A 243,793-nucleotide genomic window follows, 5' to 3' on the forward strand; every position below is an offset into this window, starting at 1 on the left:
GGATAACTGGACCTATAGATCAAGAGAAAGTTGCTGATGTAGTATACTTAGATTTCAACAAAGAATTTTATAAAATCTCTCATGTTATCCTTCTGGACAAGAAGGATGGGTGCTCGTTGGTAGTAGTCAACTAGATTCTGAACTGGTTGAACAAATGAGCCCAAAGAATGGTCATTAATGAGCCCGTGTCTGTATGGGAAAAGATCTCTAATGGTATGCCTGAGGGATCTGCCCTTGGCTCTCTGCTGTTAGAAATTTTTATTAATGATTTTTTAATGATGAAGCCCTGAAATATATGCCTTTAAAATATGCAGATAATATGAAACTGGGAAGGATAACTAATATGTTGGATGATAGAACCAGGATCCTAAACAATCTCTACAGGTAAAAGGAATGAGCCAAATTTAATAATTCAATTTAATAGGGATAAATATGAAATTCTGCACTTGGGTTCAAAAAATGAACCTCATAAAGACAGAATAAGAGAAATATGGCCAGATAATAGTTCTGAATAGTTCTGAAATAGATTCTGAATATAGTTATGAATAGTTATGAAAAAGACATGGGTTCGCTCTTCTGCATTAGAATCAATTCTTAGTATCGATTCTAGGCCAGAAGTTAAGGGTTTTTTTAAAAGGAGTGCAGGACATCTAAATAGCACAATGCATAGTGCCAGGTCTAGAGCAGGGAAGACCCGAGTTCAAATATGATCTCAGATACTTTCTAGCTGTGTGACCCTGAGCAAGTCACTTAACCCCAACTGCCTAGCCCTTACACTCTTCTCCCTTGAAAACCAATATCAATTCTAGGAAAGAAAGTGAGAATTAAAAAAAAAGAAAAAGATATGAGTTATCTTAGTGGACTACAAGTTCAACATGAATGATCTTTAAAAGGTATTTATAAAGTTAGTTAGTGTCAGTGGTAGAATTTCAAGATAGGGCTCTCCTAATTCCACATCCTATATTCTTTTGCCTTATATCAGCGTTGGCAAGGGGGCAGAGTCAGCACTTGGAGAGCAGCTCCACTCCCCCTCTTCCCAGCCCCTGAGGACATTTTTTGCTTGTCCCACTCCTCTGTCCAGCCACCCAAAGCAAGCACTTTCTCCTTCAACTCTCTCCAGCCATCTGGGGGCTCACAGACAGCTTGAATTTGCCCTCTGGGCACTTGAACTCAGAAAAGATTGTCAATGTCAACTTGGAAAAACACAGAACCACCAAAGTAGTCATAAAGAAACAAATTTTTAATCAGAATAAGAGACAAAGTCTTAGTATTCGACAGCCACACAGAATCAAGTGCAAATCCCATACAGAGCCCAAACTCTGGGACTCTGGGAACAGGATCTCTGAGAGAATGCACCATCAAAGATGACTCTACAAAGACTAACAGAACTTGAGGGTCTTATATACCTTTTGGGGAACAAAGGAAGGGAAGTAAAATTGATTATCTCTAAATTAGAAAAAAAAAGGAAATGATGAGCTTGGGGCTTGATTAATAGGAAGGGGCTAATGCTTTACACTGGATACTAAAAAGATGTTTCCAGCCAGGGGATGGACTACAGGGTCTCTAATTACAATGGAGAAATTCCCAAGACTTGATTGACTCTTAATCTTATCTAAACTGGGATCATTAAGTACCTCAAAGTCTATTGTTTAGTCCAGAGATGGGGTCAGTCAGGTCATTCAGGTCCTTCCCTCAAAGCAAGTTCCTAAAGGACAAGGGACAAACTTGGGGTTTCCAAAAACACGGTTGACGCCAACAAGGCCTACTATATTATACTAAAAGATCATTGGGCAAATCTAAGGGGTTAGGCCACTGATATTTTGTTTCTTTTCCCCAAGATATGGAGAGGTCCCACAATCTAACTAATTGCCTTAACCTTTGGGGGAATTTAACAAGATTACCTTTCTATTTTTGGAATTCACATTGGCACTGATCATTCACCCCGGTACAGTTCCTAAAAGAAAATAGTGAATATGCTATATATTTATTCATTTATTTGTGCATTTACAGAGTGCCTGCTCCCCAGAAGACCCTGAGACAGGAAATATTCTTTAGGAAAGCTGGAGATCTAACAAGTACTTTCCAAGCCAAGAGTATTCTACTATCACAGTCTAGCTCCTTCCTGAGAGTCACATGGGCCTAGGAAAAAGATCTTCCTCTCAGCTTCTTCATGAAAAGGTTGGAAAGCTGGGGTTTGGATCCTTCCGTGGGGACAGCCATCACCATCAATGGCCTTCTTTTCTCTACCTGCTTTTAGCACACAGAGACTGGTTGAAGCAAAGGCCCCTTTAACCCTAGTTGTCTGTGCTTGTTTCTTTTCAATTAGAAGCACAAAACCTTTAGGGAGGCCTCTGTGTATAATCTCTCTGGAACCAAGACATTTTTATAAGCAATTGAGGCTGTAGCAGAACACCACTGCCTTCTGGATTTGCAGACACCCACATTATTTTTCCAACATGTTGAACTGACTCAGAACCCCTTCCCCCCATTTTATTTTTCTTTCTACCATGAGCTAATTTTCTCTCTAATTTTTAAAAACCCAAATATAAGGGAAATCTCATTTTCTCCGTTCTGACTCATTTACAATTAAATACACTTGTACCCATCTGTGTCTGTATACATCTGCATATATTTGCTATATCACATCTCCCTTTAGATATGAGAATGCTGCTGCTGCTGGTTACTTTTGCTGAACCACAGTGAGCAGGCTGAGGATCAGTCACTGACCATGTCACTATTTGAGGGCATTTGTATAGTCCAAGCATTGGCAGAGGAAGCCTGGGGGCCTTTGGGTGGGGACTGCTCTAAGAGTTGTTCTCTCTGTTCTTCTCTTTGAATTGGGGCAACGTCCATAATGTTGCTCATTGGCAGATGGGCTAGACTGTGTAGGGGGGCTTATCACAGAAAATGTGTTACCCAAGTGTTGCCGCCATTTCAGTTATATCCCCTCATCCTCAAGGAGGAGCGTGGAGCTGTCTCTGCTCTTCAGAGGGGATGTGGTGGCGTGTGTGGGCGCCCGCCTCACCTACGTTCCTAAAAATATCATGTCACTGTTTCCTACCACATTTTTTAAAAAATGAAGTTACGTTGAAAAGATATTCAGATTTAATGAGATGGTAGAGCTTGTCAGCACACTTAAGACTTTTTTATATCATTTCATTGAATAATTTCACATATATACATGTATATGCACATGGCCAACAAGAATTATGGTGACTCAAAAAGTAAGCTATCTACTATTGCCAATTAGGAAAGTTAATAAAATGGAAGTGGTAATTGAAACATACTGGTTTCATATTGATAGATGATATTTTCTGGGAATGTAAAATTGACCAGTGGACTCTTGCTATCAGACAGGATTCAAATCTACTTTCATGAAAAGAGACAGATACTCTGTGACTTGCCAACCATGCCGAAAAGCAATTAGAAATTAAGTTTGAGAAAAAGTAAATAAAATATCCTTCCATGATCTTTGACTCAGAGACGTGACTGCTAGATCTATATCCTAAGGAGGTCAAAGACAGAAAGGCCCTGTAAATATCAAAATGTTCATAGGAGAACTTCTCATGGTAGTGAAGAACTGGAAATAAAGTTGGCTCCCCTCAATTTTTGTCATTTAGTCATGTCCCACTCTTTGTGACCCCATTTGAGGTTTTCTTGGCAAAGAGCCTGGCATGGTTTGCCTTTTTCTTCTCCAGTTCATTTTACAGATGAGAAAGTGAGGCAAACAAGATTAAGTGGCTTCCCCAGGGTCACACGACTAGTGTCAGAGGATACGATTTGAACATGAGAAAACGAGTCTTCCTGATTCCAAGCACAGGGCTCTACCCACTGTGCCACTTAGCTACTTCTCCAGTCAATTGGAGAATGTCTAAACCGATTCTGGTACATGAATATAATGGGATATTACTGTGTTATAAAAAATTACAAATGTGAAGAAGTAGAGAAACATGAAAAGACTTCTGTGATACAGAATAATATAAACAAAACCAGAAAAGCTTTATGCATAACACTATAGTGCAGATCAAAAAACAAAACAATGCTATGCAAGTTTCTCTTATACAGTTCTAATTTCTAAGATATAAGAAACTGATTGAAATTTATAAGAATAAGAGCCATTCCCCAATAGAGAAATAGTCAAAGAATATGAATAACTTGTTCTCAAGAGAGAAACCCAAAATATCTAGAGCCAAGTGAAAAAAATACTCCAAATGACTAATAATTAGAGAAATGCAAATTAAAGCAACTCAGAAATTTTATTTTATACCCATTAGATCAGCAAAATTCATAACAAATGTTGGAGGGCCTATAGGAAAAGAGGCACATTGATGTTGCTCCACTAGTGAATTGATACAATCATTCTAGAAAGCTATTTGGAACTCTTTCCAAAAAGTCACTAAACTGTGCATATCCTTTGACCCAATAATACCACTACTGGGTCTAGATCACAAAGAGATCAATTATAGAGGAAAAGGTCTATATGTGTATTTATATTTATGTATATCAGCTCTTTTTGTAGTGACAAAGAAGTGGAAACTACAGGGATAACCATCAAATGGAAATTAGCTAAATAAATTATGGTATATAAATATGCAGTGGAATATTATTTTGCTGTAAAAAAAATGACAAAAGAGATGGTTTCAGAGAAACCTAGAAAGACTCTTCTGAGCTGAGGCAGAGTGAAAAAAGCAGAACCAGAACAACTTATAACAACATTATAAAAATGAATAAGTTTGAAAGAATTAAGAACTCTTATCAACACAATAACCAAATTTTATTTCAGAGGATCAGCTATGAAGAATTTTAACCACTTAATGACAGAGAGGTAAAGGATTAAATAATATGCAGAATGAGGCACATTTTTGAACAGTCAACATGGGAATTTGTTTTGCTTAATTATGCATATTTGCTACAAAGCTTTTATTTTTCTCTGTGTGTGCATGAGTGCATGGGTGCGTGTATGTATGTGTAAGATAAGGGGAAGAAAAATGAATGCTTGAAAGTTTTTTAAACTGAGTGTTGTAAATTATAATAACCAAGCTAGGACTAGGAGAGCTAAGGAACTGTATCTCCCACTTTAGAAGTGGGGTGGGAGGGGGAAACTATGGGTATGGAATATTGAATATACTATCAAATGTGCTCAGTGGGCTGATTGGTTTTACTGAGCTGCTTTTCTCGACCTCTTTTTAAATCAGTATTTAAAAGGATGATTCTCTAACCTGGATAGAGGAGAAGGAAACATGTTTTTGGAAATTAATGTGATATAACAACAAAAGGCATCAATACACCTTTAAAAAAAAAAAGAAAAGATGCAGCTACTAGATTAATTGATTTTTCAAAATTAAATTTTATCTTTTTTATTGTTGTTCAGTCATTTTTCAGTCATGTGTATCTATTTGTAGCCCTGTTTGGAGTTTTCTTGGCAAAGACACTAGGCTGGATTACCATTTTCTTCTCCAACTCATTTTACAGATGAGGAACTGAAGCAAACAGAGTTAAGTGACTTGTCCAGGGTCATCAGAGTTTAGATTTGAACTCAAGAAAGATGGGTCTTCCTGACTTTAGATGCAGTGTTTTATTCACTGCACAAAGTCAGTAAAAATCTGCTCTTTTACCCTCCCATTGCTTCCCAGTTGAAAAAGAAAGAAAATCAAACCCTTGTTATAAACTCGTATAGTTAAGCAAAACAAATTTCCACATTAGTCATGTCCCCTCAAAAAATGGTCTGATTCTGTACTTTGAGTCTGTCTTCTCTATAAGGAAGTAGTTAGCACATTTCATCATTAGTTCTCTGGAATTGTGGTTGGTCATTATTCTGAATTCTAAGTCTTTCAAAATTGTCTTTATTATTATTTTTTTATGAGTTATTCTGGTTCTTCTAATTTCACTTTGCAACTGTTCATAAAAGTCTTCCCATGTTTCTCTGAAACCATCTCTTTTATTATTTCTTTAAAAAAAAAAACCCAAGTTTCTGTCTTAGTACTAACTAAGATAGAAGGGAAAGGGCTAGGTCAACAGTGTTAAGTGACTTGTCCAGGGTCATACAGCTGGGAAGTGTCTGAGGTTAGATTTGAACTCCAGGCCAAGCACTCTATCCACTGTCCCCTCTTTTATTATTTCTTATTGCACAATAATATTCCATTGCATTATATGCCATAACTTGTTCTGCCAGTACCTGAGAGGCATTTCCTTAATTTCTTCTCCCTTTCCCTCCTCTTTTCCTGTTTTATAAAATTTATTTTCTTTACTCAGCTATGTATGTGTATTCTTCCCTCCTTTGACCACTTCAGATGAGATTGAGGTTCAAGAGTCACCTTTTCCCACTGTTTCTTCCTCCTTGTTTGATTAGTCTTCTATTTATATCCTTTGATAAGTTGAAATAATTTCTCCTAGATTTCCTTTATCTTTCTTTCCTTAATATTCTTCTTCCTCCCTTCCCTTTCCAGTCTTTTGATCATCACATCATAAAAGGTCCATTCCTGGGCCTTTTGTCTAATTGATGTTGTTTAATCAATTCAGTCATGTCTGACTCTCCATAAGCCCATTTAAGGTTTTCTAGGCAAAGACACTACAGCAGTTTTCTATTTCCTTCTCCAGCTCTTTTTAGAGAGGAAGAAACTAAGGCAAAGAGGGTTATGACTTGCCCAATGTCACACAGCTAGGAAGGCTAGATTTGCACTCAGGAAGATGAGTCTTCCTGATTCCAGGTCTGACATTCCTTTCACTGCACCACCTAACTGCCCATTTGTCTGATTAGATTCTCTCTATGACTCCTTTTGATGGATTCACTGAGGACACATGTATCATCTTCCCAAATTTGAATTTAAGGGGGGCGGAGTTAAGATGGCGGCTTAGCAAGCAGCAAAAGTTCAGACCTCGTGGAAGACCCTTCCTTACCGATTACAGACTGAATGCTCCTAGGGCACCGAAATTCAAGCTGAACAACAGGACAGAAGCGGGGAACCCTCCTTCTGGAATCAAATCAGAAGGTACTTCCCCAAAAGCCGGAATCCAAATTTGAATTTAAGCAATTTAGCCTCGTTTAGTCTCATGAAATTTCATTCATGCTTAACTTTTTTTTATGCTTCTCTTGACTCTCTTGTATGTACTAAGTTTTATACACAGCACAGCTTTGATCTTTTTATACAGAAGCCCTCTAAATAAAAGTCCACATATCTCCCATATAATATTTTACCTAGTTTTGCTTAGTAGGTTCTACTTGACTGTAAACCTATATCCTTTGCCTTCTGGAATAATAGATTCAAAACTCACCACTCTCCCACAGCTTTTATTGTTCAATCATATATGACTCTTTGTGATCCTATTTGGGATTTTCTTGGCAAAGATACTGGAATGGTTTGCCATTTTCTTCTCAAACTCATTTTACAGGTGAGGAAACTGAGGCAAACAGGGTTAAGTGACTTGCCCAGGGTCACACAGTTAGAAATTGTCTAAGGCCAGGATTTGAACTCAGGAAGATGAGTTTTCCTGATTTCCATCCACCTGTCACTCTTTTATAGCAGTGGTTGCTACATCTCCTGTGGACTCAGTATTTAAATTCTGTCTTGATGGCTGCTGGTTGTACTGTAGTTTGATCTGGAAACTGTTGCTAAAAATGTCTTTGGGAGTTTTCATTTTGGGATTTCTTCCAGGAGGTAACTGGTGGATTCTTTCTATTTCCATTTTACCCTCCGGTTCTAAGAAAATCTGGAAATTTTTCTTTTAAGAGTTCTTGACATATATTGCCTACATTCTTATTTTGGTCATGAGGTTGAGGTAGTCCAATGATTTTAAAAAAATTTCCCCCTGAATCTCTTTTCCAGTCAAAATTGAATTTATGACTTAATACCTTCTTTTCTTTTTTTTTCAATCTTTTGACTTTGTGTTAATATTTTTTGTTATCTCATGGAGTCATTAGCTTCTACTTGATAGAAATTTTGTTGCTTGGATAGGGTTTTGGATATCTTATGCCAAGCTAGTAATTCCTTTTCAGATTCTTTTTCTACAACTTTCATTTCTTTTCCATTTTTTCTCCCTAGGTCTCTTGTTTTGTTAGTAGGAACATTAAAAAAAAAAAAAAACCTCTTGCTTCATTTCTTCTAGGACTTTATGCCCAATTTGTGTTTTCCTTTGAGGCTTTGAAGATATTTTGGTGTCATTTTAATCTTCTGGGTTTGTGTCTTGAGTGTGTCATTTACTATACTAACTTTTTATGATGGGATTCTTTTTGTGTGTGTGGTCATTCAAACCTACTTCCTAACCTTGGACTTTATGTTAGAGCTCAATTGTATGCCCTTCTGAAGGGAGAGTCTGGATTGGTCCCAACACTTATTTTCTTAGAGTATTGAATATTGTGTTATTCCAGGATCTCTGGGTCAGCTCAGGCTAGGGACTCATTCAAAACTCACCACTCTCCTATAGCTTTTATTGTTCAATCTTATCTGACTCTGTGATCCTATTTGGGATTTTCTTGGCAAAGACAAGGCTAGGGACTCATAAGCTTTCAGTTCTTCCAAAGTAATCTAATCTAGAGCAAACTTGGATCACTGCCCACTTTGCTCTGAATTCTATGAGTTCCTGATAGAGTTTGGGTCTAAGCATAAGTCCTGGGGAGTTGCAATATTTCGAGTTCCAGTGGATTGATTTCAAATTTAGCTACTGTAAGTCATCTGGAAAGCTCTGTTGGTTCAGAATGACAGAACTACAGTTCTGTCTACTACAGGCTTCCCTTTGGGTTGGGATTCCTTCACTGGATATTCCACTTCAGGCTTCAATCTGAGCTGGAGGTTGGAACTGAGACCCTGCTCATCTTCTGAGGTCAGAGCCGCACAACTGCAGCTTATTTCTAAACTTGTTCCTTGCTTGGTATATGTACTAGGGCCCACTACTGCTCCTTATTCTGGAATGTTCCCCTAGGTCCTTCCTGAATCTATAACTCAGAACTAGGTAATGAGTGATCAAATTGCCAATTGACATGTATTCTGGTGCTGTGTATAAGTTTAGTTCCTCCCTTTGTGCATGGTCTGGGACCTTCTCATGCCCTTAAAAGTAGTCTCTCTCTGCTAGCGCACAAAGACAATCGTCATCCTCAGTTACTGAGAGACTACTACTACTCTCTGCTAGAATCCTGGCCAGACCATCTCTAGTGTCTACAGACCTCTCCCTCTGTTTCCCATGCTCCCATCTGGGCTTGGAAAAAAAAATGGTTCACTGTAATTTTTTTTCTTTGATTTCCTGAACTACATTTGGCTTGATGCATTTTCTTCTTCCTTCCTTCTTTTTTTCTTTCCTTCTTTCTTTCTTTCTATGTATTTTTCTCTCTCTCTCTTTCTTTTTCTTTCTCTTTCTTTCTTTCTTTCTTTCTTTCTTTCTTTCTTTCTTTCTTTCTTTCTTTCTTTCTTTCTTCCTTCCTTCCTTCCTTCCTTCCTTCCTTCCTTCCTTCCTTCCTTCCTTCCTTCCTTCCTTCCTTCCTTCCTTCCTTCCCTAATTCCTCTCTCTCTCTCTCTCTCTCTCTCTCTCTCTCTCTCTCTCTTTCTTTCAAACAACTCTAAAACAAGACAAGGACAAGGGTTTGGTAAAAGGGATTAAATCATAGTTGCTAGGAAGTGTCTGAGGCCATATTTTGACCCAGGTCCTCTTGATTTCAGGCCTGGCTCTCTATCCATGTAGCTGTACTGTTAATGAATTTTCTAGATATTTTTTCTTGGATGTTTTTTTAAAGGGGAGGGGCACCTGGTTGTATCCAGTTTTTCTGCCAGGTTTGCTCCATCTTTACCAGATTCATTCTTGAAAACTGTGTCAGAACCCCAGATTTCAAGGAATATACTTTTATTTCTTATATATTTTGGTTGTATTAGCCTGGACAAAGCACTAAACTTCTCAAAACCCCCAGGCAATTCTCTAAAACTGTAAATTGTAGAACAGTTGCTGATCTACATCAGTAAAAAGGAATTTTCTCACTGTAAGTCTGATATATTATTGAAAATCACAGGTCTAATTTTAAAAAATTGTTGAACAGACTAGAAGAGATGCCTTTATATTGTGTCACATGTACCCAATGTGTCTTCCTTTTATCTGGGAAACAGAAGCCAGTGTTAGTGTCTGCTAACTAAGGCATCTTTAGGGTGAGAAACTATGCCTCTATCCCTAACCAATACTGCTGGAATGATTTCTTTGTAGTTATCCTTGTCCTAGATCTACATTGTATAGAGTGCTGGTCATGTCCTGTCCTGTGAGTGACGAAGTGAGGAAGACTCATCTTCCTGAGTTCAAATCAATCCTCAGATATTTTCTGTGTGACCCTGAGCAAGTCACTTAACTCCTCATTTGTAAAATGAGCTCGAGAAGGAAATGGCAAGCCACTCCAGTATCTTTGCCAAGAAAACCTCAGATGGGGTCATGAAGAGTCTGTGAATGAAACTGAACAACAACAAAAATTGGAGAAAAGGCTTAGGAGTGGTCCTATTATTTCTTGATAATCTTAAAAGAAGTATGGGAAAGAGGGAAAGGAGGAAGGGAGGAAGGAAGGGAGGGAGGGAGGGAGGAAGGAAGGAAGGAAGGAAAGAAGGAAGGAAGGAAGGAAGGAAGGAAGGAAGGAAGGAAGGAAGGAAGGAAGGAAGGAAGGAAGGAAGGAAGGAAAGAAGGAAGGAAGGAAGGAAGGAAGGAAGGAAGGAAGGAAGGAAGGAAGGAAGGAAGGAAGGAAGGAAGGAAGGAAGGAAGGGAGGAAGGGAGGAAGGGAGGGAAGGGGGAAGGAAGGAAGAAAGGAAGAGAGGGAGGGAGGGAGGGAATAAAGTAGGAAGAAGTTGTAGAGAATAATAAGAATAAATATCAAGGGAAAGAGGACTAAGAATTAGGATGATCAGGAAAAACCTAGAGTAGAATGTGGACCTTTGACTGTATTTTGAAGCATGTGAATGATTCTAGGAATTGAAAGTGAGGAAGGAGAATATTCCAGGAATGAGTCCACTTGTATAAAGTCATGTAGACAACACATGAAATGTCCTGAATGATAAAGATTTCATGAAATGTACTAAAATGAAATAAGACTAGAAAGGCATGGGGGTCCCATGTTGTGGAGGTCTTTAAGTGCTTGATTGAGAATTTTTTTATTTTATCTTACAAAAAATAAATAACCACAGAATGTTTTTGATCAGGAGAGTAACATGGTCAGACCTAATATTTTAGAAATACTAATTTGACAGCTGTACAGGAAGAATTGGAGATGGATGAAACTAGAAGCAGAAGAGGAGGCCCTTCCAATATTTTAGGAAAGGGGCAGATCCTGTGAACAATGAGGTTAATGCTATTCAAATCTTGATTACTGCATTAATGTATAGATCATTTTAAAGTTCTTTACAATAAAGAAGATCCTTTTAGCTCAGTATGTTTGTCCCAAATAGCCAGAATTAAATATTTGTACCATTTTCTTATATTCCTAGTATAAATTCTAGCTTGTACGAGGGCATTTTCTCTCTCCTATTGATGTCATCTTTCTATCTCCCACCCTTGGCTTGAATTAATGAGAACCCTTCCTAATGCTGCACTGTGGATGTTCTCTGCTGGGATTTCTCAGGACCAAATTTGCCTATTTTGGTCTCCTTATTATCATAATCAGTGTGAGCAGGTATTAACCCTCAGCTGGGCTCCCTTTAGAGTAGTGGGCAGCTGAGAGACAGTGCCCACTTCTAGGAGTGGAGACTAGCTTATTTGAAATAGTTCAAGGTGAGAGCAAAATTGCTGAGTGCAAATAATAGCAAGGGAGGGGGGTCATGGCCTCATATTAAGAAAATTAATGAGAAGGAACAAACTATTGAAATCTAAGCTGAATTTGTACTGTACTGCTCCATGCCAGGGCCAGCCAGGCAAGAGTGGATGGATTCCCTGGTGTGGTCCACCCTGAAGGTATTAATGGTTTGGTGAGTAGCTGAATAAGTCAGAAGCCTTCAAAATTCATGACCCCTGCAATACCCGCCCCAGCTTGGGCCTGTAGAAAATTTGTTAAGGAGGAAGAGAAGTAATGAGCAGTGTCCTGTCATTTAGTAACCTGGCTCTCACTCAGGTCAGTGGCATAAATTATCCTAAAAGAGTTACCAAAAGGGATTTCATTGAGGGCATGAACCTCATTTAGGGAGCTCTGCTTGGCCAGATAGTGTTCAGGACAGTGGAGGGGGCTCCGTAAATATTAATAAATGATGATGATGATGGTGACAGTCTTCTATGATCATTTGGAGAAGGGGGTAATGCCAGACTGGTAGGCAGCTGCCTTGAAGAGCAATTAATTTTGACTAGCTCTCCCTGTGTCCTGATTAAATGAATAAAGCTGCTGGGCTGGCAAGGACCAATGGAAGGGTCCAGAATACAGGACTGATTTTACTGGTCCCAATTGGGCTGTGGCTTTATGGAATAATAGAATGTTAGAGCTAGAAAGGACACTAGGAGATTACCAGTCAAGCCTCTTGCCTCTATCCAGGACAGGATCAAAACCCACAGAGACAAATGAAAAACAAAAGCTGCCTTAGCCTCCATTTATAACTTTGCTGTCCTCAGCATGTCCAAGAGTAAAATGGGGGTGTAAAGGTTCCAGGCAGAAATCTCTTCCAACTCCCTTCTGATATTTCTTTTTTTTCAGATTTCTAGGGTTTGGCTTTTTTTTTTAGACTGTTGTCAGGCAACAGAAGCAATGAATGGAGACAGATGACTCATTCACCAATATTTCTGAGCTATAAAATGTATAAATTTATTTCAGCTGCCATTACAACGCAGCAATCCCTATTCTGATAGCCCTTTTCACATCCAAAAAAATCATCAAATGCCAAACCAAAAATAATTTTTAAAACGTTGAATACAAAGAGCCAGGTTTCTACAATAAAGGCCCAAGAGAAGAAAAAACACCCTCCCTTCTCTTTTTAAAAGATTTCTTTTTAGAGACAACTCCGGTTGTCACAGCTTTTTCCCCATTTCTCTTTCTCCTTTTGTTATTAGCAATAATAACAACCCTAAAGCAGTCTGTTTGTTTTTATATACAAATCTTTGATAATATCATGGAGAAAGAATTGCTGAACACCCACTGTCAACCTAATTTAAGAGCAAAATCTAGATGGAGATTTCTATGGAGTTTTTAAAATGAGTAATGCAAATAAAAAACTTTTACATATCTTTCCAAAATGTTAGGGGACCAATTTTGAGTCTTTTTATTTAAAATTTAACTCACTATTTACACCAATCAGCATCCTCTATTAAAAGGAACTAAGAAAGGGGACCAGCTGGAAGCATAAGAAACCTACCCAGAAGTTCTTACCTTTTTGATGCTAAGTAAAAAAAAAAAGAAAAACATAAAAAGAAACCAGACTCAAAAACCATTCCACTCTTATCTAGCTCCATTAAAAAAAATTACTTTGAATACAAATGGTTTTTCTTAGACAAAAATCAATTTCAAGATGTTATAGGCAGATAGATGTTGCAAACTGGTCTCATTTTCCTTATGGGAATGTCATGATGGATATAGTGACCTCATTAGTCAGTTAAGATGGTGAAAAAATCTAGCCTTTTATTCTACTTCTTTGCTTCTTCAGGGCTCACTGACTGGCTGCCCTACAAAGTCATGGTATGACACCTTACTGGGCCATACTTCTAGTCATCTAGTTGACTCATAGGATGAGAGTACACAGATATGAAAATAGTTAAATGATTGGTCTGAGGTCCAGTCCCATCTTTAATCTACTGTGCCATCTCACTGCCTCCTTTTCTTTAATTCTATTCTGGTTCTTAACTTATTTATTTTTTGTTTGTAGCAATCTGAAAAAAAAAAGTACATTAAGGTTCCCCATTATTAAACTCAATTGTCTATTTCTCCCTTTAATTCAGAGTTTTAAAGCATCTGGATGGTATGTCACTTAGCACATATAGTTAAGTTTAACTGTCTATGATACTTTTCAGCATAGGATTGTTTCTCTGTTTATCATTTTTAATCAAGTCAACTTTTGCTATTTATTACCTTGTCTTAATATCATAACTACAACCTCACTTCAGCTGAAGTAAAATAAATTTTGTTCTAACTCCATATTTTAGCTTTGTGTGAATTTTTAAAAAATTGTTCTTTTAAGCGACATATGATTATATATTCTGCTTTTGAATCCATTCTGCAATCCTCTTCTGTTATATGGGAGAGTTCATCCAGTTTGTATTCCACAGTAATAATAATTAATTATTTGTCTCCATCCTATTCACTTTTCCCTCTCTTTTCTTCCTGCCTCCTCTTTGCAAAAAAGAGAGTAGAGAACAAGGAGTATACTCACCACTAGCCCTCTATATTTGATGCAATCTGCTTCCCTTTTCTCTTTCATTCACTTAGATCCCAATCACAAATTCTTATTCTTTTTTTCCTTTGAGTTCCTTTTCATTATCCCCTCTGTTAGGGGATAATCACTCTGTCCTTGTTCAGGCCTTTATGATTGTTTGCTAATATTTTACCTGTGTGTTTTCTTGACTTGTCTTTGTATTTCAAACTTTCTACTCAGCTCTGATCTCTATCAGAAATGCATTACAAATTCTCTATTTCATTAAAAAATCTTTTTTTTCCCTTTAGTACAGCTTTGGCATTTTTGGTTATAAGCCTACACATGTTGCTTTTAGAACATGTTATTCCAAGCTCTTTACTCCTTTTGAGTTGTGCCACCTATATCTTATGTAATCCTGATTGCAGCTCCTTGGTGCTTCATTCCTTCTTTATGACTGCTTAGAGTATTTTTTTCTTTGACTTGGAGCTCTGGATTTTGGCTATGACAATCTTTGGAGTTTCTATTTTAGAGTTCCTTTCCAGAGGTAATTGGTGAATTTTTTTTCCCCCTATTTTAACTTTAATCCTCTGGTTAAATAGATCTGGGCTGTTTTATTTCATGATTTTTGCCCAGGCTGGTTTTGTTGTGTTGTTGTTGTGTTTTTTCTATCTTGACTTTCAATTGGTCTAATGATCCTTAAATTATCTCTTCTTGATCTGTTTCCCAGGCCAGTTTTTCTTGCTATAAGGTATTCATTTTCTTCTTCTTTTTTCCCATGCTTTTGACTTTCTTTTAATATTTCTTCTTGTCTTGTGGAATCATTAACTTCAATATTTGACCCATTCTAAATTTCAAAGGAATCTGTTGATTGGATGAGATTTGTACTTCTTGTATTAAACTGTTAATTCTTCTTCCAAGTTTTCAGACAGAGCCCTCATTTCATTTCTAGTTCTTTCCTTTATCACTTTCATGACATTTGCAAAATAATTTTTAATTATTTTAACTCTTCCAGGAATTCTAGTTGTACTTGTGATGGAGTCATTCTCTTCCTCTTGAGTTTGTGCTTTGGTCTTCTCTGGTAATATTAGCTCTTTATTGTATGATTCATTTAAAAAAAAATTCATTCTTCCAGTCTTCTTGAATTGGACCTTGTTTTAGAGCCAGCATCCACAAACTTCTGGAGGGAATGCCTGGACCTTGCCTGGTCCTATTTTGTGTTTTCTGGTGCCCTGCTTTCTCTGAGTATTGAGTACTATATTCTTCAAGTGTCTAATGGGCAGTTCAGGTTGGAGACCTGCAAGTTCTCAGCACACCCAAAACTGTATGAAACAAGATGAAGTCTAATCGATGCCATCACGATCTGAACTTTGCAGGATTCTATCCAAGTTTTGGTTCTTGACAGTACAACTGTTGCCTTGCCACTGGCTGAAGCTCCAGGATACTGCTGTGAGCCTTAGCTATCACAGTTAGCTGAAAGTCTATGTAGATTCAGAATGACAGAAGTGTAGGCTCACCTTGTTCTGAGCCCCCTGCCCTATAGACTTCGGACATTACTCAGCTACAGCTTTATCTTTATTCTTTGATCTTACCATATTAGACATAATCATTATTTCATACTTATTGAAAACTTGTGTCTTAGTGCCACATATTACCATTAGCATTTACAATTTTTAGAAAAATTCTACTTAGTTGCTATAGACTCTCCCATCTAGATTGAGCAGTAATAGTTGAAGGAGGAACCTGAATAAAGGAGAAAAGACTATTCTTGTGATTGGGAGTTACAATTCTTACATTTGGGAAATTTTAGAAAGAAAATGAGTTTTTAGGAGGAGGTAAGTAGCTCAGGGGATTGAGAGTCAGGCTCAGAAGTGAGAGGACCCTGAGTTCAAATCTGTCTCAAGATACTTTCTAGCTGTGTGACCCTGGGCAAGTCACTTAACTCCCATTGATTCTAAGATGGAGAAAATGAGTCGTTGTGCTTTCCTAGCTGGAGAAAGAATTATTAATTCTGAATAGATACTATATCTCTTCTTTATGCCATACATGGTATACATGAGTTCTATCACTTTATAGATTTAGGTTTATAATTGGAGTGTTTATTCCCCCTGAGGTATTTCATCTGCAATTATACTATGCTGCTACTAGATAGATAGTAATACTTTATATATGATTTTGTAGTTTGAATGTCTAGGCACACTGCATACATATACATGTATGTAACTTTCTAAAAAATGCAGCATAGCTTTTCTATTAAAAAAAAAAAAAGAATTCTTAATTTAAACACCTAGAAGGAGTATTGGATTTGGAGTCAGAAGCCTTGGGTTAAAATTCCAGGTCTTCTGTTTTCTACCTCTGTGACCTTGGACAAGTTGCTTAACCTATCTAAGCTCTAGTTCCTCATCTGTAAAATGAGAGAGAGACTAGATGGCCTCTAAGGTCTCTTCCAGCTTTAAATCTATGATCTTATTAGCATAAGGATAGCTAAATAGAATATGCAATTAGATATATTTCTTTTTTTTTAACATAGCAACTTAAATTTTTTATCAACTCATGCCACCTGGCTTTTCTATCTCCTTCCACCCAACCATGCACATAGAATCATAGGTTAGAGCTGCTAGGGACTTTGCAAAGAACAGTTTGCTTTTTCCTTCCTGCCTCTTTGCAAAAAGAGTGAAAGAAGAGGACTTGGGCTTAATTATAAGTAGGAAATGGTATAAATGACGTGGAAAAATTTGGGTAACAAAGTATGTCAGATATTAAATTTGAGGATGAGGAATCTGGCAACATTTTAAGAGAAATTGAAGACATTTTGAAGAACAGTATCTAGGACCGAATTTTGGTTCAGATGAAAGTGGGGGGAAATAAAGGAGAATAGAAAAGTACTAAAGAGGAACAGCTAGGTGATTCAATGAACAGAGTGCCTGGCCGGCAGTGAGGAAGATTCATCATTCTGAGTTCAAATCTGATCTCAGACATTTTTACTGCCTTGTGACTCTGAGCAAGTCATTTAACCCAGTTACCTCCACTGTCAAATGAAAAAGGAGAAGGACATGGGAAACAACTCTGGTATCTTTGCCAAGAAAACCCCAAATGGAGTTATAGAGAGTCAGACATGATTGAAAACAACTGAACAACAATAACAAAAGTATTAGGGAATAGAACTAGTGGCATATGAGGAAAATCTCTTGGGTTAAATAAGGCAAATGAGAAAAAATAAATTAGATGATTAGAAGAGAAAGCAAATTAATAGAGTGGCTAAAGTGGGGCAAATTATTGATGCTCTCTGGGTAAGGCAACAACAACAACAATGAGGCTGAAAAATCTCAGCTATTATGAAAAAAGTAGAGCAAAATATTCAGTCACTGGCATCAAGTATGCAAAGCTTGTATTTCTGTCATCATTGAGAGGTTGTTATCTGTCATTCAAGCTTACACCAATCTCTCTCCTGGCAGCAATGTTGAAGGGACTATACTGCTGCCTCTTCATACTTTAAGCTGTTAAGGAGGATGAATTATTGCTAAAGGAAACAATCAATCAATCAATCAATCAATAAACATTTATTACTTACTATGTGCCAGGTACTATTCTAAGCCTCACGAATGCAAAGAAAGGCAAAAAGACAAAGACATTCACTGGCCTGAAAGAGCATAATGGACATTACATGTAAACAAATAGGGATATTTAAGATTATACAGAGTAGATGGAAGTAATCCCTCAGTCACCTAGGAGGGATTGGAGATTACACACTGAGAATGAAAGAGGGGTGATTTGTTGGAGAAGACCAGAAAACATGGCCAGTAGACTAACTGACCTTGGCAAGGAGAAGGATCACCTCTTCATCAGACAGGAATGAAGGAGAAGATAGTGATGTCTGATGTCAGAGGGATTTGAGATGAAAAGAGGGCACTCAACAGATGTCTTCAGTGTTTTCAGTGAAGTATGGAGCCACGTTTTTGGAGGGAATATTGTTACAGGCTTTGAGAGAGAAGAGTTTTAAAACAACCTGTTTGTGAGTAGGATGGAGAATCAATAAATACTCCAAGGAGTAGGATTGCTTTGCCAGATAAGAGCTCAATTGGGATTAGATTACATAAATTTGTAGTGGACACCATCAGCAAGGTTTTGTTACTTACTTCAACTCTGTTCATCAGCGTATGCATGAATGGCTCTTGACTAGGCTTGGTCAGTAATAGGACTAGGACACAAGAGATTACAGAAAAGTGGAGAATATGGAGACGAACTGGCTTGCCAAGGGGTTGAGATTGAGGATGAAGGAATACAAAGGAAAGTGTTGAGGTATGGAGAGATATGAGGTTCTGGTGAGTATAAAGAACTGGGTTAAGGATATAAAGGTGTGAGGAAAGATGGAATGATAAAAGAATATGACACAAAGGAATTCTAGGATTGACGAACATAGAAGTAGCATATTTATTGGTGGTCAAAATCAAAGGTGAGAATATTTTTCTGTAATTGAAGTGGCATAGAGGAATATGTCAAGAGAATCGAGCAAATTATTTGACAAAATAGTCAAAGAAGGAGTCTTACCAAATTCTTTTAATGATAGAAATATAGTAGTGATTCCCAAGCCAGGAAGACCAACTACAGACCAGTATGCTTAATGAACATAGATGCCAAAATATTAAATAAAATACTAGACAAAAGGCTACAGCTAGTTATCACAAGAATTATTCACTATGTCCAGGTGGGATACCAGGAATGAAAGAATGGTTTAATATTAGGAAAACCATCCACATAATTGACCATATCAACAACCAAACTAATAGAAATCACATGATTATCTCAATAGCTGCAGAAAAAGCCTTTGACAAAATACAACCCCATTCCTATTGGAAACACTAGAAAATATAGGAATAAAAGAGCCTTTCCTCAAAATAATATACAGTATTTATTTTAAATCATCAGCAAGCACTCTTTGTGGTGGCAAAAAATTGGAAAATATGGGGATATCCTTCAATTGGGAAATGGCTGAACAAACTGTGGTATATGCTGGTGATGGAATACTATTGTGCTCAAAGGAATAATAAAGTGGAGGAATTCCATGGAGACTGGAACAACGTCCAGGAAATGATGCAGAGTGAGAGGAGCAGAACCAGGAAAACATTGTTCACAGAGACTGATACACTGTGGTACAATCAAATGTAACGGACTTCTCCATTAGGGGCAATGCAATGACCCTGAACAACTCGGAGGAACCTACGAGAAAAACCACAATCCACATCCAGAGGAAACACTGCGGGAGTAAAAACACCGAAGAAAAACAACTGCTTGAATACATGGGTCCAAGGGATATGATTGGGGATGTGGACCCTAAATTAATATCCTAGGGTAAACACCAACATGGAAATAGGTTCTGACCAAGGACACAAGTAATACCCAATGAAATTGTGCAGTTGGCTGTGGGAAGAGTGGGTGGAGGGGAGGGAGGGAAACAATGTGATTATTGTAACCAAGGAATAATTTTTTAAATTAACTAAATAAACTTATTCAAATGAAAAAACAAACAAACAGACAAAAACAAATTAAAATCATCAGCAAGTATCCTGCAATGGGGATAAGTTAGATTCATTCCAAATAAGATCAGGAGTTAAGTAAGGATGCCCATTATCACCACTACTATTTAATATTGTACTAGAAATGCTAATAGTAGCAACTAGAGAAGAAAAACAATTTGAAGAGATCAAAGTAGGCAATGAGGAAACTAAACTATCACTCTTTGCAGATGACATGATGATAAATCTAGAGAATCCAAGAAAATCAACTAAAAAGCTAGTAGAAATAATCAATAACTTTAGCAAAAGTGCAGGGTATAAAATAAACCCACATAAATTATTAGCATTCCTTTGTGTTTCCAACAAAACCCAGCAGCAAGAGGTAGAAAGAGGAACTCCATTTAAAATCACTAGGGGCAGCTGGGTAGCTCAGTGGATTGAGAGCCAGGTCTTGTGATATTAAAATCACTTTTAAAGACTGATATATATATATTAATTTAAGGTCACCAAGGAATTCACTTATGAAATTCCTTAAATGAAACACTCAAGTCAGAATGGAATTTATGGTGGTTTAATCACAACGGGAGTAAGAAAGGAAAGGGAGAGAAGGAAAGAAGGGAAAAAGGAAAAAGGTTAACTCAACCCTCTGGCAGAGCCAGAGGGAGTTTAGGCCTGGAAGGCCAAGGTAGAGAAGGGAATCAGTCCTTCACTCACGTGACTGATCTGAAAGAAAGCTGCCTGCGGGCCTCCTCCCTGCTCTAGCTCCTAGAACGAACTGGTGACTAGCCCTGTCCACAGGAAGTGAGTGAACTCCCGAGGCTGTTCTTTACCTCACTTCTTGTGCCTCACAAGTGCCAATGGTGGCTCAAGCTTGGCTTGAGACAGCCCAGGTGGGCAGTTAGTTATTTCTGACTTGTCATTGACTGGCACATGCCCGTGTAGTGTGGGTGTGCACAATTTTGGGTGCTAGACCAAGCAAGATGGAGATTTTAAAATCACAGTCTAGAGACGGAAGGTCCCTAGGTTCAAATCTGGCCTCAGATACTTCCCAGCTGTGTGACCCTGAGCAAGTCACTTAACCCCCATTGCCTAGCCTTTACCACTCTTCTGCCTTGGAATCAATACATAGTATTGATTCTAAGACGGAAGGTAAGGGTTTAAAACAACAACAACAACATAAAAACACTCTAGATAATATAAAATACCTGGGAATCTACTTACCAAGACAAATTCAGGAATTATACAAACATAACTACAAAACACTCTTCACACAAATAAAACTAGATCTAAACAATTGGGAAAACATCAATTGCTCATGGGTAGGATGAGCTAATATAATAAAAATGACAATTGCTCATGGGTAGGATGAGCTAATATAATAAAAATGACAATCCTATCTATATTAATTTACTTATTCAGTGCTATACCTATCAAACTACCAAATTTTTTTTTATTTAATTAGAAAAAAGTATTACAAAGTTCATCTGGAAGAACAAAAGATCAAGAATATCAAGGGAACTAATAAAAAAAAAGTGAAGGATAGAGGTCTACTGTTACCAGATCTTAAACTATACTATAAAGCAGTGATCATCAAAACAATATGGTACTACTGGCTTAGAGATAGAGTGGTGGATCAATGGAATAGACTTGGGATAAATGATAGTAGCAAGATAGTGTCCAATAAACCCAAAGATCTCAGTTTTTGGGACAAGAATCCATTATTTGACAAAAACTGTTGGGAGAATTGGAAAATTGTATGGGAGAAATTAGGTTTAGTTCAACATCTTACACCCTATACCAAGATTAATTCAGAATGGGCAAATGACTTAAATATAAAGAGGGAGATCAAAAACACAAATTAGGTGAACATAGAATAGCATATCTGTCAGATCTATGAGAAAGGAAGAAATTTAAGACCAAGTAGGAGATAGAGAACGCTACAAAAAGTAAAATGAATAATTTTGATTATAGTAAATGAAAAAGTTTCTCTACAAAAAAACCAATGCAACCAAAATGAGAAGAGAAGCAACAAATTGGGGGAAAAATTTTATAACAAAAACCTCTGACAAAGGTCTAATCTCTCAAATTTATAAAGAGCTAAGTCAATTGTAAAAAAAAAATCAAGCCATTCTCCAATTGACAAATGATCAAGGGGTATGAGAAGGCAGTTCTCAGATAAAGAAATCAAAACTATAAATAAGCACATGAAAAAGTGTTCTAAATTTCTCGTAATTAGAGAAATGCAAATCGAAACAACACTGAGATACCACCTCATACCTAGCAGATTAGCCAATATGACAGTAAAGGAAAATAATAAATGTTGGAGGCTTGTGGCAAAATTGGGATACTAATGCATTGCTGGTGGAGTTGTCAATTAATCCAGCCATTCTGGAAGGCAATTTGGAATTATGTGCAAAGAGCTTTAAAAGACTATATACCCTTTGATCCAGCAATACCACTACTAGGTTTGTACCCCAAAGAGATTATAAGGAAAAATACTTGTACAAAAATATTCATAGCCACACTCTTTGTGATGGCAAAAAATTAGATAATAAAGGGTTGTCCCTCAATTGGGGAATGGCTGAACAAATTGTGGTATATGATGGTGATGGAATACTATTGTGCTTTAAGATTGATGATCTGGAGGCTTTCTGTATGAACTGGGAGAACCTCAATGAACTGATGCAGAGTGAGCAGAGTCAAGAGAACATTGTACACAGAAAGTAAAACACTGGAATAATCCAATGCAATGAACTTTGCTACTAGAAGCAATGCCACAAACCAGGACACTCCTTTTTTAAAACTTAATTTTAATTTTTAAATATTTTTCCATGTTTACATGATTAATTTTCTTTTCCTCCCCTCTTTCCTCCCCACTCCCAGAGCTGACAAGTAATTCCACTGGGTTGTACAAATATTATTACTTGATACCTATTTCCATATTATTATTCATTTTTGGTACAGAGCAATCTTTTTTTTTTTCTGGGAGAGGGAAGAGGGGAGGGAAAGAACATGAATCATGTAAACATGGAAAAAATATTTAAAATTAAAATAAAAAAAGAGAATTAAGCAGATTGAGAACCTGGAAAATTGGAAAATTTAAGAGATCAAAATGTATATTGAAGTCACCTCATAGCAAGTATGAAAGAGAATTCTTTACTCTAGTGTCTATCCTGAGTTAACACTAATTTAAATACCTCACTAGATTGTGAAGACAGGATTAACTCTCCTTTGTCTACCTTTTAAACTGAATCAACAAAATATTGAACACCCTACTGAGTGCTAGGGGAGAAGCCAGCAAGATACTTGGAGAGCTCCATCCTTTTTTTAACTTAATCAGTCAGAAACTTGTGAATTCTTGAGTTCACACAAGAGTTCACACCCTCATAAACTGCTCAATCAGGAAACAGTGAGCCTTTTTGATGAGAAATTGACTTTCAGAAGGTAAGAAGTCGATCCCACAGACACTGCCCCCTGGTCAGTGCTAGACAATTTGGAAACTGTGATTGGCTCCTGTGAAGAGGAGGAGGCAAGAAGTCACCATAAAAGCAAGCCCAAACTCCCTCAGAGAGAATGTCTTTGAGAAGATAGTCTGAAGAGATTGTTTTCTGGAGATAGTCTTCTGACTGGGGAGAGTCTTTGAGGGAGCTTTGCTGGAGACTATGGCTTGGATTGTGGGATTGGAGCTTGGCTTCTACTTAAGACTCTGACACCTGGACTACTTTGTTGGGTGAGTGAAAGGCTGACTACTTTCCTAATTTCCTAAGAGACTAGCTTTCATCTTGGAGGAGGCTAAGAGGTTACTCACCACCAGCCTTCCTGGTTGAGATGGCATAGATAACTTCTCTATCTCCCTCACATTTCTCTTCTTTATTGTTTCCTCTCTATTTATAAATACTTGTAGACAAATTTCTGATTTGAAATATAATAAATATTGGCGACCACATCATTTCATAAAATTACTGTGTAACCATTAATTTTCACCTTTACAGAGGGCAAGGGTTAGGATGGAAAGAAAGACTATGAGTCAAACATTTATTTATTTGTTTATTTTAATTTGGTCAATTTCAAACATTATTCTCTGGTTACAAAAATCATTTTCTATTCTTCCCTACCCACTCCCCTCCCCTTCCCTCCCGTAGCCAACACACAATTCCACTGGGTATTACATGTGTTCTTGATCAGAATCCACTTCCATATTGTTGGTATTTGCAGTAGGAAAACATGGAGCACATTTTAAAAGGAGAATGATCATGGGGCTGGTTAGACAAGAAAAGGGTTCAGAGAGAGAAAAGGTTATGTGAGGTCAAGGAGAGGAGATTTGACATTTGTCAGGTAGAATGTTGGGGAATGGAAGAGTGCTAAGTGGAAAGAAGGGGAAAGAAAAGGATATCTATATAATAAAAGCATAAAAACAGACTTGAGGTTATTCCTGAAGAGAAGGAAGCCTGATGCTCTAAGTCAGGAGAAAGAAGTAGAGTAGAGACAGAGTTTAGCCAAAGAAGCTATTAGATGAGAGACCATCCAATAAGGATCAGAGCAAATAAAGAAAAGTAATAATTGCTAGGGATTTCCTTCTCAAAGATACTAATGCAGCAATTGGTTACCCTGATAGGGACAGAAATGCCTGCTGTCTTCACAAGTCATCTATACAAAACAGAGCAGAGAACCTCCTGAGAGAACCACAGCTCATCAGCACTGATGACGACTACCCATTTCCTAGCACAATGGAGATTGTCAGAAGAAACCTAAAAAGTATTGACAGGGGTTATGAAATCTTGAGAAAGAAACATACAGGTTGCATTTACCTCACTATTGCTCATTTGAACAAAGAATACAGAAGAGAAAAATTAATTTGGGAAGTGAACAGCTGGCTAAGAAGGTGGTGGCTTGAAAATAGAAATTGGCTTTCTAGAGGCAGTTAGGAGATATAAAGGGTAGAGCATTAGTTTTGGAATTAAGAAGTCCCAAACCTAAGACCTGACTCATTTTCTTTCTGGCTTTTATATATGTGACCACGCTAAACCTCAGGTTCCTCATCTGTAAAATGGAGATAATAATAGAACTTACCTCAGCGGATTATTGTGAAGATCAAATGTGATGATATAAGTCAAGTGCTTTGTAAGCCTTGAGGACTATATTCTTCTTATAGAAAACTGAGAGAGATATGGCTTAGCCAATATTATAATTAGTGGGGTTCAGAACTGGCAGAAAGACCAAATTTAGAATAGTCAATAATAGTTTACTGTTAACTTTGCGAGTCTCCAGCAGAATGCCCCAATGATCTGGGCCTTTTATCATTTTCCCCCCAGTGGCTTGAATAAAAGCATAGATTTCAAGTTATCAACAAGCAAACAAACATATTAAGCATGCTTTATGAAAGAAATTGTGCCAAGCTCTGGGGATACATAAAATGGCAAAAAGTCCCTGCTCTCAAGGACTCACTGCCTAATGAGGGAGACAACATGCAAACAACTATGTACAAACAAGTCATATCTAGGATAAAGTGTAGATAATTTCAAGAGGGAAGATATTAAGATTAAGGACAAGTAGGAAAGGCTTTTTGCAGAAGGTAAAACTTCAGATGGTATGCTCATTAAGTCTGCAGATGACACAAAGCTAGAAGGGCCAGCTAACATAACACATTAAATAACAGTCAAGATCCAAAAAGGATCTTTCTAAGCTCAAACACTGGGCCTGAATCTAAAAAGCTAAACTTTCATAAGGATCAAAGTAAAGTCTTATCTATGGATTCAAAAGATGTACTTCACAAGGGCAAAACTGGGGAGTCATTCATTGGTAGACAGAAGACTATCTAAAAAAGATTTGGGAGTTTTAGTGGACTGGGATGAGAGGTAAGAAAGCAAGCTGCTTGGAGAGTATTTAAAAGAAACCTAGGGCAGCTAGATGACTTGGTGGATAGAGTGATGGATCTGGAGTCAGGAAGACTCATCTTTGTGAGTTCAACTCCTGTTTCAGATACTTATTAGCTGTGTGACTCTGGTCAAGTCACTTAACTCTGTTTGCCTTAGTTTCTTCATCTATAAAATGAGCTGGAGAAAGAAATGGCAAACCTATCCAGTATTTCTGCCCCCCAAAAAACTGTGAATTAGGTCACAAAGAGTCAGACATGACTGAACAACAATAATATGGTACTTTGCAGATCACTGCTGGAGCATCATGTTCACTCAGCAGCAGTACAGGAAGGACACTATGCCATGAAAGTGTTCAAAGGAGTGCAAACAGAATGGTGAAGAGCTTCAAGTTCATGCCATGTGAAGTTCAGGAGAAGAACTGGAGATATATAGAATGGAGAACAGAAGGCTCAGAGGGCCATGAGAATTACATAGCTATGCCCCTAATCTTCTGATTTGGTGTCCACTGATTCATTTATACATGATTAGCAATGGGGAGGGGGACAAAAAATAAATTGGAAAATTTGGAGAATTTCAGAAAAAAAAAGTTCCTAAATTTCAAACTGTCTTCTAAGAGAGTTCAAGTTGGGGAAAGTTGAATCACACTGTGGTTAGAGCACCAGGCCTGGAGTTAGCAAGATTTAGGTTTGAACCTGTCCTCAGACACATTCTAGCTGTGACCCTGGGCAAACTCATTCAACACCAACTGACTAGCCCTTACCACTCTTCTGTCTTAGAAATGCTTCTCAGACAGAAAGTAAGGGTTAAAAGAGAGAGAGAGAGAGAGAGAGAGAGAGAGAGAGAGTATAGGCTGTAACATAGTGAAGCCACCAGCCTAGTACATTACTCATCTCCTTTTGTCTTCATACCCATTGTAACCTCCTGCAGTTACATATTAATATTTTCATGGGTGGACACCAAAAAGGGGGCCCAATGGCAAGCACCTCTATAGATTCGTACAGGAACTGTGGGCTGTGAACAACAATGTTATAAAGAGACACTCCGTAGTTTCCAACATACATACAATTATTTCTTCTATTCCTAGCACAGATACATACTTTACAGTAGTAGATTTGTGCTCAGCCTTCTTTTCCATACCCATACATGAGAACTCCAGGCATATCTTTGCTTTCACCTGGAAGAGCTCTCAGTATATGCGGAGTCATCTGACACAGGGTTATGTGGAAAGCCCGAGTTTATTTGCACACATTTTGAGCCAAGACACAGATAATATAACATTTAAAAATATCAAATTAATAAAATACATAGATGATCTACTCTTGGCTTCAACAGACGCAAAAGCATGTCAAGAAGATAGTAAACACCTTCTTTTGGAATTGTATATCTTGAAGGGTAAAGTTCAGTGGTGTCTCCCTAAAGTAGAATATTTGGGGTGCATCCTGACTTTGGGTGCTCACTATATTTCTCCAAAACAAATTGAGAATATTCACAATTTAAGCACTCCTACCACTAAAAAACAATTGAGAGCAATTTTAGGAGCAACAGGGTTTTGTAGACAATGGATTCCTTGCCATGGAGAAAGTACTAAACCCCTTAGAGCACTAACAAGGAATTTGGTCCCTGAATCTCTCAAATTAGAGCCAGAACACTTGTTAGCTCTATCAGTTCTAAAACAGGCTATCCTGTCTGCCCCCTCTCTAGGCATCCCAGATTACAAGAAGCCATTTATTTTGTATGTACATGAGTGAAGAGGGATAGCTTCAAGTGTTTTAACTTAGACTTTGGGGCCTTCTCAGCACCCAATTGCTTATTATTCTGCCCAGTTGGACCCAGTAGCATCAGGAGCACCACCATGTCTTAGAGGAGTAGCTGCTACAGCTTTACTAGTGTTGATATAGTATTAGGATGCTCATTAACAATTATGTGTCCACATGAGGTAGAAGCATTGTTGCTAAGGCATAGAACACAGGCATTCTCGGATCAGCGAATTACAAGGTATAAAATAACCTTGTTAAATAGTGAAAACATTACTTTAAAATGCGCTACAACCCTTAACCCTGCCACCTTGCTTCCAGATTTACCAACTTCAGGAGAACCATTACAGAATTGTGAAACACTAGTGTCCATGGCAGAATAGCCTCGAGATAATCTCTTGGATACTCCCTTGGACAATCCAGGTCTGGTCTTAATTACTGATGGTTCCTCTTTTATGAGGGATGGCATACACTACACTGGAGCTGCTGTAGTCACAGAATTTGCCACTGAGTGGTCAGCTTCACTGCCCTCTAATATTAGTGCTCAAGGGGCAGAACTCATAGCTCTGAAACACGCCTGTATAATTGCCAAGGATAAAAAGGCAAAATTTATATGGATTCTAGATATGCTTTTGGCATTTGTCACTCATAGGATGCTATGGCTCCAGAGAGGATTTTTAACCTCAGCTGGAAAATCTATAGCTAATGCAGAAATTATTAATGAAGTTCTTTCTGCTCTCCAGCTGCCTGAAGTCCTAGCTGTAGTTCATTGCTCTGCCCATACAGGTGGCACTGACCTTGTCGCTAGGGGAAATGATCGAGCAGATGCCACTGCAAAGCTAGCAGCCATAGAAGGGTCTGAATTAATTTTAACATTAACAACCACTGATAACTTAAATTTATCACTTTCTCATAATAAAAAGGAAGTGGAAAAATGGAAACAAAAATTCAAAGCAAAACAGATTAATGGAGTATGGGTGTCATCTGAAGGAAAACCCCTGCTCCCTAGAAGTTTCTATCACCAAATTTGCCAATCTATTCATAAAAATGGTCACTTTGGCACCCAGGGCATCTGTTAAGAGAGTATGGATAGCCCCTGGTATAATTACTATAGCCTCTAAACTGTGTACAGCCTGCTCTAACTGCCAAGTATATAACCAACATGTTTTTTGTGGCAAAGCCTTTGGTGGGCATCCTCTGACTTACATACCTTTTGAACATCTACAGATAGATTTCATAACACTGCCAAAGGCTGGACACTATAAATTTTGTCTAGTCATAGTAGATCAACTGACCAGATGGCTGGAAGCATTTCTTGCGACCCGAGCCACAGAGACTTTTTTGCTAAGGTGCTTTTAAAAGAAATTATTCCTCTCTTTGGACTGCCAGCATGTATTGATTCTGATAGAGGGAGTCATTTTACTGATTCTGTACTAAATCAGATATATTCTTGTTTGGGGATAACTCCCAAATTCCATGTTCCATATCATCCCCAGGGCTCAGGCCAAGTTGAAAGAATGAACAAAGAACTTAAAACTATGATTGGCAAATTATGCACTGAGACACATTTAAAATGGCCTGAAATTCTTCCTCTGGCCCTATTTTATCTTAGAAGCAGGCCTAGAGGAGACTTACACATCTCACCATTTGAGATGCTTTTTGGACATCCACCTATACAGGCTAAACCTTTCTCCCCTGCATATATATCATTATTAGGGGAAGATACTACTATTGTTTCCTATATACAGGAATTACAGCACAAACTGCGTGAACTCCATGAATCCAGAGCTATAGTACAAGTTGGACCACTAGACTTTTCACTTCATGACCTGAACCCAGGAGATAAGGTGTATATTAAGAATTTCCAGCGAACTGGAGCAACCCAACCTTCCTGGGAAGGACCATTCCAAATATTGTTAACTACTCCAACATCTATATAGATTGGAGAGAAGGACTCTTGGATTCATTGCTCACATGTAAAGAGAGCATCTTTTGTTGAGACTGATTGACTGTATCCTATCACATGCATTGGAGATCCATTGTCAAGTTGATGCTGTTTCTGTTTTTTTTTTTTTGCGAGAACACATTGAATTCATGATTTTTTTCCTTCTCCCTTATTTTTATTATTGCTTTCCTTTTATTTTTATTAGAATATTTTGATTTTTTCCCTTTTTTCTCATTTCTTGTACTAAAGATACATGCAATTAATATTTTTTGCAGTAATATAAGTTTTATATATATATATATACTTGCTATAATATCAATGCATACCCATAAACCTTTAAATTGTGGGATCCTGCCATTTATTGATAAAATGTTATGGGACTATGATTAATGTTTGTGTCTGATTCTAGGAAATGGAATAAAATAAGGAGCACAGACTTAATCTGAATAGTGCCAAAAAGAGCACACAGGAAAAACTAGTGTGAAACTCCAGGTTGTGATGCTTGACATATGTTAAGTCATAGGACTTCCTTGTATCTACACTCTTTGTGAAATACTCAGACAAGTACCAAAGTTTGACTATCATCCTGGCTCCCCATATCCCTGAGAATGACAAAAAATCAGACCAGGGAATAACACTTCCCTATCAAAAAATAAAATTCTAGTTCCTTTTCTTCTTATAGTATGGCAACTTCCTGTAGTCTTGTCTGCAAATGGGTAAGTGAAATATTACTGCATTCTGTCCTACAGATTTGTGGGATAGAAATTACTTTAAATTGGACCTGTACAAGGGCCTATTATGAATTTATTCTTGCTTATTCAACATTGCATCCTGAGCTGAACTGAATGTTTTCTAATACCCACTTCAGGGGGGATTGTATTTTAATAAAAATCCAAGATTTTGAAATTTTTTGTTCAAGAAGGATCTTCAAGGAAGAAGCTTGATAACTCCTAAATCCATAGAATGAACTGTTGTAGAATTATGCCAGGAAAACCTACACTACATCAAGAAGATCAAGAATGAACTTTGGGTGTGGTTGATTGAACTGAAGTTTGATTGAACATTTATTGTAAATGTATGCTTTTATGCCAAAGGGGACTGCCCCTAATTTGGCTTTTTGTCAATGTGCCTAGCAAAACATTGGTTTTGCTTTCTTTCTTTTAGAAGTGCATTTAGGACTACAAGATGATTATGTTAAATGATCAATGGGGGAGACTAGTTTCCCAATGATCATCAGGGGGGATTTTGAACTTTAAAACTACTGTACCCTACTCAGATCGTACTTTAGGAGATTTGATTTAGCTAGCTCCTGATTATAACAATGGATATACTTGGTCTAATAGAATCAGGAATGTCTTGGGAACTTTTAAATTACTCCACCCTACTTAAGATACTTACATACTTACCTTATGGGGAAGACAAAGTTGTAATCTCCTGATTGAAACTGAAGGTACTTAACTCTTATCTTATAATGAAGCTAGAAGTCTATTTTTAGTATCCTAATACAAAAAGATGTTAAGTAACTATAGAGGTTAAATTAATCACAGAAAGGTCAAGTAACTAACAAAAGGCAATTTAACAAAGAAGTGTTAAGTAACTGAAAAGATATAATCAAAATCAAAGAAGGTGAGAACTAAAAGTATGGGAAGTCCTGAAGAAAAAAAAAAGCCTTTAATGTGATTGGTAGATGTGAAAATTTAGAGGAAGAGACACAAGGATGAAAAGTCTATATATTTGAGATTTTTCATCCCTCAAGGACACTCTCTCTCTCTTTCCCTGATTGGTGATAGAGAATTAGCTGAGAGCTGTGTGCTGGGCCTTTCAGCATCTTAGCTTAGTGGGTAATATAGCTTAGTGACTACAAGCTATTGTCCAGTTCAGTGGTGAGTTTCTGACTGACTTTTCCTCCTTTACTTTCCAACTTTTTCCTCTCAGAAGCCTCTAATCTTCTTCAGAGACCTAGAGGCAGGGAGTTCAAAATCCCCCCTGGCATAGGTCAGGTAGGAGAAATCCTATATCCTCTTTCTTCCTTCTCCTTAAATTCCTTCCCTCTATATTAATTAAATTACCATAAATTTCCAGACTGACTTGGGAATTTTATTTGGCAACCATTTAAATCTAGATTTAAAGTCACAACCCTAAAATTATCTGACAGTCCAAGATTGGAAACTGAGGGAAAATGGATATAGAGAGAGAGAGATAAAGGAATAAAGACTCAGAGACAAGGAGTTAAAAAAATATAGGCTCCATTGTGCATGCCCTCTGATGGAATTGAGAGAGGGCTCTACATGTGTTCCCAAAGTCTTATTGGAGAATTTAGGAATGTGGAGTGGGAGGTAGCTAATGAACATGTGACATGGCATAGGTTTTAACACTGGCTCAATTGACAATCACATAATCAAAGAGGAGGAGGTTAATCAAACATGTGACTGGGTAAGGAATGTGCTCTAACAAGGTGGGAGCTAGGACCCTGTGGCAAATAATGTCCTGCTCAGGAATTCTTTTGTCCTTTGGATGGAAGATTTGGAAATACAATAATCAATAAGTAACATGACCATGAGTCTTGTATATGAACACATAAGATACAATATCAATACACCAATAATACTTTCAAGATGTGAATATACCTAGCAGGCTATACCTATACTCCTATATGAAACTTTCTTCCTTTCTGCCTCTACTGCTCTCACTGATTGTATTTGTTGCAGCATTATTGCAGTACTTTTGTTTAAGAAAACCCTTATTTACTATAATAATGTCCTCAAAGCACAAGAGTAGTGTGCCCCTATATCTGCTAATTCAATAATCCACTGATTCAGTTATTGATTCAGTTAATAGGCAAAAGTTTCCATCTATATTTGTTTTTAGCCATCAATGGTAGGTTGTAGAAGGGAGCTCCCACGGAATGGGGGACCCTGCTGTATTAAAGTATTTGAAAAGCTATGATACACATGTAAATCCCAGTGGAATTGCACATCGGCTATGGAAAGGGGTAGGGGAGGGGAAGGAAAGAATATGATTCTTGTAACAAAGGAATAATGTTCTAAATTGACTAAATAAAAATTTCAAAAAAAATAAATAAATAAATGAAAATAAAGGTAGATGGTAAAAAGGAGAAGAAATAAAAGCTATTATATGGGAGCAGAATTAGACAATTTGTCCCTAGAGAACAAAATCAGGAGCCATGGATGGAAGCCAGAAAGAGGCAGAATTAGATTCTATAGTAGAGAAAATTTTTGACAATTGGAACTCCCCATATAAGGGAACATTCTACATATGGGTAGGAAGTTGTGGGTTCTCCCTTATTAGAAGTTTTCAGGCAGGGGCTCAAAGATTACTTTGTTAGGTATGGATTGGACAAAATGGTCATCGAGAGTCCCAGTAACTCCAAAATTCTTTAACTACTTGATTTGAGTTGTTCTCATCATGTATTCTAAAGCAACAAGAGTCATCCTTTGTAGGGCACATGTTTATCATGCCTTGCGGTGCTTAGAATGAGCATAAGCAAACAGATGCTCAAAAAGACAGTTGTAGCTTGTGCACCAACTTCTGTTTCAGATGATGAAGTAGCTAAATTCAATAAAGGACCTGACAAGATTCTCTAAGAGATATACAACAACATAGACCTTGATGCCAAGATAGGCTATGGGATAGACAATGAAAAATATGTTGGAAAATATGGTTTAGGATCAAGAAATGAAAGAAGCCAAATGCTCATGTTGACAGAAGCCTTATGCCTGTAGATCCTGATACTTTCTTTTTTCCATTTTCAACTTTTTTATTAATGTAATTTTTTAATACCACTGTCACTTCTAAAACAATCAATGAATTAGCATTTAGCACAGTGCCTGGCACATGGTAAACATCTAATAAATGTTAATTGATTGATTACATCAATTGATAAATATTTATTAAATACCTACTTATGTTCATCCTCCTCACAGAATCCTCTCTTATGACAAATAGTTAAACACAACAAATCAACATATTAACTATATTTGAAAATGTATGCATCATTCATTACAATAAATCAATCTTCTACCTATGTCAAGAGGTAGGATGCATGTTTCCTCATCAGTCTTTTTAGTATAATTGGGTAATGTACTAACCAGAGTTCTGAAGTCTTCTATTGCTGCTTTCCTTCATTTTATTGTAGTCATCGTGCAAAATATTCTGGTTCTTCTTTCTTTGCTCTGTATCTGTTCATGTAAGTCTTTTTAAGTTTGAATACTTTCTAATAGGAAGGCATTGGAACAGAAGAAGTCTACTGAACAGTACCGCAAAAATTGAAAACGTCTATAGTTTAATAGATTGGAAGTGTTAAGTGTTTGGTTAGTGATGTGGGAGTTCTTTCAGGATCAGATGTCTGCATACCATCACATCATTGACTTGTAAGAGAAAAAGTTGAATCAATGTCATACTAAAAGATATGAAAAATGTGAAAGGAAGACATTCTGTGTGATGTCAGTACTTCCAACCCAGCCTTTCTCAAGGAGATGAAGACTTCAAAAAATGAAGAAAAGGTAAAAATAAAGGCATTGATTTTATTACATTTTCCCAAAGTTTAGTTGATATAAAGCAGTTCATAGGATCATGGATTTTGAGCTAGAAAGGACCTTGGAGGTATAAGGGTTAAATTAGGAGTTTAGACAAAATAAGAGAGCAGCTTTTGATAATTGAAGTTTTAATGAGAATAGAGTTGTAATTAATATTATCCCTTTAAGCCAGAGAAAAGAAAACTTCTAGCAGCTTTGAACAATTAACAATTTAGTTTAATTAAAATAGAGATAGTAAAAGAAGATAGTAAAATGAATATAGTAAAGGAGAGAAATGTAGGGAAGAGATAGAGAAAGAACATTTCCTAATGTCTATACTAGTTATCCTATAACTACCTATAATTACTACCTAAAACTGCCTATATCTACCTATAACTGCCTATAAATACTGCTAATAACAACCACCCCACAAAATTCCAATCAAATCTAGCCCAATCAGTGTTGAATCCAACCCCAATTAGGTCTGTCATCAAAGACCAGCCACATTCCAAAAAGTTCAAGAAAGAAAAAAAAAACCTAACAGCTCAAACCAAAAGCCAAAAACCCAAAGGCCACAAAGCCTTCTAAAGGCTAAAGCCAAAAGCCCTCTCAGTAAGCTCAGGCCCACCTTTATATTCCAGCAACTAAACACCAACCACCAATCCAACACACTCCCAGCAGCCAACTTCTCCACAACTGCCAACCCTAACTATTAGCAACTGACCTCCCAAACAACTGACACTCGCCCCTTTTATACCCTTTTACAATATCACTTTCTATCTCTATGGTTCTTCCTTCCTGCCTCTATGGTTTCTTCTTCCTGTCTCTATGGTTTCTACTTCCTATAACTGTGGGCTCGTTAATCCCTACACATAATGGTAATAGGAGCTCCAGGTCCCCAATTAAATTAAAAAAGGAATAAAGAATTCCTTTTTATAGAGATAAATATCATCATATCCTATTCAGCTGCACTTTTGGACTTCCTGGGAATCTCATGATTGCACAAGATGTAAAAGTTCTGAAACTCAGACTTCCCAGCCCCTGGAGTTTCTTCCTCCCTTTGACTGAAAAGGGTGGAAGATGCACAATAGAGAGCTCCTCCTAGATCAATGATGGGCAGCCTTTTGAGCTTGGTTGTCAAAATTCACCAAAAAACCAAGAATAACTTGTGTGGTGTGTCACTTTGAGGAAAAAACCATAATTTCGTGATATTTATAGTTTAAATAACAAAATGTATAATTATAATATATAACTGTATTTAATGAACCCAAAACTAATTATTTAACTTACCTGCTTTGTGACTTCTTTGTTCATCTGTCAGTTGGTTTCTTTTGTTTGTCTTGATATTATTTAACTTGTATGGGGTGCTATGAACTAAGATAAGTGAGGGGGAGGGGAATTCTTTAACTAACCTGCCCATTAGTGACTTTTTTGTTACTGAATTTCATTGGCTAAATCTTCAACTGAAGGTTGGTATTTTGTATACTTCAAGCTCAAGCAAGCTCTACTAACTTCATCTATCAATATGTTTCTTTTTTTGGTTTTGATATTATTTAACACTGAGAATAAGGTCTCACAAAAAGTATGTAGAGAGAAAAATTGTGAGTAAAACCATTGCTATATTTTTCAGGGTGCTAAAAGTGTCTGGTAATGGGTTCAAGGCACTTCTCCCATTGCATGAGGGCTTGAGCCCTGCCCAGTCTTCCTCTGGTGCAGCCTGGCCTGGGGGCGCATCAGCTGCATCCCACCAGCCTGCCTGCTCATACATGCTCCTTATCCCTGCCCCTGCAGGAGGCCCACACACCCCAGCCCCCTGGTGCTTGCCACTGGCCACTCCTCCCTCCACCCCACCTGTGGCCAGCATGTGGAACAACCCTCCCCCCTAGGCAGGGCATGGTCATGGCTACAGCTGTGGGCGCATGGCTTCTCAGGTGGCTCCCGGGCCCCAAGGTGTGCTGAACTCACATGCAGACATGGGTCATCAAAAATAGCTATGCATGTCAGTGTTGATACATGTGTCATAGGTTCACCATCATGGTCCTAGATTTTGCATACTGTAACTGTTAATTTAGTTTCTAGTAAAAAAAAGTATTATATTTTTAGAGATTTATTAAAGATTATTAGAAATCAATGAATAAAGAAATACAAAATAAGAAAAGCATGTGCCTAGGGCTGATTAGCCCATACACAACCACTTACTACATCTTGCATGCCAGGTAGAGAGACGCGTGTGCTTAGAAGCCGAAGAAGCACTCTTGGGAGGCAGAGATCCCTTTAAATACTAAATTCTGTTCTCTCCCAGGTGGAGACTCAGGTGTCATTATAGGGAATTCTGGGAAGTACCAAGGACTTCTGGGGATTGAAATCTGGGATTCAAATCTCCATTTTTACATCTCTCCCCTGTGATCCTATTGGGAAAACAGTTTCCCCAAAGGATCATGGATACATAATCAACTTAAAGATTGCAATAATTTGTGGATAAGAGGAAAAGAGAACAAAACCAATAATTTCTAGGTGCATTGCCAAAAGCCAGTTAGGGGGCAGTCCCCTTTGGCATGAAAGTATACATACAAATAAATGTTCAATCAACCACACCCAAAGTTCATTCTTGATTTTTCTCATGCAGCTTATGGTCTGTGGAGGCATCTTCATGGTGTCTTCTCCAAACAGTTCAGTTTCTGGATTTGGAGAGGTAGCATGTTTCTTAACCTACAATTACTCTCAAAAGGAATTTATACTTTGCAATTTAAAATAATGATACATTGTACATTTTTACATACTCCCCTGAAGAATGTGATTGAAAAATGCAGGGATCATTTAGGGATGCATGGCTGAGTTATGAGGTATATGAATCAATTGGCAAGAGAAATAAAAAACATCAGAAAAAATCCAAATTAAAAAAGATAATTTCAGGATGACATATAGACTATCAAAGTCATATGTGTAAAAATTCTAAGTAAAGGAAAAGTACATCTATAACAGGTCCTTGAATCAGGGCCCAATTAAAATGATATAAGCAATTAAGCATTTACCTAGTCAGTAGCCAGGACTACAGAAAGTTGCCACACTATGAAAGACAGAAAAGGGACTAGATTATAGGGGCCAGGTAGGAGTATTTTCACAGAGTGTGGATACAAGGAAGGCCTACCTCTTAATGTATGTTTAGCATTGCAACTTTGAGTTTTCACACTAGGTTCAAGTCCTTTGTATTGGCTTAGAAATGCATCAATCCAAGGGCGATAAAAGAATGTCTGCCCTTTGATCTAGCCAAAGCACTGCTGGGTTTGTACCCCAAAGAGATAATAAGGAAAAAGACCTGTACAAGAATATTCATAGCTGTGCTCTTTGTGGTGGCCAAAAATTGGAAAATGAGGGGATGCCCCTCAAATGGGGAATGGCCGGACAAATTGTGGTATATGTTGGTGATGGAATACTATTGTGCTAAAAGGAATAATAAAGTGGAGGAATTCCATGGAGACTGGAACAACCTCCAGGAAGTGATGCAGAGTGAGAGGAGCAGAACCAGGAAAGCATTGTACACAGAGACTGATACACTGTGGTACAATTGAACGTAATGGACTTCTCCATTAGTGTCAATACAATGTCCCTGAACATTCTGCAGGGATCCAGGAGAAAAAAACACTATCCACAAGCAAAGGACAAACAGTGGGAGTAAAAACACTGAAGATAAGCAACTGCTTGACTTCAGGGGTGGAAGGTTCATGAATGAGGAGAGACTCTAAATGAACACCCTAATACAAATACCAACAACATGGAAATGGGTTTGAATCAAGGACACATGTGATATCCAGTGGAATTGTGTGTTGGCTAGGGGAGGGATGGTGGGAGAGGGGGAGGAAAAGAAAATGATCTTTGTTTCCAAGGAATATTGTTTGAAAATGACCAAATAAAATAATGTTTAAATTGTGGAAAAAAAAAAGAAGTGCATCAATATTTCCTGGATTGGTTTCTCTCTCTTTTTTTTTTTGACCTGTGTGCTCTTATGGCATAATTCAGGTTTAGCTTCATGCTTCTTTGGCCCTGTGCAATGGCTCTTTTGTATATCTTGTCCTGGAATCAGACAGAATCATTAAGCAAAGTCCCATAATTTTTTTAAACAATCAGTGGCATCATTTTTATAGTCTCAAGCTTTGGGGGCATGCATTAACATTATAGCAAATGTATTTTAAACTTATATTACTGCCAAATCAAAAAAGTTAAAGAAAATCTTAATACTGGTAACATGTGCTTCAAATATAAAAAGGAGAGAAAAAAATAAAAGACTGATATTGCACATGCAAGAAAAATATAATAATAAAAGTTTTAAAAAATTCAAAAATATAGCTTATAATCATTGACACACTGTGTCAGCTAAGAAAATATAGAATACAAGTGTTCTCACCAAAAATGACATCCATTTCCTCTTCATACCTGGCCATGATCCACTGTGAGTATGAGCAAATGAATTTCACAAAGTAACAGTTATTTAATAAAGGACAGTAGTACAAATATGTAAGTATCAATATCCCCAAAATTCTCAATAGCCCAATTAATTAAAATAGCAAACAAAACCACTATCATATTTCACATAAGTTGCTGTATGGCATTTTTAAAAGCCTATGAACTGATGGATATTTGTCACAATTTTTACAAACGTAGCAAATCTTTCAACCTTGGCAAACATATTTTTAAACAAAGTAGAACTTATTTGGGTTTAGAACATCATCCAGAAATCTAGATATCATTAAAAAAATGTGGCAGAGGAGTCTAGGAAAATCTCAACCCCCTGAAGAGTTATAAATGAGAAATGCTCCTCTTTTGGGAGTCTTCTAGGGGTTCAATGCCCTGGGATTAACTTCTCAGCGCCTTTGGTATGAGACTGTGATATCCCATCCATTCACATTTTTATAAATGTGGGAGGTAGAGATTAAATTTGTATTTCGCTTCAGCTACTAAAATGGACCTTACCTCCTGTTAGGGGCAGGCAAAATGACCAGAGATTATTTTTAAAAATTCTAAAAATCATGTCTGAAGATCCCTTACAATCAACTTGAGATATTTAGTTCATTAAATTTTCCAAAGGTTGTTATACAATTGTAACCAGTTCTGATGGAGTCCATCTATCCTTTATGCAACAATTTACAAAGTCAAAACAGAAAAAGGCTGTTTTCATATATGCGCTTATTCAATAATATTTGTTCCATATAGTTATAGGGGAAAAACAACAGAATATAACAGTACTTAAAACCCAGTATATTAAAATAATTCAGTGTAACAGAATAGTATTAAATGCATTAATATATGGACTTAAAACCAACACAATTAAATCTTAAACAAAACAATCAGCAAAATGCAATAGAATACAGAGATTTTTATAAAACATTGGAGTCTGAAATGCCTTAAAAATATAACCTCCAGGGGGTAGCTGGGTAGCTCAGTGGATTGAGAGCCAGGCCTAGAGACGGGAGGTCCTAGGTTCAAATGTGGCCTCAGACACTTCCCAGCTGTGTGACCCTGGGCAAGTCACTTGACCCCCATTGCCTAGCCCTTACCACTCTTCTGCCTTGGAACCAATACACAATATTGACTCCAAGACAGAAGGTAAGGGTTAAAAAAAAAAAAAAATATATATATATATATATATATATATATATATATATATATATATATATATATATATATATATATATATATATATATATCACCTCCAGTCTCTTTAAAGTCCATTGGGGTTTTTTTTATCCATTTAGATTCCTATTGTCAGAAGGCAGAAGATTGGTAAAGGGTAGGCAAAGTGGGTCAAGTGACTTGCCCAGGGTCACACAGCCAGGAAGTGTCTGAGGCCAGATTAGAACCCAGGACCTAATGTTTTTAGGCCTGGCTCTCAATCCACTGAGCCCCTGAGCTGCCTTCCCATAGTGAGGGTGGGTTTTAGGAATCTCAAATTGGGCCAAAGAGGTAGATGAATTTCTCCCCTGAAATAAATAAAAGGACCAATGCACTCAAAAGACACCCTTTGAAATAAGCCTGTTTGGAACTTCCTGTTTGGAAGTCTCTTACTTCTCCACGTTCTCTCTCCCCCCCCCTCCCCGCCCGTGGTCCCCTGCCCCCTGCCACGTGGAGACTAATTGTAGCCTAAGGAAAGAACACCCCTGTTTTTACCACCTGGTTTTTGATCCTGAAGAAATTGGGTCTGTGACCAGTAGCCTGGGGCAATCTTTGATCTGGCTTGGAGGCCAGAGTTGCTGGAGCCAGGTCTGTAGCCGTGTGGGTCAGGACCTGGAGATCAATCTGTGTCCATATTACAGGAGTGCAGAAGCAGGCAGGCAGCAGCAGGGAGGGCAGGGCCAGGACCAGGTGAAAGATCTGAATCAAGAAGATACGGAGCAGATGGCTGGAACAAGCTGAATCAACAAATACTTTGCGAGTGTAAAAAACCTTGGCCAGAGAAAAGTGGCTTAAAAAAATAATTATCTAAATCAAATCTAAATCTATAAAAATCAAAATAAAAAATGTTGAGAAGTTCTCATTCCTTCGTGGTTGCCATTAACTGTAACTGTTAATTTAGTTTCTAGTAAAAATAAAGTATTATATTTTTAGAGGTTTATTAAAGATTATTAGAAATCAAGGAATAAAGAAATACAAAATAAGAAAAGCACATGCCTAGGGCTGATTAGCCCATTCACAGCCACTTACTACATCTTGCATGCCAGGTAGAGAGATTCATGTGCTTAGAAGCCAAAGAAGCTCTCTTGGGAGGCAGAGAGCCCTTTAAATACTAAATTCTGTTTTCACCCAGGTGGAGACTCAGGTGACATTATAGGGAATTCTGGGAAGTACCAAGGACTTCTGGGGATTGAACCCTGGGGTTCAAATCTCCATTTTTACATCACCTGAAATTCAACATTCAGGAAGATTTGGAACATTTTTTCATATGATTATAGATGGTTTTGATTTCTTAATCTGAGAACTACCTGTTTAATCCTGTGACCATTTATCAATTGGAGAATGACATTCTTACAAATTTGCCTCAGTTTCCTATTTGAGAAATAAGCTCTTTGTTGGAGAAAGATACTATACAATACCCCCCACCCCCAGTTGTTTGTTTCTCTTCTAATCTTGGTTGCATTGGTTTTATTTGTACAATATCTTTTAAATTTAATGTAGTCAAAATATCCATTTTACTTCTTGTAATGTTCTCTGTCTCTTATTTGGTCTTAAATTCTTCCTTTATCCACAAGTCCGACAGGTAATATTCATTGTTTCCCTAATTTGTTTAGGGCATTTCCTTTTATTTCAAGGTGAAGTACTCATTTTTATTTTATCTTGGTATGTGGTGTGAGAAGCTGGTCTAAGTCTAATTTCTGTCATACTGTTTTCCAGTTTTTCTAGCAGTTTGTCAAATAGTGAGTTCTCCAAAAATCTTGGATCTTTGAATTTTTTAAATACCAGATTACTATGGTTATTTACCATTGTTTAATAATTACCTAATTTGTTCTATTGGTTCACTACCCTATTTCTTAGCTAGCACCAGATTGTTTTGATAATTCTTACTTTATAGTACAATTTGAGAGATGGTATAGCTAGTCTTCAACACTTCATTTTTTTTCATTAAATCTCTTGATATTTTTAACCTTTTGCTCTTCCAGATGAATTTTGTTATTATGATTTCTAGTTCTGTGAAATAATTATTTAGTAGTTTTATTGGTATAGCACTGAATAAATAAATTAATTTGGGTAGAATTGCTGTTTTTATTATATTGTCTCAGCCTACTCATGAGTACTTAATGTTTTTTCAATTGTTTAGGTCTGACTTTATTTGTGTGTAAAATGTTTTGTAATTGTGTTCATATAATTGGGTTTGTTTTGGTAAGTATATTCCCAGCAATTTTATACTGTCTTCAGTTATTTGGAATGGAACTTCTTTCTATTCATAGTTGGACTTTGTTGTTGGTATATAGAAATGCTGGTAATTTATGAAGTTTTATTTTATATCCTGCAACTTTGCTAAAGTTGTTTCAATTAGTTTTTTTAGTGGATTCTCTGGAATTTTCTAAATATATCATCATATTATCTGCAAAAGTGATAACTTTGTGTCATCGTTGTTCATTTTAATTCCTTCAATGTCTTTTTTTCTTTTATTGCTATATCTAGCATTTCTAGTAAAATGTTGAATAGTAATAATGGGGGGCCTTGCTTCACTCTGATCCTATTTGAAAGACTTCTAGCCTACCTCCCTTACAAATAATACTTGCTATTCGTTTAAGATAGATGCCAATTTTTATTTTAAGGAAAGTTCCCGTTATTCCAATATTTTCTAATGATTTTTATAAGGAATGGTTGTATTTTGTCAAAGGCTTTTTTTTTGCATCTCTTGAGATAATCTTATGGTTTCTGTTGTTTTTGTTATTGATATGGTCAATAATTCTGATAGTTTTCATAATATTGAACAATTTCTACATTCATGGCATAAAGCCCATCTGGCCATAGTGTATGATCCTTGTGATATGTTGTTGTAATTTTCTTGCTAGTATTTTATTTAACATTTTTGCATCAATATTCATTAAGAAGGTTGGCCTATAGTTTTCTTTCTCTGCTTTTTTCTCTTCCTGGTTTGGTATCAGCACCATATTTGTGTCATAAAAGAAATTTGGTAGAATTTCTTATTCACCTATTTTCCCAAATAGCTTAGATAGTATTGGAGTTCAGTGTTCTTTGAATGATTGGTAAAAATAGTTTTGAACTGATTTAGCCTTGGTGATTTTTTCTTAGGGAATTCATTGATGGTTTGTTCAATTTATTTTCCTGAAATGGGATTGATAAGTATTATATTTCCTCTTCTGTTAATTTAACTAATTCACATTTCTTTAAATATTCATCTATTGAGGGGTGGAGCCAAGATGGTGGTTTAGTAGCAGTAAAAGCTGAAACTGCTTTAACAATCTTTCCAAACCAATCTTTAAAAAGTGCCACAGGAGGCAGCTAGAGAGCTCAGTAGATTGAGAGCTAAACCTAGAGATAGGAGGTTCAAGGTTCAAATATGGTATCACACACTTCCTAGCTGTGTAAACCTGGGCAAGTCACTTAACCCCCATTGCCTGGCTCTTATTGCTCTTCCACCTTGGTTCCAAGGCAGAAGGTAAGGTTTAAAAAAAAAAAAGTGCCTCAAAATGACAGGAGTTAAGTACTTATCTATTAGATTGTCAGATTTATTTGCATATAGTTGGACAAAGTAATTCTCAATAATTGCTTTACTTTCATCTTTATTGGTTGTGAATTTACCTTTTTAATTTTTGATACTGCTAACTTGTTTTTTCTTCTTTCTTTTTAAAAATCAAATTAATTAGTGGTTTATCTATTTTATTATTTTTTCATAAAACCAGATCCTTGTTTTACTTATTATTTAATGATTTTCTTATCTCCAATTTTATTCATTTCTCTTTTGATTTTCATAATCCAATTTGGTCCTTAATTGGGGATTTTAAAATTATTTTTTCCTAGTTTTTTTTTTTTAGTTGCATGCCCAATTCATTAATCTGCTCTTTTTCTATTTTACTGATGTAAGCATTTAGTGATAGAAAATTTCTTCAAACACTGCTTTGGCTACATCCCATAAATTTTGGTATGTCATCTTATTGTCATTTTCTTTAACAAAATTACTGATTGTTTCTTTAATGTTTTCTTTGACACACTCATTCTTTAAAATAACATTTTTTTATCTTCCAATTAATTTTTAGTCTTTCTACTGCCCTGTGCTGAATGTAATCTTTATTTGATTATGATCCCAAAAGAATATATCATATTTCCTCTTTTCTATATTTGGTTATGATGTTTTTGTACCCTATTATATAGCCAGTTTTTGTTAAGATGCCATGTACATCTGAGAAAAAAAGTATATTCCTTTCTATTCCCATTTGGTTTTCTACAGAAGCCTACCATATCAAACTTTTCTAAAGTTTTATTTGCCTCCTTATTTCTTGTTTATTTTTGGTTGTATTCATCTAGTTCTGAAAGGAGAAGGTTGAAGTCTCCCACTAATACAGTTTTATTGTCTATTTCCTTCTGTAACTTGTAATTTCTCTGTTAGGAATTTGGATGCTTTGTAATTTAGTGCATATGTGTTTGGTATCAATATTGCTTCAATGTCTATAGTATCTTTTGTTCAATATCATTACCTATTACCTATCTCCTTTAATTGGATTAATTTTTTATTTTTGCTTTGTCTGAGATCATAATTGCTATTCCTGCTTCTTTTAACTTTAGCTGAAGCATACTAGATTCTGTTCCAATATTTTCCTTTTACTCTGTGTGTGTCTCACTGCTTTAAATGTTTCCTTGTGGGGTTCTGGTTTTTAATGCATTCTACTATTGTCTTCTATTTTATAGGTGAGCTTATTCTATTTAAGTTAAAATTTCTGATCACTATGTTTCTTGTCTTCTTATTTTCCCCGTTTATCCTTCACTTTCTTTTCAGCCTTTCACTGTTCACAGACATTTTACTTCTGACTATCTCCTCTCCTAATTCATCCTTCCTCTTGTCCATTCCCCATTTCTCTTATTCCCCTTTCTCTCCTTGTTCCCTGATGGGTAAAACAGGTTTCTCTAGTCAACTGAGTATGTACGTTATTCCTGCTATGAACTAATTCTTTCTTTCTTTTTTTTTTAGATGAAAACCCTTATTTTCCATCTTAGGATCATTACTGTATATTGGTTCCAAGGCAGAAGAGTGGTAAGGGCTAGACAACAGAGGTTAAGTGACCTTCTCAGGGTCAGGTAGGGAGTATCTGAGACCAGATTTGAATCTAGACCTCAGGTCTGTAGGTCTAGTTCTCAATCTACTGAGTCACCTCACTACTCCCTGAATTAATTATGGTGAGAGTAAGGTTCATTTATTTTCCACCAACACCACATCCATATGATTCTTAAGCCAACTTGTTCCTTTCCTTTGGTCTATGCAGACTCCTACTTTTTGTCCTAATAGAGATAAAGTTCTTAAATGTTTTGAGTTCTTTAAGTACCCTAAGTACCTCATTAAGATACTAACAGAAATCTATTTGTACCTCATATACTTCATTTAAGAAGGGTGTCCAAAGCACTCATTTAATTATTTCTCACCCAGCTGCACTCTTCAGGACTTCATCATATTCCTCCTATATATGACCCTCATCCTTCCCCTTTTATGTATATGATCTTCCCTTATTAGATTGTGAGTTCCTTGAGATCAGAGACTGATATTTGCTTTTTTTAGTGTGTGTGTGTATCTTCAGGGCTTAACACAATGCCTGGCAATGTTAGAGGATCCATTCTTCTCTTTCATTCCATCGAGCAGCAGGAGGAGGATAGGACAGATTAAATTATATGCCCAATATAATATTCTTTGCCTTCTTAATGGATGAAGGAGGGAGAGAAGGTAGGAGAGAATTTAAAACTACAAAAATTTTGTATTGAATGTTTTTTCAAAAGCCCCCCAAAATTATTTGCCCAAAATCACTCAGTAAGCAGAAATTTGGAATTGGAATCCAGATCCTCTAATTTCAGAGCCAATTCTTTTTCCACTTGTTCAGTTATTTTAGTCATGTGGACTTTTCATGATACCATTTGGGGTTTTCTTGGCAAAGACACTGTAGTGGTTTACCATTTCTTTCCTTGGCTCATTTTATAGATGAGGAAACTGTGTGAACTTTAGATTACTCCACCCTACTTAGTCTAACAAACCAGGAATGTCTACACCCATACCATACCATCCCATCTAGGAGGATGGCCTATGATAGACATGTGCTAGCAAATGACAAATCAGAAACAAATGACAAATCCCTGGGCTGTCCTAAGTCAAGCCTAAGATATCATTGGTACATGTGAGACGCAGGAAAATGATGTAAAACCATATATATATATTTCATGTCACTTCCTCTCTCCAGCCTCTTTGACAGCAGAGAGGTGGCTGGCAGCAACTTGCTGAGCATCTTGGCATGGAGGCTGCTATTGTCTGGGTTTAGTGGTGAGTTTTCCTTGATACCATACTGGAGGAAGCCTAGTAACCTAGTTCAGGTAAGGCTCTTCTCTGAGATCTCATGGAGTTTAGACTGATTTTTCTCTCCTTTACCTTCCAAATACTATCCTCTTAGAGAAAGCCTCTAATCTTCAAGGACCTCATGTCAGAGGACTGGCCTGGCACAGGCCGGGTGGGAGAAACCCTATACCTTTCCCTCTCTCTTCTCCTTGATTTCTTCCCTATATATTGATTAAACCACCATATATTTCCAAACTGACTTGGGTACTTTATTTGGTATATCCCCTGGTGACCAAAAATTAAACTTAGATTAGGTCACAACCCTAAATTATCCTTACAACTGAGACAAACAGGGTTAAGTGACTTCCCCAAGGTCCCATAGCTAGTTAGTATCTGAGGCCAGACTTTATCTTCCTGACTCAAGGCCTGGCTCTCTACAGTCTGTATGGCCTAGGTGCCCCAACTTTCTACTTGTATAACTCACAAAAGTATTTCACAAACTCTATCCTCGTTCTTTTTCTAACAGGACATTTGTCCTCCACCAATCTTGTGCTACCTTTTCCATTCTCCAAATTTCTTCAAAGATCTCTAATATTGACTCAGAAATCACATCTGCCAGTTCTTTCCTGAGCTGTGTATATAGTTCATCAAGATCTGCAAGAACCCAGAAACCGCTTTGGCTAGCAAACTCTATGTTTACTTGCCAAGTTAAGAGACAGAGAAGCCAAGGGCAACATTAGTTTAGAGTACAAATATTATGGAGGAGGATGACAGAAGATTATAAGCAGTTTTCTCTTCAGAAAACAGTGAGAAGCAGTTGAAGAGAAAATAAGCCTTCAGAGAACTTGATGTAAGATCCAACTAAGACAGATCATCAAGAGAAGATGTGTAGCTGAAATTGAATTCAGTTCAACAAACATTTATTAAGTACCTATTATATGCCAGACATGGATACTGTAAGAACTAATAAAGGAGAAATGGGACAGACCTCTTCCACAGGACAATAATAAAACCATTTCATTTGGACCCTAACAACCATGGGAGTTGTATACAGTGTGAGGAAGTGACAGTGGAATTCAAGAAGATGAAGAACAATGGGATCTAATGGGATACAGTAGATATCCATGCTGTGTGACACGATTTTAATGGTACAAAGGATCAGTTTTGAAGATACACCAGAGGCTTCTAGATGGTGCAGTAGAAAAAAAACTGGACCTGGAGTCAGGAAGACATGAGTTCAAATCTGACCTTAGACACCTATTAGCTATGTGTCCCTGGGCAAGATACTTAACTTGTCTTCCTATGTTTCTTCATAAATAAAATGGAAATCATAATAGTACCCACCTCCCAGGGCTGCTGTGAGGATTAAATGAAATAGTATTTGTGAAGCACTTTGCAAATCTCCAATTGTTATACAACTGCTAGCTGATTAGTATTAATTTCTCTACAGTTTCTCTTTTCTCCAAGTTTTCATGATACTTGTATCTCCAGGGCTTATCCTATTTGTTTTCATTCTTTTCTTTCACATTCTCTTCATTCATTCCTTCATTCTTCTTCATTAGATCTTTATCCAAGTTGAGGCAACTGACAGTGGGTGCATCCAAGGCTCTGTCCTAGTCCCTCTTCTCTTTCCCCTCTAAACTATTTCACTCAGTGATCTCATCAACTCCCATGAATTCAACTATCATCTCTATTGAGCCTGACCTCCAGTCTTGTATCCCCAACTGCCTATTAGATATCTCAAACTAGATGTCTTCTAGACATCTTACACTAATTAAAGTCAGTTCAAAACTGAACTGAGTATCTTTTCCCCCCAAATCTTCCCCAGCTATAGACTACCCAGTAGTTGTATGACCCTGGGCAAGTCACTTAGTCCTGTATGCCTCAGTTTCCTCGTCTATAATATGAGCTAGAGAAGGAAATGGTAAGCCACTCCAGTATCTTTGCTCAAAAAAAAAAAAACTCTAAGTGGGATCAGGAAGAGTCAAACAGGATTTAAAGGACTGAATAATACCCTCTCTCTATTTCCTAACTTCCCAGGTACAGTTAGTGGAGAGCACCATCCTCCTTTCAGTTACCCAAACTCACAAGCCAATGCCAGACTGTTTTTAACCCCATATCCAATCTGTTGCCAAATCCTATCAATTTTACCTTTGTGACCTCTCAATCATTCCCTTCAATCCTCTGACACTGCCACCACACTGATATAGGTCTTATCACTTCATTCTTTAACTTTCTTAATAGCTTTCTGGTTCATCTACCTGCCACAAGGCTTTCTACTCTAGTCCATCTTCCACTCAGGGGTCAAAATGATTTTCTAAGGTGTAGGACAAATTGTGTCAACTCCCAATTCACCCAACTTCACTGTTTCCCTATCACATCCAGGATCAAATATAAAATCCTCTTGTGAGTTTTTCAATGCTCTTCATAACCATTCCTATCTCTTACTTTCCAGTTTTCTTACTTATTCCCCTCTGAAGAACTCTACAATCCAGGGATGCTGAATTCCTGTTCCTCACACTAGATAAAGTGATTCTGGGCTCTTCCTTCCCTCCTTCCTTTATTTTTTTTTTAAAGATATCTCAACTATCTTCTGCCTTAGAATCTAAGTGTCAGTTCCAAGGTAGAAGAGCAGTCAGAGCTAGGCAACAGGTTAAGTGACTTGCCCAGGGTCACACAGCTATGACATGTCTTAGGTCACATTTGAACTCAGGTACTCTTGACTCCAGGCCTGATGTTTTATTCATTGAGCCACCTAGCTGCCCTTATTCAAAGCATTTTCACTGGCTCTTTCTCCTTGCCTATGCCTCCTAGTTTCTTTTAAGTACCAGCTAATGTCCCACCTTTTGCAAGAAGCATTTCCTGATCTCCCTTAATGCTTGTGCCTTCCCTCTGAGATCACCTACAAATTTAATGCCTTGTCTATTAGATGATGAGCTCCTTGAGGGGAAGAACCGTTTTTTACTTTCTTTGTATCCCTTAGGCTTGGCACAGTGACTGGCACACAGTAGGCACTTAATTAATGCTTACCTACTTGACTTGATGGAACTTCTACAAGGAATGATGAGTTTTCTCATTTGCCTCCAACAATAAAATGTCTTCTCTTCCATAAATTCCCATGTCCCAAAGCTGTTGTGCACCTCTCTAAAGCAGGCTTTGGGGACCATAGCTTACCCCTTTGTCTATTCTCCTACCCAAAGAGGCTCAAAATCTCAAATGGTGACAGAGGCCAGGGAAATGGCAAGATAATTGGAGGTATTGTCAGTCTCTTGATGAGTAAAAGAGAGCAATAGCTATAGAAGGGGCTGGTGATTAGATTTTCTACTTGAGTCCTTGAACAATGGTAAGTAGCTTTTGTTTCTCTGTGGTTTTTGGCAGAATGGCTAATTGCGAACCCAAAGCAGCAGAGCAAGGTGCTATCCTATCGCCTTGCCTGGTATAAAGAAAGAAAGCCTCATTCAGGTGACCCCGGTGAATAAGACCCTAGAGCCCCAGCCAATACATACCAGGCAATTTGCTGCAGTATGCCATGAGGTCTACCCACAGGAAGAGCAAATAGGAAGGGCAAGTGGAATTGTTCAGGGACCTGGAGAGAATGAGCTATGTTTGTGCTTTTGCCAGTGACAGGCAATAACTATGTATTTACAAAGCACAGGTTAGTTTCCCTAATAGAAGAGAAGGTGAAAAGGCCAATAGAATGCCTCTGCACTCTCTAGCTTATCGGGGACAATGAAATATTTCTAAAAATAATGTATGAAGTGCTTCAAGGAGAAAACAAGAAAAATGTAGTATCTCCTCTGAAATACCTCCATCCTCCACCTATAATTCACGCTGGCAGGTTTGGTCCTCTGGAGGACAATGGCCTAAGGTTCAAGGAACTCTGGGTGGTTAACTCCTAAAACCATAGCTGGGAGCCTCCATTGGTGTGTTTACCTTTTGTAGTTAGCCAGAAGACATCATCATTTGAGGGAAAAGCATGGACTGAAATGGAGTAATAGATTCGGTAACAACATACGGTATCATCTTTCTTATATACTTGGCCATATTCTCACCCCAATACACACAGCATCAGTCGGAAGAGTAGACATGCAGAATCTAGAGACATAGAGAGAGTCACGCATGGGGAATGAAACCTAGGTGGCATTCCCTTGTCTCCTCAAACCCCCATTCACCCCAGCACCAAAGGGCTTCTTTGCCCCAAGATTTGCAGTTCTCTCCCACTGCCCCCTCCAAGATCCTTGCTTTCTAAATATCTTGATTCACTCAAGAAGCTGGGTTTCTCAAGGACTGGGTTCAAAGATCTAATGCTTGGGTAGGGTTCTTGTTGTTATTCAATTGTTTTTCAGTCTTGACCTCATTTGGGGGTTTTCTTGGCTAAGATACTGGAGTGCTTTCCAAGCTCCTTCTCCAGCTCATTTTACGGATGAGAAAACTAAGGCAGACAGGGTTAAATGACTTGCCCAGGATCACACAGCCAGTCAGTGTAAGAGGCCAGGTTTTAACTCATAAAGATGAGTCTTTCCAAGTCTAGACCTGGCACTCCTGGCTACTGCACCACCAGGTTATGGTCCCAACTGACTGCTTAACATCCTGCAAAAAAGCACTTCCAGAAAGAACTGGAGCCCAAACCCTAAGGCTAATAGAAATAGAGTCTTGGGTCGAGGACCTACCATTTCCAGAATAGAATCTTAGCTATGAAGAAGATGCTCAAACTCCCTTCTCCAAATGTTACAGCTCCCTCCAGAAGGAAAAATAAAAGGAACCTGGTGGTCTCCTGCACTTTCAGAATCTCACTCTTCCTTGGCTCTCTCACTGAGTAGAGAAAAGGTACCTGGGCCATCCCAGAATTTCTTGACCTTTTTATATGCAAAGTGTCCAGCTCAGCTCTAAATGGTCTTCTTTATAAGCAGCACCCAGGGACCATTCTAGACCTCTAGTATCTTAGGGAGTGTAATGGGAGGACCCTAGAATTTCTAAGAGGTTCTACCCTAAACCCTTGTAGAAGAAGCTTAGAAAGTGGCAGAGATGAATGTTAAAATGTGTCTGAATATTGAAGGATGAGATAATGGGATTCTTGTAGAAGAAAGGGCATGACAATAGTTTTAGGCATTTACAAAGTACTTTATCTGTATCTCTCTTCCACATCCAGAAGGTTAGGCGTAAGGACCACTCCCACTCCCCAGCCATCTAGAAAATCCAAACAAAATGTATTAGCCCTCCCTTTGTACCAGAGAAGTCTGAATTTTTTCTTTAATGGGCTATTTAGTGTACTTTAATGTAAAATCTGGTTTAAGTATTTGGTCACAAGTTGTATGTAGGTCAATGCTATAATATCTACATTTCTAGCCTTTGTGTGTCATCTGTGGTTTCCACAAAACTTCCCCTAAAATTCTTATTTAATTTCTTATGCTAACAGGCAATATATGGAGACTGCAATGGAGAAAGTATGGTGTGAAAGAAATACTTATATATGTGTTCTTTTTTTTCCCTTCATTTTATTCCAGTAACAAATTTACCCATAAGTTTTCCAAGGTGACATGATTCATGTTGTCTCCTCTTCCCTCCCCTCTTTTGGGGTTGACAAATAATTCCACTAGGTTATACGTTATATACATATGTTCTGCCATTTGAACCTCATAGAAATCCTGTGAGGTAGGTGCTACAAGTGCTATCATTATTTCCATTTTATAAATGAGTAAACTGAGAATCAAAGAGGTCAAATAATTTCTCCAGAGCTAATAAGAGTAAGGGAGGCAGCTAGATGACTCAATGGATAGAGTGCTGGGTCTGGAGTTGGGAGATCTGAGTTCAAATTCAGCCTCAGACCCATACTAGCTGCATGACCCTGGATAAGGCTCTTGACCTCTGTGTGCCTTAATGCACTGGAGAAGGAAATGGTAAGTATCCTTGCCAAGAAAATCCTGGAGACGGCATTGATGAGCAATGCTCCACTGGGTCCTGAAGAGGTGGACACAAGTGAACAAGAAGTAAGAATAAGACTCAGGAACTTCTTTAGGTGCTAGGACCCTCTCCTACCCCACATTTTTAGCATCCTTGTACATGAGGTCTTCCTCCATTACAATGTTAAGTTCCTTGAGGGCATGTTGTCTTTGTCTTTGTTTTGCTTATTTTTGTATTCCCTTAAGTGCTGTATGTTTTAATTTTGTCTAGCCATTGGATTTGGATGACTCTGGAAGAGAGACTGAGATAGAAGCCTGCAACTTTGCTTCATTTAAATCCAATCCCGGAGATGTAGACTCTAAACATCACCCTAGTGCAATTATCAATAGATCTTTTCTTTTTTAAACCCTTACCTTCTGTCTTAGGATCAACATTGAGTATTGGCTCCAAGGCTGAAGAGTAGTAAGGGCTAGGCAATGGGAGTTAAGTGACTTGCCCAGGGTCACACAGCTGGGAGGTGTCTGAGGCCAAATTTGAACCTAGGACCTCCCTTCTCTAGGCCTGGCTCTCAATCCACTGAGCTACCCAGCTGCCCCCTGGAAATAGGTCTTGATCAATGATACATGTAAAACCCAGAGGAATTGCATGTTGGGTGGGGAGGAGTAGGAGAGGGAAAGAACATGAATCATGTAACAATGAAAAATATTCTAAATTAACTAATTAAATAAAAAATTTCAATTAAAAAAAAAACAAATCCCTGAGCAAGTCAATATATCACCTTGTGATTTCATTGGATTTCTTTAAAAAAAAACAAAAAGAAATGATGAACATTTGTTTTTCCCTCATAGAATCAATTTACTACTACTACTTGGCTAATAGTACATGCTTAACTTGAATTGAGTTGAATCAACCTTACTTGTCAAAGATAAGAATTGAAAACAGTTTTATAAAAGCTTATTTGTATTAGACAGGTGGTTCCTCAGGTAGAATTGGGGAGCAAACAATCTCAGAAGAGCTCTAAAGAAAAATGAAGGGAAACAGCATGGTATATTGAAGACCTAGCTTTGGAGCCCAAGAATCTAGGTTTGTACCCCCACTCTGCCATTTACTATTTGTGTGACTATTGTGACAAGGAAATCACTTTAAAAGACTGATATATATTAATTTAAGGTCACCAAGGAATTCAGCTATGTAATTCCTAAATGAAAACTCAAGTCAGCAGTCAACCTTTTATAAAGTTTAATTACAAACAGGATGAAGAAAGGTATTAGAGATAGAGAGAGAGAGGGAGAGAGAAAGGGGAGAGAAGGGAATAGGGCTTAAATACCCCTTCTGTTAGACTGGGCCAAAAGTCCCAAGCCCTTAGATAGCTGAGGCAAAGAAAGGAGATCAGTCCCTATTACTCACGTGACCAAAATGGAGAAACAGTCTCAGGGGCCTCCACCTCCAGCTTCCTTCAGAGCCAGCACAACCTCTGAGAGCCAAAAACCTCTCCAACCAACCCCCCTTCATCCTCAGACCCCTCTATCTTTAAGCAAACCATCCAAGTTCCCTCCCCTCAGTTCTCACATCTACCAATCACTGTCCATGTCTTCCCTGTGCCAATGGTGGCTCTAGCTTAACCCAGGACCGCCCAGAGGTCTGTGGCTTTGCACATGTCTGTTGAAGGTCATATTCTCAAATAATTAAATCTTGATCTTTTGCTACAGCCCTTCCTAAATCCTGTTACCCTGAGTAGGGTAGAGATTGGAATAATTAAATTTTGATCTATGCTGCAGCCCTTCCTAAATCCTGTTAGGACTGAGTAGGGTGGAGATTGTAATTTCCAAGACCTGGTTCTGTCATTCCAAGTATCTCTATTGTATCAATTCTAAAATCAATCATGACTCAAAGAAATTCCTGTTCTATGCTTAAGCATAGGTCAGAGCCCTTTCCATTGTTCAGCAAAAGGTTTCTGTCCTAAAGTAATCTTAAGAAGGGAGGAGGAGGAACCTCCCTTGCCAATGGGGTTCATATTCCAATGGTGAAAATTCCAACATTCACAAATCTAAGAAATTTTAAGGTTTACACTATGGACTAGTCACCTAATTTCTCTAGCTCTTTTGTTCCTCGATTACAAAATGTGGGGGTGGGTTTACAATGGCATCTAAAGCTCCTTCTAACTCTAAAGGTCCAAGCTTAAGTTGACTATAGCTTCTAAGGTTCCAGGAATAATGTGGATTAGCAGGTGTCACCAGAAGAGCAATCATTCATGAGTAGTTAGAGGAATTACAGACTCATAGAATCTAGATTTAAAAGGTGCTTTAGCCACTACATAGTTCAATCCATACCTAAGACTTCAGTATCTTGGGATTACTGTGATATGGAAGACTGTATAATGTTAAAGGAATTTTCTTAATCTCTCCCTCTGTCTCTTTAAGAGGCAGGAAGAACAGGATTTCTAAGTGAGCCAGTCCTGTGAGCCAGGGGCCAGTGAGCCAGAGATGAAGATTCCATTACCTAGGAGATGAAGGGAGATATATAAGGAAGGAATCAGTTGGGTGGTAGCTGTTGATTTATTAGTGTAGATAGAAAGTTAGTGAATCAATTTTAGGTACCGTAGGTTAGATAGGCCTGACCAGACCAGACAAGAAGCATCTGTCCTTGAAGACACAGTAGGTTTTTTAGACATTTTAGAAAGTATTGGGAATTTAGGTATAGTCGTTGGGTATTAGGATAATAATCCCTCCTTTCTATTTTCTATCTGTACTTTTCAAATTAAACTAAGTGTTTTATCAAACCACTCTCCTTACGTTTGTCAAACTCCTACCATTTAAGACTTACAAGCTGTATCCAGGGTTTTGCCAGAAGAATGAATTGCTTGATTCTCTACCAGTTTCTAGTAGAGGACAGCTAAGTGGCAAGATTGAGAGACTTGGAGTAAAAAAGACCTGAGTTCAAATTCTGCCTCAAACATTTACTAGCTGTGTGACCCTGAGCAAGTTTTTGAACTTCTCCTTTCCTTATCTGCAAAATGGAGATAATAATAGCATCTACCTCATAGAGTTGTTGTGAGAATTAGCTGTGATAAAATATTAAAAGTACCTAGTAAATCTTAAACTGCTATATAAATGCTAGCTACTAGTAGTTATAGTATTCCAACCTTTCTCTCTACTCCCTTTAGTGGACTCACCCAGAGTCATACTGTAAGTACATAATAAGTCTGGGAGGTTAGACTCAAGCATATATAAAGTATTTATCACACACCAGATACTATACAGATAGTAAGGAAATTAACATTTATTAAGTATTTGCTATGTGCTAACCAGTTTTCAAAAAATATCTCATTTTATCCTCACAATTTTATAAGGTAAATGCTATTGTTTTAATTTATTTTACTTAATATTTATTTATTTATTATTTTTATTCCCCACTTTACAGTTGAGAAAACTGAAGCAGACAAAGGCAAGTCAATTAACCAACATTTACTAAGCACTGACATTTATTAAACACACTAAGGCAGTGAGGTGGCTCAGTGGATGGAGAGCCAGCCCTGGAGATGGAAGGACCTGGATTCAAACTCCACCCCAGACTCTGTCTAGCTGTGTCACTTAACCCCAGCTGCCTCACCTTTACTCTTTCTTCTGCCTTGGAACTGATATTTAGTATTGGTTCAAAGTAGGTAAGAGTTTAAGAAAACATTTTTTTCTTAAACCATACTAACCAGGTGCCAGGCACTAGACTAAGAGACAAAAGAGTCCCCATACCCTCAAGGATCTTGAAATCTAAGGCAAACAAATGTATTCAAAGTAAGCTACATATAGGATAAAGAGGAAATAATTTTTAAAAGGGAACACTCTGGGATTAAGAGGGTTTAGGGAAGGTTTCCAATACAAGGTGGGATTTTAGTTGAGACAAAGAAGATCACTAGTCACTAAGTGAGGGCAGCTAGGAGGCACAGTGAATCCAGTGACAGGGCTCAAATCAGGCTCAAATGACTCTTCTTGAGTTCAAATCTGGCCCCACGCACTTTCTAGTTGTGTGACCCTGGGCAAATCACTTAGCCCTTTTTGCCTCAGTTTCCTCATCTCTAAATGATCTGGAGAAGGAAATGACAAACTACTCCAGAATCTTTGCAACAAAACCCCAAATGGAGCCACAAAGAGTAGGACACAAATGAAACATGACTGGACCAAAGTCATTAAGTGGGTTCACCCAAGATCTCGTAGCTAGTAAGTGTCTGCAACTGAATATGAACTCAGGTCTTCCTGATTCCAGGCCATTGAGCCACTTAGCCACCTCAGAAAATAATTTTCTTTAGGATTTATGGGCTTGGGTGTGAGTACTTTTTTGTTTTTGTCAGGTTAAACAAATTTGATGTCCTGTTAGCCTGAATGCTTAGATGTGAGCTGAAAGCTCTTTTTCTCTTTAGTCGATATCTAGGCATGAGCTGAATGCTGATGTTAGCTGCAGTAACTGTGGGTAGAGGAAAAACTAGCCAAATTCTGATGTTTCTATGGGAAACCCTGAGTGGTTATATGAGCCAAACAGTGATTTTTTTTTTGTGAGAAGCCCTCAAGATTGAACCTGGACTGTGTAAAACCAAAGTGGTTTGGGGGCATGGGTTGCACATGGGGACAATATTCAAAAAGAAAGTTAACAATAAAACCCATAGTCTAGGGAGTCTATTAAAAAAAGGAACAAAAAACCACAAAGTGTGGTAATAAGCTTAGCGAGAGATCCTAACACAAAGAAAAAATGTAAACCCAGATTATTGAGATTTGACTGAATGAGACTCATGATTAGAAGATGTTTCTGGATGGATTTTCCTTATTTAAAAAGCATGGACGAGGACTTCTGGTTAAGATGCCTTCATGAATGGTCTCTGAGGAGTACAGCTCTCACACACATATTCCAATAAAGATCTAAAAAGAGCACCAGATTCAATTATGAGCAAGAAATTCAGAGAGAAATTATAGCAAATGCTTTCATTCAGTCCAGGACTGCAAATTTTTTTTTAATCGTTAGAAGTCTATGGGTATACCTGAAAAGTCAGCTTGCGCATAGGTAAACAAGCCTGAAGCCTGCCAGCACAGATCATAGAGGCTCCAGGGACCCCTGAAACCTGAAGAAAACCATAGTGTTTAGATGGTCAGGATCCAAGGTAGTTAGAAACCCATAACTATTCTGAACATTCTGACTCCAGGTACAATACTAAAACTAGAAGACCTCCGACTGGAACATGCTAAAGGCACCAGAAGTTGGCAGCAGTCTGACCCAAGAGCTCCAAAAGGACCTAAGGACCTAAAGACCATCACTCTGGACCTAAAATATTTGGGAGAACCTAAAATTGGCTGGAACACAAGAAATAGAGCAAATAGGATCTGACCATCCCATTTAAGAGTACAGAATAGGGTAGAGTCTAGTCCTGGAACAAAATTACAAATCAGGAACAGAGGCTATAGATATGAGAAAAGAGAACATTACTGTGAATTTTAGATTTTCTTCATTTTACTTAGTCTTAGAATTCTAGCAATCAGGAATGTATACACCCTTACTTAAGGATTAAGTGTTGAGGAGGATGGCCTATGACCGACATGTGCTAGCAAGTAACAAATCAGAAACAACTGACAGACCCCCTGGGCTGTCCTAAGTCAAGCTTAAACTACAATTGGTACATGTGAGACGCAGGAAGTGATGTAAAGAACTGTCTATATATTTCGCTTCACTTCCTCTCTCTAGGTGCTCTTTCTCTCACTGAGACATTGGGTTTTTTCAGCATTGGGAGCTTGTGGCTGCGTTCTTAGCGTGCTTGGTGAGTGATTTAGGCTGATTCCTCTTTTCCTTTACCTCCTAAAGCACTATCCCCTTAGGAGGCCCCTTCTTGGAGGAGGCCTCATGGCCAGAAGCCAAGCTAGATTGAGAAGGCCCCTTGGCCTAGGTCTCTGAACTCCTATCTGGCTTTCCAGAGCAGTCCAATTCCTTTTCCTCTCTCTCTTCTTCTTAATCTCTTCCTACTATTGTAATTAACAAAAATCCCAAACTGACTTGAGTATTTTATTGGAATTTAATTTTAATCCCTGGCGACCACTAGTATAATATATTCAGTCAACAGCCCTAATTTTTACCTTTACATTACAAAGACACTGAATGCTATGAAGAAATATTATGGATTCAGAGATAATCAAGAGACAAACCAAGAAAAGGAACATAACTCCACAATAACTATAAGCATAGCTTCAGAGATTAAAAAAAAAAAATCTTGACCCCCAAAGGGGACAAGGGTCCTTGGAAGAAATGAAGCAAGAGATTGATAAGTGAAATTTAAGTAAAATTAGAGTTCTGGAAGAAAGAATAAGGAAGAAAATAAGTATCTTAAAACAGAAGGTGAAAAACTTCAAATAAGTTATAGTCTTCCTGAACTAAATAGAAATCAGTAACTCCATGAGACAAAAGATAGAATAAAATCAAAAGATTGAAAAACAGAAAGAAAAAAAGAGAAAAAACGATGATAATATTATAAACAACTTGGAGAAGTTGAGAAGAAAAAACCTTTCTCAACTAAAATCAAATATTTATGACTAAGCAAGGGATAGAGAGACTCACAGACTATAAAATGAACAATTTAGTATTAAAACATTGAAAATTTCTTGCATAAACAAAATTAATGCAATTGAAAAGAAAAACAATTAACTGTAAAAAACAAAAACAAACAACCCATGCCCTTACAGCAAGTTCTCTAAACTGATTAAAATACATAAGCATAAGAACCATTCCCCAATAGATAAGTGGTCAAAGGACAGTTGTCAAAGGGAAAATTACAATTTTTTGGAGGACTCTGGGAAAATATCATACTAATGCATTGTTGGTTGAGCTGTCAATAATTGTACCAGTCATTCTGGAAAGAAAGTTGGAATTATGCCCCCACAATCACTAAATTGTACATATCCTTTTACTTAGTGATACTCATATTAAGCATATAATGCAAAAGAATGGACAATTAGGCATCATAGTGTATAGAGTGCCAGGCCTAGAATCAGGAAGATTCATCTTCATGAGTTTAAATCTAGCCTCTCACATCTACTAGCTGTGTCACCCTGGACAAGTCACTAAACCTTGTTTGCCTCAATTTCCTCATTTATAAGATGAATTGGAGAAAGAAATGGCAAACCAGTATCTTTGCCAATAAAACCATAAATGGAATCAGAGTTGGGACACAATTGAAAGACAACTGAACACCAACAATAATAAAACACTTAGGAAATGCTTTTTTATCTGTCTATCTGGCAGTCTTCATTGATCTTTGTTAAATTCAGAATTTTAAAAATTAAAAAAAGGCTCCTTTCAAAATTGGATACTGTATTTCAAGAAATTGGAAAGTGAAATTTGCTCAGATGTAATAGAACCAGCAAGATAAGTGAAAATACAGAAACTCCACCTGTCATCCTTTTAAAAGAATCTCCAAAAAGAAAAGAACTAGGGCTATCAAAGCCATAGTTAAAAGCTTCCAGATCAAAGAAAAAAAATCCGTGTAGCCAAATAAAGGAGTTCAAGTATCAGGGAGCTATTCAGGATTGCACAAGATGGGGCAGCTACTGCTATAAAGGAAAGCAAATCTTGCAATATGATATTCCAAAGGGCAAATATGAAGGTTTAAAACCAAGACTAATTACTCTTGTAAAACAGAATAGAATCCTGAAGGGGGAGGGGTAGATTTTTAATCAAATAAAGAACCTTCAAGCATTCCTGATGAAAACAGAACAGAAAGTAACAAATTTGAAATACAAACAAGGGAGTCAAGAGAAAACTAGAAAGGTAAATAGATTTGAGCAACTGAAAAAGGTTACATCATGATGTAGTTCTGATATTTTAATAAGGAGAGAAAAAAATAAGTGTCTTCTGAATCCTAATATCCTGAAGTCACAGAGGGAGTTAAACAAACAGAAAGCCTAGGCCTAGTTTTGTTCTTTACTGGTAGTCTTAAGAGAGAGAGAAAAAGAAATATATTATTGATGAAAGGAGGAAGAAAGGGGATTTATTATTTCTAAAAAATAAGATGCTTGTGAAAAATATACAAACATGGCAGAAGGCATCATGTGAATTTTATTTTGCTCAGAATGTTTTTAAAAAGGGAAAAAGGTAAAGTGCATGTATGTGTGTGTACACATACACACACAAGAATTATTATAGAAATCCAAAATCAATAGGGAAAGAGACTAATGGTAGGGGAGAAGGGAAAGAAGATTTAAAAGCAGGGAAAGTAGAGCTGAGAAGGGAATAGTCATAAGCAATAAAAACTTCAGAGGGTGGATCCTAAATGGGGGTGGGGGTTAAAAGAAAAGAGAAAGGCTAAGAACAAATGATCAGAGTCTGGGAAGTAGAAGAAAAGAGCCACAGGGGAGGGGAAGTAGATCCCTTCAATTACAGATTACACTTCAATTATAGTTCACACTCAGGAGCCAGTTCTAACCTACTTGCAAGAAGCCTTTGCTAAAATTTTCATTTTGTGCATCTACTCTTCAGAAATCAGCAGTTGCTACAAATCAAGACTTGATTTATTATTTTGCTTACTGCCTTGACTTAAAGAAAGTGTTAAAAGCACTTAGGTGTGTATAATATGTCAAATTGCTTGCAAGGATAGGGGAGAAAGAATTTGGAGCATACAATTTTAAAAAATGAAGGTCAAAAATTCTTTTTATATATAATTAGGGAAAAACTATTATTTAAAAAACAAAACACAAATATGTGTGTGCATACGTCCTCCCCAATTGTTAAACATTGATCAGTAGATACACATAAAGCTCTTAAAAATGTTAGAGCTCAGCAGGAGAGTAGGACTCCATATGTATTTGTGGGACAGTGTGACACTGAATATTGGAGGGATATTTTATAGCAATTGTTCTTAATACTTAATACTCTTTTCTACTCTTTAATTAAGCTACTTAATATGGCCTAATTAGAATGAGTCTGATAATCTTGGAGGAAGGAACATTGGTGGGAGCTCAAGCTGAGGGCTTTAGAGAATCCTGAGGGGAAGCTTAAGAGCAATCTGTGAGAGTGGGAGTTTGGATAACAATTCTTAGGACTAATACAGGCTACACAGGCTCCTCTGTATTCGTGTTCACAATTGTTTATGATGAAGTAATGTTCCACTACATTCATGTACCACAATTTGTTTACCCTTTCCCCAGTTGGTGGGTACATACATATATTGTTTCAAGTGCTATCATGAACACTTTGATGTATAGAGAACCTTTCCTTGGGGTGTATTTCTAGCCCTGGGATCTCTGGGTACATACATTTTCATTTTTTTTAAAGCATAAGTTCAAATTGCTTTCCAGAATGGTTGTACCAAGTGTAATAGTGTGCCTGTCTTTCTACAGTACAGTACCTCCACACTGATTTTACTGTATTTGTGAATTTTCTGGGTGTTAGGAAAATTTTCAGAGTTTGCCTTTTTAAAAATTCCAAATGATTAGAGTTTTTCTTTCTCCAAATGATGTTTTATTTTTATTAATGTTATTTAATTAGTTAATTGATTAAATAAGAATGTTATTTAAATATTATTATATTATGCATAATATATTTTTTCTTTTGTCAAACTTTTAAAAATACAGTATATCCTTGGGTAGTTTAGTGGAGCATAATCTTTCACATTATTAGTTAGTTTATAATCCATTGAGATAAAGCATTTATTAAACACTTAACTTGGCATGCACTTGGCACACAAATATATATTTTTTAATTTTATTTTTATTTGGTCAATTTCAAAGGCACACAAATATAAGAGATTCTCTACCCTCAAGGAACTTACCTTTTAATGAAGGAAATCACACATAAAGGGAAGCTGGAAAGAAGAGGTGCGATAGGTGGCATGTACCTAGGAATGAGATGGAGATGACCAGGAAGTGGTGTAGAAGCCTGGTTCTGGGAAGTATTAAGAAAAAGCCCACTTATTAGAATGTTGGCATCCTAGCAACAGATCTTAAGATTTTGGTGGGAAAGGAAAGATCACAGAGGGAGTGCAGGCAACATAGTGTGAGGATGGCCAAAAATGACACGAAGGCTTAGTTGCAGGAAAGGAAAGGCAAAAGTTTCCAGGGGGGAGTTTTCTTTTGAGGAATCTTTGTCTTGTATTGTTGACCACTTATTCATTGGCTCTTAGTTATATATTCCTTTTACCTCTTGTTTATCAGACACTTATCAAAGATATTGCAAAATTGTTTTTTGTCCAGTTGACAGCTTTCTCTCTGTGTGTGTCTGTCTCTTTCTCTGTCTCTGTCTCTCTCATCACTATTTTCTATCCTAATAACAACTCATGGACAGAAGGGCAAGGGTTAGGTAAACTGTTAGTTTACAGATAAGGAAACTGAGGCAAACAGTGTTAAGTGCTTGCCCAGGATCATATAGCAAGGAAGTATTGAGGTCAGATTTGGATTCAGGTAACTCCTTTTCCAGACCTGGCTCTCCTTGGTCACCTACCTGCCCAACAGCTTTCCTTTTTATCCTAGCTGTACTGATTTCTATTCCTGAAAGACCCTTTAATTTTATGAAAACATCATTATTTATTTCATATATTGTTATTACTTCTACCTCTTTACTTCTACCTCTTTTTCAGTTAAGAGCTTTGTCCCATCTCTAGTTGTAAAAGGTATTTGATCAGGTTCTCTTCTAATTTTTTTAGGGCATGACCTTTTATATTCAGATCATGTATCCAAGTCGAATTTATTGTGGTGTATGGTGTAAAATGTTTTTCTAAACCTCATTCCAGGGCACAATGGATAGAGAGTCAGACCTAGAGTTAGGAAGACTTGAGTTCAAATGTGACCTCAGATATTTGCTAGCTTTATGACCCTGGACAAGTCACTTAACCATGTTTGGCTCAGTTTCCTCATCTGAAAACTGAGCTGGAGAAGGAAATAGCAAATCACACTAGTATCTTTGCCAACAAAATCCCAAATGGGGTCACAAAAAGTTGGGCATGACAGAAATGGCTGAACAACAAAAAAGTTAATTCTTATGGAACTTCTTTTCAATTTTCATAGACATTCTGCTCTCTAGAGAATTCTTATATTTATCAAACACTATTTTTAATTCAATTTTTTAAATTTTTCCTTGTTTAATATCTTCTGCTTATATATTTTTCTATTGTTGTTTTTTAAACTAATACCAAGTGTTCTGAACACTATTCTTTTTTGATATAATTTGAAATTTGGGAGCATTATTATTGTTCACCCATCATTACTATTTTTTTCCTTGAGATTTTAAATCTTTTAGTCCTCCAAAATTTTTGTTATTTTATCAAAGTCTTTAAAGTTCAAGCCATTCCATCTACCCTTTGATCCAGCCATAGCACTGCTGGGTCTGTACCCCAAAGAGATAATGGACAAAAAGACTTGTACAAAAATATTCATAGCTGCGCTCTTTGTGGTGGCCAAAAACTGGAAAACGAGGGGATGCCCATCAATTGGGGAATGGCTGAGCAAATTGTGGTATATGTTGGTGATGGAATACTATTGTGCTAAAAGGAATAATAAAGTGGAGGAGTTCCATGGAGACTGGAACAACCTCCAGGAAGTGATGCAGAGCGAGAGGAGCAGAACTAGGAGAACATTGTACAGAGAGACTAATACACTGTGGTATAATCGAACGTAATGGACGTCTCCATTAATGGTGGTGTAATGTCCCTGAACAATTTGCAGGGATCCAGGAGAAAAAAACACTATTCATAAGCAAAGGATAAACTATGGGAGTGGAAACACCGAGGAAAAGCAACTGCCAGAATACAGCGGTTGAGGGGACATGACAGAGGAGAGACTCTAAATGAACACTCTAATGCAAATATTATCAACAAAGCAATGGGTTCAAATCAAGAAAACATGTAATGCCCAGTGGATTTACGCGTTGGCTATGGGGGGGTGGGGGGGAGGAAAAGAAAATGATCTATGTCTTTAACGAATAATGCTTGGAAATGATCAAATAAAATATATTTTAAAAAAAAAGAAAAAAAAGTTCAAGCCATTCCTGAAATGACTGAACAACAATAAACATCCTAGGTAGTTTGTTTAGTCAATTTATAATTAATTTACATAACATTGTCCTCTAATTTTGTCATACTTTTTTCCCTTTAAAATATATTTTGTCATTATTTCTATATCTATATATATCTTGAATGTGAAAGGCTCACTTAAAAATGTATATTTTCCTAGAAGTATAATATTCTTGCAAATCAAGGACTAGCACAAGACTAGCTGAATCAAAATTTAAGTTGATAGTAGAAAGGATTGGTGAAAGTAGACTCACTCACTGTTATAGTTGGGTGTGGGTGATCAGAACTTAGCAAAAAGATGGAATACTTTAAGAGTGTCACTTGCAATGTTCAGAGGAGCTTCACTGCCTTCTACTCCATGTTTATAATAGCAGTGATGCCCCTATTTCAAGGGTTCTTTCTCCACCTTTCACAGCTTAGCTTTTGATTTCCTTGTACATTCTTCTTTCCCTGTGGGGCCATACCTCAAATATATTTACCTTCTCCTCCTCCCTCCACTATTTGCCATAAGTGTAGAAATTACTAGTTATGGCTCCTGGCAAGCTATATCGTATATTACCAACAATGACTCACATATGAGAAGTGACATGAGACATCTTCAAGGACTCATATGATTGGATAGAAAGAGGAAATAGATGAGGAGATTGGGAAACAGATCCTAAGCCTGGCACAGAGGCATGATATAGTAGTAAGGAGCTATTTCAATTATCCATATATTCATTGGAGCTTTCTCTCTCTCTCTCTCTCTGCCAAAAAACCCCCAACAGGGAATAAATCACTTTTTTTGCTGCCTTAATGATAATTTCATCCTTCCAAAGGGAGAGAAACCATCAAAGTTCCAGTTCTTTAAGGGAATCTGATTTTCACTGATAGAGAGGAACTGGATGGAAAGGATGGAAACCTAAGAGGAAAGTGACCACTCTTTTCTTGATTTCATGTCACAGAAGTAGAGGAAAGTTGGTAGTAGTTTGATATGTATCTGAGATTTGGGGAAAGTAAAGTTCAAAGAGTTCTGTGGAAGGATTAGTTAGATTCCATGGACTAAAACCCTACATGAAAAATTAGTGCAGGAAAGATAAGAAATTCTCAAGAATGAATTTCTAAAAACACAAAGTGAAATAATTCTGAGGGAGGAAAATAAACATCATATGAAAAGACTAATACTAATACACAGGGAACTCACTAGCTGACTTGGATTTTTAAAAGATATGCGGATGAGAAAGAGTGCCTGAAAAAAAGATGAGTGCCAAAGCCTGCCATGGTCTTATAAGAATCCTAAACTTGGGACAGTTAGGTAGGATAGGGCCAAATCTAGAATTGGGAAGACCTGGGTTCAAATTTGACCTCAGACTTCTAGCTGTGTGGCCCTGGACAAATCAATTAACCCAGATTGTGGTCTTTGCTGCTCTTCTGTCTCGTGGTACAAAGATAGAAGGTAAAGGTTTAAAAAAAAAAGGCACTCTTAACTCAGAATGGCCTGAAGTTGCCAAGGAGCTAAAAAAAAAAATGAAAAGGATTTATTTTAGCTATGTTAAAGGAAAGAGTGCTGTCCACCAGGATATTACTGGAACTAGGAGATGTGAGTTAACCCTCCTCCCTCTCATAACACAAATTGGGATTGTTGCAAGCAATGAAATATTAGTTTTATTTTCTGCCATATTTCATCTTTGCTCCTTTTGGGCCTGCCCTGTGCAAGTGTGGAGACCATGAAGTCCACTGAGAAGAGGGAACGACTTGCCTACTTGCCCCTTCTTACTTCACTTTGTACTCCGGCTCTGAGGAATGGACCCAGCGGTTTTTGTTTCTGTTCTGTGGCTTGTCGTCTTCAGTTTCAGATGCTCGGGGTGATCGCCTCAGGACCAGGAGTTTGAGCTTTGGTGCCCTTCGAGTCCAGATTGCAGGCAGGATGGTCCAGTCAGCCCACAGGAAGCCAGGATGCCTAGGACTCAAGCCTGAGTGGGGTTTAAGGTTTAAGTGGGGACTGTGCTCTATGGGAACAGAACAAGGGGGAAGAGAGAGTAGCCTTCCACACGTTGGGGCCAGTATGTTGTATACTTGTGAATATTCTTAGGAGAGAATATTCCTTTAGATAAGTTCACCTGTATTAGAGTCGCTTTTGGGGGGGAGGATATGTTTTGTTTTTTTGCATCTTGGGTTAGAAGTACTTGCTTCTCTGGGGAACCTCTTTGCTGATTGCTTTTTTAACCTTCTTATGGAAGCTATTATTTGTTTTTCTCCTTTGGACTACTTTTAAATGACCTTGAGAATTGCTTTTATTTGAAGGCATTATAGTAATTTTAGTTTTAGTAAAAGAACTGTTTGTTCAAAATTTGGGGCTCTGAATGATCCATTGTACCAGGCACAGGATAGCTACCCTGACAAGCTGGACCAAAGAAGGAAATTGGACTACTTTTTGGGGTGTATGAGGCAGAGAAAACAAAGAAATGGGAGAAGGCTGAGCTACTCAATTCCTACTTTTCCTCTGTGTATGCGTGTTGTTGTTGTTGTTTTCCCCAAAAGAATCACACTTAGTTTAAAAAATAATCAGCTTCATGAATACAGGATGGAGAGGAAAGGGCTGTGGTTTGGAGCAGGGGAGAAAGGGCATTTCAGGATTCTAATGGACTGCAAGCTCACCACCATTCAATAGTGATTTATGGCAGTTAAAAAAAGAGTTAATGGAATCTTGGATTCTAGGAATAATAAGGTGATGGTGCCTCTATACTCTGCCCTGGTCAGATCACATGTGGAGCATTATATTCAGTTCTGGGCACCAGAGTTCAGCAAGAATATCGATCAGTTAGAGAGGGTAGAGAAAAAGGCAACCGAAATTATCAAGGGCTTTGAGTATGCCTCATATGAGGAACAGCTGAAAGATTGGATCAGCTGGAGAAGAGACTTAAGGGGGACATTATAGCAGACTTTTGGAAGATTGCCTTATGGAGGAGACTAGTTTTATTTGGTCAGAACCTAGGAACAATGGGAAGAAGCTGCAAAAGACAAGTTTAACTTTGATGGTTGAGATTTATGAAAAGAATGCTATTCACCTCCAAAGAAGGAACTGTTGGGGTAGAAATGCAGAAGAAAACATATGATTTATCATTTTTTTATGTGGGTACAGGATTTGAGGCTTTGGTTTTAAAAGATTACTCCATTACAAAAGGGATAATAAGGAAATAGGTATGGAATGATAAAACATATAAGACCCAGTGGAATTCCTTGCCAACTCCAGGATAGGGTAGGGAAGAGAGGATGGGGAGAACTTTAATCATGTAACCATGGAAAACTTATGCATAAATTTGATACTGGAAAAAAATAAAGAAAAAAAAGAAATTGAGCAAGTTAAAAAAAAATTAGAACTGGTAGCTTTTGGACCTGGTGGATTTCCTTTCAGTGGATGTCTTTAAACAGCATCTGGGTGGCTACATGGTGATGCTATAGTAAAGATTACTTTCAGGTGTGATTTGGATTAGGTGACTACTGAGTTTTCTTCCAAACTCAAAATTTGTGATTCAGGGTGTAGAGGGGGAGGTCAGATAATCAAATAGGGTAATGAGCAACTAAGGGACAGTCCTAGGATGATCCTAGTATCCATAAAATGTTCCAAAAAACCAAAACAAAATAGAAAGGCAGTCAACACACTGGGTTGATGCTATTCAGCAGATTTATAGAAAGACAGAGACAAGATTCACACAAGATGAGAAGGCATGGATGGGTGGTGAGCATTGTTGGAGGATTCACATTTTCTTGTCCATTGAAGCACTGAAGTATCTTAGAGACCCAAAATAAAATGCAGTGCAATGTTTGAAGGACAGCTAGGTGATGCAGTAGATAGAGTACCAGGACTAGAGTAGTCAGGAAGACCTAAGTTCAAATCTGGGCTCAAATGTTTACTAGCAATGTGATCCTGGGTAGGTCACTTAACTCTGTCTGCCTCAGTTTCTTTATCTGTTAAGTGAGCTGGAGAAGGCAATGGCAGACCACATCAGTATCTTTGCCAATAAATAAATAAATAGATAAATAAATAAATAAATGAATGAAGGGATAACAAGGAGTCAGACATGCCTAGAACAACTGCAAAACAATAATGACAGAAGGGGAGGGTCTTTACCAGCTGGAAAGATAGAAGAAAACTTTAGAAAAATGATATTTAAATTGCTCTTTAATGGAGGACATTCTAGGCATGAAAATAGCAAGGAAGCTTGAAAGTACAGTGTTTATTGGGGGTACAGAGAGTAATCCATTTTGGCTGGAGTATTGAATGTGTAGAAGAGAATAATAAGATGTTAAAGGAGAAAGGCTGGGTGGAGTCAGATTGTGGAAGACCACATGTGGAATGACAAATGAATGAACTTGAACTTTACTCAGTAGATAATAGAAAGGCAATAAAATTTTTGAGCAGAAGAGTGATATAACTTGATCTATGTATAAGGAAGATGAGGATGAAAGTAGTATGAAGAATGGATTTGTTTCCTTGCTCCATTGATCACTCCCCGTGTCTCATTCATCTTCAGTCTCTTTTTTATTGGCTCTTTCCCATCTGTCTACAAACATGTTCAGATCTCTGCTGTCCTAACTCCCAGCAAAAATAGTTTTTCTTTGATCCTGCTACCCCCTCAAGCTATTATTTTATTTCTCTCTTCTCCTTCACCATTAATATTCTAAAAACAGTGATTTACATTTTGCCTTAACTGACTCACCATCTAATCACTCTTCAGACCTTTGCAATATCACTTCTTATTCTATTAAAACTTCAGTCTCCCAATTTTTGTCACCAGCAATCTCTTAATTTGCCCAATCCTATAGCCTTTTTTTTTAAAGGAAGGATTCTGCAAGAAGAGGAAGGCTCTTTCTTCTATTTGATAGTGTCTCTTTTCTTCTCTTCTGTAGCAGTCTTCTCCTGGCTTGTCTTTTTTGAGTGACCATAGATTTCACTAAGGAAATCTGGAAGTATTCTATAGTTCACTACAGTCAACACAATCATTTGCAAAAAAGGAGAATCCATTCATTTCCTCCACCTGTTCTCTTGTTCTTGGTATCCTGCACTGGTTTCCCTTCTAGGTTGTACAATACTAGGCCTGGAGTCAGGAAGACCTTAGTTCAGATCTATCCCTGGATAACAGCTGTATAACCCTAAACAAGTCACTTAACCTTTCTTTGCCTCCATTTTCTCAACTGTAAAATGGGAGTAATAAAAGCACCTAACCTCTCAGGGTTGAAGTAATATTTTAAAAGTATTTAGCACAGTGCCTGGCGCATTGTAATAGTAGGTGCATTATAAATTCTTCCCTGCCCTCTCCTTCCCAGATTCTCCTCCCTTTCCCTTCCCTCCTTCTTCCTCTTATTTTTTAGGCATGGGCATCAATCCAGGCTTTGTCCTATAAACCTTCTTCTCTAGGTTCTCTGCTTTGGATATCTCATCCATTGATATGACCTTGATTTCTACCTTGATGCAGACAACTCCCTAAAACTGTATGTTCAGCCATGATTCCTTCTCTGAGTTCCAGGCCTGCATTTTGAACTACATATAGGACATTCCCTCCTTAATCTCCTAGTTTTTAAACTCCATAAATCCCAAACTGAACTCCTACTAGTCCTTTTCTTTTCTCTTCTCATTGCTTCCTTATTTTTGTTTTTAGCTCCACTACTCCCTTTGAGTTGTTTTTGACTCTTTCCTCTCTCTTAGTTTCTGCATTCAATCAGCTGCCATGTACTGCCAGTACTACCTTCAAAATAGCCTTTCTTCCCACTCCCTTTGCTACCTCCCTAGTTCAGCCCCTTATCAGTCTCTTCCCTGCACTATTTCAATGTTCTCCTTCCTGGTCTCTCTGATTTCAGTCCTTCCTCTTTATAATCCATCATTCACACATATGACAAATTAATCTTCCTATTGCACATGTCTGATCATATTATTTTCTTATTCAGAAAGCTCAGTGTTAATCAGTAAGACAGACTTAGACTAGCAGACTTGGTTTATCTTCTTGAAAGTTCTGAGTTATTAAACCTGCTCTCTCTATACAATTTCACATCCTAGTGTATTTTCTTCTTGCCTATAGGATAAAATAGAAATTTAGTGCCTCTTTGAGCCCCTCCACAATCTGTAGCTAATCTACTTTCAATTCAATTCAACAAACATTTGTTTTTAAAATGTTTTTTATTTATATATTTTGCTTTTTAACATAACCAGAGTTTTCCCCAATATCTCTCCCTTCTCCAAGAGAGCCATTCCATATAACAAATAGTATTTTCTAAGGCAAAAAAAGGAAAAGATAAAAAAAAACCCAGCATAATGAATCAATACATAGAAAAATCTAAAAAATATGTACAATATATGATACTTGATCATATGTGATCATATATTGTAAGAGATCAATATATGATCTCTTATCCATCTCTGCAAAATGGCAGAGTAGGACTCTTTTCTCATATTTCTTCTTTCTAGTCTTTCTAGTCATATTGTAACAAACATTTATTAAGCACATTTATTATGTGCCAGGAATTTTGCTAAAAACTTAAATAGGGCAGTAGGTGGCTCAGTGGATACAAAGCCAAGGCCTGGAGATAGGAGGTTCTGGATTCAAATTTGACCTCCCACACTTCCTAGCTGTGTGACCTTGGGCAAGTCACTTAACTAACCCCCACTGTCTATCCCTACCTGACTTCTGCCTTGGAACTGATACTTAGTATTAATTCTAAGACAGAAGGTAAGGGTTTAAAAAAAACCCAAAACAAAACCTAAATAGTTCTTGTCCTCATGGAGCTTACATTCTATTCAAGAGGAAACACCACATACACATAAGAAAGGCATCTCCCACAAACAAGTGGGAACTGTCTGACAGGAAGGGGCTTTAGGTATGTGTCTCATTAATAGATGGGGGCAGGGTATGGATCAGGGAAGGCCTCTTCTAGGATGCAGCCCTTGAATATTACTTGAAGGGAGTAGAGTATTTTGAGAGAAAAAGGAGAAGAGAGTATATTTTAACCATAGACGATGGCTTAGGCAAAGACTTAGAGGAGGAGAATGAAAAACCACATATGGGGTAAAGCAAGGAGACCAGATTGTTTTCATTTATCTGCACCAACTAGTTTCCCCTTTTAAATGAAATTCACATTGGAGAGGACTTCAATAGACAACTCAGTTATCTGGCCGATTTAATTTCCTTTATAAAATAGTTATTTATGTATGTGTCACATTCTCCTAGCTTTTTTTAGGTCTAGTAAAGTAGGAGCCCTTTTATTTAATCATTGTTTCCTGCTTTAGGACCGAGAGCTAGGTTCTCCAGATAGTAGGTGTTTAATAGTGACTATTAAATGACTCAGTATTAAGGAGCTTCCAAATGCCATTCCTTGAGAAAACAGAAGCCCCAAATTTCTTTTTCTCTGTCTTTTTTTTTTAAGCCTTTTCTTTCTGTCTTGGAATTTATACTAAGTATCAAGTATTCCAAAGCTGATGAGTGGTAAGGGTTAGAAAATTAGGGTTAAGTGACTTGTCCATGGTCATACAGCTAAGAAATATCTGGGGTCAGATTTGAACCCGGGCCCTACAGTTTCCAGGCCTTTGGGCCTCAGATACTTCCTAGAGATGTGGTAGTCTAGTCCTTACCACTCTTTTACCTTAGAACCAATAGTATCCATTTTAAGATAGAAGTTTTTATAAAAAACTAAGAAGAAATGATGATTATTAAAACAGAAGATATAAGTAAAAGTTTTTAAAGGAATAAATGGACACTTAAAAAAAAAAGAATACAATCCAGCTTCCTCAACTCTGTAATCAGTCTCATGCCTCCATCCTCACTAAGCATCAATAAGACGTCAAGCAAAGGCATTATTGTTCAGAAAAGACATTATGGTGGAGACTTGGATATGTCCTGTAGCCTGATCTTGACTGAAGGAGCAAGACTTTGAGGCTGTTGCCTACCTGGCCAACATTGGACAGAAGGAAGACTTTGAAAAGGCCAGGAAGAGGGCATTGAAGCTTAGGGTCAAAAAAGGTTTTCATTGAGGATAGCAGTAGGAATTTATGAAGAAGTTCATTTGGCCAGCTGGTCTGTCTAGTGCTCTGTGAGAGAACTATTACCTCTTGGGCACCTTTATGCATTGCCCACGAATAAGTGAAAATTGTCTGCCTGGAAGGGATCTTGGGTATGGGTACCATGGAGGTATGAGAATGGGGAATGACGATTTGTTCTGAGCTCAGATGTTCAAATCTGGCCTCAAATTAAGGTCACTCCTTCTTGGAGGATGTCTGAATATTATAAAAAGCTCAAAAGAGCCAATGACGATGGAGTATGCCAAGTAACATGGACTCTCAGTCCCAGTAACCCTAAGAACCCATGGAATATGAATGAAAACCTTATGTTCATCAGCTATGGAGGCTGGATTTCTAGAGAACTCCAAGAATCTACCTGACCTCAACAAGAAGACACAAGACCCTACAAAGGCTCCCTACAGCCCAGATATCTCAGAGTCAATTCCAGAAAGATGTTCCTGTGCAGATGACCAAGTTCAAAACCAGCACACCCCACTCATGTTCTTGGGATCCTCTCTCCCTCAGAAATATGAGCAAATATGAGATCTGCTTAATTAACATCGTGTAGAACTGCTTCATCAGGATGATGCCTATCATAGGTGTCTATGAGATCCCAGCAGGAATGATCCTTTGCTATGCTCATTTAGGCATTGAGGATTTTGCTATAGATGAATAGTAGAGTATTCAAAATCAAGTAGAGGTTAGGCTTGACATTCTCTGAATTGGTGAACAATGGTTTCTGGCACAGGCTAAGTCCCAGAATGGAGTTGAAGGAAGGTCCAAGTGCTTCAAGGACCAGGAGTATGTCCTGGGTCATTGTACAATGAAGAGCTGGTGAACATGAATGTGGAGAGTGATGAGGGGCTCTCTGATGCCACTGGTTCATCAATATCAGCTCTCTCAGGCTAAAGAAATATCATTGTCTATGGAGAAAGGTCAAGCAAAATGGACCTAGCACTTGTCAATAGCGTGGAGCCTGATTTCCCTAAGTAACTGCCCTGAATGCCATGGCATTTTGAGACTGTCATTCCTTTCTTCTGGACTACAGTTCAGCCACTCATTGTTTCATGCTCCTGTAACAAACAGAAGTGGTCAACAAAGGATGGGAATATAGGAGCAGAAATTACAATAACAACAACAATAATGATGAAAAGATACATTAGATATAGTTTATTTTCTGGGGGGAAAATGTAAAACATTTTTAAGGGAGATATAATGCTTAGACTTCCATTCTAAGTCCCAAGTCACCCATGAAATATATGGATAAAAAAAACTTCTAAAAGCACTTTATGATCATGATTAATTCATCAGATAATGGACACACAGTCATAACATATCTAGTCAATGATAGCAAAAAAAAAAAATCTCTGCTTGTTCATTACAGACTTTATGTTTTAATTCATCCAACAAACATTTATAGAATGTTTATGTGCAAAGTGATGGGGAAGACAAAATGACTAATATGATACAGTCTTTACCCTTGAGGGGTTTACAATTTAATAGGGGAGATAAGATTTTATATATATATGTATTATATATAATTATAATTGGATGATAAATGCTATGAGGATATCATGGCATCTTAAGGGAAGTAGAGATGACATCCAAACTGGAGGCTCTCAGGGGAGACTTTGTAGAAATGACACACACTTGAGCTATCCCTTGAATGATGAGAAGGCTTTTATTAGGAAGATCTGGGGAAGAGAGAATTCCTGACAAAGGGGTCACCCACAGTACAAAGGGGATTGGGAACAATAATAATAGTAATCCATACATTTATAGAGGGTTTTTTTAAGATGATAGTAAAATATTTTTAATACTCAAACATTTATAGAGTTGTAAGGTTTACTAAAGGCAGTTAGATGGTATAGTGGAAAATGTGCTGGACCTGAAATCAGAAAGATTTGAGTTCAACTCTGATCTTGGATACTAGCTGTGTGACCCTGGGCAGATCATTTACTCCTGTTTGCCTCAGTTTCCTTATCTGTCACATGAGCTGGAGGAGGAAATGGCAGACCAGTCCAGCGTCTTTGCCAAGAGAACTCTAAATGGGGTCATGAAGAATTAGCCATGAATGAAATCAGAGAACAACAATGAACAACCAGGTTTCTGCTGCTGTCACTGACTAGATATGTGATAATTGTGTGTCCATCATCTCATGAATTAGTATAATAATAAAATGAATTTAGAAGTATTTTTTTAATCTACATTTTTCATATGGGAGTTGGAATGGCAATGGCCCCAATTTGTGGGGATAGCCACTGCTGCTGTCTTGTTTAACATGGAAAAGTTTAAATTGCACAGTCTGTCTCCGCTGATCTAGGCAGTGCAGTATAGATGAGGGAACATAGGAATCAAAAGACTTAGGTTTGAGTCCTACCTTTGACATTTATTACTATTTGGTAGTTGTTTAACTCTGGGAAAATCATTTCACTTCTGTCTGTCTCTGTGACCTCAGCTTCTACTTAAACCTCCTTTTAAGGAGGTCTCTCATGTTGAGCCATTTCTTCATTTCCTATGTGAGTGCCTTCCTTTAGAGTTCTCCATCATGCCCCAAGAATATATACCTTCTTCTTCTTCTTCTTCTTTTTTTTTTTTTAACTTCCTTTTGTGTGTTGTGTTCCCCGTTAGATTTGTAAATTCCTTGAGGGCTAAGACTGTCTTTTTCTTTTAGATTATATTTTTGTATTTGTTGAACCCCAGAGTTCAACACAGTGCCTGGCACCTAAATCAATGTTTATTAAATGCCTGGCTGATTGGTCCTGGTTCTCTTCTTTTCAAATATAATTAGGGGGTGCTTGGTATATACTGTGTATTATGGGTCTGATATCTATCAGCATTTTCCCACCTCTTAGATTAGGCCCACCCCACTTTTTTTCCCTCCTGCTTGGATGAGCTTTCCTTAAAAGTAGTCCCAGGAGCTGATTGGCTTGTTTTCCCTGACTTCTTTCCTTCTACCTCCAACATGAGGTATGCCCAAGCCACTCTTCTTTCCATCCTGTGACATGGATCAGCTATCCCTAAATGGAGACAAAGCTGTACACAGGACCTGATTGGCCTCAAGTTTTCTGATGCAGCTTCCTAGACCCCTGATACATTAAAAAGTGCCCGACCTGGAGCTGGAGCCCCTCCAAATTGGTGGAGTTCTGAAGGCCACGTGGGTCACTGTGTCCTTCACTGTGTCCTGCCCTGATTAGCCGCACTTGTTTCAGTAGAGAGAAGAGGGGGCTGTGTGCAGATACGCTAAGTGCCACTGTGGCCTTGAGGCACTTCTTGGCCCTGCTAGGCAAAGTCAATCTTTTGTTAACTCTTTCATGACTCGAAAGTGTTTTATTTCATCCCAACATGGAGCCTGAACCAAGAGGACCGGCACTTGAGGCAACTTCAGCATTGAGTACAGTTCAGAATCCTTTGGCTCACAATGAAGAGCGTCCGCAGTCTGTTAGCACTCTACCTTTCTAGCTTGACTTCATATTATTCTGTCTGTTGGGCTCTCTGTGTACACGAAGCCGTGGATGTTATTTATAGCCTGTATTTTTAAAAAGTATGTAACGAATTCAATATATTTGTTCCAAGGCTGTCCTGCTTATCTGTCTCCCTCTGGATTTCCTTCTGTTCTCTTTTGAGCATTTTAAAAAACATTTCTATAAGGTGTGTGTGTATTACTCATGCAGGTTATGTTTATATCTGCATGTCTTTGTCTAAATGCGGCTTTCAGGGAGGAGAGAATAGGTATCTATGGCATCCTGCCCACCTATTTCCAGAACAAACTTTGATTCTTACAAGGACAGGGGCAGGAAAACAGGGCCACTAGGGTGGTCTCAGGTCTCCTCAAAGAGAGGGGAGGGAGATTAGAATGATCATTTCTTGTTACCCTCATTGTGTTCAATCGTTTCAGTCACGTCAGACCTTTGTGACCACACTTGTTGGCAAAGACACTGGAACGGTTTGCTATTTCTTTCTCCAGTTCATTTTACAGAGGAGGAACTGAGGCCAACAGGATTAAGTGACTTGCCCAGAGCCGCCATAGCTAGTGTCTAAAGCCAAATTTGAACTCAGGAATATGAATCTCCCTGATTCCAAGGCCCATGTTCTATCCACTTCACCACTTAGCTGCTCTCTTGCCACATGTCCCCTAAATATTTTAGACTCTAGGGAAATGTAAATGGTTGAAGTCTCTTAGAGGACCCTACACTTATATCTTAAGTGCCATTCTGTCAAATGTTAGTTGAACAAAAGATCTTCACGAATAGTGAAAAGCAAGTCAACTCATTTATCCAAGTAGATGAAAAGTAGAAATCATAGAAGTTATATAGATGAATACATGGCAAAATACTAAGTAAATGAATTCTCCTACTGGAAGCAAGATATAGCAGTTCACTGAGAAGAAGTCACAGATCCTGTCCAAAGGGAAATTCTTCAAAATCTCTGGGGAGTCCAGTTGGAAATCAGGGATATGTTAGTGGGGAAGGAGGAAGGGGAAATTTGTTATCTTTTTTTACTGATTTTTTTTTTCTCAGTAGAGGGTCTCGTATTCTCTCTCAAAACAGAAAGGAAGAACATCTCTCAAGTTTCAAGCTCTCAACCCAACTTCACCCTTCACACAGGCATGCAACATTGAGTAATCATTCTCTCTATGGAGAATAGTTTCAGGCAAACACACCAGGGATGAATCTCAGGTTACATTCCATTGACATGACTTTCTTTTTTACCTTTTTAGGTATCACTATCATTATCTCTCTTCCCCACAACCTCAAACCATAAGCTTTTCCTTATAACAAATAAGTATAGTCAAATGAAACAAATCTACAGATGGGCCATGTCTGAACATTTATTTAGTTCATTGTTTCTCTTCCAAAAGGTGGGAAGCAAGCTTCATCATTAATCCTGTGGAATGAATGGTCACTCAGAGTTCTTAATTATTTTTTTTAGTTGTTTTTCTTTATTATGTTGTTGTCATCGTATACATTATATACATTTGCATGATACATGATGTATACATCGTATATATTCCTGGTTCTGCTCACTTCACAGTTTTCATTTTACCAGTCTTCCTGAGTTTCTCCAAATCCATTCCTTTGATCATTTAGTTGAATAACTTTCAATTACAGTTACTGGATACAAGCATGTCCCCAGCCAGTCCTGGTTGATTAGCACCTCTCTACAGAGGTGCTTCTCCAATATAACAAAAAGTGTTTTTATATATATATATATATATATATATATATATATATATATATATATATATATATATATATATATATATATATATATATATTATATACAGGAGACCCTTGAACCTTCCTTTGGACCATTTGCTCTCTTATTCTCTGGCTACCTCCATAGCTTCTTCAATTGCCTAGTTGCTGAAATGGGAGTCTGAATCTTGGAAGCAACTGTCTCTCCCTCCCTCTCTCCATTATTTCCAGAAAGTCCCAGCCATGTTTATGAATCATTTTCCAGTCATTTCAGAGCTCTTTCCTCTCTCCTTTTTTTCTAGTTCTGAAACCATGAGCAAATAAACTCTGTATTTGTTTAAAGATGATGTGGCAAGCAATTCCTCTACGACCAATTCGCTATTGCTATAACTTTCAGAACCAAAGTTCCCCTCCCAGGCCACCACACCCATTATATATACATACACACTCTGTCTCTGTGTGTGTGTGTGTGTGTGTGTATGATATATACACAAATTTATTATACATATATGAAATGTATACATACATAAGTGTATATATATAATATTACTATATATGATATATTATAATATCTATATATACTCTTGGTATATAGCAAGTGCTTTTTAAATTTATCCATTTATTTTTGCAGTGATTTATACCTAATTTACTGGATCAAAGATTTATACACAGTCAAATGACATTTTGTCTTCTTTGTGGGAGACCAATTTTTCCTTTCCTTGAATCCTTAGTTCTTAGTAAAATGCATAGTACATTGAAGAAACTTACTGCATATTTATTGATTGACCAATTTGATATAGTACCAAGTTGCTTTCCAGAATGATTGGGTCAATTCATAGTTCCATTAATAATGAGTCAGTGTGCTGGTTTTCCCTTAGCCTGACAACAATTGTCATTTCCCTTTTTGATCAACTTTGCCAATATGATAGATGTTCAGCGGAATCTTAGAATTGTTTAAATTTGCATTTCACTTATTATTAGTGATAAGAACTACTTTAAATTGGATTTTTTTTAATAACATTCATTTCTTCTTTTGTCATTTATATGTTGTGCAATAGCTCTTATTTATTTGAATTTGATCCCTTGAATATCCCTTGGATAACTTTTCTCAGAGAAACCTCATGGAAAGATTTTCTTCTCCCCAAAGGAAAAAAAAAAGATTTTCTTCTTCCTTACAAAATTAACTTCATTGATTTGTATAGAAACATCGATTCCATGTAATTGAAACTCTCTATTTTATATCTTGTAATTGTCTCTATACCTTGTTAGTTCAAGAACACTTCTCCTTTCTGTAGTTGCTAACAATAATTCCTTCCTTGCCCATCTATTTGATTGTTTTGTGGTCTTTTATTTATAGGTCATGTGTCCAATTGGAGTCTATTGTGGTATATGATGTGAGAAACTGGTCTAAAACCTAACTTCTTCCAGAATGCTTTCCATTTTTCTTTGCAGTTTTTTTTTAATAGCTTGAGTCCTTACTCCGCATAGATGACCTCCATTCTCCATTTCTTCATTCATACAATGAGAAGTATTTTTTAACCAGGGTTCATGATTTTTTTAAAGTGTCTTGATAACTTATTTCAATATAATTGAAATGGTATATATTCCTTTGCAATCCTACATATTATATTTTATGCATTTGAAAATATCATTTTGAGAAGTGATCCATTGGCTTCACTAGATTGCCATAGGGGTCAATGACACAAAAGAGTTAAAAAAAAAAACCCTTCCAGTTTTAACCACTGTGAATAGATCCATTTCTGTAAAGGGGACTGAATGGTTTTGAGGAATAGTTCATCTTGGTTGTAACAATCTAGATAATTGTCCTTGGTTCCCTACAGAATGAACTTTTAAAATCATCTGAACATTTATATCTCCCAGACACAATTGTGTCTCACTCTACATCAGACAGTGCTACGTCAGACACTGACATTTTTTTTTAAACCCTTACTTTCTATTTTAGAATAGATTCAAGTACTGATTACAAGGCAGAAGAATGGTAAGGGCTAAGCAATTGGGATTAAGTAACTCCCCCAGGGTCACACAGCTAGGAAGTGTCTGAGGCCACACTTGAACTCAGGCCATTCTAATTCCAGGCCTGGCACTCTATCCACTGAACCACCTAGTTCACTGACATTTTTACTTTTCAGATTTCCTTATTCTAGACTCCAAGTCAACTATTAGCCATTAAAAAAAAAAAACAACTACCTTAGACAGACTATAATACTGCTGAGCAAATTAAAGCTTTCTTTATAATCTCTTTCATTTCAGAACTGTGTCTTCCTAAAACGACACAATCTGGTGGGATTAAGAGTACCCATTTACTTCTGCAGCTGATTGACCCAATTTTCTTTCTTTCTTTTTATTCTCACTTTTTGTTTTAGAATCCACAGTATGCATTGGTTCCAAGGCAGAAGAGTGGTAAAGGCTAGGCAATTGGGGGCAAGTTACTTGCACACAGCTAGGAAGTGCCTGAGTTAAGATTTGAACCCAGGACTTCCCATCTCTAGGCCTGGCTCTCAATCCACGAAGCTACCTAGTTGTCCCTTCATCTAATTTTCATTGGAAAAAAACACTGGATCAGTGAACCTGGTATTGAGTTTTGGTCTTGCAACTTTTTCCTTAAATTACTTGGGCAAGTCATGTTATCTTTCCAGGTTTCGGTTTCATTATCTTTCAAATGAAGTGATTAGTTCTTTAAGATCTCTTTCAACTCTTAAGGAACTTTAGGCAAAACACTGAAAATTATAAGGCAGAATTTAACCTTACAAGAATAACACACTTTAAAAAAAGTTTTATTGATGCCCTTTAAAAAAAATTATATGATACATATATAACCCAGTGGAATTGTTTGTCAACTCTGGGAGAGAGAGGGGAAGAGCCATTTCTTTCTCTAGGTCATTTTATACATGAAGAACTGAGGCTGACTGGGTTAAAATGGCTTGCCCAGGGTCACATAGCTAGTAAGTGTCTGAGGCCAGATTTGAACTCATGAAGAGTTTAATCAAATCTTTCTGATTCCAAGCCTTAGTTACCCTCCGGATGTTTAGCAGGTGCTTAATTCTTGTTAATTGACTGAAATGATGACATTTGACATTATAATATGGAAGTGGTACAGTCATGGAAAGAGTAATGAACTTGGAACCTGGAGAGTAGGATCAAATCCTTCCTCTAATAATTACTTATGATGGTAAAGTCATTGAGTTTCTCTGAGCATCTGTTTCCTCATGCGTAAGATGGGGTGAATGATAGTAATAGTTACTACCTCATTGGGTTGTTTTGAGGATCAAATTTGATGTTTGTCTTTACTATGTTTTCCTGGGCTAAGTGCTCTTCTCCCTCCATGCTACTACAGTTAGTGATTTCATCAGTTTTCATGGTTTCAATGATCATATCTATGCTGATGATTCTTAGGTCTACTTATCTAGCTCTTACTTCCTTAGACCTCAGACTAGTATCTCCAATTGTCTTTCAGGTATCTCAAAGTAGATGCTCCACAGACATCTTAAACTCAGATGACTGAAACTGAACCCAAATGTTCAAGTCTGAAAACTATCTTTCCTTCAAAATCTGTTCCTCTTCTTATTTCCCTATTACTATCCAGGGTACCCACCGTCTTCTGTCACTCAGGCTTGTAACCAAGGTATCAGCCTCAATTTCTCTCTCATTCCTCAAATGTAATAATCAGTTGTCAAGTCTTGTCATTTCTATTTTGGTAACATCTCTCAAAGGGACTGTCTTTTCTCAACACTCTTCAATTATCTTGGCCCTGGCCATTGACACCTCATATCTGGACTATTGCAATAGACAGCTGGTGGGTCTTCCAGTCTCATCTCTCCCACTCCAAACCATCTTCCACTCAAACTGATCTCCCCAAAATGCAGGTGTGACCACATCACACTATCCAATAGCTTCATTCAATCAATCCCAATGGTTCCCTATTACCTCCAGGATCAAATATTAAATCTTGTTTGGTTTTCAAAGCCCTTTATAACTTGTTTCTTTTCTGCCTTTCAGTCTTCAATACCTTACTCCCTGTCACTTACTCTGAGATTTAGTGACATTAATACCATTAGTGTTTCTCCCACAAAATAAGACTTTCCTCTGGCTGTTCTGGATGTCTGAAATTCTCTCCCTCATCATTTCCAACTCCTAACTGTCTTCAAGTCTCCTTTAAAATTTCAAGAGGCTTTTCCTAGTTTTCTTTCATCTTAATGCCTTTCCTTTGAGATCACCCCCCCCCCCCCCAATTTATCCTGGTAATATCTTGTTCTACATTGGGTTTTTTTTTTTTTTGTTTTGGTTTTGGTCTGTTGTCTCTTCCCTTAGACTTATCTCTTTGAGAGCAGGATTTGCATGTTTATGTTGCCTTTCTTTACCCAATGCTTAGGGGACAACCTTATACAAAGTAGGCACTTAAAAATGCTTGCTGACTAGATTGACTTTCTCTGGGTTAGTGAAGTATCAAACAAATCCTAATGCCATTTACTATCTGGAAGAGCTTAAACAAGTCCCTTGACCTGACCTCTTATGGCCCCAATTTTCTTATTTCTAAAATGAGAGAGTAGGCTAGATCCCGAACTTTCAGCTCTATATCTATGATTCTAAAATAAACTCCAAGCTTCCTATGAGTCTCAAGTCTATGATTCCACCAGCCAAGTTTTAGTTTGCAATAGGACAAACTTGCTGGCCAATATGAAGCTTAACAGAAAATGGCAACATTTATTGATTTATTTATTCTCATTTTTACATTGTTCCCTTCTTCCCAGGAACCTTCCTCATTTAGATCCCCAGGTAACCATCTTTTGTAACAAATACTTTTTTTTTTAAAAGAGAAGAAAAAGAGAAAAAAACAAATAATTAAAACCAATAAACATTATCACAAAGATCTGACATTATGGGCATACTCTAACATGTGTATTTCCTCCCACCACAGACTCCGCAAAGGCGGAGGGGAGATAAAGATCTTTTTCATAACTTTTTTTCAAGATCATGCTTATTCTTTATAATTTCATGACATCAAATATCATTTGTTTGTGGTGGTTGTGCCTTCCATTTACACTGTTTGAGTCATTGTAGATAACTGTTTCATTGGCTGATTAATTCGCTTTGTATTAATTCAAAGCTTTCTATGTTTCTTTATAATCATTATGTTCTTTTTTTCCCTTAATATGTTGTTCAGTCATTTCAATCATATTTGACTCAGTAACCCCATTTGGGATTTTCTTGGGAAAGATACTGCAGTGGTTTACCATTTTCTTCTTGAGTTCATTTTATAGATGAGGTCACTGAGACAAACAGGGTTAAGTGACTTGTCCAGGGTCACAAATCTAATAAGTGTCTGAGACTGGGTTTGAATTCAGGTTTTCCTGACTCCAGACCTCATAGACTATTCACTATACCATCTGGCTGTAAAATTCTGCAACATTTATTGGTCCATTCTTCAAGTGACAGGTATCTACTTTGTTTCCAATTTCTTGCTGCCACAAAAGGCTGCTGTAAATAGGTGTATACAGAGAGGCTTAACCAAATTCCTTATTGTGAGAATTCAATAAGGGCTATAGTGCAGTATACTATAATATAATGAGGGACCTTATATTCAAGTGGTAGATCAAATATCCTTCATACTTACCTTCATAGAGGGAGTTAAAGTTAGGGCACAAAATAGTTTAAGCTCTCCTCTTATCAAACCTAAATTGGAAAGCCTTTATGCAAAATGCCAAGTGAAATACTGCTTTCTCTGGGGAATCTTTTGGTATTACTTGGTAGTAGGGGATGATATCAAATTCCCCCCAAGTCTAAAGGAAAATCCAGTGTAACTGTTGTCTTAGTTTTTGCAGGGTAGTACCAAATTTTTGGGCTATTCTGAAATGCAGGAGGCAGAATTTCACATTTAGTACTTGACATTTTAAGATTTGCTATCAGTTTTAGGGCATATCAAACAGAGCAACTCAGTATTTTGGCTGAAAGAATAAGTTAGTTAGGCTCAGCCATTAATCAGGTTCCAAAGCTGAATGTCAAAATACCTTCACAGTTCACTTAAACTCTCTCTCACTTCCCTCATTTGTAAAATGGGAAAGTAGTCATAGGATCATAAATTTGGAGTTGGAATGGACTTCACAGGTCATTTAGACGAAATCATTTATTTTACAGATGAGGAAACTAAGTCCCAGAGAGGTTAAATGACTTGACAAAGGGTCATCCAAACAGAAGGGCTGGGATTCGAATCCGGGTCCTCTGACTCCAGGTCTATTTCTCCTTGCTCTGTTCTACGACGTTGTAAGGGAAGTGTTTTTTAGATTTGGTAACTTACAGGGAAATACAAAAGTGAGTTATTTATCTCAAGACTCAGAACCACTTTTCTGAGTGATTCATTTTGTGAACAGGACAAGTCTCAATCCTTCCCAGCTGGTTAGCACAGTGGCTGGCACAGAGGAGGCGCTTAATATTTATTGAATTGAACAGAATTGGGATAGTTTAACTCAGTTGCAGTACAAGGTTATTTGAACTCCCAACTCTACCTGGAACAGAACTCCTTAAGTCTCAGGCTAAGGGGCGGAGCTTGAGCAGAAGCCCCACCCTGAGACTCACCTGAGCCCGGGAGCCAGATGACTCACCCTCCCCGTCTATCCCTTCTCTAAATTCTTCCAGGGATTAGCTTCTCCTCCCCTTTCCACTTTAACTTCTTTCTCACCCCTTCCCCACTCCAGAGGGCTTTTCCACTTTGGGATTGCGGTTCTGGGCTTAAGGAGTTTATTTCAAGGGAGCATCTCATCACTTGGCCCGTGCCTCCCAGAGAAGTGTGCATAGTCCTCCTTGCTGCTAGGGAAAAGTCAGGGAGATGGGGAGGAGCGGGAATGGCTGGGGAGCGGCCGCGGGGGGAGGAGCCGGGAAGAGAGGCGGGGCGGCCGCGGAGGGCGGTGCCGGGAAGAGCCCGAAGTGGGGCGGGGAGAGGAGTGCGGGGGGCCGGTGAGGGGCAGAGGGGCGGAGGCGCGGGCCACGGCCCATTTCCTCTTCGGGAGTCCGGACGGGAGACAAAGCGGCGGCGGCGTCGGTGGCAGCGCCTGGCGTAGGGGCCTTGGGATCCTCCTCCGTTCTCACCCCCCTCACCGCAGGTAACTCCCGGCGCTCCTTTGGCCCTAGGCCGGGGTCCCTCCATGGACTCCTCCTCCCCCGCCATTACCTCCCGGGTGCTCCACCGCAGCCCAAGCCTCTCCTGCATCTTCCCCAGAACTTTTCGAGACGAGCCGGGCGCCGCCCCTCCGGGTCCTAGGAAGTACTGGGCCTTGGTCCGAGGGGCGCTCCTCGTTCCGCCCCACCCCTGGGGGGGCGCGAGAACTGGGGAAGGGGGTCGAGGCCCTAGCCCAGTCGGGCACTAATGTGAGCAAGTTGAGCTCTCTCTTCTTGGGTTGCGGGATGGCCCGGCGGGCGCGTGGGCCGAGTTTCCCGAAGTAACTTAGTTAAGTTGTTGGGCGCCACCGCACCCCTCTCCCCCCTCCCCCAGCCCCGCTGCTGGGCCCGAGGCGGGGGTGGGAGGCGCTGGTGCTGGCTTCTAGTCCAGTCACTTCCCCTTTGAAATAATTCGCATTTTATTCCCGGGGCGGGGCGGTGGTCAGTTTGCATTGATTGAATTACTTTCCAACTAGTAGGATTGTCCTTTTTTTTTTTTTGGGTGTGTGTGTAGTTTCTCTTTTCTCCCTCCCCCACCCCGAAATTTCTCCTTTCTCGCTGGCTGTGTGATCCCACATCCCACAACCTAGAGCCATTTCACAAGTGAAAGTGATTTTAAAAAAGATTTTTGGCCCTCTTAAAATTTGAGCCAAATCCATACACGTTTTGTTTTTTAAATTACATATCCTTGTAAATAAAATGTACCACACCCATGTGGACTCTTGGTGTACCCCGTGTTAACTTGTAAAGGTACCCCTAACTTTTTGTGCCAGTTATTTGGACAGCATTTAACTCCGAGATGGTGTTTTGTTTTTGTTTTTAATCTCTTTTTGGAGTGCGACTAATGGGTAATTTGATGATTTAAAGTTTGCCTGTCGTCTTTCGGACAAAAAAAGAGTTAACTTATTTAGGGTAAATGTTGTAAACTATTGTTCAAATTTTTGTAACTTTTTTTTTTCATCGGATTTTTCGATGTGGAGAAGTGGGGCGTAGCTAAATAGTATGAATTTCAAACTTTTGTGGAAGTGATCACATCCTTATAGGGTGTCTAGGCAGGAAAGCAGTTTTGATGGTGCTGGTTAGGGAAGAATAAGAATTCCATTTTGCTTTTAGTACCGACTTTAAAAATCTGCCCATATATGTGTTCCTTGACTTTAAGGTTACCAAAATGCTTTCCTGTGAGTTAAGATAGTGGAGATGAATTCTCTCCATTCTACAGATGAGAAAAAGAGAAGTTACCTGCTTGTGTCTTGAGTCCTAATGAAAACCTAGCTTATGTTTCTCAAAGTCCAGGGCTCTATGTACTCTTCCATACGCTGGACTAGATGCTGTTGGGGATTAAAAAAAAAAGAGAGATAAATTGTCATTTTGGAGACAGTTATGTTATGTCTCTCACATTTGGTGACCCCATATGGAATTTTCTTGGGGAAATATACTGGAGTGATTTGCCATTTCTTTCTCCAGCTCAGTTAACAGATGAGGAAACTGAGGCAAATAGGGTTGTTATATTGCCACACACAGCTAGTAAATGTCTGTGGCCAGATTTGAACTCCATAGATGAGTCTTCCTGACTGTAGGATCTGCCTTCTATCTACTAAGCCACCTCCCAACTAGTCTAAAACAAACTTAATCAGATCATTTCCTGTTCAAAAACTTTGTGTCTATTCATTGACTACAAAATGAGGGAAGATCCCCTAGCTAGAGTTCTTCCTCCTTTCAAACCCTTTCTTTTACTACCCAGTGGTCCCATGCATTATATCTAGTGGAGTCCTTGTCATTCATACTTAAGAGGTTTGGCTATTTGAAAGAGGGGCTTGAGGGTTCAAATTCTGACATAGCTTAGCCTTCTGATAGGCCAGTTCCTTTGTCTTCATGAGACTCACTTTTCTCATCTTTAAAATGGGAATAATAATTGTACTACCTGGTTATTCTGAGGAAAATACTTAGTAAATCTTAAAGCTCATTACCAGCCTGTACATTCTATACTTTTTTCTAGAATTCCCTTTTCTCCTATCCCTCTCTGCCTGAAGAAATCTGTCAAGAGCCAACTCAAATGTTATCATTTCCAGGGAGAATTACTTCTAATTAATTTTGAGTTGGAAGTAATCGCTGAAGTGCCAGAATACTTCTCTTGGCATTTTTTTGAATAATGATTATTTGTATACGTGTCTTGTTGCCCATATATGAACTTCTTAAGGCAAAAACTATTTCATACCAGTCTTTGTCTCAGCCATTTCACTTTGCACATAGGCATTCTATAAATATTTTAATGAAAAACATAGTCTGTAATAATAAATAAGGGTGTTTTTTCCTCCTGCTGTTGTCATTGCCTGGGCACATGATGCCTTATCTGATGGACTACTTACGGTTATAAAGTTCTTTTTTTTATACTTGTGAATACTGTTTTTAATAATTTCTCCATCCATGTCCTTTCCCTCCCTCCAAAATCATAAAGTGAAAACACAACTAGAAAGGAAGTATGGGCCTTGCTGACTCCAGGTCCAGTGCTCTCCACTGTGCCACCAACTTGTTTGGATGCTTTTAGACTTTCTTTTCCTTGTTTGGCATTGTTATCGATATTCTTCCATAGAACAAATAAGACTAACTTAGCAAAAACATTTGTATTTACATTGATTCTAAATGAAAACTTTGGAACTCAGATTGGAAGTCTTACCATTGTATTTTATAAGATTATAAGATTGATGATCCATTTTTATTTTTAGGTGTGATCAATAAGATACAATTTTCATCATATTTATTCCCCTTGGTTTTGTCATAGCCTTTGGACCATACAGAGTGTTCCCTAGGACACATTTTCCTCCTAAGAATGTATTCATAGGATCATGGACTTTTTTTTTGGTGAGGTGATCTTTTACTTGTAAGGAAATAAGCCCAGAGAAGTTATAGTGACAGAGTGGAGGGAGAAATTCATGACTTCTATTCTAGTACTCGTTTTCTACAGCATCACCAAAACCATTGAATCAGTTTGAACTTTTAATCTATTTAGGCAGAAATATGGTATGGATAAGATAATTAACTTTTGTTAATTTATATTCAGATATTCAGATACTTTCATTTTTGTCCAAACACTCCAAATAACACTTTCCCAAATTGTGGATCATTTTGTCTCAATTTGCAAATTATTACTTAAACTAATTGTAGAAATTCATTCTCATCATCAATTTTCTAAAACTGAAACATTTGTATCATTTATTAAATAATTTCCTGTGCCAGGTTTGGGAAAGATAACAATGATTAAATAAGATATGTTACTACTGTATTGAATGTTAACTTCTACTAGGAGCAACTTCTACTAGGAGCATATGACATAAATAAATAATGTAAAAATAAGATAGAAAATGACATATAAGTGACATCTAAAGGGATTTGCTAAGTACACTGAAGGAAAAATAATTTCCAACTGGGGGAAGGCTTCATGGAAGAAGTGGCATGTGTCCAAACAATCTTTAATATTTAAAGAGGGTATAATACTTGAATCCTTAGAAGGATGGAAAAGAGGAAAGGAATGATAATGCTTTATAAATTTCCAAGGACTTGAACAAATGTATATTTTTAACTCTTTAAGATAGCTTTTTTGGAGGTACTGTTGTGCCCCTCTGTTGTAGGGCAAGTACTGTTACCCCCTTTATACAGGTTATGAAGTTATGATGTATGACAGGGGACCTGGTTTCCAGTCTTTGTTCTTCAGCAAATTAATTAACTTTGTGACCTTTGGCAAGGCATGCTTAGAGACATTAGTTTTCCAGTCTGTAAAATGAGAAGATTGTACTAGCTGCTAATGCTTTTTCTGGGTCTAAAAGTCTCATCTGTGGCTCAACCAAGGTTATCAGGTAGTTAATGACAGGCTCTAGGACTAGAGCCATTGACTATGTTCTTATCACATAAAGTTGGAAAGAATGTCATAAAAACTCATTTATAAGCCTATTGTTGGGGGTAGTGGTGTGTGTGTTGAGAAGGCTGGTAGTCTCATGTATAAGCTTGATAAGTAAAATTGAGAGGTGCACTGTTCATTGTGCATACATTAGTATGGTGGTTTTTATGGTTGGATTTGATCTGCATTTTAACAGTGGCTGGTGTAGCCAAGCCTTTTATTGTAAAGATCCTACTTGTAATTATTTGTGACCTTAGAGGTCAGATGACAGAGGATTGAACAGTAAGACAGGATTTAAAGGTATTTCTGAGTTCATTCCCACCTGCTCCAATACAGTAAGACTGCTTGGGCACACGCACAGGAATTTCCACTCCCAAAAGTCTTGGTGCCTTTAATAGTTAATCAATTCACTAGATGAAAAATTTCATTCTTAAGTCTCTTGTGGCATTCTATCACCCAACTCTTGTCAGCTGAGTAATCTGTCTCACAGTTCATGAGGCAAAAAAGCCTTGTGTTCATGGAGTTCTTCCCCTTCTTTCCTCTTCATTTTACATTACTCAGACATCTTCCTCCACAATCTCCTCCTTCATTCCAAGACTTATATGGAGAAGTGAGCCTTCTTTTGCACCTTTGGTTGCCTTTCATCTCATATTATCCAATAGATTGTTCTCTCTATTAATCTCCACCCACCCCCCTTATTTTAACCCTCACTGTCCATCCTAGAAACTATACTGTATATTGGTTCTAGGTCAGAAGAGCAGTAAGGTTTTGGCATTGGAGGTTGTGACTTGCCCAGGTGTCACACAGCTAGGAAGTATCTAAGGCCATATCTCTACCCAGGACCTCCCATTTTTGGACCTAACTCTCAATCTATTGAGCCAGCTGCCCCCAATTGGGAATTGGGAATTGGGGGCATTTTTGCCAATTCCCAATTAATTGGGAATCCCAATTAATCTTAATCCTAATCTTCAATCCCTCCCAAAGTTACTTCCTTGCTGCTTTCAAACAAGCCCATCCTTAACTATCACTTGCTCCAAACATCCCTACTAGCTATTGGCCTATATTTCAACTCCCTTTTTTATCCATTTACATTTAATGCTTTCACTTCATTCTAAATTCTGCAACCTGGCAATCCAACTTCATCATTTCAGTAAAATTTTTTTTCTCTAGAGTTATCAGTGCTCTCTTAATAGTTAAATCTAATAGCTTCTTTCCATTATCATTCTTCTTGATCTCTCTGTAGCCTTTGACACCTTTAAACACCCTTTTTTCCTTTATTCTTTATCCTTTCTAGGTTTTCATTACACTGCTGTCTCCTGGCTTATTTTCTTCCTACTTATTTGACTGCTTCTCAGTGGCTTCCTTTGCCAGTTCTTCCGTGTCATGTCCAGTGTGTGTCCTTAAAGGGTATGTCCTGAGAAGCTAGGTGGATACAGCAGGACCTGGAACCATGAAGAGCTGGGTTCAAATTCAGCCTCAGCACTAGCTCTGCAATCCTTTGCCATCATTTAACTTGTGTTTCCATTTCCTCAACTGTAAAATGGGGATAATAATAGCACCTTCCTGACTGGGTTGTTGTATTAGATGAGATACTTGTAAAATGTGCAGCAAAGGTGTCTGGCACTTAATAGGCAAATAAATGCTTTGCTTCCTTCTCTTTTCTACTTCTATCATAGTTGGTAATCTCATCAGCTCCCATGAGTTCAATTATTTCTAGGCATATAATTCCCAGAACTATATCCAGCCCCAATATTTCTCCTGAGCTGTAGTTTTACCTTACCAACTGCTTTTTGGACTTTTTTTTTTTTAAGCCCTTACCTTCTGTCTTAGAATCAGTTCTAAGGAGCGATAATGGCTAGCCTGTTGGGGTTAAGTGATTTGCCTGGAATCCACAGTTAGGAAATGTCTGAGGCCAGATTTTAACCCAGGTCCTGGCACTCTATCCACTGTGCTACCTAGCTGCCTAGCCTCTTGGATTTCTTAAACTCAATATAGCCAGAATAATTCATTGCCCTTCCCCCAACTCCCCAACCTTCCCAAGCTCTTCTAACTTTCCTATTACTGTCCTGGGTACCACCATCCTCCTAGTCACTCAAGCTCATAACTAAATTTCATTTTTGACTCCTCCCTCAATCCACATATCCAAAACATAGCTAAATATTGTCTTTCTAAATTTACAATATCTCATATATATGTCCCCTTGTTTTCATTCACATGGCCACCACCTTGGTTCCAGCAGTCATTATCTCATGATTAGACTTCTGGTGCTTGTGCTTCTATTAGCTTTCTGGTTGTTTCAAGTCTCTACTCATTTCTTTTTTCATTCAGTTTCTAAAGCACAGATCTGATCATGTCACTTTCCTCTCCTATTCAATAAACTCTAGTGAATCCCTGTTATCTCCAGGATCCAATATAAAATTATTTAGCTTTTTAAATCTTTTATGAATTGACCTTTTTTCCACTTTTCTAGTCTTTTTTTTAAAGCAAATTTTTATTCTTGCCATGTTTTTTATGTGAGCATAGTTATTTTCAGGATCCTTCCACCTTCCCTTCTGGGAGAACCATCCCATATAATGTAGAGTAATTTTTTTAAGAGGAGAAAAAAAATCAACACAACTGATTGATACATTGAAAAAGTTCAAAAACAATGTGCAGTGTTTATGCCTATGGATATCCCTTCTCCATGAAAGGGTAAATTGAGGATGCTTTCTCATAACTTCATTTAAGCCTTGCTTGATCTTTATAATTTTATTATATTAAAAATATTTTTAAGTTTGTGGTTCTTTTTGTGTATGTTATCTTCTTAGATCAGATTACTTAATTATAGAACTATAATATGCTTATATATTAGTTTTTATATATCTTAGATACCAAACCCTTATCAGAAAATAATCAAAATACAAATATTTTCTTATTTGACCATTTATCTTCTTTTCCTTGATGCATTAATGTTGTTCGCACAGAAACTTTTCAATTTCTTCTTTTGTAATTGCCTCTATCTCATTTGGTTTAAAAATTCATATCCTACCTAAGCTGTGAGAAGTATGTGATCCAGTTCTCTTCTAATTTTTTGTAGTATAATCTTTAATATTAAGGTTGTAAATCCATTTAGAAAAAATTGTGCAATATGGTGTAAGGTGTTCGTCTAAGCTTTATTTCTGCCAGACTGCTTTCTAGTTTCCCAGCAATTTTATCAAATAGTTTTTTCCTTAGATAATTAGGTAATGTTTTTCATTTTATCAGACAATGGGTTTTCAGTTCCTTTATTTCTAATTCTCTTTTGTTGTCTGTTCCATTGATCTGTCTTTATTTTTTATTTATTTAATTTTTTTTTTAAACCTTTACCTTCCGTCTTGGAGTCAATACTGTGTATTGGCTCCAAGGCAGAAGAGTGGTAAGGGCCAGGCAATGGGGGTCAAGTGACTTGCCCAGGGTCACACAGCTGGGAAGTGTCTGAGGCCAGATTTGAACCTAGGACCTCCCATCTCTAGGCCTGACTCTCAATCCACTGAGCTACCCAGCTGCCCCCTGTCTGTCTTTATTTTTTAACCAACACCAGATGGTTTTTTGATTGTTGACTGCTATTTTATGATAGAGTTTGAGATCTGGAAGTACCATTTCTTTTCATCATTTCTTTGACATTCTAGTTTTTGTTTTTCCAAATGAATTTGCTATTTTATCAAATTGTATAAAGCATCCCCTTAGTAATTTGATTGGCACATTTTACCATTATTGATATATTATAAGTGTCAATTAACTTCAGTAGTATTAGCACTTTTATTGTATTAGCAAGGCTTACCCTTAACCCCTGAATATTCTTCTGCCCATTTAAGTTCTTTATCTCAGGTTCATGCCCACTTGGTGATTGAATCTATACAAGTCTTTTTTTGTGCTCTTTTCTAATCTTTTTACACCTTGCTCCTCTCTTATGTACCCTACAGTCCAGTGACATCTTTTTTCTCACTCTTTCTGGAACATGATACTCTACCTCCCATACTCTATTCCCCTTCATTGGCTGTCCCTCATTCCTGGTATTCTTTCCCTCTGGCTTTCTTGATTACTTAGATCCCTTCTACAGGATGTCTTTAACACTCCCTCTCCCCCAATATTCCCAGACTCCAAACTACAAGTAGCTTCTTTCTGAGATTCTCTTCCATTTATACTGTACATATCTTATATGTACCTAGTTATTTGCATGTTATCTTCTCCATTAGAATGTGAGCTCCTCTAAGGCTGGGGCCCTATTTTTATTTTTCTTTGTATTCCCTGGGCCCATTTTAATGTCCTTAAGCCCTCTGTAAGAGCTTAATAAAGGCTTGTTGATTGACTTGTCTATTTTTCCAGTGGCCTTCTCTATAGAGGAATGAAAATCTGCTGGCACCAATCTTCTCTACTTTCCTATCCTCAATGAGGCTACAAGCATTTATAAATATGCAATATGGGCCAATAGACCTTCTCCTGGAGTTCACATTTAATCAGGGAAGACAATATGGGCATAATTCAGTTTATACATACAAGTAGTTTCAAGAGGAAGGGACCAGTATTTCAGGGCTGTCAGGAAAGAGGTGTTTGAATTGAGCTCTGAAGGAAACTGGAAATTCTGACATGGAAGTAAGGAAAGAGCACCATTTCAGGCATGAGGGACAGCCTTTGCAAAGTCACAGAGATAAGAGATTGGAATGTCTTGTGTGAGAAACAGCAGGAAGGACAGTTTGACTGAACTGAAGACTACGTGAAGGTGAGTATAAACCTTCAGTTGAATGAACCTTGGGGCCAGGTTATGAGGGGTTTTAAATGCCAAATAGGAATTTGTATTTTATACTAGAGGAAATTAGAAGCTATTGAATTTCTTGAGCAGGGGAATGATATGACTAAACCATTAGGAATATCAATTTGGCAGGTGTATGGAGGACAGAGAGGGACATATTTAAGACAGGAAAACCAATAAGCCAGGTTGTTGAAGTGAGCAGTAATTGGGGCTACTGAAAGATATTATTTGTGTGAATGCAGAGAAAAGACCAATTGCAAGCGATAATAGAGATGTAAAATATATAACACTTGGCATTGGTTGGGTATATATGGTGATAAAGAGTGAGGAATTGATGATACTTCAAAGGCTGTAAATCTTGATCACTGGAAGCAAGATGGTGCCCTTAAAAGAAATAGGGAAGAGGGCTTTAGGGGAAAGTAAATGAGTTCTGTTTTAGACATCTATTTTGAAATGCCCTGTAGGCAGGGGTTAGGAAAATGTCTAGAGTTGGATATATAGGTTTCATAGTAGTGTGAAAAGAGTACTTGATTTGGAGTCAGAGGATCAGGGTTCAAATAAAATTTCTCTATCAGTTCAAACTGACCTCTGCTACTCACCAGACATGTGACCTTGGGTAAGTCATTTAATTTCTTCATCTGTAAAATGGTGGCTTTCTGAGTATAAATGTGAGTGTTAGTTAGGCCAGTTGGCCTCTATGGCACTTTTCAGCTTTAAACTGTAATCATGAGATCATGATAGTTGAATCCAAAAGAAACTGATAGATCAGAGAGAAGAGAAGGCCTAGCAGAGAGCCTTGTGATCTGAATAAATATTTTCTTTTAATGCATGGATTTATTTATGAGGCTATTTTTTGAAGTCATTGGAGAGGACTTTCAGTGAATGTATATAGAGATAAATTTCAGAAGGGTCAATGACAAACTGGAAAACATTCAGAGGATGATGATCTACAATGGTGAAAGAGGCTACCATTATTTAGAACAACATGGGTTGAAAGAACTGGAGATACTTAGCCTAGAGAGGAGATTTAAGAGAGGAGATTATTTGAAGGACAGTAGCACAGCAGATTGCTTTTCTACTTGGTCCCAAAAAAACAACTAAAATAACGCAGGAAAGGTTCAGAGAAACTATCCCAAAGTGGAATGTGCTGCCTCTTGAAGTTGTGGATTTCCTTCTTTACCTCTTGGAGTAAATGACTTATAAATTCCCTTCCATCTCTGAGATGATCCATAATTTAGTATAGAGCACTTAACATTGCCTTAAATGACCTTTTTTAAATAACATGGTTAATATAATATAATGAAAACTTTACTGTAGAGTAGGAAAAACCAGCTGTAATGTTCTTAAGCTGATTGCCAATTGTTTTTTATGGAACCAGTTACCCTTTGTAACCTTTCATTCATATCATATTTTTGCAGAACCAATTAATTCATGACATTCAATGAGATATTCTTGTACATCTGGGAAAGGATTCCTTGAGGCATTAATTCCAGAATTATGCCATGGTATCCCAGCATTTTGAGTCTTAGATCTTGTAAAATGTGAAACATTGAAGTCGTCTGTTCCCTGATGTTGTGGTCTTGGGTTGATTGTGATCCACTGACAAAACTGTTTACAAAAGCTTGTGTAGTTCTGGTTTCTACTGTGCTTAACTTGTTTGCTACTGAACCTGAGTGAGAAGCTCATTCCTACTCAAAAATCTGAAGTGGGCAGAAAAACTCACAATGAAAACAAGTATTTAGCATTGCTTTTTCATGCAGTGTTCATTATTTATTTTTGTTTTTCACAAATATTGAGACATTCCCCCCTTTTCAGCTCCCTAACCCCATTTCTAATGAAGCCTGAAATTAACATAGCATTTCTATTTACTATCATCTATCAGAAGTGAATTGGGATTTAATTTATGCTTATTCAGTGACTGCAAGATACTTCTACATATGTAGTAAATACAGTTATACTGAACACTGTAGCTGTTATATACCAAGTTCCAGTGGAATTAATTTGAACAACCTGTTACAAAGGTTTATGGTTTGTTTTTTGTTTTTAAGTTCTGCCTTTCCATTTGATTAAATGGATGGGGGAAGAGTAGATTTATTACTTTTGAAGTTATTTTCACCTCTCATCCTGAAACATTTTTTCCAGGCTTTTAAAGTGTAAAGCTTTGTTAATTTTTTTTCCCTAAAACCTGGAGACAGGAAATTTTTATCCAAGATGTATAATCCTAAAATTCTGTGCTTTGATCTTTTATTAAATACAAAGTCTTGCCTTAATATTTAATAAAAGGTGAATTCTCTGCTTCAGAGTGGGATAGGTTTGTTTTGATTATACAGAAAAATTTCATTATAATAAACATCAATGAACTGCTTAAATTCTTTTACTGTACTAGAATTTATTATTTAACAAAATTGTTGTTTCTAGATCTTATTTCCATCTTTGTCTTGGAAATGTTTTATTGTGATTGTATTTTTGTTATTTAATCTATGTAAATTGCAGGCTTTGCTGAGTTTCTAATACAGGATAGTTTTGCTATCCTGAAAATCTCCTACTTTACTATTTTTTTAAACCCATACCTTCTGACTTAGTACCAGTTCTAAGACAGGAGAACCACAAGGCTGCTAGGCAATGGGAGTTAAGTGACAATACATAAGTTTTTTTTTCTTGTAGTACAATTAGTTAGTAGATGAAGATTGTTCTATTATTGGTAAACTTTTCCTGGAGTTCCCTATTCATTGGGTAGACAAGAATGTATTCCCATGAATGTTGATGACTATTATAGTAACTTATTACTATAGGCCACTGTAGTCTTCAGACAAAAGGGACTATTTCTAGCTTAGAAATACATCATTTTGTAAATCTTCTTTCAAGGGAGGAAAAAAACCCTAACCAAAACCAAAACCGACTAAATAGAATGCTAGCTTGATCACTAGAGTAGGGATGTTGCCTACTCATTATTGTTCTCTTCAGAGTTATATTAAATATTTGCTGAATTGAGGAGGGAAATTAGAGGCAGTCATTGAAAGAAATCAAAGTTCACATGGAATTTTTAGAATGAATAAAAAGAAATGTTTATTCTCTAGGTAGTTGGATTTATTTATTTTATTCTTTTTTTTAAAAATCTATACCTTCTGTCTTAAAGAGTCAATACTGTGTATTGGTTCCTAGGCAAAAGATTGGTAAGGGCTAGGCTAGGCAATGGGAGTGAAGTGACTTACCCAGGGTTGCACAGCTAGGAAGTCTGAGGCTAAATTTGAACCTAGGAACTCCCATCTCTAGACCTAGCTCTCAATCCACTGAGCCACCTAGCTGCACCCTAGGTAATTGAATTTAAATGTAGTATTTCTATAGACTTTAGTACCTAGTTCATTGTTGTTCTTCATTCTATTTCATATCATTCTATTTAATCTCTGAGAGTTAAGCATTCATTTTGATGAATATGAACATCATATCCTTCTTTGTTGAATGATTTCTTCCATCTCATTTCAGCTCTATATTGGCTAGGTCATACCTGCTCTCGATACTTTACCATTTCACTATGTGTAGAAAGTAGAACAAGAAAATAACTATATGAAACTGGAAGAATCTTTTATATATGGCTTGCTTTTTTTAAAAAAGGGTACACTGAGGGGGAGTAGGTAGTATAGTAGATGGAGCAGCAGACTTGGAGTCTGTAGGTTCTGGGTTCAAATTTGACCTGAGATAGATAGTTCCTAGCTGTGTGACCTTGGGCAAGTCACATAACACTAAATTTAGCCTTTGCCACTCTTCTGTTTTATAATTGATACTAAGACAGAAGGTAAGGGTTTAAAGAGCTGGGGTTGGGTTGCTGAATTGAAACTGTGTTCCATTTGTGTCCCCTTCTTCTCCCCCCCCCCCCCTTTAAACCCTTACCTTCCATCTTGGAATAAATACTGTGTTTTGGTTCCTAGGCAAAAGATTGGTACAGGCTAGGCAATGGGAGTGAAGTGACTTGCCCAGGGCCACACAGTTGGCAAGTGTCTGAGGCCAGATTTGAACCTAGGATCTCCCATCTCTAGGCCTGGCTCTAAATCCACTGAGCTACCCAGTTGCCCCCATGTGTCCCCTTCTTTCATGTTTGTGTTTTTCTCTTTTCAAGTTTATTTTCTTATTAGATTCCCTTCATTTAAATTATTTTCTTTGATCTGTCCAGTGCATTTAACAATTTTTTTTTTACTTTTATCACTTATTGTGCGTGTACGGGTCATTTACTTTCCCCCATTCACAAAACCTTGATGTTATCTTTGTTCCTTCTTTTTGAATTTCATAACTAATTAATAGGAAGAAATTCATCAATAAAGTTATCAGGCATTTAGTAAGGACTTAGTATATGCCAATTGTGCTCTAGGGATACTAAAAAAGGCAAAAAACAGTTCCTGTTATAGCTTCAGTAATATTAGTATTCAGAATAAATCTACAAAATAATCATTTCTTTATATTACTAGCAAAAACAATGAGGAAAACAATGTATTCAGAACAATTCCAGAATACATAAGATATGAGAGGTATTCTACCAAGACAGAGAATTTATAATATAACTGCAAAATAGACTTTTCAGAAATAATATTAATGATTAGGCAATACCTAATATAATGAAAATTATGATGTTGCCTAAATTAGTCTAGAGATTTAGTGCTATATTAAATTACCTAGGGGCTACTTTAGACAATAATAGAAACAAAATTCATCAGGAAGCAGAATAGGTCAAGAAATGAAAAGGGTAATACAAAAAAAAGTTTTAAGTCTAGTATTCCAAAACATTGAATTATACTATAAAGCAGTAATTATCAAAACTATTTGATGCTTAAATAGTAGAAAAGATTAAAGACTAGATTATCAACAATAGGAACAAATGGTGCAGTAGTTCTGTGTTTGATAAACCTAAGAATTCAGATTCATCATTGGACAAGAATTCTTGTAGAAAACACAGCATTTAAGCAGAAAATGGGTTTAGAACATCATAAACTATGTAAAACCATTTCTAAATGGAAAAACCACAGTTGTTTTGGCCATTTCCAATTAATTCCATAAATACTGCTATAAATAGTTTGGTGTATTATCAGGACTTTTTTGTCATCATTCCCTCCCAAGGGTAAAAGCATGGTATTGGATTCTCTGAGTCTATAGGGTATGAATGGGTAAATGGTTTTCCAAAATAGCTGACTGTTTTCACAGCTCTATCAGCAATGCACTAATGTGCCTGTCTTTTTAAAAACCCCTCAAAGAATGATTATTCCCAGATTTTATCATCTTTGCCAATTTGCCAAGTTTAAGATTTCAAGTTCGTTTTTTGAAATATTTTTCTTCTTATGTTTGAGTGTTATATCACATGTTTATTGTCTGTAATCTTTTGAGAACTAAGTGGAGACAAGCCAATATTTGACAACAGGCTGGATAATATGGGATGACTCAGGAGTAAAGGATGCAAGCCTACCTTACTAGGAATAAACAGTAAAAGAAAATTTGGGAAGGGGAGTAATAAAAGGTTCTGTTTTGGATTTGTTGAGCTTGAGATGTCCCAAAACCCAACTAGATAAGAGAAATCCAAAAGGGAATTAGTGATAAGACTGGAACTTAACAGATATGGTAATCACCTGCATAAAGATGATAATTGGACTACCCAAGTAACAGTTAAGAAATGAGAAGAGGGCCCAGTAATAACTACAGATGTAGATAGATGTAATAGTACTTCATATTTAGAATAGGCCTTTTAAGGTTTGAAAAGCACTTTATATAATTCCCCAAATGATAAATGATCAAAGCCTATGAACGATCAGTTTTCAGACAAAATGATCAAGGTTATCTATAGCCTTGTGAAAAAATATTCTAAATCACACTGAGGTACCACTCCCACTCCTATTTTCTGTCCTAATGACAGAAAAGAGAAATAAAAAGATTGGGAGAGGGTGTGGGAAAATTGAGCACTGCTCCTGGAATTGAAAACTGCTTCAACTGTTCTGGAGTACAATTTGGAACTTGGCCAAAGGGCTTTAAAATCAAGCATACCCATTGACCCAGCAATATACTGGGTCTGTATCCTAGTATATTTAAAAAGATTTAAAAAAAAAAAGGAAAAGGACCCATTTGTACAAAAATATTTATAGCAGTTCTTTTTGTGGTTTGGAAATTGAGGGGGAATGCTCATTAATTGGGGAATGGCTGAACAAATTGTGGCATATGATTGTGATGGAATATTATTCTTGTGCTATGAGAAATGCTGAGCAGGATGATTTTAGGAAAAAAACAACTGGGAAGACATAGGAACTGATGCAAAGTGAAGTGAGCAGAACCAGAACATTTACACAGTAACAGTAAAATATTATGATCAACTGTGAATGACAGCAATACAATGATCTAAGACATTTGTGAAGGACTTTTGATAAAAAATGCTATCCCCCTCCAGAGAAAGAACTGATAGAGTCTAAATGCAAATGGTTTTAAATTTTTTCCTTATTTTTCTAGTTTGGATTTTTTGGGGTCAGTTTTTTTTTCACATAACTAATATGGAAATATGTTTTGTGTGACTGCAAATGTGTAACCTATGTCAAGTTGCTTGTCCTTTCAGGGGGAGGAGGAGGGAGGGAAAGTGGAACTCAAGTATTTTAAATGAATATTAAAAGTTGTTTTTACATGTAATTGTGGGGGGAAATTTTTAAAATTTTAAAGATACTTTACATTTAGTTCTTTGATCCCTGTGAAGTAGGTGAGTGAGGAAACAGGCTTTCTGTGCCTCCTTTGTGAAATAATCTTATATTTACACTGCATAGATTATATTTATATACACACACACACACACACACACACACACACACACACACACACACACACACACACACACACACACACACACATATATACACACACACACAGTTATTTTCAGGTAGTCTCCCACAGAATGGAGTTCCTTGAGGGCAGGAACCATATTTTTGCTTTTCTTTGTATCCATAACATTTGGCATGTACAGCAAGCACTTAAAAAAAAATGAAAATGAAAACTGAGGAAGAGCCTGGGGGCTGGGATGGGGGGAAGTCACCAGATACTGTGAAAACCTAGAAGAAGTATTTCCTTAGTCATAAACTGTCTGAAGCTGCAGAGAGGTCCAGAAGGATGGGTGGGGACTGAGAAAAAGGCCATTAGATTTGGCAGTTAAGACACTGATATTTTTGGAAAGAGCAACATCATTTGAAGCATAAGATCTTTGTGGATCCTTTGTCTATCACAGCAACATTAACAAGATTTAAGAAACTTCATTTTAAAATACATGCCCATAAAAACAAAAGACCTTGCCTTAATCATCTAAGTCATATCTTCTGATTTTTTAATTAACTTATCCCTCTTGGCATAACTAGGTAATTTTAATTTTATTTATTTATTTATTTATTTTTTTATTTTTGGAAGGAACCTTGTTCCAACCCATTTATTTGTTTGTTTTTTAAACTCTTGCCTTCCATCTTATTTTTAGGTTTTTTTTTTTAATTTTATTTGGTCAATTTCAAACATTATTCCTTGGTTACAAAAATCATATTCTATTCCTCCCTCCCTTCCCCCCACCCTTCCCATAGCTTACGTGTAATTCCACGAGGTTATTATATGTGTCCTTGATCAGAACCTATTTCCATGCTGTTGATGTTTGCACTAGGATGTTCATTTAGGGTCTATATCCCCAATCATATCCCCTTGACCCATGTAATCAAGCAGCTTTTTTTTTCGGTGTTTTTACTCCCACAGTTTTCCCTCTGAATGTGGATAATGTTTTTTCTTGTAGATTCCTTGTGGATAATGTTTTTTCTTGTATATTGGTGGCATAGCCACCAATGGTGAAGTCTGTTACATTTGATTGTACCACAGTGTTTCAGTCTCTGTGTACAATGTTTTCCTGGTTCTGCTCCTTTCACTCTGCATCACTTCCTGGAGGTTGTTCCAGTCTCCACGGAATTCCTCCACTTTATTATTCCTTTGAGCACAATAGTATTCCATCACTAACATATACCACAATTTGTTCAGCCATTCCCCAATTGAAGGGCATCCCTTCATTTTCCAATTTTTTGCCACTGCAAAGAGTGCAGCTATGAATATTCTTGTACATGTCTTTTTCCTTATTATTTTCCTTATTATCTCTTTGAGGTATAAACCCAGCAGTGCTATGGCTGGATCAAAGGGCAGACAGTCTTTTAGCGGACAGTTTTTTGGGCATCATAACTAGGTAATTTTAAAAGACTTCACTACTTTAATCAAATGGATTCCATATCCTAATGGAGTTATCATCCAACTTTTAGCTAATGGATAACAGAAATCAAAGCATTTATCTAGGAGAAGTAACACAGAAGTCTGACTGTATCTGCCTTACTTATATAAATTAAATCAAGACAATACCAGGCAAGTTTAAGTGGCCAGGGGACAGAGATCTAGGAGCTGAACTGTCAATTTATATGAGAACAGGACTGTAGAAGGAAAGAAGTATCATTTCACCATACCAAAGCATCTGATTATGGCAAAGTGTTTCCATTCATGTATCAAACTATATCCCTTCCTTAAGCACATTAAACATTAGTTTACAAAGGAATAGTCACATCACTCTTAAAATATGTCTGCTACTAAAGCTTCATTCCACCTCTACTATGCTACTAAATGCTTTTTAAAAATCAAGGTTAAGTTAATGCAATGTTAATATTGTTCATTTAAATGCACATCAGGAAATTTAGAAATTAAAAGTTCCCAAAGCAATGTTAACTGCTATACTGCACAAGATACACTATTTTGGAATATTCAGAGTTATTATATGAATGCCAGATTATATAAGTATAAAATGGCATTAACACAAGTGTGGGTTCATCCTTGAATCTAACTGCCAAAAACAACATATATTTTAGAGCGTGTGTGCATGCTTGCCTGTGTCCTCATGTCCATATCTCTTAGATGTCTTCCCTTTGATCAGATCCTTTGTAATTTTCCAAATGTGCTACTTTTTCAAACTCGGATCTCCAGGAACAACCTACCCTTTTCCTCCAAAGTGTTATTGACCTACTGACCAAAGCTACTATGGAAATCCTACCTCTAACCCCCCCCCCCCCCAGTTGAACTGATAGTTTGAGTTCAGACTTGTAAACACTAATCATAACTATAACTTCAGGATAATAAACTTTCCATTTAGATATTCTCATAGCTCATGCAAATATAAGGTATTTACTTAGACTATAAGTTAGGTAATCTTAGTGGTTTAACTGATAGCTTTTGTTATTGGCACAGGTGCATGCTACATTGAAAGAGAAAGGAAAATGGTTACATTTAAAAAATATTTACAGGTTGTTTTGCCTTTTCCTGTTTTCAATCACTCCTTTTCCTTTTTTTTTTTGAGGGATGGCATATGGAACAAATGCTAGAAATGGTTAACATCAGAAAATATATTAGTTACAAAAATTACTAAGCAATAGACAAAAAATTACCCCCAAAGGACCCTCCCCCCCCTTTTTTTTGGTCAATAGGGCACCATGGTTTAGGGAATGGAAATAAATGTTGGATCTGGAGTTTGAAGGCTTGGGTTCAAACTGGAGCTCTACCAGGTTATAACCTTTTGAGAACAGCGTCTTCATTTGTAAGGTAAGGAGTCTGACGATTACTTCTGGAGTCAGGACCTTTCCAGCTTTCTATGATCCTGTAAACATGGCTGATTCTAGGACATGAAACCACCTTTCCTTTGCATGTACTAGGGAGAAAGGAAATTATGTATTTATTGCTTTCACTTTTGTCTTTTATTTCCTCAGTGTGTAGGGCATAGCACAAGGTGGAAAAGTGGAAGGGAAATGCAGGATTTGTAATCGGAAGACCTTGGCTTAAATCTCAGCTTTTCCATTTACTACCTGTGTAACCTTGAGAACCATTTAACACTGAAGCCTCAGCATCTTTATCTATTAAATGTATTGGAATGCCCTGTAAGGTTCCTACAAGTTCTAGATTACTATTCCTATAATGTTATAGTTGGGAATGGCTAAATGAATTTTGTTACATTAATGTAATGGAATATTATTCAATAGAATGAATAGAGAGAACCATAGAAAGATTTATATTCTGATGCAGAGTGGAGGAGAGCCAAGAAAATATTAGAAAAAAAATGACAAAAACCTATAAATGGAGAGAATAACTACCACAAAAGAATCAAAAGTGAGTACTGCAAAATGTCAGAGAACAAACATGGCCTTGAAGAAATATAAGATATTCCCTGTTTCACTACATTGTCAGAGACAGGGGGACCACTAGTGTGGTACATTATATTTTCAGGCTTTGATGTTTTGGTCAATTTTTCCATTTTTGTTGTCATATGGGATAGCACTATGGAAGGGGGAGGAATACTGGGAAGAATCTTGGTGGAGTAAAATCTCTAAAAACCTTAAGAAAAATTTACTTTAAAAATAAATAGCGGGGGGAGCTGGGTAGCTCAGTGGATTGAGAGTCAGTCCTAGAGACCGGAGGTCCTAGGTTCAAATCTGCCCTCAGACACTTCCCAGCTGTGTGACCCTGGGCAAGTCACTTGACCCCCATTGCCTAGCCCATACCACTCTTCTGCCTTAGAGTCAATACACAGTATTGACTCTAAGACAGAAGGTAAGGGTTTTAAAAAAAAATAAATAGCTTAGAGAATATAGAATTGCTTGGATCTGCTAAACTCTGAATAGAGGCAGTTTGTTGAATGGAGAATTGTGATTGGTTATCAGAATGCTAGGGGATGATATTTTCTACATAAGCATGAAAATTGTGGTGCTAGAGAAGACTTGAAAGTCCCAGCAAGGAGATAAAATCAATATTTAGATAAATTAATTTGGACCATTCATTGAAAGGTCAAATACTGAAGCTGAAATATTTTGGCCACATATTGACAAGACAGGACTCTTTGGAAAAGACCTCATTGCTGGGAAAAATTGAAGGCAAAAGGAAAAGGAAAGGGCAAAGGATGAAATGTGAAATCAAGTCTCATCAAAACAACAAACAGGTGTTTGGACAGACTTCAAGAGGTAGTGGAGGATAGCAGGACCTGGCATGTAGTGGTCCATGGGGTCAGGAAGAATCAGACATGATCAAACAAAACACAAGTATGAGACTTTTTTAGTCACAGTAGAATAGAATAAGCCATTCTTCCCAAATTATGTAGTAGCTTTTTTGTTTTTCTAGATAATTTACAATGCTCATGTAGAAATATTTGGTCTGTTGTACAAACTGGTTTTGTCATATATGTTTGGGAGTATGAGAAATTGGTTAAATGCTTATTGAAAATTTTCCAAAAGCAATACAACATGCTGGGTGCCAAGAAGAATAAGATGGTTACAGGCCAGTATCAGTTCAGTACAGCAATATAAAATGCCACAAAATTGTGGAAACATACAAAATTAGAGTCTCCTAGGAGTTGGTAAGCATGTTAGAAATCCTAGGTCTACTGGTAGTGTAGTAGACAGAGCATTTAATTTGGCACTGGACCTGTGTTTGAATACCTGCTCTGGGACTTAATACTTATTTGGCTTTTGACAAATCACATCATCTAATCATTTTCTTCATTTGTAAAACTAGATAGAGGATTATAGCAGACAACCTCTAAAATATCTCTGAATTCTAAAATCTTAGAACTTATGTTCTTTTAACCTAAATGAATTCCCTCCTTTGGTGAAGCATCTGTACAAGTTCACATTGCTAGTGATCAGTTAAACTCCAACTCCGTGTCTCTTGACTCCCAATTGCGTTTTGTGTGCTATGCTAACCCTAGGTTTAAAGTTATTTTAATCTTTTTTGGATTGGGGTCATGTCAGGCATAACTCTTGTATTTAGTTAAAATAATGTTTGACTTCACTCCTAGATGGGCTTTGATTAAGGATTCGGTGTGAGGAAGCCTCCTTCAATCATGAATATTGAAAGCCTTGAAAGAAAACCTAATGGCCTCAATATTTTTAACTGTCATTGTATTTTCAGATTTTATTATGTTGAGTGAGGCCTTTGAGTATACACCTTCATGCCTTTACTTAGTCAAATTCTAATAAATTTTGTTTGTGTTGAGATCCTTCTTGAGGGAGAGTGTACCTGCCTCTTCTTGAAACCTAATCTAAATGAATCATATATTAGAGCTAGAAAGACTTTGGAAATTATCTAGTCCAAAAACCTCCAAGGAACAGTATATTCAGTACTGGATGGATTGGTCCTAAGAGGCCATCTTAGGCCAACTTTACCTGAAGAGGAGTCCCCTTCAAAATATACTCCCCCTCTGAAAGGAAGTTTTCCCTTGGATCAAGCCAAAATTACCCCTGAAATTTCTATCCACTGATCCTAGATTTGTCTTCCAGGAACAAACAGACCAAGTGATTGTCCTTTAAGTATTTGGAAACTACTATTGCATGTTCCTTCAAGTCTTTTTTGCAAGCTAAACATCCCTGATTCTTTCACCCCATCCTAATGGGGCAAGACATGAACCTGAGACTTATTTACCATCTTAGCCAACTAGCCAGTTTTTCAGTGCTTTCCTAAAATGTGGTTTACAGAACTGCCCACAATATTTAAGATAATACTCTTATTATAGTAGGACTTTCACCTCTAGTCATGGACACTATGCAAAGGTTGTTGTGAGAATCAAATGAGATAACATGTAATTTATTTTGCAAACCTTAAAGTGCCATAGAAATGCCAGACCTTAGGCTTTTCCTCCTATTCTCTGTCCAGCTGCTCACCACTTGATGCTGTGCCTTTGCTGACCTTCCTTCCCTTTCCTGGAATGCACTTTCCCATCTTCTCCCTCTTGATTTCCCTCAGGAAATCCCCCATACCTGCCAATATGGTCCCCTCTGAAACCATTTTCCCTCTACAGCATCATGGATTTAGACCTAGAAGTCATAGTGTCCAATTCCCTCATTTATAGATGAGGAAATTGAGGTTGAAAGGGGTTAAGTGAGTTGCCCAGGATCACATAGCTAACAAGTGTGTGTTTCAGGATTCTAACTGAGATCCCCAATATGAGGTAAGCCACCTGGCTGCCCTACACATGTGCTGTGTATTTCTAGTTACTGGCATGTTCTCTTCCATGAGCTTGTGAACTTCTTGAAGCTTGAAGCATTCCTCTCTGCATTCTGTTCTTAATAAGAGATTGACTCAATTATTTAAGAACTTCTTTCAAGCTGACAGTAAAACATTTATAATTGTTCTTTAGCCCACCCATTTATTCAGCTTGGTGGGACAGTGCTGAAATGTCACGAAGACCTGAGTTCATATCCAGCTTCAGACACTTAGTAGCTACATGACCTTGGGCAAGTTACTTAACCTCTGTTTGTCTCCATTTCATCAGATGAAAAATTGGAATAATAGCACTTCTCAGGGTTGTGAGAAAAAAGTAAAATAATATTTGCAAAGCATTTGGCACAAGGTCTTACAAATAGTAAACTTTAAATAGTAACTATTATTGTTATTGTGTATAGCCCACCTTTCTGCAAGAACTTGGTTTTCTCAAAACTCTTTGTTAAAATCTAGTTAAACTATGGCATTTCCTATCCCTTTTAGCCTATTAACTGTCAGAGAAGGAAAGGAGCTTAGTCTTGTATAAGGGTTAAAATAGGGTTTTGACAAAATAATTGAGCAGTTTAATAAAAAATTTTGTTTAATTTAAGAAAGAAACACAGATAAAAAGATAGAAAAGAGGGAGCAGCTGGGTAGCTCAGTGGATTGAGAGCCAGGCCTAGAGACCCGGAGGTCCTGGGTTCAAATGTGACCCCAGACACTTCCCAGCTGTGTGACCCTGGGCAAGTCACTTGACCCCCATTGCCTAGCCCTTACCACTCTTCTGCCTTGGAACCAATACACAGTATTGATTACAAGATGGAAGGTAAGGGTTTAAAAAAAAAGATAGGAAAGAGGAAAGAGAGATTACTAATCTTATACCCTATTAAATATACCTAAAATTCCCAATACTACCTAAAATACTACCTCTGACTGACTTCTGAGGACAGTTTCTTCTGCCTGTCACAACCCAGGCCTAATCTAACCTACTCTATTCTATAAATGATTCACTAACTCCCTAAAACAATGGAAAATCACTCCTTCAATCAGTTTTCTATAGCAGCCCAACTGTCAGTAGCCAACTAATCCTTGCCTATGAGACAGACCTCCTGCTCTCTAGATATCCCAGAGGCAAAAAGCCTTCTAAAGGCTAAAGCCAAAAGCCCTTTCAGTAAGCTCAGGTCCACCCTTTTTATTCTAACAACTATAACAACAACCCACACCACCAGGAACCAACCCCCAATAACTAACTCACTCCTAGCAGCCAACTTCTCCAAAACTGCCAGTCCTAACTGTCAGCAACTGACAGCCTGCAACTGATGCTTGCCCAGTAGGGGGCTCTTTGGTTCCTACTTCCTGGGCTGGTTAATCCCTACACATTTCTATGGTAAGAGGACCTCTAGGTCCCCCATTAAAATTAAAAAAGGAATATAGAATTCCTTTTTACACCTAGTATGACTTGCTCTTTTTTTTTAATGGAAAAATTTTGTGAATTTACTGTCTGCAGAAATAATCAAATGAGTATATGAAACAAGAGTGACAACTTATTCTTGATGAAACCATCCTGACATTTGATGATCACTATTTGCTTTAGGTCTTCAGAAACTATTCCTTTAACATTCTAGAATTTTGGTAGTCTTAGTTCATTTGCCTATAATTTGCAAACTGCATTTTCTTTCCATTTTTGAAAATAAGGACATTTTCCTGCCTTTATTTCTATAATCTGTTTATCATAGTCTTCCATCATTACTGACATTTGCTTTGTAATCATATCTACCACTATAGTTTATCTGGGCTCTTTATACTAGATTATAATTTTACTATTTCCTATTTTCAGATGCCAAGATAAAGACCCTTGCTATCTCACTAACAGTTTTTGAATGCTCAGGGGAAAATCTATCATTAGTTTTGCTGGGTTTTCTTATATGTGTCTCTTTGAACTTTTAAAACATTTCTTGGTCCCAGTTACAGTAAGCTGAATTTTAGCAAACTAAAACTTAGATCATCTCTTAAGGTTTTATTGGCTTGTGGGTTGACTATGCTAGCCTCTTTCCAAAGAATTCTGTTTTTAAAAAATCAAAATATTGATTACAAGTCACAGATATGATTATAGAAAGCAAACCTAACACTATGAGACAAATTACCTAGGAAATTTCGTTTGTTTAGCTTAAATAGATTTATATTAGTAGATTGGTTAAATGAAATTTTTAAGTGGATGCCGAATCACGAATTATTGAAGAATATCTCAACACTAAGAAGAATCTAGATGAGCTTTTTAGCCCATGTTTGAATGCCAGACCAGAGTGTTTCAAGCTTGTAATTTTATATATATATATATATATATATATATATATATATATATATATATACACACACACACACACCAACATGAGCTCATCTTGAGGGTTGTAATTTCACAATACCACAATTTAGTTGATTCCTTTATAATATTGAGAATGTGTTGAACTCCAGTACTTTGTAGTGGGAGGTAGAAATAGTTCACCAAACCTATATTTTGCCGTGCTGTATGTGTTTGTTTATGTTTGTGTATGCATGTATTTAAATCCTTACTTTCTGTCTTAGATTTGTTACTAAATATCAGTTCCAAGGCAGAAGAGCAGCAAGGGTTAGGCAATTAGGGTTAAGTGACTTCCTGGGGGTTATACAGCTAGGTAGGTTTTAAGGTGACATTTGAACCCATAATCTCCTATTTTCAGGCCTGGCTTTATGTACTAGGTCACCCTAACTTCCCTTTATTTTCCTTTGTTTTTGAAAATAAGGAGATTACTTTAGAACAACTTTTAAAAAATCCAAGCAAAGGTATAGTGAAGAACCTAGTACCAACTTTCCTGATTTTCAAGTCCATTGGATATTTGACCTCTGTGACACTGTTTAGTGACCTATGTGTTTGATAGGTGTTTTCCATCAAAATTTTCTAATTTGTGAGTATTTTTGATAGCCATTATACAATGTTAGCAGACTTACAGGATTTGATTTAATAGAATGAGACATAGTAGTCTCTTAAATTTGATTTGTTGTGGCCCTATGGTGGGGATGGGGAGGGGAGAGGAGAGGAGGGCAGAAGAAAGGGAGGGGCCAAGGGAGGGGGGAGAGATTATATAGTATTCTTATAAATTGTTGAACAATATGATAAGCTCATTAAGTATTAAAATATTTTTGAAGAAATACTGGGTGGCAGGTATGTATCACTTAAAAAAATCTCCAGACAAACCTTTTTCTTCTGTTTTAGTAGCAGTTCTAAGATTGAAGAGTGTCAGTTGCTTAAGTGACTTGCCCAGGATCACACAGCTAGGAAGTGTTTGAGACTAGATTTGAACCCAGGTCCTCCTGACTGAGCCTGGCTCTCCAGCAGCTGTACTACTTAGCTGCTCTATGTATTACTTTTAAAGAACTCTTACAAATAAGCAAGATTCTTGTCTTTGTTATACCAGTTTGGGAATGGTTCTGGATTTGCTGCAAGCTGAGGTTGACAAGTAAGAAAATGAAGCCAAATGTATTGGATCTCCACATTTTTGGCCTCAGAAATGTATAAAGTAGAATTCTACTGAAAGCAACTGGTTCAGACCTAGCCTTTATTTAGGATGCTAAGGTTTACTGGCATCTTCCCATGTCCCACTTGCTTTAATGCACAGTTAGAATTGTTTCCTGCCCCTCATTACTTACAAAGCAATTCAGAGAATACATTCATTTTAGTAATTTACTATACTGTACTTCATTGCTTCATTAGTGACTGGGCCTCTTAGTGCCATATCAACTCCTACTCTTAAAAACTCTTTGAGGTTTGGGATCTGGGATTGGAGCTTTCAACCTGCTGCATATGAAAGCTTCCCATTTACTCCTAGAATTAAAGATAATGGAGGCTACACACCTATGCTGAGCCTTGTTGGCATTGCTTCTCCTCTAGCTGCCATCTTTGTGGCAGTGTTGCTGTTTTGTCAAGGGCTTCCTCCCCTTTTACAATGCACACACACATGTTTTCCAATTTTTCAGTCTCTGAACTCATCAGTGTAGGGCATTTCCTCCATCAGTGAAGATTATAGCTTTTACATGCCATTTCATCCTGTATGACTCTTACTTTCTTGTTTTAGAATTAATACTGAAGTGTCTATCCTTTATTCCTTACTTTTTAAAAAATCCCTTTACCTTTCTTCTTAGAACCAATACTTATTAGTTCCAAGGGAGAAGAGCAGTAAGGTCTAGGCAATAAAGGTTAAGTGACTTGGCCAGGGTCACACAGCTAGGAAGTGTATGAGGCAAGATTTGAATCCAAGGTTCTTGTGCCTGGATTATCTTTGGAAATAAATAATAACCTTCTTGTGCTCACGAAGTCTACAAATTGGAGTTACTTGTCAAGTAACATTACTTTAAGTCATGGAAATTCCATGTGCAGGGATTTTATCTGACTTTTTCTCAGAAAAAAAGTCGAAAGTGTCCAGGTACCAGAAATCTGGGAACTCCTCTCTGGTTGCCATATGCTTTTACTAAAAACAAGTTGTTCATTTTCTGTTCCCAGAAGGGGTGTGAGGGAAGACCTCTCCAACTTTGCACTAGGGTCTGAAAGACAAAGAGAGAAGAGGAGAGTATGTGAAAATGGGTGAGAGATTTTTCTAGGCCATGTGGAAGGGATGGCTTTTATACAGAGTCCATACTATCCAATTCTGTTACTAATCATGTTGGAAGTAGCCCAAATCACGGAGAATTAATCTGAGCAGTTCTCTAATGTTTTCAGCCAGCTGTTAGGGTGCATGTGCTTCTCTGGGAGGTGCCATGCCTTGAAATCACATCAACTGATGAAGGATTCATCAGTTTGATTGGGGGTACTCTTACAGATGTACTGAATTCAAAACTGACTGATTCTGGCTGTGTATAAGTACTTATGAGGAAAGAATAGCAATTTGAGTTTTAAAATTTTGGGCCCTGCATTTTATACTTTAACAATTACACCTTTTAAAAAATAATCTTTTTTTATCTCTTGTTTTTAGGTCACCTACATTTCTACTGTATCTGCTTCTCCTCAGATAGCCATTTTAAAAAGAGGAAGAAAAAAAGAAATTAGCTACCCCAATACAGTGAAAAGCTTGATGTTACATGTAGCATTCCACACTCCTTGTGACTATTATGTTCTGCAAAGAAGCATGGGGAAATGACTTCTCATATCTTTTCTTTGGGGCCAACCTTGGCCATTAAAATTTCACTGCATTTATTTTCAGTTTTTTTTCACTTGCTATTCTCTTCATTTGTAGTCACATGTGCAGGTAGGCGGCACAGTGGATAGGGAGTCAGGAAGATTCAACTTCTGGCCTCAGACACTTAGTAACTGTGTCATTCTGGGAAAGTATTTTTAATCCTGTTTGCCTCAGTTTCCTTATTTGTAAAATGAAAGAAGGTAATGACAAACCACTCTAGTACTTTTGTCAAGGAAACCCTAAATGGAGTCATGGAAGAATTGGACGCAATTTCTTACATGATAACAATTCATTCATGTGTTCTGATTTGTTTAGCTAGCCATTCTCTATTAAAAAACCAACCAACCAACCACAATTTCAATTCTTACTACATAAAATATTGCTGTGTATGGGACCTTTGAGGTATATGCTTAACAGTGGAATCTCTTTGTCAAAACATATAGACATTTTCAAATAAAGTAGGACCTGTTTTATGCAAATTCAACAAACATGAACTCTTGTATACCCAATTGGCAATAAAAAAGGGCAGAATATGTAAGATAAAACAATTTAAATTATGCATTTAATCTGTACCATCTTCTGAGACAATGTAAAGTCAGTTCCTCTTAATTACACCCAGTCACACTCATTCTCACTCAGAGAAGCATTAGTGTGAGTCATTACACTGCTTTGCACCAAACATTAGCTCCAGCTTCTGTGCCAGTCTTACCCTGGTCAGAGCAAAGCAGTGTTTCTCCTTATTTCATTCACCTTATTGTGCCCCCAAAGGACAAAAATAGTGGTGCTGATGACTTTGATAAGATTAAGAAAAGTTGTAAAGCACCTTAAGAAATGCTATTAAATAATAAGGTTCACTATTATGTGTGATTTTTGTGAAGGTTTTAGAATGTATTGCTTGTGTAAAACTACTATATTTCCAAATTATTTTTCAGAATGTTTGGGCCAATTCTCAGGTCCAAAAATAGTGCATTAACTATCTTTCTGTAACTCCTTCAATATTGGCTATTCCTAGTTTTTGTTACTTTTGTCAGTTTGTTGGCTATGAGGTGAAATCTCAGGGTTGTTTTGATTTGCATTTATTTTTAGTGAGTGGGAATATTCTTTCATATGGTTTATATTTTTGATCATTTATCTTTGGGGACTGACCTTCAGAGGTAGTATGATACACTGAATAGATATTTGGCTTCAAAACCAGGAAGACCTGGATTCAAGTTCTGATTCTGACACATACTGGTTTTTGTGACCCTGAACAAGTTGCTTAACTGTATTTTTTTAGGTAGTTTCTTTTAAGACTGTAAATTGCAGAGAAGGAGATAACTTGTACAGGGAGATTTGTACATCTAGGACATCTCTTTTACAGATGGAGTGCCGGGTCCCACCCTGCCACCCCTCCCTTATCCCATACAGGGGAGGGAGGAAGTGCTCCCATTAGACTTCTGGACAGAGGGGTAGGTTATGTGAAAAAATATCATCAGATATAGTGAAGAGCTAGAGGGGAGCAACTTTGCCCAAGTCCCTCTGTCTTTCTAATAGCAAACTCTGAGAGGGGGTTGGGGTTGTTGAATGCCCACAGAGGGCACTCTGTGTGCCATCTTTGGCACCCGTGCCATAGGTTCACCATCACTGATCTAGATATTCTCTTTTTTAATGAAATCTCAACTTTCGGCATTATCGGTGTTTCTATTAGTTGTCTCTATATTTAGGATATTAGACCCTAATCAGAACTATTTCTTACAAAGATTTTTCTTAGTTAACTACTTCCTTTTCCCTAGTTTAATTTTGCAAATGCTTTTCAATTTTATATAGTTAAAAATTCTCTATTTTAGTTTTTTGTTATCTTCCTTAATTCTTATTAGGTTAAGAATTGACCACCTATTCATATAGCAAAATATTTTGGGGATAAATATACCAAGTTTTTCAGTACAGTACCCAACTAGATAACAAAATGCTCTTAAAAGAAATAGTCAGTGCTCTTAGAGGGGCTATGTCAACATAATATAAATGACAATCATACCAAAATTAATTTGTAGATTTAATTTAATTTATCAATCAACAAAACTGGTCAAAAATAATAGAATTGATTTGAAAGAAAAAATAAATATCAAAGAAAATGGGAAAAAAGAAATGAATGGAGAATACCACTGCAGATCTCAAACTATAAGATAAAACATTATCAAATGTATTTGTTACTAGTAAGAAAAAAAATAGAATCAGTGGAACAGACTAGATCTAGAAGGAAAAAATAGTTTAAAAACCCCAAAACAAATCACCTAAGAAAGAACCCCTTAGCTGACGAGGTAATGAGAAAACTGGAAAAGAGTTTGGCAGAAATTAAACCTAAATCAACATCTTAACACTAAAATAAATTCAAAGTGGATTTGTGACCTACATACTAAGTTAATAAAATGATAATCTATAAAGAAAATTAGACAAGAAAAGCAAATCTTTTTACCTTTCAATCACATGTCCATTTCCCCTCCCATATGCCACAACCATTTCTCATTATATTTGTGCTTCTACCTACTCACTTTTGTTTAACAAAGAAGATAATTAGGCAAACAAAGCATGCATCCCATACCAAGCTTTCTGTTAGTTTTGTTCTAGTTTTTTGCTCTTTTATGAAGCAAATATTACCTTATAGTCATCTGTCATAGTCTGTATTAGTACTTAAATTTTTTTTTAATATTTAATTTTTGAAACTAGTTTGTATTCCAAAATGGTATTGACTTTTGGCTACTTTGTCTCTTGATGGCTTGATTAGTGAACTGGTTTCCTGGCTTATTGTTGTCTTGGGCTTTTTTTTGGCCTGTTTGTGGCAACTGCTTTGATCAATCTTTTTTTAACCCTTACCTTCTGTCTTCATAATAACTCCAAGAAGGGCAAGGAAATTTAGATTAAATGAATTGCTCAGAGTAGGAAATATTTTGAGGTCACATTTGAAACCAGGTCCTCCCAATTCCAAACCTGGTGCTCTGTCCATTGTGCTACCTAGCTGCCCTAATCTTTATATTTTTCTGCTTCCTAAATCTTGGCATCAGTAATTCAGTTAAAGACATCATATTGAACCTATTGAAATTTTTCACAGAACCTTTTCATTTCTATCCTTCTAATTTGAAGATGATTTTGACTTTCACTTTAACTAGTCAACTGTATTCAGACAGCTTATTTTGACTTTCTTCTAGATGAAAGCATTAATAATTTATAAGTGTGAGACATCTGAGTAGTCTGAAATCTTTTTCCCCCCTCAAAAGCAAGACCTGCTTTGTAACATTCTTTTTGCCATCTTTCCCTGTATCTGCCTTTGCATCGAAGTGACCAAGTGTCAAAATATATGTCAGTTTGGTTTGTACGAGCTTGACATTCTTCATAGATTTTTCTCACTCTTTTCATCTTGTATAGCAGATACTGAAACACATATTTCAGTTATATTCATGGTGGTCTATTTGCTTATGCTTTTCATAAGCACAGCAAGGGAAGGTGATCAGTGTTTCATGAAATATTTCTTTATGTCTTTGGGTACATTATGAAACCAACCTCAATAATTCCTTTGCCTCTCTAAGGTGAACTTGTAAGCCTTCCTGCAGCAGCTGCCTTTTGTCTGGTTTTGTTTACCATGAAAATATGAATTTTTGAGGTAGTGATCTGGTTAGGAGACAGATAGACAACAGACAGATTGTGGCCCACTATATAGCCTTAGAATTCTTTTTAGGGCTGCCTTAGAGGTTTCATTTCTGTGGTACTTAACACGAAAGATTATTTTGACATAAAATTTAGTGATTTTATAAATTTTTTTCTATAATGCTTGCCAGACTTTCACTGTTGTGTTATTATTTTTCTAGAAATGACTGCTGTACACGCAGGCAACATAAACTTCAAATGGGACCCCAAAAGTCTGGAGATAAGGACTCTTGCAGTTGAAAGACTTTTAGAGCCTCTTGTGACTCAGGTAAGAATTTATACATCAATCTTTATAGCAATGTTATTTGAGAATATAGACTTTTCCATTCCATGTTGACTGAAGTTTTTTGAAAACTCACAGAATTTTAGAATTAGATCTTTATAAATCATGTAAGCCAAATCCTTTTGTTTTTGTGGAAGAGGAAACATAGACCCAGTAGGGGAAAGGACTTGGCCAAGGTAGTAGCAGAACTGGGATCAGAAACTTGGTCTTTTGATTCATACTCCATCATTCTTTCAGTGTTTGACCTTAATTATAAATAGATTTATGGTTAGCTATCACTAATGATGGTAGGAATCATCGTGTCAGAAGTGGTGTTTTTGTACTATTTATGAGAATTGCTTTTATGATAACTGTCTGATATTCATTATGTCCTCCAAGATGCCAGGATTGCTGTATTTTAAGGTTTACAGGTAGTTATTTCTCTGTTTAGTGAGACAATTATACCTTTCCCATGGCTACTCAACTGGTAAAGGCCAGGACCAGGATTTGAATTCAGGTCTCATGACTGCGATGTCAGCAATCTTTATACTACAAGACATTACTTCCCTTTAAACAAAATTCTTGAAAGACTGACCACTACCTATCTGGCTCACTCCTGTTTTCTGTGTCGGTGCTAAATATTAGAAAAGCACTTAACAAAGATAGGTTTACTAGGTCAGTCAGTAGCATTGATTGTCTACTGTAATGTGCTAAATGCTGGAGAGAGACAAAGAAAGGCCAAAGATGGTTCTTTTCACAAACACTGGAACTCATAGTTGAATAGGGGAGAAAACATGGAAACAATTACATTCAAAGAAGATATATGCAGGATAAATTGGAGGTATCAAAAGAGGGAAGGTACCAGCATCAGTGGGCATCAGGCAAGATTTCTTGTTCAAGTTTCTGTTAGGACACAAATGAAGCCAAGGGGGGAGGAGATTAAAGGGAGAGTATTCCAGGCATGGAGAATAACCAGTGAAAGCACCTGGAGTCTAGGGATGAATTATCTTGTATGAGAAATAGTAAGGAGACCAGGGGAGTGAGAGTTGGAGTAGGGGGTCAAGTTGTGAAGGACTTGGAATGCCAAACAGGATTTTATATTTTAATTCTAGAGGTGATAAGGAGCCACTTCTTTGGGCGGGGGGGGGGGGGGGGGGGGAGTGACATCACTGACCAAAGGTTGATGGGGCTGGAGTGTGGAGAGACCTAAGATTGAAAGACGGCTAAGCTATTATATATATATGTATATATATAATATATTATTATTTATATTATTATATATATGTATATATAATATATTATTATTTATATTATATATATATTAATCAGTAAGCTATTATTATTATAATCATCTAGGAGTGGGGTGATGAGGGCCTGTATCAGTTTTGATAGAAGTGTCAGAATAGAGGATATATATGAAAGATGTGAATTTTTTATTATTATAATTTTATCATTTTAATCTGCTTGTTACATTTATAGGTAACACCCTGAATAATGTAGTATCATTTAACTGAGAATTAATAACTAACCAGTTTTGGCTAGATTATATAGAATATGGTATACCTGGCTAGATTATGTTAATATGAGATTGAATAGCTTGGGCCATTTTTCCCCTCTCCAATTCCATCTCATTAATATAAATTAGTATTTATACATTTGAATGTAGTAGGAATTGGGAAGATTTATAGCCTATGAGCCCATTTATTGCACCACTCTCTAGTTCAATTCTTTCCATTTTTAACTGTAACAAGTCTTTAAGCATCTTATGCAAAAGATAAAATAGCTGTTCACCATGTTAGTCAGATGATTAGTATTTAGAGATTTAAAACTTAACATTTTTTCTTTCTCTGGGCAGTAGTGTGTATCTTTTTAAGGGACTCGGCTAAAGAGGCCTTTCTAAAGTAACTCATGTGAATAAACTATGAAAAGAAATTCATCTTCAGAAGCAAATTTTTAAGGATTAAAAACCAACCCTAAGTGGTTTTGAAAACTTGGCTCCATCATACCCGTATAAAGTCATTGCTTTCTGGGACTTATTGTTACTGCTTAATAATGCATGGAAGAGTAGGTTCAAATGTGATCTCAGATACTCCCTTGCTTTGTGACCCAGGGTGACTCACCTAACCCCAGTTGCCCCCCAGCACTTTTTGGGGGGGGGCTTGGAATGGATACTTAGTATCTATTCTAAGGCAGATGTTAAATATTAAAAATAATAATAATGCATGAGAGAGGGGCAGCCTATCCTTTACTGCTCTTCTGCTTTGGAACTGATATTCAGTATTGATTCTAAGATAGAAGGTAAAGGCTTTTTTTTTTTTAATGATACTAAGAAGGTAATGATTTTTAAAATTAATGCATGGGAAAGATGATGGATCTGACCCTTAAAACTTTTTCACATCCTACTGTAGAAATTTTAAAACCAGTTTCCTAGAATACAACATTTCTGCTTCCTGAAATATATAATTTCTGTTTAGTCAGACTCTGTTGTGTTTTTTGCCTAAACCACCCAATTGGCCAAATTCCTTTGGAAGCTGCAGGTTATAATTATTTATTTGAATTGGGAGCATTGCTTTTTAATTATTATTATTATTTCTTTTAAATTTTACCTTCCATCTTATTGGTTCCAAGGCAGAAGAGTGGTAAGGGCAATTGGGGTCAAGTGGCTTGCCCAGGGTCACAAAGTTAGGAAGTGGCCAAGATCAGATTTAAACCCAGAACTTCCTATCTCTAGGCCTGCCTCTCAGTCTACTGTGCTATCTAGCTGTCTCGGGAGAATTGTTTTTAATTAAATAGGATTGTTTTCTGATATTTTCAGGGAAAGGCCAGTGCTTGCTAGGAATAAATAAATATTAGTTTGCAGTGTTTTGTGGATAGCTGACTTTATGTCCTGAGTGTTTGTTTTCCTAGAATTTTCATTAAAAAGCCTGCAATTTATTCTTTAAATCTGAAACTGTTTTAGGTTACAACATTGGTAACCACCAGTAACAAGGGACCCTCAAACAAGAAAAGAGGCCGCTCTAAGAAGGCCCATGTATTGGCAGCATCAGTTGAACAAGCAACTGAGAATTTCTTGGAAAAGGGAGATAAAATTGCCAAGGAGAGTCAGTTTCTCAAGGAGGAACTTGTGGCTGCTGTAGAAGATGTTCGTAAACAAGGTAGGTGCTTTGGTAGGTAGAGAAATAAAACTTCAGAAAACCTCACCATGCCTTCCTTTCTAGGCTAGCTAGTTCAAAGACTTCATTGAAATTCATTTGCTTGTCTTTTAGAATTTTAAACTGCACAGATACTTAAAGGCTAATATCTTTTTTTATAGACACTTGGATTCAGTTCTTTTTTGTTTGATGTAACAGCTATGAACTGGAAATTATGAAATTTATTAAAAACAAATTAAATAAATCTGGGATTTTACATGCTAGTTATTAACATTTATCTTGTAGAACTTTAACTAGTATTTTGCAGGATTGATGGAAAGGAGCAGCACTTTAAGAGTATAGAAATTATATGAGCACATCTGCAGTTTTATGCTAATTCAGGCATGTAAATGAACACTGACTTAAAGAATTTGACATAAATTAAATTGAGACTTAAATTAACCTTCAAGAGACAGAATTTTACAAAATTGAAATTTTGATCTATACTCTAGTCCGCTACTGCTTCAGTCTTCTTGATTGACTATTGTTATTTTTTTTTAGCATCATAATATTACAAAGTATGGAAAAGGCTACCATAAATTTGGGGAATTAGAACATGTTTTAGAAGCTGGAGTTCTGTGATAAGTATCTGATAGCATAATTCTGCACAGATTTTGGGGATAGTCTTAGTTCTGACTTCTTTGGATGATTAAGGGAAAAGTGTTTGACTGCCTTAACCCACAACAAATTGTATGGCTTTATCCAAAGAAGTAACCAAAAGATTAAATAGAGAAAACATTTTCCCATTGTTTTAACCTTCCTCTAGTACGGGTCCCCAGATCTCTAAAGGTAAAATTTTGTTATTAAAGTCTAAGGATCGCAAGGCACTTTACTAAGTTGGCTTAATGAATATGTCCAATTTGCACATTTCTTTTAGACAATCTCAAAAACACTGTTTAAATCTTCTGAGTCCCATGTGAGTATTAGTATTATTTCAAGGACAATAAATGCTGGTTTTGCAAAGTGTTGTTTACCTAGTCATTCTTGATTCAGTAGGGTTTGCAGGTGTAGGTCTTCATCTACCAAGGAGGAGACTTGTACTTGGGTCTAAAGTGCCTTCTGAGATCTGGAATTGAAGACATGATTGATGAGCAAAGTGTCTTTAGTCAGACTCTTGGGACTCGGTTACCAGGTATTGGTGACATACATGCTCAAACTGATCTCTTCCCCTATTTTTTTTTTTTTAATAAACTCCTACCTCAGCCTCCTCTTTTCTCCTATTTTTGAGAAAAGATAATCTGATACTGCTCTCTGTCAGAAGACTCTTTGAGTATGGGAGCCCATGGCAATGCCACTTTGCTATCCTATAGCTAGCAAGCTCCTCTTTGCTTTTCTCTTAATCTTTTTGATTTTGGGGCACTGGCTGACTAAGGAAAAACCTTTTCTGTTATTGTTACTTGTTCCTCCGTTTCAGCCCTATTCTTTCCGAGTCCATGCTTTGCCCTTCTCTTCATTATGCCCTTTTGAGCTCCCATTCTGGTTAAAACTTAAGTTTATCTTATCCTTTCAACCTCATGTCCATATTATTCATGGCAGCTAGGTGTCCCCAGCTTGGATCTAGGAAGTCCTGAGTTCACATATTGATTCAAATATGAAGCATAGTAGCATGGCCCCTTGAATAAATCGCTTAACCCTTGTCTGCCTCAATTTTTTCATTTCTAATTTGGGGATAATAATCTACATCCCAGACTTGTTGTAAAGTTCAAATGAGAAGATATTAATAAAATGATTTGCAAACTTTAGATCTCTATAGAAATGCTATTAGTGTCATCATCTCTACCACCACCACCACCACAATCATTCACTGAAACCCACTGAAATTCCCTCAGAAGTTGCTGTAGCCCTGGATAAGTTCTTTCAAGTTACCTGACTTGACTGATTCAATTATCATTTCTATGATGATGAAACCTCAGATCTACTTCTCTAGTCTCACATTTCCAGCTTCCCATTGAGCATCTTGAACTCTTATCTATTTGCTTTTTATAATGCCTAAATATATGCATCCCCTATTACAAATAATTATTTTCTTTTAAAGAAAAAAGAGGAAGAAGAGGGGGAAAAGTCAGTAAAACCAATCAACACATTTAGAAAACAACCTGATAGTCTTTGCAGTGTTGCACAACTATGGACTTTCCCCTCTGCAGTGGAATTAGGTGCAAGTATCTCTTCATGTCTCTTTGGGACCAGCTTTTTTCTTTGTGATTTTACAACATTGAATTTTTTGTATTGTGTTGGTTCTTTAATTTTGTGTTATCATGTATTTATGTTGTTGTTTTCTTGTTTCTGCTTCATTTTGCATCAGTTCATAAATCTTTTCCATTTCTCTGAATTCATCATGTTCTTACCTTCTTATAGCACAGTAAGATTCTATTACATTCATGTACCACAATTTGTTTAGCCATTTCTCAGTTGATAGCCAGCTACTTTGTTTCCAATTTCTTTCTCTCACAAAACGTACCACTATAAATATTTTGGTAAATATAGACTTGCTATTTATCAGTCCTCCAAATCAGATTGTCCCCTTCATGTACTATGGTTGAAGTTATTCTGAACATTGAGCACTGGCAGTTAGGGTGGTACATTGGGCTTGGAGTTAGGAAGACCCAATTTCAAATTAACCTTAGACATTTAACTAGCTGTATGACCCTAGTTAAATCACTTAACTTTTTTTGCCTCAATTTTCCCAACTTTACAATGGAAATAATAATGATACCTATTTCAGGGTGTTCTGAGGATCAAATGAGTTATTTGCAAAGCATTTAACCTATTGCTAGACACATACATTAAGTAGGCACTATATAAATGCTTTCCCCTCTCCTCTTTCCTTTGGTGAACTCTTGAAGAATTTTAACCAACTACATTAACAGTAACCACTGGCATGGTCTTATGGGATCATAGGAGTTTTGCTTTCTCATACTGATTCAGTTTGTAGACCTGAGTTAATTATTAAATTCTCCCTCCATAAGCTATTGACATGTGAGAGAGGACAGTCATATATAGGAATAATCATTAAATATATATGCTTGTTGATATACTTTTTTGAAGAATAATTTTTTTACATTTTACTTTTATATTTATCTGTGTCCTCTCCCTCATACCACTCCTTTCCCTAAGAGTCAAAGAACTTTTTGAAAGATAAAAGTAGAATTAGAGAAACTTAATTATTTTTAAATAGGAGAACATAATTTCTAGTGATCAGGGGAAAATATTCAAGAAACAGAAGGTGTGATTTATCTCTGAAGATATTCTTCAAATATACTGAAAAGCTCTGCAAGAACAAGGGCTCTTATATTATCTACATTTCATATCTCCTTCGGTGCCTCCATATAGGAAGTAGAGAAGTATTCAGTGTTGGTTGAATTAAACAGAAGAATTATTTGTAGATTGTGGATTGTAGATTGTAGGTGCAGAGGATGAAAAGTCACTCTCATATCATGAATTAGGTACAGAGCTACTATTTGCCTAACTCACTAAAAAGCTATTTGGCTGCCAAACTCAAGGAAGATATGCTCAAAGAAGCATACGTTTAGAATTGGAAGCAACTTCAGAAGCCCTTTAATCTAGTCTCTTCATTTTACTTTTGAGGAAACTGAGGCCATGGAGTTTAAATGAGTAGTTCGAGGTGAAAAGTGAGGAAAGTATCTGGGGCCTCCCACTCTGAGCTGGGAGAGCTTATCATGGCCTTTCTGTAGCATTGGGAAAATAACTTGTTAGGTACCCTGTCCTATTTGGGTATGTGGGTCAGTGGTGAGACTTTTCTCACACCAGGGATATCTATCACATTTAAAATCATTAGATGAAGGATGGTGTTAGTATTTATTCCCGAAATTATTCTCTCTAGTCCAAATAACAGAAGTGTGAAATATTTGATTTTTTCCTCCCCTCTCAAACTCATTTGTATTTGGGTAAGTGGATATCTTCTCACTTCTTGGGAACTTTTATGCTGTCCTGGTTAGAGCTTTCCTATCATTGACTCACTCAAGGCAAACATTGTTTCCAGTTAATCAGGTTCAAAGTCCAACTCTCAGGATTTAAAAAACAACAACATACTGTGAATAATCTGTTGATTTAGAAATGTAATACAGCAATACTTGTTTCAAAATGCCTTATTGCTATTTTTTTCTGGATAGGTGGGAAGTTTTTTATTCATAATTTAAAGAATAGGCGTCTAATCTATAGCAGTTTTAGTTTATTAGCAACTATGGTTGAATTCACCAAAGATCTTCTAGTAACTGTTGATGTGTGTTCCAGAAGTGTTTTAAAGTGCCTTTAAACTTTATAAATACAGAAACATCTAGTAGGATCAAATTATAATAATTGCCTTAAGACATCACAAAGTTCTAGGTGATCTTGATTTTCTGCTAGTTGGCATTTGATTAAGAATCTTCAGTTCTTTTGGTTATGCAAATCTATTTTAGTGAGATTAAGACTCCAAATCTTGGGAATAGATTAAGTTATTTGTGTGGGAATAATTGCCAAAACTTTTCTCCATTGGTAGATCTGGGACCAGTAATTTTAAGAAATATATGAATACACTTTAGGGAAAAAAGATATACTGACCACATATAGTCAGAAGATGCTCTTGACTCAAAAGGCTTTTTTTCCCCTCTAGAAACTGATTTGAGGACCAAGCCAAATCAGAGTGAAAAAGAGAAGAAAATTAGTAGTTTGTCCAATAGAGTTATTATAAATAGCATAGTATAGGCAGCTTGGAGGTGGAATGTTAAAAAGAAACCATATTCTTGACCAAAATAACTTTGTTACTAGTTACTAGTGTTATTTTGTTTGCCTTTCAGAGTAGGGTTTGAGGGAAGAATTTCATTGAACAGAATTAGAGTAGGAGCTTTAACAAACAGAATAGGCAGGGCAGCTCAGTAGCATAGAGTGCTAGAGTTGGAGTTGAAGGATCTAGGTTCAGTTGTTGCCTCAGACACTTAGTAGTTTTGTGATGCTGTCACTTAACTCTAATTGCCTAGCTATAACAGACATTGTTGAAGGTAAGGGTTAAAAAACAAAAACCAGGCTAATGATTCTGTTTTGATGTCTTGTTTAGTTGTTTGAATTATGATGCCAAAGAGATTGCATTAATGAGGTTGATCCCCACCTGAACCTGTGAGATTTATATATTCATGCAATAAAGAAAGAAAAAAGAACCATACAATATTTTAAGTCTTTGCCCTACCAACTCAGAAACAACTATACTAGCACTTATTTATCACTGCAAACTTAAATTTCAGTATGTAGAAGAGGACTAACATTAAAAACATCTAAAACTTGTTTTCTTAATTAGGTTTCAACATTATAGCATAATCATCTTCTGCATTATACCTAATGAGAAATCAGTTGATTTCTTCAAATTCATGTTTTCTCTTTGAGTTTTCTATCAGCTCCTTTCCTCTTTATATGACCCTTTTAAACAACCATTTCATCTTTCTGTTTTTGTCTCTCTTTAGGTCATGTGGCACTTATCTAGTTTCTGTGTTAATTTATCTACAATTCTCCTTAAATCTGCACCTGCCCTTAGATGTTCTCTTACCAATTTCCACCCCTTACCTGGAACTCTTCAGTTACCATTTTGAAGTACAGTTTTATTTTTTCTTCTTATTCCTCCAACATTTCTCTCATTCTTTTTTTTCCCCTAGTAACTGTGTTCAGAGTAGGAGAATAGAGAAAGCAAAATATAAATTCCAAAAGAATCATTAACAGGTTGTCAGTTGAGTTTTTTTATGTTTTAAGAGTTGTTTCTCTGACTTAAGACTCTAAAGTAGAGACTGGATTTTCTTTGTTTTAAATTATGCCAAGAATCTCATTTCAAATAACCAGACTGGTATAAGCATATGCTGCTTTTACAAAACTTCATGTTATGGGGCAGGCAGATTAGAAGCAGGGGAAGAAAAGGGAAATTAGTAAATTCTGATGCTTCTTATCATCTTGGAATTGCTTTAAGTTTAGTTTTCACATCCTAAAACTCACAGATAGCTGTAATTAGTATACTAACTTTCTAAAGTTAAATGAGCTCTGTGTGTGTATATGTGTTAGTGTGACTAAAATTCCCTTGGGAATTTTTGGCAAGTAGAATTTCAAACATGACATTATTAACATAGTTTCCACTGGTTAATTTTCTTTTAAAAAGTGATTGTGCATCAGAATATATGTTGTGCATATATTTAAATGTGAAATCATTAAAGTAAGTATCTTTCTTTGAAATGTGTCTGGGTAGCAGCAGGGCCCCTTTGAAAGTATAAGGAAAATGAGAACATGAATATATGTAATATTCTATTTTTATTTTTTCTTCCACATTGCCTGTCAGTTGAGAATGAACTGAAATGTTACTGGTATCTTGGGAAGTTTCAATATCTACTCCAATCTGTAAGATCCTTCAGATTTATTTTTTTTAAATTAATTGTTCTGGAGGTTAGAGAGTGAGAGTGAGGGAATGTTTTTTAAAACCAGGAATTCAGTTCTATTGTAAATGTTTCTAAACATTATCTTTTCTAGGTGCTGCCTTAGAAAATGTTGATTTTCCCTTGAAGTCAAGTTGAATTTGTGTATTTCATTGTGAAATCTACATTTGCTATAATATTTTTCCACATATGTAATTCCTTTTCATCTACGGAGCTATGACTTGCAGGTGACAAAGATTCTTATTTGTCAAATAAAAAGAGTAAGATAGAAAAAAGTTGTCTAGAATGAAGCATTTTAGTCAGGTTCAGACTCAATATAAGTTCAGAGTATTTTGAAAAACAAATATATACTTATGTTTTCCCTATCTGATAGAACTGATAATCTGGATCTGTGTAGTCTTATAAATATAACACATTTACCTCCCTTTTAAAATAAAATAATATAAATAAAATATATATATAAAATAAAATAAAATAAATGAAGAGTTTGAAAATAAGTCTTTTTCATGTTAAATTTTATAAAATCAGTCTAGAATATTTTTTTTTTTAGCTCACATCTTCTGTCTTAGTATCAGTACTGAGACAGAAGAGTGACATGCATGGGCTAGGCAATGAGGGTTAAGTGACTTACCCTGAGTCACAGAGCTAGAAAGTGTCTGAGGCCGTAGTGGATCCCAGGTCCTTCTGACTCCAGGCCTGGAACTCTAACCACTGTGTTAACTAACTACCCTTAGAATACTTACATATGGGGGGCAGCTGGGTGGCTCATTGCATTGAGAGCTAGACCTAGAGATGGGATGCCCTGCATTCAAATCTGGCCTCAGGCACTTCCTATCTGTGGGACTCTGGGCAAGTCACTTAACCCCCGTTGCCTAGCCCATACCACTCTTCTGCCTTGGAACAGTATCGATTCTAAGATGGAAGGTAAGGTTTTAAATAAAAAGGATGATGAAGAAGAAGAATACTTTCATATGGAGTGGATGTTAACTCTTATTTTTAAAGTCTTGAATTAAAAATCATTGCTATGAGACAGTATATAAAGTCAGATAGTACAAAGAGATTGCTAGATTGAAGTTAGGACTAGGTTCGCACTGCCACAGATTATCCATGTTGACTCTTGAGAAATCACTGAACTACACTGGATTTCAGTTGTGTCATTGTCAATCAGTGAAAAAGCACTTACAAAGCACCTACTCTGTGTTATTCACTATATTTATGTAAGCAAATCAATATATGAGTAAATCAGTGTAAAATGATTCTCTTTGAAGCCTTGGTCATATCTTCCTCTGACTTTGTTCAAGTATTGTGATAGAATGATTTTTTTTTTTTTAGAGCAGTTTCATATTGTATTTATAGGAAATACAAGAAGCAATAGTTGTTTTTTGGATAACTTGCTAAAAAAGTAGATTCTTCACAGTGTTTTGTTTTGTATGTTGAATAATTGAGATTCTTTTGTTCAATTCTGGAATATTTATCTGGAGCTAAAACATCCCATCAAGAATTCTAGAATAAGATGCTTTGTGCATTGTTGTATTAGTGCTCTATTTCTTGTCTATCTAGTTTTACCAACTCTTAATCATTTTTCAAAGCACCTGATGTGAGGAAAATAGAGAAGAGCTTTATCTATTGATTAAGGAGTTTATTCTTTTGAATAAGCCTTTCTTACTAGATGATCTTGGCTTTATTCATCTTACACATTTTACCCTGCCTGATGTGTACAGTATCACACCCTGTCATAGGTCAGTCTTTCAGTTTTGAGTTTTGGGTTTGGAATTTCTAATGATGCATCTTAACAACTGCTTAGCAATCTGCCTGCTAGAGCAAGGTTAGATTTAGTTATGAGGCTTACCCAGGGACTTCAGAGACTGACTAGAGGCAATGTATTCATCCACTCTCCCACTATGGCAGAGGCATATGTCCCAGCTACATGACCCTGAACATGTTGTTTAATCTTTCTTCATGGCATTTCTACCCTGGACACTTCACTTAATCTCTCAGAGTTATGGGTAGTTTTGGAGGGTTCTATGTAATTTGCAAAAAGGCACTCACCTGCGGTAGAAGAGGATAACTTTCTCATTGGAAATGTCCTTGTGCCAGTGAAATCACCAGTCTATTTCCCTCTCACTTACAGCTTACATTTCTGTAGTACTTAAATGTTTGCAAAACACTTTCCTCATAAACAATTAGGTAATGCAAATGATTCATATTTCTCTAATAAGAAAACTGAAATTCAAGGAGGAAAAATGTGTTGTCCATGGTCATAATAGCTGTTAAGTGATGGAGTGTAGGACAGCAAGTCAAGTCGTCAAACACATTTATTCACTGGGGACTATGTCAGACCCTGGGCTGAGTGCTGGAGCTTAGGCCATCTGACTTGAAGATGTTTTTTGACACACCATTTTTTCCTACATCTCTTTCACTGTGGTCTGTTTACTACTTCTTCTTATGTTCTGTTGCTTTCCAGACTTCAAAATTTCTTTTGAAAATATTACTTGCATCTTATTATCTGGACGTTCCTGTTCCCTTTCATTTACATTTTCATTGATCCTGGCAGTGAACTGTAGAAACTTTTCATTATGTTTACTTTATTTTGTCCTTTTTGAATACTGAATACAGTTTTCAGCTCTTGCCAGTTATGGGTCTAGAAGTAATACATATTCCTCATGCTCTTAGGACTTGCCTTTGAAGGAACTGTCGTGCTGATACAAAGCTCTTATCTCCTAGCCTCCAAAACCTTAATTAGATTGGTGTCTTAAAATATTTTCTTTAGCAAATTAAATAAGCATTGTAAAGGCCTTCTATATCAAAAGCTGGTCTTGGTTCAAGTCTTAGCTTTACATCCACAATGCTGTCAAAGTCACTTAACCTCTCAGTAAATCTCTCAAGAGTTTAAGTTGCCAAGCTCTTACCAACCTACATTGAAAGAATTTCGTCACCTGGAATTCCTTATACTAATTATAATATATATTCATTAATTTTTAAAAAATGTATGCAAGCCACTGTTTTTTAAAATGCCAAATTCGAACAGATTCCCGTTGAATTTCCCAGTATAGCAAGTTTTTAAAAGAAAGCCAGAGACACTGAGTTTTTGTTTTACTGCCTAACTTAAGTACCTTTTATGCAAAGTTTGTATAAGCAGTTTGAGAAGGAACTCAGTTTTGAAGAGATTTACAGACCACAGTGGTCAAGAATTTTAGGGCATGAAGAGATGTCAGAGCCTAATAACTTTTTTAGTTTTATATGCAAAAAATGCAACGTCCAGATTACAGAAATTTTTTGTTGCTTTGACTGGACTTTGAATGCTGTTCTCTTTGAAAAGCCTAGTTTAGCATTCATCTTTTTTATATGTTTTCCCATTAATGGCTTTAAAATTGTGTGTTCTGTACCTTTTCATTTTGGCTAATGCCTCTTAATACTTTATGAAACATGTCATGTGGCTCATACATGTAAGAAAAAGTGTTAGAATGTGAGTAATGATTGTGTTCACACTACTTTTTAGGCTAAGAAGGGGCAAAAGACAAGTAGAAAGGTATATACCATTATACCTACATGAAAAATCAATCTCTTATATTAAAATGGGGTGAGGGGGGGATTCTTTATCTGCTTTTCAGACATGGCTTTTTTGCCTTAGTTCATAGCTTTAGTTCTTCAACAAGTGTTGCTTAAGAAAAGTATGAGTGGGTGATTTCAGGTAATGTCTCAGAAGGAATGTCATCTTTTTTAGTGGATGGAAAGAGGGTGGCATTTGGAATTTATATTTTGTCTCTGCCAATTACTATGTGATCTTGGGCAGATTATTTAATTTCTTGCCCTCAGTTTTCTTCTCTCTAAAATGAAGGTATTGGATTTGATGACTTGTGCTTTTAAGGGCCCTTTCAACTAGGATTATGTGATTTGGTGAGAATAAGAGACTTCAAATTGCTTTTAAAAAAGCTTAAGTTTCTAGGAAGGAACCTTTGAGATCAAGTGTAAACTTAATAGTCATTTTACAGATGAGAAAACTTAGCAGAGGAGAGCAGAATCAAGACTACATTGTTTTTTTTTTCTGTTAGGTTCACAATACTGCCCCCTTTCATCATTATTCATCATTATTCATCGCCATTGTGATCTGAATCTCCTCATAATATCTTTGGTGATCAACTAGCCAGACAATCTTCAGTGTGAAGAAACTTATTTCTGCTTGAAACAATATATTTCCATTTTTGGATTTCCCCACTTTAGAAAGTTCTTTAATGAGCTGAAATCTGCCTCCTTAGAGCTTATTCCTTACTAAAACAGAGCTGTGGATTGTTTTCCCCTCCTTGATTTCTTTCACTGTTATGGTCCTTGACCTTGTTATATGTTTCATGTAGGTATAATGGTTGTTATAATCTAAGCCCTTAACTTGAACTCCAAAAGATTTTAACTTTTAAGTTAGTCAAGGGAAAGCCTTGAGAGAAGAGAGTGTTGACAGTTGTGATTTCACTACAAATACTCCAGCCCTAAGAGCTTGTTAGTTTTTTTGTTTGTTGTTCAACTATGAAGGAGGTATGCAGTAGGCCTGGGCTACTTCTTGGCCCTTACCACTGACCGTGTAATGTGAGGTGAGTTGTATGCCTTAGTTTTCCAAGTAGTACGTATATTGATTCATATTTTGACATTTTAGGTGGAAATGTGCTTTCCACAGTTTATATATTTTAGACTCTGTAACATCATTTCCCCCCTTTGGAATACTCCAAAAAATCATTTGTATTGATTTGTGCCAATAATCCTTTCAGATTGAAAGAAGGAATAGGGCACAAGCACTTATTAAACATAAAATCCTAGTTTGGAGAATAGAACAAATGACAATGAGATTTTAATCCATTATCCAGTGCCTGTCTTTATTTTCTTTTTTTCCACTACTCAGAGAAATGGAATGTTGTGAGAGCTGTCTTCAAAACCAAGAAGATGACCTGGGTTTAGGACCTGCCTCTGATATATATTGGCTGTGTGACTGTGAGCAAGTGATATAACCCCCTCAGTGCTTGAGCAAACTCTTTAAAACTAATTTGCAGGATAGCTAGGTGGCTAAATGAAGACCTGGATTCAAATGTGGCCTGAAACACTTCCTAGCTGTATGATCCTGGACAAGGCAGTTAACTCCATTTGTCTAGCCCTTTCCTTTTTGTCTTACAGTTGTTACTAGGACAGAAAGTAAGAGGTTTAAAAAAAAAAACAAACCTTATTTGCAAAATTAGTCCCTTACTCAAAAATCTTATTGCCTACTTCTAGCTTTAAATGTTGACTTCCCAGCCTGGCATTTAAAAACCCATAGAGTATGGATCCCCGCTAATCAGATCTTTTTTATTTTACTTCCCTTCATACATTTTGTGTTCTAGCTAAACTGGATTTTTTGTTGTTCCCTAAACCATGCCATGTCCTTTGCATAGATTTTCTCATATTTAGAATTCACTTTGTCCTCTACCCTTTCTTTTTTCTAAGGCTCAGCTCAGCTTCTGCCTCATAGTAGAAACCTTCCCTGATTGTCATAGTCTTCTTGAAATGGTATATTGGGGTGTGGTTTCTCCCTTTCCCTGTCCCAGCATGTGTGGAAAAGGCCTGGACAATTTGTTTTTCGTCCTTTGTTCTCAGCACTTACCACAATGTCTTGTACCTAGTGTTGGTATTTATTGTTTAATTGAATTAAATCTCGGCAAGGTTAAATAAGTTGGCTAATGTCATACTGCTAGTAACAGAGGTGGGATTCAATATTCCAGTGATCCAAATCCAGTCATTCCTGATATTATTTAGGCTTACTTCTTTACTAAACTTTCTTATGGGACAATTGATTTGAAGCTGGTAAGGACAGTTTTTTCACCATACCCAGTGCTACTCAGGATGCTAAGCAGTCACTGTCTTGTGTACATCTGCAGTAATATGGCTTTGTTCATATTGACATTTATTCCAATCCTCATGGTGAACTATATTAAATTGTGAATGAAGGAGATGGTTAATGAAAAAGTACTTGTTACTTTTTTATTTTTACCTTACAACTGCATCAGATAAAATTTGTTAGTGAAGAATACCAGCTTTTATTAATTTTTTTTTACATTTGCACTTAAGGATACTGTATAGATTATGTTGTAACTGGAAATAGCCTCTTATGAGTTGGATGGCTATGAATCATTTATAAATACGTTAATTTAATCCTAGCAAATACTATTTATAAAAAATATGTGAATCCAAGAGTGTTAAATTTTGCTTTGTATATCGTACAACTGAATTTGATAGTCTGCACTAAAGTTTTCCTCCATTTAGCTTTGAACTAGTCCAACTCAGAACTCTCCTAAATTTGTGTTAGTGGTAAGTCCAAATACTTGAATTTAAGGGGATTCATTTAGAGGTAAATAGACCATGAGAAGAGAAAGAATAGTGGTAGTGAAACCCTGGTTTTTTAAGTGTGTGATATATGTGGTCCACCATCTAAAGTTAACTTGATTTATATATAAATATTTATATTTATTTTAAAGTTACTTCATTTATTTGTCAAGCATTTAATTTAGGAGAATTGCATACAAAAACAACAGTACCTTGCTGGGGAAAGGGAACTAAGAGAGGATAATAGATCGATAGCTATATAGTTATGTTGGGGAGAGCCTCAGTGGTAGGCTCAGAGGATAAGTGAAGGATAAAGAACTGTAGCCCCTGTTGTCCAACCTTCTGGGATAAGCTTTTGTGCACTAGGCCAGGCTGGTTCTCCAATAGCCCATAGTCTGTCCCCTATCCTGAAAAAAATCCTGGACTTTTAAGGCAGCAGACTTGCATTCAGATCCGATCTTTGTGATTTATCATAGCCATATGCCTTGGTCAAAGCCCTCCGTGGACTTTAATTTCCTCATCTGTAAAATGAGAGTTGGACTTGATTGTTGTTGTAGTCCCTTCCATTGCTAAATGAAATGCCAGCCTTGTTAGTAAAAATGTCTTTGACCTATGCTAACAAGGGAGGGAAATATATATAATATATATACACATATATATATCATCAAATCCTGAGTTGTGGATTGCAAAGGCTGGACAGCTCCAAAATCTTTGTTCAAATATATTTTAGAAAATTTTTATGTAGAATTGAAGTTTTTCAGATGTTTGTTAATAACCCAGATCTACTCTGATTAAATGTTTACTTTTCTGACATTTATAATAGGTGATTTAATGAAGAGTGCTTCTGGAGAATTTGCAGATGATCCCTGTTCTTCAGTGAAGCGTGGCAACATGGTGCGAGCTGCCCGCTCCTTGCTCTCAGCTGTTACCAGGTTGCTTATTTTGGCGGACATGGCAGATGTCTATAAGTTACTTGTTCAGCTGAAAGTTGTAAGTGCAGTGCAACTTTTTGTGGTGTGATAGAGTAATAAAGCTGATGACTGTTGTACAGCAGGAAAGGAAGAAATACATTTTATTATCTCTTAACCATTTAGTTTGTTCCTATCACATTCTAGCCTAGAATATGTTTCATTTCTTGGTTATCCCCTACCCTAAATCTTTGACATGATTTTTCTGCTTCAATATTTAACTCAATGATAGTTGATACAAAGGAAATGGCCAAAATAATAATTGAAATTCATCCTCTGAATTTAACATCGACTTCAGCACATCTTAGTTCCTAGAATTGAAAAATCTCAAGTAATTCAAATTTCATGCTCTTGGGTAGAGAATAAAGCATCTTCTCTGGGAGAAATCCAAAGCCTAGTTAGTATTTTGTACATAGTAGGTACTTTATAAATGTTGGACTCTGCCAGCAGAAACCTTGGTCAGACTTTGAATAGTTAGTTGTTCATTTTGATAGCAGTTAAAAGTAATCTGAAAATTCTAAGGCACTGAATTGTTTAACTACCAATTTGGACTCTTTGCATATTTTGCAGGTGGAAGATGGTATCTTGAAACTTAGAAATGCTGGCACAGAGCAAGATTTAGGCATACAATATAAAGCCCTAAAACCTGAAGTGGATAAGTTGAACATTATGGCAGCCAAAAGGCAACAGGTAAAATGATTTTTAGTGTGTATTAAAAATTATTTGTAGCTTTGCCTAGTTTTCTAAAGGTGTCAAAACTAGTAATCATATATTCAGTAAATATCCTTTCAATAGTGCGCTAGTAATAGAACTATAGTTAAGGAGTCTTAATTCATTTTGTGCTATTGTGTTACCTACTTGTTTATTTATGTCAATTTCACTTTAATTGTCCCAACAGTTTCAGACAGAGATGGAGTAATAGTAGGAATTGAGGCATACTCTCAGCCATTCATCTGAATAGATATTGGATTGTGATTGAAATTCATCATATTGGGGTAATATCCCAACAAAAAATTTCTGAGGGAAAATGTTTTGTCACTTAAAGTACATTTGTTGTCAATAAGTCATTTGGAATGATGTATAATTATAATTTTTTGACTGACTGAAGAAGATAAGCATTTTAAAAAATTTCTCAAACTAGGCCCAAGTGTGCAACTTGAAATCATCCTTAGTTCTTCCTTCTCCTTGACCTTCTGATCCATTCAGTTGTTGAGTGTTGTCAATTCTATGTCAAAAACATCTCTGTTTGTTCCTTTTGGATTTTTGCTTCTTGTTCTTTTTTGCCATCAGATATTGGGCATTTGATATTTTTGCCCTGTGGGGTGGATATGTACAGTACCCTGTATATACAACGAACCCTAGCTAGTTTCTGTTCAGAGATTTTATGAAGAATGGTTATTGTAATAGATTTGCCCTTTCCCTTATTTCTTAGAAATAGCAGCTGGTTATCTTTAACTTTTATGAGAGTAAATTTGAGATCCCCTTTATTCCTTCCAGCAAGGAATGGACAAGTTGCATTGTTAACTTGTAGCATTTCACATGTGAAAACTAGTTTTGTACTACTAATCATATACCATGGAACAGTGATTTAGTGAGGTTCCACTTAATTAGTTGATGGTCTGTGCGCTTTTAGCTTGAGTTCTTTAATATTCTTCACTTTAAAAAATCATAAATATGGTTTCTTTTTGCTGAATATGGTTCATCTCCAGAAGAAATTTCATTTCAGTTATATGATAAACCAATGCATTGTCCCAACTAGTGGAATTCTCATTTAATTCTTTGTTATGTGTGAGGTTTTTTTTTTTTTTTGCTTAATGCTTTTAATGTCATGACTCATGAATGGGTGGGAGAAATGTCAATTACATGGTAAAAGTAAGATTTGGTGGATGATCTTACTATTGTAAAATAAAGTCTGGTCTTTTTGAGTGAATTATCAAGTCTTGATATTGTTAAAGGAAAAAATAACTAGAATATTTCTATTTTGCATTTTTGTGAAATTATATTATTATGAGTCACTTTAGGGAAATTGAAATGGCCAGATATCTTACAGTTGTTTGAGAAATTGAGTATAAAATATTATATGTTACCTAGAGTGAACTACTTTGCACCAGGAAAAAATTCGGCATTTTGTCCTGTACTAGAAAATGTGGTGGCAAACTTCCCAGAAGATTCTTTAATAGTGTAAGCATTTAAAAAACATACAAAATGCATTCAATTACTTAAGGTCCAGCCATAACCATTTGTAGTTGTTTTTGTCTTCAGATGATTACCAAATTCTATAAATCTATAGGGATTTTTTAAAAGCCATGGCTTACTGTTAAATATATAAGCTGTATATTTTGCTGTAGGGCATTGAAATGTTATAAGCCATTAAGTGCAAATTAAAATTATGAATGAGTAAGATATTTGTGAGAGAAGTAATAAATCCTTACAATGGATAAGCTAAAAGATACCCAAAAACTCTTGAAAGAGGAAACCAAGTTTGTGTGAAGACTTTCAAAAAAAGGATCTTCTTGAGGGATACCAACCATTAATTAGTAAGATCAGATTTATAATTGAGTAATTGGACTTGACTTTGCAAAATGAGATCATTTACATGTGTAGAGGTTATGGTAAAGGTCTAAATTTATACCCTCAGATTTAATTTAGTTTATGTTGGTAATATGTTTGAATCCTAGACCTCACCTCCCATCTGTATCTTGTTTCATCTGTGAATTACTCTTCTTAGTAAAGGCCATATTTGTTACACACTTCAGTAAGAAACTAGTGAAATAGATCATAGAAAAATCTTTGACATGATTTTTCTGCTTCAATATTTAACTCAATAATATTTGATACAAAGGAAATGGCCAAAATAATAATTGAAATTCATCCTCTGAATTTAACATTGAGTTCAGCACATCTTAGTTCCTAGAATTGAAAAATCTCAAGTAATTCAAATTTCATGCTCTTGGGTAGAGAGAATAAAGCAATCTCAGAGATCATCTTGTTTAGTCCTCTACAACCACAGCTCTACAAACAATTAGTCAGTAAACATTATTAAATGCATAATATGTGCCAGGTATTATACTAAGCAGTCAGGAAGCAAAGAAAGACTAGTCTGTGACTTCAAGTAGCTCACAGTCATAAAGTGAAGCTCAGGAAGAGGGCAAGGAGGTGGTGAAGTCCAGTAGTGTAGCCAGGTTGGGAATGATGAGGCATATGCCCAGGGCCCTGCCTTTGCTAGGAGTAAGAGAGAAATTAGGTGTTATCTAGTTGTTTTCTTTTTTTGAACTCCTAGAATACCCCATATACTCTTTCATGCAATTGTTTATCTTTTTATCTACTTTCAGTTAGATTATAAAATGCCCAAGTGTAGGGATTTACAGTATCTTTAACTTATTGCATTTTTAGCACTTGGACATATTCTCTGCACATTGCAGTCACTTAGTACTGTGTGTCTCAGTGGAAGGACAGTAATTTCAAATCATTTAAACTCTTGACCATAATCATAGAATATGTGTAAATGAAGAAAAACAAGTCAACTTGACTTTAGCTATAACCAGAGTGTGGTGCTAACAGTTTTTCTTTACAATGGGAAATAGAATTTTGAAAAGGACCAAAGTCTGTAAAGTTTCAGTTGTGCCTGTTTAGTGACCATTCTTTTTGTTTTTGCTTAAATTGTGGAATAAAAGTGGATTCTCAATGTGACTTATTGATTTAGTCCACTTGCCTAATTACTTCATCTTTAAGCATAGATCACAACTAATACTGTAATTTATACCAAATTATCAGAAAATTATTTTACAAAGTATGAGTTCTTAAGAACTTATGAACAATATTGTGTACAAATAGATAATGAATAATTGTCCATTTAAAAAATGTTCACTCTTGTAGGAACTGAAAGATGTGGGCCATCGGGATCAAATGGCTGCAGCCAGAGGAATACTACAGAAGAACATTCCAATCCTGTATACAGCTGCCCAGGCCTGCCTTCAGCACCCTGATGTAGCTGCTTACAAAGCCAACAGGGACTTGATATATAAGCAGTTGCAACAAGCTGTTACTGGGATCTCCAATGCAGCCCAGGCCACAACTTCTGATGAAACTTCCCAGCAGCAGGGTGGAGGAGGAGGAGAACTGGCATATGCACTCAATAACTTTGATGTAAGTTATAATAGGAAAAGGGAAATTAAGACTGCTACTGCTGCTGCTGAAAAAAAGCTTTCTTTTCAAAAGGAGGATGTGAGAAGGCATCCTTGGGTCTTATGTTAGAGATATTAATTTTTTTAATTAAAATTTTTAATTAATTTAGAGTATTTTTTCATGGTTACATGATTAATGTGGTCCCCTCCTCCCCCCAGTAGCCAATGTCCAACTCCACTGGGTTTTACATGTGTCATTGATCAAGACCTATTTCCGTATTTATTGATATTCCATTAGGGTGATCGTTTAGAGTCTATATCCCTAATGATATCCCCATCAACCCATGCGATCAAGCAGTTGTTTTTCTTCGGTGTTTCTATTCCCACAGTTCTTCCTCTGAATGCGAATAGTATTCTTTCTCATAAGTCCCTCAGAAATGTCTTGGATCATTGCATTGCTGCTAGTAGAGAAGTCCATTACATTCAGTTGTTCCACAGTGTATCAGTTTCTGTGTATAATGTTCTCCTGGTTCTGATTCTTTTACTCTGCATCAGTTCCTGGAGGTTGTTCTAGTTTACATGGAATTCCTCCAGTTCATTATTCCTTTGAGCATAATAGTATTTGTTGGAGATATTCATGATTATATTTGTAATCTTAAACAGAAAGAGTTATGAAAATCAATTTACTTGATCCTGCCTCTCCTGCTAAATCAAAGATCTTTATTTTTGAAAAATTTTTTATGATTTAAAGTTGATTCCATTTATGTAAGTTCTTATTTTTTGTGAGGTTAGCTCATATTTAGGAGAATTAGATGGGTTATTTATAAATTAATCTGCCAAGAAATATTTATCCTCTTGCAGACAAGATTAGGCTATCATATTATCAGATATTTAATCAAATAGGAACAGATATCGGGAGTCAAAATACTCTTGTGCTTCAAAGAAGTATCCTTTTTTTGATGATGCTTCAAATTCCTTGTGGTAGGACACTTTAATAGGTAGTTTTAGAGGTACATTTCATTTTTGTGTTCCTTTCTTATCATCTCTTGAAGCAATAGATGGGTTTAAAAAAATTCCATTACTACTTTCCCATTGTATACCTAAGCACTTGAGCATTGGTGCATAATTACTCTTATTTCTTTAGCACCTTGAGGTTTTCACAGCACTTTGCTGACAGTGACCTTGAGAGATAAATTGCGCATGTGAGGAACTTGAGGTTCAGAGATTGCACAAGATAAATATCAAAAGCCAGAGTCAAATCAAATTTCCCAACTCTTTCTGCCTAGTTTTGTTTAGCCATTAACTGGCCTTTAAGCTATAGGACCTTGTGGTGGTCATTTTATTTCTTGGGTCTTGTTTTTCTTATTAGTTTTTTCTGGGAATCAGACAGATTCTGTCCAAGTTCTCTTCCAATTCAATTCAGTACTCATGTCCAAAGAGTGGGTAGAGTTTTTATTTTTCATTGGCATTCTTTTCTTTCCTGTAGCATGGATTTTCTTCTACCCCTTCATTTTTTTTCCCAAATCCCTTCTCAGACTTTGAGAGGAGGAAATGGGTTTTTTCTATTTTGCATGACTGCATTAATACTTTGGACATTAATAGTTCACTGTAAGCCTGAAATATCAAATTTTGGAAACCTTGAATTATTACAAGAAGACTTCAAATATTAAATAATGTTAATCATTGGAAACTGGTGTGACAAATTCTATAAGTCAGGAGCCAATATTGTCAGCATCTAATAAGATCAAAGCATCGTTGAAATTGGATATGGAAGAAATCTTAGGAACCATCTACCCCAGTTCCCTTCTTTTTTACAGGAGGAACCTAAAACCCAGAGAAAGAGTGGTTAAGCTACTTGACTAGCCATAGAAGTACTACATGGCAGAAAAAGCATTTGAGCCCTGCTTCCCTGACTCCAGATCGTTTGTTCTTCCACTATACTAAATCCACTTACATTAAAATATATGGGTCTTTTGTGCAATAAAAATAGCCTCCTGACTCAAGTAAATAACACCCATCAACCAGTCCGCCACTACTCTGAGCCTCACCTTTCTCATCTATAAAGTAACAGTTGTAGTGATGATGATATCTAAAGTCCCTCTAGCCACTGGGCTATTGATTCTATCACTGCTTGAATTTCAGAGGCATATCACATTGACTGCCAGTTATAATATAGTTATATTTGGATTGATTCCATAAAACCTCATCTGTTAAAAAAAATGACCAGATAAATTGTGGAGTTAAAATAAAATTATAGTCTATCTGTTTAATTTCTAAGCTGTAGAATCTTTTGTCTAAAGAGAAGTGTTAAAGATGTCTATGCTGGAAAGTAGAAAAATGTCTTGAGCATCTTCTTTGACTAAAACAATTAAAGTTGTCTGGCATGATTTTTTTGTCGAGGGTCTTGGCCCTTTCAGTCAATAAAGAATTTAATAAAATATTTACAAAACCATATAAACATGTTTATATATGATTATATAAACATTATGGACAGGAAAGGTAATGCTTCTCTGGGGATATTAATAGATGCACTATACACGACTACCATCCATGACTAGATCTCAGGAAGTTATCGTCCACTCAATTGCCATTAATCTTACTCTGGATGATTAGGTCCTTAGGTTGTACTATATTTATTTTGAATAGGGCAAAGGAAATTTTGCTGCATGTGATTTATTATGGTAAATGAAACAGTAATGGTACTTCACTGGCCTGGCACGTTGGCAGGATTTATTCCCTGTTATTTTGAAGGGATTATGCTATTATGCTATCAGAGTATCATCATGGGGTAGAGGTGATCTTGGGTTCTTAAAGGCTATACCAGTGAACCATGAGCTCTTGGAGATAGTACCCTACTAGAAAGATTTTGAATATGATCTCAGGAAGACTAATTCTAATTTCTGTAGACTAACTTAGTTGAGGTAGAGAGAGACTAGATTCCTCATCTATAACTGATCAATTATTTGGTCTCTGCAACCTATAAAATATAACCACCCCCACCCGCATTCTATGTCTTTTATGTTTACAATAAGAATAAAATAGTGGTGGTGGAAAGAGGTGGATCTAGAGGCCTGTAGAAATCAGTTTTTTAGACTATCTATAAATGTTGAATTGGTACTCTAAATGTGAGAACCTTGACTACCAGAAAATGAAAATACTGTTAGAAGAGTTCTATCTTATCAATCTTGTCTGTAAACAAAACAATGTTTCATCTAAATGGAAAGACAGTTCACAGATATTTCTCGCAAAAAAATGATTTGGCAGAATTGTTTTCATCCTATTCAAAAAGAAACATAGTTTTATAGGATATTTGGTATTTTCTTATTGCCATGCTCATAAGTATTTGTAGAAAGACTGCTATGAAAATAATTTAGCAGTTAAAATCTTCCACATTAAATTAAATTTACATTAAATTATATTTACATCCACTTTGATACTTGGCAACTTCATTAAGGAAGTGAGAATAGATGACAAAAAGAATGTGAGAGGACTAATGCTTAGGTCAGCACTCCCAAAATTTCATGTCTTCACATCATGAAGAAAAAGAATCATTAGATGCTGGAAATGACAAGCATTGTATAACTTCAAAAAATAAAGTTGATTATACAGACTTGTTTTGATATGAGAGTCATTCTCAAATTGTTTCTGTATACAGACACACCACTAATTTATTTAAGGAAACATCAGAATTGGTAAGCAGGTAAAATGTAAAATAATGAGAAAAAGATGGCATGCAATTGTAATATCTTAATTGTGAACTGTTTTTGAACATATAGTTCAGATTGAAAAATGGGTAACATAAAACAGAACAGAAATGACATCAACACTTCAATACTTTTATACAAAAATTTTAACTAACGAAAATTAAAAGCTCCTTGGGAAATACTTGATTGGATTTGTCAAGTAGAGAGAGATAATGGCTAAAGGCAACATTGGTTTAGAGTATAAAGAAATTATAAAATCTTATGAATGAAGATGATGGATGATTTTGAACAATATTGCTTTATAAAGAAGAGGGAATCAGTAAAGGGTAAAAACCAGTGTAAAGAGTGTGGTAAGAGATACAAATTAGCAAAGTAATCTCAGTGGGGCATTAAAGTTTAAATTTAAATATGGCAGCAAACAGGAAAAAAATGGAAAAGATCTGCAAAAAAATTGTAAGAAACTTTTTTTCCCCACTAGACTCTAAAATTAAAGTCTTGATAGGCTTATAGAAGGGGTACAAATGGCACTGTGTAGAATGAGAGATGGAGAAAGCAGCCATGTTAGACCAAGTGTACATAGATAGACCAGTCTTGCAAGGACAATGTCTATGCCACAATTGACTGAAGAATGTGGAAAACATAAGACCATGCTTATTGTTTGTTGGTATGAAAAGGAATTTGATACTAGTAAGAGCAATTTCTATCTTAAACCACTCTTTCCACAACATGCCTTGCTATCAATATGCATATATTGTACAAACAGCCTAGATGGATAATGAATTTGTCTCATAATTAAACAGGAGGAGGAGAAAGTTAAATTGCCTTCAGAATATTACAAAGTTCTTTTAATAAGTTGAACTTTCTCCAGGAAAAAAAAAAGATTCATCTTTTCAAAACTGGTGTTCTCTTGGTGGAATAGTATGGCTGTGTGATATGAAATATAAGATTTTCAGTTGAAAATGAATACTGCACAGAGGGCAGTGGAGAGATGTGGGATGTAATATATAACCAATGAGGAATTTCAAAGAACAAGAACAAACAATGTCAATGAACTACTAAATAATAGGACTAGTTACATGATGAGGTTTTACAGGGAAGATAGTCTGAGTCTTCTACAAGTTTCCTCACCTTGTTAGTTGGTCCCCTGTGACAAATTTAGAGGAGTGCACAACTAGGTTGTAATTTGCAATAATAAACTCAAAGGTCCTTCTGGAATAGTATGTTGTCAATTAGTAATCAAGCATTTACTTAGTGCTTACTGTGTGCCAGGCACTGGGCAATGTCTAAGGGTACAAAGAATTTTCAAGCCGATAAAAAAAATGGTGTTTTTTTTTAATAACAATCTTTTGGGGAGCAGAGCCAAGATAGTGGCTTAGTAGCAACAATGGCTGAAACTGCTCTTATAATTCTTCCAAATTAATCTTTAAAAAGCTCCTCAAAATGACAGGAGTCAAAAACTAAAAATAAAAAACCCCATACCTTCTGTCTTGGAATGAATTCTAACAATCATTTCTAAGGCAGAAGAGCAGTAAGGGCTAGGCAGTTGGGATTAAGTGATTTGCCCAGGGTCACATAGCTAGGAAGTATTTTGTGGTCAGCTTTGAACCCAGGACTTTGCAACTCTAGGCCTGGCTTGCTATCCACTGAACCACCTAGCTGCTCTAAAGCAGATCAGCTTCTTAAAGAGGAGACAACATGTAAAAACAGTTTTTTCTCCTTCCCTCCCTCCCTTCCTTCCTTCTTTCCTTTCTCACTTCCCTTCTTAGAATCAATATTGTATATTGGTTCCAAGGCAGAAATCTCTCTAGGCCTGGTTCTCAATTCACTGAGCTACTTAACTGCTCCTAGAAGATGAATCTCTTATGTAAAGAACCAAAGAAGTGCTTTGATTCTTTTGAAAAGGAATTCAGGATCATAGATTTAGCCAGTAAAGTGCTTTAAGAGATCATTTAGATCTCTTGTTTAGACTTGTTTTTTACCTTTCTTTTTTATCCTATCTCTTAGTATAGTATAGAGTATAAATGCTCATCAATTGATTTTACAGGTAAGAAAACTGAGGTCAATAAAGGTTAAGTGACTTCCTAAGGTGTGATGTATTTATTATCAGAGCTTTGATTTGAACCCAGCTCCTCCAAATTTCTCTAGAGCATGCTGTTGGTTGATTTTTATTTAAATCTGTGGATTGACTAATAGACCCCTGTGACTGAGACCAGTGATCACTTGGTATGGTAGGCATGAATTTCATTGTGCCATACTCTTCTTGCCCTTGAAGTTCTTAAAAATAAAATTATATAGAACTAGAGAATATATTAGGAGTATATACATATGAAATTGCTGGAGTCTGGAAGAAATAAAAAGTTAAAAAGGAAGGAGGTAGGAAATTTGTGGGCTTGGTTGATCTGCTAAGGTCTTATAGAGGTAGGACTTGCTCTTTGATGTTTTAAAACATTTATTATATTTGAAATTTAGCAACAGTTTCAAAACTTTCTGTTGGATAGTTCAACAATAGTTTAAACGTGAATATAAATGGATTTTATTCTGAACTACCCTTTTGAGTCAGTGACATTTGGGGGATGATCATTTGAGAAACATAGTCAACAAAGAAGCATTTCACACAGCAAATTTGCTACATTTAATCTACACCATAGCATTTTTACAGGTTCAAGAAAAAAACCAACTCATTTTCCTTGTTTGCTCAGGTTGAGGTAATTAGATTTGACAACTTTAATAGTTAACATTGTACAGACAGACTTGTCGGTACCCAAGAGTTCAGTAGTTTGAATTTGATTTAAGCTGACGTGTTCACATCTGTTTTTTTCTATAACATGTTTTGTTGAGACCAAATTTTGCAAAGTTGTTGGTTTGCAGTATTTAGAAAAAATGAACTGCCAGTAGAACTATAGCTCATCATTATGTGGGATTAGCCATGGAAATGTTACCTTCAGTCTGTCATGAAATAAAAAATTTTCCATATGTTTGAATGGTATGCTTATTGAGTTGTGGTAAGAGTTTTCCACATTTTATCTTACAAAAATCAATGTCATGGGATAGATATTGTTAATGGATAATAATATTTTCTTTTTCCAGAAACAAATAATTGTTGACCCTTTGAGCTTCAGTGAGGAGAGGTTCAGGCCTTCTCTGGAGGAGCGCCTGGAGAGTATCATCAGTGGAGCAGCCCTAATGGCAGACTCATCTTGTACTCGTGATGATCGGCGGGAACGGATTGTTGCAGAGTGCAATGCAGTTCGGCAGGCCTTACAGGATCTACTTTCTGAATACATGGGGAATGTAAGTATAAGGCTTTCAGTTTTTATGGATTTCAACACTTTTAAAAAATCCCTTTTATTAATCAAATTGACGACGACAGAATATCAGGTGATTCATGGATTTAACATTTTTTTCTTGCCTAAAATTGTTTCATTATTTAGGCTGGTAACTTCAGGTGTTATTAGCATAATTGCAAAATACAAATACTTTCCTTAGAGTTATATTTTTTCATCATATTTCTTAACATTTGAGAAGGTGCCACTTTTAATAATAAAATGAGTTTTAGATATAATTGTGTGAGAATTTGCATGCCATACAGATTTCTGTCTCTTCATAATTGTCATTTTGAAATTGCTTTTCAACCAGATGGACAAAAATTAGAAAAGGGCATTGATTCAATCATTTCTCTAATAGAAAATTATTAGACTGGATTTAGAATATTTTTAAACTTAGAATTCTACTACATAGAGCTTGTGGTCTTTTTGCTTAAGAGAATATTCAGCCTTATTTATTTTGGTCATTTATCCTCTTCATTCATTCATTCATTCATTCATTCATTCATTTATCCATCCTTACCATCTGTCTTAACATCAATAATGTGTATTAGTTCTAAGGCAGAAGAGTGGGAGGGCTAGGCAATGGAGATTAAGTGACTTGCCTAGACCCTAGGCAAGGTAATGGCTTGAGTCCAGCTTTGAACCCAGGGTTTCCCATCTCTGAACCTGGCTCTCAATCCACTGAACCACCTAGCTGCCCCCCCCCCCCTTTTTTTTTTAAAGCATCTGAACCCTCATTATCAAAATATTGTAGCATCAAGTAATCAGTTAACATTTATTAAGTGCCATCTATGTGCTATGCACAGGAGATGGAAAGGAAGGAGCTCACAGTACAAACAAGATACAGGGAGGATAAATTGTTGGATAGTCTCTGAAAGGAGAAATGGGAACAGCTTCATGCAGAAGGCAGGACTTTAGCTGAGACCTCATGGAAACCAGGAAGTGGAGATAAGATAGGAAAATGTTCCATGCATGAGGTAATCCACCAAATATGCAGCCAGGAATTGAAGACCAGTGTTACTGGGTAACATGGTACTTGGAGGGGAGTAAGGTCTAAGAAGGTAGGCATGGGCCAGATCATGAAGGGCTTTAAAAGCCAAAAGAGGATTCTGTATTTGATCTGGACATAATAAGGAATCACTGGAGTTTATTGAATTGGGGGAGGAGAGGGACATATGATATGATCAGACTTGGGAAGATTAATTTGCCAGTTGTATGGATGATTAGATGAGGGTTGGGGCAGAGAAATAAAAGGCTTTTGTTATAGGCCAGGTGAGAGATCATGGAGGCCTGCATCAGAGTGGTAGTACTGTCAGAGAAGTGAAGGTAGTTTATGGGAGAGATTTTATCAATGTAGAAATGACAACCAATTCAAGATATCTGAAAAGCATTTGGATGTGAGAAGACTGACTGTTGGTTAAGGCTGGACAGGTAGATCTGAGATTCATCTTTGTAGAGATAATAATTGAAACTATGGGAGCTGATGACCATCAGGTCAAATGGTATTGAGCAGTGATGGCGAACATATGGAATGGGTGCCAAAGATGATGGCACGCAGAGTGTTCTGTGACCACAAAGCCTTTCTTTCCTAGAAAAGCAGAGGGTGGTGAAACTGTTCCTCTCCCCCTCTCCACCACGCCTGATGACATTTTTTCACATCCTCCAACCCCCTACCCCCCGCCCCACCCCCACCCCCCACCCAGCAGCCCATTGGGAGCACACAGGGGGTAAGGTAGGTGGCTTACAGGCAGCAGATTTGGAGGGGAGCAGAGCACTTGGGCCACTCCCCTCCACCCAGCAGCCCAATAGGAGCTCTTCCTCCCCTGTGTGGGGTAAATTGGAGGTGGGGGGGGTGCTCATTCCATCTCTAAAAGGTTTGCCATCACTGGTATAAAGGAAAAGGGTCCAGGATATATCATGTAGAGGACCCCCTGGTGATCTGAATGAAGATTATCAAGGAAGAATGAAATGCTGCTATCAGACAGGTAAGGAGAACTAGGAGAAAGCAATGTCACAAAATACAAAAACATGCCAGTTCACTGGGATGAAGGATGGGGATTTGAGAAAAGGCCATTTAATGGTGAGGTCAAAAGCCAGACTACAAAAAGAAATGGAGGAAAGAAAGTGGTGTTATAGATCCCCTTCTGGGGGAGGTAAGCTCTAAAAGGGTTAGAGGACTGGTATTCACTATGCAGTATAGAAGGTGATTTTGTAAATTGGCATGGAAAATATACATAAAAACCTTTAAAATTCATCTCTCAGCCAAAAGAAGCTCTTTTCTTGGTTGCATTTACATTTAAAACGGTCAGATCCTCCTGATCTATGTCCTATTGGGCAACAGTTTATGCTATCAGGGGAAACTACCACTTCATCATTTTTAGGGATCATTTCATCTTTTCTGTTTTCTTTCTATTGTAAATAAAAATCTTTAAGCTTCAACTTAACATAGCATTTTTTTCCTTCTATGAATATTTGACTTCTTAAAGCCACCACAAATTAGTGACTCATCATTGTGGCCCCCAAATGGCCAGTAGGCAAAATAATCCAAAGTATTTTTCTAGAGGGTGTTAACATTGCAAAAAATCATGTTAATTATGGTGTGTTATGGGGCTGGTTCTGTTTTGACTGTATATTTGTGATGATGTCAAGTTAATGAATCCTGGAAACCACATTCTAGATAACACTAACTACTAGAATCAGTGTTTGTAATCCTAGTGAAAATTTTCAGTTTCTTTTAATTTCATTTTTTGAGGATTTTGTTTATATTTCACATCATTTGTGTTCTATATATGTAGAAACAGTAATCTGTGAACTATTCATAACTTTTAAAAAAAGAATCTAAAGAAATGCAATATGCATTAAGTATTTTTTAAATGCAAGAGTGAGCTTTTTGCACCTTCTGCTAATGCCCCTATTGACTTGCTTTGGTGTAAAGAATGAGGCAAGCAACTCTGTCCTGTGGAAAAATACATCTAGATGTAATGCTAATTAATGTTAAATCACAAATAAACAGTATTTTACATAGGGGGGAAATTGAATTAAAAAAGTGAATAAATTGTTTAAAATTGGTTTCTAAAGAAAGAATTTTAATTGCTAAATAATATATTCATATTCAACATTTTTTAAATTAAAATTCTTTTGGCCTTTCACTTTATTCTTTCCTTGCTTTCTGAGTCTTATTTGTTCAGTTGAACATGTCCAGTAAATGACATTGGTGGGTTAAGAATGTATATTCTACAGGTGAAATTGAATGTATCTCCTTGTTTCATTTGGTTCTACCACATTGTAAAATTAGTGAAGCATATTGAATTTTTGAAAGCCATTACCGTGTTGTGATTATAGCCAATCTACCTCAGAAAAATCAGATTAGAGGCTCAGTTAAATCAAGTCGAAAAAACAGTTGATAAGCCTTGGTGAAAGTGGGACACATTTTTAGCTTAGAAATTTCAGAATTGGCTAAGTTGAAGCATGAATTGTACTGGTGGTGTCTTAAATAGGGAATCAAAGGACAGTGATACATAAATGGATCAAAGGGATGTGCTAAATTTGAACTTGGGAGAGTAGTACAAACGCCTTTTCAATATGGATATGCTTAAAGAAAAGACAAAAAATTTCCTAAGCATAATGGGGTAATGAAGCAGCTCCAAGTGCACCATACTGAAGTAGTGCACTGATACTGAAGTAGCAATTAAATAACTTGTACTGCCTAAGTAAATTGTATGAAAGGTGAAAAACTATGTTATAAATCAGATGCCTGATGGTATAGCTAAAAAGAGCATTAAAGTATCTGAGTTTGAATCTGGGCTTTACTTACTATCAGTGTTCCTTAGGACAGACCACTTATTTTATGTTTTTAGGACTCAGTTTTCTTAGGTGCAGAAAGTGAAGGAATTTGCCTTAAAGAAGTCATAAGGGGGCAGCATTGTGGCTCAGTGGATTTAGAGCCAGGCCTAGAGATGGGAGGTCTTAGGTTCAAATTTGGCCTAAGACACTTCCTGGTTTTGTGACCCTGGGCAAGTCCCTTAATTCCCCATTGCCTGCCTTTACTGCTCTTCTGCCTTAGAACCAATACATAGTATTGATTCTGACAGAAGTTAAGAGTTAAAAAAAAAAAGGAGACTTAAGTTAGGAGTCTTGAATGGAAACTAGAATTTTGCTTTATATGTATAACTTTTGATCTTCATGTTTGACTAGTATTTTAGTTCTGTATTGGGCATAGAGGATTAGGTATTTATTTCATGGTCTTTAACTATATTTTTCTTTGGCAAAAAGGTTAGACTTGATTGTTTTAGAGTTAAAAGATATTCATCAACCAGAAACAGCCAGGGTCAACCTTTGTGAATGTACTAGCACATGCTGAGCTTCTAGTTAACCAAAAGACCAAATAGCCATTTGTTGTCAGTGTTTGACAATTTCCCTGGGAAATGAATGCGAAAATATATATGATACATTAAAACTATAGACAGTATGATCCAAACTTGAACTATCATGTGACATTTTATTAGGAAGGCTTCATTTCAATTTTTGGGTTGCTAGTATTATTCCATTCTGAAAGCAAATAAATTTAGACCAGATGAAAATGCTTTAGATATTTTTTTTTTTTTTGGTTCAGTGTTGTCACATTGTGTGGAAAAAGAGCAAGGAAATGAATGGATCCCTTGCCCTGGACTATTTCATGGTGCACAGGTATTACAGAAATTATAAATAATTGGCTATTTTCTATACCATATGAGGGGCTGTAGAATTTATTGTAGAATTAGGTGTAAATTTAAACTCCATTAAAATCTGGGGGTGTCCTCTTAATACATTTCAGTCAGCTTCTTTGAATAGACAGGTATATTTTCAGGTGCTTTTATAAGAGTTCCTAGAGAACGGAGGCCATATATTTACAGCTGGGAATATCTGAATATTAATTTTGCATTAAATGAAATATTCAAATGAATTCAGTATTAACTTTTTACCTTTGTAATATGAGTACTTTTTGTCAATGAAGATAAGACATTTTTATGGTCTAAGTATGTAGTATCAAACTCAAATGTAAATGGGGGGCTATGTGTTTGACACATGGTCAAACTCATGCTCAAACTCTTAATGATTCAGTCAACAATTTAACTTCAAAACAAGTAGGTTTCAGAAATATTTTGTGCAATGTGGCTTGACAGTTATAAATGCTAATATTTAAAGGGAAAGTTCATGACCTTTTATGATCATCAAATGCCTTGTTCACATATTAATTAGAATGGTACATGCTTAATGAAGCAGCAGTAAAGTTGTCTTTTGAAGGCAATATGATGGATCAGAGCTTAGAAGCATGATCAATATGTTGGCCTACAGATGAGCAGGTTTTAGTATGCCAGAATTGATTTTAGATTATTTCACTATTAGTTGTTATGCTCTTAACCCCTTAGAGAAACATAGGAGCTAGAAACTCCCAGGTTTTTTTCTTTAAACACAAAAATTTTAAACCTTTTGGCTTCTCCAGTTCTTCCAGTTGTACTTGTAAAAAAGGTCTCAGATCATTAAACTTTATATTAATTTCTGATGTATTATCAATTCTACTAATAAGGTTTTCATTATAGGAAAAACTCCAAAGGCAGTTTCAAAACTAAGGCAACTTTTGTAAGACTCAATTCCCTTTATTGTTACTTTAAGTTACTACCAAAATTATTTTGGGTATTGGCATGGAAATAGTAATGTAACATTTGCAATACCAAGTTTTTTGAAGTTACAAGGTAATTTTTAACTCGTTAAGATTATTCTTTCTAGGCAAATGATTTTTAGTTCACTGTGACTGACAGTACTTTGGACCATTTAATCAGGTGTTTACCGAGATTTTATGCCTTCTGTTTTAAATGTGGCTGAAAACAGAATGGATTTTGTGTATGTTCAAAACCATAGTAACTTCTATATTGATATTTGAATGAAACCTAGATTTCCTTTGTCTTAGAAGTTCATAATTGGTAGTTGATAGTAGTGTGAAGCTGGAAATTTATTAGTCTTAATTTGTATCTCCCAAACAGTGGTTAGATATAATTAGACACTTAACATAGGGTAGTTTTAAATTTGAATAAGTTCTATTTTTATTTTTTAAACTACTCCTTACATTTTCTTACTTTTCATTTCATCTGTTAACTTTGGTACCTTTAAAAAGGTTTTAGAGTTGAAATGTTTCTTCTAGTCAGTAAGCCAAGCACTCTCTCATGTTGAATGTTGAATATTGGATGTCAGAACTACCTGAACCTTTCCAAGGTTCCATTCTCTAACTAGAGCAAAATATTTCTTTCTTCCTTAGATGCTCTTCAGTCTTGTTTTCATGAAAGTTGTAACTCTCTAGCAGCTCTCCTAGGCATAAAACAGATTTTGTGAGGAGATCCATGAAATAGTTCCCCCTATGAGTCAAACAAATTTTATTCAAGTTTCTGGTCATTTAATTTTAAATAAGTTGCCTGTGATACCAGGCTTCAAATTTTTTTTTTGTCAAGATCAGCAAGCCTGCAAAATTGGCTATTTTTATAGATCCAGCTCTCCAAAACAGGCTAGTATTTACATGTGAATTCAGGTTCTTTTGTCATAATGGTTTGCTTTAGGAGTAAATTGAAAGATCTTCTCTTCTTTATTTTTTTGAACCTAAAAGGTTTGGGCAAAATGTTTTAGATATAAAGCTGTTGTTGTTGTTGTGTGTGTTTTTAACCTTTGTCATCTGTCTTAAAATCAATACTAAGTATTGGTTCCAAGGCAGAAGAGTACTAAGGGCTGGGTAATTAGGAAGTATCTGAAACAAATTTGAACCCAGAACCTCTTGTCTCTGGTCCTGGTTCTCTATCCACTGAGACACCTAGCTGCCCCTACTCAATAGTGTGCCACAATTTTTTCTGTTTAGTTTTTTTCTCATTGCTTATATAGCCAAAGTGTTATAATTTAGCGTCAGGTTTAGCTTAAAAATCCCTGTGTAGATTAACTTCTAGTTACCTTTGCGACTACTTGTTAATTATTCTCAAATTTAACTTTGTAGGGTAGTTATCTGGGGAAATCCCTTGCCTTCCCCTAGCTGAAGATGCATAGATTTGATCTGTAAGGCAGAAGCATAAAATTCATCTCTTTTCTTGTTTCCACCCCTATCTTTTTTTTCCTAATAATATTTTATTTGATCATTTCCAAGCATTATTCATCATTTTCTTTTCCTCCCCCCCATAGCCGACGTGTGATTCCACTCACCCCTACCCATCTTAATCTGTTTAATTAAATAATTTAATATGTTCAAAATGCAAGTGAACTGAAATAATTGGAAGTCAAGCCACAAATATTTGAGTAATAATGTCAGTTCATCTACAGTTTTGAAAACAAATGCATATAAACAGATATAGTTGACTGTAGGACTGCCGGGAAGCTGAACACATACTTCCTTGAGTGTCTGTGTAAAGCTAAATGCACTGGGGAGAAAAAAATCATTGTTCTGTTTCTTCAAAGTTCTGATTTGGTGTGATAAGATGCAGTTTTGCTCTATGAGACTAGCAAAATTCCGTGATTAAGGGAACTAATTGAATGCATTTGTTAAAAGTCTTTTCTCTCCAAAGGAATATTGCATTATTTTTTCAGAAAAAATTTTAAAATAGGTAAAACTAAGTTTCAATCTTAACTTCCAAGTTGATATCTAAGATTTCAGTAATTATACAGGTTTAGATCATTGTACATTGTTTAGATCACCTAGCCCCTATTATTACCTAGCTCTTACTGCTCTTCTTTGCCTTGGAACCAAAAGTTACCTTTTGTGTACTCAACTTGTCATTTTGCAAAGAGTTTTACAGTAATGTTTAAGTTCTGCAAGATTGTGTTACAAATTCACAGTTCTGTTGGGGACTTGCCTTCTTTGGCTTCCTGTTGTTTAGGATAGTTGCTGCTTGCCAGAATAAGGAATATTGCTTTGGAGGATCTCTATTGTCTAATCATCCCTAAGCTTAGTTGCCCATCCTTGATATTTTACAATGATTCACTTGCCATAGGAAGATAGATTTTTTTGGTTATAAACTTTTAAGAGACTTTTATCCCATTCCTGATTTTTGTTTTTCTAAAATACAAATTGTGCCTTGCATTCTTTAGTGGCCTGCACAGTTTAAGGAAATATTAGCAGGATTACTTCAGACGTCTGTACTTGCACAACTCCAGAACATTGTACTAGGCTCATTTTGGGGTATGGCAGGAAATTAGAGAATATAAGTTTAGTATTATAAATAAGCATACATATGAATTAACTTGAGGATAATTATAAGCCAAGATGTTCATGGGTATAAAATTTCTAAATAATAACATTTAATACTTACCAGTTCATTGGACATAAAGTCAAGGAAAAGAGTGTGCAAAGACTGTAAGATCTAGAGAAGTATTGGAGAAAGGCAAAGCATTTGGTAATAAAGCTTGAAAATTTTTTCTGTATATCTTGGCAATTTGCAAAACAGGAAAGGGAGAAAGTGATATGAAGGGAAAGGATTTAATAAGTAGCATGTACTGGACAACAAGCAGATTTGGTTTTGTATAATGGAAGGCAAATCTTAATCATTATATAAAGTGGATCCCTAAACATGAACTAACTTCTTAATCCTCTTCCTTCCAGCTTCCCAATTTGTAATTGCCTTGAGTTACTGAGCAAGAGGCCTACAACCTATATGCCTATAAGCATAAAGAGTCTCATAATAATTTGCTCTGCAGATTTGTGTTTTTATTGTCTTATTTAAAATCTTGAAATGATGAGATTGGCAGCTTTCTAAGGATAGGTTTAGCCTTTTGGTTTATTTCCTTATGATTAAGAAAATGAATTTTAAAGCAAAAATGAATGAAAATCTGCTCTCTATCTAGCCTCTAGACAGAGACACATTAAGACTAATGACTGCCAAAAGGAAATGTCAGATCTAAGCAATTCAACTTTCTCTGGCAGCTTAATATCCGGTAAATCAACAGTTTTTTGGGTATGTGTGTTTAAAGTGGGTAGAAGAAAGAATATTTAAAATTCTCCATATCATTGACAGATATATCTTTTCTTTTTAAATTAAAAATTCTTATCTTCTGTCTTAAAATCAATACTGTTCCAATGCAAAAAAGTAGTAAGGGCTAGGCAATTGGAGATTGAGTGACTTGCCTAGGGTCACACAGCTAGGAAGAGTCTGAAGCCATATTTGAACCCAGGCCTTCCATCTTTTAACCTTGATTCTCAATCTGCTAAGCTATCTAGCTGCCCTTGACAAATAAATCTTAATTTGACCTGGAACAATTTTTTATACCTTTAAAATATATAATGGGAATGAAGTCAAAAGAGAGGACTTTATTTGTAGTAATTCTTAACTATATTTTATTTCTAGTGATTGCATATGTTAGTAGTGAAATATTTTTAAAGTGTTTTGCAGATGTTTGGGACTCCTCCCTCTAAAAAAGATTTTGTCATACTTGTTTATAATATCAGAAGGATTTGATTGTCTTGTAGCTCGGTTTTCAAACATGTGGTTCAGCTAGATTAAAATTTTATTGAGAAATATTTAACAAAATAAATAAAAATGTAATAAAATATAGGTAACATTTTAAAAATTAAGTCAAGGGTCTTTATGCATGGATTAGTGATTCCTGTTTCTATTTGAATTTGACACATCTGCTGTATCTTGGTATATATTGTTCACAAATAAGAATAATTCAGAAGTCTCATTGGTTTTTTTTCTTACCTTCTGTTTTTGAACTAATACTAGCATTGGTTCTAAGAGGAATGGTAAAGGGTAGATAGTTGGGGTTATGATATGTTACACAGCTAGAAAGTACCCAGGGCTACATTTGAAGCCAGGGCTTCTTGTATTCAAGACTGGTTCTATTCAATATTAGGCTGCCCCTCAGAAATTTTTTTGTGAGTGGAATGGTAATAAATGATTTTGGCATGAAGTCTCAATTTAGGAAGAAATTGTCTGAGTTACTTTGAAGTTAAAAATTGAGGAAGAAAAAGGTCTACATCATTGTAGATAAGCTTTACAATGTATGGAAAATTATGACAGTGTTATTGTATTTTGTTTAAACTGCTTTATGGAGTGTTTAGAAGAGATCTCTATAGAATGACTTTTTAACATCAAACTTTAAAGCAACTGCTGGTTATTTAAGATTCCTTCCTGACCTTACTGGACTGGACCTTAAGAATATCTTTATTGGAAGATTGATACCTATGATATAGTTTAAATATTTATCTTTAAATGTTACAAAGCAGACTTTAGGAAACATTTTAACAGGTGAGCACTTATCAATACACATCAATGCATTTATCTGATTGATCTGATCAGATATTTCCGATCCCCCTTAATTGTACTGCTTTCTTTCTGTCGATTATTTCCATTTTATCCCAACCATATTTTGTTTGATCTTAGTTGTTTTCTGTCTTTGAAGGCAGAGACAGGGACTATCTATCTTTAGGCTTTCTTTGTATTCCCTATAATTAGTATAGTATACAGCACATAATAAATAGGGGTGCAATAAATATTAAAACATAATTGATTCTTTTGTGTCATAGTATATTCTTTGTTTTTGCTCTCATTGAAATGAAGCACTGTTGAAAGATTGGGATGCCACGGGATATGTTGTTTTCAAAGCTGATCCTTTTAGCTCTCCATATTTTGTATTTTGTTAACTAATAACTTGCAACTTTCTTTGGCTATCCATTTAAATCATGAAGATGTTGATTTTTAGGTTTCTCTTTGAAAACTATTCTTAAAGCCTAGACATAGAATTGATACAATCTAGTAGTTTTTGCAGTTTGTTTTTTACCATTTCCATGAAAAGGGCCTCTGGTTGGGATAGGAGGGATGGTGGATTGAAGAAAAGAAACAATAAAAATATGAGTTGCCAATTTTTATGGCATCTTGTTTGACTATACAATGGAATCACTTGTCATTTTGCTCCTGCCTAGAACTACAGCATTGAAATCCCACTGAGGGGAAGGGGGCAGAAAGCTAGGTTGGTAACTCAGTCAATAGAGCCAGGTTTAGAGCAAGAGATTTTGGGTTCAAATGTGGCCTCAGCCACTTCTTAAGGTATATGACCCAGGGCAAGTCACATGAATCCCTCTTGCTTACTCCTTGCCACTCTTTGGCCTTGGAATTGATACTTAGAAGGCAAAGAGTTTTGTTGTTGTTGTTTTTTAAAGAACAAGAAGAAATCCCATATAGGCTTCTTCAATTTGTAGATATGGGAGTTAAGAGGAAGAGAGCGAAATCTAGAATTAGGTGAATAATTTTTGTTGAAGTTATTGCAATTTTTTAAACCCATACCTTTTGTCTTGGAGTCAATACTGTGTATTGGTTCTAAGGCAGAAGAGTGGTAAGGGCTAGGCAATGGGGGTCAAGTGAGTTGCCCAGGGTCACACCACTGGGAAGTGTCTGAGGCCAGTTTTGAACCTAGGACCTCCCGTCTCTAAGCCTGACTCTCAATCCACTGAGCTACCCAGCTGCCCCCTGAAGTTATTGCATTTGTAAATAAATGCTAGGTAATTCCTCTTGTCTCAGGTAAACATTTGAAATTCAGGTATTCCATATTCTAGCCTTATTTAAGCTTTAAGATTAGTGTATAATAAATAATAACTGCTTGTTGACTAGATGGTTCTGAGTGGTATTAGTTACCTTGCTTTAGTACAATAGATTTTACATTTGTTTTCATATTTAATCATTGAGGTACCTCAGGCATGGAGTTAGGTTTGTTGTGAATGTGCAGATAGCCTCTGAGTGGAACAAATTGGATTGGCCATGGAAGTACTTTGGAAAAAAAGTCTTAATACCCGTCCAAAGAGGGAAAGTGGGAGCACAGTTTACTTCACATCCCTTACACTATGTTAAAGAATTGAATGATTTTTTAAAAAAATGTTGCTCTAGAGTCAGAGCTTTGTTGGAAATGGGTAGAATAGATTTCTTAAAGTTGATTTTTATATATTATGGGTTTGGCATAAAGCATATGTTGTTAAGGGTTGCAGTGATTGCATAGGTAAGTATATCTGGGAAATTGTAAGTCATGAGGATGGCAAGGAACACACTTATTATCATTCCATGCTTATTGTAGCAAATGAAATCGCTGTTGTGTTTTTTTCTAAATTTCCCAAGCCCAGTTGGAATGAAACTGATCTTGCCTCTTGGGTCATAAAGCGTGTTTCATTTGAGAGCTTAGTTACTCTGGAGACCTTTTACTATGGCCTAAAAGTTGGCTGATATTTCTAGTTTGTTTATATTTATATCATTCCCTGGTCACAAGATTTTTTCCCCCCTAGGAGACAGCATGTACTTCTTCACACATGCCATCAACTGTAATCATCTTGAATATTTTGGATGGTTCTGGGGCTGTGAAAGCTCAGCTATTTGCTACCTTGGACAATCAGCCACTTTTTTTTTTTTGCTTTCCAGACTTTAAGGGCCTTTGGTAGCTCCATTTCCAGTTTTGCTGAGTGAAAGCAGTTCATTTTCCTCTCCCTCTCTACCTTCCTCCCCTTCAGCTATAGTCAAATTTGGAGAGTTGTGACTTTTTTTTAATGTGCATTCTGGTAGTAATGAGTAAAGACTATATTAATTTCCTTTTGCTTAGTAAGTGTGTCCCTTCTGACTGTGTTGCAGGGGTTGTTTTATTACTATCCATTTGTCTGAGCTGTCTAGCCTGAAGTTGGTGGCCTTATTCCCAGATTCATAATATGTTCGCTTTACGATTAAAATACACATTTTGCTTGGGTCTGGCTCACTTCTTTTTAGTTAATTCCATGTGGCATGGGGGAGGGTATTCTCTGAGAGTCAATTCTAATTCTACCAATTTAGTTCTTGGATTAGATAGCTCTGTAGTACATTTTTATTGCTTTTTTTTCCTACTCAATTTTAGATGCCTTTGATTATTGCTTTTGATGCCGACTTTTTACTTGAGTCTTATAACCAACAGTGTAGTTTGTGATTTCTCATTCATTTTTATGGAAGTCATATTTATTACCTTCCTTTTTTTCTTGACAATAGTAGGTATAGCAAACTATATTACATTGTTATGCTACAGCCTGTTTCTTGCCTTGCTTTTTGAATAATAGAATATGCATACTACTTACTAAAAATAGTATCTCTTCTATGACTTGTGGTATAAAAAACCATAGTATGATGGATAGTCTTTTTTTGCATCATTGATCTCTTTGGCAGTGCGGTGACGCCTAGAGACTCTTTTTTCAGAATAATTACTTAAATATACATAATAAAATACATTGAATTAACAAAGAAACCAATTATTTTGAAAATGGCAGAATATTTAAAAACAAGTTCATACACTACAGGCTAAGAACTTCTGCCTTTCATGTTCTAATCAGTTTTATTTCTTCAAAGTGCTAATATGATTGATAGAGACAACTTGGACCATTATATAGTGGTATGGGTTTTTAAATGTTGGTTAAATTAAATGAGATAAGTATGCTAGCCAGTGTCATTCATTGACAAGATGCAAACAGTATTCACATACTAAACTTGAACTTACTTTTTGCATTCATATTAATTCATTAAGCATTTATTAAGTGCCTATTATGTGCTAGGCTGTAAGCTACAAAGACAAAAAAAAAACCCCAACATCTATCTTTAGGAAACTAACATTCTGAGGGGGAAACATTATATACTTATTGTGAAATTGCTTTATAGTTAATAGGATCAAAAACTGTTATCGACATTCATGTTGATATGATTGTTTTAATTTGGTGATCACTACTCAGCCATTTCAATAGCCCATTCATAAATCCTTGTTTTGGGAATGCCTGAGGAATCAAAATGAGACCCTAAGGCATTAATATCCCAATATCCACTTCTGTTCAGTTTTTAGGGTTTATAAAATTTTAGTTCTATGAACCAAGTGTTTTTTATTTACCCTACTTGATTATTGAATTTTGCCTTCGTCATTGTGACTTATTACTATTTATGGGGTATTTTGGGCAAGCCCTTTCCTCTGGCCTTGTATATTTTTTTCTCTTCTGGTCCTTTGAATCTCATACCACCATGTATTCCTTCCCATTTCTACATTGTCTTGTTTATTCCTGAAATTTGTTTTCATGATGCTTAATATAGTCTTTGTTTTTCTATATTTTTTCCCCTAGACTTTTAATATTGGATGACATTGTTTTCTCACCTCCGGCACCAGAAAATGATAGTTCTTTATTGTAATAAAACCTCTAAATCTCATAAGCCTGAAATATAATCATTATGTCTAGTATTTTATGTTGGAATTGTTTTTTAACTATCCTTGATAGGAAAGCCTCAGGCTAGGTCCTCTTAGAATCTGTTTTTTGGAATGCTAAGGACACTCATTCAATAAATGATTAATATTAATAAAAGGGCACATGAGTGCTACAGTGTTGTCTTTTATAAAAAAATTTTTTCCCAAACTTTAATTGCAAACTTCTTTCTTGCAGACTTTTAGAACTTTCCTTCATTTTAACCCCAATAAGAACATCATATTTAAGCAATTGGTAGTTCAGATAGTAGTCTTTCCTCTCATCTTGAATAGTTCAACTCTGTCCAATTTAGTTGAACAACTTTTAGGGATTCTGAATTATTTTAGTAGAGTATCTTTCCAACCAACCACCTGAAGTGGTTTGAACTTCTATTTTTCTGTATTTTTTTCAGAAAATCAAATTAATACTTCTATTAATTTCCTAAGTAAATGCTGTCTACTTTTGGATCCCAATTTGACAAATGTTAATGTAGCTTTTCTTATAAGGGCTTTACTAAAAATAACTCTGTAGAGCAAATCTGTTTTGGTGGCAATGAGGATATAATGGTTCTTGTGTTCTGATTTTTGAATTCCTTTATAAGTATGAAATATTTATTTTTGCACAGTCATTGTGAAGGCCTTTTAATTTTTTTTTAAGCTTACTCTTAAAATAGGTAAAATAAAATAAGTAAGCAGAAATCACTAATGTTCTGCCTAGTGTTCTCTCCTAGCTTCGGCCCAAGAAAGTTGCACCTAATAACAACCATTTTTATGCTAGCTGTAATTTTGTTAAAGCATATTCCAGTAGGTTAGGTGAATTTTAGTGAGGTTGATTTGGGATCAGAGAATCTATTTCAGTCTTCCCTTTCATGGGACTTCTTTTGCCCCTTTTCCCTACTACTTCCTTTCTGCCTTTTTCAGTACCACCAATAGTGTTTGGGTATGTGGAGTTGAGGAGTGGATGATGACAACCTGAGAGTATTGGCTGAGAACAATAGCAACAGAACCATGCAACATTATAGGGGGATGTGGGAAACTAAAGGAAGCAGAGAGAACAACTCTAACAAAGAAATCGAGATCAACTGTGTCTTAACTTTACTCCTTTATAGGATTCAGGAGTCTTACTGATGCTCAAGATGGAAGTGAGAGAAGCAGGCCAGTTTTGGGGGATGCTAGATGATGCAGTGCCAAAAGGACTCTACTGTTAATTTCACATGCATCATTTCAGTTCCCTTTGATCAATTCAAAGTAGTCTGAGTGCCCTAATTAGAGTCTTTTCAAAGGTCAGGAGAAATGTTGGAAGATAGCTAGGTGGCTCAGTGAGTGATGGATTTGGAATCAGGAAGATACATCTTCAGTGGCCTTAGCCACTTATACGGGGTAAGTCATTTAACCCCAACTCCAGGACATCTAGGTGGTAAAGTGGACAGAGTGCCAGGACTGGAGTCAGGAAGACTCATTTTCCTGAGTTCAAGTTCCTGGCCTATGGCAGGTCACTTAACCTGTTTGCCTCAGTTCTTCAAACTGTGAAATGAGTTCAGGAGAAATAAATGGCAAACCACTCCAGGCCTTTGTCAAGATAAACCCCAAATGGGATCGTGAATAGTTAGGACTAAAACAACAGAAGGTGGTGCAATGAAGTGGACAGAGCACTGGGCCTGGAGTCAGGAAGACCTGAGTTCAAATGCAGCCTGGGATATTTAATTATTAGTTTTTTGACTTTCAGCAAGTTGCTTAATCTGTGTTTGTCTCAGTTTCCTAATCTGTAAAATAGGAGTAATTAAAACACTCACACCAACCACATCCTAGTTGTTATTTGGTATTGTGAAAGCACTAGATTAGACTAATTGTAGTTTACTGCAGTTTCTAATCTTAGATGTACATAAAGGCTTCCACATTTGTTTTCTTGATACCTTTTAAAGATATTTTGGACAATACTTTCCTAGCCAAGATCTATTAACCCGTTACTGTGCAGTTTCTATTATCCCCCTCTGTATTGTAAATTTAAGAACTTAAGAACACAATTTAGTTAAAATTGAACTAATTCCATTTCAGTACTTTTGATTTACCTTTTCTTTTGATCCTTGGATGGGTTAATTGTAAATTAGACAGAATTTCTTGAATTAAGTAACAAATTATATTCAGTTAGTTATGTAGTAAATAAGAAATTAGCTAAGACTTAATTGTTGTTGCTTTGAGTGCAAGGATCCTTTATTTTTACTTTCCATACAGGAAATTTTGAGGTCCTCAATCCAAAGGTATGTTAAAAGTACTATAATATCTATGGATGTTTTATGACTATGTTCCCAAATAAAAGGCATATTTTGACATTTTAAATATTATCAACAAGTGATAAGAATATAGAGACAATTATTAAAAGTTACTGGTCTAAGAATGGCATTGCTTTTTATTTAAAGTACAGTATTTTCATATATATTAGCATATGATAAAACAGCAAACCCCTTAGAAATTTTTTCACTGGTATGTAAGATACTAATCTGTAAAACTTTCAAGTTAGAACTTATTAGACCTGGACTTTTAATATAGAGCCATTTTCTCCAAGATGGGATGAGTGAAGATTTTTGTGAGAGTGTCAAGATTTTCTGATTTGAGAATGCTGTGGTTGAATTTTCACATTTTTCCATTATTTGTCTTCTGTAAGATTTCCTCACAAATCAGTGTTTTACCTAAGAATGTCTGTTTTTAATTTTGCTTTTAGCTAATTCTGCAAAATTTATGCCTTTCATAAGCATTTGAATGTAAACTTATTCAATTGTGAATTCTTTTGCTATCCATGTCAAAATGGACATTACAAGACTTGGAATCACACTGGTGATAATCAGAGTAAAAAATATCTTTGATGAATGATGGGTCCTTGGTTGTCTTTCCTGAATAAATTGGAGCTTTCTAATCTTGATGTGCATGTTTTCATCATTTCTTTCATATCTTTCTACAGCTGAGCATACATATTTCTTATCCTTTTTTAATTGAATAATTAAATAAATGAAAGCATGGCTTATAAGAAAGAAAAACTAAAATGCTGGAAAGGAAAATCAAATAGAGGAATAAAGAAAAGAGACAAAAATTCCCATTTAGGTTGGTGTCATTTTAAAATGAAATTTTATGATAAAAATAGGAAAAAAAGACTTTAAAATTGCTTCCAGCAGCTCCCAAAAATTATGAAAAATTTTGAGTGAGTTTGCCTGACATGTGGCTACTGAAAATATCTGCAAGTAGTTTGGTATGACATTTCTCTGCCCTTTCTTTTGATCTGTCCAAAGAATATTTAATGAAAATGAAAACAGTAGTATAATAAAACTATCCTACAAAGTCAAAGGTATTTGTATTTGGTGTATGTCTTGGGAATGGTTTTTCTAGATATGGTAACTAAGGGTATATGTCTTCAATATTCAATATGTCTAGTTGAGGGTTTTTTTAGTGGTCATGAACAGTGCTAACTACCATACAAATGTATTGAGTCCGTAGTCTTTCCTTGGCATTTGTTCGGCCTTACTTAACCTGCCAGAGAACTTTCTACCTTTGCTTAGGTATATATTTAAGAATGCACATATCTACTATAGCTGCATAAAACCCCTCAGAAAGTCACAGAGAATATTAATAGCAACATTGGAAAATACAAAACAAATTTAATCTTGAAATGTCTTCTGAAATTTCTTATGCAACTTACACTTTTTGTGTCAGGCATTTCTTTGACTTTGAAAATGCCTAGTCACTATTGAAGACAGCCTAAATTACAATTGCTAGAATTTACTTGGAAGAATAAAATGAGTAGGTTGGACTGAATTTCTAAAGTTCATTCTGGCTTTTATTATTCTGTGATGGTTGACAAAAGGCAGATGTTAAGTAATCTTTGGCATTTGGGGCCCTATAGTTTGTTTATCTTTATCTTGCTGGTCTCCTTTATTCTTCTCTTCTCCTTTCCAGTCTCCCAATCCCCCCATTTTATTTAAAGGAAACTAGCAAAAACATCAGAGGAATGTTGTTTTAAAGTACCCCAGGAATTTTGTAGTTTTTGCTTTTTAAAAAAAAACCTGTTCTAAATCAGTGGAAATGAATGTTTTTACTGTATATAGATGCAGTTTGGCTACTGGTGTTCATGTATATGAGTTTTCTCCAGTCAAATGCTGCTTTTTCTTTTTTCTTTTTTTTTGTCTTTGTTATCCTGTACTTTAACACAGGACCTTGTATATAGAAGGTGTTTTTTTGTTTTGTTTTGTTTTGTTTTGTTTTGTTTTGTTTTGTTGTTAAATTGAATTGCCTTAATGATTCAGTAAACATTTATAAAGAATAAGCATCTACTGTGTTCATAGCTCTGTGGTAGAGTGAAAGGCAAATTTTAGCTGGTAACAGCACTAGTGTTTTTGAGATATACAAGACACGAATTTCTCAGAAATTGAGAGATAGTATTTAAAGACAACGTGTTTCAGAAGAAATATGTGAAGTAGATGCCAAACTTATGAAGGAGAGTGTTGTGGGGGGTTGTGAATGATCACAGCAAGGTTTTAGACCTGATAGAGTGAACTTTAAAGGAAAGATAGAGAGTTTCAACCTACTGATGAAAAAGAAAGAGACTGAAAATTGCAGTAAGAGAGCAAAGAGGATGCCAAAAGATATGAAGTCTTTTAATAGAAAGATAACTTTTTTCCTTAAGTGAGTATCAGAAGATGGAAATAATGCAAAAGATCTAGGATGAAGGGGTGCATGTTTACAAGAGAAGAAATTGCCAACAGCACAGTGGAAAGGAGGTGGGGCAGAAGAGAAGAAAGACCGGTATAATTGAGATTCAGTAGCTGGATGATGGTTAATGGATAGGGAAGGAGAGAGCATAGACTCAAGGATATGACAATGATGGTGGTAAGAGGAGAGGAGGAATGAATTTGATAGCAAAGGTAATGAATGATTGTTCATGTTGTGTTTGAAGTGTTACATCCAGTTAGTTACATATAGATATAACCTGCAAAGAGATGATCATTAAACTGTGGGAGCTAATAAGATTACCCAAACAGTGTTGTAGGGCCCTAGGGAACTGACCACTAGGAAAGACAAAGGAGCATCAAGAAAATCCATGGAGGTATAGTTGGAGGTGGGCATAGGGTCCCCTGGAGACCATAACTCACCAGAAAGAACAAATGAGTAACTTCTCAGAAATTCAGTGTGGCCAGGAGTAAATCTTCTCTAATAACAACTAATAAATGGATAAAGATGCCATGTGTGTTCCGTACTCCTGAGATCTGTATATCTTAGTGATAGACAACATTCCCATCCTCAGTTCCCCATCCCCAGTCTCCTAAGCTCAAAGTCATCCTCAGGGCATCTCCCCACCCCCATTTTCTATCACATGTCATGTAGTCAGCTCTCTTGTGAAACACATATAGACCCAATCACTCTTTACTTTGAAGAGGCAACCTCCATCCTACCTCCCACCCATGTGACTCACCAATAAATTTTCTAAATTTTTTGAAGATCTACTGGGGCCTGGTAATTCCTTAGGTGGGGAACTCCTCCCAAATCAGGATTGTTCTCCCATAACATAGTCAAATGTCAAAGACCGAAATGGTCAAAAAGATTAGTTTTTGTCTCCAAAAATCCTGTTTCAGTTGAACTGTTTGTTAGCTCTTGAAAATTGCAGTTGAATAGGATACACAACACATACAAATAAAATAGTATTCCTGAGGTTTGGGGGGAAGGTCTGGAAGCTAACCATCTAAAGAAGTTAGGAAATGAGCCAGTTTTCCTGCCCCAGGCAGAGAATTAGAAGCCATTTGCTTACCAGAGTAGACTCCCACCTTGTCTCTCCACTGCTACCTTTTTATGGAGATGGCAGCCTTTATAAAGAACTTGGGAGGAAATTGGGGTTTCCAGAGTTAGGGGAAGGGATGGCAAGAGTGTATGAATGTTGAAAGTGTAGCAGGATTAGAAACTAATGTTCTAAAATGTTAAAAATTAATCCTAATTTCCCTTTTAGATTCCAGGCAATCCTAACTTTATGTATAGGAAAGTGAGATGCAAAATTAGTTTTTACTTAATTTTCATTGTAAAGAAAAATATGGAAAGCAAGAGTAAATAATCTTATTTGGATAAATGTTTATTTTTGTTTTTGTTTTTCTCCATAAAGAAGTTTTTTATAATTTCCCCCCTTTTTTTAAAAACCCTTACTGGCCATCTGAGAATCAATACTATATATTGGTTCTAAGGCAGAAGAGCAGTAAGGACTAGGCAATGGGGGTTAAGTGACTTGCTTAGGGTCACACAGCTAGGAAGTGTCTGAGGTCAGATTTGAGCCAGTTCCTACCATCTCTAGACTTGACTCTCAATCTACTGAGCCACCCAGCTGCCCTTTCCCCCTCTCCCCTCAAAGAAACTTTCTAATTGAAGATAAGGCATAACTTGTGAAAGAATAATTTATTATGGAGTATATCTGATGTTTTGTCTTCAAAATATAACCCTCAAGATGCTATTTTCATCCTTTGTACTTCCTATTAAAATGTTAAGTAGTTAGGGCAGCAAGGTGACTGTGGATTGATAGCCAAGTCTAGAGACAAGAGGTCCTGAGTTCAAATGTGACCCCAGACATGTCCTAGCTGTATGACCCTAGGCAAGTCACTTAACTCTCTTTGTCTAGTCCTTAACAGCTCTTCTGCCTAAAAGACCAATACATGGTATTGTTTCTAAGACAAAAGGTAAGGATTAAAAAAAAATGTTAGCTAATTTGGCTTTGGATTTTGATTTGAGTTCTATGTCAGCCACCTTACATACCTTTGAACAAAAACTAAATTCTACTCAAGTTTTAAACAGTGGAGCCATTAATTAATCTTATTTAGAAAAGTAACAAGTTTACCTATAGTACGGGCCTTTTGTCGTATGCAAATGAATAAAATTAACAAGTTCTGTTACTGCTCTGTACATTTGCTTTTCTCTTTAGTAGAGTGCTTCACACAAAGGAGATAAAAAATCCTTATGAGTTGAATAACTTTTCCCCCTAATATTTTTGGGTGGGGTTATGTTTAAAGCAGAAAGATACAGTTGATAGTCGTATGCAACAATTATTTCGTCTCTAGAAAGCCTATTGATTTTAATGGCAACCTTTTATGTACCTCTTATACTGAATAAAGGTGAACTCAAGTTTTGCCTTTTCTTTGCATAAAAAATGTGTGGGAATCTTTAATGAGAATTTTATACCACATAAAAGTGCTGGAAAATGTGTAAATATTTATTGGTTGATATAATTTTACCAAAAAGTATTTCTAGACTGGATAAAGATTTCTAATAGGTAGTTCTGGTGTGCTTTTATTATAACTGCCTCTCTTCCTCTTCTCTCTGCTCTGGGCTAAGGAGTGTTATTGGGATGTTTTGTGATAAGTGTAATTCTTAAGATATTATTTTTTACCTCACCCACCTCCTAATACCAAAATGTTAGGGAATAACTACAGAGGTAAGCCTCTCCCTGTGTATGCCATTTTCTCTTCCTATTTCCTTCCCACTTGTCATTCCATCACCACTTTTTTTTTTAAACCCTTGCCTTTTGTCTTAGAATCAATAAGGTATATTGATTGGTTCCAAAGCAGAAGAGCAGTAAGGGCTAGGCAATTATGGCCTTGGTGACTTGCCCAGGGTCACACAGCTAGGAAGTGTCAGAGGCCAACTTTGAACCCAGGACCTCCTGTCTCCAGACCTGATTCTCTATCTACTGAGCCACCTCTTTACTTTTAAAAGACTTTGCTTATTACTCAAACTGTACTTCCCCCATTGGCCCTTTTCTATTGGCGAATCTATTTTGTTATATAAAATTTTGTTAAGGAAATCCCAGAAAACTGCCAAACTAATCTTCCTCCCATTTTTTACCTTAATGTTACTTCTTATTGTGAACTCATTGAAATGAAATTTTTACTTTTGCCTTTTATGACTTTTCATACTCTGACCCCTTGTTAGCCATTCTATGTATTGGTTTCAACTTATTAGTTGTTCTTTCTTTCATCCTCTATATGCCCAGTAGATAGAACATTATACCTGTGGTCAGGAAGATCTGAGTTCAAATCTAGTCTAAGAAAAATAATAGTTGTGTGGCCCTGGACAAGCCTCTTAAGCTCTGTATTCCTTCTTTCCCTTATATTTAAAATGAGCATAATAATAAAATGAGCTTATCCCTAGGGTTGTTGCATTGCAACAATAACCTGTTATGATGTTGGTAAAGTATTTTGCAAACCTTGAAGCAACACATAAAAGCTGTTATTCTTGTCAGTATTAGCATTTCTCTCTAAATCTTATGTATTCTTTAACTAGTATTTTAAATTTTGTTATCCAGAATATATGTTGATATAAATTTTTAATAATTATTTTCTGATATTTTGTGAAACATTTTCTCTCCCACCCTCCCAACCTTCCCTTCCCAAGATGGCATTACCTATTCTTTAGGAACCATTCCAAATTCTACTTCTTTGGTCTATTCCTTCTCTCAAATTCAATAGAAGTATTCTGTACCACACTGTTTAGTATTTCCTTATATCCTGTTTTGTATTTGATAATTGTTTCAAGTATTTTAATTCCATCTCAGATTATAAGCTCCTTGGGAACAGGGAAACATCTCTAAAAAATTTTTTTTCATACCACCCTGTATCATGCTCAGTACATACTAGTACTTAGTACACACATAAAACTTGTTGATTCTTTGAAAAACATTGAAATTACAAATAATATATGCAATGTACCTGAGTACCAATTTGTTGGATATTTAAAGCATAATGTAGTGATTGTGGATTCTTTTTGCAGACCCTTTAGCTATTTTGTTCTGGCACAGTGACAGCATGTTTTTACCTCCTCTGCTGATTGCTAATGTCGGTGGCAAACTGATAATTACTTCATAGCCATTAACATTATATTTCTTAAATCAATGTATGTATGGAAATACTTAGCAAAATAAGCATTGTTTTTATGCTACATTATTTTAAATTGTATTTAAACCCATTTACTATCAATAAAGGAATGTTTTAAAATTAATCCTCAACTGCTCAGAACTTTAGTGGTGATTTTGATGTGCCATTTGATAAATATTTGGCATTTAAATCTAGTACAGAAAAAAGGTAATGTCTATCCAAGCCTTTTTCTCTTTGTAGATGAGTCAGCAAAAATTTAAATTGGATTTCAGTTTAAATAAGTTTAAAAGATTGTATAGGACAGAACTTGGCATTTCATTTCAGATTATCAAAGTTAACAAGTTAGTATTCTATTAGATTATTAATTTAATATATTGGCAACCTTTTATTAGAAAAAGAATTGGGGCAGTAGGGTGGCTCAGTGGTTTAAGAGCCAGGATGAGAGCCTGGGAGTCTGAGGTTTAAATGTGGCCTTAGACACTTCCTAGCTGTGTGACCCTGGGCAAGTCACTTAGACCTTATTGCCTAGACCATACCACTTTTCTGTCTTGGAACCAATGTACAGTATTGATTCTAAGCAGAAGGTAAGGATTTCCATTAAAAAAAGGATGGGGGATTAGATGTTATGCTCCTCCTTATATCTTGTCACCAATAACCTTGTTACCAATCCTCGTTGATGTAAAATAGCCAATTTTGTCTTGTGTCAAAGTTGAATGTGGTAAAAGAAGAAATATCAAAGATCCAAATTTTTGTTGTGGGCTGAGGGATGTTGGGCCTTGGATCATGCTTTTGGAAAGCAATGAGCGTTGTGTGTTGGCCTGGAAGGAATATCTAGAAGAAAAAGTGACAACTTCCCATTTCACAAATGGGAGGAAAACCAAATATTATTGCTGTATTTTCCCAAGTTTTTTGTAATCAAGAAAAAATAAACATGTTGATTAGAGAAAGAAAAATTTCATTTTTCAAATTAAAAAAAATTTGCATTGTGACAAGGAACATACGTGGTATAGTAGTAGAAGTAAGCTATAGAGGCAGAGAAAGAACTGGGTTCCATTTCTGACAGCTCACCCTGCCTGGGTAGCCTTAGTTCAGTCATTTAACCTCTTGGAGTCTCTCTTTTTAAAAAATGAGTTGGGGTTGATTATATGACTCTTAAAGACTCTCTCTTCCCTAGATCTATAATCTGACTAGATCTCTGATCACTCCTGATGTGTTATTTGTTCCTTCATTGCCTGAAACATGAGTGGCTTGACAACCTTGGAGTGGTCATTGTTGAATGATGCACATAGGTGCCTTTCATCAGTTTGGGAACTAAATGAATGCTAAATAGAATGTCATGTAAAAATCTAGCCTAGTTCTCTACAAATATTTACCAAGAGAAGTCTAAAACATTGATAGGGGAGATTAAGGCCTACAAAGACCTCTGGAAAGCCACATTTCAGGGGGATTATTTTGGCTGAATCCTGAGTCTCAAGAACTAACTTTCTTGAGACATTTAGTGTGTGTGTGTGCGCGCGCGTGTGCGCGTGCACGCTTTTCCCATTTTTCTTGATAGGTTTTGGAGTGTTAAAATTTGTTTGGAGATTTTACCTTTCCAATTCATTTTTGAGATCTTTATTCCACAGTGTGCTAATTATTTATTGTAGGCTCTTTGAGGTGTTAATGGCACTGTGTCTTTTTTTCCTAAGCTACAAAGAGAATTGTTATTTAAATCTTGAGGTCTAGTCCTCATCAGTCAAAATTTGATTTTGACAAAGTGATTCCACTTTAGTTATGAAGGAATGGATCATTTCCCATATGATCTACATTTTGGGAATATAATTTATTTTAAATTATATTTCATTTGATGGCGAGTATTCATTGATCAAACTTATTTAGCCTATAACTGAATTCTCCCACCAGTAAGAATAGTTTTTAAGGGTAAACTTGGGACTTATGGAGAAATAGGGAAAACAGGTACATAATAGTTTATTTGGAGAAAAGAAAGGAGGAGAACGTAAGGTTGGAATATCAGACAGGAGGAATTTAATGAGAAATTTTAGAATGTCTGACAAAAGGGCATGTCTGAGATTTCCTCTATTTTTTCTTTTCCAATTCCTTTTTATTCTCCACCCTTAAACGCCCACTATCCACCCACTGTGTACCCCCCCCCACCCCATTTTAAGATAGTAGATGGAATGTATCATTCTATATGATTTATATTTGACAGGAAAGGCATATTACCTAATTTTGAGTGAATCACTCTGGAGGATTTTAGAGTAGTGATTCTGAATGTCTAAAAATTTAGCCTGGACTCTAAGAATTGAACCACAATAATGGCACTTATACATTCTTTTACAGCAAATTACTTGACTGCTAGATAATAATATAGCCAGCATTATATGAATAGTAGCTGTGAAAAGTACAGTCAACCTGTCAAGACACAGTTAGAACTCTAGCTAATTAAATCTACATTATGGGTACTACTATGTTGACTTGGTTAGTGAAGATAAAACTAGAAAATGGGGCATTCTTAGAAGCAACAAAATGGCCTTTAGATGTTATAATGACTCATATACATGTTGCTTAAAGGTTTGCAAAATACTTTCTTTACAACAACCTTGTAAGCTATAGGTACTACAAGTATTACTGCCTATTTTGCTGATGAGAAAATGGCAACTTTGAATGATTAAATGGCACAATCATACAGCTAATAGTTGTCTTAAAGAAAATTGATAGCAGATTTCTTGTATCTAGGTCTGGCTCTCTTCTACTATGTTGTTATATCTCAGGTTAATGATAGATTACATCAGTTCCCCTCCCTCCCTCCCCCCCCCCCCCCAGATATTTATGTTTTTTTTCCCTATGTGTAGTGAGTGAAGTCATTTGACTTTATAACTTCAATCTCCACCAGCAGTTTTCAACTCAATAGCTAAGTCAGTAATTATTTCCTTTTAATGGTTTGCATTAATTTTTTAGGTCCTGGTCAAATTAAGTAAATTTAGGAATAGTTTAGATATTATTGGAGATGGTGTCTAGGATACTTAATATTTGTCAAGTAGTGAGAGGCCTTTTAGAAATATGAATTAGCCTCATCTACTTCTACATTTCTTTTTTCTTTTTTTTAACACTTATCCTTCAATTTTGGAATCAATACTGTGTATGGTTCAAAGGCAGAAGAGTGGTAAGGGCTAGGGAAGCCCCACTAAGTGACTTGCCCAGGGTCACACAGGTAGGACATTTATGAGGATAGATTGGAACCTAGGTCCTCCCATCTCTGGGCATCAGTCTCCATCTGCTGTGCTATCTAGATGCACCTCTATCCTTTCTTGGCATTCAGAAAATCGATAAAATGGTAAATCAAGACCTGATTTGTATGTAGCCTTTTGCTGATTTCTGTGGGGTAAATGCTCAAACTGACATTTTAGCCACCAGCTGGTTTGAATTGACTCCATTACACTCCTGGTAAACATTCAGGATTATAAGTTTATATTTTATTTTATGAATGAGGGGTGTAGGTTCTTATTATGGTGGGTACTGATCAAGGGTACTCACTAAAGTGAAGACTGTCCTGTGACTCCTTTTAGTTTCCATGTGCATCAACTACCCCATTAGTAGGTATGGAAAGGGGAAAGAAATGTTGGAAGTTGAAGGTTATGAAAATTCATTGTAGTGATGAATTTTTGCTTCCTGCATTGATGGGACCAGTTAGGGTGAGATTTACAGTTGTCTCTGTTTATAAAGTGTGGTTCAGGTAATTGGTTTGAGGCCCTTGCTCTTTTTTTTTTCCCCATTCCCTTTTAAATGGTTTCACAGCTCTTTAACACTTACTTCAGGAAAAGGAAAGAATTAGGAAATTTTAGTACATCAATTACTGGTGCTATTTCTTAGTGTTTATAGTGGATGGTCATGTGAAACAAGAAGATGAAACCACTGCTTCAGAGACATTTTTAGGCCATCTTATTTTTCTTTTATGTTTTTTTCCCCCTATCTTTTTTATAAAGATAATTGTAGTACATTTTGTCTCTTTAAGACAGGATTGAGTACCCAGCTGGTTACATATATTTAAATAAAGAAAGGAAAAATCACTTAAGCAAGAGATTTTTTATAAATTTGAGTGGGAACCTGAGAATGCTGCAGTATCCTGGCAAATTAATTAAAGTAAGAGATAAAGAAGTCAAATTTAGTTATTACATAGGGGTTTTAAAGATTAAAATTATTTTCATTGATAAGAAATTATTTTCTCATCAGCTCTGATATTAATTTTCTAAAGTGGAATGCTTTGAGACTTTTTCACCTTTATGATTAACTTAAAAATAGAAATACAAATTAACACAGCCTATTGTATGTTTTGTTGCTGTCTGCACTGATAGAACTGTTGCCCTAGTCCTGAGATGAAAATTCTATCTCTGTAGTCTATCAGTATCATCACAAGCTCAAAAGAGCCCCTTTATCTGGTCCTTCAATGCCACCAAATGAGAGACAAGCATGTGCTTTTCTCTTTGGTCCACCTATGCTACTGTCTGATACCAGGGCATGTTGTATGATAAGCATCAAGTCTCTTCAGTTTGGGACTAAGTCTCTACTGTTTTAGATAAGTCTATTAACTAAGCATTTATGAGAATCTTCCCAGGGCTTTCTTGTCATTGTAACTTGCTAGGCTGGGTAAGGGGTGTTCACCTCATTCCTTCTGCCCCAATTCATCTACCTGACTGCAAAAGCTTGGAAGATCAGGCAATTATTTGTTGTTCTTTCTAGGGCAGTTATAACAGCGTAATGATCATTTGCCCTTTTTGTGTAGTTTATGTCTAGAGGTGTTTGCAGTTAGTGTGGCTACCTAATTTTTATCAAATGGCCCCCTTGTCAAGGTGAAGAACATTATAAAACAACTCTTCATCATGTTATGGTCATAGTTAAAACTTGTTTTTAAGTTTCATGAATTATGATTGATATATTGGAAAGGTTAAAAAAAGAGGCATTCACTCTTACAGTATACACAATTTTAATAGCAAAACTTTCCTGTACACTGCACTTTATTTTTCCCTTCCTCCCCCAGCCCTCCCTTCCCCTGCTCCCTCACCCCAGGTTATATCCCTACTGTCCCCACCCATATCCCCAAAATGGCTCTCAGAAGTGATTTGAACACAATGCATTTGGGCTGCACTTTTTAGTCTCCAGGTTCATTATTGATAGAAAAAATTACTATAGCATTCCTTATATGTGGACTTTTATCACTAAGGGAACAAAGATTAGTTGAAAAGAGTAACAGATGGAGCTTTTCAGATGTTTACATCATCAGTATGAAAGCTTAAACAGTCATTTTTATATTTGGTTTTGGCCTTATTAGATCATGAATTTGTCTCAGGTTAGATAGATGTGGACTTTTATTTGTCCAGTGTTCTATGCTTTACCTCTCAATCAGTTACTTATCGAATAAGATATGAAAACTACCCTTAACTATATTGGTGTGTTAGGAAAATGATGATAGGAGTGTTACATTTTATGTAGGTTCAGAGATACAATAAAACTTTTGTGATCACTATTCCTTATTTCAGAAAGTATGCCTTAAAAATTGTATTCTCTGTAGTGTTAAATTTTAGATTTAAGACCTCTTTGCTTCAACAGGGGAATGTTTTTTTGGAAGGATCAAGGAAAGCCTGAAAAAACCCAAGGTCTGCATGGTCTTAGAGTAAGCAGATGGGTTTTATAATTATTGAAATTGAGAGATTTAATCAATTTTCTATTCATTAAACTGGTGCAAAAATTAACTTAGGCACAGTAGGAAATTATGAATGTTAGTGCAGATTTCTGGCTTAGAAAACAAGAATCTTTGCCTTCAATTGTTGGCAGTGAGTGCTCTCTCTAGCTCAGCTTTATAAATTTGTAAATTATACTGGCTTTTTTTCCTTTTCAATAAGTGATAGAAATCCCATGTAAAGTTCTAATTCTAACAAGATCAAGCCATGTATATAAATGGTTCCTGACTACTGGGTTCCTGGCTACTGGGTGGGTATAACATCATACCAAAGGTTCAATTTTGTTTTCAGTGACTATGTAGTAAAAATGATATAAAACTTTCTGTGTAGGAGAAATTAACAAAAAAAATAGTCATTTGACTTCAATTAACAAAATACTGAGCTGTTGTTTGACAATAGTCAGTTTGTAAAGAGAGAGCACAGATGAATAACAACCTAATTTCTGGTGCTGAAGCATAAAGAGATCAAAATTAAATAGATTTTCATGCCTTCTGTGGGTTATAGGAAAAGGAAGGCGCTCATTAGTGAAGAAGGAAAATAGGTATTTGGTTTGGTTGTTCACATTCTTTCCATTCTTTACAAAAGGCAAAAAAAAGATGAATAATTTTTATCTTTTTACGATCCACTTGAAAAGTGCCTCTTGGTGGTCTTTTGCACATCCTATTCCTCAGAGGTTACAGAACCAGCTTTTCCTGTCAGTTCTCAGAATTTAACCTGTGGATAGCTCATTTGCTTTCTCTGTCTTTTGGGATTTCTGTGCTGTTTCTTAAGAAAACCAGTTTCAACTAACTGCTAATTTGTGATCAAAATTATTACAAATATTCTTATTACTCATCACCATACATGAAGCCTTCATTGTGCCTAGAGCAACTTGTCATGATCAGAAATAACAAAACAACTATGGTTGCCCCTTAGGTACAGCGTTGGATGTTAGTCCTTGAGCTGGTATTTTATCCAGTCAAGTTCTGATCCTGATTTTTGTGACTAGTGCTTTCTTGCATATCTTGTAAAATCAGCTTTTGCACTTATACAGGCAAATGCAGTATATGATTTAACAAGAAATGAGGTGATGTTTGTTTGCTGCACAGCATTTGAGCAAGGCATAAGCTTCAGTGTAAGAAAATATGGCTTTAACCATATTAAATGTATCTTTCCAAAAGGCAATTGTATTACACCATAATTTATAATCTTTTTGTTCCTTTAATGACATAGGAGGGAAAAGGGGGTGGGAGGGCACAAGGTATGCAAGCCTCTATCTTACTCCAGAAGGCTATAATGGTTAACCAGAGTACAATAATTCCATTAGATAGGCACACCAGTGTAGTCTGACATTCCATTTTCCTGATAGGAAAAACTGTCCTCATTGAAGAATATTATGCCAGTAGATACTCTAATTGAAGGACTAAAAGGAAAACTTTTGGCTGTTCTGGGGGATAGAGTTCGGGCATCTCTTTGTGGGTTAAAAAATAAAACACATTTAAATCAAATGGGTGATTTGATCCTACAGTTGCATATGATTACAGATATATCATATTTAGTTAATGAGAAAAATTTTAAATATGATTTTGGAATTGGCCTCTAAAACCCAATTTTCCTACCAATTGTTTTCTATCAAAACTGAAGTTAAAACAATAGGCAAGTCTTTTCTGTCTGAGAAGTTTGATACCATTAGTTCCCAGTAATCACTAAATTGTTTAAAACTATATTAACCCACTGAATTATTGGGTTTTTAAAAATTCACCTGTGTGTATGTAAACCATTATTATTCTATGGTGTTGTATTCACCAGTGTGCATCAGTATATTTGACTGTCCATATCCATCCCAATTTTGCCTGCTTGATAACTTTGGTTTACCAGTTCTTTTTTGAGCCATTCAGATTCTATAATGTTTGAATTTTCTTTACCTCATACCATTGGTACCAAGGTAGCTTCATAGGTATAAACATGTTTTTCTGACAGAACAGGTTACTTTTAAGTAACATTCACCTTTATTCTGAGAATGCTTTAAATAAAAGGCTGTTCTTTAAAAAGATCTGTCTTAATCATAAGTGTTTTTAAGAAGTGATTTTCTAGATGATTTGTATCCTAACATCTTGCTAGCCAGTTAGTTAAAATGTTCTTTAATGATTTAAAAGCAGGCAAAAGGATGGGTATAGAGTTTAAACCCCCTCTCTTGGGAAAAGTGGTTAACAGCATTATGTGAATTAGCCTTCTGGCTGGATTAAGAATGTCATGGGATTATGGCATTGACTCATTTGTGGTTTTCCCCTCTCTTCAGCCCCCAACCCCCAGTTAATCTTGGTTTTTCATTTATACTTAAATGTCAGTTTGAGTACATTAGTATGGAAATGCCACTTTACCACTCCATTTTAAGTAATTGTCTAATTTCACAAAAAGATTTGTAAAAGTCAAACCAGAAACCTAATGATTCTGTGTAATTATTTAGTATTGATTTAACCATAATGAGACTATTTCATAATCAGTTGAATCTTTGTTTAAGCATCTGAACCAAGCCCATTCAAATTATATAAAATGTTCTGAATTTGTAATGTAAGCTTTGACATATACCCACTAACCTAGGCAATGACTGTGGATAGACTTGGGCAAAGAGGCTTTTAAATGGGCCATTTCTCATTATATGCAAAATTCCACTTAGATGGGACTGTTGACTATAGATCTGAGTCAATATCAAATTACAATCACATATGAAATCTTTCATTAAGTCTTCCTTTATAGTTAGTGAGCCAGCTGTAATACATGAGATCAGATAGCCACAGTGGAACAGATTACGATCTGTATTCTTTCATGCTCACTTCTTTCTTTCTAGACTATTTTCAGTAGAAAAAGTAGCACATTGGAGACTTTAGTATAAATGTTTACACATGATGGTATAATTACATAACATGAAACTTCTTACATTATTTTGAAGTGAGCATTTTTAGATTTTCAAATAGGAGTGCAAAGTAATGTGATCATTGCTTCTTTTAACATTTAAAATATGGTTCCATTTAAAAAATAAAAATAAAAAATACTTCACCACTTCAAAAACTATGTCTCCACTTGTTTTGGAAAATTAGGCTTAATGTCACCATTTGTAAAAATTAGAGTTATATATTTAGCCCCCTACAATTTAAAATAGGTTACTTATCTGATGTAATTTTTGATGACTTGTAGGTATTATACTTCACATTCTTTATATGGCAGCTGCTGACACTTGCACTGTCCATAACCATTAATGATGATGAAGGGTCCTTCATGGGTGGGTTCATATTCATTATATGGTCCTTGATCTGACATATTTGACATATGGAGTCGTGTTTGGGATCGGAGTTGCCTGTGGTTTTGAATCATTGAGCACTGCCTAATTCTTCTCAAAGTAGGAGGGCAGCATTTCCTGGAGATGAACACTATAAAAATAATAAAAAAGAAAGAAAACAATAAAGCCATTGTTCCTGTAATTACCCGCTGAGTGAAGATGGCATTGTCTGGTTCAGGAAAGTGTTCATCGGTAGTAACTGCTATGCCTGCAGTAGTTGGGATTTCTTTGTCTCCCACATGGTAACTTGATGAGCTTATTCTTTTTGTGTATTCAGTGGTTGGATCTTTATAACTTGTAGACATGGCAGTGACAGTAGTTGATAAATTCCAGCAAAGCTGAAATCCATAAACTGCATCTAGAATATCCTCTCCCTGGGTGTGGTCTGGGCTGTGGCACAGTATTGAATGCTCCCACCGACCTTGGAAACCACTCAACCATGTGGCCAGTGCACATATTTTGGGGCTGCATTCCCACAGATTGCCAGAGAGGCCAACTGTAGTTAAGGATCTGAGAGAATTTAAGATCTTGGAATCCAGGCTGTTTAGCTTGTTGTTATCCATTAGAAGTATTTTAAGATTAGGCATGGTTTCAAACACTGTGAAATCGATGGCTTTGATTTCATTTCCAGTCAAATCAAGCTTTTCTATGGTGCCCCAGGTCCACTCCATCCCACATGTCAAGTTGCTAATTTTGTTCCACTGTAAGAAGAGTGTGTGCAGACTGCTTAGCCGTAGGAAATGAGCAAAATTAATCTTTGTCAGCTGGTTGTGCTCTAGGTGAAGCTCTCTCAGTTTGATTAATCCTGCAAATCCATTGCGAGCCAAACTTCTCAAACGATTTGTGCTCAAATCCAGAAACTCCAAACTACGACAGTCCCAGAAAAGGCGAACGGGAATGGTCCGCAGGGAATTGGAACGCAAATGTAAGGTTTGCAGCTTCCGAAGGCCATAGAACAGTTCTGGATGCAGAGATGATAACTGATTAAAAGATAGGTCCAAATTTTGCAGGTTAAGCAGTTGGCTAAAAGTTGTGTTTGGTAAGTAAGATATTTTGTTGGAACTTAGGATTAATTCCTTAAGTTTATAGAGTCCTTGAAAAGAATCTTCTTTAACTGTTGAAATTTGATTATGGTCTAAGTGGAGCCAAGTAAGTTGACTGAAGCTTGCAAATTGATCCCTTTCAAGTTCAGAAATGTGATTGTGCCTCAGTGACAAACCTAGAGAGCCCTTGTCAGTGTTGTTTGGCACTGAGTGAAACCCCTGAGAGTCACAGTAAAAGAGCAGCTTCTCGCAGCGGCATTTTGGTGGACAAGCCATGCCCAAGGCAGGCAGCATTTTTAAAACCACACTCATTGCATATAGCGCTGCCAGCATAGGAGCCCCTAATGGCCACTTGAAATGTAAGCCTGCAGAATATAATTTAAGGAAACAACAAGATAGGATATTTTTCATCAGATCATATGGACCAGAAAAGATAAGCACAACATCATGGTCAAAGCACATAACTTATTGTTCATGCATTGCAGAAAAGCTAATCCTCATAGACTAAAACGAAACTTATCCTTTAAAAAAAAAAAGATGGCTCGTAGTCCCTCTAAATCAGCCTTGCTCTTTGAAAAATAGCAAATCCAAAAATATATCCAAAAGGTTTCATTTTTAAAATTTTAACTCACTGACTTTTTAAAATAAAGGATATTCACTGCTTAAGATTTATAAATGCATAAACTTACCCATTCTTTTGAGCACATTGGAGGTTGCATTCAGTCGTAGACTCAAAGCAGTAAGTCTGAAAAAGGCTCGAACGTTCAGTAGCCTTTGAATAATTTACTCTTTTTCAGTATCCTAGGATATCAGGGTAAAATTGAGTCCACTAGGCTTTATTTTTTTCCCCTTAGGATATTCCTTTTGAATTCATTGGCTTGATTTTCTGTGACAATGTTGTAATTCTTGAATCTGTACTGAATATAAGTTTTATTTTTCTCCTCTTGCGTCTGTTCAGCTGTTTAATTGAAGCTTTGGTCGTCCTTTTGCACAGCTGTTAGTTCTCTTAGTCTTAACTTGTTGATGGCAGATGGGTAGCTTATTGCAGCGAGAAGCTCCTGTAGTAGCATGAGTGCATTTACTGAAAAGCTTTTCCGAGAAACGGTACAAGAATGGATTTGCTTATGTGCTGCGACCACACAGAACTGTATATAGGCTGACGTCACATGGTGACGTCTCTTTTGTTTGGGTTTTCCAGAAGCTTTACTGTTATAAAGCATTGTGCTGCATATTGTGATCATGCAAGATCACTAATACTTCGGGGTTTTTTTCCTTAAAAAAAGAATAGATGGGGGTGGGTGGGAAGTCATCCCAATAGAAAAATATGCTGTATTCCTTTAGTATAGGAAATAGGACCTAGTCCTATGATAAAGGCAGCATTCATGAAGGCCACATAGCTGTGAGCTGGAATAACAAAGTGATGATTTTTAATGCTTGCTAAAGCCAGAATTGGATAGCTTCTTCTGCATAAAAAGATAGCGTTAATGGGAATGAGCCTGCATAATTTGTGTAGTAACAGGCAGAATTTCAGACTATACAAGGTGGTAGCTGCTGTTTTGTTCTTTTGAACCATCGTCTGTTGTCATACTTTAAAATGAAAAATGTAAAAATAATTTGTCTTATTAGATATTGTTAATAAGTTAAATGGGCAAGGTTTTATCGTCAAGTACTTCAAATCTTAAAAATCCTTATCCAAAAATAAAGGATGGCAAAAACAATTTTCTAAAAATGAAACATTTAATTACTTTGATACTTGAAATTTAGGAGAGAACTTTTCCTTTAGCAAAGTTTTCTGCTTCCCCCTCCATCCTTTCTAACAATAACATCCTGAGCTTTAATGAAAAATACTGCTAAATTTATTCTTTATTTAGTGTGGTGGTAGGAGGAAAAGGGTGGCTTGACTCAGGAGTTTTAATACCACAGACCCTCACATCTTTAGAGTGGAACAGAACTGGTTTAGGACAAATAATAGGACTTGGCTTAGTTTTATCCTACTCATTTGTGTTTATCCCAGGTTCTTACAAATTACTTAAGTTGGTGATCTCAATTTGGTGGGGGGTGGGGTAGGGTAGGGTATAGCACCGGAATAATGGGGCATTTGCACATTTAATAGCTCCAACTGGCAGAATTCTACAGATGGAAGAGCTTACAGAACTGTCTTTGTGCTTAATACTGGCTGTTGTTGGAATCTCTAATGGACATAAAGGGGCACCCACATTTAGAGAGAATTTTTTTAAAATGTGGCTGCTTTTTCTTAGTGTCAGTTATTTTGGCTTGTCCATTCATTTCTCTCTATTGAATACTGGTAATTCTGTATATTTTTACAGTACTTTAAAGGTTTTTTTTCCCCCTCATAAGCAAGTTGTGAAATGATCGTTTATTATCCCCATTTTAGAGATAAGGAAGCTGAGGCTCAAAGAGGTTAAATAATGTGATTGCTTCATATGATAGGTTGACTGATCTGAGCCGACTTTTTTTCTTCTTACACACTGCATTCACTGAACTGTTTCTTTTCATCAGTTATACCTTAATTTTTTAAAAAAGAGAGTAATATATACAAATACTATTTTGAGGACAAACTTATTCCTCCTTTCTTACCTCCATACCTCCACTATTTTTCAAAAATGTATTAACAAGAGTCTTAAAACCACATAACACTGAGCAGATCTCTTAGGCCTCTCTTATCTGTAAAGGATTGGACTTGGTGATTTCTTTAATTCTATGATCATAGGCAAAGATAGTGATGAATGTTTTTCTCAGTATTGTTAATACAAAATCTACTACCCCCCCTCTTTTTTTTGTATTTTCTTCTCTAATCTTCTTTTTTCTTTTCTATTTTTTGTTTTTATATCACCTTCCCTACCCAGCAAAGCCAAACCTTATAACAGATTAAACAGAAAAAGTTTACCATATCTGACTAAAATATCTCAAGGTATGAAGTGTTCTATACCATAGTCCTCCTCATCTACAAAGAGGGAGAGGGAACTACATTTTCTCAGGAGTTATATTTGGTAATTATAATTAATGGTCAATTTCTTTTTCTTTCCCATGTTGCTGTAGGCATTGTTAATATTGTTTCTTGCTTCTGTCTGCATTATTTCATATAAACCTTGCCGTGCTTCTCTCAATTGTTGATATTTATAATTTCCTATGATAGTTATATTCCGCGATTTATCCATGAACCAGAATTTGTTTAGCTATTCTCCAGTTGGTACATATCTACTTTTTTCTTTTTTTTTTGCTATCACAAGAATGTTTTTATAACTTTGAATTCAGTTTTTAACAAGATGGCATTTGATAAATATTCCCTATAGAAATTGTATCTAAAAGTCATTTCTGAATTCTGTAGAACCTTCTATCCAAAAATCTTAGAGGTTATGTTAGATTTTACTTGACTTTCCTCTTCATTCTGTGGGAGTGAACAATTCTTCTAAAAGTTCCCCTTCTAATTTTGGAAGAAATTTTTCCTGTTTCTCTTGTTTTTTCTCCAACTTTTGAAGAATGAAGTTCTCCAGCTTTAAGGCAAGATTTTAATCAGTTTTGTTGTTTTTTGGTAGAGTGAGCACTCCAATAGCTATTCAGATAATATAAGTTTTCTATTAGTACATTATCATCATACTTCCAGGATTCTAGAATTTCCTATCTAATTATTACTGTTTTGGGTTCTCTTTTTTGCATTTTTAGGAAACTTTTGCTTTTTCAAATCTTCATACAATTGATTGTGGTCAATTCTTTTTCCTTTCTGATTTTTGGATCCCCTAATCTGAGTATATGTAATCTAAATTTTTAAAAAATCTTTACCATCCATCTTAGAATCAATACTTTGTATTGGTTCCAGAGTAGGAGAGCCACAAGAGCTGAGCAGTGAGAGTTAAGTGACTTGCCCAGGGTCACACAGCTAGGAAGTGTCTTGAGACCAGAACTAAACCCAGGACCTCTTGTCTTTATATATCATCTTAATATATCTTATTTTACCAACTCCCTTTTTCTTGTAAATACATACCATGTTCCAATCACGAACTACATTTTATTGTCTCAGTGATAATTGCTAACTTTAATTTTGCTTCTTCTGTTAGACTTTCTTAAGTTATTTACTGCATATTATGCCTAGATATTTGAGGTAGAAACTTTTGTTTTGTTTGTTTTTAGTTGTTTGTCCTTTTATTTACTGGTTCTCTGAATTGATAGTCTTTTTCCTGGCTTGTACTTACCATCTATTCAATAGTGTCTGTCTGTCTTTTACTAACTCTTTTAGTTGTATTCCATCTTGGAGCAAGTGCGCCGCGTGCCCCCCCCCCCCCCCCTTTTCCTCTATTTTAAGCCTTGAACCCAGAGATCCAAATCCTGTTCTTGGACACTTTTTTACTAGACTGTTTCATTTCTCAGCTTCTTCTTTCCCTTCAGCAAGTAGTAGCTATAAAAACATTCTTTGTGCCTCTCAGATACTCAGCTTTTGATGCAGGACTTCTGAAGAATAGGAAATGTATTCTTTAAGGTTCCACTTGTAAATAAATAATTGTTACTTGACAGTTACAAATCACAATCAGAAAGGGGCAGCTCAGTGGATTGAAAGCCAGGCTAAAGACTGGGAGGTCTTGGTTCAACTGTGACCTCACACACTTCCTAGCTGTGTGACCCTGGGCAAGTCACATGATCCCTGTTGCCTAGTCCTTACCACTCTTTTGCCTTGGAACCAATACACAGTGTTGATTCTAAGAATGAAGGGTTTTTAAAAAATCACAATCATAACTCTACAAGTTGCTACAAATTTCTCTTGCCCTCTTACTTGTTGGAAACTTAGGGTTGGTTATTTTTATTGGAGGAGAAGTTGGTGGTTGTCTCCAACTTGGAGCTTTTGAATTTCAAAGCCAGGTCTGCCACTTAGCTACCCATGGGACCTTGGGTAGGTCACTAAAATTTTTTCTCTTTCCTTATTTAGAAAATTAGGAATTGAATGAAGTGATGTATAAATCCCTTCTAAGTTGATAACTGAAATTTTCTCCATTTTTCTTGACTAAACTTGAAGGTTTCTGGTGGGCTCTAATGCAAAGAGATGTTTCCCTCATTCTTATTCTTTGACAAGTTCTCCTGAAATAAAAACTTTGTTGTTAATGTTGGACTTGGTGTGTAGATCCTACCTTAGACACTTAGAAACTCTTTTGCGTTGAGCAAGACTCTTAACCTCACTTCATCCCAGTTTCCTCAACTGTAAAACAGGGAAAATATAATAAGGAGATTGTCATAACAGTTAAATGAAATAATATATACAAAGCACTTTGCAAACCAGAAAACAGTGCTATTTAAATACTAGCTATAATAATATTAATACCAATAATAATACTTTATTTGTTCACTGGAGTATAGATACAGTTCTGTGACAAGTCACTATAGTATTTTTATTATATTTAATGATCTGTGGACTATTAAACAGGTGAATTAGCTAATTTTGACAAAAAAGCCATCTAAAGTCCTTTATAACTGGTAAGATGTGCTTCTAATTTTATATGCTATGAAACTGGAGCAGATCACATTTGTAGTTTTCCTGCTTTAAAGGCCAATTCCACGAGCATTTGTAGTAGTTAAGGAATGGAATGGGTATTTCTGATTTGTTCCTCCATATCTTGCCCCATTCTAGTACTAGAAGAGAAAAGCACACAAGTTGCTCCTCTCTCCTTGATGTCAAGCTGGTCACCAATAGGGCCAGCTTAAAACCCCATGGCACCTCATCTATTTCCTAGATTCATAGGAGTTGTTTCATCACACTGTTTGGAGTGCTAACCCAATCAAGTGGGATTGCCAGAGTATGATTGGTGATTATTTTAACATTCCTGAAAATCCTCATCAAAACTACAATAGCAATATTAAGTGATTTAAGAGTTCCTGTTGTATACTACCCAGCTTGGCATTTCCTTACTTTGCTGTTGTCCCCACTTCCTATGTAATGCATAATATTGCCATTAGAGAGAGGCAGTTTGGTGTAGTACAGAAGTTCTTAACCTTTTTATCATGAATCCCTTTGCCGGTCTGAATTAGGATCATCTCTTCTTGAAATAATGGTTTTCAAGCATAAAATAAAATATACAGACTTAACAAAGGAAACCAATTATACTGAAATGAGGTAATTAAAACATTTTTTATGAGTTTACAAACCCTGGGTCTGGTGATTAGAGATTTAATCCAAATGACCTTTGACTGCAATGACACATGCTGGCTGTGTGGCCAGAGCAAGTCACTCTATATAAAAGAGCAGGTACTGATCTGCATCACTAGACATTACCAAGAATTGCCAATACCAATGATATGAGAACTCTAGTAAAAAGACAAAACAAAACAAAAAAATAAAATATTCACAGATGCATGGGGAATGGCTTAGAAAACAATAATTCAAAAAGTGTCTTCTTCATCTATCACATTCTTCTACTGTTTTTCATCCTGATGCCAATTTAGATTCTTTTCTTTATATCCTTTTTCTTATATTCTCCTTCAAGTACTTCTGTTCCATTCAATTGTTTTGTTAAAATTTATTTTTTATTATTTTAATAGAAATAATACTTTGGATTTTAAGATTCAATTCAGTATCTTTCATGTTGTGTTCATATTTTTTTAAATCAAAACTTTTATTTAATTAAGTTAGGGTATTTTTCCATGGTTACATGATTCATGTGCGTGCTCCACCCCCACCCACCCTGTAGCCAATGTGCAATTCCACTGGGTTTTACATGTATCATTGATCAAGACCTATTTCTATATTATTATAATTGCACTAGGTTGATCGTTTAGAGTCTACATCCCCAATGATATCCCCATCAACCTATGTGATCAAGCTGTTGTTTTTCTTCCATGTTTCTACTTCCTCAGTTCTTTCTCTGGATGTGAATTGCACTCTTTCACATAAGTCCCTCAGATTTTTCCTGGATCATTGCATTGCTGCTAGTAGAGAAGTCCATTACGTACGATTGTACCACAGTGTATCAGTCTCTGTATACAATGTTCTCCTGGTTCTGCTCCTTTTGCTCTGCATCAATTCCTGGAGGTTGTTCCAGTTCACTTGGAATTCCTCCAGTTTATTATTCCTTTGGGCACAATAGTATTCCATCACCAACATATACCACAATTTATTCAACCATTCCCCAATTTAAGGTTATCCCCTCATTTTCCAATTTTTTGTCACAAAGAGCCCAGCTATGAATATTCTTGTACAAGTCTCTCCCCTATGATCTCTTTGAGGTATAAACCCAGCAGTGCTATGGCTGGATCAAAGGGCATTGTGTTCATATTTGTTGAGACATGTTGATGTACAAAAGATCTACTCAGTAAATCTAGAATCTCATGTCCATATGTTTGGAGAGTAAATTGTTTTAAAATATGGAAGGGTGTGATGTTCTTACTGCCTCTCATCCTTCTTTAACTTCTTCCTTTTTGGCCACCTTCTTTTATATTGGAATAAACATAGGGTTATTAAAAATAATTTTTGGAAGGTAGAATAAGTGCTCAGAAAATTAGAAATTTAATAGAGTACAATGATTTTTTCATGCATCCAAGGAAGTTTGTATTGTTTCCATTGGCATCTCAGTATGCAAAGCAAATTTCCTAGCTTCTTCTTTATTTCACAAGATAGGAATTTGGATGGCCTTACTTCTGTTTCATATTGAAAACTTCAGATTTTTGAGCAAAGTTGCAATTGACATCTGTTTCTTCTTCTATTAATGAGAGATTTTAGAAGACAATCTCGAAGGCCTTTTCTAGATCTTCATTCATGAATTATGAACTGCTGAGTTCCATCATTCTCTGAGAATATTAGTTCTCATGTTTTTTTGGGAGGGGTATAGATGAGTGGGGAGGAACTCGACTCTTCTAATATAAAACTGTCTTAGAATGCTAAGACTTTAAAATGAAAATAATATGATGTTATGGATGAATTTTTTTTAATCTTTTTTAAAGAAAATCTTTTTTTTTTTAATTTAAATTAATTTATTTAGTCAATTTAGAACATTGGCTACAAGAATCAGATTTTTTCCCTCCCTGCCCTTACCCCACCTTTCCTGTAGCTGATGCACAATTTCACTGGGTATTGATCAAAACTTATTTCCATGTTGTTGGTATGTATGGTATTGCACTAGGATGTTCATCTAAAGTCTATGTCCCCAACCACATCTCCTAAACCCATGTATTCAAGTAGTTGTTATTCTTCTTTGTTTCTGCTCCCACAGTTTTTCCTCTGAATGTGGATAGTGTTTTTTCTCGTAGATCCCTCCAAGTTGTTCAGGATCACTGCATTGCCACTAATGGTTAGGTCAATTACATTCGATTGTACCACAGTATATCAGTTTCTGTGTACTATGTTCTCCTGGTTCTGCTCCTTTCTCTCTGCTTCACTTCCTGGAGGTTGTCCCAGTTCACTTGGAATTCCTCCACTTTATTATTCCTTTGAGCACAATAGTATTCCATCACCAACATATACCACAATTTGTTCAGGCATTCCCCAATTGAAGGGCATCCCCTCATTTGCCAGTTTTTTGCCACCACAAAGAGCACAGCTATGAATATTCTTGCACAAGTCTTTTTCCTTATTATCTCTTTGGAGTACAAACCCAACCGTGGTATGGCTGGATCAAAGGAAAGACAGTCTTTTAGCACCCTTTGGGCATAGTTCCAAATTCCTCTCCAGAATGGTTAGATTAATTCACAACTCCACTAGCAATGCATTAATGTCTGGACTTTGCCACCCGCCCCCCCCCCACATTCATTACTTTCCATAGCTGTCATTTTTGAGTTGTTTTGATTCGCATCTCTGATTAAAAGAGATTGAGAACACTTTTTCATGTGCTTATTAATAGTTTTGATTTCTTTAACTGAAAATTGCCTATTCATGTCCCTTGCCCATTTATCAATTGGAGAATGGCTTGATTTTTTTTTTTGTACAATTGGTTTAGCTCTTTATAAATTTGTGTAATTAGACCTTTGTCAGAGGTTTTTGTTATGAAGATTGTTTCCCAATTTGTTGCTTCCCTTCTAATTCTGGTTGCATTGGTTGTGTTTGTACAGAAACTTTTTAATTTGATGTAATCAAAATTATTTATATTTACATTTTGTGATTTTTTTTTCTAATTCTTGCTTGGTTTTCTAGTTCTTGCTTTCCTTACCCAAAGATCTGACAAGTATACTTTTCTGTTTTTACCTAATTTGCTTATAGTTTCCTTCTTTATACTTAAGTCATTCACCCCTTCTGAGTTTATCTTGGTGTAGGGTGTATGATATTGATCCAAACCTAATACTGTCTTCCAATTTTCTCAGCATTTTTTATCAAATAGTGGGTTTTGGTCCCAAAAGCTGGGATCTTTGGGCTTATCATAGATTGTCTTGCTAAGGTCACTTACCCCAAGTCTATTCCACTGATCCTCCTTTTTGTCTCTTAGCCATTACCAAATTGTTTTGATGACCACTGCTTTATAATATCACAGGATTATCTCAATAGATACAGAAAAAGCTTGACAAAATACAACACATATTCCTATTGAAAACACTAGAAAGTATAGGAATAGAAGGGCCTTTCCTAAAAATAATAAACAGTATATATCTAAAACCATCAGCAAACATCAACTGCAATGGGGATAAATTAGAAGCCTTCCCAATAAGATCAGGAGTGACAAAAGGATGCCCATTATCACCTCTATTATTTAACATTGTACTAGAAACACTAGCAGTAGCTATTAGAGATGAAAAAGAAATTGAAGGTATTACAACAAGCAATGAGGAGTCCAAGCTATCACTCTTTGTGGATGATATTATGGTCTACTTAAAGAATCCTAGAGAATTAACCAAAAAGCTAGTGGAAATAATCAACGACTTTAGCAAAGTTGCAGGATATAAAATAAACCCACATAAGTCATCAGTATTTCTATATATCTCCAACACATCTCAGCAGCAAGTATTAGAAAGAGAAATTCCATTTAAAATCACCCTCGATAATATAAAATACTTAGGAATCTATCTGCCAAAACAAACACAGGAACTATATGAACACAACTACAAAACACTCTCCACACAATTAAAACTAAATCTAAACAATTGGAAAAACATTGATTGCTCATGGGTAGGACGAGCTAACATAATAAAAATGACCATCCTACCCAAATTAATTTACTTATTTATTGCCATATCCATTGAACTACCAAAAAACTTTTTTACCGAATTAGAAAAAAACATAACAAAGTTCATTTGGAAGAACAAAAGATCAAGGATATCCTGGGAAATCATGAGAAAAAAAATGCAAAGGAAGGAGGCCTTACAGTCCCCGATCTCAAAATATACTGTAAAGCAGTGGATAAATTTATTCTAGAATATTTTTTCAGGTAGGGGGAATAGAAAAGTGTTGATAATATAATTATGTAATACTGTAAGAGATATTTTCATAAAAAGTAATTATACATATATTTACTTCATTAGTTTTACTTTATATTCTAAATCATTACATTGGTAGTAGTACTTGTAAGTAATGAAAAGCTTGCCACATACTTTCTCTATCAAATAAATAGTGATTTATACCTGCAATCAGAAGTTGCCTCCGGGAATTTTTTCATAGACTTCTACATTATCCTTGCCTTTGGTGGTGTTGGCTCTTAAGCAGTCCTCTTGTTATAACTGCATATTTTAGCAAAACTTTTTCCCAAAGAGTTTGCTACATGTTAGAGTAGGGAATAATCCAGGATTAGAGCCAGGAATTTACAATGGCCCCCCAAACGGGCAATAAAATCTATGTGTGATTCTCAGAGACATGCTTTGTTCTCTTCTGTTTTAGACCCTGTGCTATTGGGGAAAGATATCATTGCATTGTCATGGCAGTGTCCAAGGTCACCTTTGTCTTATGTTAGAGGAATAGATGTGACTTCCTCATTTATTTCAGTATCTGATTATCAATTCAAAAGGTGGGAAGTCATTTATAGAGAAAGATGTAATCTTGGTGTTTAAGTATAGACTATCTCCCTAATCTGTCAGATGGGTTGTCTTCTAATATTTTAAGGGAGCACTTAGAAAACATGAAAATGTTAAAAATCAAAGCCTCTAGTTCTTCTGTACCAGTGAGAGGTGGCTATGTGATAAAGGAAATATTTAAAAAAAAAACATAGAATGTGTGTTCCTCATTGGATTTTTTAGATATGTTTATATCTATCATCAGGCAGCCAGGAAATAATTGTTTTATTAATTTCTATTAATCTGATTTGTTTACTAGGTTAAGTGGATAACACATTAGGAAAAAATTAGATTTTTCCAGATGCTATTTGACACAGAATTCACATGAATGAATATGCACAATCACCATTCTATTGTAATGAGTTATATAAGATTTGACTTACCTTCCTACCTAGGGAAATGAGAACTCACCATTCTATTATCTCATAACCATGAGTCATAGTCTAGAAAGGAGATATCTTTTTTTTTTTTCAGAAATTGGAGACATTGACCTTATACATTGAACTCCATTGAATTCTAATTAACTTATATTATCATTTACCAGGGGCTTAAAGAAGGTGTACTGTGATCTTTGAGTTCATTCATGATGCCAAATTAATTCCTATGATCAAATCTTTTAGTTTATCTGGTCTACTGATTGCTTCATAATAGCCTCCATTTGGTTATGTGAGGTAGCCTTTTATTTTTTAAAAAAAAGGGAAAAATCTACTGTCCTTGTTCATGCAGAATGATTTCCAGTCTTTTACCTCCAGTTGCCTGTTACAAATATGAAATTGGATGTTCCATTGATATTTTAAACTCAACATTTCCAAAATGGAATTCATTCTTTTCCTATTTATTACTGTTAAGGGTATTAGCATCCTCCCAGGCACCCAGGCTTACTGTTCCGTTTCCCTTTTGTTTCTCTCTTTTCCCTTCCCTTTATATGTGGACAACTGTAAAACCTTATTGGTTCATTTGCCTGTCTCAAGTCTTTCCCCACTTCATTACATTCTTCAGTCAGCTATCAAATTAATCTCCTGAAAACACGTCTGATCACAACACCTTTCCATTCAATACATTTGAATCACTCCCTGTTAATTCTAAGATTAGTCCTCGGTTTCTTCCAACCCATTCATAACCTGGCCCCTTCCTACCTTCTATGCTTCTTAACACCTGACTCTAGGTACTCTGCAATTCTCATTGAATCTATTTCCCTCGTTGTTTCTTGGAATTAATACTCAGTTGCCTGATTCCAGAGAGAATGGTACCTCTCTCCTATATATTCTCAGGCTTCCTTCATGTCTCACTTAAAGTTTCATCTTCTCCAAGAAACTTAAAATTTTGTAATTGACATTTCCTGTTACATCATCATTGTTGTTCCAAATATTCCTCCCTCCCAGAGAGCCATCCTGTTCAACCTAGTATGTTGAGAGGATTAAAAAAAAAATCAGTACAAGTAATTAACACATTGAAAAAACTGAAAACATGTGCCATGTGTAACACCTGTAGACCTCCCAACTCCATGAGATGGCCATGTGAAATCACAGAAGAAAAAACCAGAAGAAATAAGAAAAAAGTAATCAGAGCATACCGTGGACAGTTATACACTAAAAAACCAATAACAGAGTACCTTAAAAAATATTAAAGAACCCAATCTAAAAAAATGAAATAGCTCCAGCTATAAAAAGGGGGAGCACCTCTTGGTCCTGACAGTTTCACAGGAGAATTCTACTGAACTTAAAAAAAAAATAGTTCCCATTCTTCACAAAATTATTCTTGAAAATGAGAAACAGCATGACCCTGAGTGATCCACTTAACTCCAGTTGCCTAACCCTTATGCCTTGGAACCCAATACTTGTTATCAATTCTCAAGACATATAAGGTAGAGTTTGTTTGTTTTTGTTTGTTTTTGTTTTTTTGTTTTTGAGAAACAAAGAACCTATTTTGAATCTTTTTATGAGACAAATAACATTTTCCCCTTTATTTTAATATTTTGTTTTTTCCAATTACTTATAAAACATTTCAATATTTTTTTTTGTTTTTAATTTTTGAGTTCCAACTTCAAAAATCCTCTTTCCTCTCTCCAGCCCCCCCCTTTTCTTTAAGAAGGTAGGCAATTTTTTGTTATACATGGTCAGTCATACAAAACTTATTTCTGAATTAGTCATGCTATGAAAGAAAACATCCCCACCCCTACTGCTCCCCCCAAAAATCAGTTTTTAAAAAAAAAGACTACTTTGATCTGCATTCAGATTATTTCTGGAGGTGGATAGCATTTTTCATCATAAGTCCTCAGAATTGTCTTGGATCATTGTAGTGCTGTGAATAGCTAAGTCATTTAGTACCCTGAAGTGCAACTTGCTCGTTGCTGTTGTGTCAGAGCATTGCCCACACTAGACTGTGCTCCATTTGTTGTATGTTGGTGTGACAGACCTTTCCTGCCTACCTTCCAGTTTCTTTTGTCCTGGAAAATTGTTTCACCCCATTCTTTAGTGGATTCTATAGCTCCAGAATTTGTTTTGAAGCATTATTTTACACTTGTTTAAGATGGGCCACTAAGAATCAATACTATATATTTTTTCCAAGGCAGCAGAGCGGTAAGGACTAGCCAGTGAGGGTTAAAGTGACTTGCCCAGAGTCACATAGCTAGGAAGTGTCTGAGGCCAGAATTGAATGTCAACCACCTATCTCTGGGCCTGGCTCTCTATCCACAGAATGACATATATAGTTTTAATACCTAAATCAAGAACTATAGACCAATATCATTAATGAACATGGACTTATAAAGTTTATACAAAATCCTATTAAACAGCCAATAGCAGTTTATCCAAGAAATCATTCCGTATGCTCCAGTGGAATTTATTCCAAGGATATAAACATGGTTCAATGTTAGGACAGTAATCAACATAATGACTTATTACAAATGAAAATATCCAAACCCAAAGGATTATCTCAAAAAATGCAGGGAAAAAATCGTTGGCAAAAGTACATCATTTATACTGGTATGGAACTAGGAACATTAGTACATTGTTGGTGGAGCTGTGGAATGGTACATTTGACCACTTGGGAAAGCAATTAGTAATTAGACAATTAAAGTAACCAAAATGTCCACACTCTTTGAACCAGACTCTATTAACTGATTGTCTGGCAGTGATCTATTTTTCTAGGGAATAGGTAAATTATAAAGATAATTAAATATTTTTTAAACCACTTTGGAATTATGACTATATTTGTACCAGCACCTTAATGAGTTAATTTTGTAAATTTTTCTTTCCACTAAGAATATAAAATTTTGCTTCCCCGTGAATACAAAGAATGAATTTTCTTGTGCTGCTTATGTACAAATCCTTGGATGCTCAGAAATGCATATTGTCTTTTTTAGGACGTTAGCATTTACCAGTGTTAATCAGTCTTTCCCTTTCCATGTAAACCCTGGACTTCAGAGGCAAGGTGGTATAAAGGTAGCAACATAGTCCCTGAATAAAAATCCCATTCTTACCTGTGTGTCCCTTGGCAAATCACTTAACTTCTCTGGGTTTTGTTTCCCTTTTCTGTAAACTGAATAGGTTAGACTAGCTTTTTTGATCCTGTGATCTACCTTCTCAATTCAACCAATTCAAGTCATAGTGAAATGTATTTCTCCAACAATTACCTGAGGAGTTAATATATATGCATCAACTAAAATTATAATTAAATAATTTGCTTCATTTTGCACTTGTTTTTTAAATATGAAGGAGGAAAATGAAAAAATAAACTAAAAGGAATTTGTTGTAAAAGAAAAATTCCAGGTTATGTTCAAGTGTCAATGCAAGTGTATCATCATTTTTTGTGCTTTGTGTATAAAATATTCTGTATGAAATCTATAGCACTTTGCATGAGAACTAATTTTCAAATAAGATCCTCAAACCATGAGGAAAATAAACTTACTTTCACTTTGGTTTCCTTACTATGGCAAGAAGGTAGAATAATATGTCTTAGCACCATTTTGGTGCTTTGGGGTATAATGAAAAAAATTTTCTTAGCCAGAAAATTCAGTTGCTTGGTAATCACCATTTTCTGTGTATATTTATTTCTGAATTATAGTGGAGTTTGAATTTTCCCTCCTACTCCCTTTACTTTTGTACTTTCATATTTGGGATGGTATTATATTCTTTGACTTTATTGTGTTGCTTTCAGTATTTGAGCATAGTGAATGATTGTGAATTATTAAGTGAGGATTCTGATGCATATACTTCTTGTGTATTTTATTGTGCATTTTGATATTAGCAATGTGCAACTTAACAGTGGGGAGAGAGAGAGAGAGAGAGAGAGAGAGAGAGAGAGAGAGAGAGAGAGAGAGAGCGAGTTACGCACAAAACTAAGTATTTGTTCTACGGCAGAAGAGTGGTAACGGCTAGGCAATTGGAGTTAAGTGACTTGCCCAGGGTCACATAGCTGGGAAATATCCTGAGGTCAATTTGAACTCCAAATCTCCTGTAGAAAAAGTTCCTCTTAGTAGAGAAATTTGCATCATGAATGTCTTTCTGGGAAATGTGGAACATTTGTTTTTTGAGAATATAGCTCCTTTATATAATTGATATTGCAAGATATCTATGTCTTTCTATCTGTTTATGCCAGAAAAATTAGTGTCTGTTTAGGCATTTTGAGGGACAGTGGTCTGTTTATGTTTTCTGGGTGTCAAGTAGTACTTTCTAAATGCCACTCTCTACAAGTATAAAGGGATTAGGGTAGGAGGAGAAGTGTAAATGTAACACTATTCACTTGTAGTCTACTATTTCTGAATTTGAAACACCCCAAAGATACTTCAGGTACCTGAAATATGAGCCAGGACCTTGAAGCCTTTTTCAACATTATAATTTACCAAGTATTACATGGTTTACACAATTTCATGACCATAAGCAGAACCTTTTTGCTTCTTTTAATTATCCTGAAGAGGTGTTTAGAGATATTTCTAGAGGATCTTTTTCATACTGAAAGCTACTATTTCCCCATAGAAGGTAATTTATGCTTCAGGGTCATTTTTTTCTTTTTAAATGTCTCTGCTTTATTTCAAGGGCTACACTGCTTTTTAAATTACTCCTTCCATATCATCTTTTCTCTGCTCAGGCCCTAAATCAGTTTTTTTTTTAAGGTACTTCTTAAAATTAAGCCTACTGTGTGCCAGGAATTGTGCTAAGTACTGGAGATGCCAAGATAAAAGCAAAACAACTTTTTGCTCTCTAAAAGCTTAGATTCCAACAGAATACAACATGTACCAAATAGAGCCATACATAAGATAGTCAGATCAAATACAAATATTGACCTTAGAGAAGAGAAGGCATTTGCTCTTCTACCTCTACCTGCTTTTTTTTTGTGTGTGTGTGTTAAATGTGAGCTCCCTATCACCCATCTGTTTCACTGTAATTGGTGGTAGAGTATGCCTCTAAACTGGCTTTGAAGCACATTTTGACTCTTAAGTACAGCCAATCTTTGTGTAATGGCATAGTACTTAACTCTTTTATATTTGTTTTATTTTCTAGTGACTGGTGCAGTGTGTTTAATTAGATTTTCCTGTTAAATTAATTAGCACTTGTATTTTCTTCTAATCAACCTTTTCTTTAACTAAAGCCAGCTCATTTAAATAAATGAGGGTTAAACCACTATATATTTTCAACCTTCGTTACTTTGGAAATGCAGGAATTTTCTGATATTTATCAAAACTCTCCATACTCTCCCTGAAAGAAGAGTATAGACAAAAGGCACAAGTGCTAGATAGAGATCTTATACTCAGCTCTGGTAGAGCCAATAGGCTTTTAGAGGCATATGACACCTATATACCCAAGCTAGGATGAAACCAAAACGTACATGACAAGTTCACTTGGGTGAAGTAAGATGTTGGGGAGTTTGGAAGACCAAGGGAAGATAAATACTTTCTTCCTTGAGAAATTAGCTTCTTGAATGGGGAAGATTTCATCAGGCATTATATAGTACAATGAAAAGAATGCTGATTTGAGAGAATATATATGTATTTATTTCAGGTCTTTCTTCTGATTAATAGCTTTTGAGGTAGCTTAGGTGGGTTAGTGGATATAGAGTGCTGGGCCTGGAATCAATCCAGCCATGGACATTTACTAGCTGATTTTCCTTGAGCAAGCTCTTTCACCTCTGTTTGCCTCAGTTTCTTCATCTGTAAAATAAGAATATCCTTGGATAGAAGAAAACCTCTTTCTCCCTGCTTCTGTTCCTCAGCTCAGCTCTGAGCACCCCAAACCTCCTCACCCAAATTTGTTAAAGTGGAAAGCAGAAGAGCCCTTTGGCAGATCAAGGCATCCTGACTGCAGTTTCAACTGAGGAAAAGTGAAACTGATAAGTGAGTGCCCTACTGTACTTTTGTTTGGCTGGAGCATAGAAAGGAATTAATATGCAATAAGAGTTGTTTTTTAGACCCAATTTGAGACTCACTTCCCATTTGTCATTTTTTTCCCTTGAATAGTGGAATCCGGGATAGATTTGTTATTAGGAGACTTGGGTTCAAATTACAACTCATGCACTTAATTCTCTCAACCTTAAATTATTCTTTTGAAAAATGAAGGAATTGGACTAAATGTTCTGTGAGAGTTGTAACTTTTATCTTTTCTAAAATTATTTCCAAAGCTTTTATGCCTTATACTGAATCTAAAGTTTAAAACTGAATTATATAGTTTTGTATTTCCTTGTGTCAGTGAAATCACTAGCTAAATCAAAGATTTTTACAATTGCAGTACTGTAATTTACAATTTACAGTTATAATGCCGTAGCCCATTTCTTTTTATTAAAAAAATTATTGTAATATAAATTAAATGAATAAAATAATGATGTTTGTTTTATTACCTTTTCTGGTCTCTTTTTCATCTGAGTAGTTTATAAAGGTTTTTGTTTTGTTCATATTTGTTTGTTTTTCTTGTTTACCAAAATGTAGTCAATTATGTTTTTCTAATTATACTAGTCCTACTCTGCAACACTTACTTCATGTTTTTTTCTGAGCTATATGGCATTGGATAGATATAGTAAAAAAAAAAAATTCTATTTTATTATCATCCCAGAATTTATATAAACTATATGTCCAATTTGTATTTGTATTTTGTTTGAATTGACAAGAAGAATTTTAGCCTTTATTCAGTTCACCCCTCCATACCCCAGAACTTCCCTGAGTAATCACACTGGATTTTTGGTGGCTTAGAATTCTGAATTGAACATGATTTCTTCTTTAACAGAATAAGCAGTTTGATTCTTATGAAGGAACATGGATTGATGTACCACTGCCTTATCTTCAAATTGTGGAGAAAGTTTTTGCTCAGCTTTTCCACATTGGAAATAACCCTCCTTGATCAATTAGAACTTGGAATGCAAATTATTTATTTCAGAATGTCTCTCAAGTTACACATTTAATAACTCAATTTCTCATAAAACAAGTAAAGAATAGTAGTAGACTAACACAATTTAAAGGTCAACCCTTTCACAGAAACTCTACCCTCCTTTCTCCGTTTGACTTTCATCTTGCATTCGTTTTAAGTGTTATATGTTGCAGGGTATTATATTAAATGAGTTAAAGCCCCAGATTTGGCATTTGGTCTTTATTTTTCTAAGTGATGATACTTCCAATTTAAAAAGCAATCTGTCTAAAATAATATAAAGGTTTCAGTAAATAACTGCTATAGAATTGCCCCCTTCTGATTAATGAGGCATAAACCTCTATTTCCCATGGTAACATGAAAGATAAATTGATTTTTAGGGTGGTTTGACTAAGACAAGAATTAACAGATTCATGGTGTGGGTTGTATCCTAAAGTATGTCTTGTTATGTGACTATAATTCATAGGAATGTTGCTGTTAAATGCCTAAGATGTAGTTTCCTCATTACTTGAATTTCTTGATACAGATTTTCAGTTGGAAGAAATAAGCCGGTTGGAATTGAGGAATAATTCTCTAGAAAGTCATATAATGAATTACACATGCTTTAAATGATAACTTCTTTAGAAAGCATGGGCATTGTCTCTTAATTTCCTTTTAATTCATGTGTGTAGTTTTTAAACAGTACATAGGCAGCCCTTACTAGCCATTAATTTTATGTAGTACATTTTGATAGTTAAGTTTGAACAAGTTTCACTGTCCACTTTACACAGCAAACGTACAGTCTTCATGACAATCCTTTGGAATAGATGTACTATGTAAATGTTATGTTTTACAGAAGCAGAAACTTGGACACAAACATACTAAGCTTTGTGGTCACACAGATATATATGAAAACCAATTCTCCTTTGAGAGAATAATATTTGAAAGCCTCCTGCTCATAACCACTTTAAAGACAGTCCACAATTTAAGAGATAGTAATTAGATGACTAGCATAGATAAGGTAGTAAGCAACAATGAAATGGTTTTTACCTTCAAGGAGATTATATTCTTGGGGAAGGGGAGTGGAATGCTTCACAGAAGGCTGGGGAGTTGAGGCAGGTGCTGCTGAAACTTCCTCCATGTGTTATCTCCCTTGTTAAAATGGGAGCCCCTAGAGTGCAGTGTCTCATTTGAATCTGCAACACTTACTAGCACAGTGTTTTGCACATACTGAGATATACTTATGCTAATACAGTTTGTAGTTTAATCTTAGAGGCAAAAAAGAGCCATTCATGTTTTTAAAAAATCAAAACGAAACAGTTCAAACTTCTTCCCAAGGAAGATTATTTTGGCAGCTGTATGGAGAACTAGAATCAGGAAGATGAGTTAGAAGCCTTTCAGGTGAGAGTTGAAGAGGTGAGTGGAGAAATGAGAACAGATGCCCCTCTGGGACCAAAAAACCAAATCTGATTTCTCCTTCACTTGACAGACCTTCAAATACTTGATGACAACTATCATGTTCTCCCAGAGTACCCACCAATATGTATACAAGACACAGACAGACTGACATCCAAAAACAAAGAAATATATTAAATTCAAAAGAGAAATAGGAAGGGACATGTCAAGTACAGGGTATGAGTAGGAGTCTTAAGAGAGAAAACAGGACAGGTAAGGGAAATCTTTATAAATATAGCATTCATTGGAGGAAGGAATATGAAAGGAGAATTAAAAGGGGAGGAAAAAATAAAACTGGATGGGGGAGTATTATAATGATAAGAATTGTAACAGAGGGGAAACAAGTTGTTTTACTTAAAAGATCATAAGTATCCAAAGCTTCCTGGAACCAAAAATATATTTCAAGAAAGCACAATTGAAATACTAATAATAATTAATAAATTTATGTAATAATAAATAATACTTCTCAGTGAGAGTCTGAAGAGGCAAATACTTTGTTTCCAATTCTTGACTAACACAAAAAATGTTTTCTACTTTTTGAGGCTTCTACTGTGGGGGTATAAACCTAGTTAATGGAGTTTTTGGTCTAAAGGATATGGACATTTTGACCACTTTCATTGCATAATTCCAAATTGCTTTCCAGAATGGTTTTAGCTATTCGCAACATCAGGAGATTTATTGTGCTGCAGTTAAACTTAAAATATATAAAGAGGTTGCCAGGATAATTACATTAAACCAGAAGACAAAATAGAAAATGAATCAATATCAGCTCTTATATATTAAGTACACTCTAGCATCTAAACATTTAAATAAAAAGTCAGTCAAATTAGGATATCAAAATCCCCAAACAATAATAATTGGAGGAATTTGATATACCTCTTTCAGACAAATCTAACAAAAGATGAAATATCAAAATGTTAAGGACCCAAATGGGTCCTTACCTACTTACTTACTTACTTACTTACTTACTTACTTACTTACTTACTTACTTACTTACTTACTTACCTACCAAAGTAGAAAAATCAAAAATGATAGATCTCTGGCGATTCACAAATAGGAACAGAATTCAATTATGTACTTTCAAGCTATATATTGAAGCTTTACAAAAATTGACCAAAAAACTTACAAAAATATTAAACAGAAAGACTGAATATATTTGTATTACAATTAAAATTTTATTCAATAAAGAGCCCTAAGAGAAAAAATTTAAAAACAGTTGGAGTCTAAATAACCAAAGAACATAAATGTGAAATGCAAAAACTTAGGACAAAGCTAAAGCAATTTTGAATGTGTGAGAAATGAGTGTGTTATTCTCAAATATATTGGCAATATTACGCACACGCACACACGCTTGGGCGAGACCCCAAAAAGAATTAGCAAAGCTGGTTACTTCAAGATGGCATCCCTTGCAGGATAGCATTGCACCCCACCCCATTCAGAATAATATGGCCTCTTATTTACCTTTGGCTTGAGTGAGACAGACTTATCAGCAACAGACAAACAGCCTCATGTCTTTATTATATTATAAAAGGTGTTTTGGGTGTTTTGGGATACCTTTTCAATTTGTACTTTGGAAATGTTCGAAACTCTAGTGATGTAGTAATAGGTTTTATAGGCCAGAGGTTGGGCTCTTCCCTATTCTATAACTCCCTTGGCCACTTTGATTTGCATTCTTTCTCCACCCTTGCTGACCTTGCCTGTGTAATTTGCATGGGGGGTAGGGGGGTGGGAATGCCTGCCCAGGAGACCAGGTGGGTAGTAGATGCTGGAAGCTACTCCCTATCAACCCTGCACCCAAAATGTTTATATGTATATTGGGGCCTGAGCATGATCCTGACCCTTGACCATTAGCTAGGGGGAGGTTGATTTGGAGGATACCTCCTTTAGGCCTGACTGGGGTGAATGCCATTTAGCCTGAGGGTTGTATTTTTATATACATAAAGGGGTGTTTCTGTGAGCTGGGGCTTTTTGTCTTTTTTACTTTTGGAGCTTATAACTTTTGGGTCGCATTTCTCTCCCTCCCTCCATCCATCCATCCACACCTCCCTCCATAAAGCATTTCATTTTGGAAATGGCTTCCAGGTTTTCCTGAATACTTACTGGCTAAAGAGGGTAAACCTTGAAAATTTCAAAGTCCCCTCAATTTCCTCTATATAGGAAACTACCTCTCTAAATGATCTCAGAGGAAAAGTCTTCTCCCAAGGACCTCATAATCCAGTAGGTGAATACTGAGAAGCAAGAGCCCATAGGTGTTACTTGGCAATGATGCATGATAAAATCTTACAGCCAGGCTAGAAGAATGATCTAAGAAAATGAGTTTCAGGTTTGTTTTTGTATTATTGAATGATTAGTTCCTGAAGTTCAGGAAAGCAGCTGAATGGGGAAATGATACGGTGAATTCTCTGGTTGTCTTCCTTAAATGGTGCAGAATCTGAGGCTCTACAATGATTACCCTCTGCCATTTCCAAGTAGAGGAGGGGATGGAGTTGGGAGAGGGAGTTCTGATTTTCAGAGTTTATTTGGAGAAATTGAGTTGAAAAATGATTAATTTATGGAGATCACGAAGTCCAGGAAAGTAGCCCAGTCAGAAATGATCAACAAATGAAAAACAACAAATCAATGAATTGGGCATGCAGTAGTTCATTTGTTTTTCAAAAATTAGTTTTTGTTGATATTTTTTATTTCTTATCACCACATATCCCATTTGTATCCCCTAGCCATATCATAGGACAAATAGTATTTTTTTAGACAGGTTAAAAAAAATTCACAACATATCTCTTCATCTGAGCCCAACTAATCTATAGTTTTGTTACTTTTACTTTTGATTTTGTGTGTGTGTGTGTGTGTGTGTGTGTGTGTGTGTGTGTGTGTGTGTGTGTGTGTGTGTAGTAGTGTTCTTTCCATTTACATTGTTAAAAAAAAGAGAGAATTGAGTGGAGGGGGGCGACACTTTCTCTGATAAAGATCTCGTTACAGATTTATAACTGAATGTCCAATAAACCTTAGCTATCAACAATCTTTTTTTTTTTAATATCCAAAAGCACTAATAGAAAAATGAAAATTAAAGCATCTCTGAGGTTCTACCTTTACACCTATCAACCAGACTGGCAAAGAGAGTAAAAGAGGATAATCAAAAATGTAGGAGGCCATGTAGGTGTACTTTGGTGGATCTATGGATTGGTCTAATCATCCTGGGATACAATTTGGACCTATATCTAGAAAGTTACCATTACTAGCCCAAAGAAATAAAAGAAAGAGAAAATTAATCTGTATTAAAAATATTAAAAGTTGCTCATGGTTGCTAAAAATTGGAAAGAAAGGAGGCATCCTATTGGAAAATAACTAAACAAATTGTGGCATATAAAAATAATGGAATATTATTGTGCCATAAGAGATTATAAAGTAGGAGTTTTCAGGGGAACTTGGAAAGACCATTGTGAACTGAGACAGCTCCAAATTATATTTTGTTTAATGAAAACATAACAGGGAAAAACAAATTTGAGCTTTTAATTGAACAGTGTTAAACAACTAGTCTAAAAGAATGAAAATAAAACACTTATGACAGAGAAGTGAAGAACTTTTTGATGCAGAAAACCCTGTTTTCAGACATGACTAATGTAGGAATTTGTTTTGCTAGACTATGGATATATATATATATATATACATACATACATACATACATACATATATATATATTGCAGAATTTTGCTCAGTTGTGGGTGGGTGCATACTAGAAGTGATTAATGAATAAAGACAACTTTCTTAAACTGGGATGGTTTCAGTATTTTTATGGCAGCACTATTTTTATTTATTTGTTTAATTGGCTAAGATATCTAATATCTTAATTGATTTGTCCCTGAACTTTATCTTTAGCTAACATTAATGCTTTTTGTCCCATTCCTTCCATCTACAGTTATTTTGAAATTCAGGTCTTTATTCTGCTTGGAATGATACCTGGCCAAAGCCCAAATCCGCTTATCCTCTAGAGAACTAATGATTTACATACTATCTATTTATAATAGTTAATGTGTTCTTGTCTCTGTAATACAATTACATTAAGCTTAGTCTAGAACTTTAAAAACACGATCAAAGTGATATTACAAAGCTTTTACATTCTAGCTGTAATACCATTCACTACTAACTGCCTGATTGACTCATGGCACTCCTTAAATTTAGATTCATAGTTTCAGTGCCAAATGCAATCTGTCATATCTTGAAAAACTTAAAATCTTGAAGTTCTTCAAAATTAGTTCTGTTTTTTTTATTTGTAGAGTTAGTTCCTTAATGATGTTAGTGTGACTTGATTTAAAGGAAAGTCTTGAGCAAAATCTTTTGTCTTTTATATTTTCTCAATTCTTTTATATCAGTTGGTGTTCTACCTAAGGAAATTTCAGATCTAGATGTTTTCTGTGAACTTTGAGATTCCCATGATTTTTCCAACTTTGATCTCAAAACCCTGTGTATTTTCCAGTTTTGTGTTTATGTCACAAGTGGGTACTTAACTCTTTCTGTGTAAAATGCAAGTAAATATAATAGGGTATTTTTTCTTTTTACAGGCTGGACGTAAAGAAAGAAGTGATGCTCTTAATTCTGCAATAGACAAAATGACAAAGAAGACCAGGGATTTACGAAGACAGGTACTTTAGGAAAAAATGTTAATATTTTCTGATGTTAGACTAGATTAATGTTAAATTATTTAATGTAAAATGCTAACTTTTATAATTTTATACTTGGAGATGGATTTTAAGTATGAAGTATGAATTTTAATTTTAAAAAGTGGCTTCTGTTGATATCAACCAAGTGCTGACAGGTTAATAAATTTCTCTGAATTTGGTTTAAAACGTGTTAATAAAAAAAGGCATATAAAAGGAAGCTCAAGTGTATTGCTGCCACCTGCTACCCTATCCTTCAGGGGATTGGTCTCCTCACGTTCTAGTTCAGAAGATAACCTTATCCTCACCCTCTTCCTAATCCACTACTTCGAAAAAAGGAGACCTTATTGTATATATTGTTTAAGTCTTGCTTATTTCCCATAGTTGATAGAGATTGGACCCAAGCTGTTATCATGATTTCCAAGCTGTTAGCACAGATATCTGTGGGATATCTAAGTTGCTTTAATCATGGGTCAGTTCATTTCTTCTCCACTAAAAAAGTAAAGAGTAACTAGCTTTCTTTACTACCATATCTAGTTATGTCTAGACCTTGGTCAGCATAAATAGCCTACTTGTATACAACACACGCGCACACACACACACAGACACACACACACAGACACACACACACACACACACACACACACACACACACACACACACACACTTTCTAGTACCTGCTAATCCTTCAGAAAAACCTTTCCTAACCATTTTTCACTAATGTGTTTCTAAGTGACTAATCAAACCCCATGAGGATCTAGACTAATTCTGTCACACTGGGACTAGCAGAGAATTAGCTGCAATGTGAAAAGGAAGCAACTTTAAATGCGAATAACAGAATTCATTTAAAGTAGCTTAATAGCATGTGAGAGGACCCTGAAGAATCTCTTAAACTTAAATCCATTTGTGGCAGATATGTGTTCCTTATTTTACCTTCAGCATTTGCTCAAAAACTCAACTCTATTACTTTAAAGAAGATTGATATAAATATGCTGTTCTGGAATGATGAATTTTGATAAATTTTAATTTGTTTGATCTTGGAGAGATGGTCTTGGAAACCTTCTGATGACTTTCGTCAAGTAATGTAGATCTCCATTTTGGAGGGAAAATGACTTTTTTTGACTGGTTGGAATGCCATTCTGTTGCCTGAGATTCATAGAAAGCAAGGTTCTAAGGACTTTCACTAAATGTTTTCCATTTCCACCTAATGAAGCCATGTCAATTTAATAAAAGCTAGCATTTCAATATGGAAATTTTGTTTGCTTAAACTAGAAAAGTGGCTAATTTTCATTTGTTGCTTACTTTTGTCAAGCATTACCAAAGTTAAATAAAAAGCTGCCTCTCTTAAAAACAGTCAAAAAACATTTATTAAGAACCTGCCCTCAAGAAGCTTCTAATCTAATCATTAAAGTTTATCCTTCTGTAATATTATATTCTTTGACCATACCTCAGAAGTTTGAATCCATCAAAGAAAAAGATACTGACTTGGGAACTTTAAAGTAGTTGCCAAAATGTTATAATTTATATGCAGTATTTATATTTGTGCTAAAATGTATGTTCACTGCTATAGTTGGTGATACTGTAATCATTTTGAAACTTCGGTCCAAGTAGAAGTACTTATTAAAACCCCTATTAAGATGAGCAAATTTATTTTTCTTTTGTATAGCTAAGTCTAATATATATTTATAGTACATAGAAATTGTAAGAAAAAAGTCAATCTAATTTCTGGCAGAAATCAGATTAAATTTCTAAAATTTCATTATTAGCTCCGCAAAGCTGTCATGGACCATGTTTCAGATTCATTCTTGGAAACTAATGTGCCACTTTTGGTATTGATTGAGGCTGCAAAGAATGGAAATGAGAAAGAAGTTAAAGAGTATGCTCAAGTTTTCCGTGAACATGCTAACAAACTAATTGAGGTAAGTATGCCATCTTTTTCTCACATAATATTTCATCAAAGTGGTTTTTCTCAGGGAAAAAAAATGATGTATTTTTAAGTGGAACTGTGTGTTTTATGTGTAATTTTGTATAAGACCGTAGAGCATAATCGCTATTTATCATGCATCACAAATGTTGTCAAATAGTATTTGTGAAGTTTGCACATGTTTAAATGGTTCCTATCCTATAAACATTGACTCTGAACTGAGCAATAATGCAGATGAGTGCATAAAAATGGCACATTTTTAAACCATAGTATTGTAATTTGTAAACAAACATGTCAACCTCAGTATTTCTAACCTATAAGAAGTAGAGAAGATCCTATGATGAAAATTTTATTGTTTATCAGACACATACATTCCCCCATTTCCCAAGATATTAAAATAAAGCATTGGTTTGGAGCACCTCTGAGCTCTCTTCTAGTTCTAGAAGTCAATGATACTGTAATCTGAAGTTAGTATTCTGTAATTCAGTAAGCTGTAATTTACATGGAGATGTTAAAACAAAGGATGCATCTCATATTATCCGGTTAAGAAACAATGGACTGGGCAGCTGGTGGCTCAGTGGATTGAGAGGCCTCAAGATAGGACATCTTGGGTTCAAATTTGGCCTTAGACACTTCTTAGCTGTAGGACCCTGGGCATATCATTTAACTTCAAGTGCCTGGCTTTTACTACTCTTATGCCTTGGAAATGTTATGAAGGTAAGGCTTTTATTTTTATTTTTTAAATAATTTGAGTGATTATGGAGTGGCCCATGCCATTCTTTTAGTATCAATTCTAAGACAGAATGCAAGGTTGGGTGGGTGGGGGTGGGGTGGGGCGGTGGTTGTTTTTTGTTTTGTTTTAAAAAGAAGAAAGAGAGAGAAAGACAGAAAATTGAGTCATTTTTTTTAAATGCAAAGAGCATAATAAAGGCTACAAAGATACAGATAGAAGGAAGTTTTATTAAAAAGAAGGCAAGAACTACAGGAGAGACCTGTAGTTTTACATATAATCCTTAATTGCTGTTTCATGTCTCTGGAAATAGTTGTTTTATTTGGAAGTAAGAATTAAATTTTTTTTTAAATTGACCTCTGAATCATATTTCTTAAAAGGAATTTTTCTTACTCAGTTTTCTTTTTACATAATTAACTTTTTTCTGATGAAACATCTTGGAATTTTTCTATATGTGTTACAATTTTGCAGCATTAATGAATTTTTAAAATTTAAAAACTTGATCTTTCATAGGAATAAATGCAAATTTATAATATACATTTAGATCTCATTATTAGACTTGATAAATAACATGTTAGACTAAATTAAAATATGAAAATATTTAGTGGGAATACTTAAAATCACATTATTCATTTTAAGCCTGGCTTTCAAGAACATTAAATGTCAACCTGACCATAATTCATTTTATCCTTTATATACAGGTGAGTCTTTTGTAAAACTGAATGATATTGGCAGTTAATATCAAATATCAACCAACAGATATTTGTAAAATTTCCACTTTATTTTTGGGAATAAAACTATAATAGCCACAGTTCTGAAGAAGAGCCACACTGATGAAATTTCAAGTTCTTCAACCTTCTTTAAGAATACTTAAATAATGCTTCTCTTATATAGCTAATGGTCATGTGACAGAGCTTTATAAAGTACTCTGATTGTACAGCCATAGTGCTTGCTAATCCATCAAACATTAAAAATGATCATATATGGTTATACCCAGAGTGGTAGAGAAAGCACTTCTTTCAGTACCATTATGTGCCATTGGGCACCATGGCCTAATTCTTGAATTAAGCTTTAGGGAGCAAAGAGTCTGCAACAGAGTGACAGAAACAGCATTTTATTGAATGTTCCATGACCTTTCTGCATATATCACCCTCAAACAGTGGGTTTACTCTTGCTTTAGACTTGTGGAGTCAGCTTAAAAAAAAAATAGGGGGCAGCTGGGTAGCTCAGTGGATTGAGAGCCAGTCCTAGAGACGGGAGGTCCTAGGTTCAAATCTGGCCTCAGCCACTTCCTAACTGTGTGACCCTGGGCAAGTCACTTGACCCCCATTGCCTAGCCCTTACCACTCTTCTGCCTTGGAGCCAATACACAGTATTGACTTGTGGAGTCAGCTTATGATTATGAAGTCAAATTATGCCAAAGATATATCTTTCTGTGTTTGTGCTTCTTTTTCCATCCTAAATTTCAACACCTGAATGATAGTGGTTATGATTAGTTCTACTGTCTTAAATTTGATGTTCCCTGTCACAGCCCCCTTTCTCACATCTCCCCTCCTTTCTTTGGTATGCCTTAAATGACTTATTGTCCTTTACTTCATGAGATAGAACTGTAGGCTATGTCATATAGTTAAATCACATCAGTGCTAATATAGATACTTGAATACATAATTGCATTTGTGCATGAAAAGGAATACTTTTTAAAAATGTTATGCAAGCCTCAATGCCATATCTCAAGGCAAAACCTTTTTCTTCTGGTTATGTGATACTTTGAACTAGTAAGTATATTTTGAATAAGGTGAAATGCTTCAGTTTTATTGTAATCTGACTGTGTCTATACTTAACTTCAATCTTTTCCTCTCCTACCTTTTTCTTGGTAGTGTTGCATTTCTTAGAATAGATTTCTTTTCCAGAGTCCTCAATTACAACCTAAATTTCAAGGAAATAATTGACAATTCTCTACATGCCATGCAAAATTCAAGGATGCCAACTTTGAATTAAGGTAGCAGTTCACATTTTGTCCAGGGAATTCCCAGTAATATAGAGGCATGGAATAGCTGCATAAGGCCCTATCTAGTCGGATATAAAGTTACAATTATTTGTAGACAGAGACTTCAATTTTTTTTCCTGTTGAGCAATATCACTATTCCTGTAATTTCTCACATTTATTGCCTCAGAGTCACTTTTCTCCTGCAGCCTCCCTTCCAGCTGTAGTCCTGTTGAGTCTTTTTCAGTCTCCTTTTCTTTATTATCATAGCCACCTACCTTAATTTACATCCTCAACAATTCGGCTGTGTTTTCACAGAAGTCTCCTATGTCCATCCTTTCCCCTCTTTGATCCAATCTCTACAGAACTGACATTGGTATTTTTAGATCATAACCTGTACTTCTGAGTCTTTTGCTGAGAAATCTAATTGCTCTCTATGGTCTCTATGATAAAATAGAAAATCTTGTGCATATTATTTAGAATCCTTCTCACCTTACTCTTTCTTGCACTCTGTACTCCAACCTGATTGGCCTACTTACTATTTGCTTTATGATATTTTGTTCACTTCCATCTTATTCAATCTTTATTCCATCTTACTCTGTTGCTTTTGTAGTAAAATTTTCAGCTTGGCATTTCAGGAATCTGACTCCTCACCAGACTTAATAATTGTTCCTTTTACATATTATCTTTGATCAATCCAAATTGTCTTACTTGCTCTTACCCAAACTATTAAAGCTCCAGCTCTTTCCTCCATGCCTTCCATTATAGGCTGTGCTCCATAGCTCAGATCACTCCATTTTTATATCAGTCTCTTAGAAATCCTTCACTTCCTGTCTTAGCTACTACCACCTACCAGAAATATTTAGTACTGATCTCCTGAATTTTCCACATTTTCAAATTAGCTTGTTTTTTACTTTATTGTGTGTATAGTGTATCCATCCAGTAGAAAAGGAACAGTTTTGGTTTTTTCTTTGTATTTCCAATTACTTGTACTTTCTCAGTCAATGAATTATGGCCATCACTTTATATTAGCAGAATTATGTCCTTTTCCTCAAATAGATTTTTCCCCACGTTGTTTCCATTTGAAAATCAATGGTAAATTGACTTTCATAAAGAGCTTTTTAAATTTGGATTTTTTGTTTTAATAACACATAACACATAATAACACATAAGTTTTCTGAAGTTATATGATCCACATTGTTACCCTCCCTTCTTACCTCCCCTCTCCCAGACCTGACAACCAATTCAGTCTGGATTTAAAATTATATTACCACACAAAACAGTTTATTTTCATATTATTCATTTTTATAAGTGAATAATCTTTTTTTTTAAACCCTTACCTTCCATCTTCAAGGCAGAAGAGTGGTAAGGGCTAGGCAATGGGGGTCAAGTGACTTGCCAAGGGTCACATAGCTGGGAAGTGTCTGAGGCCAGATTTGAACCTAGGACCTCCCGTCTCTAGGCCGGACTCGCAATCCACTGAGCTACCCAGCTATAAGCGAATAACCTTAAAAAACAAAACAAATCCCCAAAATACATATTCACAGAAGTGAGAAATCATATGTGTTTTCATCTGCACTTTTACTCCAACAGTTTTGGGCTGTTGTTTTTTTCCTGGAAGTATATAGCATTCTGTTTCATAAGTCCCTCAGAATTATCCTGGATCATCATGTTGCTGTTAGTAGCAAAGTCTTATCACATTTGATCATTCCACAATATTGCAGTTACTATGTATAATGTTCTTCTGGTTCTACTTATTTCACTCTGTATTAGTTCATGTAGTTCTTTCCAGCTCTTTCTGAAATCATTCTGTTCATCATTCCTTATAGCACAATAGTATTCCATCACCATCATAGACCACAGTTTGTTCAGCCATTCCCCAAGTGAGAGACACCCCTTAATTTCCAATTTTTTTACCACTATAAAATTGGACATATATATAATATAAAATATAATTAAATATAATTAATTAAATATAACATTTACCTTGCTGTGCATTTGACTGCCTGAGAAGATTACATAAACTAAATTTAGACACAAATATTAAACCAAATAAATAAAACATCATAGAAGAACAGATAATTTTTCCGTTTCATTTAGTTGGAAAAAAAAAGATATATACTTTTTTAAAAATTGAAGATATGCATAAGATTTCCAAAAACTAACTTGGTATGTGCCAACACATACTTAGCTTTAAGCCTATTGTTAAGTAAGATTCTTGTCAGAATAATTCTAAAATGTTTAATTCTGAAGTGCAATGGTATAATTTATCAAATCCACAAAAATGTACCTTTGAAAACAAAAGTTAAGCTAAAACACTTTTCAAAACTTGCTCAGTGAGCATGTGTTCTTTCTAATGATTCCCTTTGGCTTGTTGAACTGCGTACAATTTTCAATGATACTTAGGCACATTTTTGAAGCATCTGTTGTTTTCAGAAAATCTAAAAGGCTTTTATAAGAACCCTAGTTTGCTTATATTTGCTAGTTCATGTAGGGGGCACCTAAAGGTCTAATCATGAAGAAAAATGCATTATTATTATATGTCAGTATGTGAAAGAAATGGTAACCAAAAGAGCACGTGTTCTAGAAACAAAGGTCTGGGTTCATTTTTATCCCCCAAATGGTTTTCATTTCACACAGGAATGTTGAAATTTTACAGACAAATGAAATGAATGAGGTCTAGTTTTCAGGTATTTGATCTGAGTTCAGAGTCTGTGAAAAAGCATGAATTTGACCACACATCTTTTTGACTTCTTAGTTCCAAAGCTAGGATTTGAACTCTAGTCCTCTGGTGCCAATGGGTGTCCAGTATGAAGGAAAGTCCTTGGAGACTTAAAGCTTTCTAATTATCTGTGCCATCAACTTTTTTTTTTTTAATCAGAGCTGAGTAAAGAGCTATTCTTTCAAAAACGGTTTGATACATTACCAAAATAAAATCTGAACAGATGTGTTGGCACATACCAAGTTAGTTTTTGGAAATCTTATGCATATCTTCAATTAAAAAAAATATACATACATATATATATATATATCTTTTTTTTCCAAATAAATGAAACAGAAAAATTATCTGTTCTTCTATGATGTTTTATTTATTTAGTTTAACATTTTGTATCTAAATTTAATTTCTATAATCACTGCCTCATAGTACCTTCCATTTTATGTGTGTGTATACATACATGCATGCATACATACATACATGCAAAACACCAGTGGTTAAGTAAAGCTATTCAACTGCATGTAACATGTATCACCTGTAGTCTACCACCTCAACATCATAGTCATCTTGGAACCATTATTATTGATCATTGGATTTTATCTGAATCCTATTGACTTTTAGTGTTACATTCATTTATCTTATCATAGTTATTCATCATATGATTCTTCTCCTTGTTCTGCATACATAATTGTACATCATTTCACATATGTTTTAGCCAGTTTTTTTCTGAATTTCTCATTCATTATCTTCTGTATTCCATAATAATATTCTAATACACAGATAGCTGTGGGCAGTTAGATGGCCCAGTGGATAGAGCACTGAGTTTGCAGTCAGAAGACATGAGTCCAAATCCAGGCTCAGACACTTATAGCTGAATGACCCTGGGCACTTACGTTACTTAACCCTGTTTGCCTCAGTTTCCACATCTGTCAAATGAGCTGGAGACAGTAATGGCAAACCATTCTGGTATCGCAGCAAAAAAGAAATAGGATGGGGATCACAAAGAATCTGAAAGGATTGGAAAATGACTGAATAACCACAAAAATTGCTTTAACACTCTTAATACTTATAGTTATTATCTAGGTAGCATGATAAGATCAAATTTTACAAATTGAACCTTCCAGATGTTAGGAAATTTGCCTTATGGCTCCAGAAGTAAACCCCCTGCCTCATGACCCTTGTATTAGAAAATAAGTTCTTTTAAGTACTTAATTTTCACATGTCTCTGCTATATGGTCTACCTGAATTACTGTTTGTAAGTACCCTTTTTTAAAAAACAAATTTGATATGAAATCAAAGAATTATTGATAGCAATGGCTTTTTTTTCAAGTTGTATATTATTTATTTCATCCTTATTCTAATTTTTGCCTAAGGGATCAGGCTTTTGATCATCTCATACTAGCAAAATGAGGCAACTTGATATGATAGAAGAATGTATCAATCAAAAGATTTTAGAATTCTTTTGCCAATTTTGACTCAAAGAATGCTCTATGTGCCATCTTTGGCACCCATACCATACATAGGTTTGCTATCACTGAGTTAGACCTTAATTACTAAGGAGTCCTGAGAAATGAACTTATGCTGCAGACATTGGAGAACATCTGTACTTCTCAGGGCTTACGATTCTTTCTTCTGTAAAAAATAAGAACAAAACCCAAACATCTTCAAAGGTTTGAAGAATATTGAAAATACTGTTTAGTCCCTGGTTCTTTGTAAATGCTTTTTAAAAATTTAAATCGGAGGGGGAGGACAGATAAATAAAAACATTACTAGTGATGCCTTTCAAGAAATTCAAGACAATCACTACTATTTTGAAAATGGAGAAATGAAGGTACAAGGAATTTGACCATCATTCAGTCATGGAGCAAACTTTAAATTCTAGATTTCTTACTTCCAATTATAAATAACTGCCCAGGGCCACAATATCTGAACCCAATCCTCCAGTACACCAATGGTGTTAGACTCTAACAGAAAAGACTCCTTCCCCATACTGACTTAGAAATGGGCAAATCAATATTATATTGTTCTGTATTTTTATTTGTTAAACATTTTTCCACTAGAGTTTATCTGGTTTATTTGACTTATCTGTGCTTTACTTTCTTCATTTGGAAAATGAATAGGGTAGTCTAGATATTGTCTAATGTTCCTTCTAGATCCAATAATCTATCCTTATAGTGGCATGTGTTAGGGAATTTTTGCTTGGGTTCTACAAATATAAGATTCCACATGGTTCCACAACTATACAACGATAAGATCATTTGATTGCCCTCTAAGATTTTTGAAGGATGGAGAGAAAAGGGAATGTCTTTACAATTTAAAAAATTCCATATCATATGTACTATAGTTGCCGTTCATTCTACAATGGTGCAAACCGAACAGGACAAAAAAAATCTATTTTTCCCAATTATAATAAGCTTTCAGAATTTAACTAAATAGTAACTTACACATAAAGGCAGATTATGGAGTAGCTAACTGCTTTTAAATATAACTACCAGTTAATTATCATTGGTATTAAGCATTTTAATAAATTGGACATTAAAGCCTCAAGGGACTAAATGTGTGAAACAACTGTATTACACTCTATAGACCTCCTGTCCTCTAGTCTTAATAGGTATAGGCCATGTGATGTCTTTGGGGAAAAAAAGATGGATTTATTTTTATTTAATTCTTCTTCCACCTAGAAGACCAGTAGAATTATTAAAATGTTCTTTGGGCAGGAAATTGCTATAGTTAGATGACATTGAGATGAGCTTTTAGGTTTGAATCATTTTCCTTTTTTCATCAAATGGTCAGGAAAACAGATTAAAAACTTTTATGTAGGAATATCACAATAATCAGCTTTGAATATGATTTGCTTAGCACTAGGCAGAAAGGATATGTGTACCTATGTGCTGACCCCTTAACTAATGAAGGTTAAATCTCATTGGTGGAATATTTCCTGAGGTCTAGACTATGCAGGTTTACTTTGGAGCAATAGTGCAGACTTATAAAATACTGTTGTTATTTTTTCCAAGAGCAATAAGGTATTGCATTTTTTTCCTTCTTTTCCTCATTAGGTTGCTAACTTAGCCTGTTCTATTTCAAACAATGAAGAAGGTGTGAAGCTGGTTAGAATGTCAGCGAGCCAACTGGAAGCCCTCTGTCCTCAGGTAAAATATCAACTGAAATAATTTATGCATGTTATTTACTAGATTATCTCCTAGACTTCCTATAAATGGAGTTGGTTGGTTTTATGTTTATTTTGTGTCAAAAAAAAAGTTGGCAGAAAGGAGTGGTCACTGTGGCTTTGATGGATTTTTCAATTTGAGGGAACTAGCCTGGTTCACACTTGGCTTAGCTCAGATTTTTATCTCTTCTGAACATAGAGCATTCTATCTTTATAATGTGTTGAAGCTGTACTTTGTGTCCCATTTGCTCGAAAATTATATGAATGTGAGTGACAATATTACCACATTTACAACCATCAATGAATGGCAGGGCTTTTAAGGAAGACCATCAGTTAAATATCATAGATAACTGTGAAAGCTTGAATATTTGAAACCATATAGAAAAATGAAGCTGCAAGTTCAGAAAGAATGATTTCTGCACATCCTACAGTTTGTACACGATAAGAGCCAACAAGAGTTAGTTTTTCTGGGTCATTGAGAAAGAGACCAAATTAGGGAGCTGTATATGGCTTCTCTCAAGTAATAACTTAGTTTTGTTTGCTTTTTTTTTTTACAACCACAGGTCACAAATTTCAATATCAGACTTCGTGTTATTGAATTTAAGATAATGCCAGCCCCTTGTTGTGATGGCTTCTAGGAAAGATAATTACTAAGGATGATTCACAAGTTAAGGACTCCCAGACCAAATAGAGTTAACGTTGAACATAGTTGTTGTTTTTTTCCCAGTTCCATTCTCTTTATTGTAGTCTGCAAAAAATTTCAGCATAAATATATATAATTTCTCTCTGTCCCACCCCTCAGCTGATTGTATGGATATTGAAGAGTGCAAGAGCATTTTAAGGTCAGCAGAGACAAAGCGGAAATCATGAGCAAAGAACTTTACAAATCAGAATGGAGCAGAATTTGGAGTGCATATTCTTCCTATGCTTTTCCTTTAGTGTGACAGCCTCTATGGTTGTTCCCTCTTTTTTTCATAGACCTGGTGAATTCAGTCGATTTTGATAGGAAATTTTAAACCCTACAAATATTAGGACACTTTATAGGAAATCATAACTCAGAAGAAAGCTTATGAAAGCCCTGCATTGACATCAAACTTGGCCTTAAAATTATAAAATACTTAGCTTGTTTTTCTTGCTATTTGAGAAGAAATTATACATAACTCCTTTACCTGCTACTAAATAGCAGAGCTGCTTGAGGTAGAGAAAAAGAAAGGGAAAGGAGTTTTTATGCTTTGAGGTCATAGTCAGTAAAAGGAAGTGTTTTATTAACTGTCTTTGAAAATAGAATTTGTGAGTCTCTTTGGCTAATTTATATGTCATGTTGTACATGGCTTTAGATAATAAAGACAGGGAACTAAAGTTGGGTAAGACCCGTATTGGTTGTTAACCACTTATCTTAGTTAAAATGAAAAGACATTTTTTGTGTGCAGAGACCTATGCCCAAGATACTTCCAAAACGCCATACCTGGATTGTTCCTTGACCTATATGGCGTTTTCTCCCTGGTGATTTGCATAAACATCAATAACTAGATAACAAAAGAGGCGCAAAGAAAATGCTATGTGAAATGCAGGGTGGCAATGGAGGGAGACTTCATAAAAAGGGGCCATTTCAGCTGGACTTGGCACAGCAGAGCAATAACTGAATAGCTTAATGTTGAAGAGCAGGCCATTCTATTTAAGGAAGGAATGAGATGAGAAAAAGCAAGAGAGAGAGGGATGCACACAATAGTCCAGTTTGCTGGAAGCTCAGAGTCTGATAAGGCCAGAAAGATAGGGTCCCTAGGAGCAGAGAAGACATTCCAGGGCAGACTAATGAATCTAAAATATTATTGTGTAATAGGTAAACTACCAGAGGATTTGAATAGAGGGATGATAGGCTGTGCCTAAGAAAAATTAATTATTATGAAAAATGTATTCATAGAGGAGAGGAGTCCAAGGAGGTAGTGATCAAGGCTTTTATTTGGGTAGAAGGGATAGAAGCAAAAGGACTGGTTGTATATATATAATTGATGAGGAAGAGGAAGAAGGCTCAGATAGAAGACACTCCATTATTGAGAATGTACATTTTCATTCAAAGAAACAAGGAAATCAAAGGAAGGAAGAGGTTTGTGTTGGGTTATGTAGGCATGACAGCTGTAGTTAGGGAAGGCATTGTACCAATTCCTTTCCCAATAAAATGATTGTTGGGGAGGGGGTTGTATTTTAATCTGAATCTGAACTAAAAAGGAGCATTTCCATTCCCAAAGCAAAACTGTGGAGCTCCATTCGACACTGCTGGGTTTTTTACAAGTAGAGAATAAATGCTACATGTTTTTTTCAAAACTGCCCTACTTTTCTCTACTTTCTCTAAACTTCCTTCTGTTCTTTTCTGTGAACTTTAAGAAAAAGTCTTCAATGGCTCACTTAACCTGAAAACCAAGAGAAAGACAGGCAGAGGGAAGGAGAATCGCCTGTATAACAAATATTCATAGTCAAGCCAGACAGATCATACATAAGACCAGCATTTCCTTGTCTTAACTTCTTTTTTTCCCTATCAACAGTATGGGAAAACTTAACTAAAAGAAGGCGGAGAACTCTGTGCCTGACTGTGTGTGTTCTGCTGTTCTTCCATCTCAGATAGCAGTAAGGTGCATGTGATCTATACTGCTATCCATTCCTCCCTCCATATTTTTTGTAAACCCTTCTTCCCATACCCCTATTATAAAAAATAGCAAGTTCATCTCCTTCTTCCTTTCTGTGCTAATATATTCCTTTTATTGCCTTCTCTTTCTCCTGTACCCCTTTGTGTGGCCTTTCTTTTTTCTTCTTTTACTTTGTTAATTACCCTTTGGTGACATTAAGTCATGTGAAGTAACACTTGTTTCTTCTCTCCCATTGGAATGTTAGCATTGTATCATTGTATAACTTATTTCAATTTGTTCAAATAAATGTACCTTTCTAGGTTTCTTCATCTTGTTTTAGCATTCTAAATTTCTATTCACGTCTGGTCTTTTCATGAGAAATCCTTGAAAGGCTTGTATTTTTTTTTTAAGGTCTACTTTTTCGCCCTGTAAGTTTTTAGTTACCTTTGTATGGTAAGGTATTTTTACTTGCAAACCCATGTCTTATGCCCTTTGGAAGATTATATTCAATGATACCATCTCTTTTGGTAGCAGCAGCCAGATCTTATGTTGTACTCTTAATTCCTTTGTTCTTGACTTGCTTCTTTCTAGATGCCTGAAATATTTTTAAATTTGATGTGAGAGCACTGGATTTTGATTGAGACATTTCTAGGATTTTTCCTTTTAGGGTTTCCTAGAAGAAGTGGATTCTACCTATTTTCACTTTACCCTCTCGGTTTCAATAGTTATAGGAAATCTCTCATTTATAATTCATTAAAATATCCAAGTTTCCAAGCTTTTTTTCTTCAATTATTCATGACCCTTTTGTAAGACCAGGTTTTTGGGTTTTTTTTATTAGACAGCTTCTATTTTACTTGAAAATTTTCAACTTTTCTTTACTATTTCTTGCCTTCTCATAAAGTCATTGATTTCTGTTTAATTTATTCCATTTTTTAGGGAGTTCATTGCTTTGGTCAGGTTTTCTACTTGTCTCTTCTAAGTTATTATTCCCCTCTCAATTCTTTCCTTCAGGGCTTTTACGTCAGTTTTTGTGTTTTGCTTCATTTCTTCTTGGTATTCATGTAATCCTTATAGAAAATCCATTTTTCACATTATGTCTCTGTAAACTGATTTCATTTGCTGTGGAGGTACCCTATCCTTTTCAGGGATATGTTTTGCACTAATATTTTCCTTCCATGCAGGTTAATGTTTTCTTTGATTTACTCATCTTTCCAGCCTCACTTCTTGAACTGAAACTTTGGACCATGGTCTTCCCAGACTGTGCTTGTGAATAGGATGTTTGTCGCTGCTGTCTTGCCCTGGGGTTCCTAAACTATCTTCTATTTTCTAGGATTCATCTTTCTGAGTCTTTGAACCTCAAAGATGTTTAGTGTTTTCTAGTATCCCAAGACAGAGTCCTGGAGATCTAAGAACATTACCTCTTATAGACAAAATATACCTCTGGCCTCAGTGCAGAACTTTGGGGATGGTGCTTTCTTTTTTGCCATCTGTCCTTTGATTGACAGTTCTGGGGTGGGAGAAGGTATTCACTGTTAAGGATTTTCTACTAGCAAGTATGTGGGAATTAGATTGTATGCCTCCTGGTTTGGTAGCTATCTGACAGGAAATTCTCCCCTCCCACAAAAATCAAATCATTAATTTGTCAACAAGTCAGTGAATGCACATTAAATAATATTATGTTCCAGACACCGTGCCAGACATTGGACATAAAAGACAGAGAAATGAAACAGTTTTTGCTCCCAAGGAACTTTCATTCAGCAGTGGATCTAACAAGTAGCTATATAAACACATAACCTACTAGAAGGCTTTGGGAACATAGGGATAAAGAAACGAACGAAGGTCTGAACTAGAGTGAATAAAGAGAAAGGAATAATTTCAAGAGATGTTGTAGAGGTGGAAAAGATGCCTGGATGTCTTGTGTCAAACGTCCATTATAAGAGTGGAGCCAAGATGGACTCTCCCAAATTCCCCTCGAAACAACTTTAAAATAATGCCTCAAATCAAATATTGGAGCATCCGAGTCAACAAAGGGTCAGAATGAGACATTTATGCCGCTTAAGACAATTTAGGAGGTTTGCAAAAGAGGTCTATCACACTAGGGTGGTTGTAGGCTACTACAGGAACTTGGAAACAGTAATAGTAGCTTTGATAGCTCATACAGACAATTGATCAGAAAGAGATTACAAGGCATGTAACCATAGAAAAACACCCCCAAATTAATTAATTAATTAAACTTTTAAGAAGAGAGAAAGAGATTACAAGGGAATCTCCACCAGCACTAGATGCAGCTGGTGCTAATTAGCAACTCTATTGCCCATAAGGAGTTCAAGCTCACAGTTTCTGGGTGGGTCACAAAGGAGGAAGGGTCCTCATTACAGTTTGAGGCCAAGAGGAAAACAAAGCCCTTGAGGCTGCAGGAGAGCAAAGGGACTTGATTATATTCAAAGAGCTAAGAGAAGCACTGGTACTTGTGGCAGAGAAGCAGGGGCCCTTCCTTCATAAAGACATGTGCAGACTAGGAGAACAGTGACCACAACACTCCCAGGATAATGCCACCATGGAAACTGAAGTACTATGGGAAAATTACAGACCTCCCCAACTAGCTCTTAAAAAATTGATCAAGTAGAAGTTGATAACTCCATAAGTGTTAGAGAAGCAATAAAGCAAAATACTAAGTATTTGCCTTCTCAGGGGTGGGACAGAGGGAGAGAATCTAGGATTCAATTTAAAAAGAAAAATTATATATATATATATATATATATATATATATATATATATATATGCATACATAAACGTTATGTTTGTATGCATATGTATACATACATACATACACTTTTTTTGTTGTTGTTTAAGAAAAAAGAGTCCAGGGTAGTGCTTAGGTTAATAACCTAATAAATTTGGAGACCAGAAGGATGGAGGTGGGAGTTTTGAATGAAGATGCAAGATGAGTTTTCTTCTAGATCTTTTGATTTCTCAATATCTGTGGTCAACCAATTTGAAATATTAGTGGGTAGTTAGTGATGTGGGAATGGAGCTCAGAAGAAAATATAACAATATAGATTTGTGAATCAAATATTAATTTTAAAACTATGAAAGCTAATGAGCTCAACAAGTGAGAAAGGAGAAGAGCAGAAGACCTTTGGATTTACCTACATTTAAGTATTGTGATAGGGATAAGGAGTCAACAAAGGAGACCAACAAGGAAGAAAAGTAGAATGGGGTAGTATCAGAGAAACCTAGAGAAGAAAGAGAATCTAGGCAGAGAACGTGGTCATTAATATCCAGTGCTTCAGAGAAATTAAGATTGATGAGAACTGAGAAAAGGCAATTAGATTTAGCAACTCATAATCTCAGACAGTATAGTTTGTCAGAGGTTAACTGAGAAAGAGAATGCATGGCTTGAGAGAGGACAAAGTCTTGTTCAGTTGGAAGAAGCATATCTGAAGATAGCTGGGAAAAGAACTAGTAAAATGGGAAAGGGCAAAGATGAGAGAGAAGAAAAAGGGAAAGAGGAAAGAATAAATGTGTTGGAAAAGATGGGAGGAAGGGAGATGAAGGATGAAGAGGCAATCTTTTGGTGTGGTGGGGGTTAGGGGGTAGGTTGGGAACAGCTTTGTCTAGCATTTCCAGACACATTGGCCGTTTAACTTTCTGGTTCTCAATTTCTTCATCTTTTAAATGAAGAGATTGGATTGGAAGACTTATGGTCCATTTCACTTGATTTGATGAAAAGAGAGAGAAGTACCCCTAAAGGAAAGTTAGGGGAAAAAATTGCTGCATTTTATTTCTTATCACTAGATTCATTTTTGTAGCATTCATTTTCTAAAAGATGAATCATTTAATCCATTTTTCCCTTTCTTCATAGAGGGAGAGAGGCAAATTTGTGCCACATTCAGTGCCACTTCTCTTATTCCTAAGTCACATTAGATGTGGACAGAAACAGCATATAGAGGGCTCTTGTTCCATTTAACAGAAAATTTCCCAAAGTGAGATATAAGTTGTCTCTTCTTGGCAGAGTAGGAGGAAGGTAGGTGCCCCTGCATGTGCACACACCCTCATGCAGCTTCTCACCTTTAGGATACTGGCAATTCTTTGCAAGGCTTTCCTCTTCCAGTTCTGATCAGTTAAATGTCTAACCCACAGAGAACTGGGACTATCATGAAATTAGGTTAGCAGGTTTAGCCAAGCCTTAATTTAAAATTATGCTTCATACTTTCTCTCTATAATTTAAGGATGTTTCTACTTTGACCATGCCATGCCAAGCAATTGGTAGCTAAATTTTGTAATTTATTTTAATTAGTGGGTTGTGGCCTTTGAGTTACTTTGACACTTCAGTAGCTAAAAATTATGAAATATTTCTGAAGGTAATTTATAAAAAGAAAGTTAAGAGTAGCATGACCTATAGGCAAATGCCCCATATTGCTGTTGTGGGTGGTACCATTTAGAGTCTATGGTATGGTGAGTATATGTGATACAAGACTAGAAGATACTTATCCTGTTTAGTGTAAAGATGGAAATGATTGTGAAATGAAAGTTTACCAAAAATCAGTTCTTAACAACTTGAGCAGAAAATATGAAATCTTGCTTCCAGTTGACTTTATTTTGAGTTATTGGGTTATACACACATATATTGAACCTATACCACATCCACAGCCATCAAGCAATCTTTTCTAGGCCTATTTCTTGTGAGCTTCTTCTCTTTTGAATGTTTTTATTTGTGAACCTGTTTAAAAGATTATAAAGGTCACTATTGATCCTCTCCTTAAAGCAAGTTACCTTCCTTCCGGAAAATGTATTTTTAGAGGTATTCTTAATCTTTTCTGCAGTATAGTGGTAGAATTGTTTTTATTTGATGGCCATTTTTCTGCCATCAGTTCAATCTGTCTAAAATCTAGAAGGTTGCACAGAAAGAGAACTCAAGTTACCAAATCTGGAGATTTTTATAGACAGTCACAGTGAATAGAATCACTTTTGAGCAGATTTCTGGAGTACCAGCATTCAAAAAATTTACCATTTTACCATATCAGCACTTTATTTTTAATGTCTTTGGTTCCACATTTGGTTTAGAAATGCTTGAAAAGCGACAATGCTTTCACATATCAGCTGAAACAGATGGTAACATACGCTGATCACACCTACTGAGAGTATTTATATAAATGATCTTAAAGTCTGAAAAAGATTCACATGTATGGTCTAGTCAATCCTAATTAAAATGATAGCTTCAATACAAGACATATTACTCAGGTATAAGTATTGGAGAGCTAGAATTGTACTTCTTTTCTTCTGAGAACGTGTCAATTATTCTAATTAAAGGCTGCATCATGGAGTGTATAGAATGTTGGGATTAGAATTGGAGAAACCTAGATTTGAACTCTGACACTAATCACTGTGAGCTAAGTGCTAGAGATTTTAACTTTTAAAAAAAGATAGTCTTGCCCTCAGGAATTTACAGTCTAATGAGTGAAGGACATGATGAAGATGATGGTGGAGTTGAAACAAAGCAGAGCTGCTGGTTTCAAATGGCAACAGTGGCTGGCCTCCAGAGCTCTCTGTGAAAGGAGCCTGTTGGAGAGAGATTTGGGGGACTTTGTTTTTTGTCCCATCTCATTATCCCTGGAAGCAGAGGGTCAGAAAGTGTGGTATGAGGTTTGATGTAAGATGATGATGATTAATTTATCCTACTGTTAATAAGTTGCCTTGATGAAGATTATGATGGAGTTAAAACCAAACAGCAGATGAAGAGGGACTTGCTGGTTTGGCTGAAATACAGAGTGTATAAAGTCTGGATGTGTAATAAACCTGGAAAGTAGATGGCTACCAGAAGGGGAACTCTAGAGAATTAACTGAATTTGAGTAGGGAAATAAGTTAGATATATGCTTTAGAAATGTTAATTTTTAAAATTATTTTATTATGAAAAACACACTTCTGTATTGGTCAGCATTGTCAGAGCAAAGTCAACTAAAACCTCGAAATAAAAGCAAAAATAAACTGATGTGATTAAAGTTAGTATGTTTTGATCTGCATCCATTCAACTCCAGCAGTTCTTTCTCTGGAGGTGGATATGTAACAGTTAAATTTAGTTTCTCTACTAAAAGTGTTATATTTTTAGAGGTTTATTAAAGATAATTAGAAACCAAGGATAAAGAAATACAAAATAAGAAAGCATGTGCCTAGGGCACATAGCCCATTCATTTTTACTTATTACATCTTGAGAGACTCGTGTGCTTAGAAGTAGAAGCAGAGAGGCCAAATACAAATTTTGTTCTCGGCCCAGGTGGGGATTCAGGTGAGATTATAGGGAATTCTGGGAACTGCCAAGGACTTCTGGGGATTGAAGTCTGTGGTTCAAATCTCCATTTTTACAGACATTCTTTTCAGGATTGTCCCATATCATTGCATTGCTGAGAGTAGCCAAGTTTTCACAGATAATCATTGTACAGTATTGTTGTTACTGTGTACAGTGTTCTCCCAGTTCTGCTTATTTCTCTCTCCATCAGTTCATATAGATCTTTCCAGTCCTTTCTGAAATCATCCTGTTCATCATTCCTTATAGCATAATATATTCCATTACCATCATATACCACAACTTGTTCAGCCATTCCCCATTTGAGGGACATCCTTTCAATTTCCAATTCTTTCCCACTACAAAAAGACCAGGTAGTAATATTTTTGTGTAAGTAGGTTCTTTCCCCTGCAATGTTCACTTTTGATGGATGAGAGGATGGAAAAGCAGTGGGTCTAGAATTCAATTAAAAAAGTTATTGCCATTATCCAAGTGAGAGGTGATAGGGACCTGAACTAGATTGGTTGACAGTCATGTGATGGGAGAGAAGAACAGATGTGAGATGTTGTAGAGACAAGGAGATTTAGTAACTGGTAAAGAGATTAAGGTACTTCAACAAAACAATGAAGTTCACATCTATACAAATAATGATGATAGAAAAAAAATTCAATGGAAAACCACAATGGCTTTCCTTTCTACAGAATTACATAAAAACTCAGCCAAAAGTCAATAATAGGACAGCAGTTGTCCTCTTCCCCCTTCTTCATCCCAGCAAAGCTTCCTAGTGAGAACAGAAACACAGAGTCACCCTTATTAAGGACCTGTGAAGTGCCAGCAAAGAGAGCACAGATAACCAGGGGATTTAAGGCCTGGCCCCTCTGACTCTGTCCTGAGAAATCAGAGGGCCATCAAGATGCAGAGCTAAAGGGAAGGGGAAAAGAATGAATATACTAGTGCAGAAATCAAGATCAAGAAAGCCCAGAAAGGACATGGGGAAAGTGGGTGGTCAGCAATGTCAAATGATACAGAAAAATCAAGGAGGATGAGGGGTTAGAAAAACCATTAGAATTAGCAATTAGGAAGCCACTGGTCATTTTTTATCAGCGGTTTTAGTCTAGTCATGAGGTCTGAAGCAACATGGAAGTGAGAGGAGGGAAAATGGAGATCTTGCCAGCTCAAAATCTCCTACCATTCATTCTTCTCATCCCCATTCAGTAAAATTTTAGTTCCTCCCATATACCTCCAAGACTTAATTCCCTTTTCAACCTGGATCCTTCCTTTTTCAGACTTCTTACTCCACTCTACAATCCAATGACACTAGCCTCTTGTACCTTGCATAGGAATTGGCCTCTCAGCTCTGGGCCTTATCATTGGTTGTCCTTGCTTTCACTCTTTACCTTCACCCTGTCACTTCCTACAAGATGTAGCTCAAACCCCATCTTTCTACAAGAGTGCCACACATTTTAGTTAATATAGAAGTAGCTTTTAAGTGATTACTATATCCTGGTTTTAATGCATGGCTTTTCCTAGGAACTGTGAGAGGTAAATTCTTTGTAGGGTCTACTTTTCCCTACTCTTCCCCCACCCCCTTCCTTTTTCTACTTTTCTCTTTTTCCCTAGCAAACTAAATTGAAAGCCAAATTCTAGAAAGTATCCATTCTTTCTTTTTTTTTCCCATTTGTCCCCTTTTAGACTTTTTTTTTGGCCTTATAGATTTATCCCTGTAGACTTACAAGAATCCAGATTCCATTCATTTGACTGACAGACTGAAAAGCTGTAAATAATCACAACTCGAGGCAGTCTGTCTGTAGGGACTTGAGACTGTAGAACCTTTAGAAAAACATCCATAGTAAATGGAAAAATAGTTGTAGTTTTTATCCTTAACAAATCTTAAGCATGCCAATCGTTGAACATCTTGCTTTTAGAAGACAACTCCTTTCCTTTTAACTTAGTTTTGTTAGAAAGGAATTTTAAAGAACAATTCAGGAATCTGGTAGCTATTTTTCATCAAGAAATAACCCAGTTTCCTTTCTCCTCAAGACCCTACCAAATGAGGTTTGATAATGTCCATATTTCTGGTCTATAGGGGCCCTGAGGTAATGGCACAAGATCTTCATGTGGCTGGGAGAGGTTTTCTGGGGATCGTTTACTCCTGAATCCAAGATTTGTGCCATGATATAGCAATCCAAAGGCATCTTCCCATCAAATGAAATATGTTTTAAATCTTATCATTTGGTTGTCAATATTTTGATGAGACTATATTACCCGTGACAAAGTATATCTAATGGTGAAACATGGGTAAAGTGTATTTTTTTTTAATCAAAAGATTTGGAAAAGCTGCCTTTTGTCTAATACGTTGTACATTACTGATTTCAGTATTGTATATCAAAGTGTATGGAAGCCTATTCTTTCTGTTGGAAGTATGTTTATTTCTTTTTCCATATCATTCATTTTAGTATGTTCTGGTATGTTTAGTATGTTCAAGAATTTCAACTGTTTTGGCTTCTGTATTATAGGGAGTGTAGAAATGCTAAATAAGAATGGAATCAAAATACAACTGCCATGAGTCTTTATCTCTGCTCAAAACATATAGCCATTCTTGAGCTAACTTAATTTTGGGCAGTGATGCTCACATTGGTGACCTTAGACTCATTTAAAAAATATTTCAAATTGGATTCTTACAGTCCTATTTAGTGTCTGGGCAATGATATAGCTGGTTTTCATCATCTTGAGCAGGTTTTGAAACATTTTCAAATTGTCCAATTCACACTATCTTCCATTCTTGGATGGATTTCTCCATTATTGTCATCAGCCATGCTATTAGAGTTGAGGATTATGTTGGACTAACCTTAGGATACTGGTTATATGATTATATTGATGTAAGGAACTCCTGGTGAGGCACTTTCTCTATTGGTGAGAGTCATTAGCACCTCTTCAATTTACCTAGATCACAAGAAGTAGTTAAAAAGAAGCACATAATCAGTTTTATCGCTATTTTATAGATGAGGAAACAGTGTTATAGTTATTTTGACTGGTTATAAAGTTATTAAGAGGAAGCAGAATTTGAGCCTGTGGGTCTTCTTTACTCCCAAGTTCATCCTGTATTTAAAGAGTTGTTGCGTTTTGTTTGTTTGTTTTTTAACCCTTACCTTGTGTCTTTGAATTAATACTGTGGATTGGTTCTAAGGCAGAAGAGTGGTAAGGGCTAGGCAATGGGGGTTAAAAGTGACTTGCCCAGGGTCACACAGCTGGGAAGTGTCTGAGGCCAGAGTTGAACCTAGAACCTCCCATCTCTAGGACTGGTTCTCAATCCACTGAGCCACTTAGCTGCCCCCAAATAGGTGTGTAGAACCTACCAGAGTATGTGTGCCCTGAGTCGAGATAAGTTAGGCTTATCTTGCTGCTCTTACGGTAACCTTGGGCAAGTCATCTTAAACTATCCTAGTTTTCTTACCTTTTAACATGGCAAGATTTGTCTAAATTATTTCTAAGGTTCTTTTATAGTAGTAGCCATTTGTAGAAGAAATTGTATTTGTCATCATAAAGGAAGTATTGCTAACTTTTTGTTATGTAAAACAAAGCTTTACCAGCCATTCTATGCAACATTGTAACTGGAAAGATACATATTAAATTTCTTGTTTTGATGATAAAGTTTTTTTCCATTGATGTGAGGGTTAAAGTAGAATACAAAAGTATAATTTTTCATCCAATGACCTCCATGGGTTTACTCCAGCAGAGTTTTGCTCTGGAGGAATGTGTTTGGGGAAGAAACATAGCTATTACATTTACTAACCAAGTATAACTTGTCTAATTTAATTGCAAACCACTGAAAATGAAATTAAATGTGCATTCTTGGACTTTTTTTTTTTCCAGGTTATTAATGCTGCATTGGCTTTGGCTGCAAAACCACAAAGTAAACTGGCCCAAGAGAACATGGATCTTTTTAAAGAACAGTGGGAAAAGCAAGTCCGTGTTCTAACAGATGCTGTTGATGACATAACTTCCATTGATGATTTCCTGGCTGTCTCGGGTAATTAGGTGGTTTATTTGTAACAAAGGCTGTAACAAATTATAAGAAACTTAGAAATCTGAGTGGAAAATTATTCTATTATGCTTCACTCTCAGTATCTTTTAAGAAAAAGATGACTGTAGATGTATAGTTGCTTATTCAGTCAGTAATGGGGCAGGTTTGCACTAAGCAATCCCAAGTTCCCTTGCCTCCTAACTGGAAGTGTGCATTTAAGAAGCTGGCTGCTACTTGGAGTTGAGAGTATTTTCCTGCTGACTGGGGATGCAGTCCATGACTCTTCAGTGCCATGACTAATTGGCAAGCATTACAAAGGTTTAGTCTAGGGCTGCTGTCATATTTTTTGAAAAGTAAATTGACTTGTACACAAACAAAGCCATCATTTTACTGGGAGAATTTTTTTCTTAAAGGGAGGACTCTGGTAAGAGATACTGGCCTCATAGTTTTTTTTTTTTAAGGAGGTCTTTTCCTTATGAAAATCCTTTCCCTATCACATAAATGATAGTGGAACTGCTTCTTTAAAGGGGGGAAAAAGTATATTCTCTGTGTATGATACAGAGAGAAAACAGAGAGGAAATTCTTAAGTGCCATTTAATTATGAACTAGAAAATAATCTGGGTAATTTACCTTATAAAAATATTTGATTTCATTATGTAAACATAAAGCAGTAACATCATAGTAAATTGCATCTGTATAGAAAATGTTTGTCAAATGAAATTCATCTTCTTTATTGCATTGAAATAAATTTCAATTCTGTGTCCTCAGAGTTGAGTAAATATAAATGCATTCTCCATTTAGCAAATGCCTCCAGTGCTCTTTGAATGCATTAGAGCACTCTGCAACTTCCAGGATTCACAGAGCGCCATGTGGTCTCATGGAGGGGAGGGACAAGCATTGTAGTAGTTATTGGGAGAATAAATTAAGTGAAAGTCACAAATGTAGGGTCGAATTTGGGAGCTTTTCAATGGAAACAATATAATTGAAGTATGTACAGGATACTGTCCTCTAGCAGCAATGAACTCTTTACAGATTAGAATATATTCTGCATCCCAGTGTTGCAAATCCCTCTTTGACAGTCTTCCTTGAGAATTCTCCATTGTCAGTATATATGAAAGCTGTAAGGTGCTAATTGGCCAGAAGTGCCTAATCTGAGAAAAAGAAGAAATGTAGGAACAATCAGATTATTCTATAGCTTTAAGTATTTGCTATTTAATCACCTGCAGATAGGTGCCAGAAATGCAAGGAAGGTTTTTTTGGAAACTCTTGGCCTTCTGTTGTTTTTCCAGTGAAGTACAAAATTATTTCATAGCTCTAAACAAGATTCCTATCTTTCATTGTGTGCTTTAAAGCATACAATAACAACAAATTTGAAATCTAAACAAAAACACTTCCCCACTGGATATTGCATTCCTGAAGTTTCCTTTTATTGGTTAGGTTTTGTGTCCTGAGATTTGTCTCCAAGCATTTTACAGATCTCCTTGCAGACCTCGTAAGGCAAGCTAAAACCTACCAGAAACAAATGTTCTCCTGCAGCATTCTTCAAATCACTTAGAACAAAAGGAATTTTGCAACAGCAGAAAGGAACTTGGGCATTACCTTTAGGGTGAGACACATAAAACAAAAGGATATGAAAGAGAAATTGAATTCTTTAACAAATATGCAGACCCAAATGGAGTGTATTTTAAATTTTTATGCAAATATAGTTCTGTGCCTGTGCATAAGACAGAGAGGCAAGAGTAGTTTGACTTAGTGGAATGAAATTAAGACGTTTATCATTTCACAGGCAAAAAATAAATAACTGCACTATATCACAAAATACCTAGTTGTAAGTGCATACAGAGATGGAAGGAGATATTTTTGTTACTTCTCTATTCCCATTAAGTTCACTTAAAAACATTAGTTAGCAAATGGAAAACAATTGGGAGATTACAATACATCAATCACATTATGACAAAAGTATGCTTTTGGTGGACTCGGGTTAGTGGTCAAGCAAATAGGATTCATTTAATTTTCTTCTGAGTGACTGTAAGCAGGTCAGAGACCTTTGTAATTTGGATATTTTATCATCCATTCTCCTTATCTATAACAACAGTTTAAAGATAAAGAAGTTATGGATCACCCATGCCATCACACTTAATTCCTAACATCCACAATAGTATTCCATAATTTGTTCATCAATTCCCCAATTTATTAGCACTTCTCAGACCCCCCCCCTTTTTTTTTTTTGCTATCTCAAAAAGAGCTGTAGAGATTTTCAGCCTTTTTGGGGTTTGTTGTATACTTAAGAGTAATTCCTCCTTACCCTCCTATTTCACTGTTGAGTGAAATGTATTTCTGTTGCCAGCAATGCGCTTTTCCTTCCTTTGATTCGTACAGATAAGTCTGTTTAAGGATGAACCATATATGCCCTGATGATTTTCCCTCTCTTTCTTTTCCTCCCTCTTACATCTCTCCCCGCAATGTATTTCTCTTTGTTTTTCTTTCCATTCTTAAAATGGAGCCATATCTAATTAGACTCCCTCTATGAACTCTATTCAGAATGTTGCCTTTAAGTATACTAAAGAACACTTAAGATGATAGAAAGCAATCAGCCAACTCAGAATGTATTTATATCACTATAGAGATGGTTTAAAATTTATCAGTGATAAATACTCTTTAAATGTCATTCTTCCACACACTGAACCCTCTTATATTTGTATGTGGTAAATTTTAGTTTCTTTTTTCTTTTTTAAGATTAGATTGATTCCTAGCTGTGTGACCCTAGGCAAGTCACTTATCCCCAATTGCCTAGCCCTTTTTGCTCTTCTCTCGTAGAATTGATACTCAAACAGAAGGTAAAGGTTTAAAAAAGATTAGATCAGTGAAATTGTTAGTGTGATTAGTCTTATGGCAAGGTAAATTATAGCCACAAATTCTAAATATAACTGATGATATACTGTCCTTTTTGAACTAAGCTACTCTTTCTTTAGTGCATCATAAATACTTGAGTTTGATTAAATTGGTTTCAGAATTTAACAACAATGGAATAGTTAGTGGTGGCATTTTTAGTGATGGAAATTTGATTGTTATGATTGCTTCTGAACTTCAAATCAGTTATTTCATCATTGTGTATTCTACCTCTAACTTTGCAAAGTAAAACCTCGTTGTTGCTTAGTAGACAGCCTTTGTGAGTTGCTAAAACATCAGTGATAGCTAGCCTTCTTGTGATTATCCAAGAATCTAGCTAGGAGGTCCTCAAACAAATATAGACAGTGTATTGCTGAACGCATTGATTTGCAAAGCAACCTAGTATGGTACAGAAGCCTGGATTGGAGTACAGGCTCTGCCATTTGCCCCCTCTCTACCCATCTCTGTGCCTCAGCATCCTTATTTATAAAACAATTGAAGTAGATGATTTCATAAGTTCCTCCCACCTCTAACTGGTTCTATGAAGGTTGAAGCTAGTTAGTGGCAGAAATAAGATTAAAACCAGTTTATACATTGTGTCCTGAATAATCCAATATATATATATATATTTTTTTTTTAAAAAAAATATATATATATATATATATAATTTTATTTTTTTTTTAGGGTTTTTGATCCTTTGTTTTTTATATCACTTATTTTCTTTGTAATACAGAAAAAAAAAACCACTGCAAAACCAATCAACAGAATTATCTTTATGGCAGAGATATTTCTTTCCCATTTTATATAACTTAATGTTTGCAAAGTTTTTACATACATTACATAGCTTATAAGAGTATGTGTAGTACTGTGATTATCTCACAATGTTTGATAAGAATACTGAGGGTGAGATATTGTGATTTATCTACCCAGAAGCATCATATAACTGCCAAGTGTCAAAAGCAAAATTTTACTTCTAATCTCCCTGACTCCCTAGAGCAGGGGCTCCCAAACTATGGCCCATGGGCCACTTGCACCCCCCCCCCCCCCCCCCCCGCCATTTATCTGGCCCCCACCTCACTTCCAAAAGGGGCACCTCTTTCATTGGTGGTCAATGCCTCCCCTAAAAGATAGCTATGATAAATGAAACTGCTCTTTCTTTGTTCTCTTTTGAGTAAAGGCCCAGAGTAGTATAACTGATCTTGTGTAGGGTTCCAAATTGCTTTACAGAATGGTTGTACCCATCCATATATCCACCAAGAGTACATTGATGGGCCTTTTATTCCTCAGCTCTTTATCCTTCTTTCCCATCTTTGCCATTCCAGTGGATATGAGGTGAAATCTCAGAATTACTTTAATTTGTATTTCTTTCAATAGTAGTGATTTGGAGCATTTTTCCATATTAGAGATAGCCTGGGTTTCTTCCCTTGAGAATTCTATTCTTGTCCTTAGCCATTTCACAATTGGAGGATGGTTCTTTTTCAAATATTTCTCCTAAATTATTGCTAATATTAGTAATTTATCAAACTGCTAGTCCCTTAGGGGGAAAATTCATTAATTCTCAATCTGAGCAAATTAATTTATTTTTTAAAAACTTTCACAAATTAATTTTGTACCCTTTTTCTTAATTAGTGGGAATTTCCTGACTTTCTTTTAGGCTATTTGGCAAGCCCTTGGTGGTAGCCTTTCATGTCTTACCTAAATTAATCAAATTCTTCCACATTCTGTTTTGCTCCATATTCTTCTTCAGATTATTTTCCTCTCTGAAAGAATTCTGTGAAAATTTTTCCTTATGGGCATTTGCTATCTTAAAAACTCATCACATCCAAAATGGAAACTTTCTTCTCTAATCTGTACATCCTCTCAATTTAATTATCTCTGAGACAACCGAAATTCTCTTTGTTAATTCATCTTCAAAACTGTTTGGTGCTAGTGAAAAAAATAAAATCAAACAAACATAAAAGTAGAACAATAGATCAGAAGGAATTTAACTCAATAACCCAGTTTCCTACCCAATTTCCTATTCCCAATCCTGTGTGTATTCTGTTCTGTTCCTGCTGGTTCCCAAATTTAATGATCTAGCTTGGACTTCTACAGTAGTTCAGGACCTTCCCTTAAGGCCTCAAAACTTTCCTCAGCTATTGTGTTTGCTCTGTCTCTATTTCTCTATCATTTGTAACTTGATCCTCAGGATTCTGATAGATTGGCAACAGCTACTTGATGATGGCTGTTTGTTCTCTGGTGCCTAAAATAGTGCTTTATATGTGGTGTACTTTTCAGAAATGTTTGTTGAGTTGAGGAAAGAAGAAAAACTGAAGCCATTCCTATGGCCACATAAAGTCTGGCACCTACCCCAATGAGGCCTAGTTGCCTAAAATGGGGCCCACCAGGCTGGGCTGGAAAAAATACCAGGTAAAATTTCTATATCAAAACAATTAGGACTGACTATGGGATCATCATTTTACTTCTGGCTGGGGGAGACACCAAGTCCCTTGCCAACAGGTCTCTTTGAACTCGGGTAATTCATTGACCTTCCTTGAGGTCAGATCTTGCTTTGGCTTGTGTGAGGAAAGCACCACTGGTCTGATCCAACCCTCCTGGTATGACTGGGCTCTTACAGAGTAGGTAATTAAGGTGAGATAGATGAAGTGACTGCCCATTATCATACCAAGAGTGACTAGTAAAATTGGATTTCAAATTTTCAATAATAGTATTTTTATAGCAAGGAATGAAATAATATGTTTGTAGGAAGACAAAAGTGTTTATGATTTGTATTTACACCTGACTTAATATTGAGCCTCATATTTCCTAGTTTGTCAATCAGAATATGGGGGCATGTAGAGAATAAGTTTTTGAGAGTTAAGTAACTCATTTTGTTTGTCATCCCAATTTGATTTAATTTTCATATTTAGTAGGTGTCCTCATTATTTCTCTGCTTTTTTCCTCATCTTCAGAGAACCACATTTTGGAGGATGTAAACAAGTGTGTAATTGCTCTTCAAGAAAAAGATGTTGATGGTCTAGACCGCACTGCGGGTGCCATTCGGGGTCGGGCAGCTAGAGTCATTCATGTCGTCACTTCAGAGATGGATAACTATGAACCTGGTGTCTATACTGAAAAGGTTCTTGAGGCTACCAGACTGCTTTCTAATACAGGTGGGTGTGGGTGAAGGTCATCATCCTTGACTTCTGGGACCCAGGCAACTAGAATGTAGGAAACCATACCAAATTATTTCACCCTTTATTGAAAAGGAAGGCTGGGTCTGTATGTAAGATTATTTTAATTTTTCTGTAATGAATATCATTTGCTTTTAAGGAGTTCGGCCATAAATTTAGTAGAAGTTTGAACTTATATATGACTTTTAAAGAATAAGCATCTAGCAAAACTGGCAAGGAGTGTGGGGAGCTGCTTTTGTTATAAAGGTGAATTGAAGAAGTTCTAACATTAGATTGGCCATGTAACCTGTAGTACTATCATTTTATTTCAGTTATGCCACGTTTTACTGAGCAAGTGGAAGCTGCTGTGGAAGCTCTCAGTTCTGATCCTGCCCAACCGATGGATGAAAATGAGTTCATTGATGCCTCACGGTTGGTCTATGATGGCATTCGGGACATCAGAAAAGCTGTGCTGATGATAAGGGTGAGGAGCTGGATTTGAGCTGATTTATCTATACACGATCATTAGTTCAGCTTTAGCAATGCATCATTCTGGGACTGAGCTAACTCAGTTGCAATATATTAAAATCATGATTTTAGAAGCTGTTAAAACCAGATATTTAATTATGCTGTCAAAAATGACTTGAATGCAACCTAAAGCCAAAAACTTTGTCAAAGCAGGCTAAGTCCTAAGAAGTCTATTATGACAATTTAATTTAGGACAAATATTCTATTCATGGCTAAAAATTTTTGTCTTGGAGAATTTAAAACTAAAATACCTTTTAAAAATGAATTTTAATTAATTTTACCAAAATTAATAGCTTTTTAAAACAGTTGTGAGCAATTCTTTTGGCACAAGAGTTACAGCATTGTATTTGGAGTCAAGACCTGGGTTTTTAACTCTTCCTTAAAATAATGACTGTAGGACCCTGGGCAAATCTATTGTTAATTAATTTCCTAATTCCATTCTCTGCCCACCCCCATCCATCACTCCATTAGATGTGTGTCATGTATGTCCCAACAAAAACGAAGTATGTGGAAGTTATTATAAATGCTTATTGCACAGGTTTGAAATAGAAGATCAGAGAGGTAAATGGCTTAACAAGGTCACACGGCCAATAAATAGAAGATGGGCATTTGTCCAGTGCTCTTTCTACTATACTATGTTAGCATTTTAACACCAGCTGATTTTGTTTTACTTAAAATTCTAATTAAATATCAAGTTAGAGGAGCTAAACTTAAAACTTTAGCCTTTTGAGTCAACTTCAAGACTTTGATACCCCAGACAAGAGGGAGGAAGCTCTCCCATTGGGCTGCTCGACAGAGGGGCGGGTGGTGATAAGAGAAATGTCTGGTTGCGGAGCTGGTGGTCCCGGTCCCCCCCACCCCATCCCCAATGCCATAGGTTTACCAACACAGCTATAGGATGTGAAGCTCAGAACCAAGGACTTATCTGAAAATAATATTTACCAAAGCTAAATACTGATTCAGAATCATAAAAACCTGGATTCAAATTCTTAACTCTACCACCTGTGTGAGCATTAGGTGAATCACTTATCTTTCAGCCTCCATTATCCTTGCTGTTTAACAAACTGAAACGAGTTGACTGAACTCTTAGTCTGGTTTCAGTTTTCTTTCTTTTTTTTTTTAACCCTTGCTTCCTGTCTTAAAACAACTCTAAGACAGAAGAATGGCAGGGTTAGGCAATTGGGGTTAAATGACCTGCCCATGGTCACACAGCTAGGAAATGTCTCAACCCAGGTTCTCCTGACTCCAGGTCTGGTGCACCCACCCCATCGTTTCATTTCAATGTAATTGGTTTCCTCTGTAAGCTGGTGTTTTTTTTTTTATCCATCTAAAAACATTCTGAGAAGGGTGCCATGACAAGAAAAATGGTTAAAAATCATTTGTGAATTAGCCCCCCAGGTATTTGTAAAGCCGTATTTATGTGTTTACAAGCTTGGTTCTTTGTGGAGAAAGCATATGGAGAAAATCCCAATTCATATTTCCTTTTTCATAAGACCTCAGAGAAAGAATTATAGATTGTCTGTTGTCTAAGCTCACATGGTCATCTAAAAGGCTATCATGGATGAGTGGAGCAAAACGGGGCCAGCCTTTGCCCAACAGTTCCTGCCTTTGAATTCACCTCTGGCATTAATGAAGTGTGCTATTCCTAGAGTTCCAGAAATCATTAGATCATTTTTAGGGCTTGGGGATCTAAAAAAATTCTAAAAATAAGTGAGATCTTGAAATCTGCCTTGTACTAGAGCAAAAATAGCCCTGGGGAGATGCCCACCCTCACATTAGGGACAGGGTAGGAAGACTGAATCTGCTTTAAGGCCTGATGGAGGCTCTGCTCTCTGCAGGGAAAGATGATGGCTTTGGGCTGTCATCTCTGCCCTTTAGGAGGTGATGGTATGAGACAGAATATCTCATTCCTTTACCAACTAACTCCTTATCATGATTTGTGATAGCCATTATGTTCATTTTTGTTATCTCTAAACCATATATGTGTGTGACTTTTTACTATATGTGGCTATAAGAAATTATCCTTATAACAATGGTTGCCAAAAAGGTGCTGACCTACATTGGTGGGATTTTCCTCATTTGGGAATCACAAACACAAGTTTTTGTGAACCCATTGGTGCGGGTCATTTCTGCTGCTTAGCCTTTATAGAAAGGGTTCCTAACCAGAGGCAGATAATCTAGAACTCTGTTTTGTAACAAGTACCAGAACCTATGAACGATGCTCTCCTTTGCAATTAACATTATTACCAATTAAGGAGCCTCTTTGTTGCTATTGTAATTTGCTTTGTCTTACTGAAATAGCCAAGAAATTTTGTAGGCTGGAAATGTCACTCCAAGAAAGGGCAGTTTTTGTTCATTAATCTAATTTCTCTCTCTCTCTCCCTCTCTCTGTCTCTCTCTCTCTCTCTGTCTCTCCCTCTCTCTCCGTCTCTCTGTCTCTCTCTCCCTCTCTCCGTCTCTCTGTCTCTCTCTCCCTCTCTGTCTCTCTCTCTCTCTCTGTCTCTCTCTCTGTCTCTCTCTCTGTCTCTCTGTCTCTCTCTCTCTCTCTCTCTCTCTCTCTCTCTCTCTCTCTGGGGTGGGGATGGTAGGAAAGGTCTAAGATTTAATTTAATAATGCTACTTAAGAAGACTCCATTTTCTGCAGCACTTTTTCCCTTCATCTTCATATGGAAGTATCTGGGAAATATATGATATCCTGCACACATAGAGGAAATAACTATCCTTAACTCAACAGTGAACATTGAAAAATGGAGACTCTGACAAGCTTTAACTAGCTCCTCCCTGCCAAAGCAATGAAAACTGGGCATGGAATTCTTTGGGGGGTCAGACAGACTGATCAGTTGAGCCTCATCCTTGAGCAAAAAGCTATAGTAAAATATATGTCATAATTTACATCTGCCATTTATTAATCAGCTAGGGTCATATTTGTAAATTATACTTATGAGAAAATATTTTACTAATTCTCCACCACTTTGACATCAAAAACTAAAATAACCCAAATTTAGGCCCTTTGAGTTGAGCTTTTCACATAAAATGAGCCATCTAACTACAGATTAGAAGCTCTGTACAAACTGCCTGCCTCCTTGTCATTAATCCTCTGCAGGCTTTTTTTACTTAGGTTCTAAACAATGTATTTGTGCCCTGATAAAAGCGGATGGAAGCAAAGAGACTGGTGAAAATATGATGAAAGGTTTTTGATATAATTAAAGAGTTCTTATTGCTAAAATCTAACCATTTTGAACATTCTCTTAGAAATTTTAAGGATGTTGAACTGGTACCTTTTATAGAGAATTTGGTAAATAAAGTGTGACCCTCTGCAGTTTCATCTATAAAGGATTTTGCATATATCCCCAAGCAGTCATCCATGGATTAGAGGGTATTCCCACCAAAGTTTGGTCCAAACCATAATGTATGGAGAGTACCTGTCCTTTCCCTGTTCCCTAAATGACCTCCTGGTAGGAAGGCATGTGATTTATTTATCATTTGAAAGTGGTTGGCTGAATTTGGTTCACTTAGAATTTTTTTGTTTTGTTTTTTAATCCACTACTTTCTGCCTTTAAGAATAAGGGCTAGGCAATCAAGGTTAAGTGATTTGCCCAGGGTTCCAAAGCTAAAAAATGTCTGAGGCCAGATTTGAATCTGGGTCCTCTGGACCTCAGGCTTGGCTCTCTATCCACTGAGCCATTCAGCCATCCCCTTTTCTAACATTTTAGTAAGACTTAACTGAAATAGATTTTGTTTTGTTTTGTTTTGTTTTTTTAGACTCCTGAAGAGTTAGATGATTCTGACTTTGAGACTGAAGACTTTGATGTTAGAAGTAGAACAAGCATCCAGACTGAAGATGATCAACTTATTGCTGGTCAAAGTGCACGAGTAAGGATATTCTTTCTTGGAGAAGACAGATGTTTAAACAGTTTAACCCCCTCTGAACTGTGTGGTGTGCCACACACACATACACTTTCTCTCTCTCTCTTCCCCTCCCTCCCTGAATCCGCTCTTTCTTGCAGAAGATATATTGTCACTGTTTTGACCTCCATTTTTTATCCTTTCTTGCAGTAGAAATGAAGTGGAACATTAAGGCACAAATAAAACTGTACTATATTGAGGCTAAGTAGGCTGCAGAATTTTCCCAAATGTCTATAAAGTTTAGTTCATATTTAAAAAAAAAAAAACCCCAAGAAATGAAAGCCGGCCCCTTTAGAATTGGGTTATGGTTCTTTCTCAGAGGAAATGAAACGGAGATAATGAAGTCTTTGGTTCAAGAAGATACATCAAGCCAAGAAATGACAATGGCTTTCATCCAAAGTCAATCCCTTCCCTTCACAGGCTCTATTGTTTAGGCCTAAAATGTTAGTATAGGTGGGAAATGTTATTAATGGCTGAGACATTAGCAATGCTACATTCAAGGAAAATAGCTGATGCTACTGCCTTTATTTGAAGTGTTGCATCTTCAATCACTACCATTTTGTATTCTTGGGAGGATTCCATGAAAAATTATTAGTGGGCTTTTTCATTCTTCTAAAATCACTTGAGCAGTGGTTTCCTATTAGTCAAATTTCTGACACTTAACTTTGGAAAATATACTTAAGAGAAACTAATACTTCTTTGGTGTGTGGCAGGGGCTTCCTCTAGCACTTAGCACTATCTTGTGCCGCCAGAGACACCCCCCCTTCCCCCCCCCCCCCCCCCCCCGGCCCATTGTGAACCTCCCCTGCCCTTTGCTTGGCTGCTGCCTGATCCCAGAGATTGTCGTTGCACCTGTGGAAGTACTTTTGTGCTCAAGTAAAACTAAATGGTGCTTTGATGAAATTTAAAATGCAGGGTGACATGGTGGAAATTTCTATTCCCCAGTGGCTTTCTCTTTCCTCCTTCAAAGCACACTTTGAAACCACTTCCAACTCACCTTGGAGGGGAAAAAAAAGATGTTAAAGCTCTATGCTAAAATGAGAAATTTCCATTTTTGGCATTCTAGGGAAGCCATTTCACAGGGTAGCTCCTACTCTAGACTGAGGCAGAGTTTGAGACTTGAAAGATGAAAGTTTTAAGTTCATTTTGTTGCAGAACGAAGATTACACAGAGCTGCGTGAGCCTTATGCCCATCTCACTCAGTTTCCCTTTAAGAACTTGTTCTTGCAAGTTGGTAGGTAATTCACACTCTTAGAAACTTTAATTCAAGATGAAAATAAATAACCCTTCAGATGAAATGAAACCCATTATTGTATTAACCTATCTATGTGTCAGACATTGCCTATTGGAAATATTCTTGGAAAAACCAATTGAAATGCCTGGATAATGTACTTGGTTCGAAACCTTATATTCTCTTTATATGAACATTTTACATTCACGTTATTTCAGGCTATCATGGCTCAGCTTCCCCAAGAGCAGAAAGCTAAAATTGCTGAGCAGGTGGCCAGCTTCCAGGAAGAGAAGAGCAAACTGGACGCCGAAGTTTCCAAATGGGATGACAGTGGCAATGACATCATTGTCCTGGCCAAACAGATGTGCATGATCATGATGGAGATGACCGATTTCACCAGGTGAGCTTTCTCCGAAGGCAATGTTGGCCACTGTTTGATAATCAGTAGGAGGCTAATGGGTCTTAAAGACTTTTTATACAAGGGAGCCAATATACCTTTTTTTTAAACCCTTACTTTCCATTTTAGAATCAATACTGTGTGTTGGTTCCAAGACAGAAGAACGGTAAAAGCTAGGCAATGGTTGTTAAGTGACTTGCCCAGGTCACATAGCTAGGAAGTGTCTGAGGTCACATTTGAACCCAGGACCTCCAGTCTCTAGGCTTTGCTCTCAACTCACTGGGCCACCCAGCTGCCCCTCAATGTGCTTTTTTTTTTTAACCCATAACTTTCTGTCTTAGTAACAAGACAGAAGGGCAAGGGCTAGGCAAATGGGGTTAAATGACTTGCCCAGGGTTGCATAGGAAGTGCCTGAGGCCAGATCTGAAGCCAAGACCTCCCAGCTCCAGAACTGGCTCTCTGGTTACAGAGCCACCTCACTCTTTCGGCTTCTTTTTTTATTTAGGATATTTTTCCATGGTTACAATTCTTGAGATTTCTCTAGTAGAAAGTTAACACTGTCCATGTCCTGTAGGATCTCCCTCTCTGAGAAGCGTTAGACTACCCTGGTTGCTGCTTTTCTTTCTTTCTTAATGCTTATGACGAGATATCCCCAGCAAGGTCCTGGCTTCCCAATACGGGGGGGACCTGGTGCTCTGCCCCCTCTACCTGGAGAAGCCTCATAACGTAGTGGTTGGGGACCCACATTTTGCTGCTTACTCATAAGGCCTGGTATTTTCTGATTGTGTTTTTACAGAGGTAAAGGACCACTTAAAAATACATCAGATGTGATTAGTGCAGCTAAGAAAATTGCTGAAGCAGGATCAAGGATGGATAAGTTGGGAAGAACCATTGCGGACCATGTAAGTATCAGGGCGATGTCTGATATGAGGAATGGCAGAGACCTTTCTTGACTTCCTTGTTGCTCACTCATTTGGAAAGAAGATGATGTCATGGAGAAAGCTGAGTGGGCGGGTCTGAAACAAGAAGTCTCTGGGCCTTCTGTGGAATAGCACCTGGTGCTACGGGACAGTGAGACGTTGAGCCACGGGAGGCCAGAACACAGCTGGAGGGGCAGGATTCTGCCAAGTTAGTAAAAACCCCAACTTTTTTGTAATTCTGTTAAGCCATTCTATCTAATTTGAACAACCAGCATTTGCTTTTAACAGAATTAACATAATATAGGAATTTTTTTCAAAGCAATTTTCATGAATGTTAATTTTCTCATTTGGATTTCATCATCTGACTGGCTTTTATGTCCCCTTAATTTTCTTTTTCTTTTCTTTTTTTCATACTCCTTTATGGATGTAATTAGGTAACTTGTGCTATCATAGTTCATGAAGCTTGTTCCAAACACATCCTAGTAGCCCACTCGTGCCACCCGCACCTTCCCCCACATCCCCCCACGGGTGCCTGTGCTGCCGCTCGGTCTCTGGGATCCCCCCACTGAGCCGATGCAGGTGGTAGTCCTGGGAGCTGACATTTCTCTACACAGTGCTTTACCGGTCAGAAACCCTGTATTCCCTTTCAGTGTCCAGACTCTGCCTGCAAACAGGACCTCCTCGCGTATCTGCAGCGCATCGCTCTGTACTGCCATCAGCTTAACATCTGCAGCAAAGTCAAGGCAGAGGTTCAGAACCTGGGTGGGGAGCTTGTCGTCTCTGGGGTGAGTGTTTCTTAGAAAGCAAATTATTGAATGAAAATAAACTTGCTGGTGTCTGAAATGGGGGACACGGCAAACTTGGTTCAGATCAGCCAGGCCTCACGTTGACAAGTGCACCTTTCAGCAAACACAGCCAGAAAGGCAGCCATTTCACCCTAGACACCTGGAAACCCTCTGCCTGCGGTGTTGATTTCTGGCCTAGGCCTTGGGGGGAAAGAAAACCAAGGGAAGTAGATCAGATGGTTAGCATGTGGTACTTGGTCGCCCCAAAGCACACAGCCCTGGACTGCTGAGAACAGCTGAGCCACCACCACAACCATCATCACTAATTTGGGGGTTGAGGGGAGTTTTTACATTTAGAGCTTTCCACCTTAGCCCTAAAGAGGATTTGGCCATGTGAGCCAGGACACTTCTGGGCTAGCAGCTTTTTACATGGTGATGAGACCTTATGATGAGTTTTAGTGAGAGCTGGGATGCTCAAAGTGTGGCCTTTGGGTCCTGCAACTTCAGGGGAGAAGAAAAGGAAGGATGGGGTTGTGGGAGGGGCTCTGAAATCGGCTGTTACATTTTACCACCACCAGGCAGAAAAGTCAAGGTGGAATTTAGGAAACCAAGAGTTTCTAAAAGGAATTATTTGTGGCATGACAAATACATTCCAGCCAGCGCCTTTTAGAACTCCAAGTGAGCTGCAAGGGTCCAGATTTGTCATTCCAGGGTGAGCCTCCCTGGCCGGCCACTTGGCCCAGCCATCTCATTCTGGCATTGCTGGGGAGGTGTGAGCCATTTAAGGTAATGGAAATGGACAGAAAAAGTAATCGTTGTCTATACATGCAAACCCACCTGGCTGTAAATAGAAATAACAGGCCCTGGTGACTGCCAATGATGCTTAGCCAAACACCACACACCTGTGGCCTCTCCGCAGCAATCCTGTCCTAGCTGTAGGGCCCTCTTTATTCTAGTGACTCTTCATTTAGGAGAGACTTGGCTAAACTGATTTCATAAGAGCTGAAGGTTTCTGGTATCTCTGCTTCCTGCTCACTGATTGGGGGGCAGGGGGGTCCCATCTGAGCTCTGCCTCACCACGGTGGTGACTCCTTCAGTGGCCCCCAGTTGTCTACTGGCTCCAGGGACCATTCTCATGCAGTCTTCTCTGCTTGGCTTTCCAACTCAGTCCATTGAAATGGAAATAGAATCCTCCCAAAGACCTGACCCCCCCCCCCCCCCCCCAAGCCTTCCCCTTCCTCACTTCTGGCACAGAATGGATTCTTTGCCTTTCCTTCATCCTAGCCACACCCAGAGTGGGGGGGGGGGGGTCAGGGGACCAGCAGTCCAACTTGAAGGGATTGCCCAATTTCACTTGCAGCTCAGGGAAATGAGGATAGACTTTTTTCCCATCCATGTTCATGAACCCCTGATATATTCACCAAGGCGTCCTGTGTCAGCAGTATTGATTCTCTCCTCCCTGTGACCACCCGAGAGCTTCACATCTTTTTTATCTTTCCCACAGTCCCAATAATCACCCTATCTGCCTCTAGTGCCATTGAAACCTATAGTACAAAATCTTTTTTTATTCATTATTTTCCTAATTACACATATAACAATTTTTAACACATTTTTTTAACCAAATTGTCTCCTTCCATCCCCTCTCTAAGATAAGGAATTTATTAGGGTTTTTTACATGTATGAGCATACAGAACATAGTTTCTCTATCAGTCATGTTGGGAGAGGATACTTGGGTAAAACCCCCAAAATAAAAAAAAGTGAAAAATGGTATGCTTTGATCTACATCCATTCTTTTTCTGGAGGTGGATAACATTCTTTGTCACAAGACCTGTAGCACTGGGCCTCTGCCAGACCTAGGATGAATGTGTTTATGTCCTTCCTTTGTCCTCCCTCGGTGCTTCATGTGGAAGGCCTGGAGGTCCTTAACTTCATAATCCTAGATCTCCTTTGAAATGGGGGATGTGGATAGATTACTCAGTAGAGTATTTTAAAAGGCCCAGGATTTGGGGTTGTGTGCGCCTGGGCAAATCACTTAACCTCGATTGCCTAGCCCTTGCCCTTCTGTCCTTGAGGTGTTTCTAGAACAGAGTAAGAATTTGTAATAAAATGCATAAGATTACAGAAGGAACCAGTTATGCTGGAATGTAGTCGTAGTTCTATTTTGACATTGTGATTCCAGCTCTCTCCCTCCCTGCCAGTCACTCCAGGCGATGAATAGTCTGGTAGAGATTATATCAGTGCGTACATGCAACACCCATTGCCCATGTTGTGTGGCTGAGGACGCATGTCACATGTAAAACCAACAAGCTCATGAAGGAAATAAAGGGAAGTGATGTCATTTGATCTTCCATCTGACACCCAAAGCTCCTCCTCGAGCTGTGGATGGGTGTTTTATCATGAGTCACTCGGCCATCTTAGAACCTTGTTTTGCTGCTGATGGTTTTAGTTCTTCACAGTTGATCATCATATACGATTTCTGTTAGTATACGGTGTTCTCCTGGTTCTGCTCATTTCACTTTTGCATCACTTCACAGAAGTCTTTGTAGGTTTTTCTGAACTCGTCCTGTTATCATTTTTTATGGTGCAATAGTCTTCCATGACAGCCACAATCTACAGTTTGTTCAGTCATTCCCCAAATGATGGGCCCCACCTCAGCTTCCAATTCTTTGTAACGACAAAAAGTAGGTCCTTTTCTCCTATCTCTGATTTCTGGCATACGGTCCCCAGGAGCAGTACTGCTGGGTTAAAGGGTGTGTGTCTAGTTTTATGGCCCTTTGGGCACGGTTCCATTTTGCTCTCCACAAAGGCTGTATCAGTTCACAGTTCTAATTTTGCCACATACCCAACGTTTATCTTATTTCTCTGAGAACTGTCCATATTCTTGAACTTTGACCATTTATCAATCAGGGAATGCCTTGCATTCTTATAAATTTGGCTCAGTTGTCTACATATTTGAGAAATGAGGCCTTGTCAGAGACATTTGCTATAAAAATTATTTCCCATTTCATGAAATATTTTTAGAAATAAATTCACAGATCCCATCACCAAATCAAACAGTGCCTTACAAATACAGTGGATAGAACTCTGGACATAAATTTTTCGAGAAAAAAAGGCATTGAGTTTGATTCCCCCATGTCCCTCTTTGTCCTCCTTCCTGAGTCTCTGAGAGGCCTGTTCTGTTGTTCCCTGACTGCAGGTGGACAGCGCCATGTCCCTGATCCAGGCAGCCAAGAACCTGATGAATGCTGTGGTTCAAACTGTGAAGGCCTCATATGTGGCCTCCACCAAGTACCAAAAATCACAGGGAATGGCTTCCCTCAACCTCCCTGCTGTCTCCTGGAAGATGAAGGCCCCAGAAAAGAAGCCGCTGGTGAAGAGAGAGAAGCAGGATGAAACCCAAACGAAAATCAAGCGGGCGTCTCAGAAGAAGCATGTGAATCCTGTTCAGGCCCTCAGTGAGTTCAAGGCCATGGACAGTATCTAGAGGGCCCCCTTGCTGCTCCCCTGTCTACACTGTCTTCTGCAAACTAACTCTCCTTCAAATGACTTCTGTGAATCAAATGTATTTCCTTAATGTAATGTTGGTATTAGATGGTATGGAAATGTAGATTTTTTTTTTTAACCTGACCACGTTATACCAGTAAGAGAACAAGCTTGGATTTCAGTCAAGGATGCTTTTTAGATTCCAGAAGCATGACTTCTAGTTGCATTTTTTTAAAATATAAGCTCGAAGAAAAACAAAGTATAACCAAAGAGATTAACCCCATCGAAGCCTTGTATTGTGATTGAAGTTTGTGTTCTCATCGGTGAACAATAAAGTGGGAACAGTTACTTTTAGTATTCAGGAGGGGGAATTGGTTAAAAATATATCTACACACACCATATTATACAACTTTCTAACTCAAAGCCTTTATATTTGGAAGAGAGCACTTGGGTACATTCTACTGTGGAGAGGCCATCTTCAAAGAAACCAGTTGGGGCAGATAGATAGGCTGTTAGGAAGTTATAAAAGCATCTGCCAGCTCCTCGGCCTGCCTCCTTGGGCATCTCGGGGAGCCACGTGTTTGCTAAGGACGGCAGCGACCCTTGTGTGAGGGACTTTATGTATGTCTGCAAAATGACAATCTATAAGGAACTCGGTAAAATGTAATGCATCAGGAAGAAAACTGATTACTCTCTTTAGGACACAGGATGAGAATTTTAATGCTTGGTTACAAATTACTAATGTACTTTGCTGCAGGACATTAATAAAATTGCTCTTTCCAGCCGGTGTGTTGTGGTGCTCTAATAGTAACATGGTTTTTTTTGCTTTCTCCCTGTATTCAAATGCAAATTTGTCATTGTACTCATTTCTAATAATTGCAGTGTTTCCTGCCTTGGGCTTGTAAAAGAAACCTTGCAAAATAGTGTTTGTTCAGGCAATAATTTCAACTTTACATTATTTGTGATTACTATAGCGATTACTATAGCTACAAGGTATAATTTTACTGTCTTATTTAAATTTTATGAATTTGAATATTTTTTACACCAACTTTTCCCAATAAAGTGCATGATGAAATCAAGCCAAACAGCCCCAAAGTTTCTCTCCCCCTTCCTCTCAGGCCATCTTTTGGCAGGTGCAGTTTTTAAACAAGGCAACCCCTAAATGCCCCGCCCCGTCTAGGACCCAACCCTTTCTTTTCCCCAACTCTCACAGTATCAATCTCTCTCTAAGCCCTGACCTTCCATCTTAGAATCAATGCTGTGAATTGGTTCCAAGGCAGAAGAGTGGGAAGGGCTAAGCAATGGGGGTCAAGTGACTTGCCCAGGGTCACACAGCTGGGAAGTGGCTGAGGCCAGATTTGACCCTGGAACCTCCCATCTCTAGGCCTGACTCAATCCACTGAGCTATGAAACTGTCCATAGTCTCTTAAGAGAAATTACTTGGCCTCCGGAGGGTGAGGATCTTAACAGGTTTTTTCCAGAGTTCACTTCTTCCTGGGAAATGAGATGTGATTATTTGATGGAAGAACATAAAGAGGACTGAAGACTGTAGAGATTCTTTTTTTTTCCTTTTCAAACCCTTACCTTCCGTCTTAGAGTCAATACTGTGTGTTGGTTCCAAGGCAGAAGAACAGTAAGGGCTAGGCAATGGGGGTTAGGTGACTTGCTCAGGGTCACACAGCTAGGACGTGTCTGAGGCCACATTTGAACCCAGGACCTCCCACCTCTAGGCCTGACTCTCAATCCACTGAGCTACCCAGCTGCCCCCTTGTAGAGATTCTAATAGAACTTTTTTTTTTTCCAAAAAGAACTATCAGTAGTTTAACCAAAGCAGTAACAATTATCCTGACCCCTTTTTCACCTTAGCACACTCCCCACAATTTAAAGCCTTCCCTTGTATAGTCAACTAAAACTAAGCATTGGCAATACCCTGAGATATGCATCCTCACACTTAAAAAAAAAAAAAGTTTTAAAAGTTCATCAAAAAGCTACTGCCAAGGGTTGGTGCCTGACTGATCCTCCAGCTCACACAGCCTTTGGAGGCTTTAAATCCACTGAGGATTTAGGTCAAGAAGGTCTGGATTCAAATCTGCCTATGAGGGATCTCTGCTTAGAGAGTGCACGGTCCCCCTTACAAGGCTGTATGACAGGGTGCTAGGTGGTCGGTTAACTTACTAACACCACTTATTAAGCGCCTGCCATGTGCCAGACATTGTGCTAAATACTGAGGGTACCACTAGGAAGAGTGTGCAGACGTCGCCACGCTAGACTATATGATATACTTCTGGGAGAATCAATAAAATGGG

General features: G+C 36.5%; 2 protein-coding genes across 2 annotated transcripts; one reads left to right on the forward strand and one right to left on the reverse strand.

Moving 5' to 3' along the window:
- Window positions 1-84,044: 84,044 nt before the first annotated feature.
- On the forward strand, window positions 84,045-242,566 carry CTNNA1 (catenin alpha 1). Its single transcript, XM_001368265.5, has 18 exons — window positions 84,045-84,177; window positions 114,974-115,080; window positions 118,034-118,229; window positions 131,832-131,998; window positions 132,547-132,666; window positions 135,853-136,122; window positions 142,892-143,095; window positions 200,652-200,732; window positions 202,514-202,666; window positions 211,158-211,250; window positions 224,046-224,202; window positions 230,037-230,237; window positions 230,570-230,721; window positions 234,528-234,638; window positions 236,121-236,302; window positions 237,096-237,201; window positions 237,870-238,004; window positions 241,201-242,566. The coding sequence occupies exons 2-18, from the start codon at window positions 114,976-114,978 to the stop codon at window positions 241,486-241,488; spliced, it is 2,721 nt and encodes a 906-aa protein (XP_001368302.1). The 5' UTR covers window positions 84,045-84,177; window positions 114,974-114,975; the 3' UTR covers window positions 241,489-242,566.
- LRRTM2 (leucine rich repeat transmembrane neuronal 2) lies at window positions 171,209-177,776 on the reverse strand. The gene is made up of 2 exons (XM_007473685.3): window positions 177,028-177,776; window positions 171,209-176,703 (listed from the first exon to the last, which is right to left on the reverse strand). The coding sequence occupies exons 1-2, from the start codon at window positions 177,029-177,031 to the stop codon at window positions 175,157-175,159; spliced, it is 1,551 nt and encodes a 516-aa protein (XP_007473747.1). The 5' UTR covers window positions 177,032-177,776; the 3' UTR covers window positions 171,209-175,156.
- Window positions 242,567-243,793: the final 1,227 nt, after the last annotated feature.

This window comes from Monodelphis domestica, chromosome 1 (genome assembly GCF_027887165.1).
Source record: "Monodelphis domestica isolate mMonDom1 chromosome 1, mMonDom1.pri, whole genome shotgun sequence".
In the NCBI taxonomy this organism is placed as follows: domain Eukaryota; kingdom Metazoa; phylum Chordata; class Mammalia; order Didelphimorphia; family Didelphidae; genus Monodelphis; species Monodelphis domestica.

Excerpts from the sequence above, each read along its gene's own strand:
- CTNNA1 (XM_001368265.5), top strand. The coding sequence starts at position 114,976 with ATGACTGCTGTACACGCAGGCAACATAAACTTCAAATGGGACCCCAAA. Across the intron at positions 131,999-132,546 it reads TACTTGTTCAGCTGAAAGTT|GTGGAAGATGGTATCTTGAA; the intron begins GTAAGTGCAGTG and ends CATATTTTGCAG. Across the intron at positions 200,733-202,513 it reads CCAGGGATTTACGAAGACAG|CTCCGCAAAGCTGTCATGGA; the intron begins GTACTTTAGGAA and ends TTTCATTATTAG.